Raw genomic sequence first — 283,497 nt, forward strand, 5'->3', positions numbered from 1 at the left:
ATAATTAAAATTTTATTTTGAAAGATGATGATCCACTATAATATTTAACTCTCATTAAAGAGAGCTGCAATTTAGAAATAGCAGTGAAAATCCTTTGAGACATGGCTATACATTTATTTTAACCGAGTTTTGTTCACAACAGCATGATTTTTATGCTAATTGAACAGATTTGTATTATTATTATGAGCCTAAATTCAAAACTGGTTTTCACGAGGCAAGTCTGAAGAAAATATTAGTGTTTCGTGATAATGTGATTTTTAAGATAGCCAACTTTGTAAAGGAGGAGGTGAGAAAAGTATTTTCTTTACGCTGAAATACTGACAAACCTAGTTCTGGTTAGTGGCTAAAATTTAATCTTTGTTTTATAACTGCAGGACAATCAAGAAGAAATTGAAAAAGAGCCAGAGCTAGATGGTGAGCTTCATTGTTTTCATGCAAGATTTTTTATCTCCTGAAAACCTGCTAGAGAATTCCACCATCATCCTTCATCGCTGGTGCCTCTAACTTCATACTTTAATTCATTTATTTTTGTTAGAATTGAGAGATTAAGGTGTATTGTGTAAAATGCAAAGTTTACGCTTTAGTTCCTTGTGGGTGATAAAATGGAAGACTGGAATGACAACTTGCTTTCAAGGTTCGAGATTGGAAAGAAATTGTTTTTTTCCTTACTTTTTTTTTTTTAAACATAGTATTTTTAGTAGGACTCCAATCTCTCCTACTCATGTTATAACTTATTTTTTAAGTGAGTAGTTAGCTATGAATTAGTAACCATTTAAGAAATGAACCAGAACAAACAGCTACAGCAAGTGATAAAGACACCAAATTGAAAAATTAGGATTTATGGTTACCAGCATGTCAACCTGTTTATTCAGACAAAAGCAAAGCAAAATAAAACCAACAAAACCTTTGATTTAATTTAGGAATTTAGATTTTTTTTTCTAAATATGGCCTATAGAATTATGTAGAAAAACAACTATATGTCATATTTACAGACTTCTACAGTTTTCACTGTAGAGCTTTTAGTATACAGTTTAGTTGATGCCAGTCACGTTCTCGATGACCAATGTCATGTACCAGCTTGGTTGTCAGCTGCCCTTGACAGTGTTCTTTACACTCTCACCCTTCTGGTTGCCTTCAAAGCTCTGCATGCTTGTAAACAAGTTTTCTTTTGTTTATAATTGTATATAATCTATAGCAAGCAATAGATTTGACTTTTCCTGTGCCAATTTTCTTACTCCCTTTTGTTTTATCCTTAAGATGGTTTCCGAGACTTTCTAGGATTATGAATTAAAATGTTAAAACATTTTATTTGACAATTCTTATAATTTTGGTACTCCAAGGAATTTTTAAATGAGTAATGATTTATTTTCCCCATGATTTTAAAGCTATCACTTGTCTGAGTGCTTTAAAATTGAGAGAGAAAAAGTAAAGCTTCATCAAGTTCTCTTTGCCATCCCCTCATGAATCATTGTATTAAAATGTTATTTTTGTTCACTTTTAGTCCATTTTAAATGTTCACTTTTAGTGATATGAGAGTATCTATCACTTAATGAAATCCCTGCCCTCATTCTAGATTCCTCAGGGATGGAGTATGAAACATGCATGCAGCCCAGGCTGTATTTGTTTTGTACCACGTTGCTTTACTTATTTTGCTGTCAGTTAATTGCCCTCTGATTGTTAAAGTGATTTGAATTTGTCTTACTTTTGAATTTTATCCTTTCTGTTTTGGGGTTTGATTCTTTGTAATTATTTCCTTATTAGAGTATTGGTCTTATAATTTCATTTAAAAAATATATTTGCCATGCCCCTTGATGTTTTAAACATTTTTATGATAGTATTGAAGCATCTTTGTCAGACACAATTGAAAGCTGTCATCTTTGTGTAGCGATTTCTTCTTTTGCTATAGCATTGAGTAATGTATCTCAGAATTTATATCTAAATTTTTTCTAGCTGAGTTCTGATCCTGTGCATTTCTTTTTCCTTTGATGTGTAAGTATTTTCACTCTGACATTCATAGTCTGTTTCATTGAGATTCAAGGTTGATCTTGCCCTAAACAAAACTACATTGCAGAAAAGTTAGCTTTTCTAGAACTAGTTAGACAAGCAGGCAGTCATTCCTAGAGTGGTTTCTGAGCACTGTGGAAAGGGCTTTTAACCCTGAAGAAAATTTGTAGCTCATGGGTGGAATCCCTGACTCCTGACTCCTTCCCTTTGAGAGAGTGAAACTCTGATGAATATCCCTTGTCCAATTCCTTAGCTTTTTAAATACCCTCCTTAAATAATAATAGTTTAAAAAATACGTTGTGTACCCCAGCAGACATTTTCTATCTCACAGTTGTTAATAAAGCAAAAAAATTTGTTTGACTAGACCAGGACATGAATTCAGCAATCTCTGATTGGAAGAGAAGTAGCATCATTTATTGTTTCTTCATCACTTTTGCTTGGATGATCTGAGTTTTAATAAGTTCTTTCCTCTCTATGTACTCTCCCATTTTCCTACTTCTGTACTGAGTTTTCCATTATTGTATTTCTAATGCGCCTCCCTAATCACTGGAGAAAGCTCTGAGGGATATAGGATGTTGTAGCACCATTAAGTTTCATAGCCACAAGCTTCATAGGGCTTATTACCAGGCTTTTCAAATGAATTCTCCCCTGCCCTCGAAATCCAGAACTAGCCATCTTATCTCTGAGAGTTTGTTGTATTACTAATTAAGATGTAGATGTGACTTTATAAAACAGCATTAATTTCCAAAAGATTTATATAAAAGATAAAATGGAGACTAAGTATTTTACTTTAAGGACAACATTTTGAAGCCAGTTAATGCCCAGAGGGACTGTTTCATTCTTTTGTGATGACTCTGGTGACTTCCAGATAGTTCTATCTGCACCTCTCTATCTAGTTTCAGGGTCTAAGAATGGAAGCTGAAATACTGGAGGCTGAAATACTGCAGCCAAGGTGGACAGAGCCCCTTTTCAGTGAAGGTGTTTCTTTCTCTGAAGCTGTTAGTCCTGTCTGGCCACAATGGCCAGAAGAATATACCTAAGGAACTAACAGTAAAGGTAGAGCAAGATCCCTACTGTACAGGACAAGGCCCGACAAGCTAGCCCAATAATCACCGCTCTCCCTAAGTTCCCATAGAAACCAGTCACACTCCGGCCAAGCATAACCCCATTACTCATTGTAAGACATTATTTAAATCGTTCCTTTTGTGTTGCTAAAGGTCCGCCCTTGTTTCCTGTACCAAAAGCTGGCAGCCTGACAAATTACTGGAAACTCCTTTACTGCAGTGCCTTTGTGGTTACTGAGCATAAAGTGAGAGAAGAACTGAGGGTCGGGGCTGCAGTTCGGCTCTTACATGGGTGAGACGCTGCAACTGTAGCCGCTGGCCAGCTAATAAAGGCTCCAAAATTCAAACACAAACTCTGGTGGTCATCTGTCGTGGGACACCCTAGAACAGTCCAGCATCTATCAACACACATGAAAGTCATAATAAGCCCTTGTGTCTTTCAAACTATCTGTGTATATACCAATTAATATAGACTCTAATTGAAATATCATATTTTTGGAAAGAATACATGTGTTTATATGTAAGCTTGTGCCTAAAATAGGTCTGGAGGGAAGACCATTAGTTATTCCGTGTCTTCGGGAAAACATGTCTTCTGGAATTTAAACATGAAAAACAATTTTTTTAATTATTGCTTTTTGTTTTCATGAAGAAAACCAGTGCTGCTTAATCCATGTTTTACCAATATTTATTATGTTAGCCTGGCTGGCACAGCTCAGTGGTTGAGCATCAACCTATGATCCAGGAGACTGCGTTCAATTCCTGGTCAGGGCACATGCCCAGGTTGTGGGCTCGATCCCCAGTAGGAAATATACAGGAGGCAGCTGATCAATGACTCTCATCATTTGATGTTTCTATCTCTCTCTCTCCCTCTCCTTTCCTCTCTCTGAAATCAATAAAAGACGTATTTTTTAAAAAATTAAAAAAATATTTATTATGTTATAAAAACCATTTAATAATGATAATGTATACGTCCTATTTTATTTATTTATTATTATTATTTTAAATATATCTTTATTGATTTCAGAGAGAGGAAAGGAAAGGGGGAGAGAGAGACAGAAACATCAATGGTGAGAGAGTCATTGATCAAGCCCACAACTGGGCATGTGCCTTGACCGGGAATCGAACCCTGATCACCTGGATCCCAGGTCAATGCTCAACCGCTGAGCCACGCCCGGCCAGGCTATGTCCTATTTTAAAGTTAGGATTTTAAAGACCACTTGCTTTTTTGTTACTAATTTGGGGGGAATTTTGGAAAAGTTTCCTATTTAAATGTTGAATTAAAGATTTAATCTTTTGTAAATATGTGGCCATAAATGTTCTGTTAATTTTAAACTCTGGAAATAAATTTTATTAGTCTTAAGTGTACTTAATTTTTCTTGGCTTATGTAGATAATTGGACTATTTTTTAAACTACAAAGAAATAATTGGATTTTAACTTGATAATCAGGAAGATACAGAGACTATACAAGTTTGTTATATTTGAATTTGTTGACTATCTGTTGTGAAAATTCTTTCAGTGCAATTTTTGTTGGAAAGTATTAGTCTAGTCATTTGTATAGGTTCATTTTTAATTATATTAAATGTAAAATCAGAACAATATGTAATACTTATTATAATTTTTTTGGGGGGCGAAAGACAAATTTGACAATGTTGAAAGAATGGATTGTTTGCAAAACACTAACATTACAGAGTCATAGTCCGGGGGCCTTAGAGATCATCATTCACCCATGAATGAACCCCTTCTCCAGGATTTCCCAGACTCTGTTCTCCACCTGCTTCCATCTTCCAGCGATAGGATTGAAGTGGAAATCACAGTGGTTTCCAGGGTGTCTGCACAGTGGAATCATCTGAGGGCTTCAAAAAATACTGATGTCTCTGTCCCATCTCCAGAGACTGTGATTTCATTCTTTGGTAGTGTGGTCTGGACTTTGGAATTTTCAAAAGGTCTCCAGGTGATCCTAATGTGAAAACAAATTTGGAAACTGCCAATAAATCATGTGGAAAATCACGTTGACCTTTATCAACATTAGAGAATCTACACTGGAGAGGAAACCTGACTAATGTTATGAAGGTTCTTCTATAAGCCTTTAGATGTCACTTCAGAGGATTTATAGCTACACGCATGCACACACCAGAGTTTGTGTAACATGCAGGAAACATGTATTTCCACTTAAATTCAAGAACCATTTCATAGGAAGATATCACAGTGGCAGAGAATCCATGATAATGGTATGGTGGAAAATACTGGGGAACTGGTTGTTAGGATCCTGGCTCTGTCATTTTCTAACTAGACTTGGCCCTTGAACAAAACGGGTTTGAACTGTGCGGGTCCACTTATACGTGAAAGCTTTTTTTTAAAAAAATATATCTTTATTGATTACAGAGAGAGGAAAGGAGAGGGAGAGAGAGAGATAGAAACATCAATGATGAGAGAGTCATTGATCGGCTGCAGCCCGCAACCAGGCATGTGCCCTGGCCCGGAACGGAACCCCGATTGCCTGGATCCTAGGTCCACGCTCAACCGCTGAGCCACGCCTGGCCGGGCAAAGTTTTTCAATAACTACTGTAAATGAACCAGTCTCCAAGGCCCCCCTTTTCTCTGACTTTAGCGAGCTAAAAGCAGCCCTCCTTAGCGCGCTTCCTTTCTGTGACATTTCTAGGGAGCCAAAGCAGAGCCCCGCCTAGGCTCTCTCCTGTTGCTTCTTGCACCCTAAGTCCTTCCTTTGTTTCACTGTCCCCAGCTTTAATAAAACTACTCTTGAAACCATCTGGACCCCTGACGTTTTTCCTGCATGAGGTCGATGACCCACACACTACAGGGCAGCGGCTGACGAAGTTAGAGAATCACTTGGGCCACACCCTGCAGCTGGAGCCTCGCGAGCCCTGCGGGGGCCGGGACGGGCCCTGAGAGGAATCCTAGGTTACCGTACCCGGCGCGTCGCCCTGAGCCCCGCCACGGGCCGTATCGCACTTCCTAAAACCACTTCCGGCACCTACGACGTGGGTAAAGCGGGTCCGGGCGCGTGGAGGTCACCGGTGTACAGCTGGAGAAGCGCGGGAAGATCTCCAGGGCGCTCAAAGAGCGCTCTGGTGAGAACCACGCTGTCGCCCGCGACGTTTTGGAATCAGAAGCTAGGCCCCGGCGGATGCAGGCCGGAGCGTGGGGCCCCCAAACCATGACTGGCTCCCCGGGTGCTCCGTGCCGCTGCTCCGTGCCGCTGCTTCTGCTTCTGTGGCTCCTGCCGCTCAGAGCGGGTAAGACCGCGGCGGGGAGGGGTGCGGGTGCGGGCCGAAGCGCGAGGGAGGTTGGGGGTGGTCGCGGCTCCGCGGCCCCCTCGCTGGTCAGCTGCTTCCGGGGCGCCGCCCGCGGTCCTCCGCCACCACCTGGCTATCAGTGAATCGAGTCGTCTAGGCTTTTCCTAGGGGCTTTACTGAGTGGGTGAGTGGTGACAGTGAAAGGTTCTTTCTTTGCCCCTTTTTTGGTTATGGAACTTTTTTTTTTTTAACTTTCCCATACACCACTGTGAACACGCCTTCACCTCCTTATTTATACTTTTTATTTTTATTATTTTTTATTATTTAAGACCTTTATCAACAGGTGCTTGCAGTTTGTTGACTGTTTTGAAAAAAATCAAGTTGTAAACTTTTATTACAAATTAAAAATGAGGTTCATAAAAATCATAGCATGTCCGGCAGCGGGTGACTGACTCATCCTGGCGGTCGCAGTTCACTCATTCCGGATCCGGGGTTGCGGGCTCATCCTGGCGGTCGCAGTTCACTCATTCCGGATCCGGGGTTGCGGGCTCCACCGCGCCCGGCCGAGCGAGGCAGCGGATCAAGGACCTCTCATCACTGATATTTCTGTCGCGCTCTCTCCCTCTCCTTTCCGCTCTCTGAAATCAATAAAGATATATTTTTAAAAAAATCTCAACTTGACCAGATATGAAACAATTTAAAGACCTTTAAAGGTGTATTGAGAAAGACAAGGCTTTTTTTCTCTCTCAAAAAACACGTTTGTCGCTTCCAAAAAGAGACGTCTTTAGATAGAAATAATAAAAATCCCATGCTGCATAGTTATCTGGTCAACGGGCAAAAAGCAAGCACTTAGGTCTTCAGCTCCAATCTTTCGTTCATTTCTTACCGCAGGGATTTCACTCTCTCTTCCTCTCGGACGACTTAACCCGCGGGGTGGAGGCGGGAAGGCCGAGGCTGCGCTCGCTCCGCCCGCTCCGCCGGGTCTCCGCGCCCGCAGGTGGGTGGCCCCGCGGCTCTTCCCGGAGTCCGCGTCCGGGCGACCCTGAGGTGGCTGCGACCTTGGGTCTCATCTCCTTGCTTTTCCTCATCTTCCTCGTGGCCGCCCTCTGGCTGTCTTTGGCGAGGAGGGCCCCTGAGGAATTGAGTTCCCCGATACTTACTCCGCCTCCCTGCTCGGCCTCGTTCTCCCGCACCCAGGTGGTCGCACCGTCCGTCCCTTCTCCCTGCCGGGGCGGGGGGGGGGGGGGGGAGAGAAGGGGGGCGGGGATGATGATTCTGTGGTCGACCCCCCGGTCTCTCGCCTGTAGTCAGGTGGGAACCGCTGATGAAGCCGCACCCGTTTCCTACACTGGAACTGTTCTGTTCCCACCCTTCGGTGCGTGACCTTGTGTCTGCCGGCAGGCGCGGCTCCCTGCGGGGCTGCCCGTGGGGCTGACTTGGTGCCGGCCGCGCGGAGGGTGGGGACGGCCGCCGCGTCCGGGCTTCACTGCTCTCGCTTGCGGTGACGGTGACCGCGACAGGTGACTGGAGTGGGCGGCGGCAGCTGCGGCTCCCCCCCCCCCCCCCCCCCCCCCCGCGCTGTGGTCACGAGGCTGCTCAGGGCTCCCTGGGTCCTGCTCTGGGCTGCAGCTCATTTTTTTACGTGAAATGGACATAGGCCTAAATATTCCAGCCACATCATCAAGCAGGCTGTGCTCCTTGGAAATCTTTTTTTTTTTCCAGCCACCCCTGAGTTCCCTTGGGCCCCCGGGGTGGAAGGGGTCCTGTAAACTCTTTTGCATCCACATACCCTCCCCTCCCCTCAATTTCTGTCTGGTTTTCTTTCTTTCTTTCTTTCTTTTTTTTTTTTTAAATATGTTTTTATTGATTTTAGAGAGAGGAAGGGAGAGGGAGAGAGATAAAACATCCATGTAGAGAGAAAGATCAACATCCATGGGCTGCTTCCTGCACACCCCTGCTGGGGGTCAAGCTCACAACCTGGGCCTGGGCACTGACCGGAATGCAACTGGTGACCTCTTGGTGCATGGGTACCCGCTGGGCGCCCGCTGGTTTTCTTCACCTCATCCTCTACCCTAGCCGTCTTGTCAGAGTCTCTTCTTATCTCCTCATTGCTCAACTGCATATTGTGTATGGCCTCTGTATTCCTTGATTCTCAGGCATTCCTTCATTTTCACTGTAGAGTTGTCCATGTTGAGATGTCCCCTCCTTTTTCCCATCCTGTGGTAATTCTGGACAGGTGCCACCGTTTCTAGCCTAGCTGAGTGCTGAGAACAACAGACACGTAGGCCTTTTCCTTTCCGTGCCCATTCCAGTGTTCTGTAGGCAGCAAGGAAGGCCCTCACACTGACCTGTAAGAGCTTGGAGCGACAATTAGGAGTTTGCAGACAGCTCAGCAAGTGAAGGAGTCTTTTCACTTTTTCTGGGAACACTGCTGGATATGTTTCAGTTTAACAGAAAACCAACAGCCTGAAAGGCATATGAAGAGGTATTTTAAGTCATTACTAACCAGAGAATAGAAGTTAAAACAACAATAAGACATCACTTGACATTTATTAGACTGGCCCAGATAGGCTGGGGGATGCCAAGTGGTGGTGGTGGAGCTGCGGGAGTCTAGGAGTCTATCAGGGGGCTGTAGATGAGCCAGGTGTGGATGCCCACCATGGAGAACTGGGCAGCAAGTTCAAGCAAAAGACTAGCTGTACACATAGCAGCATGGATCAATCTAGAAAGCATTGTGCCAAGAGGAGAAACAATGACATATAACTCAATACCATTTCTACAAGTTTGAGAAACAAAACAAGACAGTGTTAAAGAGAACAAAACTGTAGCTATTAAATATCTTAGATTGGTTGCCTAATGGGGGAGGGAAATGGAAATAAAAAAGAACAAATATTATTTCTATAAACTTGCAATGAGCAATCTGAAAATAAAATTAAGAAAGCAGTTGTATTTACAGTACCATCAAACAATAAAATACTTAGGAATAAATTTGACAAGAGAAGCACAAAAATTATACTTTGAAAACTATAAAACTATTGTTGAAAGAAATTTAAGAAGAGCTAAATAGGTGATATGGAAAAGCACCTTGTCTTAATCTTCTCAGGTTGCCATAGCAAATACCTTAGACTGAGTGGCTTAAACAACAGAAATTTATTTCTCACAGTTCTGGAGGCTGGGAAGTCCAAGATCTAGATGCTAACTGATTTGTTTCCTGGTGAGTGGTCTCTTCCTCATAGATGAACACCTTCTTACTATCTCCCCAGGTGTGGAGAGAGATATCATTTCTTTCTTCCCTCTCCTGTCTCTTATAAGAGCACTAATCCCATTCGAGGGCTCTTCCCTCAGGATCTAATTACCTCTCAAAGGCCCCACCTTCAAATGCTATCACACTGAGGACTATGAATTTTGCTTGGACACAAGCATTCAGTCCATAGCACATCCCTGAAACACATTCATGGATTAGGCGACAACATTGCTAAGATGGCGGTACTCCCCAAATTGATCTACAGATCAGACGCAATTCCTATTAGAATCTCAGCTGACTTCTTTGGAAAAATTAATAAACTGATTTGAAAGTTTCTATGACATTGTAAGAATCCCAGAATAGCCAAAGCAATCGTGAAAAAGAATATCTTATGTGGATTAACAAGGAGCCATGGACTAAGGGCCTCTTTACATGAGACCCCCACTGCCAAAAAAAAAAAAAAAGGGGAATTTGTTTTTAATTACATGGTAGTGTCTGAGAGTACAAGGCCTATGTTTTTTCCATGGTTCTCCCATAACTGAGTTTTCTTATTGCCACAGGTTTCTTTTTCTTTTTAATTTATCTTTATTGTTGACAGTACAGGTGTCCCATCTTTTCCCCCCAATTGACCCCCTCCACCTCACTCCCAGCCCCTCTCCAGGCCTTTACTCCATTATTGTCTGTGTCCATGGGTTATGCATATATGCATATAACTTCTTTGGTTAATCTCTTCCCACCCTACACCCCCTTTCCCTCTTCCCTCTGAAATATGATCGTCTGTTACATGAGTCAATGTCTCTGGATCTATTTAGTTCGTCAGATTCTTTTGTTCATTAGCTTCTTCTTAGAGAAGACCCTTCAACATTTCATGTAGTACTAGTCTGGTGGTGATGAACTCCTTTAGCTTTTCCTTGTCTGAGAAGCTCTTTATCTGACCTTCAATTCTAAATGATAGCTTTGCTGGGTAGAGCAATCTTGGTTGTAGGTTCTTGTTTTTCATCACTTTGAACATTTCTTGCCACTCCCTCCTGGCCTGCAAGGTTTCTGTTGAGAAATCAGCTGACAGTCGTATGGGTGCTCCCTTGTAGGTAACTAACTGCTTTTCTCTTGCTGCTTTTAAGATTCTCTCTTTGTCTTTAACCTTTGGCATTTTAATGATGATGTGTCTTACTGTGGGCCTCTTTGGATTCCTCTTGTTTGGGACCCTCTGTGCTCCCTGGACTTGTAAGTCTATTTCTTTCCCCAGGTAGGGGAAGTTTTCTATAATTATTTTTTCAAATAGGTTTTCAATTTCTTGCTCTCTTTCTTCCCCTTTTGGCACCCCAATAATACAAATGTTGGGTTGCTTGAAGTTGTCCCAAAGACTCCTTACACTATCTTCATATTTCTGGATTCTTTTTTCTTTTTGATCTTCTGGTTGGGTGTTTTTTGTTTCCTCATGTTCTAAATTGCTGATTTGATTCTCAGCGTCTTCTACTCTACTGTTGATTCCCTGTAAATCATTCTTCATTTCAGTTCATGTAGCCTTCATTTCTGATTGGTACTTTATCAAGTCATTGATGGTTTCACTTATTTTCGTAATAGTCTTACTAATATCCTTGAGCATCCTTATAACTGTAATTCTGAACTCGGTATCTAGTAGCATGCTTGGTTCTATTTCTTTTAGTTCCTTTTCTGGAGATTTCTTCTGTTCTTTCCTTTGTGACATGTTTCTTTGCCTCCACATTTTAGCTTCTCCCAGGTGTTTGTTTCTATGTATTAGGTAGAGCTGCTATGTCTCTTGGAATTTGTAGAGTGGCTTTGTGTAGTAGGTGTCCCGTCACCTGAGCTGGGCCTTCTAGGTGCTCCCCTGTGTGGGCTATGTGCACTGTCCTGTTGTAGTTGAGCCTTGGTTGCTGTTGGTGTCACTGGGAGGAACTGACCCCCTCCCAGGCCAATCAGCTGTGAGGATCAGCTGCAACTACAGCCAGAGAGCTGCTGTGCTGGAAACACCCTTATGGGGCAGGATTTACTTCAGTGGAGCTTTGGTGTTCACCAAGTGTGCCCCTTGAGTGTGTCACTCGTGGGTGTGGTAGGGTTGTAATCCAGTGTGGTGGAGTCTGGTCACCAGGTGCACTGTCTCTGGGGCCTTTTGGGAGGTGCAAAGTCAGCCTGTGCCAGTGCCTTGCCCAGGGCCACCCAGCATGAGCTACACAGCAGACCGTAGTTGGCTGCTGTTTGTGCTGGGCTTGGTGTTGTCCAGGAGAGGCCAAGCCATGAACCAATGCGGGCTGCCGCTAGTGCCAGGCCTGGCCACTTATCAAGCCCTATGGGGCACGCTGCTGCTTGTTTGAGAGATTTTAGGAAAGTCCTAATCGTGAGGCTCAAGAGGCCACTTGCATAGAAAAGCCCCTGGAAATGGCCTGGATGAGCCTGAAGGTGGGGAGGGCCGGGGCCTCCTGGAATCACGGGGGTGGGGCCAAAGGTGTGAGTCAGGTGCTGGTGATTCAAACATGGCGCCTGCCTGCCGGCTGTGGGGAGGACTTGCCAAAGGAGCAATGGCCTCTGCTAGCCCTTCTGCCTGGGAGGAAGCTGCTCCCCCCAGCTCTCATCCTGACTTCTGGCAGGTTAGTTCCTCCCCGAGTGTCCCAGGTTCCTTTCAAGCTGCTGCCCGGCACTGGGCTCAGAGGGAGCGTCCGAGTGAGTCTGTGCGCGGGCCCTTTGAGAGGAGTTGCTGGGGCTCCCATAGCCTCTGCGTCCCTCAGGGACAGTCCCCGCTGGTTTCACAGCCCAAAGCTGTGGGGACTTCTTTTCCAAGCCCTGGGACCCTGGGCTGGGGGCCTGCTGTGGGGCTGGGAATCCTCCCTTCTCCGGGAAACCTCTGCTGCCGAGATTCCCTCCCCAGTTTAACCCACGGCACTGGGTGTGGGCCTGAGGCCCCGATTCAGCCCCGATCCGCCTCGTCTCCGCCCCTCCTACTGGTCTTGGTGTTCCTTCAGTTCCCTGGTTGTGGGGCTTCTGTTCAGCCGGATTTCAGGAGGTTCTGAGTGACGGTTGTTCTGTATTTTAGTTGTAATTTTGATGTGGTTGCGGGAGGCGGCGGGTGCAGCTGTTACCTACGCCGCCATCTTGTTTCTCCTCCCAAAGGTTCCTGGAGCGTGGAGATGGCAGGGAAGGTTCAGACTGCGTTGCTGAATGACAATGTCACCATCTCCTGCAAGGTCCCTGGTTTGTCACACCTGGACCCCGAAAGTGTGGGTGTTGTCTGGTTTTGGAAGAATCAGATGAATAAAACAGAGGAGATGGTGTTTTGCTTGTACGGAAACCATCGAGAGTCTTTCCGATCTGGAGCTTACGTGTCTCCAAGTTGGCTGGAGAGCGGGGACGCCTCACTGCAGCTGCCTGGAGTCCAGGTGTGGGAAGCAGGAGAGTACCGATGTGAGGTGGTGATCACTCCTGAGAAGGCCCAGGGAACAGTCTCTCTGGAGGTTGTGGGTGAGTACCTGATGCAGTGTCCTATGGTTCCCATGCGATGGAGTTTGGGGTAGAGATGTGGATGGGCTGAGTGGAGCAGAGGTTTAGGTCAAGGGCCTTGGAATCAGATAGATGTGGGTTTGAGTCCTGGGCTTCCATGGACTTCTGGACAACTTAGGGCTAAGTTATTAATCATGCTGAACCTCAGTGTCCTTTGCTCTAAACAAATGTAATAGTACCTCAATAGAGATCCTATCTCCAAGTACAGTCACAGTCTGAGTGACTGGGGTTAGGACTTCAACATAGGAATTTGGGGATGGGGGCCACAATTCAGCCTATAATGGGGGCAATGTTTATGAGCCCTCCAAAATTGTACTTAAGACTTTGAATGTTTTACACATCTTAATTTGGGGGGTGGGGATGCATATTAAGATTCATTTCCTCTACAACTGACAGAAAGCCTAGAAAGATTTTAAAAAAATTAATAAACTTTATTTTTTAGAACAGTTTTAGATTTATAGAAAAATTGCAAAGATAGTACAGTTTACATATGACTCCTGGCTCTACACACCGCTTTCTCTATTATTAACATTTTGTATTAGTATGGTACATTTATTACAATTAATGAACCAATACTGATACATTTTTATTAATTGAAGTCCATACTTTATTCAGATATCCTTAGCTTTTACCTAATATCCTTGATAATTTTTCTTGTTCTGAAGGCTAGTTTGAAATTCATAAAGCTGCTCTAGTTTTCTTTGCATTAGTGCTAGTATTGTGTATCTTTTTAAATCCCTTTACTTTTGTTGTTGTTAATTCTCACCTGAGTATATTTTTTCCATTGATTTTTTTTTTTTTAAGAGAAAGTGGAAGGGAGGGAATGAGGGGGAGAGAGAGAGAGAGAGAAATATTGATGTGAGAAAGACATCCATTGGTTGTCTCCTGCATGCACCCTGACCAGGGCCAGGGACCGAACTTGCAACCCAGGTACTTGCCATTGACTGGGAATTGTACCCACAACCTTTTGCTGCGGCAGGCCGATGCTCTAACCACTGAGCAGCACTGGCCAGGGAAAATCCCTTTACTTTTAATCTATGTGGATCTTCATATTTAAAATGGTTTTCTTTTTTTTAATTGAATTTATTGGGGTAATATTGGTTAATAAAATTATATAGGTTTCAGGTATACAGTTCTGTAATACATCATCTGTATATTATATTGTGTGTTCACCACCCCAAGTCAAGTCTCTTTCCATTATCATTTATGTCCTCTATATAAAGTGGATTTCTTGTCGAAACACATATTTGAGCCTTTTTAAAAATCCACTCTGATAATCTCAGTCTCTTAGTTTATGTGCTTAGACCATTCATTTAAAGTGATTGCATATAGCCCTGGCTGGTGTGAGTCGGTTGGGTGTGGTCCCATGCACCAAGGGGTTCCATGCAGGAGGCAGCCCATTGATGCTGTGTCTCTGACATAAAGTGGCTTAAGAAACTGCTTTAGAAAATGGCTTTGAGAGTCAGGGTTATGGCCTATCAGCACCTTGCTGCCACTGAGATCAACATACCCAGAATACTTAGGCTATGCAGAATCCCATTTGCTTGACTCACCCTTTCTGAAGGCTTGCTATGGGTTAGACATTGAACTGAAAATAAGCTAGTCCCAACCTACCCTCAAAGCATGACTTCTTTCCCTTGGCAGCTTCCCCAGTTATCAGCTTGTTTCTAGAGCAAGCAGTGGTGAAAGATAATGATGACAAACATATTTTGTGCAAAGCAAGTGGGTTCTACCCAGAGGACATTAACATAACGTGGCATATATGGACCCTGAAGAATCGCCAGTGCCTGGAGGTTTCTGAGGACATCACCACTTGTCCAGCCATCAAAAATGAAGATGGCACATTTAGCATCACTAGCCGTTCAAAGCTGAAGCACTCTCTGGAACACAATGTGATCGCCTACCTATGTGTGATAAGGCACATATCCTTGCCCACTTCCTGGAGGTGGAACTCCACCCTGGCTGGGAGAGGTAAGCATCCTCCTAGACATTTCCCCTGCTCTTCACCTTGAGGGGGTATAACATAACACTCAGGTTCCCAGTTAGTCTAGGCCAAAATAGGGGCCAATGGGGAAGGAGAGAAAGCTTGATTTGGCCTAGCTCAGCCCCAGAGTCAGCAGTCCAAACTAGGTCCTCCAGCCAGGGCAGAAAAGTCTAATAGGTGGAGAGTTGTGATAATAGTCCTCAGGACTTCTGTTAGCTTATGGCAGCTTAAGTGATCTGAGTGGGCTATGTGACCTGAAGTGGGTAGCTTGCCAGTTGCTAGGAGAAAGGGGATAGGATCCTGTCCATGTCCCCTGAGGATAAGCAAGAGCTGACTGGGTGTGCCAGATGGGGCCTGGGATGGTGCTGGAGGGAGAGAGGATTGCTTTTGGAAGCAAGGGCCAGGGATGTGTATAGGGTATGTGTGGGGCATGGAGAGTATGGAATTGAAATATGCTTTGTGTGTATGAAATAAGAGATTTGTCTTGGTGATTTGTGTATGCCTTAGTGTATTTGGGCTGCTATAACAAATTGCCACAGGCTGAGTGGCTTATACTCAACAGCTTTATTTCTCACAGTTCTGGAGGCTGGAAGTCTGAGTTCAGTGTGCCAGCATGGTTGGGTGAGGGCTTTCTTCTGGGTCACAGGTTTCTTGTTATATCCTACATAGTGGCAAGGATGAGGGATCTCTCTAGGGACTCATATAAGGGCACTAATCTCATTCATGAGGGCTCCACCCTCATGACCTAATGACGTCCCAGAAAACTCACTTCCTAATACCATTACATTGGGTATTAGGACTTCAACATATGAATTTTAAGGGAACACAGATATGCAATATATAGCAGTGTGTAGTGTTGTAAGATGGTGTAGTAGTGTGGAAGCTTTGAACGTGTGCATGGCATATCTATGTGGTATGTGGTGTTCGATATTGCTGTGTATTTCTGGCAAATGCTAACCCCACTGTTTGATGTGTGGATGTGGATGTCATAGGAATGACAAGATGTGTGGTTACACCAGCTGAAGTGAGATGTAGCTTTAACTTAGATGTGTTGTTGAAGAATGAAATGGGCAGCAATTAGCAGTCTCTACACAACAGTGTTCCAAAGCTTTCCTCAGATTCTCAAAGGTGTCTATGACACGAGGTGGCTTAAGAAACTACTTTAGCCCTGATGGGTTTTGCTCAGTGGTTAGAGCATCAGCCTGTGGACTGAAGGTCCCAGGTTTGATTCCAACCAAGGGCACATACCTTGGTTGCAGGCTAGATCCCTGGCTCCGGTTGGGCGAGTGCTGGAGGCAACTAGTTGATGTGTCTCTCTCACATCGATTCCATCTCTCTCTCTCCCTCTTCCACTCTCTCTGAAAAACAATGGAAAAAATATCCTCAGGTGAGGATTAAAAAAAAAAAAAAAAAAGAAAAATGAGAAACTCTGCTTTAGAAAATGGCTGTGAGAGTCAAAGTCATGGCTTATCAGCACCTTGCTGGCACTGAGATCAACATACCCAGAATACTTAGGCTAAGCAGAATCCCATTTGCTTGACTCACCCTTTCTGAAGGCTTGCTATGGGTTAGACATTGAATTCATAAAAAGCTAGTCCCAACCTACCCTCAAAGTGTGACCTCTGCCGGGCCGGGCGTGGCTCAGCGGTTGAGTGTCGACCTAGGATTCAGGTGATCGGGGTTTGATTCCTGGTCAGGGCACATGCCCGGGTTGCAGCCGATCAATGACTCTCTCATCATTGATGTTTCTATCTCTCTCTCTCCCTCTCCTTTCTTCTCTATGAAATCAATAAAGATATATTTAAAAAAAAAAAAAAAGTGTGACTTCTTTCCCTTGGCAGGTTCCCCAGTCACCAGTGTGTTTCCAGAGCAAGCAGTGGTGAAAGATAGTGATGACAAACATACTTCGTGCAAAGCAAGTGGGTTCTACCCAGAGGACATTGACATAATGTCGTGTATATGGACCCTGAAGAATTGCCAGGACCTGGAGATTTCTGAGGACATCACCATTGGTTCAGCCATCAAAAATGAAGTTGGCACATTTAACATCACTAACTGTAGGAGACCGAAGCACTCTCTGGAACACAATGTGATCACCTACCTATGTGTGATAAGGCATATATCCTTGCCCACTTCCTGGAGGTGGAACTCCACCCTGGCTGGGAGAGGTAAGCATCCTCCTAGACATTTCCCCTGCTCTTCACCTTGAGGGGGTATAACATAACACTCAGGTTCCCAGTTAATCTAGGCCAAAATGGGGGTCAATAGGGAAGGAGAGAAAGCTTGATTTGGCTAGCTCAGCCCCAGAGTCAGCAGTCCAAACTAGGTCCCTCAGCCAGGGCAGAAAGGTCTAATAGGTGGAGAGTTGTGATAATAGTCCTCAGGACTTCTGTTAGCTTATGGCAGCTTAAGTGATCTGAGTGGGCTATATGACCTGAAGTGGGTAGCTTGCCAGCTGCTGTAACAAATCGCCACAGGCTGAGTGGCTTATAATCAACAGCTTTATTTCTCACAGTTCTGGAGGCTGGAAGTCTGAGTTCAGTGTGCCAGCATGGTTGGGTGAGGGCTTTCTTCTGGGTCACAGATTTCTTGTTGTATCCTACATGGTGGCAAGGATGAGGGATCTCTCTAGGGCCTCTTATATAAGGGCACTAATCTCATTCATGAGGGCTCCACCCTCATGACCTAATGATGTCCCAGAAGCCTCACTTCCTAATACCATCACATTGGGTATTAGGATTTCAACATATGAATTTTAAGGGAACACAGATATGCAATATATAGCAGTGTATAGTGATGTAAGATGGTGTAGTAGTGTGGAAGCTTTGAACGTGTGCATGGCATATCTATGTGGTATGTGGTGTTCGATATTGCTGTGTATTTCTGGCAAATGCTAACCCCACTGTTTGATGTGTGGATGTGGATGTGATAGGAATGACAAGACATGTGGCAGAAGATTGGTGGTTATATCTATGACAGAGAAATGACACACAACCACATATCTTAGCAGTGATTGTTTGGTCACTTTGGCCCCTGCCCATAGGTTTCCTCTTAACGTTGGCCCCCTCTTTCTCTGTGCAGGATCTAAGACTGGAAATGACTCAAGCATCATTGGTTGTGTTTTTTTGGTGGTTTTTGTTGTTGTTGTTGTTTTAAAATATATTTTTATTGATTTCAGAGAGAGGAAGGGAGAGGGAGAGAGAAATAGAAACATTAATGATTGCTACCTCCTGCATGCCCCTTGCTGGGGATCAAGTCTGTAACTCATGCATGTGCCCTGACCCAGAATTGAACTGCAGTCTCCTGGATCCTAGGTCAATGCTCAAACACTGAGCCATGCTTCGCCAGCGGATGATTGGTATTTTGATTGTCGTTTTCTGTATTGGAGCAATCTTTTTAACTGAATGGGTTTCAACCATTTTACACTTTCCAAAGAAGATAAACAAATGACCAGCAAGTACATAAAAAGGTGCTCAACATCATTAATCATCAGGGAAATGCAAATTAAAACAATGAGTTATCACTTCATCCCTGTTGGAGTGACTACTATAAAAAAGACAAGAAATAAAAAGTATTGGCAAGGATGTGGAGAAAAAGGAAGACTTGTGTAATATTGGTGGGAATGTAAATTGGTGTTGCCATTATAGAAAACGGTATGGAAGTTCCTCAAAAAAGTTAAAAATAGAACTACCATATGATCCAGCAATTCCACTTCTGGATATTTATCCAAAGGAAAGGAAAACTCTAACTTGAAAAGGTATCTGTACCCCCATGTTCACTGCAGCATTATTTACAATAGCCAAGACATGGAAATAAATTCAGTATCGTCGATGGATGAATGGATAAAAGAAGATGTGATACACTCACACACACATAATCATGTGCCACTTAACAAAGGGGATGCATTCTGAGAAATGCGTTGTTAGGCAATTTCACCATTGTGTTAACATCATTGATGGTACTTACACAAACCTAGATCATATAGCCTCTTGCTCCTGTACATTCAGGCTATACAGGAACAATAATTTATAAAACAATATGAAACTAAATCAAGCACAAGAGAAAATGATGCCATCAAGAGATGCAGTTAACACACACACTAGGCTGCTATTAGTGTAACACCACATACTGTTTTACAGCAAACTTATTTTTATATGTACAAAGAGTACACTCTAAAATAGCAATAAATGGCCCTGGCCAGGTGGCTCAGTTGGCTGGAGTGTCATTCAGTACCCAAAAAGGTTGCGGGTTCAGTTCCTGGTCAGGCCACATACCTAGGTTGCGGGTTCAATCCCCAGTTGGAGCAGGTACCAGAGGCAACAGATCAGTGTTTGCCTCCAACATTGATGTTTCTCTCTCTCTCTCTAAAATCAATTAAAACATATCCTCGGGTGAGGATTTAAAAACAACAACAAAGTATAGCACAGTAATAACACGAGCCAGTAACAATCATTTATTATCATTATCCAGTATTACACACTGTGCATAATTATATATACTTTTATATGACTGGGAGTACAGTAGTTTACACCAACATCACCACAAACATGTGAATAATGTGTTGTGCTACAATGTTAGGGCTCACTAGGTGCTAGGAGTTTTTAAGCTCCACTCTAAGCTCATGGGACCATAGTTGTATATGCAGTCAGTCCATTGTTCCTCAAAACGTTATGAGACACATGGCTGTGTACACAATGAAATACTATTCAGCCATAAAAAAAAGGAAATCTTGCCATTCATGACAATGCAATGGACCTTGAGGGCAGTATTTTAAGTGAAATAAATCAGAGAAAGTTATGTATGATCTCCCTTATATGTGAATCTAAAAAAATACAAACACAAAAAATGAGCTCATAGATACCAAGAACAGATTGGTGGTTGTTTAAGGTAGGGGATAGGAAATGGGCAAAATGGGTGAAGGAGGTCAAAAGGCACAGACTTTGAGTTTTAAAATAAGTCATGGGGATGTAATATACAGCGTGGTGACTTGAGTTAGTAATACTGTATAGCATATTTGAAAGTTGCTAAAAGTAAATCTTAAAGATCATCACAAGAAAAAATTTGTAACTGTATGGTGATGGATTTTAATTAGATTTAATGAGGTGATTATTTCACAATATATACAAATATCAAATTTTATGCTGTATACCTGAAACTCATGTAATGTTATATGTCAGTTATACCTCAATTAAAAAAAGAGGTGGGATGGGGGAGAGAAAGCAACACTTCCTGTTTCCAGACTGTGGCCCGTTTCCATTTCAAATTCTATTTATTTGTTCAGTGAGATCAATCTGTACACACCAGTATATGAATAAAAGTATCCACTTTTAATTTATAGCAGAGTTGTTATTTGATAGAAGATAAATGACTTGCTCCCCATCTCATGGCTAGTAGAGCTTGGATTTTTAATCAATATACCAAATCACCAAGGAAGATCCAGGGTGTGGTTGGGCTGTGAATCATGAACTTGATTATTAATTAGGTCTAGAGGAGAGGCTTCCTCTGTATAGTTCTAGTTTGTTCTTAGGGGGAGACCTGTGGTTGGTGTGTTTGGCCCTTGCCTTATTTTCCGTACCTAAACCAAGGTGGCTGATGCTATTCCTAATTGGATGAAAGTATGGGCTCCTCAGCCAGGACAGGTTGATAGGGTCTCATGCCAGATATTGGTCATGGGTAACATACAGTGTGGTTCTGAATACAGTTACCAGGGACGTGCAGCTGTATTTCAGGAGCTCTGTAGGACAGAGAAGCCCTGTTCCCATTTCTACTGGATGGAGTAATGACTCGGGCATAGTTCTTAGGTCACTCAGGAGGGGTACAATGAGCAGAACTTGGAAGTCTCTTGACTTTGACAATTTTCAACTGATGTGCCACGGCAAGAATTTCTTGTGTGTGTGTAAATTTCCAGCTTATTCATTGATGATAGATCTGTAATACATTTGCATGATATTACCCAATGCCCTTTACCCCAAATCCCTACAAATCCAAATCTGTTCCTCTTTTAAAGTTAAACTCAAATGTCACATCCATTTCAAATTCTATTTCTTTGTTCAGTGAGATCAATCTGTACACACCAGTATATGAATAAAAGTATCTGAATTATCTTTGTCCTTTAGCTTTCTGCTTTCTTTTTTAAAATTCATCTTTATTGTTGAAAATATTACCAATGTCCCCTTTTTTCTCCATTGGCTCTTTCCACCCTGCACCCACTCCCCGGCCCAGGCCTTCACCACACTATTGTTTGTGTCCATAGATTATGCATATATGCAAGAATTTTTAAAACATGCAATACCTGACTATTTAGTCAAGGGCACTGACCTCTTTTCCCTTAGATTGTCAAATAAAAAAATGACAACAGCTAACATAACAATAGTTGTCCAGTGTGAATCAAAATTATACCTATTTTTTTGTGAGATTGACAAAAATATATTTTTTGCTGAGTTTTGGAATTTTAGTAATTAGTTTATGTGCCATGAGATGAAAAAGGTTGAAAATCGCTGGCCTAGAGGGATGAGTAGAACATGCTCCTCATAGCTGAGCTCCCACCTGAGGGTTAGAGTGGCTTTTAGTGGTGGCACGTGGGGATTGCAACATCAGTGTGGTTGGTGCCTATTACGAGAATATAATTAGAGGAACCAATAAATCTCAAAGTGAAAGGAGGCACATGACAACAGTGGCACTGTGGAACAAATGAAGTAGTCCAAAGTTGTTTACAGTGGTTGAAAGAGAATGACACCCTTTGGGAAAAACTAGTAAAGGAGACGAGATTTTATAAATTTAGCAAAAGAAATTATAATTTTGTAGAGATTGCAATAGAACAGTAAAATAATACAAGAGAAAAAGGAAAATATAATTAGATGGGAAAATCATAAATGGATTTTAAAAAAATATATCTTTATTGATTTCATAGAGAGGAAAGGAGAGGGAGAGAGAGACAGAAACATCAATGATGAGAGAGTCATTGATCGGCCGCCTCCTGCACACCCCCGACTGGGCATCGAGCCTGCAACCTGCGCATGTGCCCTGACCGGGAATCGAACCCTGATCGCCTGTATCCGGGGTCGATGCTCAACCGCTGAGCCACGCCCGGCTGGACACAAATAGATCTTTTTATAGGAAGGTGAAAATAATAGATGTAAAACATGGGGAATGGTAAATGGACATTATTGATTGGAAGAGAGTCTATGATGTAGAAAAAAAAAAGGCATCAAGGAGTTACTAAACTCAGAAATAAGGATGCTGGTCAGACCTTGGGAGACCTGAAGAGAGGCATGAAAGAGGCAGAATTATGGGATGATTTTCATTTTTCCACTTCCAAGATGGATGGGAAACCAAGGACGCAGTAGGACTTTTACAGGAGTCTCAGTCAGACTCTACTGCATTTTCTTCTCTCTGGGTTACCCTGGAGTGACTTCCCTTCCCCAAGAATAATGACCTTATGAGAAAAACTGGAATGGATCATATAAAGAGAACACAGAGGTAGGGCTCCCCAAAGTCTGGTTTGCTTCACTTTGGGTGCTGATAGTCTGTAGAGGAGGAGTTTGAGATGCATTTGTGTTGCAAGGGATGATGCCCCTTCACGAAGGGGAGGTGTGTGGCTGAAGAAAGCTTCGGGGCACCGCTGACCTCACCTGTACTCCTGTACACCCTTGCTCCTCCCAGTGAAGGAAATAAATTTGTGTAGTTGCACACGCACGTTGCATTACTTTTTCATTCATTGACTTCAGTGTCTGAGGTCAGGGGAAAGGCAGAAGTTCGCACTCCTGTACACAAGTTGGCCAGCCTGGGTGACCAGCCTTTTGTGTCACTTCAGAGTTGGGTCTGCCCAGAGTGGAAATAGAGTAGGATGTAGGTAGCACCTGCTTCCCTTTCCATGAAGAAATACAATGCCCCAGGTAGGTGGGCCTGGCAGAGAAGTTGCCAATTAATTTAGAATTTAGTGCAATAAAGACGCTCTCTGGAACCCACTCTGATTTGAATCCCACTGTTCTCTTTCCCCAGCTTCTTTCAAGCTGGAACAGATCTGTTCTCCACACCTGCCCTAGTCTGGGGTCAACATGACTTTGGCATACAAAATTCATATCTTCTTCCCCAAAGTCTTCTGCATGCCTTGGTACTAGATAAGGTGTCTGATATCGGAACCGGGGTTGATTTCAGAGGTGAGTCTAGAGACACGTAGGGAGCCAAGGCTTCTCTACTCCTAGCAGAAAGCTCCTTGGGAAGGTTCTCCCTAAGAAAAGCTGTTGGGTAGGAACTCACATGCAGGGTGGAACTGGGAGGATGCCACCTGTGGAAAGTAGGTCCTGTAGAAGGTGGGTGAGTCCTTTCCAGCAGAAGGGCCATGTGGGGACATCGAGGTGACTGGCTGGAGATGCCAAATCCATAGGTGTTACTATAGCTGAGCCTGTCATTAGTCTCAAATCTGGGACTCAGGGAGGCCCAAGGGCTTCCCAAGCTATACTTTCCCTCTTGTTCTTGGTCTAGAGATAACTGTCTGTGGTGGATTTGACACTTAGAAAAGGTGGCACCCCTAGTAAAAGCTGGAGCTCAGGTCACTGGGATTGTGCAGCAGTCTGAGACAGACTCAGAACCAAGTCTTGGGTCTGCCATTTACTAGCTGTGAGATTTTAGCGAGTTAATGTCACTTCTGATCCTGTTTCATCTGCAAACTTGGAGAACAGCACCTCCATCAGCACTGGACCATAGTGAAACGACGTACTTCCCTCCCGTCTCCAGGAGGCCTGGCAGAGAGTCAGTTCTACAGACAGGGTGTGGACTTGCATGGCCTGCTGTCTGTTCTTATATGATGTCCAATGCTGTCCTGGAGGCAGCATGTCAGAATCTAAATTCTCACAGAAGTTCTTGCTGGGCTGAGTAGAGCTCAGGGGACCTTCCTTGGCCAGGTTAGTCCAGTGCTTTAAAGCAGGGGTGCCCCCAGATAGAAGGAACATTATCAGTGGGCAAGAACATTTACAAGGGTCAAGAAAGACTTGGTCCAGCTTCTCCTCCAAGCCTGGAACTTTCCAGCTTCTCCCTGAGCTAAGCCACTCTCTTAAGAGTGGAGAGCCTAGGACCAGTGGCCCTGATTTTCTGGGATAAAGTAGGTCTTCTTTGTGGCCAGCAGGTGGCACTGGCACCTCTCAGTTCTGCCAGTTCACTGCCACCAGTTCACTGCCACCAGTGGCTTAAGGTCAGGCTAGACGAAAGTTACTATGGATGGGGTTCCAAGGATGGTGCTGCCAAGGGGTTTTGCAGTGGGTCTGGCCCCTCTTCTGGCCTTAAGAACAGCCAATCTAAGTCCCAAGAGCCAGGCACTGCCTCCAAATTCTGGGCTGACTCTGAGTAGCTTCTCATTTCTTTTTCCTCTAAACCAGAAATGGGTCAGCTCAGCAAAGACAGAGGCTGTGTGATGCAGGGAGGGGACAGCTTAGAGCTTGGAGCTGCAGCAGCAGCAGCTTTCTGGCTCTCAGCCCTGCCTCTTGAGTAGCCTGGGACAAATTCTCACTGATCCAACAAAAGCCCTCTGCAGGCCTCAAACTGTAGCAATAACCCTGGCTTCTTGTCCTCTACACCATCCATCACTCATTCATTCATTCATTCATTCATTCATTCATTCATTCATTCATTCATTCATTCATTCAGCACTTACTCAGTGCCAGGCATAGTGCTAGGTCAGACACAGTCCCTGACCTCAAGGAGCCATGGACTTGGGGATGGGGAGACAAACCTATAAACACAGGCAAAAGTAGAACGCCCACAAACACAGACAAAGGGCCATGTCTTTCCAGAGGAATCAAGGAAGGTTTCAAGGAGGCATCCTTTGACCTAGACTTTTATGGATTCAACAGGCAGAGATGAGGCCTGGGCAGTCTAGGCAAAGGGAGTAACATAGGCAAAGGCTCGGAGGTAAGGTCAATGTTATATGCAAAGAGGGGATAGTAAGGCAGTAATGGAAGTGGGAGGGTGCACAAGGTCCTAGCAACTGTGACCTGTAAGGCTAGAAAGCAGGCAAAGCCTGACATGCTGGATATCAGTCTAGCCTTAACCCAGAAGGTGATGGGGAACTACTGCAGGTAGTTGACATGGGAGGGGATGATCACAAGCATTTTAATAAGACCACTGGTGGCTGCATGGCAGATGGACTGAAGGGGTGAGATGGAGACAAGAAGATCAGGTAATAGGCATTACCACAGCCACTGTGATTAGCTCAGAGGGGGCATTGTGAAGAAAATAAGACCAGGTAGAGAATCTCATTACTGAGGGGAAATATAATAGCACCCTCTCTCTTAACATCTGCTTCGTCAGTTGTCTCATCATGTGGCTGATTCAATAACAATCACAATAGTTGACATTTATTGAGCACTTATTATGGACCAGACATGCAAGCATTTTATATATATTTTTCACTTCCTCCCACAACAATTCTATGAGGTAGGTACTATTAGTATGCCTACTTTATAGATGAGGCAACTGAGGCACAGAGAGGTTAAGTTGGTTGATCAAGGTCTTAAAGCTAGAGCCAGAATTTGAACCCAGGCAGCTGGCTTGTGAGCTTATGCTCCTATCACTACACTAATGCATATGATGTCCTTGCCTCTCTCCCTGAGCACCCAAGCCTTGCAGCAGATTCCTGAGAACAGAGGCGGGGCTATAAGCCTGGTGGGTGTCCAAAGGTTGAAATGGCCAGACAGGCTGGCAGGGCAAAAGGGGAAATGTCTCCCTGAACTGGGGAAGAAGGCCAGCCTCAGGTTTCCTTCCACGCCTCCATGGCACCTCTGAAATGTGGGCTGGCACCTCCAGGCCCTACTCTCTCTGTCCACCAGCATGACTGCTACCTCCCCAGCAAGAAGAGCCAGAGTTTAAGTCATTAAGGAGGGAGACTTTATTGACAGGGAAAAGGCGGAATTTTGGGTAAGTACACACAGTACTGCTCAGAGAGTCCAGGACTGGGGATAAGCCCATCAGGGCCAAGGACCCGTTTACCCTAGGGACCTTGCTTACCCCCACCATCCTGAGCTTTCCAACATCTCCTTTTATAACAACCCATAGACCCTCCATAGTCACCCTCTGGACAAAGTCAGCGGTAGCCACTGGTGGGGAGCCAGGACCAGAGTTTGGTGTGAGGCCCACTAAGTGTAGTGGGCCCAGGAACCCCCTCTCCTAAACGTCCTTCTGCTCGGCATGCCAATGTCTGTCCCAGCCCACCCCAGCCTCTTAGGGTGGGGGACAGAATGGGAACAGGCGGCCTCAGCAGCCCCAGCCCAAGGAGCCCTCACCATAGAAGGCTTGGTGTTGAGGCAAAGGGTAGGGGCACAGGACCCATCTCCCCTTCCCTGTGCCTGAAAGGACTCAGCAAAGCTGAGCATCCTCATGCCATTTCCTCCCTGCCAGAGCCTGCCCCGTGGAGGGGAGTCCGGTCAGCTCAGCCTGTCCCTGCCTGTGTAGGCTCCACACCTCCAATCTTCCAGCTGGAATGTGCTCCCTCCCTCATCAACTGCCCTCCCCAGCTGGCCCTGCCCGCTCTTTAGCTCATCATGTTTTCAGGGCCCAAGGACATCTCTTGGGGCCATAGAAACACAGCAGCAGTCCCTCAACCTGAGGGCTGTTCTTCCCCAGCCATCTGCTCAGCTGTGGCTGACTGATCCTGGGGCTCCAGGAGTAACTGGAGACACAGCTTTAGGGACCGACACTTCCCACAGTTTCCCCAGCGTTGAGTCCAGGGAGGGGGAGCCAACCAGTTCTGAGTTGGTGCCGGGAAGAGCAGGGACAAAAATAACTCAGTACAGGCTCCCCAGAAATAGGTAGTGACACACCCTGGGCAAGTAGCAGCGGCGACGCTGAGCTGGGGAGGGCCCAACCTCAGACCAGGTCCTGGCCTGGCCAAGAGGCCCACACCATGTCCACTCTACGTACCATACCACACTGCCCACGTGCACACATGTGGGGTGGGAGCCCAAGGGACCATGGCTCAGGACAGGGAATCCGGAGAGATGCTAAACCTGGGCTTGGCCTTGGCCATGGCCACGCTGCGCTTACGCAGTGGACCACGGGCTGAGGCGAGGGTTAGGGCATCCAGTAGGCTGCGGTCCTCATCAAGCTGGCGGGCCGTGCAGAGTGGTGTAGGAACTTTGATGGTGTTGCCAAACTTGGAGTAGTCCACAGCGTAGCGGCCATCCTCCTCGGACACAATGGGTACAAAGCGCTGACCCCACAGGATCTCATCGGCCAGGTAGGAGGTGCGGGCTTGGGTGGTGATGCCCGTGGTTTCCACCACACCTTCCAGGATGACAATGATCTCCAGGTCCTGATGGTGGTGCAGGTCACTGGGCCCCAGGTCGTAGAGTGGGCTGTTGGCATCAATGATGTGGTAGATGATGAGGGGAGCCACCAGGAAGATGCTGTTCCCACCCACGCCGTTCTCCATAGGGATGTCCACCTGGTGCAGGGGCACCACCTCGCCCTCAGGGCTGGTGGTCTTGCGCACCACCTGCATGTGGATGGTGGCACTGATGATCATGCTCTTGCGGAGGTCACCGACGCGCAGCATGAAGCAGAGGCGGCCTTGGCGCAAGGCGATGACCGCGTGCTTGCTGAAGATGAGGGTCTCGGCCCGCCGGTGGGCCTGGGCGGTCTTCATGAAGATGCAGCCCAGCATGATGGCGTTGATCATGAGCCCCACGATGTTCTGCACGATGAGGATCAGGATGGCCAGCGGGCACTCCTCCGTCACCATGCGCCCGCCAAAGCCAATGGTCACTTGGACCTCAATGGAGAAAAGAAAGGCAGATGAAAAAGAGTGGATGCTGGTGACGCAGGGCACAATGGCACCCTCTCCAGGGGTCAGGTCACCAGGAGCCAGGTCGCCGTGGGCGAAGGCGATGAGCCACCAGACCATGGCAAAGAGCAGCCAGCTGCACAGGAAGGACATAGTGAAGATGAGCAGCGTGTGCGGCCACTTGAGGTCCACTAGCGTGGTGAACACATCCTGCAGGAAGCGGCCCTGCTCCCGGATGTTTTTGTGGGCTACGTTGCAGTTGCCTTTCTTGGACACGAAGCGGGCCCTTCTCTCACGGGCACGGTACCGGGGCTCCGCAGGGTCCTCTGCCAGCCGGGTCAGCACATACTCCTCAGGGATGATGCCCTTGCGGGACAGCATGGCTCTGGCGACCACCAGGGAGAGGCGTCCTTCATGGGGGGTGTCCCCTCACCAGCCTCAGGCCTCCCTGTGGGGTTCCCTCTCTGGGTACCCTTCCACTCTGGGACCACCCTCAATCTGTGCTGCTGGCCTCACTTCTGAGATGCCTGCGCAACTGGAGTCATCCTCACCTCCATCTGGCCCCTGCTTTACTTTATATACCAGGCTTACACGCCTCAGCCCGCCTGCCCATTGCCTAGGGCGCCCCCACCTTACCAGTTCCCCACTAGGCCCTAGATTTCAGCTCAACGCTCCTCCACCCGCTGACCACCCCTGGGCGTCTCCCTGTCTAAGACCCCTTCTCCCCACCCGGCGTTCCTTCTCGACCCACCTCTTCCACTTGGAACTTAACACCTCTGGTGATTATCAACTGACCAGACCTCACACAACCCCCACCGTGTCTTCTGCCTCACCCATTTCTGTCCCCGTGTCCCCTCCAAGCTAGTTTCATATCCTGACCACCACCCAGTCTCACCTCCAGGTATGTCCCCTCCTTCCTACCCCACCCCCCGCAGCGCTTTCGCCGCTCTCCGGATCCTCCCTCCAGCTACCGTCCTCTCTGTCTCCTTGATATCCTGCTCCCTCCAGAGTCACCACCCCACCCAGCTCAACTCCAGATCCCCTCACCCTTCGCGCGCCCCGACCCGCTCAGCCGGGAGTCGGGGCCTCTCGGCCCCCCTCGGGCGCACGCGCGCCGGCGCCGCGCCCCAGCCCCGCGCTCCGCGCTCCGTCCCTGCCCCGCCCGCTGGCAGCGGCGGCACCTGCTCGGGCTGCTCAAACCGGAGCCTCGCCTCCCCCCCTCCTGCCGCTCGGCTTGCAGCCGGCTGTCCTCGGGTCTAGCAGTCCGCGGAGACCGACCTGCGCTAGGTAGGGGGTGGAAGACTGAGGGCGAGGGGCGCCGGAGGAGCGGAGAGGGGCCGGGGGCCGCCAGGGGCAGCCGGACCGATTCCCCGACTGGAGCGGGGCGGGCACAGGCTCAAGCCCCGCCTCTCGCTGCTCACCGCCCCTGCCTGCTTTCTCCAGACTAGCCGTCTGGCCTTCGCGATTTGCCCCATAGGATGGACCAAAAGAGGACCCTTCCGCCCGAGGTCTATGACATTAGGGCGGGATGGGGGTGAAGGAAGCCGTGACTTCCCTCCCGCTCGGGATGACAGCCCCTGTCGCCCTGGCTCCGGTCCCCAATTTTCCCATCCTCTGTTGGGTCAACATCCGCCTCTGAGTGCAGCACTGGGCTTTGCAGGTTCCCAGAGAAAGGAGGCACCGCGGGGCTGCATAACCAACCCAGTGACGCGAGGCGGGGGGGGGGGGGGGGCGGGATTAGGTGGCCCGATGACTTCTCAGCTGTCTTTGGGGATGCTCTTAATCTTTTCTGAAAATCTGATGAAATCCACGGTCTCCCTCCCTGGGTGTGTGTGTGTGTGTGTGGGGGGGGCATGGACTGGACCTTAGAAGATGTAGGAACACAATTTAACAGCCACTACAGGGATGCTGGATACAGCAGCCCAGAAACCTGGGTGGTTGCATCTCCTCAGTCATGCACCCCACCCCAGCCCTGAATTTTTTAATATATCTTTATTGATTTCAGAGAGAGGAGGGGAGAGGGAAAGAGAGAGAAACATCAATGATGAGAGAGTCCTCATGGAGCAGCTGCCTCCCACACACTCCCAACTGGAGATCAAGCCCACAACCCTGGCACCTGCCCTGACCCCGGGAATCCCACCCCTATCTCCTGGATCCTAGGTCCATGTTCAGCGGCTGAGCCACACTGAGCCAGGCCCAGCCCTGCATTTTAAAGAGGGTTTGAGTTACTGGCACTTGCTTTACGCCTCCTTACACTCGCAGCCTGATTTCTTCTACCTCAGGTAATGGGAGGCATTTGGGCCTGTGGGGCTATATTAGGGCAGACTTGGGCACTGGGGGACCCAAGCTCTTGGCCTGGACATGTGTGGTGTTTCTACTGCAGGCATTAGCCTAGGGTTGCCCTGTGGCTTCTGCCCCAGATGGGAGGTCCCTAGTTCTTAGCTGAAAGGGAAAGCCTGCTCCTCTCTGTTGTGGCAGTAATGGCCCGTTTCCCTCTCTGGGGCTCAGGTCCTTATGGAGGGACCCCTGACCCATGTGTGTCCATTTGTTGGAGTGACGGCTTGAAAGTTAAGGACAGTGGGTTTGTAGGCCTTTGTGGGGCTGGGTGTGACTTTCATACTGAGTTTCCCACTTTTCTCCCATACCCACCTGCAGGTAGAACACTACTACTCAGAGTAGGCATGATCTTGGGCTATATTACCAGAGGTGTTGTGCCTAGGGTGGGGAGGGGAACACAGGATAAACAGAGTGGGGAGCTCAAGGAGACAGGAAACCTCTGGGGCAACTGTAACTGCGTAGCCATCAGAAAAGGAGCACTGTTGCAGAAACCCTGGGGTCCAAGGAGGATAGACTAGTAGTATGTATGGCTGCAAGTGTAGTCCAGTATAGACACTGAGTAGAACAGAGGCAGGCTTTGATTTCACATATGGAAGAGTCAGCTCTAATAGTTAGAGGTGACCCATATCTGAAAGGTATCCAAGTCAAGGTTGGCAGACCATCAGGGATGCTATAGAAGGCTTTGGGCTGCAATTGCCTTGGGCATCCCTGCGAGGCTTCTGTGTGGGCCCTGCCCCTGCTACTTCCCTTCAGTTCCTTGGGGGATGGTGGGCATAGGAGAATGAGAATCCTTTTCCCATTCCTAAGCTCTGCTCCTGGCAGACCCCACAGTGGAAGGAACTGCTGGACCCCAGAGGCGTCTCAGAGTTAAAAAGTCCAGGCCCTGCCTCGCAGCATGGCCCTGAGGCCTTAGCTATTCCCTGCTCTACCCTTTCCAGGTGGGCAAGCCCACTACCCAAAGGACTCAGCCTTCTGCCCTGCTCTGTCCCGCACCTCCTCATATTCATCTCCCCTAAACACTGCACTTGTCAAGTCCTTTTCTCATTGAAAAAACTTCTCCACTTCCCTTTTGTTCATTAGGCTTATCTCAGACTTCTTGTCCTGGCATTCAAGGCCCTCTATCTTATTCCAGTCCATGGGCCCTTTTCTCTAACTCTTCCTATCTAATTTCCACCCATCTCTGCCCAACTCAAATATTACTTCTTCCAGGCAGCCTTACAGGACTCTCACTTTCTCAGCTCTTGTGGCTCCCAGAACATCCAGAAGGGTTTGTGCTGGGCCCCTTTCCAATCACTGGTGGGTTTTACTTAGATTGTATGGCTCTGACCCCCTTGCAAACAAGAGGAACACAGGCCCAAGACTCCTGGGTCTGCACCCTAGGGCATGGTACAGCCAGTACAGAAGGCAACATGTAAATGATAATAAAATGATATGTAAATGAGCACCTGCCATTTCTTGGCTGAGTGCAGGTGTGCTCTCCTGTTTCATGATGCAGATGGAGGACAGCTGTTGTTTTGGTCTCCCCTGTATGGGCCCCAGCATCTCCCAGCCACCACCTGGCTGACTTGTGGTATGCACTGTGCTTTCCCTCTGAAGGGCCACCAGCTCCTACTTCTGAATGCCCCTACATGGGGGATGGAGATGGGGACATGTGATCCAGACCTAGCCAGTCAGTTTGTTCCAACCCTCTGACCACAGTGATGGGGGAGTAGGGATTGTGACCCAAAGTGGTCGATTGAGATTTGCTCCCTAGGTTTTTGCTGGAACTATTAGGAAAGAGCATCTCTTTTTTTAGAGGGATGGGATATAAGCTGGAGCTGCTAGTGGCCATCTCTCATTGGGGAGGGAGAGGAAGATGGAACCCAGAAATGGAGACATACCTCTGATATCAAACACCTGGATCCAAAGTGCTTGAAGGAGTACACCTCCTGACCTTCTCAGTCACATATGACAATAAACTCCAGTTTTTGTTTAAACCACATGGAATAGGGTTCCTGTTATTTGCAAGGGAAATAGTGCTAATCCAAGATATTTGGGGTCCCACAACTTTCCCAGAAATTAAAGTGAGAAGGAAGGGGACCAAGCTATAAGGAGATCTGCTACCTTACCTGATGAGATAATCACAAAATGCTATAATTCTTGTTATGTGTTGCCTCAAAAATCATATGTTGAAGCCCCCCAATGTGGCTGTATTTGGAAATAGGGTCTGTGAAGAGGTAATTAGGTTAAATGAAGTCATAGGAATGGGGCCCTAATCCAAGATGACTGGTATCCTAACAAGAAAGGAGAGGAACACCACAGATGAGCATACAGAGGAAAGTCTGTGTGAGGGTATAGCTAGATGTAGCTGTCTGCAACCAAGGGGAGAGGTCTCAGAAGAAACCAAATCTGTGACATCTTGATCTTGGACTTCCAGCCTCCCGAACCATCAGAAATAAATTTCTGTCTTTAAGTCATGCAGTCCTTGCTATTTTGTGATGGCAGCTGGAGGACACGAATACAAACCCCATTTCACAGACATGGAAACCCGTTCTGCCCAGCTCACACAGCTTCTTCAGGCCTGCCTGATGCCACAGTCATGCTGGCTCCACTGGACCTACAGTCCACACCTGCCCCTGCCCACAAGAACAAGGCCTCTGGTAGGAAATAACCAGTCTCTTTATTTGCAAGTGATTTACAGTTAGAAAACCCAGGAGGTGGGCCAGGATAGGGCATGGGTGGCACTTGGGCTCCAGCAGGTCACTTGTCTGCTCGCACAAAGGAAGCAAAGACACTGTCCTTCCGGCTGAGCAGTTTCTCTGGTGTGTCGAACTCAAGGATGGCACCACGCTTCAGGACAATTACCAGGTCTGCACTCAGGATGGTGTGCACACGGTGCTGAACGGAGCAGAAGGGGGCTGGTCAGGGTGGTGGGGGAAGGGCGGGGCAACTGAAGGCTGGGTCCTTCCTGCAGCTTGGAGGAGGCATGTGGCCAGAATGTCCTATTTCTGTGGCAACTGCCCTTTTCTGAGGGGGCTGCGATTCCAAGCCTTCCATCCACTAATGACATCCTCTCCCCTCACCCAGTCTCAGCTCTGCCTAACTATCCCCCATTTCCTATGGAGATGTATCCCTAGCCTAGCTCACAGGGCCTTGGGATGGGGCCCATGGGGTGGGGTGGGTGGAGGAGCCTTGGAACTTGAAGAATAAGAGGGGAGGTCTGAGGGACAGGTGGGTACAAATCCTCCCCAAACCAAATCCTGCAATACAGAGTCCCTGCAAGCCCTCCAGACTCCTTGCCCTGCCCTGCTCCAGGGTCCCCTCTTAATTACCAGGCCCCAGTGAGCCCAAGGGCTGCTCTTTCTTTGGGTGTTCCCCCTGTACCCCATCAGTTGGCCCCTTACCGCAATGGTGACCACGGTACGGTCTGCGAAGGCTGTCATCACCACCTTCTGGAGGATGTTTTCCTGCCAGGTTGGAGCAGCAGCTGTTGGCTCACCTGCCCAGTGGATGTGGTCTGGCCTAGCTTTGGGGATGTGGGGCCCAGGGTTGTGGCCCAGCTCCTATCTGACCCAATCCTAGCCCCCCCCCATCTGGCCCTAGTCCACACAGGACTGACCAGGTTCTTAGCATTCAAGGTGCTCAGCTCTGTGCCTGTACATGTGCTATGAGCATATGTGGGGTGTGCTGTGTAGTGGGGGACAGGTGTGAAGTTTCTGTGGATCTGTGTGCAACTTGTGTGTATATGGGTTGTGAATATGACCTAGGATTAGCTAGAGTCCCCAGTCTTTTGCCTCTTCTGCCACAAATGGCCTTAATGTTCAAGGGGCAACTTGAACTTCAGGGCTACTTTGTGCAAATTTCCCCCTAACACCTCCACCCTCTCCAAGACCCCCATCCCGTGGATGTGCCCAGGACCAACCGTGGCCATGTCGATGGAAGCGGTGGCCTCATCCATGATGAAGATGCTGGTCTTCCTCACAAAGGCCCGTGCCAGGCAGAACAGCTGCCTCTGGCCCTGGCTGAAATTCTCCCCGCCTTCTGTGATGATGGCATCTGAAATTAGCCCCAAGTGGAGGAGCAGGGCTGAGTCAGTCCTGTGTTGTGAGTAGAGTAGATAGTGTGGCTGGGGGGTGTTGGGAGATGTCTGTACAGGAGCAAGTATGTGGTTGTGTGTGGTGAGTACAGGTATGTAGGGTTGCCATGTCTTACACAACAGGGGTGCCACTTGCGTGCATTACAACGAGAAGGGCACCCTCTGGAGTTGAGTGCTGCCGGGGCCCTGGACAGTTCTGGGAGGGGTGTGTGCACTGAGTGTGTATGTGCTCCACGTGTGGGGGCCTTGGTGGCCTGATTCTCTGAAGCCAAGGCTTGGTCAGCCTCTGCTGTCAAAGGGGCCGCAGCAAATACAGCAAGGCTCCGCCGACCACTGGGGTGGGGCAGAGTCTTCCCAGGAGCCTTGATGAGTGCCCTGTACTTGTGATTTCCAGTCTGGTCTCTCCTTTGTCTTTCTGGCAGAACTGGGCACGCAGTTGGACAGGGAAGGGCAGGGCTGAATCTACCGCCATGGTATCAGGGACTTTCAAGCTCTGTCTCACAGACAGAGGACCCCTACTGACTGCTCTGTGCCAGACCCTGAACTGACCAGTTGTGTGACCTGGGGCAAGTCACTTGACCTCTCTGAGCTCCTGTATGGTGAGAGGTAGGACTAAATGTTCTCTGGGGTCCTGCTAGACCTCAGATTCCAAACTCTGAACAAACCTAAGACATGAGTTTTCCCTCCCTAGCCCTTACAGACGTTCTTTAGTGCCCGACCAGCTGCTCAGCCAGCAGCAGTTACCAAGGCCCCCAGGCAGCGCCTTCACCACCAGCTTCAACTGGGCTATCTCCAGGGCCTCCCACAGGGTGCTGTCAGAGCACTTCTTCTCTGGGTCCAGGTTAAATCTGGAGGGTGACACAGAAAGCCCCCTTAGGGAGGGGAGGAGGTTCTGGTTCCATCCCCAGGGGACTTGCAGAGGGTGAGGCTGGTGAAGGGAGCAGTGATTGAGAACTGATTGACTTGTGGGTCTTGCTGGGAGGTGGGCACTAAGGCGGTGACATCCCAGACCTAAGGGTTGGGGTACCCCTAGGGACCAGTGCCCAGGCCTAATGGGAAAGAGAAGAGCACGAGTGTAAAACTCCTCTGAAGAACCCCTTGTGCCTAGAGCCTGAGCAGGCAGGTGGGTACCCAGCTAAGGGCTCCTGGCCTTGTCCACCCGTCCTCTTTGTGCTCCGGATTGGATGGATGGAGCTGTGAGGCCTGCGCGGGGCGATGGGGCTCACCGGATGGTGCCACTGAAGAGGACAGGGTCCTGCAGGATGATGGAGAGGCGCGAGCGCAGGGTGTGCAGCGGCAGCTTGGCGATGTCGATGCCGTCGATGACGATGCGCCCTGCACGGAGACCACGTTAAGGCGGGGCACCATGGGAGGGAATGGTGGTGCTGGGGACCAGTTCAGCCTGTGACGTGGGTCTCGCTGAGGATGCAGGGGAAGACAGTGACTGCTAGGCCTCCTGTGACATCTGGCCATACACCGGGACTGAGGTTTTGCCTGGGCTGTGGGTACCCGTGGGGCGCCGGCCATCCCACTCACCTTCGAACATGTCCACCATGCGGAAGAAGGCGAGAGAGAAGGAGGACTTCCCACTGCCTGTGCGACCACAGATCCCAATCTGGAAAGAGAGCGGCAGGTATGCTATGGGGGCATTGGGAGCCTCTGGTGTGAGCTATGGGAGTGTGCAGGGCTGGGGGTCACAGTGTAGCTTCTTGTCCTGGCTTTCTCACCAGCTTCTGTTTGGCCAGGTCTGGGCCCTGGGTTTGGGCTTATTTCCTGCAGTGAGTGGGTCCAGAGGGGGCTTCCATGGGGACCCGCAAGCAAGTGAAGGGTGTAGATGTCCATTTGCCTGGGCCTGGGTGTGGGCCTGGCTGTGCCTAGTACTTGGCTGCAGGGTCGTTGGGGGCACTAGTGTGTGTCTATGTGCTTGGGTGTGGCAGGAGGGCCTGGGGTGGCTGAGTGTGGTGTGCAGGGATGTGTCTATGTGTCCCACCTTAAACTGGAGCCATCTCTGTCCGCATCGCTTCCTGGCCCTTGGGTACCAACAGAAATGACAATAAAGAACGAATACAGAGACAGAGATAGTAACAAAGAGATGGAAGGAGAGGGGTAGTGGCAGAGAGAGCAGAGTGGGGGTGAGGAAGAGGGAATCAGTCAGAGAGGCGGGTCAGAGGGCCAGACAGGCTCCCTCCCCAGGACAAGGGTGACCTCACACTCTGCCCCTAGGCCCCTGCTCTGAAGCTCAGGGGGCAGTGCCCTGGGAGAGGCTTGACCATTTGCACTGGGCTAGGGGTGCTGACGAAGCCCCTTTAAGCAGGGATATCCTCCTTGGTCGGCAGGAGGAAAAGGGAAGAGGGAGGGGAGAGGTGGGCTGAGCTGTGTCAGGTGAGGGACCTGGGGGCTCTGAATGGGTGTGAGACCTGAAGGGCCCTAGAGGGCCATGAGGTGATTTTGGGGGCTGCCAGCCCTGTGCCCTCCTGTCCTGACCTTTTGTCCTGGGGAGATGAGGGCATTGACATGCTTCAGCACAGGCTTCAGGGAGCTGTCGTAGCGCACACTCAGGTTCTGGATCTGGATTTTCCCTTGGTCCGGCCAGTTCTTCGGGATCAGCGAGGGTGCTGGGGGCCGGGCTGGGGGTCAGCCACCAGGCAAGGGCCACAACTGGTGTCCAGGAGTGCACCCTACCCCCAGGTTCCCTCCTGGTCCCCTCAACCCAAACACACCCCTCCTCCTGGCCTTCTCCCCAGAAGCCTTCCTGCACCCCTCACCCAGCAGTCCCTCGTAGCTCTCTGCCTCAGTTTTCAGGAGCCCATGGATGCGCTTCACGGCCCCCAGCTGGATCTCCATGTCTGCCAGGTTCCTCACCATCCAGTTGAGGTAGTTGGACACCTGTGGGGAATGAGGCGGTCACAGTCAGTGACCATTTGGTGTCCTATCCTTGGCCACCAGGATGCTCTTCTTATGGCTGAGGAGGGGTCAGGGCCCCCAAAATCTTCTGCTGCCCACTGGCTGGCTGTTCAGGGTGGCCCCTCCTAGAGACATGGGGAGGGTTACAATGAACACGTTCCTTAACCACCATCCGTCTGGGGCCTGGGCCCTGGGAGAAGAGGCAGGACCCTGCCATCAGCTGTCCTGCCCGCATGGTCCCTCTGGCATCAGTTCAAAGCAGCTTGGGGTAAGGCCTGGGGGGTATCTCATTTGGAAAAGGTGCCCTGGAATTCCCTGAATGCGGTTTCTGTCCCTCCTCTGACATAGCCCACTGCCACTCACCATTAGGGCGTAGGTGAGGCCCAGGCCCACCAGGCCAGCAGAGAGCTCCCTGTGCAGGGAGTTGGAGATGGAGGTCACAGCCGCGATGAGGACCACACATGCACCAATGTACTCCTGTGGAGGGATGGGAGCTGGCCTGGGCCCTCGGGGGTTGAAGCCACAGTGTCCTCCCCACTTCTCCTTCAGGCCAGAGAGTAGCTCAGCTGAGACTCACCCCCAGCCCCCAAACTCACGTAAACGTCAGCACACACAAGAAGCCTGTGAAGGCCAGAGCCCCGGGAGACAATGAGTGCACATAGCATGTGCTCCCTGTGCTCCTTAGTCAGCTGTACACATGCCTCGCCAGCTGGCCCACATGTACACAACGTGTCAAATGACTCACTTCAGACACATACTGGGTATCAGTTAAACACATACCTATTCTGACTGTCCGAATACACCTCAGATACCCAGTCCCCAGGCAATAATAGGGAGAAGAGGGGGCTCTGATCAGACCCTGGGAGGACCACCGGGGCTGGGAGAGGCAGGAGGCCTCGGTGCCCACCCTGTGTGCACACCCGAGCTGGTGGTGTTCCATACCGCTTCCCACCCTCTGGTCCATGTCTGGCCCTTGCTCTGCAGGCTCCACACCCTTTCAGAAGGCCCTGGCCTAGGCACTTGCCATGCGGACTTCTAGCCATCTGTTGGCAGCCGTGAGGAAGAGGGAGGCAATGTTGTTGGAGTCTGTGTATTCGAGGAGCTTCTGCTGGAACCGGGCCTCGTACCTGGAGGGAGGATGAGGATGGTCTGAGGGAATAATCTTGGCCCATGTAGCCTCTGGGAACCTCCCCGACCCTCTGAGGTGAATGAGATCTCTCTGTTCAAGGAACTCTGGAGGCTCCTTTCCCAACCTTGCGCCCTCACGCTCTCCTGCGGCTACTGCATACGGACCTGTCTCCTCTCTCTGACCAGCCTGGGCTCCTTGCATCACTCTCTTGGCCCCCAACTAGACCTGGCTGGCATGGGCCAGGCCCAGAGGAGGGGCAGAAGCACTTGTTTGATGATGGATGACGGAATGAATGGCAGCCGTCTCAGCACTGGTCTCAGGGACGCAGCTGAGGGGACTCAGAGGGACTAGAGACAAGCCTTGGTGAGTGGCATTTGCTTTTCACTCCTAGAAGGTGTTTACTCTGCTTTGGTTGGTTATTTCTGGGTGGAGGGCCTGAGACTGAACCGTGTGTAAGGAGAGAGGGAGTCTCTGAGGTGTGAGGGGCGTGCATTTGCACAGCCACTTGGTGGATGTGTGTCTGAGGCGAGTGTGAAACCACATGTCTGAAGGCCTTGATTAAGTGCGTGTTGAAGATGTGTGTGAGAGTGCCCATGTGCTTGACGGGAGAGTCCGCAGGGTATGTGAGTGGTCTGAGGTGTGAGTATGTGAGGGTGTGTGTGAGCTTCTGTGGTGGGTGGGTATTTGGGGCCATGTGGGCCCAGGTTGGAGTCTAGTCCATTACTTACTGGCTGTGTGTCAAGACTGAGACGCGGTTTCCTCATCAGATGGTAATAGTTCCTACATGGACTGCCACAACCTCTGAGCCCAACATTGAGCCCAGTGCTGGGTACTCTTGAAAGTTTTGGGGGGAGAGGCAGGGCCTCCTAGAAAAACCAAGAGGTCAGGCTTGGGTTCCAGCCCAGCACCAGCTCTCATGACGGTGTAGCCTTGAATTGGTTACTCAGCCTCTCTGGATCTCTGCTCTTCATTTTAGTATGGGGCTGTAGTAACTCTGCTGTGGGGCTCTTGTGAGGATTGATGCAATAGCATACATACAACACTTAGCACAGGGCCTGGCACTTGGCAAGTGCGCAATCAATAAATGCTACTTAGCTTTCAACAGGGTGGGCTGCTGGGCAAAAGCCAGTGAATTAAACACATCCAAGGGATTCTTATGAAGTAGTTCATTCATTTAAAAACCACCCACTGTGTTAGTGCAGTGTGTGGGAAGCCTTGCTGGACAACAGTTCCACTGGCCAACCACAGGCTAAGTCTGGGGCTAGTTACGGGATTCTGGGATTCACTTGGATCCTACCGAGAGGGTCTGGCTGCCCTAGGCCCAGCCTGAAGGCCTCCAGGACACCAGTTATAAGACAGACATCACCAAAAGTTAGAGTAGAGGCTAGGCCCATGGGTGTCGAGGGGTCTGGACCTTGAAGGAGCTGGGGAAGTTCAGGTTTGAGAAGGAGAGGAGACCCTAGAATCACTTACCAGGCTCCAAGGAGTTTCTGGATAGAAGACAGCACAGGCTTGCAAGGGGGAGGGAGCAGAGCCAAGGCCACTGTGGAGCTCTGCTTTCCTTTTCTTTACTCAGGCAAGTCCCCTAAATGGATCTCCCACTGGTCCCAGATGTCCCAGGGCTGGACACCTTGGACCTGGCACCTCTCCCAGGGCTGCAGCTGGACTTTGGTGGGGAGAAGATGGAAACTTCCCTGGACCCTCTCTGCTGGTCCTTGGGCTCTAGGGTTACTCTTGGACACAGGGCTTGGTGTTACATGGCTCCTGTCACACCCTGCACAGTTGTGCCATCCTAAAAATAACCTGGAATCACTCTCTGGTTGAGGCTTAGATACCAGAGCCCAACTATCTGGGTCAGGGGTTTCTGACCTGTCTGTCTGGAGGAGAGATGCCTTAATACATCTGATGGAGACTAGGGAGGGGAGCAACAGTCCCCTCCACTCCCCAGGCAGCCTCGGATGCTCCCGTCCAGCCTAATATCACAGCTCAGTGTGGCAAGAGGATGGCAGGGGCACTAAAGTTTTCAGGGCATTCCTTCAGCCTCATGAACTCTATCTACCCTTTGAGTCCTAGCTCCATTGCTACCTCCCCTATGAAGCCTTCCATGACTGCTCTCCCCTTGTGTACTCCCACAGTTTGTGTCCCCCTTTCTTTCAGAGTACCTGTCACATGGGTTTGTCCTGACTTGCTCAAAGCCTGTACTTAAATGCCTCTAGGGAAAGGGCTCATCTGACTCATCTCTTTTAGTGCCTGGCATGGGGCTTAGCACATGGTGATTGCTCAGTAAAGTTTGTTGGATGAATGAGCATGTTCAATTCTGGGCTCTGTATGGCCTTACACAAAGCAGTTATATAACCTCTCTGAGTCTCAGTTTCCTTATCTGAGAAATGGGAATAGTCATTGTCATCACCTCTGATTGCAGGGCAGAATGAACGAGATTAGCATGGAAAGAACTCAGCATAGTATTTGGCTTATAGGAGATTCTCAATCAAAGATGGCTTCATGCTTGACTATATGATGTAAGGGCCTTTCTAGCATTGATATGTAAGTACTTGCCCCAGCCTTGTTTTTTTTGAAATTCCACCATAGTTCACAGAGGGCTGGCTGTGGGGCTGAGATTTTCCTCTCTGGATCACACAGTGGAGCCCACCTGGCCTGACCCTGCTGGTGGACATCATCTGGGCCTTGAGGTTTGAGAAGGGGCTGGGAGATGTATGTCCTGAGCCTTCCTAAGTGGAGCCCTGAGAATTGAATCTCATAACCTGTGACCCTGCCCACCCCCCTCCCCAGGGTGAATTTGGTACCTGAAGGCCCGAATGGTGATGAGGCCTTCCACAGTTTCAGCAAAGTGCGAGAGCAGTGGGAGCTGGGTGGTGTCGTCCAGTTGCTGCAGGTCCCTGTGCCAGGGGAGAAGAGGGGAATGGTTAGGAGGGCAGGCCAGGGCTCAGCCTGGGTCTGAATCCTAGCTCACCCCTTCGACCATGTGGGCAAATGGCTTCACCCCTCCAGATCTCAGTCTCTCACCTGTGAAGAGGGAAGTCAATGGTACCACCCCATCAAGCAGTTGTGAGGACTGGACAGATTGTTTCTGTAAAGTGCTTGACTAGCCTGCTGGCACAGTTACCGCTATCCTGGGCATCACCTGCCTCTCATCCACATCTCTGTCCCTGCACTTCTGCTGCGCAGCCCCTCTCTGCAGTGAGGCTGGACAGGCAGTGTTAGTTCCTTTCACAGGTGAACAACCTGAACCTTGAGACAGCTGTCAAAAGAATAGGAAGGCGACTAAAGCTTCCAGGCCCCTCCCCAAGAACCACAATAACTTTCAGCACATCACAGAATCTAAAGAGCTCCTTGAGGGGGCAAGGCCAGCAGTTTCCATGGAAATAGAATTGCTCCTGTTCTCTACAGCTGCACCTTGACAAGTGCATTAGTGCTGGGGAGGCCAGGCTGGGATGCAGGAAGCAGCTTTCCTAGACTAACCATCTCCAGGGCCACAGCGGGTGCCAGGGGAACAGGGCAGTTTCTCTGGCAGAAGAAATGGACTTTGTGGAACAGCTTGTGCAGTGTTTAAAAAGCCACCATGATTGCCCTAGGTCATTCGGCTCAATGTTTAGCACATTGGCCCTGGGACTGAAGGGTCGATGTTTGATTCTGGCCAAGGACACGTACCTCGGTTGCAGGCTCAATCTCTGGCTCTGGCCAAGGCGTGTGCAGGAGGCAAACAATCGATGTGTCTCTCTCACAACCATGTTCCTCTCTCTCTCTCTCTCTCTCTCTCCCCCTTCCACTCTCTCTGAAAACCAATGGAAAAAATATCTCAGGTGAGGATTATAAAAAGAAAAAGCCACTGTGATTTTTGTGACTATTAATGTATTATGGGTACATTGTGGGTACCATTTATACAAATCTTGATCCTTGTGGTCAAGGCAATTGAAGCCAAGATGTACCTAAATTTAATTATTATTGCTAATTAGCATTTTGACTTGGGAAAGGTGCTTAACCTTTCTGACCACAACCTGTAATAAGAAATACATTTTATATCCCAACACACCCCTATACCACCCAAACAAAGCTTTCATGAAGCAAAGCTCACTGGTACTATGTGAATGCAGTCTGATATCTTCCATTCTATTTCTTTTATTTTTAAATGCTGATTGTGATCTATCATACTGATTTCATGACCAATGGCTAGGTAGTAATTGGCAGCTTGAGAAATGCTGGCCTAGAGTTTCTTTAAAACTGTCCCTATAATTCTTTGAATCTAGGAGTTAAATAGAACCACTCCTGGAAAAAAATTCCTAGAGAATGTTCTTAGAAAATTGTGAGGAGAAAAGAGGCATGAGTGGCTCCAAGGCCCCCAAGGGCGAATGTGATCATGAGAACGGCAGTGATAGACTCCCCTCTGGTGCTGAGGCTTACAGCCCTGCTCCGGACCCACGTGGCTGCGAGGTGTGGCTGCCATAACACCCCTCACATCAGGTGCCCTCTGACTTCACCCATCAGCAATCTGCCTGGTCACTGGACTCATACAACCCTCCTGGGAAGCGTTTTGGCAAAATGAATGAAGGGCATAAGCACGCACACACCCTGACCCAGCAGCTCCATTTCTGACCGTGGCTCCCAAGGAAACAGTCCAGATATTAGCTGCAGTGTGCGTGCTGACACTTGGCTACATTAGGATAGTGGGATACGAATATTTCATTTCCTTCACGTCTATCTTCCTTTCGTGGGGAACAGGACTCTACTTCTTTCATGATAAGGACCCTAAGGAGATTAGCAAACAGTCCATTGCAAGCGCCTCCTACCCCCACCCCACCCCCAACCTCGGAGGCTGGCAAATGATGACAGCACCTGGATGCCACCCGGAAGTACTTCTGGATGAAGTAGCACACGATGGCCAGGGGCAAGAGGGCCACCAGGAACACAGGTGTGACATAGGAGATGACGGCCAGGGCTGAGACACAGAGCAGGGTGGAGCGGCTCAGGCACTCCAGGGTCGATGGGATGTGCTGGGGGGGGGAGAGGGAGAGAGGGAGGTGAACTTCGGTATTGATGATGTTCAGTGTGTCACCTGCTGCCTGGTTTTGCTCCTCACGTTATTACAGGCACATGCTTTATCTCTGCAGCCACACTGTGGGCTCCCTGAGGCAGGAGGCAGGGCTTTGCTTTCTCACTATCTAGTGTGATGGTAAAAACCACAGGCTGAATCAAAATAAATATTCCCCACGAAACCAGTCACCTTGGTTCAGAATATGCTGGACCCTTACTGGAGTGAGCCAGGGGGCTCCTGGATGGAAGCCAAAGGGATGTGGTTTCCCTCAGCCTTATTTTGAGAGCCTCACGGGGGGCAGGGGGGCACTGAGGCAGCACTATAATCAGATTGGGGCCCACTGAGTTCCTCCCCCAGGGGTCACCTGATCTGGGGAATCCAGCAACAGACAGGGGCCTGGCCTCTCTCTGAACTAGAGAAATGGGTCCCAGTCCTGTACCTGGTCGATGGTATTACAATCAGATGAAAATCTGTTCAGGATGCTTCCAAGGGGTGTAGTCTCAAAAAACCTAAGAGACAACGAGAAGTTACTCATTTGTTTACTGATTTCTTTTCTGTTTATTGAATGAAGATAGTTATTTCTTTCATTTTGGTGTCTCTGGAGTCATCCCTGGGTCTAACTTTCCAGGTGTGGTGGCCTTTGCAGGTCTGTAGACATCTGGCCTGAGTGTCTGAGAATTCCCACAGCAGCCCAAATGGGTGCTGGCCCCTTGCTGGCCTCTCTTACTATCAAGTCCATGTGTGACCACTGCCACCTTCCTCAGCTGCTCTCTAGGCCTGACTCACTCAGCAGTTGTCCTCCCAGGGACATAGAGTCCTCTCCAGAGGGACAATCAGTCAGGGGAACAGGGCCCTGGGGACAGACTGTCAGCTGGCTGACCCTGCAAGGCCACTCTGGCTGTCATCACTCTAGCTGTGACACAGAACCAGCCCAACCCCAACCAGAGTATTTCAGAACCACAGATCTGGGACAAACAGAAGGTAAGTAAACGTTGAGGCCATGTCTCTGGGCCACAGAGAGCTGAAGAGGCTGACAAATAAATAATGTAGTCAGATGGTGAGGTCTGGCATTGACAAGCGTGGGCCCACATGACCTGTTTGCCTGTTGTGTTTTTAAGCCGAATCGGCCGGCCAGTTGGGCAGTGACTTCTTTTACACCAAGTGGTCTCTGGGGGTTTTATCCATGTCATTACAGATTAGAGCATCTACACCATGTCCCTAGTGCAGAACCTGCAGGCTGGCTGAGGGAGGACAGAGAGGAGGGGGACAGCTGAACCCGTGGGTGGAGGCGTGCTGATGGTACCTGCTCGGGGAAGAGAAACCAACATTTGCGCAGGGCCTGCGAACGCTCAGTTTGGAAGACCGCTGTGGCAATGAAATGAGTTAGCCATCTAAAATGCCTAGCACTGAGTCTGGCTGAGTAAATGCCAGTTTTCCTCTGCTTTCTGCACTGAGGGGGGCACTTATATACATATCTGAGTCTCCTTGAGTCTTGCCCAGCCGCTTGTGACAGAGATTGTATATCCCCATATTATAGATGGAACAACTGAGGCCCAGATAATACAGACTTGCCAACAGCCCCAGCATGGCGGGGGAGGTGGGGTACCTCATGGGAGCCAGGATGATCCTGTTCAGCAGGCTGCGGTGCAACCTCTTGGCCACCTTCAGCCCTGTCCACTCTACTGTGACGGATGTGACCAGGCAGAGCACAATGCCCAGGCTGCAGAGCACTGTGAACACCATGGCGTAGACGGTCTGGTCGAGGGAGCATTCCTGGGCCAGGCAGAGAATGAGGCAGGGTCCTGGGGGTGTCCATGGCTCAGCCCTCTCCCCCCGGCCCCTGCCCTGGGGTTGCTGGCCCCACCTGGCTGAGGGAGCAGTTCCTTGCCGTGGGGCTCAGAGTCAGGGCGCTGTCGGTCCACTTGGCCAGCCAATAGTCGATGGCCACCAAGACCATGTGCTTGAGCAGCTGGGAGAAGACGAGCAGCGACAAGAGCAGGATGCCAGCAGATGACAGATACTTGGCGCAGGCTCGCCAGGGGATCTTGGCACGCTGGTGCAGCACTGACGACAGGTTGTCCTCTTCGTCACTCTCGGCTGCCTCCTCTGCAGGCCACAAGAACCCACCCTGTGGCTTCACATATCCCTCTGAGGGTGCACCAGGGGGTATGTTATCCCCACTTACAGATGGGAAGACTGAGGCACACAGAGGGGAAAGGGTAAAATCAAAGGCATACTACCTTAGCACCCTCAAAACCTCAAACCTTAGTCTCCCAGTGAATGGTCAGACCTCAGGCCATGATCTCACTCCCAGTCTCACTGTCTGTCTGTACCTTCCTCCTCTTCCTCATCCTGTAGGAGGCCATCTCTCGAGGACATGGCCCGGGGCAGGCCCTGGGGTGGCTCTGGGAGTTTTCTCTCCATGATGGTCTCCTGGAAGATAAAAGGGGTCTGGCTAATGTCCTCTGGTGTGCAGAGGGGAAGAGAAGATGGGGGCAACCACCCCTGGTAATGAACAGTGTCAGTTTCCAGGCTGCCCCTGCCTATGGGAAGGTCCACATGGACACATGTTTGTATTGCCTCCCCCTGCATCAGTTAACAGCATCCCAATGTCCCTGGGGGAGTCCACCTCTTCCCTATTCTTAGTCTCTTGATTTGGATGAGCTGGTCATTCTCCCTGGCTCCAGGGGTGGGCATATGACACAGGACTGGTCAATCCTCACATTCCACATCCCTGCCCACAATGATTAGTTCAGAGGTGGGCATATGACTAAATTGGACCAATAAGAGTCAGCCTTGGGACTTTTGCTAAACAATTCTGAAAGAGGCACTCTCTTTCTGACCGTTGTTGATCGGTGAAGAATGTAAGCCCTGAGACTGCAAATGGCCCTTACTGCTACCATGGGAATGAAGCTGATTTGAGGGGAGCAGAGCCAAGGGATGGGGAGAAACAGATGCATGATGACATTGTTTAACTGCCGGGATCTAGCTCTACCTGAAGCTATGACACCCTGGACTTTCTGGTTTCATGATACAATAAATCCTTAACTTCCCCATTTTTTTATTTGTTTAGCCAGTTTGAGTTGATTTTCTGAAACTTTGTAAACTAAATGGTATCTGACTATCTCAGGATAAGGGGAAGGCATTCACCTGACTCTGCCCTGGGTAGTGGCTCTCCTCTGATAGGAGCATGTTTATACTCAGCTCTCATATCTGTCCTTTGGGGGGGTTTCCTGGGGCCATTGAGGGCAGGAAGGCCTTTATGAGGTTAGTTCTATCAGAACCTTCCTCTCAGGGGGTTGCCTGGCCATAGGATATACCCACCTTCTCCAGCTCTTGGTCCTGTCGGTTCATGAGGGTCTTCCAATGCTCAAAGAGCTGGCACTCAGACCTCTGGAAGTCCTTGAGCGTGCCCTCCCTCTGGATGGTGCCATCCTTCATAGCGATGATCTGAAAAAGCAGAAACAAACTCTGCTGAGGGCTGGCTGGGGATATGGAGTGGAGGTCACACCCCGCCTGATCGAGGAGTCGGAGGTGGACCTACACACATTCATGCCCCACCACAAATGGCTTCTGATTCGTCCACTGCAGTGAGTTGGTAGTGATAACCTACCCTCACCAACACACTCCCAGAATTTAGAGTTTGGTACTTCTGGGGGGTAATTCCCAATGGTTGCCCATGATTGATAGGAAGGTTTGCAGAGCAACTTGGTGCATCCTGGTCAAGCTGTCTGGTTATCTGCAAGGCAGCTGTGGCAGCTGTTTTTATACACTTAATGAGCTAATTGAACACTATCCTTAGCTCCTCCTGACAGCAGGTCTGAGAGGTTCCACCAGCTTTTACAAAGCACCTGTTGGTCTAAGTGTGTATGGCCACGCCTCTTTGAAATCGATAAAACTTATTTTATTTGAAACACTCGTATTTCACACTCATGTAGACTCGTGATTAATTCAGACACTCACCCCTGTTTCTCTCACCCCCACAGACCCCATAGGGGGTTTAGGGAGGGGTGCCGGGAGTCCTATCCACTGACATTTCAAAAAACCAGGCACCTCCATGCTTGCCTTCTTTGGATTAGGGATTGTCCTGCACTGTCTTGTCAGGGTCACTATGAAAACTCAGACATGAACCTGCACCTGTTTTAATAACTTTTTCTTTTTAATTTGGATTTTTTCCCCTTTTTCATAGTGGAGGGAAGGTCTTACTACATGTAGAAGGTAGGCTTGTTTGGGGGGAACTAGAAGGGCCATTTGGCACAGGTCTGAAGCTCAGGGAGGACCTCGATTTTCAGGGGCAAATTTAAATAGGGGTCAAGCAAGGCCCAGATTTCAAAAGTCACGATTTCCAACTTAAAAATTAAGTGCTTTCCAATGAATTAAAAAGTAACTATGTCTACATGTTGAAGAGAATGGGGATTTTGTTAATGTGGGGTTTCACAAAATTGCATTCTACTGATAATATAGAAGTTTCTGTTGCTACTGCTATTGTTTGTTTTCATCTTGTCCTAATTTGAATCTGACCCACTGAGTGGCAGGAAGCTGGTTTTCTCATCCAGTGGGTACTCCGCAAAGCCAGAGGGATGAGACATCCAACTGAGCAGGAAACAGAAGGTAGGAATTAAATGTCTGCTTCATTATGAAACTTCTTCGTGCCAGCCCTTGTGGTATTCAGGCCAGGATGGGGAATGTCTGCAGCTCTAGGTGATACCAAACCCTTGGGCTGCGCAGGTCTCCCTGATCTGCCCAGTCTGCACGAAGCCATCTGGCGCTGAGCTCTTCTGCTTGGTGGCCCTCAGCCATTGCTATGAGACATCTGATTAACTCCTTTGAGGATATCAGACTGCCTCTCCTACCTCAGCCCTCCACAGCTTGACCTCCTTGTGGCCCCTCACCCAGTCTGCGTGTGGCAGGTACTGTAGCTTATGGGTCACTAGGACCACTGTCCTCTTATCATCTCTGAGGAGTTCGAGGATCCCGGCCTGCATCAGGTGGTCACTCAGATGGACATCCAGAGCTGAGAAGGGGTCATCCTGGACAGAGGGGAGAAGGCAGGGGCAAGTGTACAGGGAGGGGGTGACAGTGAGTACAAAAACCAGCAGAGTTATATCAGTTCTGGTCTAGGAAATGACACTAATTAGCTGTGTGACCTTGGACAATATGCCTAAGCTCTCTGAGCCTCAGTTGCCTCATCTTAAAATGGGGCTGTTATCAGTTACCATTCTCAAACAGCTCTTATCACAGTCATTTCCTGATTCCTGCTAAGTTAAGTTTCCCTGGGGAAAAATTCTGTGATCAACTAGCAATGTCTGCTGTGGGCATGAGATGGGAAGTGGCAGCACACATTCCATGTACTAGTCATTCTTATAGTCAGGCTGAGCACATATTGATAAGCTGGGGCTCTCCTACAGGGAGGTGGCCTGTAACTACTACTTGCCTTTCCTCATGGCTACTGCGAAGCTCCGTGTGAAATCCACAGTGGGTCATTTGCACTATCTTTGTCTCAGTTTCCCCGTCAACAAGATGAATAAGTAAACTCTCTGGCAGGAGAAGTTTTCCTGAAGGGGGAGGTAGCTGGGTGATTGTGTGTGTGTGTGTGTGTGTGTGTGTGTGTGTGGGCAATGAGCCAGGGAGACAAGCCAAACACGAGGGCCCCTAGGGAGGTGCTGGCCGGTGCACTCACCAGGAAGACGACGTTGGTATGCTGGTAGAGGGCTCGGGCCACGCTGATGCGCTGCCGCTGACCACCAGACAGGTTGATGCCCTGTCACCAAAGGGGAGGAAAGTTCATACCCTCATAGCCCTTCAGGAGGGACTGTCCTGGCACCTACTCAACTGTGAGCTTTTGGGGGTAGGGGCCTGGCTCTCTCTGTCTCTTGTTCCCCCTCCCTTTGCAGAGAAAAGGAACTTGTACATGTTTTACTGAATTCACTGGGAAGTGGGGAATATAATCTCCAAGATGTATGGGTGCTAGGGACCATCTGACCAGTGAAAACCAAAACAGAGGATGTCGGGTTTCACTGTATGTGAGGAGGACGGCCACGGGAGGATCCTACTGTCAGGCTTGTGGAGGAGGGGCCCCGCCTGGAGAGCGAACAGGAAGAACATGACCCTAACCCTCCACAGTGCTGGGGGAGCTCCTAGTATATACTCGGGGCATGAATGAAGGCGATGTCAGTCATCTCCAGCCTGGGAAGGTGCTAAGCTGACCTCTGCACCAAGCAGGGCTGGAAACTTGTCAAGGACAGCCACCAGCCTGGGCTCAAGGAGATCATTTTGATCATTTTGACTATAGGAAGCTCTGCAGGCTTCACCCTCTCTCATTTTCCAGGTACCTGCTCTCCCTGAGAAGGATCTTGGGGTCTGGTGGTGGTTGGGTGGGGAGCAAGGTAGGCTGAGGTCCCTGGTTTTGAGAAAACTCCTTGAAGTCTCTACTAACCCGTTCCCCAATCTGGGTCTGGTCTCCATGGGGCAGGATGTCGATGTCTGGTTGCAGAGAGCAGGCTTCGATGACCATCTTGTACCTGGAGTGGGGTGGGGTGGGGACACAGCTGATCAGCCTGGCCAGAAAGGGGCCTGAGCACTTGCAGAGGGTCATTAGCCTCCAGGCAGCTGTGCCAGGGTGAGCAATGGCTTTAATGGGCCTCCTGCTTGGGTGCAAGCAAATACCATGTAAGCTTAAAAAAAGCTGAGGGCAGCACCTTACATGGGCTTAGAGCAAGTTAAATATTTGAAGGATGGAATTAGATGGCAGCAAATATGCCACATAAGTGACAAGAGAGGGCCCGTGGACCCTGTGCAGTGGGAAAAGCGACAGTCAGAGCCCATGCTTGGGGCACTGCCAGAGAAAATTACTGCTGGTTGGTTTAGGCAGTAATGATAATGACTGGGCAAATATTTGCCCAGCCTGCTCCTCTCATCTTCACCTGGCAGGTGCCAACCAGGGTGCACAGAGGAGACATCAGAGTGTCTTGGTGACATGCACTTGGGTATCAGGCAGCCTTGGATTTGAGACCCATTTCTGTCACTTGGTGGCTGGGGGGCCTTGGGCAAGTTACCTAAGCTTTCTGAGCCTTAGTTTCCTCATCTGTAAAATGATAATAGTACCTGCCTCCTGGGATTGTTGAGCATTAGAGGAAGTCACCTGTACAGGGAGTTTGGCACCACACCTGGTAAGGGCTCAATCGATGTTAGTGGTTATTATTCACTGGAGGGAAAATAGTGCACAGGCTGAGGAGCTGGGGATAGGGAATCATGAGCACGAAGAATCCTGGGGAGCTTGGTCGTCCTTCCCACCAGCCACAGGAGAGGGCAGCAGGGCTCCTGCACCTCCCTCACCTCCCACCCTCCCACACAGGAGTTGGGCTGCCTGATGCCCAGGCACATCTGGATTGTTTCCAAATGGACCATATGGAACAGGCTGGAATCCAGATAAACAGGCTGGAGAGTGGACGGCTGGGTGTGGGAGATTGATGGAGGAGCAGGGCAGAGGGCTGGGGCACGGGGACTGGGGCACGGGGACTAATGCTGCCCATGATCAATTTCTCCCCTCCCCCAGCCCACCTCCCTCCAAGAGGCTTTTACCGTTGTTTGTTGAAGGGACTCTCAAAGGTGATGTTCTCCTCCACGGTGGCATTCAGCAGCCACGGTTTCTGAGAAGCATAGGCCACGGGGCCTCTCTTCCTGGGAAAAGCAGGGTGGGAGTAGGGAGGCATTTTCAGGCTCATTCTCAGAGGCAGTGGTCAAGATTATGGCTAGGCTAGAGCAAGGGGACGGGGCAGCGCTAGGGTGGGGAGGTACAGTTGACAGAAATCTGCCCTTTCGGTCCCTGGTGGCCTCTCCTTCCCCAGGGCCTGAGGCAGGCTTGGATGTCAGGTCTTAGCAGACGGGGGGACCTTGACCCTTCCCTGCCCTGCACCCCATGTGCCCTACCCCAATAGTCTGTACTCCTTCCTGAGTCTCTACCCAGAGCCCAGGAGGAAACCAAGTAAACACTGCACCCCTGGTTTCCTCCTTCCATGAGTAGCTCTCAAACCATTCAGCTTTGACGTTAGCAGGTAACTCTCCACATGGAGCTTTTAAAAAAAGCGGAGCCAAGGAAGCGACATTTAGTGTGATGCAATTTTTGGAGACCTCCCCAAGTTAAAAAAGGAAAGGAAAAGATGAGCCCCAGACAAAAATGACCTGGTGGGAAGGAGCCATCTGATGCATAGCGGCTTCCAAACTACCCCTTGGGGGCACAGAACTCCACGGCCTCCTCTCGGCAGCTGCGTGGGGCCTGGGGGCTGCCCTCCACAGCTCGCTGGCTCTCTTGGCCTGAGACCCCTTGAGGAAGCCTGCCCCAGGGGGCAGGTGCTCCCAGCACACAGTACCTGACGTCTGCCTCTGCTGCCGACTCCTTCTCTGGGCTGCAGCAGGGGGAAAAAGACGCACCTTCAGGGTTCACATGAGTGGACTGAGCTCTCCACAGCCATTTTTAGCTCTCTCAAACCCAGCACGAGTGTCTTTATCATCCCTGTGACCAAGCCTGCAGCCACAAATGCTGCATGGAGGGGTGCTGGAGTGGCGTGTGGCCATCCAGGGGGAGCCACCACTGCCCGAATCCCAGTAGTGTCCAGAATCCATGTGAAGTGTGTCAGGAGGGCCCCAGGGACCCAGTTCAGGTAAGAGGGAGAACGGTGGGAAGGCACCATTGGTGTAGGCTCATGAGGGCGGCCATCGGCATCGGAGGAGTAAGAGGACCAACATGTGGCTCCTCCAGACTCAGCCTCTGCATCAGGGCTCAAGTGCACTGGCCGGGGTCTCAGGCTGACACAGCTGCACTAGCAGCTGGGACAGGGAGTGCTGTCTGGCCGGAGCCAGGCATGGCTGGGCAGCCTGACATCATTGCCTACAGTCTGTGGGTGGGAATCTCCAGCTAATAGAAATTGGGTGGCACCCAGAGAGCTGAGAATGGCGTCAGGTGTAATTTGCAGCCCCATGTGGCCCTCTCAGAAGACAAACGAGGAACCCGGGATCTGCCTGGAGAGACCTGGTCAGCTGCGGTACCCACGTGCCCTGCACTGACCTGATCTGCTCCAGTACCAACTATTCTGTCCTGTTATTCTCAGCCACACAAGCATACTTGTCACATACCATAAGGCACGATTTTTGGCTCAAGAACTATGGTCACTGTGGCTAGAGAGGCTGGGCCTATCATCACACTCTGGCACTTGGGGACAAGGTGGAAGAAAGGGCAGAGAAAGGCGGGGACATGAAACCTCTCTGGTGTTAGAGATCGAAGGCCAGAGCTTAAACTGACAAAGTTGAGTCAACCTTTCCAGTCCTAACTTCTCACCACTTCCAGTGTGTTTGAATGTTCTTGGGAGAGGTGAGGTAAGGGAGGGTTTTGAAAGTCTCAGAGCCTCATTAATCTATTTCACTTTGATTTTTTAGACAAGAATATAAAGCTCATTGAACATAAACCAACAAGATCAAATTTTTTTGTCTGGCCTGGGGGATGCCCACCTCCTCTCCTTACAGCTGCGTTTCTCAACCTTTTTTTTCATGGTCACCCCCTAGGGCCATTTTAGATAATTTTTTTTCTATTGTCCTTTCTATGACACATTTCTTATCCAGTTCAGTGTTTTTGTTTTATATATTCACAAGGATGTGCAACCATCACCCCAATCTAATTCCACAACAGTTTCATTACCCCCCAAATAAACCCCACACTCCCTTCCTTCCCATCACCCTATGGCAACCACAAATCTATCCACCACAAGATTTTAATACCACAGGTAAAATGTATATCTGTCTATATATCATGGCCCTTTGGAGGGCCACAAATGATTGTAATGTCTAAGTTTTTTGTCTCCCCCAGGACCAGATTTTGCCCTCATTGAGAATGCGTGCCTTATTATAAGGCCTCATGCCTCTGAAATTATGTAGGTTTCACACCCCTGAATCCACACCCAGTATCCCCACCACCATAATCATGCTTCCCCCATGGCCCCACACCCAGACCCTTCCCTTTATCGGGACCCACTTCCAACCTAGTTCCAAGGCTGTACCTGGGGTCTTCTCCCGTCTCGCTGTCAGGAAGGCTGCTGGGGCACAAATGGGGGAAACAGCACAGTTACTTCTCACTCCATTGTTTTTTTCTCCATCACACTGGGTCTTTGTGGAGAAGCAATCCCCACAGTGCCCAACCCCCACTCATCCCCAGTGTTCCCAAGTGGCTTCCTTGGGGCAGAAACTGCTGCTCTCAATCTCAGTCTCTCCTGAAGCACCTGGATGGGCACCCTCCAAATAGCAAGGGCTTCACCACTGCTCCTGGCATGACCCAGAGTGGCAGTGAGGCTGGTTGGCACTTAGATCGTTTTATAGTGGGGAAACTAAAGTTCAGCGAGGGAAAGTGACCTTCTCAAGGTCATAATCATTTCCTGCAGTGTTTTCAAACTGTGGAATGGGACCCAGTAAGTGGATCTGAAATAAGTTGATTGCAACTGTACTAAAAACAAACAAATATCATTGTGTACTGCATATGGTCAAGATGTGTATTTTTGTGTGAAATTGTTTCTCTCATTTATCAAAGAATACATGACTGTGATGTCAAATGCATTTTACACTGTGGATTACAGTAAATGTGTTTTGTTTTTTAAAAAGTATATCTTTATTGATCTCAGACAGAGGAAGGGAGAGGGAGAGAGAGAGATAGAAACATCAGTGATGAGAGAGTCATTGATGGGCCACCTCCCGCACGCCCCCTACTGGGGATCAAGCCTGCAACCCGGGCATGCGCCCCAACCAGGAATTGAACCATGATCTCCTGGATCCTAGGTGGATGTTTAACTGCTGAGCCACGCCCGGCCGGGCTTTTTTTTTTAAATCTCTGAGTGAGGTGACCTGAATTTTGATACCAATTTTGCCAGTGCTTTTCCTTCTGCCTCAGGCCACCGCTCAACCTTGCAGAAGCAGCCTCCTGCTGATGAGATGTGTACTTCTGACAGGCACATTGGAGAGAAAACAATCTGCTCTGCTTTCAAATAGATCTTACTGTAACAATACAAAAACCAGCTAACATTTGTTGAAATTTTATAAGCACTGTGATAAGCACTGTAATAGTATCCATTTTAAAGCTCAAAATAACCACATGAAAGAGGTTTATTTTGACTGTCCCCACTTTACAAAGGAAGTGAGGCTCAGAGAAGCTAAGTAACTTGACCAAAGCTACACAGCCAGCAAGTAGCAGAGAAAATAGATTTGTTTGACTCCAAAGCTTCATATTCTTAAAGACCCTGCCACATAACTTCACTGTGATTACCCATGACATAGCTCTGATAAATGCCTTCTTGTCAGGAAAACCAGGATGGACAAAAACAGGGATGGGAAGAAGCCTGAGGAAATGAGGAAATTCTTTTATCTCCAGCTGAGGGACAAAACTGAATGGAGACTCTGATGGACATGAAATCACTAGTCTCCAATCTCTTTGGTCTCATTTCATTTCCTCAATCCAACCTAACTTTGTTTTCCTAAACCATCAGATAGCTGTAATTTATGGACAAGCTGGTAAAGTGAGATGGAAAAAAATCCCCAAGCTTACAAATTCCAATTCTGCGCCACAGCCTAGGTAAGCTTATCTGTGGAGTTTCCTGCCTTGACTGCTTCCAGAGTTGCAAATGCTGTTACTTATCTGGAGGAAAGCGCATCTGCGGCCTCTCTGAGGGCCCAGGCACACAGAGAGATCTCTGGGCCCTAATTCAGTTTGCATCATTTCTGGGCTGCTCAATTAGCCCTTATAATGGACTATCTCTCCTTTTAATCAGCTCTGGTGGGAGTCTTTTATCCCAGTGGGATTTTAAGGCAGGAAGAGCATCTTTTTCAACTCCCACAGTGCTGAGCACACGACAGATCTGTAATAAATAGAGGTTGTTAACTGCCATGTTAACCATTCGGGAAGAAGGGAGGGGGCTAGCACACAATGTAGGTGTCCTCATGTCAGGCACCTGTGAAGTTGTTTGTACTCACTTCATCCTCACAACAACCCTATGGAGACGTGTTAGTATCCCCATTTTACAGATGGGGAAACTGAGGCTTAAAGTTTGCATAATGTGCCCAGTGGTGCAGAGTTGGGAAGAGGGTGAAGCTGGGAGTGAACCCAGGTTCATCTTCTCCTCTTTCTAGAGTAGTTCCAGCCTCCCTAGAATGAGCCTCCCAAGACACGCGTGTCTATGTTTTATCTTGAAAAATAAAGAATGGTACATGGGGCACACACCTTCTCTCGTCGGTTGCTGGGCTCTTAACTGAGTGTTGGGGACATTTCATTTTGTCCACACTTGCACTTTGGTCACCAAGCACAGCTCCCTGTCCTTCCCTCCAACCAGCCATGAGCTGGGCACTTGAGTGCATCAACTTGCCTCAAGGCTCAGAACCTGCCCTCCAGGGGCTTGAAGTCTGGTAGAGTGAATCAGAAAGGCACAGAAAGTTGTAAGGGCCAGAAGAAAAGTAGGAGCAAGAAAATATTATAGAAAAATTGAGGGAAGGTACACACAGACACATATGGGAATACGCAGAGAAAATACTGGAAACCTCTGGGTGATGGGGTGTTAAGTATCTTCTTTATACTTGTGTATCTTTTCTAATTTAATGCACATCCTTTTAGACTCGCAGAAAAATGTAATTTTTAAAAGGACTTTGGAGGAAGAAGAAATCTGAGAAAAAGAGGAAGGGCTGGGAGGAGTTACAGCAGAGCTGAGCCTTGGAGGGGGGAGCATGGAGACACTGGAGAGGGAGGGGGCGCTGGGCCAGGCAGCGAGGAGGGGTGGAAAGGATGTGGGCTCTGAAGCTTATATCCCAGGGACTTCCCTACTCACTGGTTGTGAAATCCTAGGCCAGTCCCTTACGTAAGGGAACCTCCGTTTCCTTATGTCTAAAATGGGGGTAATGGCACAAACCTCACAATGACACTGGGACAATATATGACACATATAGCTCATGGCTGGTTGGAAGGAACGACATGGGGGTGGAGATCTGGGGGGGGAGTGTCATCATCTTTTCAGCTCAGTTCTTGGTCCCAAAGGTGCAGGTGGGGGAGGAACTGAATGGCCCAACACTCATTTAAGACCCCAGCAATAAGTAAAAATGGAATAGGTGGAAAGTGAAGTTGGAAGCAGACTTACAGGTCTCCACGTTCTGTTCATCCTGCCCCAGGCAGGCTTGTCATTGCCCTGAAATGTTGCCCTTTGCACCCAGACTGCCCTGTCCACATGATGTCATTGGGTCCTAATGCTCAATTTCTGAGAGAGGAAAGGGTTTTCTCAGTGTCCAGATGAGTAATCTAAGCTTCAGAGAGGTGACGTAACTTGCCCAAGGTCACACAGCTATTGCGTGGCAGAGTCAGGTGTACAACCAGAGACCATCCGATTCCCAAGCTTGGCTCCACACAGTGCCCTTTCTCCTGTCTGCCCACCATCCCACAACATCTGCCTCCTCCAGGAAACCGGGGGCGCACCTGAGCCCCTGGGCCCAACTCCCCAAAGGCTCCAGGAACTAGATGGGCAAATAAGTCCTGAGAGGAGCTTATTTCTCATTCCTGAGGAACCAGGGGCTTTGGGAGGCAGCCTTCACCCCAACCACCACAAAGCAACAATGTTCTGAGGCAGGCCCAGGGCAAGCAGGGCCCAGGCCTCCTGAGTGGACACAGACAGAAATAATACATGGTTGACATGTGGAAGCTCTGCAGGTGGTGGGGTCAGGGGGGAGGGGCAGCCGGGAGATCCGGGGAGGCTGGTTTGCATAGGGAGGTAGGACTTTCTTCCCCACCCCATGCTTTCCTCAGGGGCCCAGCTTCCTGCTGGCTCCCTGGGGGCGTTTCAAATCATTCTACGGCAGATGTTAATGACCCTATTATTTATTTTCAGGGAAAAGATCTCACTTAAGTATATCTGCTAATATTGCCTTTTTGTCAAAATGTTTTCCTCTTAAAGATTAAGGAGAGAGCTTTCAAATTCCCAGGTTGACAGTGCATTGAAGCAGAAAGTGAATGTTTGGGAGCTACACGGTCCCCCCTGAAAGCTGGACCCAAGTGGCTGGCCTGCCATATCTGCTCAGGGCTGCCACAGTAATTCTCTAACCCAGAATGCCAGACCTCACCCAGTGGACCCTCTGTGCCCACCCTAGGGTCTGTCTGCACACCTTTGTCCACCCAGGACTGGTGAGCTCTCTGAGGGCAGGGGCCAGGTTTTCTCCTTTGTAGTCTGCACAGAGGGGCTCACCAAATACACATCCTATGTCTGGTACCTGGGGTCCAAGATGGAATAATCCTCCAGCCCTGTCCTCAAGGAGCTCACTGTCATGGGGGAGACAGATGCATTAGCAGATAATCCCAATACAGTGAGAGATATGCACTGATAGGACTCACCCATTCCAAATGGTGGAGAAGCTGGGTGGTAAAACTGGGGGTTAGAAGAACAGCTTGAGCAAAGGTATGCAGGAAGGAGAGACTTGTAATACACTTAAAATGACAGTCTCTTGAAGGTCGTAAGTCATTTCTGGTTCACTCATTTAGCAAATAAATTCATTTAGCAAAGCCACTGTGGCTTCAGAGACAAATAAGCTATGGTCTCTGTTCCCAGGGAGCTCATTACAGTCTCTCCTGGGAGACAATTAAAGAGCAATCGGGGAATTTTGTTACTGGTATAGAAGTCGTTATCAAAAAATATTTATAATAGTATTTATAGGACGCTTCCTACATGCTAGGTTAAGCCTCACATCAGCCCCGTGGGTAATAAGAGAAAACTGACATAGAAAGGTCCCAGAAATTCCTGAAGCACAGAGCCCAGATCTGAGCCCAGGCATCCTGACTCCAGAGCTTGCTCAGCCATACTGCTCATTTGTTCATTGAAGAAATAAATGTACAGTTGTACAAACAAACCAATCTCCCCAGAGCATTCTCTGTTCTGCACCTCCTGACCCCCCAACTCCCAGCCTCGTTCCTCCTGGAACTCCTTGCTGCCTGGTCACCAGGCACTAAACTCCTCAACCAGGTTCCTCTTTCTCTTGGCTACTGGGGAGCTCCAAGCCAGGTTGTGTGTTGACTACAGTGGCCAACTTCTGCCCAGGTTCCTGAACACCTTTTCCAACCTCTTCATTTCTTGGTTCCTCTTTTTGTACTTTTAAAAAAGCTTCTATTTTATATGTATCTTTTATCAACTATTCTCAAGTGCTTTTTGGAAATAGGTGGGTATAAATAATAGATTTGTGATGGCCTCAACCTGGGGTTCTGGCTCTTTAATTAAGATAGTGATTTTTCCCCAGAAACCCATATTTGTCTGGGTTACTTTTGGCTCCTCAGAACACCCACTGAATGGCCTGCTCCAGCTTTGCAGAAACTAATGTCTGCGTTGCAGTTCCCCACGCTGGGAGGCAGTGCCGCTGAGTGAGCATGGCTTTGGAGTGAAACAGAATGAGTTCGAACTTTAGCTCTGCCACTTATTAGGGGGTGAATCAGGGCAAACAGTTTACCCCTCATCTAAAAATGAGAACTGTTACCAGCACCCACCTTGCTGGTTGTCATAAGGATTAAATGGAATAATGCGTGCAGAGGACGTGGCAAAGTACCTGGCCCATAGTAAGGGTTTAGTAAGCAGTAATGACGATGATGAGAATAACAATTCACAGCACTTATTGAGTACTCCCTGAACACACAGTGGGTGCTCAACAAATGCACAATGAATGCATTCTCGGCTGGGTGGGATGGTTGAAAGGAGGGCTGCCCACCTGCCCACTGCTGGTCTCTTGCCACTAACTGAATCCAGAGGATGTGTTTATTACCTGTTCCAGAAGACGACCCCTGAGATCTTCTGCATCTCCCCCAGGGTGGCTAGAAGAAGTGAGGACTTGCCGCAGCCCACCTGCCCCACGATCATGGTCAGCTGGCCTGCAGGGTAGGAGGGCAACAGATGGGGCGAGGGCCAGGAGAGAGTCTGAACAGCCACCACTCAGAAAGACAGACAGTGAGACACGACCAACCCTGGGGCCCCCGTTTACTTTCCCCCCACCTAGAATCCCCGGGAGTCCTCTCCCCCTTGGCACCTTCCCTTCTGGACACCTACACCCTCCTTTTGGGTCCCCAGGTCCTTCCTCACAGATGATTTCTCCCACCCCTTCCAAAGTTCTTGCTTCTTGCTTCCACTGTTCCACAACGTGAGCCCAGCTCCTCATGGCCCCACTAAGGCCACCCTGGGTGCCACCTCCTTCCCACTTTCGTGCTTTGCTCAAGCTGCTGCCCTTCCAGAATGTCCACGCTGCTTATCCTGAGAAGCCCCACCTCTTCCACAAAGCCTTCTCTGGCCACTGGGGTCTGATCTTTCTGCGAAGTGCCCATACTGTCTGCCACCGAGGGTTTGACATCAAGGCCCCTGCCTTGCCCTGCCCTTGCTGCTGTGCTCCCATCTGGCACATGGACTCCGCGAAGAGAAGCCCGCCCCTTCTCTAGCGTTCAAGCCCTGGAGCACCCCCCATGAGTGCACACAGAGGAGACAATAAATGCTGATTTTTCTCTTTCTCTCCATGTCATTCGGTGGGACGTGGTGAGGGGAACTTCAGACATGACTCTAAGGGGGACATCCCAGACCATGATGGAGGGGTGGGTGGGGCCGTACCTCGGGGGATGCGGATGGTGATGTTGGACAGTGTGGGAATTCCATCGGGGGTCCACGTGAAGAAGCCTCCAATGATCTTCATTGGCAACACCCCACCGCCCGGAAGAGAACAGAAAGACAGCCGAGTAAGTGTCAAAGTCGCCTGCCTCCCCTCCCCCACAAAAGCCAAAACACCCTGATTCCAGTCCCTGGATAATTTCCAGGAGAGGGGAGTGGGGAAATGGTTTTCTCATGCCCACCCCTGCCCAAGGCCACCTCCCGGAGATGGCAGCCATGGGTCCACCCACTCGGTGGGGATGAAAGGCTTGTCCCTGGTCTTCGTACTCCTACGGACCCTATGGGCAGGCGGTGTTACCTTGGGGCAGAGGGCTCAGCCTTTAAGTGCTGATCTCCCTCTTGGTGATGGTGCTGGGGGCCGGGCGTGGGGTGCAGGGCCTCAGACTCACCTGGACACAGCAATTATCAGCATTTCCATCTACACTGGGGGCCAGACTCTGCAGTGGGCCAGTGAGGCTGTGACAGTCCTCCCGGGCAGGACGCTTTCGGTTCACGACCTTGAGGGGCTAGGGATGGTTAGGAAGAGGTGAGGCCCATGGGGCTGGGAGCTGTGCAAGGAAGGGAGCCCTCGCTTCCTGTGAGGGAAGGCTGAGGCAAGATGCAGCAGGGCTGAGGGGCGAGGGGAGGCCAAGCACTCACCACAGCCTGGTGCTTGCTGGACTGGCCCTGGGGCGCAGGCTCCCGGGGGGCACACTGCTCCTCTCGGATCTCTGCACTGGACAGGAACTCACTCAGCTTTTGTACACTACAGAGGAAGCACAGAGACAGCCCTCACCCCTGCCAGGGGCAGAGGGGAGGGGAGAGGGTGCAGCCTGAGAGGGCAGCTCTGAGAAGGTTCTGGGTCCTTAGGTCAGCCCCCACAAAGCCCCCACTGGAGAGGGATAAAGCAGGGGCATCCGTGTTACCAGGATTTGTTAGGGTTGACCAATCCTCTGGAGTGGGTTAGGGTGGATTTGGGTAGTTTTAGGAATAGTTCAATGTTAAGGTTGGTTAGACTAAAAGATGGTTGGTGTTGGACCAACCATCTTTAGAATTAAGGATGGTCAGTGTTAAGGTTAATTAGGATTCGAATTGATTATTAATAGTAGCTAATATTTATTGAGCACAAACTATATGCTGGACACTATATGTCTTATAAGCATATAACTTAATCCTGCTGGGGAGGTGTATTACTCTCAACGCATAAAGGAGAAGCCTTCTCCCCCGCACCTCACCCACCCCAGGAGTTTTCCTATGGAGCCAAAGGAGGCTCCAAAAGTTTTGGTTCATTCTCTTTCACCTCTGGGGGCGTGGAAGCTGTCTGGGGAAGCTTGAGAATTGTTTGTATACCTCTTTCCTCCCATTTGCAAAATGTCCAATAGGCCTGGAGCCAGACAAGCCCTCCAGCTTTCATGGCAAGAACAGTCTGAGGCTGTAAACAAACTGTGGCCCCTGGTTTCTGCTCTGTGCATGACTCACCCCTCTCCTGACTAGGAGTAGATTGCCAGCTTCTGCCTCCTGCCCCCCATCTCTCCTCCATCCAGCACTCTCTCAACAGTCATGACTGGGAAGGGTGGAGCTGGCCTTATGTCTGTTCCCACCTTCAACCCAGAGTCTCATCTCCTTCTTGGAAAAGGCCTCAGGTACCCTGATGACAATGAGATCAGGAGTGTCTGCATATGGAAATGCTTCTGAATCAGCACAAGGGATTTCCAACAGGTGCAGCATCCTTGAACCTGTGGCTTCTACGCAGAATCACAGGGCTGGGGTGAGTGTGGGGGAGGAGGGGTGATCATTAGAAGTCACAATGCCCTGGTCAATAAAACTGAGTCAGCACAGCCAGCCCTGGAAATGGGAGCTGATCTTTTCTCAACCTGTTAGACCCTGGTTAGATATGCCTTTGACCACAATTCTGCTGAGTTATACCCCTTCCATCCTCGAACGAACCCCTGCTAGAGCTTCCTTGTGTAAGTTGCTCTTCAATCAGTACTTCAGTCCAATAGCTACTCCTCCCTGCCGGCTGCCTAGGACCTGCCAGGGCCTCATGAGACAGAGGCGTCATTTTCCTCAAGGGTGAAGGGGCTTGGGTATAAGGACATTTGTTATTGCCTGGTCCCATGGGTTAAAAAGGACATAGCCAGCTTTCCCCAGAGATGTGACGGGCCATTGTTTTCCAGGAGCTATTTATCTTTAGTCAAAGCCTCAGCCTTTCATTCCTAAGAGGGTGATGCCTCTGGGAGAGTGGCATTGTCACCACTGGGCTCTAGAGCCCGGAAGTGGGCCCTCCCAGAGCTGTGGGCTAATCGGGGACAGGACATGCAGGCATGTGGGGGAAGTTGCTTCCCTGACCAGGGCAGGGAAGGCTCTGGGACCCGTTGGAAGAACAGGGGATGCTCAGCCTGGGGAGGAAAAAGATTCAGTGGATACCTTCTGAAATCCAAGGGGCTGTCCTGTGGGGAAGGGATGGTACTCATTCTGGGTGGCTCTGGAGGGTGGAACTAGGACCAACAGGTAGAATTTATGAAGATATACCAATTTTGGCTCAATGTTGAATTTTTTTTTTTTTACAGGTATCTTGGAGGTGAATTTCTTCTCTTTGGAGGTATGCAAGCAAGTTGGCTAGCCCTTTTTCAGGGATGGCGTGGAGGGGAGCCACACAGCGCCCATGTCCCTCTGACCATTACAACCAGCTCAGTGAGACCCAGATCAATGGGGAGGCATATCCTGGGACCAAACAGCTTTGGCTGTAACGGTCAGTCACTGGAGCAAGTGCTGGGGCTGCCACAGGAGCTGCCTCTCCAGTGCCCTTGCTGGAACGTCCTCTCACCTGACTAGTGCTTTGACTGTAGACCGGACCACACTAGACAGCAGGAAGAGCGGGGTCACCAGGATGTGGAAGAGGGAGAGGGAGGCGAAGGCCACAGAGGGCGAGAAGTCAGCCTCTTTGAAGAAGCTGGCGTGGCCCACGAAAGTCTGTGGACAGAGGCACATGTAAGACAGGGGGACTCAGAGCTTGCCCCCCCGCCCCGAAGCAGTCAGCCCAAGGGAAGGAAAAGGAGAGGCCTGGAACAGGGGTCTCAAGGGGACCTTTCAGTTAGAGACACCTCCACCATCCTCACAGTCATCTCCTGGCAAGGTCTCCAGCAAGTTCAGGACTTCAAGCTGGAGGGCTGGGGCTGCTCCCTCCCTATCCCGCCCCCTCCTTGCCAGGAGTAACCAGGGAGGAGGCCTCAGGCTGGGTCAGCTCTGCCCCCTCTCAGACAGCAGCCCTCAGCTGGCAAAATGGAATCAGGAGAATTATAACCAGCTGGTCGCAGTGCTCGCTCCGGCTACCTGGCTGGCTCAGATGCCTCTGTTACCCAGAATTCCCTGAAGAGCCAGGCCAGAACCGACCCAATAAATCAGGTTGAAAGTGAATTCCCAAGCATGCTTGACAGGCTGTGAACTTGTCATAGATCAGGGACACTGGCCCCGGGCCGGGGGGAGAAATGCATCTTTTTAAAGAACTGCAGCCATCACAGAAGCCAGGGATGGGAGTCCTGGGGGAAGGGACTGCGGACTGGTGGGGGCCCAGGCCTTTGTGGGTGGGCACACCGCTGGCCCTGACTGCTGAGCTCACACATGGCTTTGGTCAAAATTGCTTTAGAAGAACCTCCACTATAATATTTAATGACGTGGAGGATTGTTCGTACTGTATTCTTTCTTACATTTCAAAGGGCACGTTACAAAACCCCATGTGCAGCACAGTCCTATTTTTGTAAAAAGGTCATATTATGTGCCTTCAAAAGAGACTGGAAAGAAACACATTAAAGATGCTGCCAGTGGGATTATGGGTGATTTAAATTCTCTCTGCCCTTTCCATTCTGAATTTCCCAACATTTCTACAATAAACATGTTCGATGGCTATTTTTAAAAGAAAGTTTAATTTCTTTAAAGACTAAGCCTCAGGTCCTCCCACTTGGAGGCCCAAGGCCCCTGTCTTCCTGGAGTGGGGGAGAGGGTGCCCCAATATAGGCTTTCAGTCCATTGCCCTGTGTTCCCACTGGCAAGTCACCTTCCACAGGCCCAGTACAGAAAGGCCAAACCCTGGGTGGCCTCTCACTCCAGACATCTTGCCCCCCACACCGCACCCAGAGATAGAGGAAGGAGCCACTTACGATGAGGACAGCTGCGATGGGGATGGCCGTGTTCATGAAAACTGTGGAGGAAGCACAAGTTTAATGGGGGATGAGATAGCCCTTACTGAAGAGGGCTCCATGTCTCCGGGTGCCCACAGCAATGCCACGGCCCTCCCTCAGAGTTTCTGGCAAGGGCAGTATAAACACTATTGGTTTTCGTACAGTAGAAGGGACCCAGGTCTGGGACCCAGGACACAGCACGGCCATCACTGGCTGGGAGAGGGAGGAGAAGGACTTCCATGAGGCCTGGGCCCTTGACCATCACCAACTGTATATCTCTAAACACAGGTAGCCTTGCCTCTCCCCTGCAGGCCAGTTATTCCAGCGAGTTCTCTCAGGACAGAGGCCTCCTTCAGTTCCTGTCTTGCCCACCCCAGCAATTACCAAAGGAGGGATTCAAGCTACAAGGCACCTTTGCATCACCCCTTGGCCCCCTGCTCTCCTCAAGCAATCTGAGGCTCAATTCCCAGCTAAAGAATAGGTTCAGAGTTAGACTGTAAATCGGTGCAACTCTGCTTGGAAAGCAATCTGCTGCTCCGTAGCTAGAGCCACACAGAAGTTTAGACCTTCTGATCCTGTAATCCCTCTCCTGGGAATTTATCTTGACTACATAATCACTTGATTATGTTTTTCAAGCAAGAAGCCCTCAGCAAGCTGCCATTAGCTACAGCACTGTGGAAGCAAAACCAAACCACAGCCACAGCAACAAACCACTGGAAATGAAACCAACTGGCAGCATCCCACACAAGGGGCTGTTTTACTAAATGTGGGTCAACTCTCAGGTTGAGTCTGCAATCACAGAACACACCATAATTGACATTTGTTCTGTGGCATATTTGCCCTGCTCATGATTTTTCTTATATTTTTTTCTGTTTTGTTGTCTTTATTCTTATAGCTGCTTGAACTCTTTTAAGGAATGAGACAAACTAAAAATAAATTTATTTTTATTTTTTTAAAAGATTTTACTGATTTCTAGAGATTCTTTTTTTTATTTTTTTTATTTTAGAGAGAGAGAGGAAGGGAGAGAGAAACATCAATTGGCCGCCTCCTGTACCCCCTACCGGGGATCGAGCCTGAAACCCAGGCATGTGCCCTGACTGGGAATCAGACTGGCAACCTTTCCGTGCACAGGATGACGCCCAACCAACTAAGCCACACCTGCCAGGGCTAAATAAATTTAAAAATGAGTATTCCAAAGCCAATTCTCTCAAAAGAGAATTCATATGATATAACTAATTTCTACCCTCTCTGGCTGTTGTGTGGAGGCATTAATGAATGAAAACATAATTTTTTATTTCCCTCACCCTCCCTTGCAAGGGTGGCCTTTGTGCAGGGAACTCTGGGTCCCCTTTGGGGCAGGGGATGGGAGATGGAATTACCAGCTGCTTGTATTTTAAAGGCCACTCTGAAGACCACCCTGCTGGGCCCTGGGATGGACAAGGCTGGAACTAGAGATGCCAGTGCCAGAGACTGGGGGGCCTGGGAGGCTCTGCTACCACTCTGAGCTCAGCAGACACCCCTGAACTCTAGTGAGGGTGGGTAGGACAGGGAGCTGTGCATCCCAGTTGTCATGGAGTGAACGCCTGTGGCTTTGCCTCTATTTTCCTGAACCACATAAAGCCTGAATAGTGTTAAAGGTGACAGAGGGGTAAAAAATGTGACCATGAATAGATTTCTCTCCAGCTCCGGCATGGAGTAAGCTGACTCACTTTGATTTGATGTAGGAAAGAAAAAGAAAAGGAGCACACGACAGTCCTTCAATCCTGCATGTTAGGGAGCAAGAAATCCTGTCATAACACTAAGTGCGAGCAGGAGATTTGAAATGGTGTGTAAGCGTGAAAATGTTGCGGACAAGTTTAGCTGCATGTAGGCGGTGTGACAGGCTCCTTCGAAAGCGAAAGCCTTTCTGTTGTGGTGAGAGGTGAAGGTAGGTGTTGCTTTAATCCTCCCCCAAAGCTATCCTTTAAGAAGTACTTGTTCATCTGGCCGGGCGCTGCTCAGCGGTTGAGGGTCGACCTAGGGTCCAGGCGATCGTGGTTCGATTCCCGGTCAGGGCACATGCCTGCGCTGCGGGCTCGATCCCCACTCGGGGGCGTGCAGGAGGCAGCCGATCAGTGGCTTTCTCTCATCATCGATGTTTCTATCTCTCCCTCTCCCTTCCTCTCTCTCTGAAATATCTATCATCTATCTATCTATCTATCTATCTATCTATCTATCTATCTATCTATCTATCTATCTATCATCTATCTATCAAGTACTTATTCAAAAATTATTTTTTGAGGGTCTCCTCTGTTCCAGGCCTGATGCTGGGTTCCAGGGGTAGAGCAGTGAACAATGTGTCAGCTTTTCCTAAACCCCTCCCAAATGAAACAAACCCACAAATCAACCAAAACCAAAGCGGGGCTCAGATAACCCCTCCCCTGGCTTTGCCCAAGGAAGGCGGCCTGGCCCTGTGGGTGCCACCAGCACCACAATACCAGCAGCTTTTCATTTCCAAAGATAAATATTTCAGAAGCCACGTGTCAGGGAGGCAGCCAGCCATTGATGCCTCTGCTTAACTGCAGCTTTGTCCCAGGGGTGGGGGGTAAATGAAAGAAATAAAAGAGGTGAGGGCCAGGTAAGCACACAAAAGAGAAGGTGGGACATTTGGAAGTGATCCCCTGGCTCTGACCCCGTGCACGGCCACTGGTCATAGCATGGTCACTCACGAGACTGTGAGGGTGGAGATCATGCCTGCCTCCCCTTAACCTCCAAGGTCTCAGTAGAGTCTGGCACAGAGAGAAAGCTCTGGAATGGGTGCTGCACAAAGTACAGAATGAACTGGCAGCATGTTGGTTGGTTGACTGGTAGGGCCTAGGACCCCTCTGTCACTCTTGCAAAGCTTGTTCTCAAATATATGGTAGGGCTGGATACCTAGAGTTATGCTGCTTCTGCAAGGAAATAAAGATCGAACTGATGTCTAAGGGGAGTGGCCACAGCACTTGCCTCCAGCTTTTTCTCACTTTATCTTCTACTCATTGAAATCCTGCCCATCTTGCAAGATGCCACCCAAGCCTCATCTTGCATGAAGCTCTGTGTGAACTCCCGGTCCACACTGGCTTCCTTCTTCTCTATTTCCTGTCATTTACTGGCTGAGGACCTCAGTGAGTCATTTCACTTCACTGAGCCTCAGTCTCCTGTAATGTAAAATGGGACAATGGAGCTACACACTTTGACAAGCTGATATGAAGATTAAGTGCAGTCAGGCTTGTTGGCAGCCGGCGCAGAACAGGTCCACATAGTGTAGTGCTCCCTGCCACACTAGTCCATGTGTTAGCTGACTTCTCAGCAGACTACACACCCCTTGAGAATGGGGAGCACATCTTACTGTCTCCTGCATTTCTCCTGATACTTAGCACAGGGCCAAGCACACAGGGATGGGCTTACTCAACACCCACTGGGTAACTTTCATTTGTTTTTCTTTTATTCTAGATTTTGATGGCAGGGAAACTGCACCCATTTCCCTCCCCTGCTGCTCTTCCCTGCACCAAGGCTCCACACACAGGAGCTCTCAGTGAAGCCGAAGGTAAGACCATCTGATAGGGTGTCAGAGGTAACCTGTCTGCCCCACAACCTGACTGGTGTAGGATGACAGACTGAAAGCCCGGCAGGCAGCACCAGATGGAAACATGACTCCAGGGCTTCTCTGTGGCACCAGGATGCCATGGCTGGCGCCAGGAGTGAGAGTTAAGGATGCCCCATTACCTTAAGCCTAATGACCTGTGTTCTGATCCCTGGTGACAGAGAACAGAAGGCAGGAAGTCTGGGAGGAGATCAATGAAAACACACTCAAAGCTTATACCTGCAGCCAGGAGGTGCCCCACCTAACCCTCCCATATCTCCCCTTCCCACTACCCAACACAAAGAACCCCATTCCAGGAAGGCAAACATTGAGCAAACAGCACTTGGCTTTTAGAGCTCTCCTGGAGGGATAGTCCTTTTCCCTCCCAGTGCCTCTTCCAGGGACCAGCCTGGGCTGCTCTGTTTATCTTTCTAGGTTCCTGAGTCCTGGATAGGTGAGGGGCCCTAGGCAGGCCCCTTCTTGGCTCCAGAGCCATTACTCCTTCCAGAGTTATCTCAGCTCTTGACAACATAGAGTCTCCTTTCCCCAGGTCCTCCTGGCTCCAGGCCCTTCACAAAGCCCTGGCTGTCTTCTCAGGGCCCCATGGGACAAGAGCACGTACTAGATAGGCTTTAGTGGGTTAGCCTGGGAACCTAAGCATCTTCTGATGTCGTTTACATAGGATGGAATGCAGGAAATGAGCATACATCTCCTAGAAGCAAAGTAGCTGCCACCTGCCCCCACCACTATGACCCGAGGCTGCCCCTACTTTGCTGCCAGTGCCCCCAGTTTCCTTGCTGGTTCCCTTGCATTGCAGCAAGAAATGAGCCTGCCCTACCCCACCCTGCCGTGTTATTGCTGAGAGAGAAAGTCACCTGGCTGTTGGGGTAAGCCTTTCCCTACCTCAGCAGCTGTTTCCCCTGATGAAAGCCTGGAAGGCAGGTGTCTGTAACTCAGGAGGCTGTACACAGGGTGGGGTTACTGTTAACACACGCAGACCCAGGGACAGCCAGATCTGGCAGAGAGATGGAGGAAGAAGGCCAGGGCTTTCAGTGTGGACACTGATTTCTGAGCTCCCTAGATGGTCCTTCCCAATTTCTCTTGTCCTGTGGAGTGCTCAGCCTGAGGGTCAGAGGACACAGGGTCAGGGTTGAGGGTAAAGGGGTGAGACCAGCAGCCTGGAGTGTCTTGGTGAGGAATCCAGGAGGCAACAGCTGCCTGCCATGCTCACAGCTTCAGTCTGAGAAAATCAGATCCTAGCAGGACATTCTGCAGACAGATGCTGTGGCTGGTGCTGTGTATGGTGATGACCTAGCCACTGCTGACTGGACCAGGGTCCATACCTGAAGCACAGGACACCGGGATCTGGCTGGACAGAGGGAAGCAGGACACTTGGGTGCTCAGGACAAGCCCTGTTCTGTGAGAACCTTTAGGCTGGACGGTGGCCACCTGTCCCCACCAGACCTTCTCTAGGCAGTATGAACACCAGGAATACAGAGATGACCTGAGGGACCATCTCATTTACTGTAAGCCTATCTGTGAGATACATCCAGTGCACTACTGCCTCCCTTTCCCCACACCCAGATGTGTCTCTTCCTTGCACACCAAAAGAAAACAAAGACAAAAGAACAAATTCAGCTGGGAGAGGTGATCAGTTTTGTTCATCTCTTCTAATTTCCTCCTCTATTTTCACTCCCATCAGACCCCATTCTAGGTTGTTTCTCTTCTAAGTAAGAGAAAAATGGTGCCCTATTGTGTCCTAAGTCTTCTTCTCTGCCATCAGATTCCCAGCTCTGTGTGGAAATAGTTCAAGGCCAGAAGTTAGAGACCCCAGAGGACCTAGTCTGAGTCATGCTATTAACCTCAGAAGTGGCCTCAGGAAGGCGTGCCTCTGGATCTCAATTTCCCATCAGAAAATATTTTCTGTTTACCTCCCTTGCCACATTGTGTGTAATTTCAACAGGTTTATCTTTTAATTCACAAATTCTCTCTTTAGCTATGTTATTTCATTTAACCTGTATTCTGATTTTTGTTTGTTTCCATTTTGTTTTCTCCCTCTGAGGATTTCCTCTTGGCCCTTCCTACCATAATGGCTCATAAGCTGAACAGGTCAAGGAACCAGTGTGCGGTGTGCCAGTGGCTAACTATCAACATTCCAATTATGAACTTGGGCACCAACTACCACCGGGTGGGTCATGGAGCCACTAGACCAACTGAGATAAACTTGAGCCAGGACTCCATTGATCACCTGACCTCATACATCCTGACTCTGACCTGGGAAATATTAACCACCCAATTTCAGTAACTAAATTTTTAATTTCTAGAAGTTCTTTTGGCTTTCTTTTCCCTTGATACTTCCCTGTTTTGCCCTGTAGGTTTTATACCTTCTTTAGCTCTTCAATTATTTTAACACACTTATTTTATTATCTCTTTCAGAGTATTCTGACACCTGCAGATATTGAGGGAGCAATTCTCCTATTTTTTGCATTTGCTGACTCACTCTGGTGGTTCCTTTTTCTCTGGTGGGTTTTTATTTCTTTATTATTAGCTCATTGTTCAACAGGAATGTTCACCACAGGAGCCCCATGTTCTCTGGAAAGTGGTTTTATTATGCGTGTCTGCTGGGATCCTAGCAGTTTTACCAGTTTGGGTTTTTTTTTCTCTATCTCTGGGCTTGGGGTTTCCAAACCAGTGGGTTAATGTAAATTCAGTTAGTATAGATACACCTGTGAGGACCTCAAACTTGAGCTCCTGTTGTTTAACGAAAATGTTTCTCCTTCTCAGGGCCCCAGATAAATGGAAGTTTCCTGGTAGCTTCTCCAGGGCAGTGGCAGCTCAGTCTGACTTATTGGAAAGGAGTCCTCACACTTAGGAGAATTCAAACTATTATTTGCTCCTTTACTGCCGCCTCTCCATAATATATCAGCTTGGTAGCATATCAAAGACCTCGTCTCTCTCATCACTGTATCTTTTTTTTTTAATATATCTTTATTGATTTCAGAGAGAGGGGGAGAGAGAGAAACATCAATGATGAGAGAGTCATTGATCGGCTGCCTCCTGCACGCCCCCTACTGGGGATCGAGCCCGCAACCCGGGCATGTGCCCTGACCGGGAATCGAACCCCGATCTCCTGGATCCTAGGCTGATGCTCAGCCGCTGAGCCACGCCCGGCCGGGCTCATTGTATCTTGAGCCCAGCACAGTACCATATGTAGCAGGCTCTCAATACATGTTTGCTGAATAAATGACTAAAGAACACTGATTTCTTGGGGCTCTGCTACATGAGACAGTTGAGGCTCCCCTGGATTGGATGACCCCAAAGCCTCCTGCGTCTGCCACCGCCTCCTGCCCCAAGCCCTGGTACCCTACCCCGGCAGCACGCAGGGCTGGCTCTTTGGGGTGGACTCACTGGAAATTGAGGTGTAGATGGCAAAGGCCCTGAGACTGGTCATCTCCTTCCTGCGGGTCACCTCCACCCGCGTGCGGAAGATGTTCTCCCAGGCGTACAGCTTGAGCAGCTTGATGCCGCGGAGCATCTCGTTGGTCTGCTTCAGCCTCTCGTTAGAATACTCCTGCCAGGGGTCACCGAGTCAGAGAGGGGTTTCTCCTGCCCCCATTCTACCCGAGAGGAAGGAGCCGAGTCAATGTCCTCACCATCCCACAGACAAGGCCCGGCTCCTGTCCCCACAGGGATGCTCCCTGCCTTCTCCATTAATCCCATTTCACAGGCAAAGAAATGGGTGGAGCAGACAGGTGAAGCGACCTGCTTAAGGTCAACGATAGTGTGCATGTGTGCGGGGGGCTACTTGGCGGTATCTGGGGGAAGACTGAAGGGACCCACAGATGAGAGGGGAGAGGGAGCAGGCAGACACATGGGGAAGGATGGGGGGAGGGGCAGGTGCACACCTGGGGGCACTCACCAGGGTGCTCCGCTGGGCCTGGGAGAGCTTGGTGGCCACGAAGTACTGGACAGGGGCCAGCAGAATGATGACAGCTGCCCCAATTAAGGCACTGACTCCAAGGATGTAGTAAAGGAGAAGCACGCCCACGATGATCTGAGGGAGGGCAGGGGCATGGATCCCTCTGACCTGGCGGCTGCCCTGCCAGGGGGCGTTGGCAAAATCCCCCCCTCCAGTCCCCTAAAGTGAGAAAGGTCTTGGTGCCCGGGTTTCCAAACTGTCTTGGGGAAGGGGGCAGAGGAAAAGGTGTGACAAACAATTTCAGAAGGAGGAGCTAACACGATGGGCTCACACAAGCAGAGAGCTTGGGCTGGGAACTAACTGCATTTGTCTGCAAGGCCGGTGGAAGCATGATCTCGCCCCAAGTCTGTGATGCAGGCGGAGGTCTCAGAGCTGAGGCTGCACAGTGGGTGTCACAGTGCAACCTTTGCTCTGTGCTGGTTACCAAGGCTGACATTTCTCTCATTGGGAAAAGTGATACATGAGCAAAGGGGCACAACTGCTGCATCCATGCCAGACAAACCAGTCCAGGGTCCAAGAATTTACTTTTCATTCTTATGCTCCTGGCATCTTTAATTTTTTAGTGGATCTCACAGATATTCTCTGAAAAGAGAATTCATTCTGTTTCTAACTTTATGTAAATGACTGCCTGCTTCTGAATATTTATGAGAAGTGTGAGTTACTCTTGCCAGTTCCCAAAGCATCAAGATGACAGGTTCTCAGGTTGCCTTCAAAAGCAGGCACCTCTAAATTTGGGGCTTATTCTAGAGGAACAGATGTGCTGCCTTCCTTAATTGAAAATAAAAGCTGCCTGGGCTGGCCCTGCACTCCCTGAGCCCTGCACCAAATTGGCGCTCAGTTCCCTGCACCACCTCAAGACAGAGGAGTAAGGGGTGGCTCTGTGATTTCCAGTCATCGCAGAATGCCTCCTGCATTAGCAGGTTCCTAAGGCTGGTAAGTGCCCCTTCACCACCTGCTTCCCAGTGTTTAGCGGATGTTAACGGCATGGATGGGCAGAGGAGCTCATTAGGAGATGAAGAACACTCCTGCTCCTGCTGGGCCCTGCCACCATCGCCCTCCGGGAAAATTATCCCTGCATCCAGTCCTTTCATGAGCTCTCCTCATATGGAAGCAAACAGGACGTCATTCAGTAGCTTGGGTAGAGCTGGACCCCAAGGAAGTTCCTAGAGTCACCACCAGCACACAGGCTGGGGGTCTGTGGCTGCACCCCCACCACCTGCTGGGGCAGGAGCTGGGGAGGCAACATCTGCTGCTCCCAAAGCTCCTCCTCACACTCCACCTACCCCTCTTCGAGCTTCTCAGACTCCTCTGTTCACTCCTCTCTTCTGCAGTGGTCTGAATGGACCCCACGGGAGAACATACCAGAAATCAGGGATTCTGAGTGTGCAAAGCAAGTGTGTGTGTGTGTGGGGGGGAAGGCCTATTTTAGCTCCTAGTCACAAGTTAGGAAAGCCAATCTAGGGTAGTAATGGGGAGATCACAGTCCCTGGATTTTACACCCCCGAGTTTGAATGCAGTCTCAGCATTTACTGGCTATGCAATTTTGGGCAAGTTACGTAACCTGAGTCTCAGCTTCTTCATTTTTAAAATGGTGTTTTTAATGTCCACTTAGCAGGACTGTTGTGAAGATTAAGTGAACATATATGATAAGCACCTAGAATAGCGCCTGGCACATAGTTGCAGATCAATACAAGGTGGCTTATAGGGAATTTAGAAATGCATAAAGAAAATAAAAATCACTGCAACCCCAGCATGAGACCTTCCAGTTATTTTTTCTGTGTGAATCTGTGAAAATGTATACATATATATATTCCAACTTAGTAGGGAGTATATTACATACACTATTTTGTAATTTACTCTTTTTTACTTAAAATATATATCAGAACACTTCAGTGTAAGCAGTTTGCTAAAACATAACTTTTAATGTCTGCAAGTGTTCCAACTATTCTGTAGTTAAAAAAAATTTTTTTAAGGTTTAAGCTGCATTTAAAAAGTCTTAATGGCACTACCTTCTCTGATCATCAAGAGAGGTGGCTAGACGCTTGCAGAGTGTGAGACAGTATAGAGACCCAGGGATACACCCCACGGAGACCTGGGGGTGGGGAGGGGTGGAAGGTACCGGCAAACATGGAGAGGAACATGGTGGACTCTTACTCACTGAGCACATACCAGCAGAGTCTGGTTTTGTGCCCCCTCTCCCACTCTCCACCAGAGCACCATCCCTTACCTGTACTGGCATAGCCCAGAGGTTTGGGCATAAGAAGAAAAACCACATGAGCTGGTTGGTGTCGATGGCAACCAGGTTACAGATCTGTCCAGCAGTCATTTCTCCCATGGATAGGTTGGAGGTGGACAGGTGCATAATTTTATTGTAAATCTTGGTCTAGAAATGAGAGCAGCATGTTTCTCATTTGTCGTCATCATTCTAATCACCACCCCAGATGCCATGCATCTCTAATATGCCAGGGACTTCTCGGACATTCTCCCTACGGAGCACAGAGCAGCTCTGTGAGGGGCCCTGCATTACTGTTCCACTTTTACAAATGAGGTAACTAAGGTTCAGTGAGGTACAGGGCCTTGGTGACCAATCAGGCAAGTCCGAGAGGCAGCACTCAAGCGAGAAAGCCACGCCAGCATGGTCAGCTACTCTCCCAGCAAGCGAGACTCTCCCTTGGGGACAGGATTTAATTAGCCCTTAAATCTTAGAAGCAGCTCTTCATGTCCAGTTGTATTCTTGATTTACCAGATGCCAGTAGAAAGCATACTTTGGAGCCATAAAAATGACAAAGTGGGGCAGCCCTCTGATTTAATATGGCCATCTCCAACCGGGGATGGGGTGTGCTCTGGGGCCAAGTCCTGTCTTCATTGAGCTTTGAAACAAGACAAGGGCTCGGCCTGAAATGGTCTTATGTGAGACACAATGTATGAGTGTCGATCAGCCCAGTGCCATCCTGGAGTCCAGCCACCCTGGGGACCTTGCTTTCACCCTCCAGGCAGATGGCAACAGCTGTGGTAATGGCTTTGAACCTAAAAGCTCTATGTGCAGAGTGATTGTGCCTCCCAGGAAGAGGCAATTCTTAGGCTATGTGCTCTTGAAAAAAAGAAAAATGCCTTTCGGTCTTAAATGGCCCGGAGATGCCTGCTCTCGAATGAAATTCTATTACGCGTTCTGTTGTAAGGTGGATCCCCAGCCCTTAATTTATATTTTGTGTAAACCCAGGCTTTCTGTGGGTCCGGTGTGCTTAAAGCATAAGCCTATTCTTTGTCTTATTTGTGAGTTTACATACACCATGACTAAGGTTTAAAATAATGGCAATGACATTTTTGGACAAATCTATGCCCATCCTAGGTCATGTGAATTCGGTCTTAAAATAATAATAATAAGCCTAGTTTCGGTGAAGTAGAAACATAGCTTAATCTCTTGAAGAAAGTATTATTAAGTAAAGACCAGGATGCACAGAAGTAAACAGCCGGCCGAGAGCCAGTATGTCAGAAATTCTATATAACACAGGAATTTTGCTTAATGACTTTTAATGCAAGAAATGGGATTACTCTCAAATACATGAAGACAGGACTCTTTGTCTATAATTTTCTGTAAATCTCTGAAAGAAAGAAGTTTTTATCTAATGTGTTTCCATAATTAATGCTAACATCTTCTTCTTGTGACATCTGAATCAATCTCTCTTATTAATGCAAAAGATTCAGACAGTTTGATAAAACAATTATATGCTAATATGCTAAAAAACCATTTTGCCTCTTTTAGTGTAATAGGAAAATACTGGGCCGGAGTGTGAGTTATGACATACAAATAGAAAGTAGATTTAATTACAAAACTGTTTGATGACAAAATTGGCTGTTGTTTGTGGTGGTGCATGTCTGCCTGTCACTGGAAGGGTGTGAGCAGAGGCTGGGATTTTCAGAGAGGTTTTCTGAACAGAGCAATAGCTTGGTTCTTGCTAGCTCTAAGCCCCTGTGAGTCTCAGAGGCTTTTGGATTTTCCGGGGCTCTTTCCACCAATCTCACATGATGATATACATCCCTGAGGAATTGGCTCTGCTTCCTCAATGAAAAATCACTGGGGATGAGCAGCATTGTCATGATCAGCTGCTCAGTTGTGCACTGCACAGTTCTAGGGGGGCCATACACATGGACTACACCAAGGTAATCAGAATTTGGACCCTGACACTGTTCCCAGCCCAGGCTACCCCTTTTCCCTTTCAGTCCCTTTCCTACAAAGCCTCTGATCCTGGCCCCCAGAGCACCAGTCAATGTTAGAGATTCTGAGGCTCATTTCTGAAGATTAAGGTGGCTTTGGAGTTTGATGGTACTGACTTCCTGGGAATTGCTGGGTATGGCAGAATCTGTAGGTGTCCCCCCATATCCATTCTCTCCTTTTCGCCAGAAGAATTTCTAGCAGGGCATACGTCAAGATGAAAGCCCCCACGTCTCTAGGTACGGCCATGTGGGCAATTTCTCACTAATGGGATGGAACAGAATATGGGCAACTTCTGGATTATGGATCTAAAGGAAGGCAGCATTCCATCCTATTGTTCCAGCTTTCCTCCTGCTGGGTTAAATGTAGCCATGATAGTGACAATTTCAGTAGTCATTTTAAACCATAAGATGAAAGTAACTGTAAGAAGGCTGGCAGAGCAACAGTATAGAAAGAACCAAGGTCTCTGATGATTGTGTAGCTATCACACCAGCCCTAACTGAAAAACAAACTTCTATCTTATATAAGCCATTATTATACTGGGTCTCTTTATTCCAACCACTGAACCAAAATTCTAACAAAAACACCGGAGCTTAGACAACTCTCATCACCAGCTTGCCTAGAGGGGCCCTGAATCCTCCTTGACTTTCATCATCTTTCCAATGGACTCTGAGAAGGAATCCACAGAAGGCAGCGGCAAGAAGCTAGACCAAGGGCCCTATCAGACCAGATAAGTTTCTCTTATGACCCAAGATTTAAGATCTCCAATAGATCTTAGAGACTCTCTAATCCTGGTATGTCAAACATGTTCCCTGTTTGGCACCCAAAGACTCTGGTAGCAGAACTCTGGAATAGTGTCTAGAGAAGGATCCTGGGCGGCATTTGTATTCAGCAGGAAAGAGTGCTGTAATGGATTAGGGATGTTGGTCCCATCCTAGGCTGGAAAATGTGAAGGCCCAAGGGCTAAGCAGACCCCACAGGACAGGAGGGGTCTAGTCCAAAGCAGACCCAGGGCTAGAACTACTACATTTCCTAAGTCCAGCCCAAGGCACTTTTCAGGATCCCACACTGTGTTGTCATGGTTATTGTTTCAAAACACGGGGAAAGAGCCACCAAAAAATAAATTCACAGCAGGATTATCCTTAAGTGTCCATGAGGACAAGTCATGTAGTTCTTACCATGAAGTGAAGAAATAATCATCCAAGTACCTGTATTGCTCCTCGCAAGTTAATTCCGGTTTCGATGGCGACATAGTAGGATGCTTGCAGAAATGTCCTTTGCAGCAGGAGGGCAAGGAACAGAAGCACGGCTAAGACGTAGGCATTGGCAAGAAACTCTTGGGATGAGACAAAGTAAACCCCAAGAAATTGTGTCTGTTGGAAAGAGAAGTTCAGAGGTGGCTATCACTGCTAGCAAAAAGGCCGCCATTAGTACCTGTTACTGTGCCATAGTGGTCATTGTTATAAGTCCCTCCATGCTTGCAAAGCCTTGTGCAATTGTTTATGAGTGAAATATCAGACTGATGGATCCTACTAAACATTCTCCTAACTGCAGGAAGGGATGCCTAGACCCTCTTCAACATCCTGCTTAGGGGAGCAGATGCGGCCCAGTTCGAACCTCACCCTCATAAATATCACTCACAGCATTGTGGTCACCAGGCCCAGGGGAGCTCATGCTGAATGGAGCAAGAATAAATAGAGCAAATCACAGAGCAGCCAAAACCAGAACGGCTAGAACAAATCCCACGATGTGTGTTCTCTGCTACAAAAATGGATCAGGGGAGGCCTTGTCCCACACTCACCAACAGCCTGCTCTGTAGTAATTTCTGGGCAGAAAGACCAGCGAAAAATATGGCATGGCAGCGCTCCCAGGTGAAAGATAGGAACACATCGCCTAAAATAACTGAAAAGATTTCAGACCCAAGCCCCGCAGACTCATGGGCTCCCAGGACTTCCTTTTAAATTTAAGGCTCTCTTTCTGCACCCTCCAGCAAGATCGCAGATGATAAGCAGTGAAGAGAAAAACCCACAAACATTTTGACTTTGTTGCTAAAGATACCAGGGAACAGCAGCATGTCTGCTTCCAAATTCAGCATCAAGAGCTCCCAGGAAAACTTTGATCTTGGATAAGTTCATTGCTCCCCAGCAGGGCCACATCAATATTTCCATGAAGACAGAACTGTCCCCTTTCTGAGGCTCTGCACTCTACACTGCAAGCTACTTGGAAGGGTGTGGGAGCTGCTGCAGGGGAAAGAGTGCTGGGAACAAAGTGATGAAGAGCCGAGGGCATGTCCCTGACCATGATCAGGCTGAAGGGGGCTGGACTCTGAGTCAAGCCCTTTCCCTAGAGTCAAAAATTACTGGATTCTGGATACAGGGCTTTCTGATGGGAGAAAAGATAATACCTTTTGGTTCAAAGGGGCTCTCTAAACCTCACTGCTCTGTAGAGCTGGTCCTGCTCATGATGGTTTCTCCCTTTGTCTGTGGGATAAGGGTCGCTCTCTTTTGGGGACAGCAGGAAGCAGACACAGGGACACCATTGAGGGACACATGCAGGACTCTTAGAGGAAGGCCAACTGAGGCCTGAAGCCCTCGACTTTCCTTCTCATTTGTCAAAGTACCAGAGGGAGAAGGGAGAAGGTAGTGGGTGGGAGTGGGCAAGAAGCAGCAAATGGACCTTAAAATTAGGCTTCAGGGTGGGGTGGGGGTAAACTTGACCTTACAAGGAGGCAAGGGGCAGGAAACTATTTATCAGGTGCAAAACTCCACCCTCATAAAACTCTAATGAGAAGGGAAGCATTATTAGCCCAATTTTATACATGAGGAAATGGAGTTCTTGCATGGGTAAATGGCTGGCTCCAGGTCACATGCTGTAAAGGAGTGAACATGAACCTGTGTGATGTTAAACACTACCCCAGACCTAATGCTTAGGCCACCTAGCCTTTCACCTTGAGGCTTTTATTGTCATCTATAAGCTTGTGACTTGCCAGGGGGAAGCATGCCACTTGGCTGGTTCTGAGTCAAAAGGGAAGGCATGCAGGGAATTCTTCTGTTCTGTATTCTCTGTAGAGACCCAGCTCTGGAGAATGGAGCTCATTTTTATTTTATTTTAATTTTTTATTTTATTTTTATTATTATTTTTAAAAATATATCTTTATTGATTTCAGAGAGAGAGGAAGGGAGAGGGAGAGAGAGAAATAGAAACATCAATGATGAGAGAGTCATCATTGATCGGTTACCTCCTGCACACCCCTGACTGGGGATCAAGCCCACAACCCAGGCATGTGCCCTGACTGGGAACTGAACCATGATCTCCTGGGTCCTAGGTCAATGCTCAACTACTGAGCCACGCCCGGGCGGCTGGGGCTCATTATTTTAAAGCAACAAAGCACAGCATGGGAATTCATTCCGAAGGAAGTAATTTAACGTAAGGAAATAGTGTATGTGCAAAAATGTCTCTCTGGATTAGAGCAGGGGGATAGTGCAAAAATCCCTTAAATGTCTAACCACAGGAAATTGTCAGGCATATTATGATGCTCATGGAAATGCTATGCATCCAAGAACACTGATCATCATGAAAGCTCTTGAGTAGCACAGAATGCCACACATGTGTTGTGTCACAATGATCAGAAAACACATGGGGTGGAGAATGAGGCCTAGAAAAATGAATGGATCTTAACAAGGCAACAAATTCTCTTTTTGCAGCTGTAAAAGTAAAGCCTTTCTCTCTTTCCTCCTGCAACACACACACTCTCTAGGGTCAGAAACTATATTTCTTTGGATCAAAACTTTTGTGACCTGTTAAAATAAAAATCTCCCTACAGGCATAAGTCATGAGTTCATTATTTCATCTCTCTTCAAAGAGGCAGTTTAAAAAGGATGAAGTCTAGAAAAGCAATGTTTTAATTAAGAAGTGGGTACTAGATTAGCCAAAGAGGCCTGGGGTGCTGCCCAGGGAAAACAGGCCCTGGTGGAGTCTAGTGACCAGGGGCCCTGGGAGGCGGTGCATGTGTGTGAGGGCATAGCCGCTGCCCAGCACCCTGAAGGCATCACGGCAGGAGAGAAAAGGCCAAGGACCTACAACTTAACGTTTGGTGGAAGGTAAATGCTTTGGAAGATCAGATGCCTTAGTCTTACATTTTCACAAGCTCTCAGGGAAGAAATTGTGTTTGTTTCCAGGGATTGCCCCAATAGTACTCAATAAATATTTTTAAAATTAATCAATGCATATGATCTTCATCCCCCATCTGATTTCTACAGAAGTTATTACACATTTCCTCATTTTGCAGTTGAGCCAGTGAAGGCTGTAGAATGTGACTGATGAAGAGCATAAAGAGAGTCTGTAGCGGAGGGGAAACTGGAACCCAGGACTCATGACTCTACAGTGATGACCCCCAGCGCCCCTGCCTGGCCAGAGGTATGAGCAGAAAGGCTTCCTTCCCTTGTTCTCTGGACTGCAAAGGAGAGGGGTCACTTGGGCCCTTGCTTCTGATTTTGGCAGGACTTAAAAGGTGAACTGCCTTTAGGTCCCAGCCCTGGGAGGCTGGGGGTAAAAACAATGAGAACTGCCTTTGACCACTCATGGACCAACATACCCACCCATCTGCACAACCATTTGACATGGTGGTTTAGAGCCTGGACTTTGACGCAGCCATATCTGAGTTAGAGTCCTGACTCATAGTATACTATCCATGTGTCCTTAGGTTAGTTCCTCAACTTCTCTGAGCCTCAGTTTTCTCACCTGTACAATGAGGCCATGAAGGGTTTCTACTTCAGAGCATTGTTGTGAGGATTCAATATAGCAATGGAGATTAAAAAATTTAGTAAGTGTAAGCACTCAGTCAATATACAGTAACTTCTGTATTATTTGTTGAAGAATCATTTCTCTTGTGCCTCCTGGGTGTCAGGCCTAGAGCTGGGAGCTGGGCACACAGAGGTCAGACAATGCAGTTCCCATCTTAAGGAACTCAGGCTCAAGTTGAGGAAGGAGACAAGGGGTGCTTTGATGGTACAAGCATAGTATGTTACAGGAGCACAGAGGAGGGGCATATAATTCAACCTGGACATTTGTGTTGAGTTTTGGCAGCTGAGGAGGGGTTAATGAGGTGAATGAAGGAAGGTACATCAGGCCAGAGCAGAGGCATGAGCACTTTCATGAGGAGACCAACCCACACATTGATTTCTCAAAGTCACAGATGCATATAAGTTCACAAAGTCACCCACAGTGATAGCCACACATATGGGCACTCAAATGGGGACACAGACACATGAAGAAAGACATACCAACAGACACAGGTATGAAATGAAAGGCACACAAATAGAAACATAAGCAGTTTCCAGGAAAACTCATTCAGAAACAAGCTCACACACTGTCACAAACCTACACGTTTTCCCACTGAGATTTAGAGGCCATTCAAAGCTTTGGCCCTTAGATTATACCACCCTGTTCCTTCTTTCTCTGTTCAGCTGACAGCCTAGCGCAGCACTGGAAGGTTTCAGATGCCAGCAGTTCTTTTGAATCCAATTTTCTCACCCTCCAGCCAGAACAGTGGCATCCATGGCAGGTGACAGATTGTGGCTGGGGGTTGGGCGGGAGAGTGGGCTGGAAAGAGATATATAATGGGCTGTGCCCAGCCTGAGTCCCAGCTCTTCCTGGAGAGTGGCAGGGGGGACAGAAGCATCAAAGATTTGGCAGGCCATAGAATCCTTCCAGTAATTAAAGAAGAAATAAGAAATGTTTGTCCTTGCAGATGCCAAGGTGGTGCGATTCTTGCCGTCTGTGAGAGTTCTGGAAAGGGAAGAGAGGGCAGGGCAGCCACTGATAATGAAGTAAACAATGGTGCCCGGCCATGCGGACTGCAGCAGGGTGGATACAGGCTAAGCAGAAAGAAGGGCTTTCTCACCGAGAGGGCTGTTAAACATTGCAACATGTGGCTAGAGAGCTTCCCTCTCTGTAGGTTCTTAAAGACCAAAATAGCACCTGTCTCTCTGGGTTAGAGCTGCTGGGAGGCAGGGGATGAACCAAATGACCCCAATAAATGACCCCTTTCCCCATTTTCTGGGCCCAGAAGCCCAAATGAGAGAATTAAGCCATATCCCAGTCAACCACACGATTGAGGATTCTTTGCTGCTGACATCAGAAACTATGCTTACTTTCAACTCTCATTTCTATGTCTGTAATGTGTCGATTGTATTTGGGCCACATGGAACAAATATTAAATACGTAAGGCCTGCTGCCACTGAGGCAGGGCCATTGGTCTCAGGGATTTACGTGCTGACCAGTAACTGGGACAAGAGCATCCCAATAGAGGGCAGTTAAACCCAGGGTTGTGTATAAATAAAAAGAGAAAAGCTAGTGTTCAGATGAGCTGATATTCTAAGTGCTGTTCTCACCATCTCTTCAGCACATCCTGCCTCAGAGCTCTCTCCTTAGGAGAATCCCACAAGATTTTGGGGAAACAAGGAAGGAGACGACAATGTGGACAAGCAGATAAGGGCTCTGGCCTGCGTCACTTCCTCCTAATATTAACAACTGGCTCCATGTTGCTGCAGGGTTACCAACGTAGAGTATTCTGGGGCCGCCTATGGTCAGACTTAAGCTAAAAGATAACATTCTTGTGGACAAGAGAAGCAATCTCTTCCCCCTCTCTTTTGGGGCTAAGTAAAGTTCAGAGGCTCAAAAGCCAGAGAAGGCCTCAAGAACCATCAAAGTATAAATAAACAAAAAGAGTCCTCACGCTTTTGATTGAACAAGAAATCTGTCCATCTTAACGTGACCAACTCCTATTAATCTGTCAAGGCCCCATTCAAATACCCCTTCCTCTATGAAGCTGTCATGACCGCTGGCTGAGTTAGTCACTCCATCTTCTCATAGTTCCCTGTACATGCCTCCTAAGAGTATTATTTAACTCACGGTATAAAAATATTTTATTCAGATTTCTCTCTCTTCCATTGGATTTTACAATCCTTGGAGCCAGAGGTGATAGCTTGATAATAATAATAATTATAATAGTCAATTTAGCATCATAACTGTACGTGCCCAGGTTATGGAGTGAAAGAGACTTTGATTCAAAGCCTGACTCTGTCACTAACTAGTTGAAAGGCCCTAGCGAACGTTACTTAGCCTTCCTGAGCTTCAAGTTACTCATCTGTAAAATGAGGGTAACAATGCCTACCTCATAAGTTGTGTGGTATGTGAATTATATCTCAATAAAGCTGTTACAAAAAAATACTTACCCTAAAAGGTTGTTTTGGGGTTTCAGTGAGAGAACACATGGATAACCCTGCACATAGCCAGGCATGTGGTAAGCTGTCAGTAAGTGGTTGTTATTATTGTTAATAGTCTTCATCATAACCATTGTCTATTCCCACAGCCTAACCCAGGTCTGACACATAGCAGGGTTCAACAAACATTTGCTGAAGAAATCAGACAAATGGACTGGAAGTGTCTCATATTCCTGACCAAAAGTGCTCAGTTGATTAATTATAGCCCATGAAAAAATTAATATAAATCTCCTAAGAAGTAAATGCTATCTGTGATTTTGGAGCCCTCGAGATGAATAGCATTTCACAAGGGAGTGTCATAAATTACTAAGATCCCTAATTAGTAATTCTCTGCATCATTTTTGGACTATTTGTGGTTAAAAGGTTATAATGATGTTCTTTCTTGGAAAATAAAACACTGAATCTTGTTCAAGGTGAAAAGTTATCCATTTCAAGACCATCTGAACCTAAGCAGCAGTAAATATACAGATGAGACAAGTAAGCACTCCACCTTCCCTCCACCCCATGGCGAATGCTATTGTGCCAAACAGGGAAAATAAGCCCCTGTTTAGACTTTCTGACTCTTTTGTCCAACAAATTTCAGTTTGTAGCATCTTTACAGGGGAAAGGCTGATGGATATCATCTAGTCCAATGGGTTTCAAATATTTTTAAGACATGAAACTTTTTTAAAAAGAAATTCAATGGAAAAGTCCAACATATTAATAAAAGTGGGGCAGCTTTGAATGAACTCTGGAGCAGGGAGAGAAAAAGCCCTATGCATGAGGGTTTGCCACGCTCCTTCCCCCCAAAGCAGCCCTCAAGGCGCCCCAGCAGAACCTCGAGTGCTATGAATATGCGGAACTGAGGAAGACAGATCCCTGAAAAGGTACTGAGAGTCTATTAAGATGACATGAACTAAAAGCCAACAAGTCATAAAAGCTCTTGACAATGAGTGCACAAATGCACTTCCTGCTACTTTCTCAATGACTAAGTAACCGGGAGAGGTATTCTGGTGGTGATGGCGTGGTGAGGAGAGTGGGGCTCCAGGAATCCTCTTGGGGCACAAGCTCGCCTCCTGGCATTTCTGTTGACCAGTGTGGAGCATCTTCTGGATGGAGGTTATTGCCAAGTGAGGAGCAATACTGTGCATGTGTGAGGAGTGGTTCTACTGCAGCCACAGCTCACACACATTGGCCTCTGGCACATTCTTACCCACCAGTAAAACCTTCCAAAGGGTGCCCAGCTCTACCCCTAGGTGGCCTACCTTGGGCTGGAAGACACTGTTCTCCTTCCCAAGATGGTCCACGATTCCAAAGATACACAGGGGCCCGGCGAAGCCCAGTAGGTCGGCCAAGATGCGGAAAGTGCTGCTGAGGACCAGGCGTCTCCCGAAGGCATGGCAGAGCGCCCGCCAGATGGCCCGGGCACCCTGTGGGCTCTGCGTGTCCTTCCGCTGCCCAGAGAGACCCATGGCCAGGTCAGAGTGGCCGAGGGCCCGTTCACAGCAGGGCCCAGTATCCCAGGAAGCCCCTGGATCCTGCTGCCTGGAGAAGCCTGGTGGCCACATCTGCTGCAAACAGGTGAACTCCGGGAAGAAATCAAGGAACCACCAAATCATGGGTGGGCCCTATCAATACCAACATGGTCCAGATGGGGAAGCTGCAGCCAGAATATCGATCAAGGTCACACGGCTGGTCAGGGACTATGTGATGAGCACAGCATGGTGATGAGGGAAGGAGCACTAAACTGGGAGTCGGGAGACTGGCTCTGACACTTACCAGCTGTGGGTCAGCTCTGAGGAGGTCATGGCCTTTCTCAGGGCCTCAGTTTCCTCTCCAGTGATATGGGGAGATCCTTATCTGGCCTTACTGATAGGATTATTCTAAGGATCAGGCCACTAATGACCCTGCTTTCCAAAACCGGTGAAAATTCGTTTTGGCACCCTTTAATCACTGTGCTCCAGAATGAAGCACAGTGGGTCTCCAGTGGGGTCACTTCCCTTCTCAAGGCTTCGGTTTCCCCACCTGGACAATGAAGGTGTTAGACCAGATGACCTAAACTATAAGGGTCATTCCAGCTGTGACTGCTCTATGAATCTTTGGTCCTAGACTTGCCCCTGGTTCACTGTGTGACTTAGGGCAAGCCTCTTCCTCTCTCTGGGTCTCAATTTCCCCACCTGTCCCACCAGGGGTTTGACCTCATGCTTTCCGAGGTTCCCATTTGTGACTCTAAACCCGAGGGCAGGGAATGGATGGTGTAGCCATGCTCCCACTGACCGCCTGGGCGTCGAAGGCCTCTCGGAGCCGCTGGTAGTTGGTCAGAGCCCTCATGGCGATGGGCAGCTTCCCGATAACTCGCAGATCAATGGGCTTCTTGTGGGCAGTCTTGATGAAGGCATTCATCCACCAATAGGTGCCTTTGGACAGCAGGTTCACGAAGGGCTGCAAGAAGCGCACCCCCAGGTCCTGCAGGTCCTCGGGGGGCTTCACCTCCCTCGGCGTCTTGAAGAAGATGTATCTCTGTGGGGCACACAGGCCACTGGGGATGGGTAAGTGCAACTTCTCACCATTCTCCAGTTTGCCCAACAACAAAGACTTGGGGTTGTGACATCCTACCCTTGACCTCTAACAGATGGGGCCATCGTTTGCCTGTTCCTTCTTGACCACTAATGCCATCACCTCCTGACTTTTCATTGAGGCCTGCTCTGAATCTTTTGGGCTGGGTTGGGTTGGGTTCAAGTTAGATTGGGGAAGAGCAGAGATCTCCCATATGTTGTCTTCTTCATAAATCTGAGGATATCACCATGTAGGGTTTCCAGAGTGTGGAGCCATGCAGACCTGGGTTCGAATCCTTACTTACTAGATTTTTGGACAAATCTTGTCTAAAATATTTCCTCATCTAAAACGGGGTGGTACTTGCATCACAGGGGGGTGCTGTGAGGGTCAGTTGAGGCAGGGAATGTAGAAAACCTTTGTACCCTGCAAATCAACTAAAAGCAGAGGAGTTAGAGAAATGCAAACTGGAGTAGCATTTCACGCTCATCAGACTGGCCCAAATTAGAAATGGCTATAACCCCCACTGCTGGTTGGAGGAAGGAAAAGGGTTTTCTTATTTATTGATGGTAGATTACAGCTTTTCTGGAAGGTGATCTGCAATATCAATTAAAATTTAAAATACACAGAGCGTTTGAACCAGCAACTCAACTCCTTGAACTCTCTCCCATAGATATAAAAAAAGCAATACATAAAGATATAGTTAATATGTTTAATACGCCATTATTTGCAGAGGCAAAAACTTGGCAACAAAGTGAATGTCCATTAAAAGGGTCATGGCTGATAAATTATGGCTCAATCACGATGGAATATTATGCAGCCATTAAGAAGATAGAATTAGCCATACCACACTTGGAGGGAGTCCTAAGAGATATCTGTCGGATGAAAAAGGAAGATGCAGAAAACTGTATAATATGATCTGATTTTTATAAAGTATTGAGAGAAAAAACTGTATATATGTGAAAAAAAAAACACTCTGAATAGATAGAAGTTTATGTATTATATTAATAAAAATAAAGACTGGAAGGACACGCACTAGGTTCTTAATCCAGGTTACCTGGGGAAGGAACTGTCAGGGAGGGGATACATCCTAGAAAGGGAAAGCGAGGCAAGCAAAAATGATGACAAAACAAGAGACATGTGTGCAGCCGCATTTACTCACGTGTATGTGTAACTATAAGAACGCATTAAAATAAAAACAAGATCCCCCTCCCCCCAAATCAAATAAACTTGGAGAAGCCAGTACCTGAAGCTTTTATTTCCTCCCTGTGGGATTAAACCCAGAATCCTATAAGCTTGCTAACCTTCTTTCCCTCTGGGCAGCTGGGCCAGATGGAATGTTGCTCCTGAAAGTTCTGACACTGGCCTCAAGCTCCCTTTCTGAGGCAGGTAAAACGAGCAGACTTCTAGGACCTGCCTAAGAAGCAGGATGGGGCAGGGCACTGGTCAGAAGCCCCGCCCTCGCCCAGGGTATCCTCGGGTGGGTGCCAGCGCACGAGGGGCCTGCTTACCCTCACCCTGATGACGTTCACCTCCACGAGCAGCAGCATCCCGTAGAGGACCACCAGCAGCCCCGTGAGGCAGAATCGCAGCTGCGAGAAGCCGATGTTGTGGTCGTAGAACTTGACAAACTTGATGGTCTTGGTGATGAAGGCCAGGGTCCAGTAGATAAGCAGGGCTGCGGAGGAGACGGAGCACAGAGGATGTGTGTGCACAGTTTGTGAGTGTGTGCCCTCATGTATGTGCAAGTGTGTGGGAAAGGAGAGAAGTGAGTGTGTCAGAGGAGGTATGTGAACAAGCTTTACAGATGTGTGTGCACATTTCTGAGTAAAGGGATGAGCATGTGTGAGTATATGAGTGTGCAATTTTGAGATGATGTACATATATTAAAACATTCATGACAGGCATGCTCAAAAACAATAATCTTGGAAGTCAAGCTGGTCACACTTTACAATAAATAGTAAGAAGCAAAATAGGAAAATTGTTTCTTTAATTTAAGTTGTTGGTGCTCTGCCAAGTAAGCACTTTATTTATTTATTTATTTATTTATTTATTATTATTATTAATTTAATCCTCACCTGAGGATCTTTTTTCCATTGCTTTTCAGAGAGAGTGGAAGGGAGGGAAGGAGATGGGGAGAGAGAGCCCAAGCACAGAGGGAGACCTGTGGACTTATACCGCTGGCCTACCACAGCCTGACACCCTTAGACATGCAGTCTCAAAAACAGTTAAGAGCCTGCTGGGGCGCCAGACTCCTGGCACCCTGCTGGGCAGGCTAGTGCCAGTCACAAAACCTCTAAGCCTGTTTCCTGATCTATAAAAGGGAAATAATCTTTACCTCACAGAGTTGTTGTAAAGATTAAATGAGTTAATATATGTAAAATGCTTCAGATAGTGTCTGACACATAGTAAGTGCTAAATGAGTGTTCACTGTTAGTATTTTTAACCTCTCACTTTCAATGTCCAGATCCATAAAATGGGAATAACAATAGTAGCAATAGGAAGATTGTAGGGATTAAGTGTGATAATGCATATAAGGTTTAGCACTGAGCCTGGCATGAAGTACATGCTCAATAAACGTCAACAGTTATCACTTTTGTTTCTGCCTGGGACCCCAGTCACATGGTGTCAGAAACTCTAAGCTGCCACTCTTTCCTGAGTCTCTTTATTATTTTATTATATATTTTTGTTAATCTTCACCCAAGGAGCGAGGATATTTTTTCCATTGATTCTTTAGAAACAGTGGAAGGGAAGAGGGAGGGAGGGAGAAAGGGAGGGAGGGAGGGAGGGAGAGAGAGAGAGAGAAAGAGAGAGAGAAACATCAATGTGAGAGAGACACATTGATTGGTTGCTTCCTGCACGTGCCCCAACCAGGGGTGGGGATTGAACCTGCAACCTAGGTACATGCCCTTGACCAGGAATTGAACCTTTGACCTTCCGGTGTGCAGGCTGATGCTCTCTAACCATGCCGGCCAGGGCCCAGAGTCTCTTTAAATGTTGGCAGACCACATGTTCTCTTCTCTCTCTAGGTGACCTCATCCAGGCTCAAGCTTTAGATGCTACCTATAAGCCTGTGACTGCTGAATGTATATCTCCAGCCCTGCCTCTGCCCCACTTATCTAATTCTGACTCATTTATCTAATTGCCTATTCGACACCCGAGTTGGCATCTCAATGACATCTCAAGTTCAACATGCAGAGAGAAAAATGAATCCCTTCTCCACCCCAATTCCTGTTCCTTGGCCATGTCAATTATTAATACCCTTATTTGCCTGGGCACTCAGACCCAAAGCCCCTGGCCTCGTCCCTTAACCATTCTCCCCTTTTCCATTTGATTTGCCCACACTGGTCCTTTGCCAAGTTCTTCCATTCGGAAGGCCTTTGCACTTGCTGTTCCATCTGCATGGAACATTCTTCCCCCAAATATCTGCAAACTCACTCTTGTCAGAAGCCTCTTGTCACTGCCATCACTCTCTACCACTTACCCAGCTTTATTTCTTCATAGCATCATCACTATCTGTTTATTTACTGTCTTTGCCTGTCTGTAAGCGCCACGATGGCAGGGTTTTTTTCTTCCCCACTTCTGAACGTCTAGCACTTAGAAGAGTGCCTGGCACATGGTTAGTCCTCAGTAAACATGAACTGACAGAATGAATGGAGGTACCTGTCCCTCCCCGGCCCCTTTACCCCCCCTACCGATCAGCAGCTTGGGGAAGTTGGAGGTCTCGATGTTGTGATAGTAGACCACGGAAGTGACAGCAGCCATGAACGCCATCCCAGCCGGCATGTACAGGTGAAGATGGCGGGATTCTGTCACCCTGAGATGGGGGCAAGAGAGAGAGACAGATAGACAGACAGGATGTGGATATGCTGAGTGCCCCAACAGAGCAGCCCAGGCCTCGGGCTTAGGGCTCAGCACACAGTGGGGCCCCCAGGACACATGCACAGCTCCACACCATATGTTGACAGCTCTGCCCAGTGCATACCCCAAATGTGCCTGTTAACTAAAGGTCCTAGGAGGCCACAGGGAGATGCTACGAAGGCTTGGTGTTCAGTCTTTGGAATTCATGGCCTTCTCTCCCGGGGTTCATGCTCACAGACCCTGGCAGAGGGAAGCCAGCCTCAGCAGTTACAGCTGCAAAGGCTCTGGCCTGGAACCACTTTTCTGAGAGTGAGCACAGCTGGGTCTCTGTCCTCGGGGTTCTCTGGGCAGTACAGGAGCCTACATACCACAGCTCTCTTAGTGGCAGCCCCATTTAACATGAACAGCATAAGTCAGCATTGGTACTCCTCCCAGGTAGTGTAGTAATAACATCGATAGTCAATATTTATTGAGCATTTACTGTGTACTGGGCACTGTTCTAAGCACTTCGTGTATGTTAACTCATTTCATCTTCATAAAAGTCCATGAAGTTGGTACTCTTAGCCTCCTAATTTTACAGTTGAGAAAACTGAGGCATAGAAAGGTTAAGTAACAAGGCCAAGGTCACTGTTTTTGTTCCCTCCCTTAGGCTGGGGATGAAGGCAGCCAATACCAGCTCATCCCCACTTTAACTCACAGAGGCCTTGGTGGGTGGGCTCTGGTCTGGTGATAAGACCCATAGGGAGCCAGAGCTGTCTCCCAGACCCGAGGCCTCCCCAGGACTGGTGAGAAGGCTCACCTCACTTGGTCCTGATCATGTCCTTCCAAGGCTCTCTCCTATAGATAGCAAGACCCACAGCCAGCACCAAAGGTCAGTGATGTGACCTCAAACCATTCTTCTAGCACTGCCCAGACTGCTCTTTCTACAGAAGCCATGTTGGGATCCCCTCTGTTGCTAGAAGGCCTTCTCTAGTCTTCCGCCTTGGTGCTGCTCTTGCTCGCACTGCTCCCTCTATACAGCATGCCGAGGGTCTCCACCCTCGACAACTGACAGTAGGGAGTGGGCGACAAGCTCAGAGCTGACTGACCAGACAGTCTAAGGAAGTGATACTGCAGATGAACAGAAGGGTGAGAGCGCAAAGGAGCTGGTGGACAAAGGAGCTTCATGGAGGAGGTGGCACCGGACTGGGCTTTGAAGGATGAACAGGAGTTCGGCAGAGAAGGAGAAGGGAACATGAGCAGAGCCATGTTGGAACCCGAAGTGGTCTGGTGGGACTAGGGCATAAGTAGAGAGGCAGGGTGAGCTGTTCACCAAATAGCATGCTCCTCTCCTTCCATGCTGAAAGAACTACAAGTCTGCTCCAACAGCAGTGTACTCAGGCCCAGGGAATGGATGGTGATTGGTGCAAGCAGCCATGCAATTCCATAACTGTTTGCCAGTGAGTGCTCTAAGCGTGGTCATATCACCCAATTCTGGCCAATGAGATATAAAGGAAAGCCTGCAGAGGATATCTGCATAAGGAAGAGGCATGTGGGGGAGTCTGACCCCTTCTGTCCTTGCCTGAGTGATACCCGCAGCTGGGCAGCCGTTTTGTGACCACAAGGGAAGATATAGCAGGCACACAGAGGATGGTGTATGAAGATGGGGAGAGCTTGAGTCCCTGATGCCATCACTAAGTCACCAAGCCAACTAAAAAAGGCAACCTTCAGATTTCTTGTTAAATGAGATGGGGTAAATGTCAGTATTCTTTAATCCTTGATTAGTGGATATTTTCAGCAAAATACTGATATGAGGGGTATAAGACAATCAGTCACTACTGGGGATAGTGAGAGCAACCAACACTCTGCCCAGGGGGCTTCAGAACTCCTGCCTCTGTACTCCTTGAAATAATTTTGGAAAACCATATACTTTCTCACACAATTTTAAAGTGACATCTAGAATGTTGCATCATTAAGTTTAAATAAATTTTTTTTTGCAATAGAAGGTGGAAATGATAAACATTTTATAAGATGATATAAGATGAGGAATAACCATAATTGAAAAAAAAATTCATGACATGATTTTATAAAGTAGGTTTCAGAGGCTTTCCTGAATAATATACACGAAATTATGTAAGAAATTAGGTAAAATTTTTTACATACGGGCTTTATGCAGTGTATGGTGGTCTCGGAAAACATTCTACTTATATATTTTTAAAAGTGCTTCCTCATTAACCCATACTGCTCTCTCTGGTTGTCCTGAACCCATTACACACAGAAATAATACCCAAAGGAAGACAGGAAGCCCTGCAGGTTAAGGATGCCTCGATTAATCACTAAATGAGGCTTACCTTAAATTAAAGTCAGATTTGAAGACCACTGCTTTAACCAGCCCCCACCCCACCTGCTCCCTAGACTTCCAGGCATGTCTGCAAACCCAAGCCAGGGTGGACTGGCGGTGCCCCAGGGCAGGGACTGTGGCTTTTCCTCTTGTCTGCTCCTTTCTAATGCTCTTCCCCCAAGCTTGCTTGTTCAGGGGTTTGGGGTCACAGGGGGAGGCCAGCAAAGACCAGCAAGTGCCCAGTTCAGGAGCTGACCTGCCTGCTGGGGAGGAGATGGCGGTTTGCACTGAGCTGGAGAGGTTTGGGATACAGGTTTAGCCCACAGAGGAGGGGCTGCTGGACAGCCAAAGGCAGACATTCTCGACCTGATTCATTCTAGTCTCCCACATTCTGGGGATATGCTGTCTGCCCAGGGCACTGCCACTCCTTGCTTGGCACCCTGTTTGTGCTCTCATTTTACCCTCCATGGCCCTGTGAGGCAGGCAAGGCAGGGACTGTGGTGCCCGTTTCATAATAATGAGAGACTGGGTGGTGTGTCCAAAGTCCCTCAGCTGGTATGCACATAGCAGAAGCGCTAGCAGAAGACCCAGGCCTACCTTCTCCATGGGCAGAGTGTCTTCCTCTCCGTCACCGCTAATTATAACCCAGTGTGTATTTCTGGCCTGAAGGCTCACAAGGCATCCCTCCCCTATCTAGCATTTGTGTGCTTTGAAAGGGGTGTTGGCGACTTGTCACCTATTAGTTATGTGGCAGTATGCATTCTGATCTTCTTGCTGGTCTGGGGACTTTGATAATCAGGAGGAGCCCCAAGGCAAGCAGTTACAGAGATTACAGCCGAAGCCAGGTTGCAGGGACGTTGAGGGTGGGAGTGTTTGGGGAGGTGGGGGGTCCCATCCTCCTGCCATCCAGATGCAGGAGCCAGGGCTGGCAGAAGTGGAGTCTGGGCACAGTCTGATTCCATCTCAGAGGGGTTGGACCTCAGATATTTAAACCAAATACCCCTACTCATCAACACTCCTCACCCAGGCAGTTGCCGAGTCCTGCTTACTTTTCTATTCTTCCTTAGTGACAGGGCTGAGTCACCTCCTCCTCTTCTACATCCCCAACTGCTGACATACCCTTTTCAGCTGCTGTCATTTCTCACCTAGACTACTGCCATCACTTCTTAAGTGCAGTTTCTACCTCCAGGCTTTCCCTGGTTCCAAACCTGCCTGGACACCCCCTAGGGTTCTCACCTAAAAGTGCCAAGCTGGTCACACTCAGCCTCCATCGCTCCCCTCCCTCACCTGCTGGCTTCATGCTTCAGCCTCGTGCACTTCTCCCACCCTACCCGCTTTTCTAGGTGGTGCCTTTGTTCCTACAGGCACGGAGAGCTGACTGTGAGGACGATGGGTGCCAGGCTGAGGACCTGGGCCATTATATACAATTGGAAACCAAGGAAAGATCTTAAGCAAGAATGCTTTTCCCCCAAGAAGGTAACTCCAGCAGCTTGTAGAAGAGGCTGGGTATCTTCCACGAAGTTGGGGCACTCTAATAGGCTCTAGGATTATTTCACTGGGTTGTGGCATGCACACCTGGGTTCCCTCCACCCTACTTCACTGAGAGCAGGCACTGGGGCTCACTTGTGTTCAGTGCCTGGCACAGAGAGCCTGGCACATGGGACATGTTGCATAAACAGTTGCTGGATTTATTAGCAAAGGATACTGGCTCATGGGATGCAGGTAAGCTGGGGTCTCCCTGAGCCTTTCAGGAAACACCCTGGAGCAGATCCATTCTCCTGAGTTCTCAGAGTGACTTACCCATCAGACAGGATGCCCTCCGCGATCTCACACACCAGGACAAAGAGCAGCATGAAGGTCAGGATCCAGCGCAGGTTGTGCCCAGGGAAGTGGAGCCACGTGCTGTGGTGGATGTGTACCTTGGAGCTCTGGCTGCCCCATCCTGCAAGGAGAGCCAGGAAGAGGTGGGAAGCCTGGTGAACAGGGAGGAAGGTGCACCAACCCCAGGAAGGTGCTCAGGCATTGGGTCCACCATGGGGGTGAGGAGCGTACCCCTTTGTACACCTGTGCATGAGGATGCCGGAGTCTAGAACACACAAACTAAATATGCAAACATGATGCCTGGACCCACCCAGGCCCACCTATGCAGGTACTCATTTTATGTACTGATCTCTTGTATGACAAGTTATCACATAAATAAACCATTTGGTTGAGAACAGAAGTGTAAATGCTGGTATAATTTTTTATACACATATGAGCATATGTTGCATATGCTTCCTTCTTGTTTCTGTTTGTTTTTGTCAATAACCAGCAGCTCTGCTTCTGCAGCATCCTGCTCTTTTTAATTTTGTTACAATATTTTCTTTCTTCTCAAAAGCTATATATTAATTTTAAGATTTGCTTTTTTTTCTTAGAGTGAATTAACACTTTTTGGGGAGACAGGGGACACCCTATGAGTTGGCAAAGATGGCCAGCTTGGGAAATTCAAGGTCTTGAGGAAGGATGAGGGGAACCCTGTGAATGGGCACGCATGATTATCAGGGCAGTGGCGCCCAACTTTGCAGCGAGCTTTCAAGCAGGGGCGCTGGGGGCCTCTGGCGTCCAAAGTCAGGGGCTGTTTGGCACAGAGCCGGAGAAGTTGCGCTCGGGAGACAACGCGCCCAGGTGAGGCGGCAGAGGAGGCGATCCCAGCCCCTCGCTCTCTCTCGGCTCTCCCCGTCCAGGCCCAGTGGGTCCTTGGGGCTGTCAGAGACGCACAGGGGTTTGCAGGGCCTCCAGCCCGCCTGCGAGGCGCAGGCTGCCCTTCTCCTGGGCCCAGCCGCGGCTGGCAGGGAGGGTGCCTTGGGGAGGGGTGACCCGGCTCGCTGCAGCCAGAGCCCTCCAGACCTTTCCAGTTTGTGCAGAAACCTCTGTTCTCCCTTTTCTCCATCGCATCTCGGGCCCTGAGGTGGCAAAACTTGGCAGTCCCCTGGGTCAGGAGCGTCCGCCGCGTTCGAGGCCGGTTTGGGGGCGCCCCGGGGAGCGAGGGGACGTGCAGTTGCGCGAGCGCGGGGACCTCGGGAGGGGGACTCGCGGCGGTCGCGGGGCGGGAAGGGGCCAGGTGCGGAGCGCGGCGTCCCCTGCTCCTCCCCCCTCCCCGCGCCCCCCCGCCGCCCACGCGCGCTCACCGATGAAGAGGATGGGGAAGGTGATGAAGAGCAGGAAGACGTGCGGCACCACGTTGAGCGCGTCCACGAAGCAGCCGTTGTTGAGGACGCCCTGGTCCACCCGGTAGGCGGCCGAGTGGTTCTCGCTGCCGCAGAAGGCCAGGGGCATGGCGGCGCGGGCGGGCGCGGGCTCCGCTGCGGCTGGCTCCACGCGCCTCCGCGCCTGTGTCCCCGGCGGCTCAGCTGCCCGGCCCGGCCGCCAGGCCCCCGCCCCCCACCCGCGGGCCCCGCCCCGCCCCGCCGCTCTCCCGCTCCCCGCAACCTCGCTCGCGCTGCTCCGCTCTCCGCGGGGCCCGGGGGGCGGCCGGGAGCCCGACCAGCCGGGCCAGGCTGGGCCCGCGGTTCAGCCGCTGCGGCCGCGCGGCGCGCCCAGAAGTGCCCGGGGACGCCCGGTGAGCGCCCCCCGCGCGTGCGCTTGGCGAGGGGGCCCGCAGCTCGGGTGGGTGGGCAAGCTCAAGTCTGGGTGGAAGAGTGGGGCGTGCAGAAGCGAGGCGGAGGGTCCGCGTGGGTCTCGAGTGGGAGCGTTCGGGGTCTCGAGTGGGAGCTCACCTGCGCAGGGCGCCAGCAGGTGTAGTTAGATCGGAGGGTCCTTGCGGGGACAGAGTGGCGCAAGTCCCCACCCCATACGGAAAAGAAAAGCAGTGAACATTACCTGGGTTGGGGTGGGGGGCTTGGAATATTTTTAAAAGGGGTCCCAGACGCGGGGCACTCATGGGTGCTTAATGGTGTATCCAGCGCTTTCACAAACAGGATCTCCCAACACTTTTGCTAAGTACAAGTTGTAATCTCACCTCCCACAACCCCTTTTCTGATGAGAAAACTGAGGTTCAGGGAGGTTATATGAGTAACCGAAGGTTTCGCTGCCAACAAGTGGGGAAGCATAATTTGAACTCAGCTCTTCAGATTCCCACCGCACCTCCCCATCTTCCTAAGGCGTGCATCTAATACACTGAAACCTCCCCAGCGACTGGCAGGTGAATGGGTACATTGGACCGTGGCCCAAAGCTGAAAAAGAAGCTGCTGGTGGAGTTGTATACAGTGAAAGCAATTGGAGGCAGTCAGGATGGACGGAAAGAGAGAAAGTCGCCCTAGGCTGTATTCTTAATCTGATCCGGACAGGTTTAAGGAGTTAAAGAACCTGGTAAAATTATAGACAATGCTATGTATTCCCGCAGGTTTTAGAGAGATTCTCACAGGTTTATGGCCAAAAAAGTTTATGTCTTATGAAGAAAGAAAAGCAAACGGGATTGTAGGTTAGCTTTTAGAAGAATTTCCTGAGTTCTCAGGAGGAGCTAGGGGACACCAAGGGAAGCTCTTTTCCCTGTGAGCTTCTCTGAGCCTGTCCTGAAGCTGCTTTGATGTCGGAGCCTTGTAAGGACATTGTCAGGCAAGGTCTCAGCTCTGCCTCAGGCCCTGGAAGCCACCAGGGCAGGACCAGGCACCAGGGCAGAAGGCAGGTGGGTTTGGGTGAATAGCTTGGGGAGGGCAGGTGCTCAGGGTCCCAAGGTCTCAGACAGTCTTTGACTTTGGGGAATCTCTCTGAAGCTGAAAGATATTGCCTGCAGCATCAGCCAAAACAGCGAATATTTGGTGGCGGTAAATGTTTAGCACTAGCGGCAGGAATTAATTAATCTGGGTGAATGCCGGCTCTGAAAAGGCAGCTGCTGAATCCATGTAGCCAAGTGAGCAAAGCTTATGAGATAATGTTGGGGGGAAAGGAGGAAACAAAATTGTATTTCCTATGATTATAGCCATATTAAATATGGATGTTTGAATGCAAGCCTGAGGGGGAAGCTCAGACCTGCAAATGGCTATTGCATTAGGGTGGTGGGCAGTGGGCAGTTTTATGTTACCTGCCATTGCTGTGCTTGTGATTGCTGTTACCATTTTCTTTCTGTAAAAATGAGACAACTGAGGTTCAGAGTGATGAGACGATCACCTAACAATATATTTTTTTTAGATCCAAGTTTTTTTCCAAACTTTCTACAGTGTTGCCATTTTGTTTTTGTAGTTACGCTTTCAGTTTTTCACACTTTCTGCAATGGTATTTTTCCTTTTAGTATTAACAGTATATGTATTTTTAAATAACAAGCCCCCAACATCTGCCACTACTAGTTGTGCGGTGTTGGACAAGTCACCGTTCTGTGCTTCACTTTCCTCCTTTCTAAATGGGAAGATAGTAATACCGACCCCAGAGGATTAAAATGAGATCACGGATTTAAATATGCTCTGTAAGCCAGGGAGATGGTTCAGTCTACTTCATCCCCTGGGACCCCTAATCATTGAAGGTTACCTAGTGGCTCATCCCTTCCTTGGCACTCAGCATGCAGTTCCTGGCACAACCCACACACTTGCCTCTTCCAGGCCATTTGAAATAAACAAAAAGCCGAATCCAGCCCAAGCTGGACCCAAGTGTAAAGGACTATTAAGGATCCTCAGCTGGGACTAAGAGAACATTAGGTCTGGGGCCTGGAGTGGGGCACTGTGTTGGTCATCTTTAGCACAAACCCACTGTGTGACTGTGGGAAAATGTCACTCTTCCCTACACTGAGCTTTATAGTAAAGATGCCCATCACACTGCCCACCGTGTGGCTGCAGAGTTATTTGAAAGTGTGGAGTCAGGTGCATAAAGGGGCATTAGTGTGGATTGTAATCTTGGAAACAACCCAAATGCTCATCAGTAAGGGGATGGGTAAAACAAGACAAAACAAACCAAGTAACGTAGTGTTATTCATACTGGGGATGCTGTGAGGCAAGTACAGATAATAGAGTTACATATATAGACATGGAAAGATGTCCCAGGCATGGATGTGGAGCAACCTGTGCTGCAGGAAACCATTTATTTCTACAACAGAAATAGACATGGAGCTCCAAATGTCTCTATGGGGAGGCGCTGGGTCTCATGTTTTCCCACCTCCAGCGACGCCTTCTAGCTTCTGAACACAGCCTGCTGGAGGAAGGGCAGGCTCAAGGAGCTTGCTCAGAGCAGGGGTATTTATTCCCCTGGAGAATTCCCAGCCTTCCTCCCTGCAGGATGGAAAACCCGACCCGGGTTTCTGGGAGCCGGATTCTCCTCACTCACTGGCCCACTGGGTGGGTGTGGCCTAAGGCAGGGCCCCTCCCGTCCTTTGTCAGGCAAGGGGGGGGGGGTGCAGAGCTTCATAAAAGTCTCTTCCAGCTCTGATGTTTGGGCTTGAGTGCCCTGTCTCTGTCTGGCTGATCAGGTGTGTGTCAATGATTAAGTCTGAGAAGGTCATTCGGATGATACTGATGACACGATAGGGTGGGGTGATATTCCAAGAAATTAACTCTTTTAGTAACCCCAATCAGTAGTGGGTTAGTTAAAAACAAAAACAAAAAATCATGATATTATCCATACTGTGGAATACTGTGCAATAAATACAGAGAATAAAGTAGGTCCATCTGTACTCAGAAAAGCTGTCTCCTCCCCTCCCCTCCCCTCATCCCTCTTTCAGGCAGCTGATTGAAGCTATGGTCAGGTAGAAAGCCGACAATTGCTGTTTCAAAGTGTGTCCTTGGGGGGACTTAGAAGACTATTAAGCCACTAAAAAAGTGGATTGAGTTATAGACAAAATGTCACGGCTGGAATCGGGAGGGAAGAGTGATTTTCCCTTTCATGTCCGTCCTGCCTATGCCAGGAGGCAGGGAGAAGGAGAAGGTGTTGAGAGCAGGGACCTGCGCCCAGCCTCCCTGCCAGCCTGCTGTGTGTGTATGTGTGGGGAGGTGGGGTGGGGTGGGAGGCCAGGGATAGTCACCCAGCAAGCAAAAAGCTGTACATTGTGCCAGAAAATCCACACACGGGCTATTTTGAAGAAAGGTTTCCTTACCCCAAGGCAGGGCCACCAGACTGGCAGAGGCAAGGGACTCTCTGCCATGCTTGCATGGGTGGATGATGTAGGAACAAGATGCACCTTTCCAGTATCCTGGCACCACATAACTGGGGAGGTAGGGAAAGAACTTCCAGAAAGCCCAGTGTTAATGTTTTCTGCCAGTGTGGTGGAATGGGGGCTTGAAATAGAAATTAAAGTTCTTAAAAAAAAAAAAAAAAGAAATTAAAGTTCTTGTTCTTGCTCATTTAAGTTTTGGTCCAAGATCATTCTTACTGCAATAACATAACTCAGAAGGCGATTCCATGCATGACCTGGATGCTCTACACACTTGAGGCCACGCAGCCTCCCGTTTCATCCCCAAAAGATCCAGCTCCCCAGCCCATCAATGAAAAACAGAGGCTTTGCTGAACTCTTCAAGGGGAGGTGGAAGGTTGTAATTTTCACACATCACAGCAGAAACTTAGTAAAATCCCCCCATTTCTCTACCCTCAATGGCCTTCTCCCTCATGTGTTATTATGTATCTCCACTGCCTTGCTTCCATACAGCCTCTTTTTAAAAACATGCCCTTTATTCCCCAGAGCTATTCAGCATTTGCATCAGTTTGCACAGGCACTCAGGGTTTCTCAAGCATGTCTGTTTCCTTCCCAAGCTGCTGACCATCCTCAAATCTGCTCTCTTCCTGGACAGATAAATGGGGGAGTGGGAAGAGATTTTCTCCCTTTTGTTTCACCAACATTTGTTGAATGCTTAGTATGTGCAACACACTTTCCCTGTTTTGAACCTCAGAGTAACTGCTGAGTGGTTACTATTAGAGAAAACTGAGGCTCAGAGGAGTTAGATCTCCCAAGGTCACACAGCTGGGAATGGGTAGAGAAAGGACTCAAAGCCAGTTAGGCCTGGCTCCAAAGCCTGTGCTGTTAACCCTTCCCAAAGGGATGCTGGGCATACTGAGGACTTTTCTGCCTCCGAGATGCTCCTGAGAAGGCTGAGAAGGGAGTGCAGGCCCTGAAGAACAGACCTTTGGGGAAACGTGCATATCTGTGCATTTTGAAAGTCCAAGTCACAGCATCTGACACTGGCATCAGCCAGGAGGCCAGATGGGAGCACTTGAGTGAGGGAGCTCTGCTGACAGGGGCCTCACACTGTGGGTAAAGCAGCCACACAAATTACCCTGTGGTGATTTGCTTTGGAAAGAACTCCCATTAGCGACAGAGGGAAATGTGAACTGTATAGGAACCATTCATGATCTGGCCCGGCACTGTGGGATCCCCTTAGGTGTGCTGACCTACCCCTTTCCCCACCTGGGCCTACACTGCAGGAGAACCTCCATGTGGGCTCAGCTAAAGAGCATGCCTCTCTCTGGCACAGCCTGACTGCTGACAGCTGTCTCAGCTGTCTGGGCCTGGAGGGCCCTGCCAGAGCTGGGGCTGAGGCCAGGGAAGATAGGGTGCTCCTGAAAAACCTGCCTTTGCCCCCAGTTCCTGTCCCCTGAGCAGAGGCTGCCTGGACCCACACTCTATGCCGGGGAACTTTAGGTCCCAGAACTACCCGACGAGCCGACCAGCCATGACCTTGGGCAGGTCAATCTCCCTGATCCTATACCACAAAGGAGGAAGAAGGGTCCCTCCCTCCTGGATCATGTGAGTGAGAAAGCCTGGCTCACAGTTCACCTCATGTCTGGCTTTTTATTTCCAGATCAGCTGAGGGCTTCTTGCCTGAAATCCTAAGGCATTTATTGATTTTTGTCCGGTTTTATTGAGATATAACTGACATATAGCATTGTATAAGTTTAAGATGTACAACATAATGCTTTGATATGTGTGTGTATTGGGAAATGATTGCCACAATAAGTTTAGTTACATCCATCACCTCACCTATTTACAATTTTTTTCTTGTCATCAGAACTTTTAAGATCTACTCTTTTAGCAACTTTCAAATATACAATAAAGTATTCTTAACTATATTCACCATGCTGCACATAATATCCCCAGAACTTATTTATCTTATAACTGAAAGTTTATATCTTTCTACTCCCTTTACCCATTTCCCTTCTCGACTCCCCTTCTAAGCCCCCCATCCTCCTGCCTCAGGCAACCACCAGTTTGCTCTCTGTTTCTATGACTTCGGCTGTTTTAGATTCCACATGAGACTATATGGCATCTGTCTCTGTCTGACTTATTTCACTTAGCATAGTGCCCTCAGGGTTCATCCACGTTGTCGCAAATAGCAGGATTTCCTTCTTTTTATAGCTGAATACTATTCCACTTCATGCCACATTTTCCTACCCACTCATGCATCGGTGGACACTTAGGTTGTTTCCATGTCTTGACTATTGTAAATAATGCTGCAACACTTACTGATTTTCAGTAATTAATTGAGCTCCTATCTAAAACATAAGTGGACAAGACCAAAGTTCCAAGCCCTTTGTTGCATTATCTGGCTAGACTGTCATCTCCCTTTACGACAGGTGGCATAAGGCAGAGAGGAAAACTCACTTGCCCAAGGTCCCCCAGCAAACTAAGTAGCAGAGCCTGGGAGCTTCCTCTTGAGAAACCGGTTGGCTGGGGCAGGGGTGGGGTAAATGAGGAAGGCAAAAAGAGAGTGGGAGCAAGGTGGGTGGCCTTGTCTGCAAGTGGTGTCTGGAGAGCAAGCCCAGGTCCTTATTTAGACTTGCTGCTTGAGTATACGCGCCTATACGAAATGCATTTAGCTGACTTCCTTGCGCACTGGTGCAAACTCGGTGCATAAATGGGGCTAAGTGTGGGTAGCCTGCAACTATGATTCGGAGGGGGTGGAGGGAAGGAGACCCCTTTGGTGCTTGGGCAAAGAAAGACCTCTCCACCCGGGTAAGCTGAAACCTGGAAGGAAGGGAGGGAGGGATAATTGGGGGTGAGAGAGACAGAGACGGTGGGAGACTCATAGCCACTACCTAACACTTACCTGTTTGAAGGAAACATTCCTGAAGTACTCCCCTGATGCCCATGTAGAGTTCAACGTCTATTTTTAGATAAAATGAGTACAATAAAAATTCAAATAGGTAATTATATTCAATATCAAGCTTTTGAATAGCCAGTCTGCTCTTGAGAAGATAATTAATTAATGAAGTGGGTGGTCTGGGGCTGGGGCGAAGGACAGAACTTGGAGTTTGTCAGGAAGAGTGAGCCCCATGGTTTGGAGAAAAGCATCCCTTTTTCCATTGGGGCTGGAGAATCCAAATCAAATGCCTCCACTGGTCAGGTGGTGGACTTTATATGTCAGGCTGAGGGTTTCGACTTTGTCGTGAGGACAGCATGGGAGGCGTTGAAGAGTTTTAAGGAGAGCCAGGTGGTGGCTGCTTTACTCTGTAGCATGAAGGACACAATGGAGCAGAGAGAAGATAGGTGCAGAGAGAAGGTGTTTTATGGCTGGAGTTTTCCCTGCTGCTCCTGAAAGCATAGTCCACATGCTGTTTCTTTCTCATCTGCTTGAAGCAGCATAGCATGGGGGTTATGCTGTGGATTCTTGGAGCCACCCTGCCTGGGTCTACGTCCTGGCTCTTCCACGTACTGTCTATTTAACTCAGGCATTTACTTAAGTCTTGGTGCATCAGTTTCCTCGATGAACATAACATCATTGTCTCTCTCTTAGTAATGTCTTGAAATGATTAAATGTCACTACATGTTTAAGGCTCAGCACAGTGCTTGACACACAGTAAATACCTAGTAGTTAGCAACCTTACTCCTGCCAAGGCCAGTGAGTGGGGTCCTGGGCTGCAACCTCCAGGCCCCAGGAGGACAGCTGTGGCAGGGCCTCTGGCCCTCTGCCCTCTCCCTGTGTCAGCCCCCACCTGCCTTTCCCAGGGGGCTGTGCCTGGCCTTCCAGTTCTCACAGAGCATGGCCAGCCTGGGCCCCAGGGACTTGGGAAGGATCACTGCAAGGGCAGGAGAGAAAAGGGCTTTCAGCTCTGAAAACAGATTTTTATCCAAATCTCAGGCTTGGGAATTAGGTTGGAATTGGATGAAAACCAGCTTCCTAGCCCCGCGCAGGCCTAGAGGGGTGTCTCTGAAGCAGGGAGACCATATGCCCAGCCCTTGCACTCTGACTTCCAGATGCAGAGGTGAGAGGCTCAAGGCCAACTCAGCAAACCCAGGGACTAGCTATGGGAAACAAGTTCAATGAGATAAAATGCTAAAAGTTCAGAGTCAAAGGGCACCTTGAATTCCCAGCCTTTTTCGGTTTTGTTTCCACAGTGCAATAGAAATGGTAGCTCTGCCACCAAGTTAGGGGGACACTGGATAAGTCACCCCCTCCTTGGCCTCAATTTTCCTGAATACCCAAGGATGGGAGTTCAGTTCAAAGGTATCAAGTAGGGCTCATCTTGTGGGGCAGGTTTGATCAGTAGTTAGTGGCCACCTGTTTGGCTGGTTAGAGAGAGCTCTGAGATTAAAGCAGTGATGTCTGCCACGCGTGTGGGAGCCAATGGGTGGTGCATGGGCAGCCCTTTGCCTGGATGGGTCTTAGTCCTGAATACTCAGTCTTGGCACTGAAGTGGATTCCCAGGTCTGGCCCAGTGCCCCTAGTGGACTCTCGTCTCAGCAGTGCCTCTGAAGGTCCCCACCGAAGGTCAAAAACTGCTTTAGGCCCTCGATACACATTCTCTAGGCTGTTCCACTTCTTACCTGGTTATTGCCAATGTCTGCTGGGGAGAGCTGTGTACCTTGGGTTCAACATGGGACAACTGTCCAATACATGAGAATTGATGTCCTTGATGCTAGTGAAGAGGCAGTCAGGCTTCATAAAAAAAAAAGCTGAAGCCCATTGCAGGCCACACACCCTGCCAGCGCTAGGCAACGTCATGGCTCAGGACTTATGCCACCCACATCCCAGCCTCCCCTATTCCCTCTTCCCACCCTGAGCAGGGGCACACTTTCCCTGCCCCTCTGCTCTAACCAGGGGCTCCAAGCCCTCTTTATTGTCTCATTTATCAGCACTGATAAACTCATTCACTCTGAGGTGCCAAGAACTAAGAATAGCTGTAGATAACTTCAAACGGTGAAATTCTCAGCATCCACAAGCAGGAGGCCTCAGCTGCAGTGCTTGTGAATCCCAAGAGCAGGTACCATCGCCGAGCAGAAGAATGTTAGTTGTTCTTCAACTACGGGGAAAATTGTTCTGCCAGAGGTCTGGAACCTGAGACATTCCAGTGAGGCCTGCCCTGCCCTATACAGACAGCATGTAGTGAGAAGGGTGCGGCCTCTGGAGCCAGAGTGCCTGCGCTTCAAATGCCAGCTCCACTACTTTCTCATGTGACCTAGTGAAAGTCACCTGTCTCTTTGTACCCCAATCTTCTCTAACAAAATGGGGATGGTGATGAGAGTAGTACCTACTTTGTAGAGTTGTTGAGGGGAGAAGGGGAGCTTAGTGCTTAGAACAGTACCTGGCACATAGTGAATGCTAAGTGTTGGCTGTTATCACGAGGTTCCTTGGGCGGCCATGCGTCAATCCCAGTCATTGCAGTTTGAGATGGCAGGCACCAGGGTTCAGCCCAGGTCTAGCACACAGTAGGTAGCAGCAAATATGAGCCCCACCCTCCTTTTACCTTTGTTTTGGAATTGTCTCCACAGCCAAATTAGGAGCTAGATGAGAAAACACAGAGAATTCCTCAGCATGGCTGCTGTCTCTGGGAGCCAGCCGTTAGAAGGTCATTGTGGCTTTGTCTGCACTGGGATCAGAAAGTCCAGTAGATTTTCTCTCTTTCTTCCCCTGCCCTTCCCATTAATCATGACTTGCTGCCCACAATCCCTACTGCCTCAGCAGCCATGTTGGGTGGGACGTGACCCCACCTTTTGGCCACAGCTGATTGGACCTAGGAATGGCCCCTGACCCCAGGGCTGCCCACTCAGGTGAGTTGGCCCAAACATATTCTGCCTTAGGAATTGGGAATTGGAAAATGGAAACTGAGCCAGGTGGTGGTGATGGAGCTAGAGCTGAAAGTCACCTAGAGTTAGGAAAAAGATTATGATGGCCATGTTCAAGCTGAGCCCTGGGGAGGCAGAGGAAGCTGGTGGCAGAGACAGAGGCCTAAACAGACAGAGCTGCTCCTCTGAGACACAGTAAATCAGAACCACTTTCCACTTCTAATTCTCAGGAGGCCTGGGGACACCATGTCTCCTTGGCTTGGCTTTCCATGAGAAGCCCATATTGACATGACCCCACTCTCTTCCCTGGAGCTAGCCTGAGAACGTCTGTGGGCCCTGTAACCAGGAGGGCCTCAGCTTACTCCCTGGCAACCCTGCCTCCTTGGCTCCTCCCATGAGGTTCTGCTGGATGTAATTTCATGGATGGAGTGGACCTCTACACCTCCCTCACTCACATCCTGCCTTGGTGACCTCAGGGGAAGCTGCTGTAGCCATGCTGGGGCACCCCACAGCTTGAGATGACCATCTGGGGCTCCTGCCTTCAGCTATGTTTTCTGGAATTGAGCAAAATCCCTACCACAATGGCCTCATTTCCTGCCACCTTTCTGCTGAGAAGTGGCAGTGCAGCTCAGCCCATCTCCTGCTGCCCCAGCCTTGGCTTCAAGCCAGCCCCTGGCCATTTGATCATGTTCTTCATGTCAGACCCAAATCCCAGCACTGGGTTCTGTTTCTCACTCTTGACTAGGAGCCAAAAGCTTATGGTTTTTATTTGACAGTCTCAAATCTACTGCCCAAATCCACACTCTCTCCTGTGAGCTGGAAAAGAAATCTGTTTATTTTATTGATGAGTTCAGAGTAAGGTTTGTGGCAGCAATCTTAGCAGCAATGACAGCAGGAGTGAGAGCAGAGGGGTGGAGAGAGACCTAAGAGTCAGGTCCTATTGGATTTCAAGGGAGGAGTCTCCCAGGGCTGGGAGAGACCAAATTCACAGGGCCGGAGAGAAGACATGAGAGTTTGGTTCCCAGGGGCCCTTTTCAGAACAGTTGGCTGCTCTCTCCCTCCATATTGGCCTTTGAAGGAATGGCCAGAGGTGCTCCTTACGCAGCACTTCTACAGGGCCAACGGGAGTCTGAAACCTCTGGGTGCTGGCTGTGTTTCCAGGGTTTCTGCAGGCTGGTGTCTCTCAAGGCTGGTTCCAGGCTTTGTGTTCAGAAGGCTGGGTCCAGGGCTCACTGGCTTCTAGGGGTGAATTTGGTTTCTCCTTCTGGACTTCAAAAGAAGGTCCTGTGGGGAAGATGAAACAGACCAGGAGGGTGCAGGCCTTGTGGGTGCACACTCAGCCCCGGGAAGAGCCTGACAACAGGGAGGACTCCTCAGTGGTACAAGGTCCTGCACCCTCTGGCAGCCCCTCTTGGTGTGGGCCCCGAGGAGCTACACACCAGCCATAGCCACAGCACACAGGAGGCCAGGGAGAAAGCAGGAGGGAAACCTGAGATGAGGTAGGAGGGAACCAGAAAGCAGAGGGGCTGGGCTCCCTCACAAAGAGCAGATGACAAGTGACAGAAAACATAGGGCTACTGAAGCCATCCCAGAAACCACGGCATAGCAGGCCAGTGGTCTGAGAGCATAAGGCCCTTATGTTTTGAGAAACTTGTAACAGAAAAGTCATAAGTCCAGGCCTGGGGCAGCCCTAGATGCTGCCAGCTGTGGGCTTTAGACCACACCAAACACCAGTTTCACAGCCACCTGCCAGCTCTGTCCATGGGCACAGCCCTGTCACAGGGTGGGAAACACATCCCAAAGCTGGGCTCCACAGTGTCCCACAGATAAGAATCCGGAGTCACGGGAGAGAGAAGGCACGGAGGACAGCTTGGTCTGAGCAGGGCTCAGGCCACGACAGGTCACAACAGGACATGAACAACCCCAATAGGCCAACCCTGGTTCTTTGGACCAGCCTTAATTGCCTTTTAATTGCCCTGGCTCTGCCCAAGCACGGGCATGGTGGTGCAGGGCTCCCAGAAGGTGGCGCCCCCAAGGAAGGGGAAATCCAGGCTGCGCTTCCTTTGGGCAGCCCGTCATGCCTGGTTTGAAGCACTGTCTGTGTCCAGCAGAGAATGGTGCTCACTGCTCCATCCTGCTCATTGGGGTGCTGCAGGGGACCCGTGGCAGGTCCCAAGGGCTGTGGTGAGTCAGGATGCCCAGGTCCTAAGCATGCTACAAAGCGGGCTCTGCTCAGCTCCCCTGAGCGGGAGGGCCTTTGAGTCCAACACAATCCCAGTATGGCCAACAGCAAGCCTGGGTGGCACTTCAGGGAGGGTGCCTCGTGCGCCCCTCCAGACACCAGTCCAAAGAACCTGCCGACGGCATGGGCAGCAGACGGCCACTGCACGCAGCGCGGACAGACGGGGCCCTGCAGCCCGCCTGCCTATTCACCGTGGGGGGCTGCCAGGCTCCAGCTGCAGGAAGAACCCGTGTCTAAGCACGGGAGCACGGTCTTCAAGGAGCTTTCGGACCGGCTGGGAGTTTTCGGCTGCAGAGGAGGGAAGAGAAGAGCTACATACGCAGAGCGGAGCAGGAAACACAAAACAGGGCTCAGTTATTCCCAGGCAGAGCTCCACCGGACCTCTCCCTTCGCTTGGCTCCTGCCTAGGCCCTGGTTCCAGAATTAGTTGCTACAGGACCTTGATTTCTCTAAGACATACGCAGAACTCAGCAGAGAGGCAGAGAGAGAGAGACAAAGATGGAGACAGAGAAAGACAGAGAAAAATGGATGCAGAGACTCAGAGCCAGGATAGAGAGAAGCCAGCAAAGGAGAGGGTAAGAAAGAAGAGGGAGGGTGATGAAGAGAGAGAAGAGAGGAAGGGGAAAAAGAGGGGCAGGCGGGAGACAGAAAGTGACAGGAAGGATGGGGGGAGACAGAGAGAGGAGGAGATAGAGACCCACACAGGCACAGGGACAGGAACGAAACAGAGAGAAACAGGCACATAGGGAACTGCAGAGAAAGGATGGACACTGGGCCAAGGCTCTTTGGAGATCCTGCAAGTGGGGCCAAAGCCTGTGCTCCTGGCAGCTTGAAGACTCAGCAAGAAGGAAAGCAGTTACCTATCAGGCAGACCTTCCAGAGAATAAAAGACAGACATCTTTAACCTAGCTGATGGTGGTGCAGGGGGTGAAGTTCTGAGTGGGGAATTAGAAGTCCTAAGGCTTTGTACCAACTTCATCATTCACTTGGTCTGAGACCTGAACCTCTCTGGGCCTTAGCTGTCCACATGTAAAGAAGAATTTGGGCAAGATCATCTTGGAGGCAGCTCTGATAATGCTTGAGGACAGTGACTTAGTTCTAGGCTTTCTCTAGCTCGGGTGCTTTCTAGCCATTCCTCCAGGCTGGATGGAGGTTGGGAGTGGGCTGGCAGAAGGCAGCCAAGGTTCTGGAGAAGGAGACAGAGGCGGCAGTGGGCCAGGCTTCCCCCCACACTTACAACTCGTCATCGTATTCTTTTGGGGGGCAGGCAGCAATAACAAGGTCGATCCAGTCCTGTGGGGAGAAGGTGCGTGATTCAGGGGCATGCTCAGGGATTGATGGCGGGTCTGCGTTTGACACTCTGTTCCCATTCCTGGGCACCGCAGCCCAGGGTCAACTGGCTAGGACCTTCTTCCCATGGGAAGGTGTGCCCAGGTTGGGCTGGAGGACCTCCTGGTGGGGATGGGCCTCACTGTGCAGTCCCATGGTCTGGGGAAGCTTCCAGTCTCTGAGGCTTCAAAACCACAGAGGCCAGGGTTGCCAGGCCCTTGAATGACACCAAGTTCCCAAATGCTGATCTGTGGACCAGGCCCAGGCAGCAACCTTGGGATCGTGGACAGAATTTCTTAAAACTCTAGACTCATGGACTTGGCCCCGGGAGATCTGGGGTAGGTCCTGGGAAACAGCATTTTTAACAAGGTCCCTTGGTTATTGTGATGCATAGCCAATTAGGGAATTTCTGGCTTAGCTTCCTGATCCCAACACATGAACCCCCTCAATGGATCACTGCCATCCTTGGCTTATCCATCAGTGCCCATCTTTGGCTTGGGTATATTCAATAAAAGGTATGTGAATTATCACTAGGCCCCTATACCATGCAATAGCTCCTAATATTGAACTGAAATTTCTTCCCAGGACCTCCCTCTATCCAATCCAGTTCTGTTCTAAGAACCACAAAGAACACTTCTGCTCCCTCTACCCTAATGCAGCCCTTCAGGTAATCAAAGACAGTCATCATGTTACCCGTAAGTCTTCTCTTCTCCACATCCCTTCATGTGGGTCCCAGTCCCATCTGGTCAGCTTCCTCGGCTCTGAACTTAATACCCCAGGCTCGGCTGCCTGCATACAGTTGCACAGGTTGTGCATTGCACAACATGAGCGGGCACCATTCACACTGTAGCCGGTAGGAGGGCACCCCCTCGAGTTGTGCAGTGCACAGCCCGGGAGACCTTATGTGGTGACTCTGACCCAGGTGGGTGTCTAATGAGCACAGAGCAGGTTACCATCAGCCCCGCCTCCATTCTGGGTCCTCTACTTCTGTTAATATTTTCTGATAGCCTCAGGCACTCTTTGATTCCTGGTCAGTGTGCACTTAGAGAAGACCTTAAGTTTTTTTCTTGGGTGGGTTGCCTGGTCTTCTGGAGTCTGTATTTGTGTCACCTGCCTTTTGGATTAAAGAACAGGAACTGACATTTATTTTTCTGAATCCCACATTGTCAGATTGAAATCATCGGCTGGATGGGGTATGTGGGCATCACTCAAGAGTTGCCTGGACCCTGGATGCCCACCTGAGATGAGGCACCCTGCTCCCTCTACCCTATAAGGCCTGGCTGCAGAGGCCAGGGTTTGAGGCAAGCAGGCAAAGGAGGGAGGTAGGGAGGAGGTTCACTCTTACCCCTTGATTCCAGGCCTTCTGCAGGGCAGCCTCAGCCTCAGCCAGGGTGTAGTCCGTCACGATTTTGCCATTGATTGCCATGACCTCATCTCCTTTCACAATACCGCCTGCGGGAAGATGAGACTGATTGGCAACTGGGCCATATGTGACATGTGCCTGGTCTAGGGATTGGCTAAGGGGGGGGGGGGGGGTCACTATAGAGCTGCAGAAGCCTGACTCCTGGCTTCTGAAAGCTCACATGGGCTCAGAAAGCATGAGGGGAACAAACCACCAGGCTACTCAAAGGGCACTTCCTTCCCACACCATCCACGTCCTCACCCTGCTCTGTAGATAGGGATACCAGTGATAAATCTTTGTCACCCCAGCTTTTCTACGGGCCTCTGCTATTTCAGAAGGAGGCAGACCTATATCTCCAGGGAAGTTACCAGAAACATGAGCTAGTTCTGCAAGCCATCCCTCTCTGCTCCAGCCCTGCTGGTCACTTCAGGCCCCTGAGCTGGCCAAGCTCTTTCCTGCCTCACATGCTTTTCCACCTGAAACCCTGGCCCTCTCTCTCTTCCTTCTCATCTACATCTGAGATGAAATGTCTCCTCCTCAAAGAGGTCTTCCCTGACCCCCACTCTCTCTTTTTAGTTTCTCACAGTATCCTGGTCTTTTCCTGCATAGCATAGTTCACAGTTTGTAATCATATATCTATTTATTGACTGATGGTCTCTTCCCAGCAGCCCCCTTTCCCTTTGGTGGGTTAGGGGGCCCCTCAGAGCTCCCACAGCTTCCTTCTCCCCTTTGTCAGCCCTTGGCAGACTACACTGTTATTGTCAGTACCTGGAAATTCTGAGCATGTTTTCACCACTGGATGGGGAGCCCCTGGAGGGTAGGGTGTCTGGCTTGGCTGTGTACCCACAGGCCCTGGACCACTGTATGCTCTCAGGCAACATGTGGGACCGGGTGGGCGGATGAACTGGAGGGGTATTCTTAAGCAATTGTCAACCAGTCCAAGTGGGCAGCTGTTGGCTTTCCTGAAGAGCCCTGTATAACCATCACACCATCCTCAAACCAGGACATGGCTGGTCCCCACTCACCATGCCGCTCAGCGGCTCCCCCCTCATAAACAGCCGAGACGACCACCTTGCCGATCGGGGAGTCCACACCACCTTCCAAGGCCAGGTCTAAGGCTCCCTCCTGGTTAGAGGAAAACAGGCTTTAGGGAGCAAGCAGACAGTAGCCTGTGGACACCTGGGTAATGAGCTTCTTGACAGGGCCACACGGAGGACAGGAGAAGTCTTGGGGCTACCAAGCAGGGCCAGGGTTTGGGGGTCGCATCACAGGAGGGGGCACCCTCAGGGGAAGAGAGGAGGATAGTGGGGATCTAGGGGGTCATCTAAGAGTCTCTTGAGAGTAGGAGAAGCAAGGGACCAAGATAGGAGGGGGCAGGGGTAGGGGCAGAGAAGGGTGGTAGTTACCCGACCTCCATGTGCCCAGGTACCTTCTTAATGCGCAGGAGCCGGATATCCTTCCCTAAGATCTGCTCTGGGGTGAACTAGAGGGGAAAAGACAGTGGGGGAGCGTTGAGATTGTCTGAAGGACGAGGGTGGGGAAGGGGTGGGAGGGGAAGCCAGGGACCTGTGGGACATTGGGCCCCACAGAGAACATGGACAAGGGGAGCTTTCCCAGCCCCACCACCATCAGTTTTCAACTGGGGGTCCCAGGCTCCATGGGGGACATATGGGCACACACAAATCCCAGATCTGTTCTTCTGGGGATGTTGCGAGGCTGGTGAGAGAATGCCTTGCAAACACGCAGCACAGTGCCTGGCATGTAGGCAGTGCTCAGTAAGCGTAACTTGTTATAAACCACACACATGCACACACACCATACACTTCACACTGGAATGTCATTTGTAAGGAGCTTCACAGAAAAGAGCAGTTAGGGCTCTCTTGGGGGTCCTCATGTGCTCATCCCTGCCATCCCCAGGGCCCAGAATGTACCACCACCAAATACATTATAACCCCCTAACCCCCATTCCTAGGGTTTTCCCCGGGGGAGGAGAGTTCACTCTCACCATGGAGTAGGGGTCAAAGCCTTCCTCATATTTCCGGAAATCCTGGAAGCAAAGCAGGGTGTTAGGGCAACAGAGCAGAGGTCTCTGAGGGTCACTGCAAGAAATATGCTTAGGGCAGAGGAAGTCAATGGGGAGCGGGTCAGAGGTAGGGGAGAGGCTGAGGGAGGGCAGATGTGGACTGGATGGGGGATGCAGGGAGTAGGCCGGCAGCCCCAACAGCCAGAGCACCCCTGCCCAGGGAGAAGCAGAAAGCTGTGGGAAGCATCAGAAGAACCCAGCCCTGGCCCCTGCACTGTTCCAGCAGGGTGAGCATCTGTGGCTGGCAGGGGCACCAGCTGACAGACATCTAGGTGGCCTAGGCATAGCTGGCCTTGTTGAAGGTCTTCTCTTCCCACATCCACAGGTCCTATGGTCCTACTCAGTTCCTCCAAATGCCCTGCAAGGCCAGATCCATGCTTCGGGTGGGTAAAGGCCAGCTTTTCTCGTCCCAGGGCTGTGATCCCAAAGAAGGACCAACACTGCTCAGGAGACTGCTCTTCCTGGGGTATCAGCCACAGGATGATGGGGGCGGGGGCAAAGGGATGGCAGGTACCACAAGGGAAAATGGGATGTCTGTGCTTGCCCATGTCCAGTGTTGTTCTTAATGTAATACTTATCTAGAAGGCGACAGGCCTCCTCAGAGCCTTAGCAGGGGAGGAGAGAGGACACCCAGCTCAGGGGACCTGGCTTGGTGGGGGCTGTGGGAACAATATCCCCAAAAAGTAGAAACAAGGGGGTGAGAAGGGAGAAAGGGGCAGAGCCGGAACACACCACTTTCCCAGGAGTCACACAGTGAGCAGGAGTCCAGGGTCCACAGACTGACAGGGCAGACACACCAAGCCTGAGAGCCACAAAGCCTCGGTTAGTCCCCATGGGAAGGTGGGAGCGAATGAGCGGCCTTTCCGGACTGAGTGGAGCCACCCCCAGCACACAGTCCCTTAGGCCACACCAAGTGTCCCCTGGGACCTGTGGTCAGCATCACCGGGAGGCCAAAGCCACCTCTATGCCCAGCATTCAGCATGCAGTTCTGGGCCGAATATCAGCAGATGGATCCTGGGCATTGGCCTGTCCTCCCTCCTCTCTAGTCTTTATCGCCCAGGCTCAACCTCCAAAAGCCAGGGAGTTTCAAGCCTGGCGCAACTCCGAGGCCACACCCAGGTGGGTCTATGGGTGTCAGGGCAGCCAACAGAAAGAATGCAGTAAATCCACAGGCAAGAGATTAGTGGGCAGGCTATGAGTCAATGCTCTTTCACAGAGGGCCCTGCCTACTCCTGGCTATTTCTTCTGCAAAACTAGGCAGTGCTGGCTGTGGGCCTGAGAATCTTCCCCCAGGGATTGGCTAGATGGAAGTACTTGTATCTTGTGTAAATTTAGATCAGGGACTTATAAGCCATTATAGCTGGTCAGCCCTTGAAGAGGGAGCCCAACCCTTCATCCAACAGATGGAGAAACTGAGGCCCAGAGAGGTGACATTCATGCCCAAGGTCACCCAGTCAGTGGGCAGTGGGGCAAGGGTTTGACACCCAGTCTGGACCCTTGGACTTCTCACCTTCCTGCCTCTCCCTTTGAGAGCTGTGTGTGTCCTAAACAACAAGGCCTTAAATGTCTCTTTTACAATCACGGTGCTTTGAGAAGCAGGATTGTGTGGCATCTAGGAACCCAACCTCCCGGATTAAAATCTGGCGTCTGACACTGGCTGTGGCATCTCAGGTGTGTTTCCTAATCTCTTTGCTTCAGTTTCTCATCTACAAAATGGGGATGATAATAGCACTTCACTGCTAAGTTGCTGTAAAGACTAAATGAGTTAATACACATAAAGTGGTTAGAAACAGTGCTTGGCACAGCACACCAGTCTTGGGCTGGGAGCAGCCTCTTTTGCAGACCCTCATGTCTCACTGTGTAGCTCACACCTCCCCTTAGCTCCCTGCCTGTAATCACATTTGCCTGTGGTTGGGTGGTGGGTAATCAGTGAGGAGGTTGGCTGCAAGATCTCCCTCCATCTGGGGTCTCTCATTGGTGGTGAGGCAGCCGATCCCACGGCTGGTTCTGTGGGTGTGAGCCCCAGGAGGTGGGGAGGATACTGCTGCCTGCCTGACACCACTCACGGACCAGCTAGGACTTCTGCGGCCCTGTGCACAGGAGTACCCTGGGCAGATGGAGGACCTGGGCCATCACTTCCTCTCTGATGCTGGTTCAGTGCCAGGTGGGGTTGGGTTGAAGCTGTGATCTGCCTTGAAGGGATAAGACAGGGGACGGGGCAGGGAGAAACCTCAGGCACATAGGGCTGGAACAAGGGCCCATCTTGGCCTCTGGAACCCTCTGAGGGTTCCCTCTGCCCTGTTCCTCTTTGAACAAACAGTAGCAAAAGAGTCCAGCCCCCAGGGACCCTGCATGGGGCCCAATAAACCTAACGTTCCAGCCTGATATGAGACCCTTCCCAACCCCTGGCTGTGGCCATGGGGACACAGCTTTAGCCTGAGGCTCCCAGCAGATGGCCCTTGGGGCCACCTGAGAGCTGACCAGCACCCCTAGGGAGAGAAATCAGAATGGGAGACATAGGGGGTGGCAGGGAGGACCACAGACACACAGCGGGTATCATTTTACTTGTCTGAATGCTGTTTGATAAACCACCATCCTCTTCAACATCTCCTGTGGCTGCCAGAAAAAAAAAAAGTTCCATGCTGGATATTACTGATAGGTCTCATCTGCCCCCTGGTGCCAGATCCCGGGCCTGCCAGTCTGGGACAGCCCTGCCAACATCCCTCCCCAGACAGACACAGCCTGATTTATGTTTCAGCCCCCATGATGCCCCTAGACACAGCAGCTACCCAGGTCTAGTCAAGCAAACACCACCCTTGTCATCAGCCAAAACAAGTGACACAGGTGCACCAGTGACTGTCACAGGAGCACGAACTTAGCTCTTCAGGGAGCTGACACGACAGCTAGAGCTCAAAATAAGTATCTGAGCTGCCCCGCCTGACATTTGGATAGAGTTTCCTTGAAAGGAGAATTAGAATTCTGGCATGACTCTTCCCAGCATGAGTGGGAGGCCAGTGAGTGGCTGGTGCTCCTGGAGCACCAGCTCGCTCAGCTGCAGGTGACTGAGAGTGGGCAGACCTCCCCACTCCCCCAGGACCACACCTCACACTCCCAGTCCCAGGGAGGAGTGAGATGTGAAATGGAGAAAGGCAGTGGATCTGCTTTGGCCAGTTCCCCATCTGAGGGTGGTCCATGCCATGATGGCCTTAGGGACAGAGGCCAGGCAACTGGAATCACTGTAAGTTTTGGCAAGATGGCAACGTAGATAAGAGCTTGGGCTTTGGATTCTGAATGACTCTGGTGTAAGTAGTAAGTCCTGGTTCTGCTTTGGGTAACCTACTGAATCCCTCTAAGCTTCGGGTTCCTCAAGTATGAAACACGGATAACATCAGGTGCCATGTACTGGATTGTTGTGAGGATTAAGTGAGACCCTGCAGAGTTTGAGCTGTTATTTTTATTACTTCTAGATGAAGCTCCAGCTTGTTTGGTCAACTGAGGAACAGGAATGTCATTGGTCATGTCAACAACTGCTTACACCCATGTGAATTCATCTCCAGGCCAATGAGAAGGTTAGGAGATGGCACCTGATGTGAGTTTGTATTCCACCTCACTCTCCCTCCAGCAGAACCCAGGGAGACAGCCCTGGTCTGCTCCTCTGAATAGGCCCTGGAGGGGACCGGAGAGGCTTACCAGGACCTCGGATTTCACAGCTGGCCTGTAGATGAAGTTGGGCTCCTGGTGGACCATGACAGGCTTAGAGATGGTGGACACGCCAGGGCCTCGTGGAGGCTGTGGGCTTGGGCAAAATGTCTACAGGGGTTAGTTTAAGAAAGATCCATGTGAGGTCATAGTGAGGATGGCCCAGGCCAACCATGGCACTCTGACACCCGTGCAATTCACACCATGCACATGCTGAGCCGGCCTGGTTCCTTCACCCTGCCAGAGGCCCTGGGGTATGATTATCAGCAGAGAGACAAGAGATCCACTGGCCACAGTGTGCCCTGAAGTCAAAGAAACTATGTGGCTCTGAGGAATCAGGGACTTGAGCCAGAGTCTGGTTCTGGGGTCACCAGCCACTGTCACTCAGAGGATAGGTTTTTCAAGGCTTCCTCTCAGTGGCCTTGGATGTTCAGCCTTCTCTCTTCCTAAAGGTTCTCTCTTCTGGCCATGGTTCCAGTCCCTGGACCGCACAGGAAGAATCCACTCTCCCTGGTAGATGGGCCCAGAGTCTGGAGGCTAGGGGTAAGGAGCAGTAAGAGAGGCATCCTGGAGAGCTGATGTACTGTCTGCTTTGCTCTAACCCACTTGATCATCTTGGGCAAGACAAATCAAATTGGGTCACAGCCCTGCTCCTGGCCCTTGATGGGTCCCCACTGACTACTGAGCTCCTTGACTTGACCCCAAGGTCCTTCATGAACTTCTCTACCTTCCTTTACAGACTCATCCCTTCCTCCTTCCCACCCTCCCCTGTGCCCTTTTCAGCACTGCTCCCCTCTCCCCTTCACACAGGGAGGCAAAAGGCAGGCACTTAATGATTTTTGAATCAAATTTGTTGAGGAAAAGCTGCCGCCCACCCTGGTGGAGACCACTCGACATAAGGATAATTCAGCTGCCTGCAAACCTGTCCTGGCTGGGCTCTGGGGGAAGACATCCCCGGAACAGACAGACATCTCTCTGTCAGAGCTATAGGGCTCAGGACTCCACCAGAGGTTCAGAGGGAGTCCCCCTGAGAGTCCCCTGCGGAAACCTGCAGCTTTGTCTGCATCTGGTACTTACTCTCACCTCCTTTCCACCGAGCTCTCCTGAGTACTCTGAGATACTTTTTCTGCTCTGGATGCAGGAACTCAAATCCAGGCAGGGAAGGTTAATAAAAACCACCAATCAGGTGCCTGCTGCCTGCCCTTCCCCACGGCCCCACCCCAGCTGACACGAGCTGCATCAGTTCTGACTCAAACTTGGCCTCATAGCTACAGGAGCAGAGGAATATTTTGTTTTTCTTTCCATGAAATCAAAGCTCCATGTCTTCCTTGAGGATTGCCTCTTCTAATATAGTCTTTGGATTATGAACAAATAACAAATATATCTTTTTGAGAAAGATCACTGTTCTGCCTCCTGACATCCAAGAAAAAGATCCCTAGTCTTTTAAGAGAAAATTTGGAGATTTCAAGGAATTCTCCATCTTCATCTTTTCTGTAGCTGGAAGATGGCCAGACATTTCTGGTTATTCTGAGTATTAGACTTCAAGCGAACATAGTTGGCTAGTGCCACAGAAAATGGCACTGCAGTGTCATCACGCTGCATTGGTAAGTGTTATTGCTTCATTTACAGAGTCTAAAATCGCTCCCCTTTTCCCTGTTAAACTGGGGATTCATTTCCCACACTCAAGGCTTTCTAGGTTAATATCAAGAAAGGATTAGTTGTGACATAGAGCTCTGGCTAGTCAACACAGCCTTGCAAGTACTACATTGAGTGTCACCAGCCCTACTAGCCAAGAGGAAGCGAGGGCCATGAATATCGATACACTGTTGCTCATCCCAACTATCACAGGCATCACCATACAATACAGCACTTCAAAATCAGCAGAAACCATGCACATGCAGGATGTCCACAACATGCAGGTTGAGGAGCTCATTCCTGGAAAACGGGGTAAGGTGATGTTTCTGCCCGTCTCCACGCACAGGAGCAGGGAAGGACCTGGGAAACATCAGCCCAGCCCATCCACCTGCTTCCCAGCGTAGCATGCGGGGCAGGGGTAGTACCTTTGGGGTGGGTGGGAAGCTCCGCTCGGGGACAGGGGAACTGGCGGGCTTCCCGCTGTGGTTCTTTGCCTCCCAGTCCTCTGTAGGATTGCCTGTGTCCCCAGGCCGGAAGGGCTGGTTGCCCAGTGCCTCTTCCAGGGCAGAGGGCAGCGGGCGGGTAGGAGTGAGGTCTTGGGTGGGAATTGATGGTGGGGGAGGGATGGGAATGGGAGGTGGGTTGTGTTGCACCCAGGGTGAGGATGAGGCGCTCACACGGCCTGATGACGGAAGGACAGGGGTTGCGGGGACCTTGAGGGGTGGGTTGGAGGGTGGAGGGTGGGGCATTACAGGCAAGGCAGAGGGAATCCTGGGGGGATAGTAGAACATGTCCAAAGGGATGTCATCCAGGTCAGTGGTGTGGAGGTGCAGTCCACCAGCGAAGCGTCTCAGGGGCGGGGCGAGGGGAGACATAGAAGGCGGGGGCCCTGTGGTCATCTGGGGGGTTGCAAGGAAGTACTGTAATCATCTGACTAGTGCTCCACTTCACAGTACATTGAGTACAAGGCTCTTCTAATCTATCTCTCTTACTGCTGGAGACCCACCACCCTCAAACCAGAGCCATGAAGGTGTCACTTCTCTGCCATCTGAGCTCATACCAGGCGGCTGGTGGGGAATGCCCCATTGCAAGTGTCCCAACTTATGCCATATGTGGGTGATAGGTAAGGTGACCATATAATTTATCATTTAAACCAAAACACACTTGACAGTGAACAGGGCAGTCTTCGCAATTACACCAGGACAATGGGCATAACTGGAACCATCTCAGACAAGCTGGGACTTAGTGGTCACTCTGGAGATAAGCCCAGGAAGACAGATATGTTCCTCCTCCTCAAGAAAGAAAGGGGGAGTGAGTTCATAAGGTGGCCCTGGACTGTGGCCATCCTGCCTCCCACTGTCCCCAGGGTGAGTCACTGTGAAGGCAGCAGGAGGGTCCATGTGGAAAGAGGGGCTCTGTTACCTCTGTAATCTCATTATCAGCAGAGGAGATCTGCTCAAGGCGCGTCTGACAGAGCCTTTCCACCCAATACTGAATCTTTTCCGATTCCTCAAGGTCTTCCCGCTCTGTCTCGGACACCTGGGACCCAAGGACGGCACAAAGAGGTGAGGACAAAGGGCACACTTGAGTCATACGTGGCGGCACACTTGAACCAGTAGCACGGAAACATTTCTTAAAAACCCCAGAGTACTGTTGGGTATGTCAGCTGTCTAGAAAAAGACTCAAGCTTGATTCATCTGGGCCCAGAGGAGGGAGAAACAGGTGAGGAGAGGGTGCTGAAGTGTTGGGTTGACTAACGCTACTTGTAGGAAAAATCAGAGAAGGGGCTCATGCATTGCATGGGATTAGTCCGCCTCCAGGATCCCCAAGAACCCTGAGGCTCTTATGATTCTCCAAAGAATGGTCCTTTTGTAGGCTCCTCCTAGCACATTCTAAGGGTTTTTTTCCCTTCCAGGTTGCCTTGTCCTCAGAAGTACGAGTTCAATTTTTTAAATTTTGTAGCTAATTTGTTTCTAATGCCAGAACTAATGCACTTCATATTTGCCAGGATTTCTCTGGTTTTGTAATGTAATCAGCTTGGCAATATGATTCATGGAATCATTAAAGAGAAGCAGAACCAATTATATGTCAAACAGGGAGTTAAGGTCATCGAACTCACCTAGGAAATAATTACTCAGGTTGGAAGACCACTCTTGGCATGTCTTGAAGGGAAAAGCCTTAGATACATTCCCAGGTTGAAGAGGTCTAGCCTCAGACACCCTGGGAGCAGCTTCAGACTCACAGCCTGATTAATTGATGGATAGCCTGAGACACTCTGCTCGCACAACGGGGTTAGCCCCAGCCCCACACCCTCAGAGCCAAGGCACTTTGGGGAAATCTGGTCTTGAGTGTATAACCTGGGTAGGGGTCAGACTGATTCAGAGCTAATGGCAGGTGGGTGGAAGGCTAAGTTCAGATCTACACCTAGGGAGAGGGGTGAGCCTCACTCACAGCCACGCCGAGGGCGGAGAGCTTGGTCTCAGACTCATAGTCTGACACAGTGGGGGCAGAGGGCACAGACTCAAGCCTCTGGCCAGGTGTGTGGAGGGCTAACCTAAGTCTTACAATCTGGGCAGAGGGTTTAGTCTCGGACCCCTCTGAGCAAGGAGGCCAGTCTCAATCCCAAATACACACCTAAGCCAGAAGCTAGCCTCAGATGACCCTGGGCAGGTGGGCGATCTCACTCTCTGGACTAAGGAGGGGGCAGGGCTCACTCCACCTTTGGACTCCATTTGGTTCCCCAGGAGCACGATTGGGAACAACCAAACCGCATGCCAGCGGTGCTCACCGGGCCTGTGAGCAGGGCACGTACCTCCTGGGCCAGCCGGTTGATCTTCAGTTGCTTTTCCTTCTCCAGCATTTCCTCTTTCTCTTTGTAAAGCTTTTGCTCAAACTCCAATTCCTTCTTATTCTTTCTCAGCTCCTGCAGGCTGTCATACTTGGCTTTCTTATCCTTTCCTTTCTGAGCAGATGCGGCATTTTACACGACAAGGGTTATAAGGTAGTGTTGACACTGGCACAGCACCACAAACAGGGCATTCAGTCCTCAGACAACACGAGGCAACCACCCCCGGTGAGCCCCTCCCCCAGCTCTAACCCTGGGCCTCGGACCTCAGGTTCAGAACAAGCAGGCCTCTGCTACCTATTGCGGAGCAGGAGGTACATTCCCTTTGCCAGCCAGAATGGGCTTACTAACTCACTAACTAGCCCCATTACCTTGGCTAAGTTTCTTAACCTCTCTGGGCCTGATTCACACACTACTTTTACCTCGTTATCAGTGCCTGAGAAAAATTGAACCCATCCATCACTTTTAATTAGTTTTTCAAGTAAAATCCCGTGTGTGTGTGTGTGTGTCTAAGTTAAATTCTAGTAGAGACAATATAGGTAAGAATTCGAAATCTAACCTAGTGAGACATCCTAAGCCAGAGTCAGCTTATAAAATGAAAGGGACAGTTTTATGAGACCAAGTCCTTTCTGAGACTGCAGAGGTGTAGAAAGGAGTCCCCTGAGGGGCTCTAACCTAGTTTATTCAGTGTCCCAAATCATGATCTGTGCTCCTAGGTGAAGATGTCCGCTCTGTCAGGAATAACAGTGCTGCCTAGTATCTGAACAGTACCATGTTGGAGGAAGGGGTAGATGTTTCTAGCACATCAGAAATTCCCATTTTATAGGCAGGGAGAAGTTATATATTATCAAGTTCACTCTGCTGCCAGGGCTTTGGTTTCTGGAGGCCAGACATCCAGCCAGAGGGAGCCAGTCGAGTGATAACGCCTATATTGGTTCATCCAGATTTATGCTGATGTTTGGATTCCAAATACCAAGTCATCCTAAATGTCCAGTCTATAGATGTTAGCAGCGGCATTTTCATAATCAAATGCCAAAGGGGTTTAGAAAGAAAAGGGTCGAAAAAGGTTTATGGGGCCTGGAGATACAGTAATAAGATTTAGAGAGAAAATTCAAGGCCCCAGAGACCAGCAAATTGCATTATCCTGGGCACATGCAGAGATATTTCCAGGGAGAGCTATGATTGGTGGTGTTGGTCTTTGTCTCAACCGGAGGCAGCAAACTCCCGCTTGGCAGCCAGTCTGTGCCTGGCACAGTCGGTCTCATCGTCTGCACTGTGTACACCCAACCTGACATTTCACTCTGTCTGACCTCGGCTTCTGGTCTTGGTCTCTGGTTCTACTTGACAGAGCAACAAAGCGGCAGCTTCCTGCCAGGCCCCTGCCCGCTGCCCTGGGCCCACTGGGGCTGGGGCTGGCCCAGGTGGTACCTGATGGTGCCTGGGCAGGTTTCACCCCATGAACATTCCCCCCACGATGCCTCTGTGACAGTGCCCTGCCATTTGAGGTCAGCCCCAGAGAGGCACAGATACACTTAAACTTCAAGTGAACAGTCGGGTCACACTACTGAGAGTTGACAGGAAGAGAAACAATGTTTGGAAATGGCAAAACCCACAGCAAACTCAGTGGCAAACGGCACAGCACACAGCCCTGGCCTACCTTCCGAATGGTTGGGAATTTGCCATCGTAACGATAGAACCACCCAAAGGCTGTAACAACACAGGAACAAAGTGGTGAGACACGGTTCAGCCCAGCCAGTGTCCAGCCAGGACAGAGGCCAGGAGCTGGGTTCCCAAGGAACGAGTGGCTCTGTGAGACGAAGCGCAGCACAGCGGACCCACAGTAAAACTGCACCCTCTGTCTAACTCTCCACTCACCTGCCTCTCCTGGGTTGTATTGCAGACCCAAGACCACCTGAGAAAGACCCCGATTGCCAGGCCCTGGGCCCTGTCATCTGCCTCTGGCTTTAGAAGTCAGTGCCCAGAAAAATCAAAGAGAAAGCCGTCTGTGGGAGGCTGAGCTTTTGCAAATTATAGCCATAGCCCACAAACACAAAGCCCCGCTGAAAGAGTGAGGTTTTTCCCTGGTCCCTCCATCCAAGAAATGGCTCGAGACAAAAGGGAGCCTGGGTCTCTGCCTAGAATTGCTGTCAGCCCGAACAAAAGTCTTGTCTCATGGTCCGGGCCATATCCTCTACTTTCAGTGTTGAAAGAGAAAGCAACGATTGGGGTCAGCTCTGGGAAGGACGACGCAGGCAGCAGTGGGCAGGAGATGGGCTTCCAGAAAAGCATATCCCTACCCAGGCCAGATAAGCAGGGCACCAGCCCCCTGCCCTCCTCAGGCAACAGCATGGCGGGGTGACACTTCAAACCTGAAGCTCCCGGGGCCAGTGGGGAAGGGTAAATAATTACCCACTTTGACCCACCTGGGTTCTAGAACAGAATCTTAAAAGCCCCTCGCTGGACTGAGCACCAAACCCTAGTTGCTGGATCTTGGGGAGATCTGGGGAGTCCTGGGGAGAGGCCAAAGGAAGAACTTGGCCTTGGGCAGTACTTAAATATTGGAGCCAGCGGTTCAGTTGTACTGGTGTGCACAGTTGACGTTTGAGCCTGGCCAGAAGTCCTGTTCTCAAGGTTTTGTGTGCAGTGCTTGGACCAAGCCGGGGCCGGGAGGAGCTTCACAGACTCCAGCGGACCCCACCATATGCTGGCCCCCCAGAACTGAGTGTCTGCAGGGCTGGCGGCGGGGGGGGGGGGGGGGGGGCAGAGCAAGCGGAGCAGCAAGGCCAGGGAGCGAAGCGGGGGGCCGCAAACCTGCTCTCCCTGCTTCTCCATGCCTCTGTCCAGGTCGTCAGCAGCCGCAAGCTTGGGCTCCACTCCCTGATTATCTACCCAGGAAAACAGGAGGAAGCTGGTGAACGGAGAGGGGTTCAGGAGACCACAGGGCCAAAGGTGCTTCCCAGGAGCCTGGAGACCTGGGACCAGTTTCTTCTACGGGAACTGTGAGGTCAGGGGCAGGAACAGGGCTCAGGAGCTCAGTGCAAAGTTTTCTTGCCCTGGGATGGGGCATGTTGTGCTTTTATCCCTGGTAGCTTTAATTTCTCTATCTGTAACATGGGCTCACAACAGGGGCCTCTGATCTGACAGCAGGGTGAGAAGCATTTTGCAGGGTGCTCGGCTGCAACTTGGGAGGTGTGGTACAGGGGATGGGAACATCTGAGTATTATACATGCTCACTGCCAGGGCATACAATGGGAGAACAGATCCTCCTGGCTTCTTACCACCTCTGGAGTTCTGGGTCCCCAGGGGATGTCAGAGCTGTGTGGGTGAACTGGGGACCCTGAGGAGGTGAGGAGATTTGCAGGGGTAAAGGGGCACATGTGGTCATGAAAACATGAATTTTGACATAATGTAGAGAATAGCAAACCACCCATTCCAGTGGTTTCCAACCTGGACTCTGGCCTCCCTGGGATGGTACAAGGTAGTGTATAAACTGCTGTGAGCTATTTATTACTATTTTGAGATATTAATTAGAAGAACTTGCCCAGTAACCTATGAAAAGGCTAACGTTAAGAGCCTTTGCTTTTGCCTCCATTTATGGTTACTCAACAGTGGAACACTCATGCTTTGTTGCTAATAAGAACGACTGCCTAATCCAACAACGGGGACACAAATGATTACTTAATAGTTTGGTAGGAAAAAAACTCAACTTCCAAACCACAGGGCCTGTTTGGTGTGGGGACTAATTGATGTGGTCCTTAATGGTGAGAGAAGGCTGGAAATCTTGTTTAAATCTTTTTTTCTCTCCAGGCTTTTTCTAGCTCTGGAATCCTGGATAAAAATCCCTCCTCCTCATTGGTTTAGCTAAGACAGTTCTTCTGGGGGACTATGTGTGCCCGGGACTCAAGGGCTTGGCAGAATGTTGGGCCATGGGTAGGCAGGATGAGCCCCTGGGACAGTGGTGGTGAGGGGAACAGTCAGCTCCATCCACATCACTAGGATGAATGGCTTCATTTTCCAGGCAAGAAATGTTTCACACTCTTTACTTACTGTTCAAAAATGCAAGGTCCACCCCTCATCGGGCACAGACATCTGAGCCAGGTATAACCTGTCAGCTAACTGGGCTCCAGAGCTGAAGAGTGGTCAGGGAGGCCCTGAATGAGGCCTGGTCCTGCTGGCCCGGCATGGCTGAGACCACTCCAGCCTCCCAGGAATGTGGAGAAAGGCAGGAACTGAGCTGCTCAGAGGCCTTCCTGCATTTCCTGACTTATCTCCAAATGAGAATTAATTGCCGGTGCGCATGGAGATGGATGGAGGCAGCAGCTGCTCCAGCTCGGGCTGGCAGACTCTGGTCATCAATCTCATGCTTCGCGGCATTGCTTTAGGACACATGTCTTGAAAAAGGGAACGTTCTCACTCCTTTTATTCAAGAAGCTTCATTTGGTTTAAAAGCACTAAATAAATAGCTAGTTGGAGAAAGGGTTTTTATTTTCTATCGTTCCTGAAAGAGTGTATTTGCTCTGAAGCCAAGACATAGTTTCAAGGAAGGCACTAAATTGACTGGGATTACTTTCATGAGAAGCAATTAAAATTGATTTCTCTCCTTCTGAAGCTCCTATTTCATTCATTAAGAGCAAATTAACTCTCTGTCTAAAACACAGTTTATTCACTGGGAATTTAGCTCTGGCCACATCCTTAACTAATACCAAATGTCACAGGGAAGGCTGATGAGAGTGTGCTTTGTCCTTCGGAGAAGACCCTGAAATGACACTGTGCCCACTGCCAGGAAGGAATGTGCTGGGTGGGAGCTGTTTGCCCTGCACCAGGGAGGGGTGAGATGGAACCATCCAGGTGCCTTGAATTTCTTCACTGACCCAAGTTGATGTCCCTCTAGGGCTTGGGCATGATTCAAAGTTGGAGCCAGAGCATCCAGACCCTATCACAGGATCCCAAATGGCTACCACAAAGCAGAAATGGGGAACCTTGGTTCTTGGGTACAGATTCACCCCACATCTGGAGGTTCCCAGGTTGGCTGAGCACAATCAGCTGTAGTAGAACCTGCCCCATGTCAAGTATGATCGAAATAGCTATAAAGAGTAAAGGCCCAACCAGGCATCCTGGACTTGTGATTGCCATGACACCCAAGCTGCCTTGCTCCTGGCTCCCCACCACGAGCCCTCTTAAGAAGCACTGAGGTTGAGGCCTTCCCCTCACTTTGCCCTAGTGCTGTGAGTTGCCCCTTGAAGAGGCATTCTGGGAGTTGGGGTTGAGAGCAGGTGGAAAGGAGAGCAGTTGGTTGAGGCTTGGACCAAAACTAGAGATGAAAACATAGTGCAGATGAAGAAGGGATAAGAGCAGAGGGAGCTAAGGCCACAGGATGGCCATAGTTTGGTGCCTGGGAGTCCTGATTCCATCCTTGGAGTGGAGGAACCTTGCAAGGTCCGTGCACAGGGATGCAGGTGGTAGGGGCACTTCAGGTAAGCTCCTCTCACAGCTGCCCATCAACCTTGGACCACCAGAGTCTTCTCTAATGTGAGCTCCTTGCCCTGTTTCCTGCTGCCCTTTCATGCCAGCCCCAATTCAGAACCAGGCAGGAAGAAGATAGGACACCCAACAAACTAAAGTAATCCCACGAGCAGTTCATTTCTGCTACAGCTCTCCAATCTTTCTTTAGCAGCCTAAGGGCATGGGGAAGGTCCACCTGCCAGTGTCTGTGCTGGGGGAGAACCTGACAGCAGGTCTCCAGGACAAAGAGGGCAGACAGATCCCTCCCACCCCAATACTCTGTCAGACAGCCCCTGGCACATGACTGCCCCTCCACGAAGGAAACGCAGCCCAGAGCCATGGACGATTCACCTGGGGAGGTGTGGTGAGTGAAGGGAGACCAGCATCTCTATCTGGACCCCCCTCAGCCCCTGGTCAGAAGGAAGCCCTCTCTCCCACCAGCACATGATACGTACACTTTGGCTTGCGAAGGGACACTGGGTGCACCTCGGAAGCAATGGTCTTGGGCGAGAGCAGCTGTTCCCTTGAGCCCCAGTCTTCTTCCCACTGCTTCTGAAATTTCTCTTCCTCCTCGACAATCCTGAAATAAGACCCCCACACCTGTGACTGGAGTCAGAGCCTCCACGGGCCCACCTTCTGCCTATGGGGAAACCCCAAGCAGCCTGGGGAGAGGCCACATGGCTCTAGCTGTGGTGAAGACAGCAAAGTCCTTGGCACTTGTATTCTGAATCGAGGGTGAATGCCACCCTGCAATTATGTAAGACTACGTTCTAGTTACTCCAGTAGGGTGGGCTTTACTGGGATTATGGAATGGCTATAAATAAAGGAGGATCCACCAGGTACGAGAGGGCCAGGTAAACTGGGCCTAGAGGTGGCCTCTGGCTGGCTACACTCCCGCGAGCACACTCACGTCCACACACAGACTCGTGTGTGGACTCCTGGAGCTGAGGCACTCACTGTTCCATTTCCTTCCGGTATCTCTCATTTTCCTCTGCTGCCTTCTGGGCAATTTCCTTTTTCCTTCTGAAACACAAATGCAGATTGGCATGCTCGAGTCTATGCAAGAGAAGTTAACTCTTCCTTGTAGCTAACTCCTGATTTGGAAAAAGTTTTAAGTATTTCTTTCAGGTTCCCTTCCAAGGATGCCTAGACCAGCTTTGCATGCTGGTTGTGTGCTCTTATGTGGTTTTGTTTGACACAACTAAGCAGAGATTCTGTGCTGCAGGAGCTAGAATGCCGGTCAATGTGGGCCACACTCCATGCACCCACCTCCAAACACTTATATAAAGTGACTGATGATAGGCAGGGCCTGGCCTGAGTGAGGTCCTCCTGGAAGAGGGTCCCAGAACCCAGGGGTAAAGGTGGGCCATTACCCAAGGCCAGGGCTGTGGGCGGAGGTACCAGCAGGGGTGGTTCTCCAGGCTAATTCTGCGATGGGATAGTTGGGAAAATCCTGTCCACCTTCCCTTTCTAAATTCTTATGAAGCTCCTAGAATGTACCTGGATTTAAATTTTGACATTATTTTTCATTTATGAATTGCTTGCCCCATTTATTCTCTCAACCCATCATCTCAACCACCCCATGTGGGGTGAGGGGCTCATCACCATAGATGGGGCAGCCAGACTACCTGGGGTGAATCCCAGCTTTGCTACATGTGACTTTGCACACAAGTGGCTTACCCTCTCTGGGTCTCAGTCTCCTCGCCTGAAAAATGGGTTAGTATCATCCATCTCACAGGGCTATTGTGAGAATGACATTAAGTAACATACATGAGGCCATAATACAATGCCAGCCACATGGTTGGTACTCAACTAATGTAAGCTACTGCTAGTAGCATCCCCATATTCCTGGGTCTTGGAAATAGGGGACTCTCTCTGGCAAGGAGGGAGGAGCTTGGTGGTCTGGAGGCAGGGGATGCTTAGGCTGACCACCATCGGATCCATCTGCTCTGAGGGCAGGCCTCAGGGGGAGAAGATGAGGTCGACTCAGGACGCAATGAGCGGAAGCAAGGTGGGTAGGGTCGTTCGGTGGTCTGGGAGGGTAGGGAAAGGGCGTCCTAACTGGTTACACTCACTGCCGCTCCATCTCCTGCTGCTCCTGGAGGATCTTGTTGGACTCCATGGCCAGCCGCTTCTGCATGAGAAGCTCCTGCCGCTGCAGCTCGCGCTGCCTCACCTCTTCCAGCCGCTCCCGCTCCGTCATGAACAGCTCCCGGCCCTCAAGGGGAGAAAGAGGCCCCTTGCTCAGTCCCCTGAGGAACCTGTTCTCCCACTGCCACAGCCTTGGGGGCCAAGATGAGGGCTGTCTTCTCATCACCGTGACCCCAGTGTCAGGAGCTGTGGTTCCTACTGTCTCTGACCCAAACATGCCCTGGCTGGACAGAGACCCTCTTCCTCTGCTCTGTCAGAGCTTCAGGGACGGAGACCCCTTGGCCCTTCTCGGGAGTGTGTGGCGGAGATCAGGGCTCTGAGTGGCTGGGCCTGGATGCCAGGGGTCATGGAGCCCCCAGAGGCTCACTGTGCACTTACAGCTCCGGCTACGATGGAGATGGTCAGGCTGCGGCTACTCTTCAGCACGTTCACAGCCTGTGGGGACAGGTGGACAGTCAGTTGAGGCCTAACAGAGCAGAGGAGTCGAGGCCTCTAGAGAGCACAGAAGGTTCAGACACCATGGCAGGGCGAAGGGATGAGAAGTGGACGGTAGAGGTGATAGCCAGCAGGCGAAGATCCCACATCTCACCTCCTTATGGTCAAGGTTGGAGAAGTCAATGCCATTGACTTCGACAATCTGGTCCCCTGCCTGGTGGAGGAATAGAGAGGTATCAGCATGTTTGCATTATCTGTATCCTCAATTAGCTGCAGGAAAGGTTCACCCTGGGGGCCGAGGGCAGATGTTGGGTCTTCAAGTGCCTGCACCTCAGCTCACCCTGATGAGCAGAGCAGTTAGAAAGCTCTAATGGGCTCCTCCCTGGGCCCCTCTACCTCATATATTTTTCATCAGCTGCCAAATATTGTATCATTAAAGGTTCATTCCTTTGGCTTAATTTATGACATTTGCTTTAAAAACTCAGTATGTAGACCTAGGAGACTTCGGGTTTCTCATAGAGCAGAGGTTGTGTTGGGTCATAATAATAACTGGTAGCTAACGTTCATCAGTCCCTTACTATATGCCAGTTCTAAGCATGTGTAATTCATTTAATCCACACAATGACTCTAGGAGTAAGGCTATTACTCCATTTTATAGGAGAGGAATCTGGTGTGTAAAAAGAGGAAGTAATTTGTCCAAAGTAGAGGTTAAAGTTCTGGCTCTGGCATCAGACCACCTAGGTTTGACCCAGACCTACCATTCTAGGTACGTGATCTTGGAAAGATCACATATTTTTTCTGGGTCTCAGTTTCCTCATCTATAAAATGAGGATAATGATAGTACCTAATTCTCAGAGTTTCATAAATTTTAAAGGGCTTAGAACAATGTCTGATCCAGTAGACACTCAGTGAACACCAACTCTTTGATTATTACTACATTCCCAAGCTCGGGACTAAAGGCTCTCAGAGCTGGAGAAGATTGTACAAAGGGTGAAATGCCACCCCTTCCATGGTACTGTCATTTGAGGGGTGGATAGGAATCATCAGCCAGTGACTGATGAGAGAGGGCTGTGTGGGAAGACAGGTGCTTCCATGACTGTGGGATCACAGTCAGGCTTACTCACCTCCAACCCCACCTCAGCAGACAGGGAGCCAGGCTTCACGTTACTGATAAAGATGCCAGGTTTCTGGGTGGGGCCACTGGAAATGCTGTGGGAGAGATGGGAAATGCTGGTGAGCCTCTGCCTTCAGCGCTTACTCTTTCTCAATGTCTTGCCCCTCTGCCTGTGTGTCCATTGCTCCGGCCCCTCAGGACACAGGTCACTCATGAGCTCAGTACCCAAGGCTCTACCTGTGGCAACAGCCACAGACAACTACTTGTAATCCTCCCTGCCCCTGCCCAACCCCTTACCTAGTACATCACATATGCTGTTTCTTTTTCTAGCACTTTCCTATTCTTTCCTTAGGACTCAAATGACATCTTCTCTCCAAGGTTTTAACTAAACTCCTCTTCTATCCTGAGACTAAGGTAGTTGTCCCCTTCTCAGTGTTCCTAAAACACCTATAGCGAGGGTGGCACTTGTACTATTGCTCTCCTCTCCCAGATCAGTGGCAGACATCACTAATCGATCACAGCACTCTTTCCCACCAAGCCTAGATACCGCCTGAGAGTTTCTTTTCAAAATAGCACACCAAAAAGGGAAATCTGTAATATTTAAAAAAAAAACCAAAAACCCAACCCCCCCCCCAAAAAAAAAACAAAATAGCACACCAGGCAACCACTACTAACTGATTAGAGGTAGCACATGATTGGAAACCTATTTGCCATCCATGATGCAGAATACAGTTCCATTAGCATCCTTGTCACTCTATACTATATTTATATGGCTGGCTTTGATATTAGGCTGCAATCTCTTAGAAAGGAGGGACTTTTTATCACTTACTTGGCGGAAAAGTATTGAGTAAGTGTGAATGAATGGAAACAATAAGAACGGCTTAAATAATAATAGCTAATATTTACCAACTGCTTATTATTTGCCAGGCACTAAGCTTGGTACTTCTGTCATCTCATTCTTCCTTACAATGTGGATTTTACTATCCTCAATTTATAGAGGGAGAAACTGAGGCTCAGAGTGGTTAAGTAACTAGCCAAGGTTCTGGAGCTCATAGGTGCCAGAGCAGGGGCTGACCACTGGATTGATGACTGTAGCACCTGCGTGCTTAATAAGGGTATGTTGTGTGATCTAATGCCTGTTTGCAATTCCCTGCCTCTTAAGGAAGCCCACAAGGTCATAAGTGACAAGAGAACAGTGACAGAGATGACCAGCAGGACAGGCTTCCTTTATAGTGACTCGAGGGCCCACCAAAGAAACATGGCTCCTTCTTTGGGCCTCAGTTTCCTCATCTGTAAAATGGGCCTGTTAAGAGCTGTCCCCCTGGCCTTATAGGGCTGTTGTGAAGCTCAGAGGGGAAATTAGGCACCAAGATGTATCATCACCAGTGGATGAAAGCTTCCTCAGAATCATCAGTGAGAAAAGGGAGAGGTGTTAGGGGCCTACTGTGGTCTGCGGGCGTGAGCGAGCCCTGCCCACCTGCAGCCAAGGCCCCGGGAGCCCACCAGGCTGATGAAGACCTTCTTCTCCTTGTTTTCCCGACTCCCTGGGAAGCCCATGATGTTCCGCCCACCCTGGAGGAAAGAGAATAAGGGTCACTAGGTGTCATGTGTGCAAATGGCCAGTTGAGCTCATAAGCACTATTGTCCCCACGTGAGCCAGACGGCCATTCTGTTCCTGGGGAGAGGTGTCTCTGGGCTCAGCTGAGGGCCCATCACCCACAGGAGCTTTCCAGATGTGCTGGGGACCTGTGTGAAGCCACTGAGGGCACATCCCTAGAGAAAGCCCCCTTTCAGGACCGGCTGCTCCTCCCTGAAATTCCAGCCAGACCCCATCACTGGTGGTCCCGGCACTTACCTCAGATCCTGACACAAACTGATCCACATACTGCCATTTGAGGGGCTCATCAGGAGAGCTGATGGGAAGGGAATGGAGAAGGGGGGTCATTAAAGAGAGATGTTTGAGGGACCAGGCCCCAAGTCCAGATCGGCCTCATCTGGAGCCCCAGTCACTGCTGGCCCAGGGGCAGTGCTGGCCTGTGGGAAGGCAGACCCCAGGACCCTGAGCCCACAGGGAAGAGTCTGCCTGCAGAGGAGGGTTCTGCTTACTTCTTCACAGGGATCAGGCCGATGTCTGTGGGAGAAAGGCATGGGGGTTAGCATGGCTCCTCTGCCTTCCCTTCCTCCCCCAGGAGCTGATTGCCTGCTGCCTACCCCACCCTACACCACCATCAGCACCACCTCCTGACCCTGCCCTCTGGCCTCACTCACGTCTCACTTTGATGGACACGGTCTTCTTGGTGCGGATGAGGTTGATGACCTCCTCATGGGTGCACGAGGAGATGGAATACCCATTGATCCGGACGATCTCGTCCCCTACCTTGGCCACAGACAGAGGGAACAGGCACCAGGTTGAGGGCGAGTCGGGCAGGTGGGCAGGCTCACTGTCAGATGCCCCGGGCCTGCTCTCCAGGAAAGAGGGTGAGGCCCTGCTTCCCTGGGAAGAAACCTTGATATATGCCCTAGGGCCCCATCACAACCAACCCACCCTCAGACAGCCCGAGGGATCCCAGGACGGTGGCACTTCCAAGCAGTTTTTCTGCCACCCCATTTTACAGATGGGGAGACCAAGATGGTGGGGGAGGGCGCAGAGAGTGGGTAGCAGAGCTGGGAGTAAAACTCAAGACTCTGTACCCTCACTCTGGTGTCTCTTTTACTCCATTGGGGCACCAACAGGTTTCAGAATCCATCCAGATGGTGACCTTTCACCCAGATTCAAGCAGCTCCTCCCTGGCCTTTGTCCCATCCCGCCCCAAGGAGCAGGCTTCCCCGCAACACAGTAATGCAGTCTGGGTGGGGAACTTCCTGACTCAAGCGCACATCACTGACACACACGATCTCTCTTTTTCCATTCAATGCAAACTTGATGGACATTTAATCTGCCACAGCCCTGACCTCTGAATTCCCATTCTGGGCATGAGCAAATAACAGCAACACAAGGCTTTGGCATCAGATATCCTGGGTTCAAACCCCTGCTCTTATTCTTATTAGCTGTGTGACCTTGGGCGAGTCTACTGAACTTTCTGAACCTGTTTCCCTCATCTGTAAAATGGGGAAATGCTGTGGTTGCTGTGAAAATATATGTGTAAAGCCAGCCAGCGCCTGGCACCCCACAAATAATAAATACATGGCTGTTATTGTTATTAGCTGAGCCTGAGCTCTAAATATTCTGATTAGATCCCTCTTCTCAGGATTTAAGTCTTGTTAGATTGGGAGAGATGGGGGCTCAGATGCCTGCAGGGCCAGTCCTGGATACAGATCTGTGGTGAGACTGCCCCTACTGGACACTGCCTTGGACGCCTCCAAGTACCTTGGCCCTGGGGATCAGGCCTGAAGCTCCTCGTTTAATAAATGCACGGCTAGAAGGAGCCTCAGACATCAACTGAGTCCCAGGGAGTGATGTTTTGTCCAAGGTCACATAGCCATTAGCTATAAAACAGGGACTGGATCCTGGATAGCCCTCTCCAGCCTGAAGCCAGCGCAGGTGAGTTGGGTGCTTAGCTCACACCACATGTGCTGACCCTTTGGAGACTTACTGACTCTCTAGGTCCTGGGGGCTGGGCGGGCAGACAGCTTTTGAGGGAGTGTCAATTCCTACCTTCTACAGCACCGCCACAGAGACACCTTCTCACTGTTGCCACCTGAACGCTTCTTTTCCACACCTGGAGACACACCCTAACTTTCTTTGGGGCCTGACAGGAGTGGCAAGGGGTTCAAAAAGGTGCCATAATGAAGGATCCACTGAAGAGCTGTCTAGTTTTCTGTGGCCATCTCCTGTAAGAACAACTACTAGCTCCTGCACCCACTTTATACAATTCTGCATTTCTGTTAACCAGATGAGGAAATGGAGGCTCAGAGAGGTGAAGTCACTTGCTTAAGGTCACCCAGCCAGAAAACAGTGTTGCTGGGATTTGAGTAAGGTTTCCCTGACAGACCACAAGTGTTGTCCCTTGTGCGTGTGGAAGCAGAAAAGCAGGGCGGCCAAGCCTGCTGCAGTTCCCTGTGTTCTTGCCCTCTCTGGATCCTTGCCACTTGTCAGAGCCCTCAAGTCCCACAGAAAAGGCAGGCATTGTTCTGTCCACTTTATAGCTAGGACAACCAAGGCATGCAGAATCATTCTACAGCCCTGGACCATACAGTGAGTTGTGCAGCACAAGACCACCGTTAAGTTCAAATAGGACACACTTGAAAAAAAGATCTAAAATATCTCCAGTAGGGGGATAAGAACAGAGAGATGGGGTTCCAGGGCTAGGTTCCATTGGTGGGTCCAAGCCCCCCAACCCAGGGGCCCAGCCTCACAGGTCAGATCAGCAGGGCCTTCAGTCCAGCCAGGCTGTGTCTGAACATGCCCCTCCCCTGCTTTCCAGAATCTTCCTCCAGCCCCACTCAGGCATGAGAACTCCTTAGAAACATGAACCCAGACAGGTGAATGGATGCAGACATTTCCCCCAGTGCCTCTGAGTGAAGCTCCCTGTCTTGTTCCTAAAGGGAACCTGCCCAGGACCCCAGTGAGAATGATTCCCACACAGCCTCCGGCTCAGGTTGCTGGATCAGCTTTCCTCTCGCTCTTGCTCCCGCATGGAGCCCTGCAAAAGGCCCTTTGTGCAAAGGTCACAGTGAAATGACGATCTGAGGGACAGCGGCACAATGGAGAGATGAGCCCATCAGCCCGAGAAAGGGTCGATAATTCATAAGCCTGAGAAATAGGTGGGAAGATAAAGCTCTGCTTCATGAATATGCCCGAATGCCCCCGATCATGGAGGCATCGTTGAGAAGTGCTTGTCCTACAAGGAAAGCTTGCTCTGGAAAAAAGAAGGCCTCTGCTGACGCCAGGAGAGGAGCTCATTATGCTTTCTCTCTGGCTGCATTTCTGGGCTGGAAAATGTGCCACACAGGAGGGGAATAATGAAGTGGCTGAAATTTCAGACGTCCCCGGCGAGCCGTGAGACAGGGATTTAGAACAAAGCGGTGTCTGTCAGCTCCCAATTTCCACCTCCCACTCCACGGTGTCTTGTACCCTTCGCCTGCGGGCCCCTGAAGCCCCTGGCTTGGCCGCCCAGATTGGGGTGTTGATAGCAAAAGTGCTGGAAGTTCTGGGAGGGGGTAGGAGAGCCTCTTTTATCTGGCCATACAAAAACACAGCTCTGGGCTCCAGCAGGAGGAGACCTGGAGGTCTGCCCATCTCTGCTTAGACACTGAGGTGTGGGGATCTGAGGGGAGGGCTGGGGTGCTGAAGAGAGATCCCTGGGCTTGGCAGTCAAGAGACCTGGGTTCAAATCCTGGCTCTGCCACTTGTTGGCTGTGACTCATCAAGACTAAGCCTCTATCAGCTCTGTAAATGGGATGATACAGCCAAGGCCTGTAATGAGGGTTGGTTGTGAGCATGTTACCTGGCACATTCTAGGTGTTTATTCAGTCTCCCTCTCTACTTACCTAACAAGCACAGAGCACTATGCACCAGGCACTGCACTGTTATAAGTACTTTATAATATGAATTCACTTATTCCTCATAACAACCTGATGAAGTGGATAGTATCATCACCACCCGCATTTTACAGATGAGGAAACTGAGGCATGGGGTTAAGTGTCTTCACCAATCACATTGCTAATGGAGAGCAAAGCCAGGAAATCAGGATACTGCACCAGGATTTCCTTTTCCTCCCAGTTAAAGCTACATGCCCGAAGCTTCAGGTGTCAGGACATAACTAGGAAGTAGAGGAGGTGCGGGGCATTGCGGCAGCAGCAGGTGGGAGCCATGGTCCCAACATGACTCAAGAAAACAGGCAATTGCACCCTGGCCTGTGTGTCTGAGTGGTTAGAGCATTAGCCCGAGCACTGAAGGGTCTTGGGTTCCATTCCTGGTCAAGGGCAAGTACCTGGGTTTCAGGTTTGCTCCCTGGCCCTGGTCAGGGCACGTACGGGAAGCAATCAGTTGATGTGTCTCTCTCACATCGATGTTTCTCTCTCCCTCTCCCTCTCTCTTCCTCTCCCTCCCCCCACCTCCCTCCTTCCACTCTCTGGAAAGCAATGGAAAAAACACCTGTATGTGATGATTAAGAGAAACAATCAACCAACAAAACAGGCAATTGCCTGAGGAAAATCTATCATCCTCTCCCAAAGTCTCAGAAAGGTGAGGCAACCATGATATGCCACATAGTCTGGTGAGTGAGAGGGAGGCAGGATGCCTGAGGACTCTGCTTGCTCACCTGCAGCCCAACGCTGTCTGCCTGCCCGCCTTTGATGAGGTGGGAGATGAAGAGCCCGCAGCCGAACTCGAGCCCTCCACGCACGCTGAGGCCGAGGCCTTCGGGGTGCAAACGGTCCAGACGCACCTCCTTCAGCTTCCTGCATAGGAGAGGTCAGTGATGGCCCAGCTCTGGCCTGACCACCAGGGCTGCCCCATCCATTGGTGAGTGGTCTTGTCCATCCCAGAGTGACCTCGCCCACCCCCTGCCTTTAGCCTGGGGGCTCCCTCCGCACCTGGATCGCCGTGGTGTCAGCTGGTCATACTCCACCTGGTGCTTCAGCGGGATCAGAGGCCTGATGGCGTCAAACAGTGGCAGGCGGCTGGGCTCGTTGATGACCAGCTTGAGGTCTCCCACAAGCACAACCACGTCCATGGTCCTGCAGAGACAAGGGGGATACCTGGAGCCTTACCCATGACCATGACTTCCGAGACCCAAAGAGTCCCAGAGAAAGCAGTCCTGGGCTGGGTCCCCAGCCACTGGGCCCAGGAGGTGAACTCTCCTGAGAAGCCCAGTTTCCCTAACTCTGGGCTAGCCAGGATGTCTCAGAAGAGCTTTGTTCTCTCATGTAAGTATCACAAGGAAACTGGGGAGGTAGGGATTATTAACCCATTTTGCAAATGAAATCAAGTCAGGATTCAAACTCCACTCAGATCTGAAGCCCAGGATCTCTCCAGACAGGAAATCTCTGTGAGATGGTGGGGACCCCTCCCCGCTGTCTCCCACTTCTGATCTGTAGCTAAACTCTGTAAATTCTACCTTCACTATATCTCTCACATGCCTTCTCCTCACACTGTTCAGGCCCTCAGTGTCTCCAGCCTATATCTCTCCAGCTATCTGCCAACTTGCTCACTCTCATCTAATCTTTTTTTTTTTTTTTTAAATATATCTTTATTGATTTCAGAGAGAGGAAAGGAGAGGGAGAGAGAGAGAGAAACATCAATGATGAGAGAGTCATTGATCGAGCCCGCAACCCGGGCATGTGCCCTGACTGGGAATCGAACCCTGATCTCCTGGATCCTAGGTCTATGCTCAACTCCTGAGCCACGCCCAGCCAGGCACTCTCATCTAATCTTTCCTAAATGTAAGTCACTCCTCTTTTCAAAACCCTTTGATGGCTCCCCACTGCCCAGAGGACACAATCCATTCTCCCTGGCAGCCTCAGGGCCTCCCTGACCTTCTCCATGGACCTGCTCCAGGCCCATGGCTGTTTATGGTCCCCATGAGCCCCTGCTCTACTCCCCCAGGTTACTTGTCACTTCCCAGTCATGCCTGTGCTTTCACGTCTTCGTCTCGTGTCTGCTAATGGTGATCCTTCATCCTGGAATGTCCTTCCTTGATATTTCCACCTACCAAAGTCCTTTTTACCCTTCAAACCCATGATTTTTGGTCCTTTCCCCCATGATTAGAAAGGAAAACTCCCTTTCTTCACATCTTGCTTTTAATTATATTTAGAAGTTATTTTACTGTAATTTATATTAGAGTTTTTTGTGTTTGCAGTGTCTGCCCACCTCCCCTCTCTAGGTCATGAGTTAGTTAAGGAGAGAAAGCAGATCTTACTCATTACCAGAGCCTGCATTATGCCCACCAAGTGGCAGGAGCTTATAAATGTATGCTGAATGAATGAAAAAGCAGGTGGGTGATAAGAGACATCTGACGCAGGTGCTGGGGCCAGCTGGCATTTCCTGTCCATTTTCAGCAGTCACACTCTATTGAATGTATCTGGCTATTTGACAGCCTCCCCCATCATATTGTGAGCAACCAGTCTGTCATGTTCACATGTGTGCCCCAGCCCCTAGTACAGAGCTGCACACAGAGTGTTTGTGCAAATATTTGCCAAGACAAGTGAATGGCATGTCCATTTGGTTCCCAGGAACCTTGAGCATCTGTCCCACCCTTGAGCTCCCCAGGATGGGATGGGGAAGTCCTCCTGTCTCAGAACAACCCATCCCAGGGCTCCCTACAGATAGAACTACCCCAGTGGTCCACAGGAGCTAGGCTCAGCACACTTACTGGTGGTACATCCGCAGCACATCATAGAGATAGTCCTTCTCGGCGTCATTTTCAATCAGAAAATCCACCTAGAAAACCCAAGAGCAGAATTACAGGCCCAGGCCCAGCACCCCCATAGAAAATACCAGGGAGGGGGAAACCACCACTGCAGACCCCCTCAGCATCTCCTCAGGGCTGGGGTTGTGAGGAGAGGAGGAAAGCCACAGGCCAGGCTGGCCCTCTCACCCCAGCATATCACATGCATGGCCATAGGAGCACCTCTGCACATCCAGATGTGGCAGGCCAAGCCTCGCCCCAGGTGGGTGCACACGCATCTGCACACGAGAACAATACACCCCATGACAGCAGTGCTGCCTGTTCAGTGTCCAGAGTGACAACAGTGTTGGCTCCCTGGTCTTACCTGATGGTGGCTGTAGTGCCGGATGACTGCTTTCAGAAAGGATTTGGGCCACTCGCTCAGGTAGCACATCCCACCCGCTGGAAGCACCCCACCACTGAGTTCTTCCGTGTCATCAATGCCAGGGGCAACTCCACCCTGTCCCTTCCTGGCCTAAGCTTGGTTGGCACTGACTTCTCGCCACTCCTTCCCCTCCCCAGGTCCCTGAGTGCCCCCCCCCCCCAGGGGTAGAGTCAAGTTACATTATTTCATCTTTGCTGACGTCAATGGCTGGGACTCCAAGGTCAGGGTCAGGAGCTGTTTCATTAGCATCTCAGTCCCAGGGAAGCTCGGGGACCAGGAGCCTTGAACTCCACTCCCTGGGACAGCTCAGTGTGAATCTCTACACACTGTATCCTTGGCTCCTCTTCAGCCCGAGACTGAGTAAGAGAGCAAGGTTAGAGACTCAAGGGATCACTGTTGGTCCAGGGTGGTACTAAATCGTAGGGTGGTAGCCAGGGATCTTGCACATAACACATAAATGGGCACCTCCCAAGCTCATCTCTATGAAGGCACCGCCTGTACTCTCTCTCCGCCTCTGCCTGGGCCTGTATGAGAGGGATGAGAGACCTCCTGAGATAGGCCTGGGCTGCCCACATTTCTCTGTGGTGGAGGAATCTAAGCAGAAAACAATTCTAAACTCCCCTAGGATCAAAGGCCAGAATTATCTTGGTAAATTGGATCATATCACTTGCTTGCTTAATAGCTTCCCATTTTACTTAAAATAAAATCCAAATTCTTCATCTTGACTTATCAAAGCCCAACTTCATCTCCTGCCACTAGTCCTGGTTACACAGGCCTCTAATTAGTGCCTCCTATGGTCCATACTTGCTTTAGCCTCAAGGCCTTGGCATGTACTGTTCTCTCTGCCTAGATTGCTTCCCCTTTCCCTGCATCGCTGGCTTCCTTCTCAGGAAGGTCTTCCTGCTCACTTACCCAAACAGAACCCATTCCAGCCCCCAGAGATGCTCTAATTCCTTCATTAGAGCAGTCACAATTTGTAATTCAAGGCATCCCTTTTTTGCGAATTGGTTTCTTTCATCAGACAGAAAACCCCATGATGGCAAGCATGAGGTCCATTTGTTCTAAATGCCTTGTGCTTAATGCATCGCAAGTGGCCAATAAATAAATTTAGAATGGATTTGTCCACCGCTTCCCCCCTTCCCCCTCCTGGTATGCTCACACAGTCAGATGGGAGGAAGGGAATCATGGGAACAGAAGGGGAAGGGCAATAATTTTTGCAGAGCTTTGATTCTGGAGCTTTTCTTGGCTTCCATTTGTTTATCTCACAGCTGTATGAGACCAATAGTCTCACACCATTTTGCACATGAGGAAACTGAAGGTCAGAGAGGTTAAGTCAACTCACCCAAGGTCCCAGTTAATAAGAGACAGAGCTAAGATTTGAACCCTGGTCTATCTGATTCCAAAGCCCACACTCTTCCTACTGTAGCACTGTGTGAGTGAGCCAGGCCTTCCGGGGAAAAACTCCAGGGCCTCTTTAGGCCAAAATTTTCAAGCCTTTGCTCTCAAGAAGTTCTTCCTTATGTACAATCCCCATCTCTTTCCTCTGCACTGCTGAGAGACCCTTTTGACTTGGTCCATAATGAGCAAGAAAACAAAACATCTATTGAATGACTCTGAACCATGGATGTTCTGCTTTCCAAGGGGAGCATAAAAATTCCATCTGCTCTGGTTGGAGTGAGAACATTCTGACCAAAGAAGGGCTTAGCCCCACTCCAGCCATGGGGGCTCATGAGAGAAAGGATAGGAGAGAGAATCTCTTGCTGGCTGAGGCCTTAAGGCTGACCCTCTCTCCCACCCCTCCTTGCAGAAATGCCTCTCGCTGTCCTCAGTAGGCAGCATTTATGCATTGAGTAAAAAGGGGGAGTAGAAGACAAAAGCAATTTCCAACATTACAGCCTAGGATTCTGCCTTCCCAGATAAGCACAGGTCACTTGGAGATGGTCCTTGTGGACAGGAGCCTATTTCTGGGTGTCAGTCCTAATAGGCAACCGTCCAATGCTGACCACTGCATCCAGAGGCCTCCACCCACAAATCACATCCTACCAGTTTCCTGAAGCAGCTGCAAAGTTCAGCTCTTCAGCTTGATGTCCACTCACTTTCACCAGTTAGGTCACTTAAATCCTGGTCTTGAGTTTTGCCCTGACCTGCTTCTCCAGGGTCATCTCCTCCATTTCCTAAGTAGGACTCAGGCTGCTGCGGAACAGACCCTTTCCCCAAACACTGGAACCTCCCCATCCTCACTCAGAATGATCCATCTACCTCTATCATTTCAATGCATCCATTCAAAAAATTATCCATGTAGCATAACAGCTGGGAAACACATATGGTTTATGTGGAATGCTCTTTAAATACAAATCTAAGTGATAAATCAACATGGAGGTCTTGTCGCTACTCATCTGGAAATGTCTCTGCTTTGTTTTCGGACCACACCCAAGTGACAACACACACTCACACCTTACTCTTTGGACTTTAAAAGGCACTGAGAAAGACAACTGAGAAAGATGGAACTTTCTCTGGAAGCCTCTCAGGCAGTTATGTCACCACCATAATTCAAATCTCACTTTTTATTTTTATTTATTTATTTCTTTTTTCTTTCATGTTTACTCTTTAAAAAAAAATTTTTTTTTATTGTTCAAAATATTACAGATGTTCCTTTTTCTTCCCACTGACCCTTTCCACCCCAACCCCACACCCCTCCCCAGTCCCTCACCACACTATTGTCTCTGTCCTTGGGTTATGCATATATGCATATAAATTCTTTGGTTAATCTCTCTCCACCCACCCACTCACTTTTTAAATAATTAAAAAAAGTTATGTGGTATCCCCTCCTCCTGGAGTCTGGATTCTAGCAAACTCGTCAGGAGGATCTGTCCAGCAGCGGTCCAAAGATCAGCTTCAGAGCACCTGCTCTCGGACACTTTGTGGCATCTCCCAATACCTTGCGCTCAGGTACGTGTAAAATACCCGCACTCGTTGCTGTGCACGCAGGTGCCCAGTGCTCAGTGGTGTTTACTGAATGACAAATGAATTCAGCTGCTTTAGTCTGGAGCTTTCCTTCCAACCTCTTGGCCCAACCCTGGGTGACCACCTCCCCATCACTCCTCAGCACACACCTGCCAAAGCCTTCTGGATCTCTTTCTTCTTAGCTCAGTTTCAGTTTGTCACAGAAGAGTAAGTCCCAGACCCACACAAGACGGACTGTCCTCCCTCCTCTCCCATGAACCCTACCTTCATTTAAGGGGAGTGCAAACCCCTTCTTCTAGAGTCTTTCCTGACCATGTACAGCCCAGAGCCTCCTCAAGAGCCTCCCAGCCTGAGGCCCTTTTTGCCCAGCTCCCTCATTCAGGGCAGACTCTATTAACTGACTGCTCACCACATCTGACCGAGGAAGTTTACATGCACTGTCTTTACATATAGACAACGCTTTGAGGTGGATGAACAATATTACATATCCCCATTTCACAGATGAGTAAATAGGGGCTCAGAGAAGTGGCAGAGCTGAGACTTCACCCTATGTCTGTTAGCTTCAAAACCTCTGCTTTTTTAAAACCACCACGTGGCATCCATTTACCAGATACAACCTTTTCTGTATGCATTTGTCTAATACACATTTATTGAGCACCTACTGTGTATAAGACACCATGTTTTCTTTCTCCAGCTAGATTTAAAAAGCTTTTCCTTTCCTTAGAGTCCCTCTTGATAATGGGCACAGAAGTCCTAAAGGAGCCCACCATCTACAAATAACTGTTGGGGGGTCTCTTTATCACATCACTCCCCCCCCCCCCACTGACCTTGCGTCTGGTCCCCTCCACCTAACATCAGCATTCTCTACTGGTTCTGTGCTTTAGGCCTATATGGCAGGAAGAAGAGGGAGTCCAGGCCCCTTGTCTGGGGCATGAGAGGAAAATTCTAGGTCTGACCCTGGGCCCTCTTTAGCCTCATCTCCCTGCCTTCCTCTGTGTGGTCTGACCCTTCAGGACAGCCACACAGGGGAAGCACACAACCTTTAGCTCATGCAAATTCAACTCTATGTGTGCACCCAGCCAAACAGGAAAAAAGAGAGCAAGAACAAATTAAATAATGCATATTGTTCCACTCGACCTTGGGCCATGGTGGGGATTAAATGAGTGAATGCATGTAAAGTACTTAGGACAGTGCCCAGGGCTCCAAAATGTGTGCCTTCAACTACCCTGCCCTGTGTCCCAGGAAGCTTTGCTGAGCTCTCCGCCTTCAGCTTCCTGCTGAGTCCAGCAGTGGGGGTGAGGGGCTGAGGAGAAAGGGAGTGCATTCTGTTTCCAGGCTCCCACCATGCTGGATCACCTTAAGGCACATTCCCACCTGAGGCTGCAGATCCTGTCTGGGCCATGGCTGTTTGAATGTTTTAAGTCCCCCCTGTTCTGGGGACCCTCCCTACCCTCGCCTTCAGGAGCACCTGGCTTCCGGCTGCTGCTCCTCCCAGGCTGTGTTAACAAGTCTAGTTGGTTCATGTGTTCCTGCCCTTCCCTCTATGTAGTCCCTTCATAAAACTCTTTTTGGCTTCCCGTTTGGATGAGCCAGCTGCTCCCACCTGACCTTGGCTGGTCTGAAACATTAGCTATTGTTGATGGTGGTGCCAGCGGTATTTCCTCCCCGTGACCTCTTCTTCCACTGCTAAGACTCCGTGGCTCAAATGTCAGCTTCCCTTGGTCAAGCCTTTCCTCAGGCTCCGCCACAAAGCTTGTCTGGTCATTCTCTGACCACAGGATGGCTCAGAGAGCACCCCTGCCATGGGACTCACCAAGCTGTGTGGTACTTTCTCTCTTACCCACTTGTCTCCCCACTAATGTGTGTGTGCCCAAGCACAGGCCTGGGGGGAGTGCGGAGAGAGAGGCCAACAAGCTCCTTCCCCATCTGGGTCTGCAGCTCTCTGCTTCATCTGTAAAATGGGTATAAAAGTATCTACTTCATAGGATTTCATCCTTCTATGAAGGGTTAATAATTTTAAAATTATTCATGAGTTATTATTTGTCAAATGCTTAGAACAGTGCTAGGCGAATAGTAAGTTGTAAGTATTTGTTAAATAAAACTAAGTAAGAATAAATGACACAAATTCTATATTCTCGGCAGCTGGCAGAGAGTGGGGCCTCCATAGATGTTGGTGGGAAGAATGGGCCCAGGCACATTCTTCCCAGGCCTTCTGGGCTTGCATCCCAGATAGTATGGGTTTGCTTGTCTCTTGTTTTATTACCCTTCATCTTTTCAAAAGACTCATATCTTGCCAACTAGTTGGTAGCATTTGACCCAGTGTTTGGCACAGCTGACCATGCTCCCTTCTCCTGGTTTTCCTGCCTTATTTGCCGCTCCTTCTCCCCTAAAGGTTGGGGTGTCCTGAGTTCTGTCCTGGGTCTTCTCTCCATCTGCACTGTCTCCCTAAGTGACCTCGTCAGTCTCAGGCCTCGAACTACCACTTATACCCCAAGGACTCACTGAGACTTATGTCCAGCACAGACCTGTCCCCCAGTCTCCACACTCCTACAGCTTCTGGCCTTCTCACTCGCCTGTTGAAGATCTAACACTTAAAACTGAAAACATTCAAAACGGAGCTCTCAGTTTCCACCACTTTCCACTCTGTCCTCCCCAAATCGCTCCTTCTCCCCAAAAGGAGACTCACTCTTGATGCCTCTCTCTCCGCACCCGCAGCCGAGCCACCAGCAAAGCCCATGAGGCCCAGCTTTAACATGCATCCTGGGCTTGGCCGCTGCTCATCCTAGTCCAAGCCCCTGCCTCTGGCCTGGGCTACTTCAGGAGCCTCCTAACTGGATTCTCCTCTTGGCCCTCTCAGTCTGCTCTCTACCAGCAGTCAGAGCAATTCCTTTTAAAAAAATTTATTTATTTTAAATGACCAGTGTGGTGAGTTTCAACAAATTTCTACGCTCGTGTGACCACCACTAGAATCTTTTCATCATCTCAGAGTTTCTTCTTCCGTTAGTCCCGCTCCCAGCCCCTTCACAAAAATGTAATCATACAGAACACACTTCTGTGCTCACTGTTTAGCTCAGGAGAATGTTTCTGAGATTCACCTGTGTCGTTGCGTGCAGTAATAGTGTGCCCCTTCCTGTTACTGGGTAATAGTCCACTGCATAGATATATTGCAATTTGTTCACCTGTTTATCATAATATCTGAGTCTTGTGGACATATATTTTCATTTCCTTGAGTAAATAACTAGGAGTGGAATTGATGGGTGATACAGTAAATGTATATTTAACTTTTATAAGAAACTGTCCACCTATGTATTTTACAATATGGTTGTATCATTTTGTATTCACAGCAGCAATGCATGAGAGCTCTAGTGGTTCCACATCCTCACCAATACTTGTTATTGTCAGTCTTTTCAATTTTAGCCTCTTCTAGAGGATGTAAAATGTTATCTTGTTTTAATATGCATTTCCTTAATGACTAATGCTGTAGAGCATTCGTTTACATACTTATAGGCCCTTTGTATATCTTTTTTGTGAAGTTTATGTTAAAATCTTAGAGCAATTCCTTTTAAATGTAAATCAGTCATGTCAGTCCCCTGCTGGCTTCTCATCACATAACAAATCCCAAAGTCTTGATCATGGACTACCAGGCTTCCACCACCCCTCTGATCCATCTCCCACCACTCTCTGAATTCTTCTCAGAATTCCATAATTCATCTCAGAAGCACCATTGAGCACTTGCCCTTCAGAAAGAAGGCAAGCATCTCCTTGCCTCAGGGCCTTTGCACTTGCTGTTCCCTATCCTGGAATGTTCTTCCATATATATCCCCAACACTCCTTCCCTCACTTCTTTCAGGTCTCTGCTCAAATATCACCTCTTCAGAGAGGCCTTCCTGACTACCCTATACAGAGAGTACAGCTTCATTACTCTCTATCTCCTTATCCCAGTTTATTTTTTCATAGCCTGTATTACTACTTGGCATTGTTTGATAATTTGATTGGCTTACTTGTTAACTGTCCATCTTCCCTACTAGAATGTGCTCCCTAAGAGAGCAGGGACTCTGTTTTGCTATTCAATGGTTAGAACACTGTCTCGCATATACTATGAGCTCAGCCAATATTTATTGCATTCATAAATGAATGAATGAGGAGGAAATCCCTAGAAGGCAGGACCTCTTTCTGACCTTTTTATGTATCTCACCCCACCCCTAGATGCTTGGCCTGGAGCAGGGTACACCACAGATACCCACAGGCAATAAATACTTTTTGAGCAAATGAGTAACCAACTTCCTGCACCGTGCAGGTGAATGAGCAGAGGAGCAGCCTTCTTTGCAGAAGCTGGTTCTCAGGGGGAGAAGCCTTAGTCTTTGCTGCCCCCCTTCCCTCTCCTTGGTATCCTGGCTCAAGGCTGTGACCCAGAAGGCCATGTGAATGTTTCTGGTGCTTTTGGGAACCTGCACCAGCCCAGAGGAACAGATTCCTGTTGCTCTGAAGACATCAGTGGGAACAGGGTGGCCATTTACTAAATGGTTACTATGTGTTCAGAGTAGCCAGCACTTGAGTTCCTATTTCATATATCCCGTCCTTTAAGGGAAGCACTACGAACCTCATAACAGAGGAAGCTAACACTTGGAGAGATTACGTGGCTTGCCCAAGGTCTCACTGGCAGTAAATTGACAGGATTGAGATTTGACCCTAGTTCTGCATAACCCAGATAATAGACAACAGCAATGGACATTTGTTGAGGACTCACTAAGTGCCAGGGTCAATTTAAGCTCTCTGTATATGTATAGATTTCATCCGGCACTCACAATAACATTATTAGTTAGATATTACTGTTATCCTCGTTTAAATAGAGAACTGAGGCACAGAGAGGTTAATAGCTGGCTCAAAGTCACATAGCACTTTCCATGACAACATACTACCTTTAATACACTATGGATTTAGATTACAAATCATCCCCAAGGGGTCAATTTGCTGTGAAACACTAAGGAAGGAACATCCAGAAAGCGATCAACAGCAAGGGGTGGATTTCACAGAATACACCTGTGTGCCCCCATCTCTATCCTCGGCCGTTTCTTCCTTTCTCCCTAGTTCCCAGATGATCTCCAGCCTGGGAGGGGAAGGCTGCCGCTGCTTCCGAAGCTGCAGGGCACAAAGTCCAGCCCAGGCCTTGCCCAGCATGGCGCCTGCCCCGCCTGCACACACGGGGCATTAATAGGTAATGACTTGTGAAGAGGAAGAGCAGGGCAGTGGAAACACAGAGGCCTGAGGCCCTCTGAAGCCTGCAGGGCCTGGTGAAGAGGAACAGGGCTAACCCAGAGGTCTGAGGTGGACACTGGGACCCCAGAGGTAATTCTTTCAAAAGAGGCAAAGACTAATACCCCACAGGGAGAAGACAAAAGAGGATCCAACCTTACTTTCAGCCCAGGGCAGGAAAGTAAAATTCCAGCCTGAGTCTTGGGGTGGGGGACTCAAGGTTGTGATCCTTCAAAGTGGGTTGTCTGAAATCTACGCTCACCAAATGTCCTCATTGCCAAAATTTCTCCCCTCACATCCCTTTGAAAGAGGGTACACACTCCGGTGAACACTGTCTAATGCTCCCTTAGCTATTCACCAGCCCCCCAGCTATCTCTCACCCCTGGATGCCCAAGGCCTCATTTTTAAAAGACTTTTGCCAGTATGAGTCACCCACTTTGTGCCCCAAGCAAACCTTGGTCCCAATACTCAGCAGCCAGCTGGGGGTACTTACTAGTGTAGGGTCTGCCTCCCTTCCACATGACCAACAATTTGAGGGCAGAGACTGGGTCTGGCACACAAAAGGTACTCAACACATGTTTATTAACTGAATGATTGACCCCTGGCTCCTGGCACTCAGCCCCTGTTGCCCTGCTCTGGCTGGCTCCTTGGGCTCCCCTGGGCCTCTCTGTGGGGAGAGAGGGGTTAAGTACCCTGATCTTGCCTATCTGAGCTCTGCCCCTTAGGCCTGAGAAGGGAGTTGGCTTGGTCTAAAGACAGCGACCCTCTGGGCTCTGGGAGGGCTGCAGGGCACACAGTTCCTAGTCCCTCAGGCAGGGCCTGTAGGTAGCTCCAGGCACCCCTGGTTTGACCCTTAGGCTCTGAGTCATCCTAAGGCCTGGTGGGGAGGTCCCCTAGGTCTCCTGAATGGTCTTTTCTGGTCTCAGGGCCTCAGCAGCTCTTGCACATCTCTGGAAACTGTTCTGGAAATTCCCTGGGTGAAATCCAGCAGATTTCAGTGATGGTCTGAATTCCTGACCACCAATGAGGCCCCTCAGCAGGACCCAAGGGAAGAGATATGGCTTTGCTGGAAGGGTCTGGCTGACTCTCTGGACCACCTCCCTTCTTCCCACTGCCCCCTGGCCAGCACCAGTTCCTCAACTGCTTCTCTTCTTTGGGACCTAAGAAATGCCCTTAAGCAGAGAAGGTGCGGCGCAGTGGGGCTCCCTGAAGGGTGTTGAAGTCAAAAGACGAAGAGAGACATGCAGTTCCCCTACCTCTGAGACACTACTCCAACCCTCTCCACAAGCTTCAGCTGAGCTGGGGGCACTAGGAGCTGGGGGATTTGCCCTCTTTGGGGCATCTCAGAGAAGTGTCCTGTCTCAGGACACTTGGAATTCCAACTCCAAAGAGATCCCAGCCCCTGGAGGGCAGAAGCGGAAAGGACACTGAGATCAGTTTAGCAGTTCCTACACCCAGAGTCCCAGTGCTCCTGCCTCATTTTACTGGCACCATCGGGGGTCCCAGCGTACCCAGAGCCCTCAGGCCCAAATGGAAAAGGGAGGGGTCCCGGGCGCTTGGGGCGCCCCTAGCAGCTCTGACCTTGTGCCGGAATTCTCGGGCCACCTTCCGGTCCATGGCTGGGCCAGATCGCGCCGCGTCCGGGTACAACTCGCTCCTTCGGGTGCCTGGCTGCGGGCGACGGTGCCCCGCGGGGCCCGGGAGCGGTGGGGCGGGGCCGGCGGGGGAGGCGGGGCGGGGCGGGGGCGGGGCGGGGGCGGGGCGGGGGCGGGGAGACACCTGAGCCTCGTCGCCTCTCCCTGGGGCGCCCCGGGGTAAATGGGCTGCAGTGTGTGTACGCGGTGGTGAAGGTGGGCGGGTGTGGCCATTCCAGTCTGTTGGAATGATCCCCAAACACACACCGTTGAAGGAGAGGATCTCTGCAGGCGTGGGGAGGAGGTTTGGGACATTTTTTGTGTGGGGGCCAGAATGCAGAGGTCTGAGACCCGCACATGGGTGGGTAGGGAGCGGGGCAATCTCGCCAGTATTCTCTGGATACACAACTAGAGGCCCCTTCGCCCTCATGAGGCTGTCCCCCCTTGCCACACGTCTCACTTTCTGCCTAGCTTCCAGAATAGCCTCCTTCATGGTTTTTTCCCACTAGGAAAAAAATCTTTGATCTGTGAATTTTTGGAGCTGGGTCTTAGTGTAGCCCACAGAGGCCAGGACCAGTGGATGGGAGTGGCCCTCCTCAACCAGCTTCCCCTTCCACCTCCCCTAGCCCACTCCCTCAAACACACCTACACACTCATTCAGTGAAGCAATGACAGTCCGACTTATGGCTGACCTTCACCCGGGTCTGACACCCCACCTGATTCATTTGATTCAATTCAACCAAAGTCTGCTCAACTCCAGGACTATTGCTGGGTGCAGAGACAATGATGAACCAAGCCTGGGGCAGACTGAGAGGAAAGAGGGGGCCAGGGAAGCTGTGAGTGAGAACCTTTAATTATGGAGCTTGTGCCTGGACTTAGAGGGTGGGGGCCTGACCTGTTTGCACCACGTTGGGGAAAGGAACAGGAGATGGACAGCAGCCCAAATCAGTGAACTACTTACAATTGTAACTTCAGGAGCACCTAAAGACCCTCTCCTTTGCATTCCACTCCCAATAGCTGAAGTTTTGCCAGCAGGCTATTTTTATTTGGCCTAAATTATTGCTTAGTTTAAGATGTAAATCCCTCCTGTGGAAGAACCTGAAAATATTATCCAAGATCTTGCCTTAGTATTAACTAATAATGTCAGAGATAAGAGGGAAAGACTTGTGGGATTTTCAAAGGTCCAAAATATACCCCCTTCCAATTTACTTTGCTAATTCTCTACATTTCATTACTATATCATATAGATATATTTAGAATCCAGCAGAGAGGCAACTGCCCTTACAAGAGGGAATGTAGTCCACTGGCACCCCAACCCTTCTTTTACATGAGTATCCCCCCAAAAATCCTTCTTAAAATGCTTCCCTCTTGGTTTTGAGGATAGCTCAAGTCCTGGTTCTCCTCTCCCATGAATGTTCCTTTTCTTTCTTTCTTTCTTTCTTTTTTTTTTTTTTTTGAATGTTCCTTTTCAAGCTTCCTCAACACAACCCTGCCTTTCCCTAACCAGGCTCCATCCTTAGCTCGCTCCACTTCACCTTCCTGTGTCTGTGCCCATGACTCACTATGCCCATGATTCCAAATTCCCTGTGTGGGAGATAGCTGTGGGTGCTTTATTTATCACCCTAGTCCCAGAACAATGTGTGGTGAGGAACAGATGTCCAACAACTTAGTTGAATGGATGAATGAATGAATGCATCCCAAATCTATACCCCTGTTCAGGGGTCTACTCTGGCCACCATCATCATCATCTCCAAGGCCTGGCATCTAGTTGATGTTCCAACACTTAGTTGGACAAGTGAATGATGCACAGGTTCCCAAGGCTCCCAGGCCCACATTTCCATTTTCAATTTCCTTCTGGACAGGAAATGTACCTTGTTCACAAAATTAAAAGTTGTTTGTTTTTGTTTTTTGGTCAAAGTCTGGCCTTGATGGGACCAATAATATGGGAGTGTGAGCTACTTCTGTCATTAAGTCAACATTTCCTAAGCTGCTCAAAACTGGGGGTAGGGTGGGGATTGGGGGACTCAGGAGGCTGTAGTGGGGAGTGGTGGAGGCACAGGCTAGTCCTGAGCCCTGGTTCTGCTACTGACCACTGATCACTGAGTGGCATGTTCCATGACCTCTGTGAAAGGAGAGGGGAGGACCAGATTCATACCAGCATCTCTTATCTCCTGTGTAAGGGGCTTCCAAGACCTAAGTTCCTGAGCCAGAGATCTCTGAAGAGTAAGGGATGTTGGAGACTGCACAGGCTGCCTCCCGGCCCCCTGGGAGACTTAGGGCTGAGCGATCCGAATCCAGCCTTCCCTGGGGAAGGGCAGCCAGTACTAGAGGGGCGAAGGCTGCACCTTGGTCTGGTACCTAAATTATGGTAATAAGCTGGGCAGGCCTGTCACTCTAGCTTGGGGAGGAGCCAAGCGCCTGAGAGGAGGGGCCAAGGGAACCGTGGCGCAAAGAAAGCAAGAAAAACTGCGGCCACCGAGTGGAGGTGTGCCCCAGCCTTCCCTGGGAGAGGCTCTCGGGACCCAGGCCTGCGCTCGGGCTTCCCCGCCCCCGCGCGCTCCTATGGGGACCCCGTCCCCGTGCGCCCCCGTGCCCGTGCTCTGGCTGCTACTCGCTTGCGCCTGGCCGTCCTGGGGTGAGCCGGCAGGGGAGCCCCTTCAGGTGCTGCCTCTAGGTGAGAGGGGTGTGGACTAGGGGAGGCCGGGGCTGGGGGAACGTTTAGGGGAACTGGCCTGGAGGTTGGAGAGAGGGAAGAAAAGGAGAAGATTTAAGGAAGGCCAGAGGGACAGCCAGGGAGAGGGTCTGAGGAGAGGGGCGCAGAAGGAAAGAGAGGCCGGCGATAGCCAGGGGAATGGGTCCCAAGCTGGGCGGAGTGGAAGAGACCCAGTGTAGGAACTACAGAGAGCTGGGCGCAGAGAGGGGGAGGAAAGAGGGAGACCCTTGCTGAAGAGTGCCTGGGAGGGGGAGGAAGGGTGTGAGAAGGTGCCAGGGGAGATGTGGGAGACGCTTCCTAGCAGGTGGGGGACAAGTTGTGGGAGGCCCAACGAAGAAAGGCATAACCTGACTTGAGAGGAATTCCCTGTCCCCAGCCGAAGCACCCACACCTCCCAGCAATGCAAAGCTGCAGCCTGAACCAGCCAAGGATCCCGGGTGAGTAGGTGTGAGCTTGTGGCTACCCGACCCACTGTTCCCATCTTTATTCCTGGTGTGAGCGACCCCAGGAGTTATCGAGGAGGGTGGGATGGGCCTGGAGTGGTGGTGGGGGGCATGGCCTTTTCTTATTACCTTGCCCATGTCAGGTTTGTTTCTCACCTAGCCACAGCCATCAGGAGGGGATCCTTGCCATAGGGGACGCGACAACATTGATGGGAGGCCAGGTAAGGGGAGGCCTGGAGAAGGGGGGCTTCATTGGGCAGGGGCTCATTTCTGTCTGGATCTGAGGCTGGTAGGGAGTTCTTAGGTTTCAGGAAGGCTGTCTCTAATTATTCAGAGGGGAGCAAACAAGGTTTCTGGTATGTGTCTGAAGTATGCAAATTCATAAGTCACTTCTTTTCCCATTCTCCTGATCTCTTAGGGCCCTGCAGCCACCTTAGTTATCTATCACCCATCTATTTTTTAACCAAGGTGCTATTAGGAGACAGCTGAGCTTTCCCTCCTTGGTGAAAAGTGGGAAAGTGAGGGCTTAGGAGAGTGGAGTTCTCTTTTCCCTGCCTGGCCTGCTTAGGCCCTAAACCCTTTCAGAGGCCCCTCTCCATGCCCTGAGCAGTGTCCCAGCAGAACAGCCCAGAGAGGGGAGAAAAACTGGGCCGCCTGGTGCGGTTTGCAAGGAAGGGTTAGTTGAGCAGCAGAGCCCTGAGCTGTCATCCTTTGAGTCTTGACCACTCCCCATTGCCCACCCTCCTGGGGTCCTCCCTGCTTTCAGGAGAGATACTGGTTTGTTTCCTTCCTTTTCCAGACTTCTTTGGGCTCTGGATCAGGTTCCCTTTCTATTCCTGGCCTGCACTTGTCTCCTTCCTACAACCACAGACATGTTACCACCCCACCTGCAGCCAGGTCCCCCAAGCTTCTTGAGCCTCACCTGGTGCACCTTAGGGATCAGGTCTGGGTAGCTCCTTGTATCAGCAGTTTGGGAGCATCGTTTATAATAGGAAACAATGTTTCTCAAATTCCTGCCCTTTGGAAATAGATACAAAGACCCCAAGGTAGGAAGGGGCATGCTTATTCTCCAACTTGCGGATGATCTGGGTTTTTTATTTCTTGTGTGCACACTTTTCCAGTTCCCAACTTTTAGAATTATGGTAAGACATAGTTTGAGTTGAAAGATAATGTCTTTATTGATTTTTAGCTGTGGAAAATAAGACAGGTGGATGACTTGCCAGGGCCCCCAGAGAGCAGGTAGAGCTGGGTCTCCTGGTGTACTGACCTGTTTCCTGGAACCACTAATGCCCCACAGAACTCCAGGAATCCCTCTATTTCAGTGAGGGAAATGATCCTTACCAAGTACCTCTTCCCCTGGTGGGCTTCCTTCCTTGCTGAATTCCAAGGTAGGCCTTCCCCTTTCCTTTGGCAAGCGTATGGACCAGGCAACCCCAGTAGGATTCTCACATTATGCCTAAGAGCAAGTAGGGGGTTAGAATGGCCCTCTTTTAAGGCGATGGGCGTGGGGTTGGGGGAATGAGGCCATCACCTAGAAAGTGAACCTGGGGACCCTTTGGGGACTTCTGCCTGGAATGCCCTCATTCATAACAGAGGGGAAGTACCTGACCAACACCTGACCCCCCTTCATTTCAATGTTGCCCCACTTCTATAGAGCTCAGCCATTCTCAAAGAATTGATGGTATAGAACAGGGGTCCATGAACTTGGGTGGAGAAAAATATATTATTATTTACAAGAACCTCAATCTAAGTGAAATTTAGAATTCTCTTCAATTATTACTATAGGCTACAAACCACAGGAGTGTTCACAAACTGTCGCCAAAGAAATCACAGATATGTCCTATCACCTTACAGTGGTTGACACCTCCAGATCTCACCTATGCTCACTACTTCAAAATTTTGGCAGTGTTAACCTGCTGCTAGGTCTTGCTATTTAATGTTAATAAAAAGTACAAATATTACTAAGTCATGCATTTTATAAAATATTTTTATAACTATATTGCAATATATTTGATTTCCTTTGTAATCTTATGTTTTATTTTAGGTATTTAGAAACATGATTATGAAAAAGGGCCCATAGGCTTCATTAGATTGTCAAAAGTGTTTATAAAAATGGCATAAAAATGATTGAGAACTCCTGATCTACACTGAAGATTAATCATTTGGACAGGATTTAAAATTTTTCTCCAGAAAATGGCCTTGACTCTGCAGCATAGGCTGCCTTACCCTCATAACACCAATTTCAGAGGCCACATCTGAGGTGGAGGTGAGGAGTGGAGAGACACAAAGACCAAGTTTAATTAAGCTCTTCGGGGTCTAGGGGCCCGTGGTGTTGATTGTTTTCCCTGGCTACTTTCTCCTATTTCTTGTGGCCTCTGAGGCCCTGTGAGATCAATTACAACCAGGGTGGGCAGCCTGATTCCTGGGGCTCGGCCTGGGTCTGCAGGGTAAGGAGAGCTGGAGAGGACCCGGAACCAGCCTGGTCAAGGAGGGGCCAATGACTTCCCAGAGGTTAGCAGGATAGTGACGAGGGAGGGGATGAGTGCCTGGAGATAAGGTGGAGAAACTCAGCCTGACAAGGAGGGGCAAAGAGTTGGGGTTCAGCTCAGGGACCAAGAGTTCTGAATACTTTCTATGTTCCAAGTCCTTTGCTGGAGGCTGGGGATTCAGCCTGGGGATGCTGACAGTGAGGAAGGAAGAGACGTGAGACAAATACCCACAGTGTCATTTGCGGCTTGTTGGCCCTGTGAAGAAGAACACGAGTCCCTGAAGGCAGGGATTTTGTTTTGTTCACTGCACTTGGCCAGGGACTGGGCATAGAGTTCTGGGAAGTTGTACAAATGAGGAGGCTGAGGCTCTGAGAGGGGAGGAGCTTGCTGTGCTCAGAGTCCCAGTGCCAGGTGACATTAGACACTTCAGACTGGAGTTCTGTGAGGTCAGATGTCCAAGTCAGCTAGCCATGTGGTGACTGAACACACATAGTGTTTGGGACAGTCCTATTTCAGGTGATTTATATCTCAAGAGACCAAGTGTTGGGGTTTCTGGTCTGGAAAATAGGATTTCTTAGTGTTATCAGTGGGGAGAGGTCACGTCCCCACCTGTTGCTCCTGGACATGGGCTTCTTGCGATATCCCCAGAAAAGGAAATTTCTGAGACTTGCACAGGAGGATGAGGTATTGTAGAGAGCTTTATTTCTGTGGAATCAAACCCCTGAGTTTCCAAGGTCCCATTTCCCTTTGCCCGGCCATAGAAGAAGTGTAGCTGCAGCTTCAGTAGGGCTAGAATTAGAGCCAGTGTCCAGAAATTTTGCTCCATATTAGAGCAGTGTCCAGTCCAATATCAGGCTAGCTTAGTTTGTGTTCCCTATTGCAGTCCATCAGTTCATTGCATGTAGGGTCTGCATGGCCACATGGTTATGCAGCTATGGAGGTAACACAGGCAGGAGCAAAGCCAAAGGAACCAGAGAGCTGAGAGAGCTACGAGTCTAGAGCCAAGAGAGAGCAAACTCCTTTGTTTGGGGGCATTATGTATCACCAAGTTTTTGTGGGCTTGGTTCTACCTCTTCTAGCCAATGATTTCTGTTCCCAGGTTTGATTGACAAGTACTTTTCTTAGGTCACCCCAACTTCACTGTGCCTGTGTCCATCCTCTCCTTTTTCCGGTCCCTTCCCCCAGTAATCTGCAGGGGGTGGGCTTGTGGTTCCCTGGGGAGTGCAAAGTTGCAGCTTCCTGGTGAAGCTGCCCAAATGACATGCCTATTATGTCTGGAGGCCCTTTTGCTCCTTTCCTATTGTTAATATCTAGTTAATTACAACAATATCTGTAGCTCCGCTTTCCCTGTGTCCTCCTCAGATTTGTGGTATCAGGGAGAGTCCTGACTTGGAGCTGAGTTCCAAGGACGGTGGGTGATAATCATTGAGGCACTGTTTCTGCTGTTGTTGGAAGATCCCAAAAGGAAGGTTGGGGTGAGGGATGGGATGAGATGTTCTCCCTTCCTGGGGTGAGGAGCCTCGCTCTGCCTCATGTGTTTTCTGCGGAGGAACATGTTTGTTCTCAACACAAGGAGGTTTTATGTTGGGCTGTGAAGACACAAAGGTTTACTAGAGAGGGGAAGAGAGAGGGGAGGCTGGGGGGTATTAGAGCATGGAGGGGAGAAGGTGTATTCAGGCCGCTGAGATGCCACTTTGAAGGGTAAAAAAAACCCCTTTACTCCTCTGGGCCTACGGCAGGCCTGAAGATTCTCCTTTCCATACCTCTCAGAGGTGGGCCTGGGGAGGTGAAGCTGCTGGGACATGGAAGTGTAGGGGGCCTCCCTCCCTCCAGATGATGGACAGGAAAGGCTGTGACCTCTGGGAAGGCTGCCCTTGATCGCATTCTCTTCCGTTTTTAAAAGGAGGCTGAAGCCCTGGACTCCTTGGCCATGTCTTCCTGGGAAAGGCGGCTCCATCGGGCCAAATGTGCACCGTCTTGTAAGTGGTCCTCTCCCTGCAGTCAGCGGGCATGTGTGGGAGGCCCCAGCTGGCAGAGAGGCCTGTGAGGGCAGCATGGAGCCTCCCTTGGGGACTCCTGTGACCTCTTTTCCTTGCACTGGCTTTCTTCCCACTTTCTCCAGCCCCAGCCCCCAACTTCCCTCTGTGCTCTCCTCCCTGGCTGAGGAGAGCTGCTCTCCAGTGTTTTGTTCTCATGACCATGGCCTTGTGGCTTTCCATCCTCACTATCTGACTCCAGTGGGTTTGTGCTTCCCTGTTGGTCATTGCTTCCCCCTCCACTATTTCTGTGGCCTCTTTCTGTGTCCTGTGGCATTGCCCTTCATTCTGTTCTGTGTCCCTGGCCTCTCCCCTTCCTTGTCCTTTGTCCTTGGCCCCACCTGTCCTGTATCTGTGGCCCCTCCTCTTACATCACGGCTCCTCTCCTCATCACATTCTGCTCTGCTTTATTTTGTCCTCTGTGGCCTTTCTCTCTGTTGCAATACAAATGTGAGGCCTCTTCTCCTCCTCTGGTTTATGCTGTGGCCTCTGTGCTTACGGAGCTGGGAGGAAGAGCAGTGCTTGAAGATCTCTGGGCATGATCCCTGTTCACCCCATGTGCTCCATAGTCTCAGTTCTGCCTGCCTTGCCTAGAGGCCAGGAACTTTTGGCTGCCAGAGCTGATGATCCAAGTGGGGCTAGCCTGGGGGCCACATGGTGCAGATACTGAAGGCAGGTACCCCACCCCATCTGTCTGCCAGGGAAAGGGCTGGGCAGCAGCCTGAGGCACCCTGCTGGTGCCCCCATTAAGATTAGCTACTGAGGAACGTTGGGGCTGCCTGGGATGGGCATCTGAGTTCCATGTAGCTCTGGGAGGGCTGAGACTGGGTGCATGAAGGACATGCTCCATCCTTGGGTCCTGCCAGTCTTAGCTAGAGGGGGAGGTCGGTGCCTTCTGTGTCTCCCTTGTAGACTTGTTCTCCTGCTTCAATGGGGGCGAGTGTGTGCACCCAGCCTTCTGTGACTGCAGACGCTTCAATGCCACTGGGCCACGCTGCCAGATGGGTAGGTCCTGGCTCCATCCTACCCTGCGGGAACCATGGGTACAGGAAAAGTCTGGGGGTCCTGGGCTGTGGGGGAAATGAGGGTGACCCTAACAGGGCTGGAACCCACCAGCCTTTGGCTTGGTACCCACTGCAGCTACACAGAGAGTTCTCTTTTCCTGGCTCAGTGTACAATGCTGGCCCTGAGAGGGATAGCATCTGCCGGGCGTGGGGACAGCACCATGTGGAAACATTTGATGGCCTCTACTACTACCTCTCTGGGAAGGGCAGCTACACACTGGTGGGGCGCCATGAACCTGAGGGACAGACCTTCTCAGTCCAGGTGAGGCCTCCCTTGCCCTGCCTGTCTAGGAAGGCTCCAGGAGGCCCTGGAGGATAGTGCTCCTTCTGTCTCAGACCTGCAAAGAGGCTGCCCTGGGGGCCATGTCCTAGATGGGCTGGGGTCCTTGACCAATCCTGCCCTCTCTGCCTTAAGGTGTCACACATCAGAGTATTTCATAACTGTCATTTCATGATGGATATGTTATAATTACTTAGACTGATGGGGTGCCACTCATTCATGGATCATGAAATCAACTGTATGAGTCACAAACAGCATAAAAAACCCCAAAGAGAACAAAAAATATAAAAATGCATTACATATTAATGGGGTAAATATTATTTTGTAAAGTTTTCATTTAATTTTATATGTATATAATTTTATTTCTTACTGTGGGTCATGGTCTAAAATGTTTAAGAATTTTTAATTAGACTAAGGTGGCTTTCACAGGTCCTACTTTTGGTTGAAGTGGTTCAGTCTGCTTAACCACATTTAACATAAACTAGTGGAAGATTCAGGAAGAGTTTCCACTCTTGGAAGGGAAACATTTTCAGACTTTCCTATAATCTCTGGAAGCCTTGGTGTCCCCCACCCCCAAGCCTCAGTTTCTATGGCCTTGAAGGTGTGGATTCTGCCTGAGCAGGGGGAAGAGGAAATGTCTATGTGACAGGCACAGGAGTGACCTCTGGGCCTGTGTGTGCAGGGGAGGGCTAGACTGTGCTCACCAGGGTCGTGGTAGAAGTGTGTGTTTGTAGTGTGTACATTGAGAGTACCCTATGAGTAGATCCATGAGGGGTGTGTGTGTGTGTGTGTGTGTGTGTATATTTGTTCTGTATGCATGTGAAATGGTATGAGTGTATAACCTTGGCTTTCAATCTGTTGGGATAACCTGGATGGATCAACAAAGAACCCAGAAATGGGGAGACAGCATAATATACTGAAAGAGCCCTGGAATTTGAGCCAGCAGCCCTGGGTTAGAATCCAGGCTGTGAGTGTGACTTTTGTAACTTCACCTCTCTGAGCACCAGTTGCGTCCTCTCTGAAATTCAGATAATCATAGCTCTGACCTCCCTGTGATGTTGTGGGGACTGAGAAAGATCACAGAGGAAAGGTGCCTGGCATGCAGTAGGCAAGCAATCAGCATTTAGCGGAGGCTCAACGGGGGTCACTGGGCCCAGAACTGAAGTTCCTGGCAAGAACACCGCACTCAGGCCTCTGAATCCCCAATCAGGTGCACAATGACCCGCAGTGCGGCTCCTCCCCCTACGCCTGCTCCAGGTCTGTCAGCCTCTTCTTTGCGGGTGAGCAGGAGCTCCGTCTGGCCAAGGAGGTCACCCACGGCGGAGTGAGGTAACCAGAACACCTTCTGCCCTGACCCCTTCTACTCCTGGGAAGTGCTGGTGGGGGGTGGGTGAGCACCTGCCGTTCTCAGGCCTAAAGGAAATTGTTCTCTGGGGCAAACAGCAGAATTTCCACCATGAAGGCAGGAACACACTGGCAGGCCAGCTGGGTGTCCAGTCAGCTGGGTTTGCAAAAAGATGAGTCCCTCGTGATTTTCTGGGACTCTCAGGCCCTGCGGGTTTCCAGGCAGTGGGTTTTTAGGCAAATAGAATTTTCCAGATAGCTTGGAGTGTACTACTAAAGCATGCTTATTTTTCTTCACAATTTGAAGAAAATCTGCCCAGGTGGATAATAATACATAGTTCAAGCCTCCTCAAAGAAGAAACGGCACACTTTCACCCTTTTCTGATGACATAGGGTCCTTTTTCTGGGACATCAGGGGACCACACAAGGAATGAAGACTCTGTTTCCACACTAAATGGGCTGTGGTTCTTTCTGAAATCTTTGTCACTGTCCCTTCCTTACCTTGCTGTCTGCTGTCACTTTGTTGCTAAATGGGCTGTGGTTCTTTCTGAAATCTTTGTCACCATCCTTTCCTTCCCTTGCTGTCTGCTGTCACTTTGTTGCTTAAGGAGAGGTGAGGGTCTTCCTGCAATGACCCTTCACCCCTCTCTCTTTTCTGGCTTCAGACCTGGAAACTGGGTAACCAAGATTTCTAGGCTGAGTATAAACTGAAAGGGCCAGGGCTTTCTCTTGTGGATAAGGGTTGGGTTATGGGTCTTTTGGTACCATTTTGGTTGGTTAGACACTTTTTTGTTTTCCTTTCCTGATTTTCAAGTGGATTGAAAGTTGCCAAATCCCAGATGGGCTAGGAGACCCTATACCAGCAAAACTGGGGAAAGTGGTCCCTGCCTCTTTTCTTCCTTTCCCAGTTGCCTTCTCCCCCAGCTTTTGCTTTTCCCGCTCCTTTCTTGTGCCCCACCAACAGAAAACAAAGTTGCTGGCTGCTTATACCATCTCTCCTGTCTAGGAGAGAGGAACTAGCAAGTTCAGATTTATCCCTTCCAAGAAAACTGCAGTTTTAAAAAACAATTTTAAAACTCTGGAGACAAAAAAATCTCTCTCTAATGGTGGACTTCCAGGCAGCTGAGGAGTCGAGGAAGGAAAGGGGGACCTCCGATCCCATGGTACCAGTGGCCATGTGAATGAGACAGGTGCTGTGTACATGATGGGCCCTGCAAGTGGATCCTTTGGTGAAGGGACTGGGCTAGTGGAGGTGGTGTGGACACCCTGGAGCTCTGGGCTGTCCCTTGCAGGGTCCAGCTGCCACACGTGATAGGGAGCTTGCATCTGCAGAGGCTTGCTGGCTATGTCCTCGTGCGGCATCAGTCCGCCTTCACGCTGGCCTGGGATGGCGCCTCCGCTGTCTACATCAAGATGAGCCCCGAGTTCCTGGGCTGGACCCATGGGCTGTGTGGGAACAACAATGCCGACCCCCAGGATGACCTGGTGACAAGCTATGGTGAGGTGCAGGGTGGGCGGCCTCCAGTGGATTTTGGTGGAGGACAGGTCAGCCTGAGAGGCGTGGGAGGGCCTTAAGGAAGAACCCTGGGTCATGATACTAAAGACGAGTGGGAGGCCAGGGGCCCCTTCCTCCCAAGTGTGTGACCTCGGGCATGTTCTTAATCACTCAACCTCAGTTTCCTCAGTTTCTCATAGTTATAATGAGAATTCTTACTAGGGCTGTGTGAGGGTTTACTGGGCACTTTGCTGGGTGGGATTAACCCAGTAAGGCATGTGTAGGGGGCTGGGATGGAAGGCCAGACCTCCAAGAAGAGAAAGGGCCCAGCTAGAGCTGAAGATCCCTATGGAGGAGGTGTAAGGGTAAAAGTGAATAGTGCAGGGCCAAGTCCTGGCCTCCCTGGCCACCCTGGCCCGAAGAAGGGAAGAGACACCCTTGAGCACCTGCAGCACATTGAACACTTTATGTGCATCACCCCATATAGTCTATTAAATGATTTCATGGGTGGATTATTTGCCCTCTTTCCCATATGGGGAAACTGAGTCTCCTTGTCCAGGCTTACATACTGTTATCTCTCCATTTCCTCCCCTGAGTTTGGAGCAGCAGAGACCCACTAGAGGATCTTGAGCCTTCTTGACTATTGTCACCAAACAGCTTTCTCAGGAGAGTGGCTCTGTTGGAAATGCAGATTAGGATGTTTTGTGTTTTCTTTAATCCTTACCTGAGGATATTTTTCCATTGATTTTTTTCTTTTTTAGAGAGAGTGGAAGGGAGGGAGAGGGGGAAAGAGAGAGAAACATCGATGTGAGAGAGACACATCGATTGGTTGCCTCCCACATGCATCCTGACCAGGGCCTTGGATCGAGCCTGCAACCGAGGCACGTGCCCTGGACCAGGAATTGAACCCAAGACCCTTATATCACTGGCCGACGCTCTGACCACTAAGCAAAACAGGCCAGGGCAGGAGGCTGGATTCTTCAACTCCTTGACCACCTCTGGGCATCTCTTTGGCTCCACCTGCCTTCCCTCAGAGCCCTCTGTGACTCCTGCCCTTGCCCCCACCTGTGGTCATGCTAGTTCTCCCTACAGGGAAGCTGACGGATGATGTGGCTGAGTTTGTGCACAGCTGGCAAGAGCAGGCCCCCAACCAGCCTCCAGGGCCCACAACTTCCTCCCTGCCTCGCCCTCCGTGCCTGCAGCAGAGCCCGGGAACTATGCAGGTAGGGATCCTGGGGAGATACCCCAATCCTGGCTCCTTACCTCCCATCCTCATGCCTGGCTTAAGTTGGCTTCCCATCTACCTCTTGAAAAGTCACTGGCTGCAGGTGCCCAGGGTTGTTGGTGCCCATGGGACCTTTCCTCTCCTCCGCCTTCCCTGGGCCTAAGTTGGGGTTCCATGTGGGGCTGGTAAAGTTAGAGGGCTGTGCGTGGTCCTGCTGGCACCCTGCTCCAGCTCCTGGCCTTTGCCGCAGAGTGTGTATGACAGGTGTGAGGTGCTGCTGAGGCCCCCTTTTGATGCCTGCCACGCCTACGTCAGCCCTCTGCCCTTCGCGGCCAGCTGTACCAGCGATCTCTGCCAGTGAGTGGGATGCCAGGACTGGGGGTAGTGTTGGGTGGTGGGGAGATGCCTCCTAGTATTGGGATGGGGCACATGGGTCACTGAGACTGACAATCCCAGGGACTGACAGATAGGCCTCCCTAAGCTCTGAAATTTTTATCTGTGTAGATGGGACAGAGCTTCCCAGTCACCGAGGCTCAGAAATGGAGGCTGACCCCCTCATTGTCCTGCCTGCAGCCTAGGGTTCTGTACACCTAGATGCCCTCCCTGTTACTTTCCCAGCTGTGTGTGCTCTGAGCTCTGCAGTCTCTATAGAATGCTAGAGGGCTGGTGGCAGATTGGATCTTGCTCCTGTATTACCCTCGATTTTCCTGCACAGGTCAGTGGGTGATGAAGCCACCTGGTGCCGGGCACTGGCGGAGTATGCTCGGGCATGTGCCCAGGCGGGGCGGCCCCTGCAGGGCTGGAGGACCCAGCTCCAGCAATGCAGTAGGTGCAGCCTGATGGTAGGCAGGGAGGGGTTTAGACAAGCTCTGTCCTAGGGTTGTGGGTGGCATTCTCAGGTCTCAGCTCAATGTCCTGTACTGCTCAGAACCTGCAGTGAGTGCTTTAAGCCCTAAGGTCCCATTCTCCTGTGACAGATGTGAAACTGAGGCTTAGAGCGAGATGGACTGGCCTAGGGCCATAGATTGGGGTGAGGGTGGTTCTCGCCCATTTCCTGGTCGCCCAGTGTTCCCATTGGAACTAAAGGATCAGGAAAATCAAAGCCTTCCCACTGCTGCCCCAGGGCCTGGGGTAGGGGCTAGGTGGGTCTTGGCAGAGTCGGGCGAGTAAGGAGCTGACAGGCCACACTGCTCCCTTCCCCCCAAGCCGTGCACTGTAAGGAGAAGGCCTTTACCTACAATGAGTGCATCGCCTGCTGCCCCGCCTCCTGCCAGCCCCGGGCGGCCTGCGTGGACAGCGAGATCGCCTGTGTGGACGGCTGCTACTGCCCCAATGGTAGGCTGGGGATGGAGTGGGTGCCTGACCTGGCTTGGCATGGATGAGCGTGAAGCAGGGACTTGGAGGATGCCTGTTTGTGGGTGAATGAAGGAGCAAACAACTAATAAGTGAACAAATGAGTGAATGGGTTAAGGGAGGTGAGGCTGGAGGCGGGACTGGGGCTTTTGAGAGGTATTTCATTTTTTGGTGTTTGAGCTTTTTAAGGTGTAGATGAGGACAAGTCATCCATTCATTCATTCATTCATTCATTCATTCATCACACATGCATTTGTCTCAACATTTATCCACATACTGTTTTTCACTGTGTATAACTTTGCTGCACATCTATAGTGTGCAGGTCACTCAGCTAGGCAGGGCATGGGATAAAAATTATAAAGATACGTCATTGACTTCAGGGATCAGAATCTGGTAGCAGTGATAAGACACTTACACATGTGACTACACTCTTAGGTACATGTGGTGAGGACCAGCTCAGGGGTTCACACAGAAGAAATACAAGAAGTCAGTGGTGGGAGAGATTGTCAGGGAAGGCTTCCTGGAGGAGGTGGTACCTATGCTGGTTCTACATACAGTGACAGGCTTTTGAGAGGTGGAAAGGAGAAGCTAGAACGTATGCAGGTTGTTTCGGGTGGGTGATCTCTGAGCAAAGTTCTGGAGGTGGGATTATTTACTCAGAGGGGGTTCAGATCTGGCTTGAGCCAAGGATTTATATAGGAGAAAGTTTGAGAGTGGGCTCAGTGATGCAGGAGCTTGGATGTGGGAATCTTTCTCACAGGCCCTGGGGGGCCATGAAAGGTTTAGAACAGGAGCAGAGGTGAGTTAAGTGGGCCTTTGCTGTCACCCTAGGGTTGATCTTCGAGGATGGAGGCTGTGTGGCACCAGCTGATTGTCCCTGTGAGTTCCACGGGACCCTGTACCCGACTGGCTCTGTGGTGAAAGAAGACTGCAATGCCTGGTCTGTGTCCACTGCTGGGGGCAGGAGGAGGTGGTAAATTCCAGGGCTTCCCATCAGGGCTGCCCATCTGGAGTCTGGGGGCCCTGATGACATGAGGGCACTCACTCAGCATCTCCAAGTCACAGATGTCTTTAGATCTAATCTGTGGGTGAATCTCTACTACCCATTTTAGAGATGGGAAGACTGAGGGCTGGGGGCAGGAGCTCTGTGGGCCCTGCCACCCCCCCCCAGCATCTCTTCCAGGCCTGAAAGGGTGAGCCTCTGCCTTTTTTATCTCTGTGTTTCAGCACATGCGCTGCAGGCAAGTGGGTATGCAGCACATCTGTCTGCCCAGGTACACCTGACTCCCCACCTTGGACTCCACCCCCTTCCTCTAAACTCACAACTTTTGGGGTAGGGAAGCTCTGGGCCTGCTGTTGGGGCCAGGGTGGAGGATTGGGGGGTCACTCAGGTTTTTTGGCTCAACCACCCTCCGTTTCTTCAGAGTGCTTTGCCTGATTAAGCGATTGCCCCATCCCACCAGGGATGGTTTTTCATGGGATTCTATCTATCTAAGGACCTTCTTGAGCTTGAACGGCTTGGACCAAAACTGGCCTTCAAGCTCAAAGCCTGGTCTCCTGTCAGAGGGAGTTGCCCAGGGCAGGGCTGCGTCTCCCCAGGGACCAGGGCTCTCAAAGGGCAGGCCAGGGCCCCAGACACTGTCCTGGTTCCTGAGGACAGGGGGCTGTCCCCTCCTTCTGCTCAGAGCCTGCAGGGCAGAGGCTGTCCCCATGGGGCAGCCACATTTCTCTGTTCCTCAGCCGAGTGTTCAGTGACTGGCGACATCCACTTCACCACCTTTGATGGCCGCCGGTACACGTTCCCTGCCACGTGTCAGTACATCCTGGCCAAGAGCCGTTCCTCGGGAACCTTCACAGTGACACTGCAGAATGCCCCATGTGGCCTGGTAAGGACTGGGGGATTTAGGGTAGGGCCCCAGGTCTTTCTACAGCCCACTGAACCTTCTGTTTATTGTTCTTGGGCAGAGCAATGCACAGGAGACTGGGTTCTGGCTCTAGAACATCTGAGGGTCACTTCCTGTTCTTGGGCCTCAGTGTTTAAAAAAAAAATCTGTAACATGGCTCTAATTCAACCTAACCTTCTCTGCTTCCTTGGATTGTATCTTCAACATCTCTGTATTCTTCCTTCCTTCCTTCCTTCCTTCCTTCCTTCCTTCCTTCCTTCCTTCCTTCCTTCCTTCCTTCCTTCCTTCCTTCCTTCCTTCCTTCCTTCCTTCCTTCCTTCCTTCCTTCCTTCCTTCCTTCCTTCCGCAAATACTGAACAACTACTTGAGCCAGAAGCTGTGTTAGGTCTTGGAGACTGGAACGAATTAAGCCTGGCTCTGCCCTTCTGGGCCTTATACTTTGGTGGGTGAGGCAGACAAGTGACCCCATAACCCACTCTGTTATAGGAGCTGTGACAGTGTGGAGAGTACAGGGTAGATCTCCATGGAGGAAATTTTCCTTGTTGCTATTTTACCTGGGCATCAAGGATGGGTCAAGGAAGGCTTCCTAGAGGAGGTGACCCCTGAGCTGTGTCCGCTGTGCCTAAGCTAGCCCCTGTCTACCTCTTGAACCTTATCTTAAAACACTTTACCCAGTGGGCTCTGCCCCTCTAGTCTCCTTTTATGTCCTCGAATGCATTAAATGCCTTCCCATGTCAGGGCACTTTGCTCAAGCTATTCTCTCTGCCTGGTTGTCTCCCTCCTCCCCTTCTACCTTTGCCCAACTAGTTTATGCATCCTGTAGACCTCAGCTCAAACGTCACTTTTCCCCCATGACTCAGTTTTTTGAGGAGCCTGCTTTTGGCTTCAAAATGCACTAGAATCTCTGCTCCTGGAGGGCTCTGTGGGGACCAGCAGGACAGATGGACTAATTCTTCCCCACTGGCCTTCCTGTCTCTCCAGAATCAGGATGGAGTCTGTGTCCAGTCGGTGTCAGTGATTCTGTACCAGGACCCTCGGAGGCAGGTGACCCTGACCCGAGCGGGGGATGTCCTTCTGTTTGACCAGTACAAGGTCACTCCACCCTACACAGACGGTACGGCTTTGGGAAACGGGAGCTGGCTGGGAGCTGGCTGCCCAGGCTTCTTCCAGGCTCCTCTGGCCAGAGGCACTGCCACACGGGCAAGAGCTCAAATTCTAATACTGGGTGAATCAGGTCAGGGGCCATGTTGGTCCCAAGAACATGGACTCTGGACTCGTAAAATGATCTTTCTTCCCACCCCAACATGACAGGCTTCATAGCAGTCTGATGGCTTCACTTAACATTAGGATATGAATGGGGCTGTTTTCCATCCCTACGCTCACTATTTGTCTACTAATTACCCACTCTTCTGTCTGATTCCACAAGGGATTCATGGTAGCTCATAGGAGGCACATCCAACAAAAATGGCAAAACTATTAAGGAATAAAATAGCACCAGAGAAAATTCAAAAGAAAAAAGAACAGGGGTTCAAGATTGAGAGGAGTGGGGACACAGAGATAAAGAAGCCAAAGAAGTATGAGCCACAAAGGGCATAAAATTCACTACAATTGCATCTAAAATTTAAAATTGCTACGATTATATCTAAAGTCATACTGCGAGCTTCCTAGTGGCCATTGTGAAAAGAATGGGCAGGTAGGAAATTCTCCTTTGCTAGAGAAGGAAGCATACCAGTTACCTAGGGAGGCAAAGCTTTCATAGGCACTTGAAGCTAAAAGACACTTCTCAGCTGGGGCTGCCACAGTAGGTTATCCCTGGGTCCTGATTTCATCATTGAACAGGATTCCTCGAGGGTCCCCACACCAACCCCCTGGCAGGGTTTCACTGTGTGTAAGATCTGGGCTGGGCCTGGAGATCCAGGGGCGTCACACAGGTGTGGTGGTGGGTGGGCTGCATATTGGCCCAGCTTCCCACACCCCCTTCCGGTCCTGTGCCCAGATGCCTTTGAGGTCCGGAGGCTGGCCTCCGTGTTCCTGCGGGTGAGGACCAACGTGGGCGTGCGGGTGCTTTACGATCGCGAGGGCCTGCGCCTCTACCTGCAGGTGGACCAGCGATGGGCGGAGGACACAGTGGGCCTCTGTGGCACCTTCAACGGCAACACGCAGGACGACTTTTTGTACGTGCCCCTGCCCTGGGACAGGAGGGCGGGGGGAGAAGGACCCCGTAGGGTCGAGTATCCTATCTCCCAAACTCCTGTGGGCTCTCGCTGTGCCTGACATTCACCACTGATTATTTATTTCTCTACATTTAAGTGTGTTTCTTTAAGGCAGTGATTTGGTCTTCTCTGTGCAGAAGATTCACCTGCAGAGCTTGTTAAAATGCTAATTCCTGAGTCCTGATCCTTAACAATCTGCTTTAGGTTGGGGCCCAAGAATCTCATTTTTAATAAGCACCACTGTGATTCTAGTAGATGAGGCCTATGGGCGGTACGTACTTCGAGAAACACAGTTTTACAGTGAACTCTTAAAAATGGTAGACCTGAGTCGGGGTTTGAGTTAGCTCATGGTTGTTTGCTTTGATTGACTGTGAACACCTTGAGATGAGTGTAATCCCCAGTGAGCCAATGATGCCCAAACCCCTGCTTTCTGTCCCACCAGGCCAGTCTAACCCTTTAACTTTCTGCCTGGTGCTTGAGGTTCGCACCCTGTGAGCCTTCCAGTGTTCAGGGGAAGGCTGGTTCCCATGGGCTGACTGAGAGTTTAGAGAAGGACTCTCTGGGAGTGGACACAGTTTAGGAAGTTGGGAGGGAACAGGAGTCAAGCTTTCCAGAAATAAGAACAAAGGGTTGATTTTGAAGACTGGAGGTTCGGGTCGGTGCAGCATTAGGCGATACAGAAGGAAACATAAGAGGCTTTCTTTAGTCAGAAAGAAGAATTCAGATTTGTTTGGGAAAACCAGTACAGGGAAAAGCTGAGAGCTTCTCGATGTCTGCACACCTAAAAATGCAGCGTTCTTCTCTGTCTTGCCTGGTGGGGCTGATGTTAGGGCAGCTGGCCAGGTGGCGGGGGCAGACTTTGGTTTACTGTGTGAGCTGCTCCACCCTCCTAAGCGTGCACTCCACGCGGAGATACTGCTCTTCATAACCTGAGCACGCTCTGCCCGGAGCAGTAATGTGGGCGAAGCCTGCCCCCTATGGACGCTGAGAGCGCTCTTCCTTCTCCCGGGTTTGGTGGCTTGGAGACTGGTGATGTTTAGAAAACATGCTTCTCCCCCTTCCTCTTTCTCTTGCCCCTCCTGTGACTGTCTCTTACTAGAGAGAGGGAGGGCAGAGGAGTTTTCAGGAACTGCCCATGGGGAAGGAGGAAGAAGTCTTCACCCAGTGAAGTTTGGTTCATAGTGTTCCTGTTTGTCTTTCTGGCATGAAGAGCTGGGGGAGGGGGTGGGGGGTGGAGAAGGTAGGGCAGTGTGTGGCCCCAAGCCCATTTTGAGTCCCTGTGGAACCTGTTAAATGTGGTGGATGTGTGCACACAGAGTCATAATTGTTTGAATGTGGTGGTGTGGACCCTGTTGGCTGCTCACATGCCTGGCATGTATCTGTGCTCTGTGTGTGTATGTGTGTATGTGTGTGAAAGGTGTGTCCAAGTGGTAGACATGGGCCTATGGTGTTACTGGGTTATGTGTGTGTGTACACGATCAGGTGGGTGCTTCCCTGGGTGTATGCTGGATGTTCACCTGGGTCCACATGACCAAGTGTGTGAGTGTGCCTATGTCATGGCCGCAGGTCCCCGGTGGGTGTGCCTGAGAGCACCCCACAACTGTTTGGCAATTCTTGGAAAACACTGTCTGCCTGTTCCCCGCTGGTCCCTGGTTCCCCACTGGACCCCTGTGATGTGCACCTGCAAGCTGGTGAGTTGGGGGGAAGAGGGAGTGGGGTGGAGTGGGACTGGTTTGAGAGAGAGGAGATGGGAACTCTGGGCGTGAGGCCGCTGGTCCAATTGGGCAGGAGTGCTAAGAAACTGAGGTTCCCTTCTGGGGAGGATTCACAGACAGGAAGCTTCACGTTCTACTACTGTCAGGTACACACACATTTGTACTGGCGCCTCAGTCTCAGGGCAAAAGCCCGCGTCCCACAGTGGCCCCACCAGGCTCTGTACCCTCTGTCTATCCCCTTATCTCACCTCTTCCTCCCCCTGCCCTCTGCTGCTCCAGCCCCACTGCCTCCTTGCTGCTCTCCCCACACAGCCAGGTCTGCTTTCCTCTCCAGGCCTTGCACTCGTTGGTCCCTCCACCTGGAATGCTCTTCCCTCAGTAAACACCTTTCTTACCTCTTCCAAGTTTTTGCTCAAACATTATCTCTCCACTGAGGCCTTCCTGACTACCTGATTTAAAATTGCAATTTTCCCTCCTGACCCACCTTGCAGTCTCTCTCCTCCTTCCCTGCTTTCTCTCTCCTTAGAGTCTTCACTTTCTACTTTTCTATATAAATTTTTTAGTGATGGTCTTCTTTGACCAGAATGTATGTTCCATGAGGGCAGCAATTTTGTTGGTTTTGTTCACTCCTGTTTCTCCTTCCAGCGTATGGATTCATACCTGGTGGAATGCATTGCATGAGTACATGTACACATGCGTAACACGCGTACACATACACGCTCCTTTACAGTTATTTATACTCATGCGCGTGGCCACACACATATTCACGTCCAAACTTACTAAACCATACCCACACATTTCCTACCAGGTATGCACACAGGTACACACACACACACCCAGTCCCCTGAGCTGTGGGGAGGGAGGAAGGAAGGGGCTGGGCCTGGGCCCCAGGCAAACCAGACCCTAACCCTCACCCCTGTGCCTCCTGTCTGCAGCCTCCTACGCGGTGCAGTCCTGCAGCGTGCTCACAGAGGAGCTGTTTGCGCCCTGCTCCCCGTATCTGAGCCCCGTGCCCTACTTTGAGCAGTGCCGTCGGGATGCCTGCCGCTGTGGGCAGCCCTGCTTGTGTGCCGCTCTGGCCCACTATGCCCACCTGTGCCAGCGCCATGGGCTCCCCGTCGACTTCCGGACCCACTTGCCAGCCTGTGGTGAGTGTGCCACACTTGTGTGCCCACGTGAAGGGGCTGGAGGAGCGTGAGCTCCAGACTTGAGTGTCCACCTGCCCCCCTACACTCCAGTCTTGGGTGTCCCACAGCCTTCTTCAGTCTAACATCCCCACCTCACAAACTGCTTTTCCTCTCCCTCTCTGCCAAGAGCCCCCATACCCTTGGTCACCCAGGCCTGACACCTGGGCCACGTGACACATAACTCCTGTCTTACCCTCACCTCCAGCCCATCTCCAAGTCCTGTCAGTCTTGTCAACCCCAAACCCACCCACTTCTCAGCACCTGCATTGCCACCACTCTGGTCAGAGCTAGAGCGAGCTTTTGAAAGACCACCGGCGCTGTGGCCCTCAGGTGCACATGTGGCTCAATGGGCATGAGCTGGCCCCTACCCACCGCACCCCGACCCTGGCCACACACTTCCCCATGTCTTAGTTGTCTTTGTGCCCCAGCCCCAGTACAGGGCCCCACTCTCCATACTATTGAGGAAAATGTTTGTTGAGTAAATGAAAAAGTAATGGTACTGAGAGTCAGGAGGCCTGAGTTCTACTCCAGCCCTGTAGATAATTGCTGTGTGTCCCTGGTAAGGCCCTGCCCCCCTCTGAGCTAAAGTTTCTCTAGAGGTGATTGGATAGGACCAGTGGTTCTTAACATTGGGGCACATTAGATTTACCATGGGAACTTTTTAAAAATGCACATATCTGGGCTACATTCAACATCAATAAAAACAACGTATCTGCCAGCTGGGTTGGGCATCAGCGTTTAAAAAACTCCCCAGGTGCTTTGCTGTGCAGCCTCAGTGAGAACACCTGAGCTTGACAGTCTCAGTGGGTCTACTTGCCCTGACAGGAGGTCGGAGACCCGGGAGGAGTGGGACAGCAGTCAGATAGAGAGGGCAGTCTGGACAAAGGGCTGTCTGAGTGAGAGGCTTCAGAGGGGGCATAATTGCTCTTCGCAGCCCGAGTATATTACAGGCATGGAAATGAGAGGGGCAGAAATGTGTGTATGCTTACACACCTGTGCATGTGTGTCTAGTGTGAGTGATGGGGCGGGTATGTGGCTGTCAGGGGGCAGTGATTTCCATGCCTCCCCCAATTTCATTACCTGAGAGGAATGCCCTGCAAAGAGAAGGAAATACCAATGGCAGGGTCAAGGCTGAACTTGGAGGGGGAGTCCAGCCCTGCTGCTCTGCCATTCTGAATAGTGGGAGGCAGTGGGACTCTGGAGTCAGACTGGATTTAAATCCCAACTCTGACCTTGACCTGCTATGTGAACTTGAGTGTCTTAACTTCTGTGGTTCTCAGTTCTCCCCATCAGGATGATGACCCCACCCTCCACAGTTGGGACAAGGAAGACAGACAAAGCACAGTTCTGTTTTCTACTACAGCATTGTCCTGTGAGGCCACCAAGGAGTACAGCCCCTGTGTGGCCCCATGTGGACAAACCTGCCAAGACCTGGCTGGACCTGAGGCCTGTGGTGGTGACCTCAGTGAGGATGAGTGTGTGGAAGGCTGTGCCTGCCCACCAGACACCTACCTGGACACTCAGGCTGACCTCTGTGTCCCCAGGTGAGCAGGTTGGCTTGACCTCTATCAGTCAGGGAGTAGGCCATGGTCTTCAGGGCATCTGAGACTGGGGAGTCTGCCTGGGCCTCTCATGTCCCTACTTCATCTCAGTCACAGGGCAGACCTTGGTGGGTGGGTGGGCTCTGCCCTCCGGACCCCCCTCCAGACCTCTCCCTTCTGCTCGGGCTCTTCAGGCCACTCCAGCCTGGCTTCCCCATGAGACAGAACTACTGCAGAGAGCCAAGAGGGCCTCTCTGCCCTCCCCTCCCTGCTCCATCCACAAATATTTATTGACCCCCTAGTGTGTTCCTGACATTTCTAGGTCCTGGAATTCAGCAGTGAACAAAACAGAACACTGTCCTCATGGCACGCATGTTCTAGGTGGTGAGACAAGTAACAAACAAATAAACACTTTACAGGTCTGGTGGTGATAAGAGCTATAAGCCAAATAAATGGAGTGAGAATAGGAGTCTTTGGGTGGGAGGGGCCACTGTATGTCACCTAGATGAGCATGGAAGGAAGGCCTTTCTGATGAGGTGACGTTTGAGCAGAGACCTGAGGGAAGTGAGGGAAGAATGCTCCAAGCAGAGGGATGGGATGGCCCTGAGGCTGGCCGTAGACATGGTCTCAGTGTGGACTGAAGGCAGAACTGGAGGTGGTGACCTCCTAGGATCCCAGGGCTGACAGGCAAGGCCCTTGATCCCCTCCAGGCCTATTTCTCCATCTGTAAAATGGTTTCGTATTCGACTGAGTGATGGGAGCTGGAGAGAGATCTCTTCTGGGGGAATACTGGAATCGCTCAGAGGCCTTTTTAAACTACAGAATCCTCCCTGGGATCCAGGCGTGCCCTGCCCTCTCATCTTCCATTGATGTTAGTATTACCAGCAAGGGGAGCCTCTGTAGATTATATGGAAGGAGGGGCTAGGCGAGAAGGTGATTGAGAAGCCTGGGGTTGGATGAGTTCACTTTCCTTCCATCCCTCAACTGCTCTGCTCCAAGGCCTGCACTTGGCTATAGCCCACAGATGCTGCATTTGGCTATAACCCACAGAAATAGTCTGCCCTCAGGTGACCTACAACAAGGAACTGAAAGACAGTGCGAGGATCCCTGCCTTACAGGATCCCTGTGAGGAGCAGATGACACAGCATATTTGGAGGGCCTAGCCTGGTGTTCAAATTATGTGACAAACTATATGGCATAGGCCTGAGTGATTAGAACAGGTGCTGAGTGTGAATGACCAGTACAAGAATATGGGCCTGTCCCCAACACAGCATGGGCACAGGAAGTGTGGCCTTGTTTTTACATCCAAGTGAGATTGGCTTTGGGAGTATATGGAGACCAGTGAGGCTGCTCTCGTCCAAGCTTGGTGGATAGGCCTCAAATCTGGGGCCCAGCTCTGCCCCCTGTCCCTGGTGCCAGGCTGGGTTCCTCACTCCCTGGAGATGTGTCACATGTCACAGTAGATATCATTACTTCTCTATGTCCTCATGCCTCTGACTGGCTGAGGAGTGGGTCCCTGTCCTTGGCAGTTCTTACCTCAGCTCCTGAATTGGCTCAGTTTTCTCTGTTCCTGGGTTTAATAGGAACCAATGCTCCTGCCACTTCCAAGGAGTGGACTATCCCCCTGGAGACAGCGACATTCCTTCTCTGGGCCACTGGTGAGCTCCCTACACAGCAGTGTTATTGTCTTCTCTTTACGTGGAAATTGCTAACTGAAGAAAGTGCATCTGAGCAGAACGTTCCATGGATGACACCCACCCTCTACACGGAGCCAGGGATCGGGAGCGGGGATGTCTGTCTGAGCCCACAGACCTGAGTGCAGTGACTCAGGGTCTCTGGGTCCTGGAGTGACTGGGGATCCGTGTCTGGGCTGTGCCGTGACTGGGTCAGCTAACTCCAGCGCCTCTCTTTCCCTGCAGCCACTGCAAAGATGGAGTCATGAGCTGTGACAGCAGAGCCCCAGGTATGGGGAACTGGAAGGGAGGGGGCTCTTCTGGCTCTTTCATGGTGGTGAGATTATGCAGACAAGAGTGGGGAGCTGAAGGACAGGTCAGGACAGGGCGAGGCCACTCCCTACACTGAGCCTTCTGTTTTCCTTGCCCTCTTGGGAAAGACTCCATCTTGGAGGGTGGCATCCAGAAATCCTGTGCCAGCCTCAGCCCCATCCTAGTGGCTGTCCTTCCTGCTTCTCCAGGAGAGGCTGAGACAGTCTCTCCCAGGGGCAACCAGCTGAGTGTCTGGACAATCCCCGGTTATCCCCTAGGTCCTGCATTTCCTCGGTCTGAGCAATCACATGTCTACTGAAGCTGACTCTGCCCAGTTGAGTGCTGAATGTGGGAGTCACAGAGATGGGGAGGACAGCCTGGGCCTTTGAGATGGAGTGCCACCTCCCAGGCAATAGAGGTGGGGTGAGGTGGCACTGTGGTGGGTCAGCCTGTGAGGGGCTTGGAGGTGATAGAACAGAGGGCTGGAGTTCAGGGAGGGCCTCTTGGGGCAGAGGAGGCCACTAAGGATGGAGATCAGCACAGAGGGGACCAGAGAATAATCATATGGCAGATGGCAAAGAGCAGGGCCTCCAGAGTCAGGCAGCCTGGGTTCAAATCCTGCCCAACACTCACTAGCTATGCAGTCCTGGATAACTCACTCCACCTCTCTGAGCCTTTGTTAACTCTTTTGTACATAACCCAGATTCCTACATTTTCCTTTTACTGCTTCTGGCTTCCCATTGCCACCTCTTTGGGACTTTCATTTCATCTCTTGTGGCTATCCCTTTCTCTTGGTTCCATCACAGGCAGGGCATGAAGCTCGGCTTCCTTTCATTGATTTCCCCAAAGGTCACTTTCACAGGTGTGAGTGTGCATGGCCAACTTGCCTGAAAGCCCAGCGAGAGAGAGTGGGTTTATGTCACAGAAACAGGGGTAATGAAAACTGACTTCCTGTTGGTAAAAGTCCTCTGGCCACCCTGCCACATGCATGGCTACCCAATTTTGGACTCCTCTCCTGGTGCCTCTGGGACACTTCCTCTCACTTTTATCATGCCTTTTGAAAGCAGAAGTGGCTTCTCTCCATTATATGGGGAAATGGGGGATAAAAATACCTCATGGAGTTGTTGCAGGATTAAATAAGAAAATGCACGTGAAGTGCCCGGGGCAGTGCCTGGTGGGGAGAATATGCTCAGTAACTGGAACTGGTAGCTGTGGTGGTTTTCCTATTGTGTGACACCACACATCCCTCCCTCTTCCTGTGATGTGCTTCTGGGAACCCAAGGAGTGCCTCAGGAGCAACCAGGGCACAAAATGCACCAGCGTCCCATCTGTCCCTGCAGCTCCCAGATGCTGGGTCCCCTTGTCTCTCTGGCCAACCCTGCTGCCCAGGAGCCCACACCAGGCCCAGGTGTTCCAAGCATGCTGCTGAATGTCCAAGCTCTTTCCAGAACCCGCCCTCTCTTCTTTCAGCTGCTGCCTGCCCTGCAGGCCAGGTCTTCGTGAACTGCAGTGACCTGCACACTGACCCCAAGCTGAGCAGAGAGAGGACGTGTGAGCAGCAGCTGCTGAACCTGAGCGTGCCAGCCCGGGGCCCCTGCCTCTCAGGCTGCGCCTGTCCCCAAGGGTATGTATCTGTGTTGCCATGGTCTCTCACTCTGCGACCGCGAGGTGGAATGAGGGTCAGGGAAAACCTCACACAGCCTTGCAGGCAGACACTAGCCCAGGGCTGGCCTGTGACAACGCAAAGGCCAGTGAGGAGTCTGAAAGAGAGCAGAAGCATGGGAGAGCCAACCTGAAGTGGATTCTACCCATCCCTGCTTATTACCACGAGATCTTGGATAAGGAAGGGCTTAGCCTCTCTGAGGCTCAGTTTTTCATCTGTAGAATGGGAATAATAGTATACCTAGTACCTCAACAGGTTGTTGTGAGGATTAAACAAGGTCTCAAAGTTGAAGCACTGAGTGGGGTGTGTGACAGGTTCTGGAGGTCCAGTGGGTTCAAGACCATGAGAGAGGAAACCCTTGTTTCAACTCCCAACCTCTTTCCCTGCAAAAGTCTGACCAGAGCCCTCAGGTGACAGGCTGGTACCCCTGTAAAATAAAGGCCCCATCGAGTGTCCCTCCAGTGCCATGAAAGCTGTGAGGTCCACACGAGCTGGGTTTGGTGGGTTGCCTCGTGGGTGCTCTGTACACTGAGGTGGCTGCAGGGGCCCAATGCCCAGCTCTGCCAAGTCTCATTCCTGATGCTAGTCTTGCTTCAGGTCTGGGTTGAGAAGAGAGTTAGTCCCATGACTTGGCATTGCTGGGATGTGTCCTTCAGCCCATGCAGAGGTCAGTGGTCAGCTGGAAGTCCTGGGCCAGGCCTGGCAGCCAAAGGAAGTGATGGGGGTGGGAGATCAGGGCTGCTAGGGTGGGAAAGGGAAGAGGTAGTCAGTTGGAGCTTTACTGGTTATGAAACACCTTGATATTATTATCCCCTTCAATCTCAGAACATCCCTGGAAGAAAGGAGGGAAGGACCATTATTCCCATTTTGCAGACCAAGAAACTGAGGCAAGGGGCAGGATGGAGGGAAATGGTCTGTCCTGGGAACCATGACTCAAACCCAGCTCTGTTTACTCCAAACCCTGCTCATTGACTAGAGTGTGCTGGCTCTGTGAAGCCCAAGTCCTTGTCTACTACACAGAGGTCACAGTGTTAGTATGAGCCTGCCCCTTCCCAGGCAAAGGCATCCACAAGAGACCCCATGAGATCTTAAGAACCTGCACAGGATCCTAGGCCCAACTACCACCTGCTGTCACTCAGGCCCCAGAGGAAATTGGGAAGAGTGCTTGTCACTGAAGGCCCCTGTGGCACGGTCCTGGTGTGCACAAGCCTGAGAACAGGGAGAGGCAGGGCCTCTGGGGTCAGGAGTGGGGAGTCATTCCCTGCCAAGCATGGTGGCAAGGCTGCAGGCCAGGCGGAACTGGGAGAGGTGGACTGGGATGGGAGGATTGGCTCGGTTCTGCCAGTGACTCTTCACGTGACCGCTCTGAGCAGGTCCTCATCTGTAAAGTGAGGGTTGAGGCCTCCCTCACAGAGGGGATTGGGGATGGAGGATTCAGCGAGAACCCTCTTTGGGCACCTTTGGGGGTCTCTAGGGCTATACGTGCTCCTGAAATGTTAGCTTGCATATGAATCTCCACCTGAGACTCTGCATTTCCAACAAGCTCCTGGGAGACGCTGGTGCTGCTGGTCTGGCAACCACACTTTGGGTAGCAAGAGTCTAAAGCCCTGTCCAACACTAGGGGCTCATTTCATCTAGATCTCAGAAGCCAGAGTGGGGTTCCTTTTTCAATTCCCAGGCTCCAAAGAGGAGGACAAGATAGGAAGATATCTAATGGCCTGGGTCACTTTTGACAAGTTACATGGCCACTTGGGCATCAGTTTTCTTGTCTGCAAGGCTAGGCTGCCTTTTGGCAGGACAGGTCTGAGAAGGCAGTACCCAGGCCCTCCTCTGATCCAGGCCTTTCACAGGTCACGCCAGGTCCTGGCTCTGTGCCAAGAGCACCAACAGTCTGGAGGGCTTAATGTTTGTAACTAGCTATGTGACACTTAATTTTTCTGAGTCTGGGTTTGCTCATCTGTGAATTGAGGGTAGTAACACTCACCATGCAAGGTTCTCGTGAGATTTAAATGAGACAGTGGCTGCAAGGAGCCGGCACTGCACAGTAGTGCTCCATGAAGACTCGTTCCCTTACCCTTTCCAGTGTTCAACCCCCATCACCTCCTGGGGTATTTGCCCTAGTGGCTCATGGACTGTATCAAATGCCCTGTGAGGAGCTTCTACACCTCCCACAGGGGCTTGTCGAAGGGAAATTATCACAGTCTCAACTTGTAAAGAAAGGGCAGGCATTTCCTAACGTCATGGAGAATCCTTCTGAGAGCTGGGATAAGGTTCCCAGTGATGCCCGAGTACTGTCCTAACAACCCCTGTTGGGGACCCTCTGGCCTCTGCCCCCCATGACTCTTCCCATAGTGTTTCTAAGAATTTCTGGATGCTGTGTATTGCTGCAGGTTCCACTGAGGCTGTCTGTGCCATTCCAGGGCCCTGGGGCCACTAGGCATCTCGCACAATGGTTATGAGCACAGACTCGAGTTAGGCTTGAACCCTGATTTCACCACTTACTGGGTGAGTTAGTTAACCCCCGAACCTCAGTTTCCTCATCTGTATAGCGGAACAAAATAAGCACTAAATGTAAGCAGACAGTGTTGTCTTCTTTCATTCGGATCCCATGCATTTGCAGTTGTCCCCTGAGGGGGGCTCAGAACAAGAGGGTCCTTTCACAGTTAAGGAAAGGGTGCTCCACAAGTTGAGGACACCTAGAGGACAGAGGCCAAAGCTCTAAGTCTTTGCATACTCCTCTCTGTGGTGGGCACAACGCAGGTGCTTAAGGATGTAGGTAGGTCTGCAGAGGGTGGGGAGGGAGCAATGGATGGTGGGTGGCAGGGAAGACCTCCAAGGAAGCATCGAGAGCCCGGGCCTGGGGCTGAAAGTGGAAGGCAATGAGTCAGCCCACTGCTGGTGTCTGATGCAATTATGGGGAAAGGAGGGGCAGGAAAACAATATTATTGTGTATCTACCCAGCAGTAGGCAGTGTGCCCAAGCCTATAATTAAATTCCCATAATAACCTTGAGAGGAAGGTGGTGTTATTTCCATTTTACACATAAAAATATAGAGGCTTAGAAAGGTTAAGTGGCTTTAAGGAAAACATAGTGGATTAAGCACATGTTTCTTTTCCTGCTTCCTCCCACAATCACAGTGAAATGTTGGTAATGGAGTAAAGTAAGTATAAGTCCCCAGGGACAGAGACTGACAGTGGGATGACAGTGGCACAAGATGGGTCAATAGTTTTTGAAGAAGGGGTGAGGGTGGATGTGTAGAAATTGACCTTGCAGAGCAGAGGTTGGCAGCTGATACTTGCACATCAAGAACAGCCCGTTTCCTATTAACAACTTTAGGGGTGGTGGGAGGGAGACAGGAGGAGTTGCAAGTCTGTGTAAGGAGCAGTTAAACCAATGGCTACCTTCCCCACCCCCTGGGGTCCTGAGACTGCCCTAGTGCCACCCAGCAGGAGAAAGGAGAAAGGTAAGAGTTTCTAGAGAAATCAAATCAGAGGCTTTGATCTTGGGGGGACCAAGAGGGATGAGAGACAGAGTGGAAACAGGGAAATTAAATGAAAGCCTACTGGGCCCCTAGCCTCTTCCCCAGCCTATTTCCCAGGTTGGTGGCATCAAAGTTTTTGCCTCCCAGACCAGAGATGAAAGAGAATTCTTCTCTTGATAATTGGCTGGGGCAAGAGAAAAAACAACACAAAACCCTAAAGAAATTGACGTTTGGGGGATTCCTCAAGAAAATGGTGGGCCCCCCTTAAATATGGAGCTTCCAGTCAGCTTTTGGTGCCTCACTGTGTGTTTTTTTTTTCCTTTTAATTTTTAAAAAGTGAGGCACAATTTACATGCAGTAAAATGCACAGATTCTAAGTATACAGTTTACTAAGCTTTGACAAATGTGTACCCTCTTGTAACCCACACCCCTCTCAAAATATTGAACACTTCTGTCACTTTAAAAAATTCCCTCATGCCCTATGGCTTTTCCCAGGTGATTCTTCCCCCACCCCCTTCACCAGAGTCTTCATTTCGGCACGGATGGACCCTGCCTGTTCTAGACCTTCACAACCACAGAATCATCTAGTATGATATCTGGCTTCCTTTCCTTAGCGTCTGTATTCAAGCTTGATCCACACCGTTGCATTTTCCAGTAGTTTGTTTCTTTTTATTGCTCAGCAGTATTCCATTGTATAAATATACAGTAATTCATTTATCCGCTCAAATGTCGATGGCTTATTTGGGTTATTTTCAGTTTGGGGCTATTTTGAATAAAGCCACTATGTCTTTCTCTTGGATGAACATGTCAGCATGGAATTGGGCCCTAGGGTAGATTTATGTTTAACTATGTAAGAAACTGCCACACTATTTTCCAAAGCATTGGTATAATTTTACACTCTCGCTGCACGCGGGTGCTGGCTGCAGCAAATTCGCACTAACACCTGGTGTTTTCAGTCATTTTCCTTCCTGTTATTTTAGTGAGAACATAGTCATAGCTCATTATGGTTTTAATTTGTATTTCCCTAATGGCTAACGATGAGAACTGTTTCATGTGCTTTTTGTGTATCTTCCTTTGTAAAGTGTCCATTCAAGTGTTTTGCCCCTTTTTTGTTTGGTGGATTTTTAAAATTGAGTTGTAGAAGTTCTTTATGCATTCTGGATGCAAGCCCTTTGTCAGATATATGTATTGCAAATATTTCTTCCAGTCTGTGGTATGCCTGTTTATTTACTTAATATGTTTTAATAGTCTAAAGACTTCTGATGAGCAGAAGTTTTAAATTTTGATTCTAATTTGTCATTTCTTTCTTTATCATTAGTGCTCTTTGTGTCCTAAGAAATCTTGGCCAACTCCAAGGTTGCAAAGATATTCCCCTATGTTTCCCTCTAGGAGCTTTATAACTTTAGCTTTTACATTCGGGTCTATAAGCTATCTAAAATGATTATATTTTGTATATGTTGAAAAATGGAGTCAAGTTTTATTTTATTTTTCTCTGATGAATATCTAGTGGTTCTAGCCTCGTTAAAAAGCACACACAAAAAAAACACCAGCCCGGCTGGCGTGGCTCAGTGGTTGAGCATAGACCTGTGATCTAGGAGAACGTGGTTCGATTCCTGGTCAGAGCACATGCCCCGGTTGCAGGCTTGATTCCCAATAGGGGGTGTGCATGAGGAGGCTCATCAATGACTCTCTCATCATTGATGTTTCTCTCTCTCTCTCCCTCTCTCTCTCTCTCCTTTTCCCTCTATGAAATCAATTAAAAATATATGTTTAAAAAACAAACAAAAACACCCAAAAGACTTTCTTCTCCTTATTAAATTGCTTTGGCACCTTTGTAAAAAATCAATTGCCTGAAAAAATATGGGTCTATTTCAGGACTCTCTATTTGGTTTCATTGATCTATTTTTCTATCTTTAGGCCAATATCACACTGTCTTGATTTCTAAAGCTTTATAGTAAATCTTGAAATCAGAAAGTGATAGTGCTCCAACTTTGTTGTTTTTCAAAGTTTTTTTTGCACTTCTAGGTCTTTGCATTTCCCTGTAAATTTAGGATCAGCTTGTTAATTTCTACAGAAAAGCCTCTGGGATTTTGATTGGGATAGTGTTAAATCTATAGGTCAATTTGGGAAGATCTGACATCTTCATACTAGTGAGTCTTCCATTGCACAAATATGGTATTATCGATTTATTTATAGGATCTTTAATTTCTCTCAGCGTGTTTCAGTTTTCACATAAAGGTTTTTGCACATTTGTTACTGAATTTATTCATAAGCATTGGTTTTTTTTGTTTTTTTTTTGTCCATTGCATCTAAGTTGTCAAATTTATTGGCTTAACATTGTACAAATATTCTCTTATTTTCCTTTTAATATCTGTAGGGTCTGCAGTGCTGTCTCCTCTTTAGTCCTGATATTAGTGTTTGAATCTTTTATTTATTTATTTGTTTTTTACCATCCAGTTTAACCAGAAGTTTGTCAATTTTATTGATCTTATCCAAGAATCAACTTCTGGTTACATTGATTTTCTGTTTTCTATTTTATTTATTTCTGCTCTTATCTTTATTATTTCCTTTTCATTACTTACTTTGAATTTAACTTGAGCTTCTATTCTAGTTTAGATATTTTATTTTAATTCTTTCTTATTTTCAATAGAAGAATTTAAAGCTAAAATTTTTCCTGTAAACATTCCTTTAGCTGCACTCTACAAATTTTGATACAATGTGTTTTGTTATTTATGTTGTAATATTTTCTAATTTCCTCTGATTTCTTCTTTGATTCATAGGTTATTTAGAAATGTTACTAAAGTTTGGAATATTTGGAGGTTTCCTTATATCTGTTCTTGGCTTCTAATTTAATTTCATTGTTGTCAGAGAATATACTTTGTATGATTTCAAGTCTTTGAAATTTACTGTGTTTTTTTTAGGTACAGAATATAGTTTTCTTGGTGAACTTCCCATGTATGCTTGAAAATAAAGTGCATTCTGCTGTTATCAGATAGAGAGCTCTTTAATTGTCAATTAGGTTGAGAGCATTGTTAGAGTTGTTCAGATCTTTTACATCTCTGATAATTTTTTTTTTTTTTTCCTATTTGTTCTATCATCAATGGAGCAGAGTCTTGAAATCTCCAACTATAATTGTGGACTTGTCTCTTTCTCCTGTTAGTTCTGTGAGTTTTTGCTTCTGATTTTTTGAGGCTTTGTTACTTAGTACATGCCCATTTAAGGTTGTTATGGCCTCTTGATAAATTGACTCTTTTATTATCATGAAATATCCCTCTTTGTTGCTGTTAATGCTACTTGTCTTGAAGTCTATTTTGTCTGATGTTGATATAGCTACTCTGTCTTTCTTATGACTGGAGTTCCCATGGTATTTCCCCCACCATTTTATATTTCAATTGTGTCTTTTGTAAACAGAATATAGTTGGTCTTGTTTTTTAAGCTAGTGTTACAGTTTCTCTCTTTTAATTGGAGGGCTTATGCATTTGCATTTAATGTAATTTGATTAGATTTAATACTACAATCTTGTTATTATCTATTTATTCTGTTTTTCTTGTTTTTTCTACTTTTCCACCTTCTTTTAGGTTAAGTACTTTCCAGTATTTTATTTTATCTCCTTTATTAATTTTAAACTATACACCTTGGTATTTTTGCAGTTTTTCTAGAGATTATATGTATCTTTCATTTTTCAGTTTACTACAAATTAATATTTTACCACTCTATGTAGAGCACTTGCAACAGTATACTTTCATTTACTTCCTTCTCATTCTTGTTATTGTCATACATTTTACTTCTATATGTGTTGTAAACCTCATAACTCATCTACATAAATCGTGCTCTTAAAGAAATTAAGAAATAATGTTTTATGTTTACCAACATATTTTCCATTTTTCGAACTCTTCATTACTTCATGTGGAGTTGAATTTCCATCTTCCTGAAAAACTTCATTTAACATTTCCTTTAGTACAGGTCCACTGAGCAGTATGGTCTGGTTATTAGTATACAGCTAGTGCCTGAGGGGACAACTGGCATCTAGCCTGTCTGGGGGATGTGGCTGGTAGAGCTTAGCCTTGCTTCCTGATGAATGGCAGAGACTTCCAAGCTGGGCCAAATCTGTGTCTGGTATTTCCAATTATCAAGGTACCTCTGAACCCCACTGGGCAGGGTGACAGTGGGTACATGGTCAGTCTCTTCTAAGGTAAATACTGAGGGCCACAGCAGAGTATCCATGTGGTTGCAGGATCCTCCACAGATGGCAGGGTCCTGACCACCTGCTTTTTGTGTCCCCACAGCTTACTCAGACATGGGGATGCTTGTTTCCTGCCAGAGGAGTGCCCATGCACTTGGAAGGGGAAGGAGTATTTCCCTGGGGACCAGGTCATGTCTCCTTGCCATACCTGGTAAGTAAGGGCCTCATCCAGACTCTAGCTTTTACTGGGGGTGGGATGGGAGTGGATATGGGATACAGGATCATGAGCATAGTCTAGCATGCCCCTTCCACCATGTCCATACTCATGTTGCGTGTTTGTGTGTGTTATGTAGGGGTTTGCCTACATGGACAAGTAAATGCATAGAAATAACCTTTGGGGGGGTATTTTTTGTGAGTATTTACATGAATGTGGTTTGTTCAGACATGTATATGAATGTGTGCATGCATATTTGTAACCATGATGATGTGTTTGCTTATTTATATAAATGTCTGTGTGCAGAAATCCAAAATGCATAGAGTGCATATTTGAATGTATATGTATGTGCATGTATATCAATAATTGGGCATTCATAAACCTGAATATGTTAGTGAATATATACAATTATGAATTTGTATATGTATACAGGTGTGTTTATATATATTTGTAAACACATGCATCTATTTAGTATGTGGGAATATGCATGCACAAAGTATGTGAATGTCTGTGTGCATTGGGTATACAAATTTGTATTTACATGTGATAAATGTATAAATGTGCATTTGTGCTTTCCTATGAATACTTACATGCCTATATATGCAAGTGAATATACATGTAAATATATTTTCATACAATATGTACATTAATAATGTAAGTATACATTTGTGAGAGTGTGTGCACCTGGATTGGATTCTATGGGAACAGATAGGTGGACCAGTTCTGTAGGACCTGCGCTGGGCCAAGCAGTAGGAGGTAGGAAGTGGGTAGAGACTCAACCTCTTAAACAGCCCCCCAGGCTTTCACGGCTGCTGGACTAACTCACGTTAACTCATCTTCCAAAGATTTGGATCCTAGAGGTGTCTTTGGTGATTCTTTCTTAAGCAACTTATTTTTCTAATCTCTACATAGCCTCTGCTTCTGGGAGAGCTGAGAATCTCTCCAGCTTTGTAAATTGTTTAAATGTGGAAATTATGCCAATGACCCCTCCAAAGCTCTTACAACTACTCTGACAATCAATGAGGCCTCTCAACTGGTGTCCCCAGGCTGGGCAGCTCCTACTGTGGCCACCTCTGCCAGATGCCTCAGATGTTACTGGCGGAGAGAGCATCTCTGAAGGGCACATGGAACCTCCCTGACACTCCCCCTGTGGCCTCGCAGCCCTGCAGAGGGCCCACTTGGCCTTTCCAGGGCTCTGAGAGTCCTGGTGCTCCTCCAGCCTTCAATGTGTCTGCAGGATGGAGGCAACCCTGCCACTGCCCTAGGGGGCCAGGGGACATCTCACGGATTCCTGAGCCCTGGCTCCTGCAACCCTCTGGTCAATGACCAAAGCCTTCAGCTAGAACAATGGGGCTATGATGGGGAGGGAAGGAGACAGGACCAAGAAACCTCAGCTCATTCCAGTGGAGCCTCCTGTCCAGTGGAACCCATGTCCTGCCCTGGTCACATCACATTCCAGTGACTGTCCAAAGAGGTCAGTCTCGGTACAACACCCTGTGTAAAGTAGCTTTGGGTCAGGGCTGGGTGCAGTGGCTCCTGGTCTGTCTGGCGTTTCAGAAATTAGTGTGTTCTGTATGAGCTCTTCCCAACCTCGCAGCTCTCCTGAACTCTATGTCTCTTGTAGGCCGAGGAGAGTCTCCTAGACTCAGGAGTTCCTCTCACCTCAATGAGTGTGTGCACATGTGAGTGTACACAGGTTGTGTGCTCCAATGGCCATGTCTCCTACATGAAGTAGGGACCCACAATCCTACCCTTCAGGCTTCTGTGGGAAGCTAATGATGTTTGTTGAACCCCCGACCAGGGGCACACAGTGAGAGTTAAGTAGGCAATGTCCCTGTCAAGGATATTCAGAGTAGGGATGTGTGTGCCTGTGAGCTGGTCCGGGTGCATGTGTTTCAGCGTGTGCCAGCAAGGCTCATTCCAGTGTGCCCTCCACCCCTGTGCCGCCACCTGCACCGCCTACGGTGACCGGCATTACCGCACGTTTGACGGGCTCCCATTTGACTTCGTGGGCGCATGCAAGGTGCACCTGGTCAAGGTGAGCTCCTGGATGTGTCTGCTTGGCTGGCTCCATGGGGACCCACAGCAGCTGAGGCTGCAGACCTGTCAGGGCGTGGTGATGCTCTTGACTCCAGTCTGACGCTAACTGAGCAGGTGAGGAATCTAAGCCCCGAGGTGTGGCTTTCCAGAGACAGAAAGAAATGCTGAAGAGCAAGCTAGAGGCTGGACAGAGCTCACCAGTCATAAAATACCCCACTGCCTGTCCACCATTATAACCTTGTCCTATTGGGTTCCCATGATTTTCTGTCTGTAGTAAGAGAAATTGCTTTTTGAGCTTTTATTATATGCATGGTGGTCTACTGAGCAATTTTTTGTGGATTATTTTATTTAATTCTCACAGCAACTCCATGAGGTCGAGTTGTTGACCCCATGTTATAGACGCAGCAACTTAGGAGTAAGGAGGTTAGTGGTGTTCCTCAAGGTCACACAGCTAGACAGCGGCAGAGCTGGGTCAGGTTTGAACCAAGAAATCTGACTGGAGAGTTGGTTTGCTTAAGAGGTCATGTGTAAGCCTTCAGCTCACCAGAGGGAAGAGGAATGGCAATGAGGGTGGGGCACAACAAAAGCAGGATCCCCCCAGAAGGAGAAAAGGGTTCCAGCAGGGCAGGTGGGAAAGTGCCAGAGACACATCAGGGACCTTGGCTTTGCTGAGGGCCTGTCTCATTATGTAAGAGTAATAATAATAATAATAATAATAATAATAATGACAAACCTTTTATAGAATGAGTCCTATCTATGGGGCAGGCACATAATTTCAAAACCCCACAGACCCCACTTTATTTTTTAAATTCCAAAGCTAATACATGCTCCTCACTAGCATTTAAAACAATATAATAGCACATATTAAAAACAAATACTCCTCTTTACGTCTCTTCTGTTCTCATTCTCTGTTCCGAATAGTCAGGTATGGATCCTTCAAGATCATTTGCCATCACACACACACACACACACACACACACACACACACACACACACTTTGTTTAGTTTATATGGATAGGTTTCTACAATTTGCCTTTTCCCACTTAACAGTGTACCTCGAACATTATTTCATACAGTCAGTACATGCCTTTTTCTGCCTCTTCCTGCTGAATTCTACAGGAAGGACGTGCTCTACTTTCTTCTGTTATTCCTCCATTGATGGATACTTAAGTTGTTGCCAATATTTAAATGCTCAGTGAATACTTTTGTGAATGTATCTCTAGACTTTTTAGAAGTGGAATGGCTATAAAAAGCATGTACATGTAAAATGTTGTTTAATATCTATAAATTGCCCCGCAGAAAGGCTTCCACTACCATTCTACCATTATCATTGTATATAAGACAGTGTCCCTTCCCATCCTTATTATATATTCATTCATTCACTCATTTATCAGATACTTTTTGGAGAGTCTCTACATGCTAAACACTGCACTAGGTGCCCCCAAAAGGAAACTGAGCTTCAGAGAACTGAAGTGGGTTGCCCAAAGTCACACAACTAATAAGAAGTAGAAGTGGATTGAAAAAAACTTCAGAATTTGTGTCCCTCTACCTCTGTGCCTCTCAGCAGACCTCTTCTCTCCTTGTTTTCACTAAACTAACTGGTTTTCTCCTCAGAGCACATCAGAGTTCAGCTTCTCTGTGATTGTAGAAAATGTAAACTGCTACAGCTCAGGCATCATCTGCAGGAAATTTATTTCCATCAACGTTGGGAACTCACTCATCATCTTTGATGACGACTCAGGAAATCCTGTAAGGCCCGGTGCAGGTGAAGGTTGTAAGGACAGTTTGCAGGTTAACAGGGGCCGGGGGCAGAAGAGGGCTAAGGACTGGTTTCTTTATCACAGAAGTTTCTCTGGGAGCCACTGAGTCAGCAGCTCAGATTGAATTCCTTGCCAGGGTCAGGAACACAGAGGTCAATGTCAGGGTATGAGGGAGGCATAAGAGTTGGTGAGGTCCTGGGGCTGGGCAGTGACTTGTAGCCAGGCCCAGCTGCCCCAGGTGTTGGGGGACACTCTTGCCTCAGGGATGACCATCTCTGTCCCCCTAGAGTCCTGAGAGCTTCCTGGACGAGAAGCAGGAGGTCCACACATGGCGAGCAGGGTTTTTCACTCTGGTGCATTTCCCACGGGAGCACATCACTCTCTTATGGGACCAGAGGACCACGGTGCACATCCAGGCTGGGCCACAGTGGCAGGTAGTCACATGAGTAGTGACCCTCAAGGGGCCCTCTGCTCCTGCCTGGGTCTGAGCCAAGCCACTAGGTGTCTGTGGGGGAGCTGTACCCTTATGGGGGAGCCAGCTGCATCATGCCTTCTGTCTTGTCCTTCTCCACCCCTTATCCTCTGACCCTTCTCCTCATGCTGTGACCCCAGTAGTTGCTTCTGGGTTCATGACAGTCTCCTGGGCTCATGGCGAACACTCTGCCCATGGTTCACCCCTGGCGAGCCTGCAACTGACATGGTGTCCTCTCTTCTTTCAGGGACTGCTGGCGGGACTCTGTGGGAACTTTGACTTAAAAACCATCAATGAGATGAGGACCCCAGAGAACTTAGAGTTAACTAACCCCCAGGAATTTGGCAGCAGCTGGGCTGCAGTTGAGGTAAAGCCTCCTCCAACTGGGTGACTACCTCCCCCAGCTGAGCCCTGGCCAGCACTGAGAGAACCTGGCCCAGGTCAGGGAAAAGGGACATCGGTGTGAGGCTGCTCCTGCAACTGTTCCCTCAGCCTCTGAGCTTCATCTCCAGCCCTAGACCATCCTATAGCCCAAGGAAACTCACCATCCCATTTCACAAATTGGTCTGCACACCTGCCCTGGACCAGGCTCTGGGGGAAGGGGAGGGACTGGGAAGGAGACAAAGTCTCTGTCTTAGGAGAGATGACCACTTAGCAAGAAGGTGAAACATGGCCATCTTATCCGCCTCTGTTCGAGGCAATCGGAGAAGGCTTCCTGAAGGAGGTGAGACTAGTGTGGTACTTAAAAGATAGGACAAATTTGGAAGGATGAATGTATCAGAGAGAAGAGCTCTGAAAAGGGAGAGCAATGTTAGGAGAGGCAGGAATAAGGGGGGTGTCCCAAAGGTTTGGGAAATGTCTGACTGAGGCTGCCAAGCTGTAAGCACTAAACTTGGGTCCTTGTCTTGGTTCATCCCGTGACTTGTTGGGTAACCTTAAGTCTCATTTTCTCTGGTCCTCTGTGAAGGGGCTGTGCCAGGAGAGGTATGATGAATTGACTTCAACTCATGTGACAACGCTGATCAGTGAGAAGAAGCTGCCAGGGATGTTGTGCTGAGAAATATCTAAGACTTGTGTCTGGCTCAGCTGGAAGGAAACCTGTGATTGATTAGTTATGTCTGCCATGGTGCAGTGGTGGAGAGTGGTGATGAGTGTTTCATATTTGCCTTTCCTGAACTGAGCAATCACAGGTCCTTAAATCTCTGCTAGGGGGCAGACAGAAATGAGCCTGTGCAGACTGGGGTCAGGAGAGCTGTTAGTCATGGCCTGGAGCTCAGAGTGATCCTAAGATGGAACACGGCTGTTCTCACAGCCTCAGAAAGGTGTACTCTGCCCCATTCTCATTCTGGAGAAGCTGAGTGAGTGGGTGACTAACCTTTAGTGCTCCCTACCTTTCACCCCCACTACTGCTCTTTCTCTCTTGCTAAGCCCCTTGTGCATTCCCTGGGGGGCTGTAGTGAAAATGTAGGCCTGAGGGAGGAGGTTCAGCAGATATCAGGAATTGTATTAATTATCTATAGCTGTGCAGCAACATTACCACAGACTCAACAGCACTCAGCCATCTGTGATTAGGATCTGTTTCTGTGGTCAGGAGTCAGGGCTTGACTGGTCTTCTGCCTCAGGCACCGTCAGCCCCAACCAGGCTTTCATTCATTTTGAGGGTGGGCTGGGAGGATCTGCTTCCTGCCCTCTCACGTGGTTGTTGACAGCATTCAGTTCCTTGCAACCATAGAACTGAGAGCTTCCTTTTTGCTGGCTGTTGCCTGGAAAGACTTCAAGATGGGTTCTACAAATAACACAACCATGCAATCACCAGCACATAACCACATCCATCCATCACCTATGCTGTCTTCTGTTGGTTTAAATCAAATTCTAGGTCCCTCCCACTCTCAAGGGGATGAGATTATACTAGGACATGAACACCAGGAGGTGGGGATCAGGGGGCCACTCTAACAGTCTGTCCCCCACACCAGGCCACAGGCATTTGGAGGATAGGGAGGTCAATAGCCCTGCCTTTGCCCTCAGTGTGCAGATACCCTCGATCCCCGGGACACATGTGTCCTGAATCCTCTCCGAGAACCATTTGCCAAAAAGGAGTGCAGCATCCTGCTCAGCGAAGTGTTTGAGACCTGCCACCCTGTGGTGAGTGGACCCCAGCCAAGGCCACTCCTGAGCCCCACCCTTCTCCTTGGGATCCCTTCTGCTCTCAGACGCCCACGCCCATCACGCCTCGGGAGAGACACCTCAGGTCTAGAGGGGAGACCCGTCTCTGCCATACCCCTGCCTCCAGCCTGCTCGGGTGAAACAGTCTGTCCCGTTTCCCCAGACAACCCAGGATAGAGTCAGACAAACAGGGCTTCTGTGCCCTTTCAAGCCTGTCTCAGCCTGGCTCTCCCTCCCTGTCAGGAAGGCCTTCTGAACAGTGGTCCCAAACCCTCACGCTGTGGCACCAGCTGCCGCCTGTTCTGCGTGCAGTGGAGAGAGGAGAGCTGGTGCTCAGCTCTGCACTGCAGCCTCCAGGGCCTTGAAGGCAGCTGTCAGACTGGCCTTGGCTGTCTTTGGGCCTGGCTGGCAGTTCATACCCCACGTCTGTTCCTCAGCCACGCCTCCAGCCCCTGGATCCAATGGCTTAGGCCCTGACCCTGCTCGGGCACTCTCTCCATCTGGTGGTCCCTTCGTGTTTCTGCTGCTCCCTGAGGCTAATTGGCATCAGTCAAGACGCTTCAGGATGAATATTCAGGATCTGTCCTCTGACCTCTGACTTCTGACCTCCTCTAGGTTGATGTCACTTGGTTTTACTCAAACTGCCTGACAGACACATGTGGGTGCAGCCGGGGTGGTGACTGTGAGTGCTTCTGTGCCAGCGTGTCCGCCTATGCCCACCAGTGCTGCCAGCACGGGGTGGCCATCGACTGGCGGACCCCACGCCTCTGCCGTGAGTGTCCAGTCACCCAAGGGGGAGAGTGGGGCTCTCTGTGGCCAGGTCTGTGGGGGACCATCCCTCTGGCTAGCGTTTATTGAGTACTTACCATGTGCCAGGCACCAACTGCTCTGTGTGTATCACTGATTTCTTTACCACCTGCCCTATGAAAAGGGCTGTTTACTTCTGTTTTAGAGTTGAAGAAACAGGGTGGAGAGAGATGAAGTAAAATGCTCAGGGTCACACAGGTCAGGGGTGGAGCCTGGCAGCAAACCTGTGCTGTTAACCACTTTGCTAGAGAAGTCAGGGGCCCTGGGTTCCAGACCCAGAGATGCCATTTGTGAGCTATGTGACCTCAAGTCACCCATCCTCTCTGGGGCTCAGTTTTCTCATCTGAAAAAGAACAGACTTGTCCCACCAGGTTTTTTGTGAGGAACAAATGGGATAGTGAATGTAAAAGCCCTTTGTCAGCTGAGACCTGCTGTCAGAGGCAGCCCAAGACATCAGTATATTTAGGGCAATGGTGGTCTGCGAATGCTTTTGGTTGCAGACTCTAATCAAGTAAAAATATTTAGAGCACACACACATGCATACATAGGTACATGCACATGTGTATGTAATTAGTATAAATGCATATCACAAAATTGATACAAAAGAAAATATTTGAAAGATGAAATAAAATATGCAGAAATTTAAATAAGTAATTACTATTTCTTTCTGCATACCAATGATCTTTCTGGTGCGAGCACACCTCACTTTGCAGTGCTATGGTTATTACACAGGCTCTGGGGCCAGACTCTCTAGGTTCAAACCCAAGCTCCACCAAGAGGGGTTGACCTGGGGCATGTTGTTTACAATGAGTTTAATCGAGGGTTAGGAGAATGTATCTACCTTGCAGGGTGCTGTGAGATTTAAATGAGATAACCCATGTAAAGCGCTTGGCACAGTGCTCTAGCTTTTTTTCATAGGGATATGGGTGCTGGCATGTCCTGAGCCCTGGGGCTCCGGGCAGGATGACCTCAGGAAGGAGGTAGAGCAGTAGTGGCCTTTGGCTTCCCTCTTCTCTGCCTGTTTTTCCCTGAGACCCTCCCACCACAGATGCCCTGGGTCCTCATGCAGTCTGCTTCTCCCTCTACTTTGATACAAATGCTCCAGGAAGGAGAAGGGAACACACATTGAATGAGGATCTGCTGTGTGCCTGGCCCTGGGCCTTCTGTGCACTAACTCATTAATATTCAGGTCCAGGAGTAAGAGGCACTAACTGGGGCACAACATAAATCATGTTAAAACAATATCTTTTAAAAATAAAAAATAATGCAAAAATAACTTTGATGAACAAAAGAGCAACATTTTAAGTAATGACAACATTAATATTATTGATTTTTCCTTTTGCCTCAACCTGGATCCAATGTGATCTGGCAAGGCGCTATCAGTGATCCTGTCTTTATTTTTAAATTTTGATATTTTATTCATCATGGATATTTTGCATTAATTTTGAAATTTAAGAAATATTGATTAAAATATTATATATCTTGGCTACTGAAATTTTTGATGCCTCCTTAAATTTTGCATCAAGGTGAGCACTAGCCTTACCCTAGTCCAGGATTCACAAATCTGAGGCAGATACTAGTGTGGTCTTTTATAAGATGGCACAGAGAGGTTGAGTAACATGTCCCAGTATGCACAGCTGATGAGTGAGAGAGATGGGATTAACTCAGGCCTGACTTTAGAGAGCTGGCTCTTGATGACTCTTCTGGGTGACCTGCCGTTAACCTGGTACACACTTGAAACCAGAGGCTTGGAGATCTTCTAATTTTCTAGTTCAGTTTTCTGAGCCCACAGATGAGGAGAGACAGGTACTTGCCCATAGCAACACAGCAGGTCGATCTTCTGACCCTAGTGCTGCTCTTTCCAGAGGGCAACACCAAATGCAAAGGAACAGTGTTGATTAGGGGGTTTGAGCTGTGAGGTGGAGTTGGTGGCTCTCTTCAGACCATACTTATGAATAGAGAAGCCTATCCTCAGCCTTTATCCCAGCTCTATCCAACTGGCTCCTCATAGCCCTGATCCTGGACTTAGGTGCCCTCTTCAAGGTCCTCCAGCTTACCCAAAGGGCTGAGGACTCTGAGGCTGGGGAACAGGCTGTGTTTCTAGGCTGGGCCACTAGAGGGAGCGCTGAGCACATGCTTGGAGGAGCTTGTGCCAGCCTAGTGGAAACTGCACCCAGGGACCTTGGACCTTGGAGGCCCCTTCCCACCCAAGGCTCTTGGCAGACTGACTTCTGTCTCGTGCTTGCGTTCCTCTGGGACCTTCCACAACATTTCTGATAGGAACTTCCACCCCTTGATTCTAATCTTGCCCTTTGGGACCACATAAAACATACCCTTTTGCCCAACATTCATTCCTTTATCCTTTTGATAAGTGCTGAGTGCCTGCTCTTGGCCAGGCTTTGAGCTTTGTGCTAGGGGCACAGAGAGGAGCCATTGTATTTCCTACACCTCAAAACATCTGAATCTAATGTTCTTGCCTGAATCTTAGAGTTTGGGAGGCAGGCCTGATCCTTGGGGAAGGAGGAAGTGCTGGGATGCAAGGGGCCTTAGCTCTGCCCATCTGTTCCAGCTTCCTAAGAAGTCTCTGTTCTCTCTTTCAGCATATGACTGTGACTTCTTTAACAAAGGTAAGCCCGTCCTCCCCAGCTGGAGTCTTGGGGTCTGGGGCACTGCCAGCCCTGTCCTGATGCCACAGCAGCATCAGTCATCTTGAGACCCTGCTGGTCCAGAAGAGCTGTGATATGGGACAAGGAGGGACCCCATCATGCAGAGAGAGCCCTCACAGTGCAGGGCCCAGGGATGCCCCAGAACTGTCCCTAGGAGCTTATCTGGAGTCCAGGGCAGGTCAGCTTCCTGGGGATTGTGCTCACCCAGGACAGCTTCAGTAGGAAGTAAAAACCAGTGGGTCACCCCATGACCTTCATAATCAAGCTCATCAGGCCCACGGAACATCATCTGGGGTTTACCAAAGTTTTGAGTTGGCAATGGCAAATTCAAACTGCTCTCCCCAAGGATGGCCTGGCTCAGCCCATCAGATTTGTCATCAAATTTAGCCAGGGTTTCAGGGTACCAGGGTATGCTCCCACCTCTGCATTAACTAGGGTGAAAACACAGGTCATGACTAAAGACCCCAGGGAAACTAATGTCCAGCAATTTAATCACTGGGGTCGGGTGGGCAGTGGGGGGAGGGCTGCCCAGGGGTGGTTTTCAGCACTGATCTCTGTCCAGCTGGGCCAAGGTCAGACCTTGACAGAGCTAGATGCTCAGCAGGTCCTTGGTGTCATTCACCTTTGACTTCCAAACTCCCCATCTGTCACTGTCCCTTCCAGGCACCATCCTGCCAGGAGCAGGCCTATGTGGGTACAGGCCCAGGGCTTTGTCCTCTTGTCCAGTTATCTGCATTCTCAGATTTTGGGCTGAGAAACATCCCCCTGGAAAGAGTATAGCAGGTGAAATGATAGGGGACCGATTAGAGACAAAGGTACCAGTTAGGGGGTCTGAATGATGAAGGCTGGGCCAGAGTATAGCATAATTCAGATTCTGCAGCCCCACCTAAATGTTAGCCCCTTGGGGACTCCCAATGGGCAAAAACCTTTAACCCCTAAAGGAATAAATCTGTAATGGGAGAATTGTGGCCCCTGGGACAGGCGGTATCCGTCTGACATCAGGCAAGACATTTCAGCAAGACAGCTCTGAGAGTTTCCTCCCTTCTGTGGCATTTTGGGTAGCAGTAACTGGCAAAGGACAAGCTGTTTCTAGCATCCTCCACCCACCCACCCACCCACCCATCCATTCCTTGCTTTGCTTTTCTACCCACATTTTCTCTGGTCCAGGCCCTTGCAAGGTGCTGGGGAGCCGATGGTCAACGAGAGCTCTCACAGTGATGTGCTGGAGCTGACCCACACCAGCTCTCTAGAGCCAGTTGTGTGTCCCTAACTCCGAATTCAGTTGGTAGTTTGAAATTGACCACTGGTGGGAGTATTTACAGCATGGAAATCAGCAAACACTACAAATTGGGGTTTGTTCAATTTTTGAGGGCTGATTATTAACTATTTACCGGCATAGTACTGCCTGTCTCCTGTCTAGTAGAGGAGGCACATGTGGACCCCGACTGAGATCCTCATGAGAGCTGCAGTGTGCCCTGCTCCGAGGGCTGGTGCAGTGCAGAGGGGGAGGGGTGATGTTTGTGTGTGGCAGGAGGGGGTGCAGGGAGAGCTTCACCAAGGAGGTGATATTTGAGCTGGGCCCCAAAGATCCAGTAGGCGTTTGCCAGGCACAAAATGGGAGGACTACTCTGACGGGCAGTGGAGACACGAGGTAGGACACAGAGCAGCTCTTTTGAGGAAGAACAAGAGAATTATAGTGCGGCAGGGGCAAAGGTGTGGGGAAGTGGGGGGGTAGGCAGGGGTTGGGGCATGAAAGGCCCCTAACTCAAGCTGGGCTCTTGGATTCCATCCTGAGGGCAATGGGGAGCTGTTGATGTGTCCCTGCAGGGAGTGTGGCTAGGAAGGTGACTCGGCACCTTGGGGAGGAGGCACTGGAGGTGGGAGCACCCCAGAGGCAGGGAGGTCAGTTACAAGGCTGTTATAATTGTCTAGGAAACCAGCCTATACTGACAACTTCGGGAGCCCAAGAGACATGAAAGCAACACATGTTTAGAATAAAGAAACACTAATGTTGAGCCCAAGCTTTCCTGGCCTTCATCCCTCAGGCTAGGGTGGGCAGAAACCACGTCTGATATCTCCTCCAAGTGGGGACCCTGAATAGAGCAGTGGCTGGCATTGTAGGGTCTCAGGCAGTGGGACAGGCTCATGGAGAGATGTTGGGGGACCCAAGTGACCCCTATGGGTGACCTTGTTCCCAGGCTTCCTGTGAAATGATTCAGGTGCTATGCAGAGGGCCATTCACCATCAAGGGCTGACAGCCTGGGGTTTCTGCCCTTCCTTCCTTATGGAAATCAAGGACCCTAGGGCTTGGGGTGAGGGAAGTGACCAAGAGCCTCTCCTTGGCACCCTCCCTCATCCTCACCTCTGCCAGGGGTGGGCAGGTAAGGATGGGAGGTGGGCAGAGGCCCAAGGAGGCAGGGCTCATGACTGACCCTTTCTCTCCAGCACTAGGTAAGGGTCCCTACCAGCTGGCCAGCCAAGTGGCCAGAGGCGCCCTGGTGGCCACGAAGGCAGCAGGTGGTGCCATAGTCCTAGTAAGTGCAGAGGATGTGGCCCCAGGGGACATTGTGAACTTCCTGCTGACAACTGCACTGTACAAGGCCAAGGCCCACGGTAAGGCCCACCTCTGGGGAAGACAGTTGCCAGAGGAGGGAAGGTGCTGAGGGTCTAAACCATCAGCAGTAGCTGAAGAAATGTGGGGCTCTAACAGGTGTCCCTTTCCCAGCTGAGACAGGGTTCGACGTCAACCTCTTAGCTTCTTTGAAGAGACACCTTCCATCTTCTTCCTAAATAAACCAGGGAGGCCAAGGTCCAGAGGCACCTTTGAACCTGGCTTTACACAATAGCTGTGTTCCGGAAAAGCAGGTGCCTGCGCCTGCTACTTCTCCCTCTGCCCACTCCCCTCCTTGCTCTCCCTTCTCCCCTGCCTTCTCCCCGCCTTCTCTGCCCTTCCCCCATTTTTAAGACTGGAGAGACTGTAAATGCCAAGGGGGAACTGGCCGGTGTCCTGACCCCAGCAGGGCTTCCCCCTGTGAATGGAGGAGCGGACTCCTGATTGACTCAGGTTATGGTCCTGAGCTCCGGGCAGGTGGGATACACGGGCTGGAGCTCACCTGGAACCAGCCACAGCCTCCTGGGTCTCAGACCACCAGCAACCCTGAGGGCTTAGCGTTAGAGGGCATTAGTCCTCTCTTCAGAGTTTAGTAGTGCTTGAGTGGTGACAGATCCCTGCCCAGAGGGGACTTACCCCTGTGTGGTGTTTGTGCTGGGCCCTGGGCCAGCCAAGGGCTCAGTTCACCAGTCCCAAGAAGCCTTCTCTTCTGGGCCATTTGTGCGTGTCCCAGGGTGTGGTCACTGTGACCAGTGTTTCTCCCTGCAAATCCTGCTGGCTCCATCTAGTCAGTATCTTCCTAATCCCAGGGATGGTCTCTACAGCCAGTCCCGGCATGCACTAGAACCCTGAACCCAGACAGAGTTCATCGCAATCTAAGAACTGAAGTTCTCAGATTCCCAGGGCCTGCCATTTATCTAGCTCTGAGGATCTACCCCCTTTCTCCTCCCCTCCCTCTCTCCTTCTCCTCTCATCTTGCCTCCTTCCCTTCACTGAGCCCTAATCCCATGCCAGGCACAAAGCTGGGCTCTGGAAAATCAGGGATGTAAGAGGCACCATCCCCGCCCACCAGAAACCCACAGTCTCATCCAGGAGACAGACATGGTCTAAGGCAGTCGCAATGCCTGTGGGGACACTTAGGAGGAGCCCCTGACTCAGTCCTCGGGAGTCAGGACAGGCTTCTTAGAATAAGTGATGTTCCCCTGTAGGGTAGGAAGGAAGCCAAGCTCAGAAGGTGGATTCTTATGCTGAAGACAGTGGGGAGCCATGGAAAGTCTTTAAGGAAGCAAGGTTCACCCCAGCTCCAGGCACAGCCAGAGTTCCCAGCTATGGGTGTTGTTCATGGTGGTGTGAGCCAGGGATGCAGTAGGAGGTACCAGGAGGAATCATGTCACTGCAGGAGGAGACCTGGGGGTGAGGAGCCAGGCACTGAGCCACAAGGTCCAGGAGTACCCCCCCAAGAATACTTCCTTCCCAGACCTGTGTGGCCCTGTTTGAAGAAGAATGTCTCACAACCCTTCAGATGTGATAGGCCATCTGTTAGTGCGAATTTCCTGTTCTCCATTCAAAATTTTAGTCTAGTAAGTAAGGTCTAGTTCAGAGGAAGTGTTGATTTTCCAGTGGTTTTATGGGCATATTAAGCAGAGTAGCCTGGCCTTGGAGAGCATTCCTGTGGAGAGGATCTCCAGCCTCCATCGCAGTCAGGCCTGGGTTTCATGGGCAGCTGGGAGCAGGGTGAAGACCCAGCGAGGACCCAGGCTCCCACCCTCACTCTATCCTGTGTTCCTTCCCCCCTGTACTGTGTCCAAGGTACTGGATAGCAAAAGAGAAAGTGCCTTCCAGGTGACATCTGGGGTGGCTGCATGGAGGAGGTATCCCTTGAAGTAGGCCTTGAAGGATGGGAAAAAGTGTGATGGGGAAAAATGGAGAGTAGAGAATGTCCTGGGTAAGGAGGGGGGATATCCAGCCAGTGGTGGGCCCCACTCTCTAGAAATGGGCCCTGTGGATATAAGAGAAAGAGTAGGGGAAACAGACTGTGGGGCTCTGGGCAAGTCCCTTCCACTCTCTGGGATACTGTTTTCCTATCTGTGGGCCCTTCTGTGTGCTAACTTTACCCACGTGGCTCTTTGCAGACCTGGATGTGGTGTCCCTGGAGGCAGCAGACAGACCCAACTTTTTCCTCCACGTCACAGCCAATGGGTCTCTGGAACTGGCCAAGTGGCAGGGCAGCGATGCCTTCCACCACCATGCCTCCTTCTCCCTGCACCAGGGGACATGGCGGGCAGGCCTGGTGGCTCTGGAGTCCCTGGCGGAGCCTGGCTCTTTCCTGTATGTGTCAGGCCCTGCGTTGGCCCTTCGCCCATACGAACACACGGAGGTGTTCCGCCGGGGCACACTCTTCCGCCTCCTGGGTAGGTGTCCACCCTGCCATCACCCCGTCCCCTCTGCCCCTTGTTCAACTGCCCTTCCTGCCCTCTCCCCACTCACCTTTCCAGTTGCCCCTGAGAGATGGAATCCTTACTCCCCTGGCACGGGGAGGCCACGTGGGTGCCACCCCTGGGATGAGAGGTGTCCTGGCCTCCATGTTGGTGGCCTAGGGAGCTGTAGGCATTGTGGTTGGGGCCCAGCCAGCTTCCTGGGTCTCACCTACTCCCACAGGCCATTTACACAGTCTAAAAATAGGGCAGCCTTTGTGGAAACGAGGGAGAAGTGATCGCCGCCACTGCTTACGTAGCCCTCTGGCTCAGGTTTCGTGCTGATGGGGGCACATGCCTCCCCTGTGAGCCAGCAGCCTCTCCCTGGTCCCCTTGGAGGCCCAGGACCCTGGGTAGTGATGGGCAACACGTGTCTTTTCCAGCCAGGACTGGAAAGGCTTTGCCATCCCCCTGCCAGTGTGTCTGCCCCCAGACTACTTATTCTCTGCCTGAACCCTGGAGGAAGTGATCAAGATTTCTTTACCACTCCAGGGCGGCCACTCTGTCCCACATGTGCGCATGTGTGTTCACGCCTGTGAAGGCACCTAGTACTGTATGAATGGATCCACACATGTGTACACATGTCTCCAGCCAGGCTTGTCACTTATCACCCCCCCACCCCTCCCTAACCCCCCCCCCCACACACACACCAGGCTGGGCCAGCTCACTCTTACATTCAGTGGTTATCTATCCAACCCACCAGAACCCCACCTAGGACAGGTTCATCACTGGCTATGATGGCAGGACTGTCCCTTTCTGGAAGACACTGAACTGAGGCAGAGTAGAATGAGCCCAGACTTTGGAGCCAGACAGCCTTGGGTTTGAATCCTGACCTTCGTCCTTGGCACTTGGAGGAGAGCCCTGATCTCCCTGTTTCTTCACCTGAACAATGGGGATGTTTGCCTCAGAGAGTTATTGTGGGATGATTGATTGTGTCTCTTAGACTTTGCTTTGGGCCTGACTTAGATAAGTTCTCAGTCTGGTCCCAAGGATCTTGGAAAAGCAGGTTTCTTCACAGTCAGCAGTAGTGCGGGGATTAGAAAGTCAGGAAGTGGCTGCCAGGGTGGGGCTGCCAGGGTGGGCTGCTCTCTCCAGCCTTCTGTGGAGCAGGGACCGGTCACTTGTGCCAAGGAGGTCTAGAGTTTTGTCTGTCTTGAAGTCCCCCCATAGGCTACATACTCTTTCCCTGAGGATCTCTCATTTGCCAAGGCACTGGTCACAGGCCCTTTTATGAGGAACTCTCTCCTGGGAGAATTGAATTTTCCCAGCATCTTTTGTGCCTCAGTTTTTTCATCTATGAAATGGGAATAATAATAATGCTACTTCATAAGATTGTTGCAAGGATTAATGAGTACATACTTTTGAAATGTTAAGTGTTGTACTTGGTGCTATTTAGGAGTCGGATGTTGCTATTAGTAGCCCAAGTTACTAGGGGCAACAAATATAGTGCTCCGGCAAACTCCAGCCTCCAGTTCTGAGACTGGCTACTTCAGGGAGGCTACTTAGGGTAGGCCCTCTGGGAACAGAGAGGGTAGGGTTTGTAAAGAACAGCTCTCTCGTCTGGCACGAGATGCCCCAGAGGGCCTTGGGCTGAGAGGAGAACTGATTCCCCCAACATCTCCCCTACCCTTCAGGGGAAAGCCTCTTGCCGCCATGGAGGTCTGCAGTGGCCTGGCCAGAAGCAGGGCAGGGAGGGAGGGATTGTATCCTGGGGTGCGGGGCAAGCCTGACCACCAAGGTCCAAGAGGGGTAGGGTGACCGGCAGCCTTATAGAAAGATCAGGGGTCGCAGCCTCCTCTCGGCCACCCCTCAAAGCTCAACTCCAACTGCCTGCTCCACAGCGCCCCCATGCTCAGCCCCTACACCAAGTTCCCTGAGCCCCCTCCCAAGGATCCTCTAGGCACTGACCCCAACTCTCAGGGATACAGTCTCGCCAAGATTGGGCTTTTGGTGTACTTGTCTCCACTTTTCCCACATGAGCCCATTTGTCTCTTGCACGGGGCAGGGTGGGTGTGGGCTGAGCTGGGTCACCTCTGCGCTCTGGCACCTCCTCAGAGCTGATGCCCAGTCCTTGGACGGACTCTGGGGCGGGTTGCCTTTCCAGATGCCAGGCCACCGGGGGCCGCCTACCCCACCTGTGAGTGGCGCTACGATGCCTGTGCCAGCCCTTGCTTCCAAACCTGCCGGGACCCCAGGGCAGCCAGCTGCCAGGATGTGCCCAGGTGAGATGGCATGGCATCAAGGTGTGTGCCTTAGCATGTAGAGCATACATGTGTGGGACTGGGCTTGTGCATCATCTGTGGGAGGAGGCATGAACATACATCATGGTGTGTGTATACTCACATATAGTTACATACGCTTGTTCTATGTGCTGTGTATGTGAGGGGTGTGTACCGGGGTGAATGTGCATCGCGTGGGCATGTGTGACTATCTGCACACAACATGCGTATAGCTGAGCCCGGTGTGTTTGTGTGTGTACAGGTGTGCCTGGGCTTGTACAGCTGTGTGCACATGCATGTGTCTGAGCTGCATGTGTTTGGGTGCTGGTGCAGCTGTGTGCAGGAGTGTGTGTGATGTTTGTAGTGGTCTGCGTGGACGTGTACGTATGTCTGTATGAATAGTTTTGAGTCCTGCAGGCGTGGAAGGGGTGTATGTGAGAATGTGCCTGAATAGAGACATGTGTGCACAGTGTGTGCATAGCTGGTCCTTGTTTGTGTTTCCCTCTCAGTCTGAGGGCAGGAGTATGCAGCATGCATGTTGAGGTATGTGTGCTCCTGTGTGACATGTGACAGTTTATGGAGGTTCATGGGAGAGTGTACATGATAAGAACACACACACAAGAAAGAATGAGTCCTGTGCTCAATCCAGGCGGAAAGAGGCAACCCTCCCTGCATCCCAGACCACTAACCACTGCCTGCTCTGTCCTCAGGGTGGAGGGCTGTGTGCCTGCATGCCCCACCCCCAAGGTCCTGGATGAAGTCACACAGAGATGCGTCTACTTGGAGGACTGTGAGTGGCCTGCGTTTCTCATCCCTCCCTCAGATTGGCTGTAAGCCCCCAGGGTCTCATGGACCCATCATGCCCAGAACCCCCAGGACCCTGGAGGAGCGGGGTCAGCAGAGGGGCCTCCTGAATGAGACCACTGTAGAACAGGCTGATACCTCACCCAGCCCATTCTCCTGGTTTCACAGAGAGACAGAATGAGGCCCAGAGTAAGGAAGTGACTGACTTGGAGTCACATGAGGATATGGTGCAGCCAGACTTAGACTGGGGTCTCTTGGCTCAGGGCTCAGGGTTTGAAGTATGGGCTGAGTTCTCTGAGTCATCCACATGGCAGAGGCCTAGAGATTGGTCAGGCAGCCTAACTGGCTGTGGGAAGCTGTTTTCTCTTACCTGGAGGACAGTTTGGGAGCCTAATATCCCAGCCCTGCACAGTGGTGACCCCTGGGGCAGCAGCCAACCCGCCACCTGAGCCTCTTCTCTCATCTGCCCCAGGTGTGGAGCCCGCGGTTTTGTTTCCCACGGAGGCCCTTGGCAATGAGACCTCGCCTCCCAGTCAAGAACGGCCCACCCCCAGTGACCAGGAGCTACAGCTTCCACAGGACCCTGGGGCCCCCTCCCATAAGCCAGCGCTCACCCCAGCCACCCCACTCACCACAGCCCTGAACCCACCCACGGCAGCCACTGAGGGGTCAATGCTGCCTCCGGCCCCCACGCCGGAGCCGCCGGGGGTGGCTGCATCTAACCTCCCTGCCCACTCCACAGAGGCCCCGGCCAGCAAGGGCGTGATCGCCAGGCCCCTGACCACCCACACCCCAAGGTCCTCGTCCCTCCCCCATTCGCGGCAGATGTCCACACCCGGCATGGGGTTGGGTGCCATGGAGACGACCAGGGTAACCGTGACCTTTGCAGGGAGCCCCAACATTACAGTCTCCTCCCAGTCACCCCTTGCACCTCGCTTCCCACTCATGACCAAAGCGGTGACGGGCCCAGGCCCAGGCCCAGGCTCCTTGCCTGTTAAGACAACACCCTTACAGGCTTCACCGAGCCTGGGCATGCCTGTAGTTCCCTCCTCCAGGCCTGTGGCTTCCCCTGCACTGACCTCCAGGCCCCCCACTTCCTCAGAATCCCATGAGGCTTTGCTGACACCTGCAGTGACGAAGGTCACGAACAGGACAGGGACCCCCCAGCCCATACAGACCCAAAGCATTCCCAGTCCCAGCAGCCCCCCAGCTGAGGCTGAGACAGCAGCAGAACAGGCTCTTGTCAGTCCTGTGGTGACCCAGGACATGGAGATGGTGCTACCCACAGAGAAGGTCCACCCTGGGCCGGGCCAGCCCACTGGCCTGCCACCATCCCCACTTCCCAGCCCACTCCCCACTGCCCCACCCTACCCCACCTCTCATACCACCACAGCCACCAGGCCTCCAGCGTCACCCGCAGGGACTCCGGCTGCCACCAGCCTCTCCACGGTTGCTCATGGGCTGGGGGCCACACCTTTCGTGTCTCTGGAGTCAACTCGGCCACCCCAGCTCCTCTCTGGCTTACCCGCCGACACCAGCCTACCCCTGGCCAAGGTGGGCACATCTGCTCCAGTGGCCACTCCTGGTCCTGAGGGCCCTGTCATCACCCCTCCACTCCAGCAACAGGCCACATCTCTCGCCATGGCCACAACTCCATCTGCTCGGACACTTGACCCAGTCCTGCCTCTCACCCACGTGGCCCAAGTGCACCCACCCAGCCACACAGTCCCTCAGGCAGCAGGCACAGTGCCAGGCCCGCTTCTTGGAGCCACATTGCCAACCTCCGTTGTGGCTGTGGCTGAGGGGGTGGCCTCCACAGTATCTGTTGCCCCACGAAAGAGCACCACGGAGAAGATGGACATCCTGTCCAAGCAAGTGTCTGTGCCCACTGTGGTACATGGCTCTGCCCAGGAGGTGCCCATAGAGCTCACGCCTGCTGTGGCCCACATTCTTGCTACCTTGGTGACCGAGGCCAAGGGCCCCTGGGCTGGCACAGTGCCACTAGTGCCCACATCCTATCCCCTGAGCCCTGTTTCGGCCAGGACCGCTTCCCGAGAGAGCTCACTGGTTCTGCTCCCTCAGCTCGCTGAGGCCCATGGAACCTCGGCAGGACCTCGGCCCCCGGCAGAACCAGTGGGAGAGGCCACCACCGAGCAGTCTGGGCGCTCGGTCTCAGTCCAGAGTGTCTCATCGGCTTCAGCCATGGCCTTGGCAACCACCACTGAGGCCAATGCATCTGCAGTGTGTGTTGTGAGTGACTTATCAGGTTCTGGCCTCCTGTATGTGGACCCTCCATGCCTTCCCTCCTCCCATGCCCCTGGGCTTGGGCACCACCCCACTCACATTCCTGGGCTAGGGGAATCCTGCTGCAGCTTCTTAACCGGCTGCTAGGCTACAAGATGGGGTGTAGTCACTGTCTTCACCTCTGCCCCAAGCCCTCCTGGAGCCTGAAAGATTCTCCAGGCTCCTCTGGGTCCCTGATACCATAGAAGGGTCACACTGTGCCCCCCACGGGGGCCCCAGGGGCTAATCGAATGGCTTGGTGTGATGTCCAGAGTGTGACAACATGGATGTGTCAGTGTGCATATTTGTGTCTAGGTACCTGCGTGGGACTGTGTGTGCACACAATTGTGTTCGTGTGTGTTGGACTCTAAGCACTCATATCTGTGTGTGTGACACATGATTCTGAGAGACTGTGTTTGTGCATTTGTGAGATAGATAGATCGATAGAATGTGTGTGGGAGGGGTGCTTGGGTTTCTATGAGTCTGAGCTAGTGTGTCTGCACATCTGTGTACCTGGGGATCTCAGCACAGACTTGGCAGATATGCAGTGATCTCAGGGAGTCAGTCCCCTGACCTTCAACCTCATGCTCAGTGCAGCCCCAGGTCCCCAATGGGTTGGGTAGCTAGAGAATGACAGGACCACTCCCTGGTAATTTTACTCAGGGTCTCCTCCTGCTAGAACCTGCATCTGGACGGATTCCCTGCCCTCATGGCTTCGTGTGTGGGGGGTGAGGGTGAGTGGCTGTGGCTCCTAGGACGGGCTCTCACACTGTCCCTCCATACTGTGCCCCAGCCAATCGCGGAGGAGGACTGCATCCGCCACATCTGCCTGGAGGGCCAGCTGATCCGTCTGAACCTGTCCCAACACTGTCCCCAGGGTGCTGCACCCCTTCACTGTGGGGTCCTGGGCCTCTCAGTGAGAGTGGGCGGGGACCACTGCTGCCCCCTCTGGGAATGTGCCTGTGAGTCCTGGGGTCCACTGGAGCCTCCAGTATCCTCCTCTTACTGTGTCCTCCTTGTACCCCTGCTCCAGCGTGACCTCTGCCTCTGACCTGGTGCTCCCTAGCCTTAGGGTAACCCTGATCTGAATATGACCTCCTGTGGGACCTCTTGCCTCAGTGTGACCTTGACCTGGCAGATTTCCTACCTTTGCAACCTCTGATCTTTGCGTGACCCTTCAGCACCAAGGACCTCTGAAACACCCAGAAAAAGACCCAGGCACCTGTTCCGTGTCCCTAGGCAGCCTTGTCCTCGAAGACATCTGTTTATTGTTGTCCCCTGCCCTCCCCCAGGCCGATGTTCCATCTTCCCTGACCTGAGCTTTGTGACCTTTGATGGGAGCCATGCATCCCTGTTCAAGGAGGCCATCTACACCCTCAGCCGGAGCCCGGACGAAATGGTCACCGTCCATGTCCTCGACTGCAAAAGCGCCAACCTGGTGACTGCCCCCTGCCTCTCTTTCTGCCAGCATTGGGGGTCTGATTAGGCTTGGAGGGGAGACTGAGCAGTGAGTTGGATTTGAGGGGTGTTGGAGGTGAAGACAGATGGGGAAAGGGTCAGTGGAGTCTGCCACCTCCAGTGGAGTCTAGCCTTTCCTGGGGCCTGTGCCACCCCCAGCTTGTCCCAGCTTCCTAAGCATGGGTGTCCCGGCACTTAAGTGCAAAGGATCTGAGATGCCATTCCAGGGGTGTGAGCCTGGTCAAGGGTGCCAGCTACAGAGAATCACTACTAGGATGCCCCTAGGAGCCAGGTGGAGGAGGCAAGGGTTTTGGTTGTTTGTGGCTGAGCTTCCATGAGGTCAGGTAGAGTCAAAATGTTCCATGGGATTCTGCACTGCTGCAGAACCCTAGTGGTTGCCCTTAGCATGTTGTTGGGAGAGAAGGTCAGGGATGGGGGATGGGAAGAGTGTGCTCACACTTGCTCACCAGGATAGGAGGCAGGACTGGGCTCTGAGTTGATGAGGGCTGGGCTGTCTCTGCAGGGGCACCTGAACTGGCCCCCGTTTTGTCTGGTGATGCTGAATGTGACTCACCTGACCCATCAGGTCACCATTGATCGATTCAACCGGAAGGTGAGTACATCAGAGAGCCTGTCCTCTGGGCAGAGCAGCAGTCTGTGGAGGGACGGGGTGCCCAGGGGTGGAGGAGCCTGAGGCTTATTGATGATTCAGAACAGGTGTGGGGAAGGACCCTCTTTTAAAAATAATGTGAAATTAAGTATATTTGGAAGTGATTTTAATTAGAATACTTGTAGCCACCCTACCATCAAGCAAGGAAGAGTACCAGGAGGAACACTGTGACGGAGAGGAAGTTAGAATGGCAAGAGACAGTGGCCTTAAATGATTGTGGTTAAAATATCTGACTTCTGCACTTTTGCTCTGAGGGACTCTGTCTTAATGGCTGGCACAGACATGGGGAGACCCCAGAGAAGGAGCACCCAGTCTGAGGCTGGGGATTCAGGGAAGATTTCCCAGAAGAAATGATCTGAGCAGAACCAGGAAAGAAAAGAGTGATTAGAGGGGCTCAGAACATGTGCTACTTTGGGCACAGAGCTGCAGCCTGCCTCCAGATATTGAATTGCTTGTTTATTTTTTACTCATAAAAATGTTTCCAGAGCTCTTCCATGCTGCCCTGGACTGTGTCTTGGCTGCCTGTGCCTGAAACAGAGCCTGGCACATAGAGGGTGCTTAATAACTCTTTGCTGGATAAATGGATGGATGAATGGGTGGATGGATGAATGGACAAGCTGTGCTCACATTGAACACCACCCCCCCCTTCAAGGTGATTGTGGACTCACAGCCTGTGTGGCCCCCCATGAGCAGGTATGGGTTCAGAATTGAGGACACAGGCCATATGTATGTGATCCGGACACCGTCACACATCCTGATCCAGTGGCTCCACAGCTCAGGACTCATGATCCTGGAGGCCAGCAAGGCCAGCGAGGTCCAGGGCCGTGGCCTGTGTGGTGAGATGGGACCCAGCTGGGGGCAAGGGGATGCTTCCTGGGCCCACCTCTGCTCCCAGACTCAGGTTCCCCTGTACCAGGGAAAGCTGGGACAGAGGGCCAGGACAGAGGGGGACCAGTGGAGCTGCCAGGGCAGAGACCTAATGCCTTGTGTTTTGGTGCTGAAGCTGCCGGCAGGGTGATGGCATAGGGCTCTGGCCTCAGCCAGTTGTCATTTCAGGCAGGATTGTCTGTCAGCTTCCCTGATAGCTTCCTAATACCAGATAATCCCTCCAGTCTGCATATGCCTGAGCACTTCACAAAGCTCTTCTACTCTCTGATCTCACTTATTCTAGGACATCCACACAATAACCCTAAGAGGTGGTCATTGAACTAAAGAAGAAAGGGGCTCAGAGAGGTTAAGTGGCTGGCTTAAGGTCACACAGCAGGGCAGCCACAACACATAAAACTAGTATTCTTCAGACCACAGCATGATTGCCCTTAACCCATGCCCAGAGGGACTGGATGTATTTTGATAAGCAAACAGTGTACAGGAGGAATCCGAGTGTGGACTGCTGTTCCTTGTAGGGGCAGAAGGACTCCGTGACAGACTGCCATGATTATGATGATGGATGACAGAGGAATACTTACACACACATGCTGGCATGGCCCCCATCCATAAACCCGCACCCATTTTGTTCATTCACAGTCACTCCCCTGTATTCAAAATGCCCTCTAACATGTGCAAGTCAGCTTCATGTTTGTTCTTTCATTTGTGCAACATAGTTACCAGCTACCAGTCACTGGGGACAGACCAGAAGGCAAAAAAGACAAAACCCCTGCTGGATGAAGCTTCTATTTTTACTGAGCCAAGCATCCCTCCTTGCACACACACCATCGCCACCACCACCAGCACCACCAGCACCACCCCCCTTTCCTCACCACTTTCTTTTACTGGTTACACCTGGCAGAGGGTGCTCAGGTCAGCAGCGACCTGGTGGGCCAACTTCTCCCTAGGATCCCTTTGTGACATCCTTTCGGTGACTCAATGCCAAGACCAAAAATGTGACCATAGCGACCATTGCTAAAATTGTATCAATTCATGCTTTCCATTCACGAAAACTGGTGGCAGGAGGTGTCAGAGCAGAAGACAGCAGATTTATCTCTGTTTTATCCAAACTAACGCTCGGTCTCCTGGGCACTGTGCTAGGCAACGTAGGGGATACTGAGGGAGTGAGCATCTAAAGGAAAAAGAGTCTTTGTGCTCAGAGAGGACGACCAAGGCCTGTTACGCAGAATTGGGAAGGTCACAGATGGTACACCCGAGGGGCCCTTGAAGGAAGGACCTCTGAGGAAGTGTTTCAGGCAGAGGGAGCAGCCTCAGCAAAGTGAAGAACAGGGAAGTGTGTGTCTGGCGCCCAGAGTGTGAGAGATGAAGCTGGAAGCTCAGGTCATGCTAGAAGCTGTGATAGGTAAACTTCAGCACCCTGCCCGCTCATTGTCTTAACATGACAGAAGCTTATTTCTTGCATCATAAATTCCCAAATGGAGATTCCTTCCATCTCTGCCATTTCAATGCGAGCTTCCAACTCCACAGAAGGAAAGAGCTGGGAAACGTTTATGGACCAGGTCTGGACGTGGTGCCTGTCACCTTCACTCACGTCCCATTGGCTGGGACTCAGTCACATGGTCCCACCCAACTGCAAGGGAGCCTAGGAAAAATAGGCTAGCAGATTCCCCCGGAAGAAGAGGAAATGGGTGTGATAATTAGCTAGCCATCTCTGTTAAAGCAGAGTTTTTGGAGTAACTTTTTATTTCAATATAATGTTAAACTTCAAGGCTACAAAAATAGTATAAGGAACTCCCATGTACTATTTACGCTGGTTTACCAAGTGTTCACAGTTTGCCCCATTTGCTTCTCTCTATATAAAGATATAGATATACTGTATATATACATACATATATAGACATTTATATCTATGCACTTTTCTATGCATATGCAATTTAAATACATTTAAATGCATTTTTTCTGAACCATTTGTATCCCTAGATACTTGGGTGTGTATTTAGAGCAAAAGCATTTTCTTACACAGCAGGTTTCTGAGCTTCTCTCTGCCTCCTTTCCCCCACCTATAAAATGGGATAATACTAATACCAGCCTCAAAGAACTGTTTTGAGGAATATGCAAAGTGCCTGGGAGCGGTGGTGATTATTGTGGCTATCGGGTAATTCTGCCCAGGTATCTGTGATGGGGACGCGGCCAACGACCTCACCCTGGAGGACGGCTCTGTGGTCAGCGAGGACGAGGACCCGGCCCCCTTCCTGGACAGCTGGCAGGTGCCCAGCTCGCTGACCTCGGTGGGCCAGACCCGCTTCCGCCCGGACAGCTGCTCCACGGCCGACTGCTCCCCCTGCCTCCGCATGGTGTCCAACCGCACCTTCAGCGCCTGCCACAACTTTGTAGGTGCCCACTGGCTTCACCAGCAGGGGTCCCCCTCGGCTGGGAATGGCAGGACCTACCTGCAGAGGAGCCAATGGCCAGGGCAGGGAGGGTCAGATCTGGGTGAGCTCCCCAGAGGTGTTGAATTTGGGACTGGATGGGGAACCTGCAGAGGCTCATTTTTGCCCCCTGGCAGGGCTGGGGAGAGCTGGGCCCTGGGATATGGGGAATCCGGGGTGGCAGCCCTGCCTAATACATGTACCCAGGTCCCCCCAGAGTCGTTCTGTGAGCTGTGGATCCGGGACACCAAGTACGTGCAGCAGCCCTGCGTGGCACTGACTGTGTATGTGGCTATGTGCCACAAGTTCCACGTGTGCATCGAGTGGCGGCGCTCTGACTACTGCCGTGAGTGGGGGGGCAGGGCAGGGGCAGGACATCTCCTCCATTGCTTCTTTGCTCCCACAGGTAGAGTGGGAAAAGGCTTTTTATAGACCTGACTCCAAGTCGAGGCTTTCCAGATTTAATTATTCATTCATTAAATTACATTAATGAATTTATATATACTTTATAAATCTATAAATTTTTAAATAAATTAACAAATTTATTTTTATTATATTTTATTTTAATAAGCCAAGTAAATCTTATTATTTATTATTTAATTTCTCTGAGTATCCTTGCCTCAGCTGTAGAATGGGGACAATAATAATAGCTCCCTCTAGTATTGTTTTGACGATGATGTGAAATACTGTGTTTAGAGTGCTTCACACAAATGGTTATGGTCCAGCGAATACTAGTTCCTTTCTCTTTACTGTTGGTCATCTTTCCTTCTTTCGGTCTCTCCCCTCCTTCCTTAAAGAGAATTGAGATCCACCTTGTCCCACCTCCACTAGCTTTGCCTTATTGGGGTAAGCAGGAGTGGACTGGCCTCAAGTAGTTTGAACACATCCAGAAAAGCTGGAAACAGCTCACAGGAAAACCACACCTTTAATATGACAGATAAATGAAAAGACAATGCCATCTAGACCAGTGTTTTTCAAACTGCGCATCTCAGCTCAGTGGGTATAAAACCAACTTTGGGGGGTCAGCACCAGCATTTGAAAAATGCAATAGAATATAAATACTAGAATGTATTGTACCTGGAAAGGTTAAATATTATTTCATGAACAAGTCTTTTTGTCTTTTTTTAAAATCTATCTTTATTGTTAAAAGTATTACCTATGTCCCCTTTTTTCCCCCTCGGCCCCCTCCACCCTACAACCCCCCCCCCCCCAGGCCTTCACCACATTATTTGTCTGTGTTATGCATATATGCATATAAATTCTTTGGTTAATCTCTTCCCACACCACCCCTAAACTGATGAACAAAATAGGTCCAGAGACATGAACAGGTTTTTTTGTTTCAATATATCAGTGATTCTCAATTGGGGCTACCCTTTGAAATCGCCCAGCAAACTTCAAAAAGGAGTGATGCTTGGGCCCCACAGAGATTCTAATTCCACTGACCTGGGATGGGTCCTGATAGTGGCATTTCAAAAGCTGCTAGGTGATTCTTTGGCTATCAGGTTTGAGGACCGTTGTTCTACATGCACGTGTGCATTGGACCACAATGTAAAGTCTAGTTTTTACAGTCAAGAGAGTTTGAAACCACTGATCTAGAACAAGGGGTTGGCAAATGTTTTCTGTAAAGGACCAGATAAATATTTGAGGCTTTGAGGGCTGTATGGCCTCTGTCATCCACTCAGCTCTGCCCTTGTACACAAGCAGCCAGATTCAATAGGTAAATGAATGGACGTGGCCGAGTTTCAATAAAACTTCATTTGCTGACTCCTGATCTAGAGGAAAGAGGCAGTGAAGCCCCTTTGCACTCTCTGCTGAGTCACAGATGAGGCTCTGAGCCCCCTCCTCACCCTGCCCGGTACCCACTGTGCCCCTGCAGCCTTCCTGTGCTCCAGCGACTCCACATACCAGGCCTGTGTACTGGCCTGTGAGCCTCCTGAGTCGTGCCAGGATGGGATGCTGGGCCCCCTGGACCCGGAGCAGTGCCAGGTGCTGGGTGAGGGCTGCGTCTGCTCTGAGGGCACCATCTTGCACCGTCGCCACTCAGCGCTCTGCATCCCTGAGGAGAAGTGCGGTAGGTTCCTCCCATCCCAGGGCGGGACCCTCCAAAGCTGGCTTCACCCTGGCGTCGCCCCTTTCGCCCTCCTGCTGCCCATGGCCGAGGCCCATCTGTATCCCTCCAGGTCTGCTTTGGGGTGGTGGTTGTCCCAGGGAGGGTCTAGCCTGGGGCAGCCTGGGCCTCCCCGCCCTGCTGAGTCCCCTGTGCCCCTCACGCTCCCCACTGCAGCCTGCACGGACAGCACTGGGGTACCTCGGGCCCTGGGGGAGACCTGGAACAGCTCCCTCAGCGGATGCTGCCAGCAGCAGTGCCAGGCTCAGGACACCATTGTCCCAGTGGACCTGGACTGCCCAGTCACCCGCCCTGAGACCTGTCCCCGATTTGGGGAGGTGCCCTTGCTCCAGCCTACGGAGGATCCCTGCTGCCTGGGGGCTGTTTGTGGTGAGCACCACTGTTCACTTCCCCAGGCCTTAACTCTAAGCCAGTTAAAAGGCTCCAGCTCTGACCTTGATGGATAGGACAAGGCCTGGGAAAATGAGTGCCTGGGGGTGGGGTGGGGTTGAGGGGAGTGGAGAACCCTGCCTGGGGGACAGGAGCCACGCCTGAGGTGGGCAGGGTTTAAAGGCACTGCACAGGCCCTGGAGCCAGGCAGCCTGGTGGACTCTCCCTCCACCACCTCGCAGCCTGTGACATTGGCAGATCATTTCACATCCTCTGTGCTTCAGTTGATTCTCTTGTAACATGAGGCTGATAATAGTACCCACCTTCTGGGTTGTAAGAATTACAGAAGTTAATACTGATCCAGAACAGTGGCTGTCTGTCACACGGTCTATTGTATTGAATGTTAACTCTTATTGCTCTTTTGTCCCAGTCCTGGAGCCACTGTGTGACCTTCAGAGGCTCCTTTTAGGAATATGGGCCCTAGGGACTGGGAGGCATCATGAGGACCAGGCATCCAGGGGCTGGGCAGTGCTGGAGGCTGGGGAAGTCCTGGCCTCCAGGTGACAGGCCCTGTGGCCCCCGGGCCAGTGTGTAACCAGACTCTGTGCGAGGGCCTCGCCCCTACCTGCAGCCCAGGCCACCGACTCATCACCCACTTCCAGGAGGACTCCTGCTGCCCCAGCTACAGCTGTGGTGAGAGGTCCTGGGGAAGAGAGAGTGGGATACCAACCACCTGGGGGAGGTGGGGAGCCCTGCAGCTGGGGTAGGCGAGCAAGGACAGCTCTGGGGACTGGGTTCTGGATGGAGATTAGGGCACAGCCAGGGCAGGGAGCCCAGCGTGGCCAGGCAGGGTCTCTGCTCCTGGTGCCTAAATTCTGTCTTTTCCCCAGAGTGTGACCCAGACCAGTGTGAGGCCGTTGTGATCCCCAGCTGCCGCCAGGACCAGATCCTGATCTCTGGCCGCCTAGGGGATTCATGCTGCATCTACTACTTCTGCGGTAGGTGGACATGCCCTCAGATGTCAGCGTGCACACCTGGACCACAGCCGCCCCTTCCTCACCCCAGCTTCCTTGGGTGGTTAGGAGGAAAGGGTGGGGGTCATTAGGTGGGGTGGCCACAGAGGGAAGGTGAGATCCCTGTTCAGAGGGAAGTGTGGGAGAAAAAGGAAACCGATCCCCGCTCCACCCCGTGGATTACTGAGCACCAGGAAATAGGTGCCCATTCAGTGTAAGACTTTAGGTGAACGAACACAAGGGAGAACTTCCAAATTCTGACTCCAGGACAGGCCACATGAGACCGTGAAACACTGCTATTAGTCTAGCCCCTGTCACACCTCGAGGTATCCCCACCCAGCAACCTGTTCTCTCCCAAGTCCCCTGGTGAGAGGGACTTCCTGTCACAGCAGTGGCCCCTCTCCCCTCAGTTTGTGGCGACTGTCCAGATCCGATCCCCGAGTGTCAGGAAGGGGAGGCGCTCACCGTGGACAGCAACACCACGGAGCTCTGCTGCCCTCTGTACCAGTGTGGTGAGTCCTGGCTGGGCATGCGCCACAGCCGGAGGGGCTCCTGGGACCTTTATGTGCCAGCGGGCCCTTCACAAAGTCCTCACCCTAAGACCATTGACATTATTACCTTCTCCCAGTTTTCATTACACTTTTATAACAAAAACACTACATATGCCTTGTAGAAAGTACAAAAGCCAAGTAAATACAAGAAAGTGGAAATACTATCTGCCTACCTCCCAGGTATCCCTACTACCCTTCCAGATATTCTCTATGCCTTTAGGTATGTGCGTTTTACCAAAATGAGGTCACTTGGTCATATTCCTTTATAACCAGCTGTGAAAATGTGACCTTCATCTTTCTATGTTAATAATTTTTAAAAATTGTATCATGCCTAGTCCACAGTTCTCCTGGCTTGTCTAACCCAAGATCCAATCCAGAACCACACATTAATATTAAAATCTCTTCAATATCTTTTAATTCAGCACTGGGTTCCTTCTTCTGTGTGACACTAAATTGCAGAGCTTGGGCTGTGGTCCTGCAGAAAGTCCCACCCTCTGGATTTATCCACGTGTTTCCTCTCAGAACTGCTTATCTTGCTCCTCTGTCCTGTGCACTGCCTGTAAACCAGAAGTTAGATGGATTCAACTAAAACACTCTTGACTGGACAGTACATGAGCTTCAGAGTACATCCCATCAGGAGACACATACTATGTGGCTGAGCCACTGTAACTGATGTTAACATAGACCCTGGATTAGGATGGCGACTGTCACATTCCTCCATCTGACATTTATAGTTTTCCTCTTTCAACCAGAAAGTAACCCATTACTTTGATATTGTACGAATATCCTTCTCTGCCTCCACTTCATTCATAATTCTTTGAAGTGGAGATTTCTTACTCATGCCAATAATTTTTTTAATAAATTGGATAAGTCTTATAGTCTTTCTTCTTCAGCGTTGACTCTCATACCTCCCCACCAAAAAGTTGTGCCTAGAGATGCCCTCACTCCTCGCCTTGGTCTCTCGATACATGAGAATGGCTGGGGAGCCCTAATCTAAGGGGGACCTGCCTGCAGAACAGGAGTAAGAGGAATGTGAGCCTTACAGTGTGGCTGAAGCAAAGCAGGCTCGGGTGGGCTACAAGTGGGTGATTTCCACAGGGGGGAAGGGTGTGCTCTCCTACAGAGAGAAATGTTCCGGGCCTGTGGTGCTTGTCCTGATCACTGGCTCCCCTCTGATCGCTGCTCTCAGGGTGACCCAGAATCCAGAGGGGGGGAGGCCCAGTTGAGTGACATTAAGGTTCTGCCATTGCCATGTCGTAATACTTCCCAGAGCAGAAGTAGGGCCTCCTGATGTAGTTCTACAGGGAGACTTTGGGATCCCAGGCTTCTCCCCTGAACTTTAGCCCAGGAGGGTGCTGAGTAAATTGGGGAGACCTAAGGAGAAGCTGGGAGATACCTCTTCTTTAGCCAGTGTTGCATTTCTGAGAATTCACACTCCAAGTTGCCTGTGGCTGATGTGTCCCCTGCTTCCCCTCTGCGCAGTGTGTGAGAACTTCCGTTGCCCCCAAGTGCAGTGTGGCATGGGCACTGCCCTGGTGGAGGTGTGGAGCCCAGACCGCTGCTGCCCCTACAAGTCCTGTGGTAAGTCCCTGGACAGAGAGGCTTCTCCCTAAAGGCGGAGATCCAGGGCCCCTGTGAGGAGGGAGGGCAGGGGAAGAAGGAGCCGCCACTATCATTTTGCTCAGATTCTGTCTCTCACCAGAGGGAAGCCTCCAAAATCACCTTCCTCCCACTCTGCATCTGCTCTCTGAGTGCAGAGAATTCCTGGATCTTTTTCTTTCCTCGGGAAAAGAAGGGATAAAAGCAATTTCTTGTTTCAGAAAGGTTTTTCCATCTAAAACTATCTGATAGTAAAAACAATTTTGTTAAGATTCACCTCCAATCCTTTGGGGAAGCAGGTGGTAGTGTCAATGATCGATAATGAACACCAGTGAGCTTTATATAAAATGTTATTTTAGAAAGAGTAGAGAAACTATTTTGCACCTAGATATTTTACTTGTCTTTTTCCAGTCCTAAATGTAAACTTCATGTGGGCAGGGGTTTAGTCTGTCTTAGTCATTGCTTTGTTCCCACAGCACAGAGTAAAACTTGGCGTAGAGTAGGCCCTTAAAGCCATTTGCTGTGTGAGTTTCCCAGAGGAGCGTTTCACAGCCACTCTGCCCTGGAGCTCCTCGCCCCGAAGCTAGAGCTGCTGCCTCCCTTAAGTTTGCTAGTGGTGCCTCAGCAGTTGGCTCCCTTGCAGCTTAGAACTGGACCTGCTCATGGGCAGAGGCTCGGAGTAGTGAGACTGCGCTTGCTAGAACATAGATTTGGGAAATGCAGATGGCCAGAAGTCTCACTTTCGCCTGGTTGTTCCTGGAGAGGCCCCACATCTGCTCTGGAATGGGCCCTGGGTCTCAGGGAGGAAAGATACTAGATGACGAAAGGGCACCTGTGATAGGTCCATCTGCCCATTTGTTCTCACTCCACATCTGGCGTGGAGCTTGACTTTAGGACCCATCACTGACTGTCCAACCAGCAGAACTGCAGCCCCCATGGAGGGATGGAGGCAGACTGGAGGAGGGGCTGTGCCTGCAGTGAGCTGTCTGGAAACCCAGGGGGATTTCCTCCTGGACATCTTTGGTGAGGTGGGTCCTGGCCCTTCCTGTTTTTCAGAGTGTGACTGTGACACGATCCCAGTGCCCCGGTGCCATCTGGTATGTAGACACTGCCCCTCCCCATTCTCCCTGGTCTGCCTCCCTTTCCTTTCCTCTCTATTCCTTTCTTCCCCTGGAGACCCTGTTCCTTTAAGCTAGTACAAGGAGCCTTGGATTGCAGGTCAGCATTCTTGGCCCCAGCTCTGCTCTCTGGGCACATTGCCCTTATTTGTAAAGTGGGCATGATCCTGCTTCAGAGTTGTGGTGAGGATTGATTAAGTTCAACGAGGATGATGGTGATGATGAAGATGCTGGTGGTGATGCTGGTGGGGATGGAGGTGATGGTGAAGATGATGATGATGATGATGATGATGCCAGTGATGATGATGGTGGGGATGGGGATGATGGTGAAGATGATGATGACAGTGATGATGAAGATGCTGGTGATGATGCTGGTGGGGATGGGGGTGATGGTGAAGATGATGGTGATGATAAAGATGCTGGTGATGATGCTGGTGGGGATGGGGGTGATGGTGAAGATGATGGTGACAGTGATGATGATTCTTATGACAGCAGCTAATATTAATTGAGAGCTAACTATATGCCAGGAACTCATTCTAAGGCTCTTATGTATATTATCACATTAACTCTCACACAACCCAATGATTCTATGATTAACTCAATTATAGAAACAAGAAAACTAAGGTTAAGGTCATGTAGCTAGTAAATCACAGTGCTAGGATTGGAAGCCAGGAAATCTGACCCCAGAGACTGTGCCATTAACCACCACACTGCATAGCCCCTGAGGGAAGTGAAAATACCTGGAGAAATGGAACAGTATGTTTAAAGTTATCTTTTTCACATAATTTTCTGGATTATATGTATCCCCCCCAAGCCCCGGCATGCATCTCCTCTCATTTTGTCCCCTGTCCCATCCTTAGAAGGGAAGTAGTATGCGCTGAGCCAGATTCGGTGCCACAGCCATGCATTAGTCCTCCATTGATGGGGCCAGTGGGTGCGCAGAATGACAGGAGAGGCCCGGGGCCCAGGAGAGGACACTGGGGAGTGTTCCTCAGCGGAGAGGCTCAGAAGCCACACTGGGCATTCCTTCTTTGGCGGGAGGGTGACTGAGTTCACAGGGTGCCAAGGGTCTCCAGGCCTGCCAGTCCCTTCTCCAGCACTGCAAGGAAAGAGAGGGGTGCCCAGGTGGCAGACTGCTCCCCGAGGGCAGGGCAGGGCCTCCCCACACGGGGTGCTGACAAGCTCTGTCCCACCCAGTGGGAGAAGTCCCAGCTGGATGAGGAGTTCATGCACAGCGTGGAGAACGTGTGTGGCTGCGCCAAATACGAGTGCGGTGAGTGGGGAGGTAGAGCCAGGGTGGGTGAGCCACGGGTGGGCTGGTGTGGGTGCTGGGCTCTCGGTGACTGTGGCCACCCTGCACACCCATCCAGTGAAGGCTGCCGTGTGTCTGAGCCGAGAGCTGGGGGTGATGCAGCCAGGCCAGACAGTGGTGGAGCTCTCGGCAGATGGCGTGTGCCACACCTCGCGCTGCACCGACCTGCTCGACCCTCTCACTGGCTTCTACCAGATCAACACCACCTCCGTGCTGTGTGATGTCCACTGCGAGGCGGTAGGGGGCAGCACGGGTCAGGGGTGGTGTCAGGAGGGCTGGCCTGGCAGAGCCTAGGTGCTCCAGGAACCAGAGGGGCCCTCCATATGTCCAAGCTCTCTAGACAAGTCTAGAGCGTGGGCACAGGGGCCCTCGGAGACCTCTGTGGAAAGTGCTGGGAATGGGACTGGGCTGGGCGAGGCCAGGAGGGGAACAGTGAGAGTGAAGGCCTGGCAAGGGTGGGGATTTGACAGAATACATTTATGAAGCACCTTCTATGGCTAGCACATCCCCTAATTTTTCGGTTTCTGTTTGCGTTGCTACCATTTGTCGAACATGTCTACATGCCCGATACCTAGGACAGTGACTGGCTTCTAGTAAGGGCTAAATAAATATTAACTGAATAAAAGGGGTTAGAATTGTTCCTATTTTTCAGATGAGAAAACTGAGGTTTAGGGAGGTTCAGTCCTTTGTCAAAAGTCCCACAAGGACTGGGACTCAGACTGAGGTCTAGCTGGAACCAAAACTGGCACCTGTAATTCCCAGCCGTGCTGTCTCCGAAAGGGGTGGAATGGCTGTTTGTCCACTGGGGCTGAGCCTAGGAACTGAAGCAAAGGAGTCATAGGGTAGACATAAGAGTGGCCTTCCTGCCTGAGATAGGAGCCTGGGAATCCCCTTCCTGAGCGTCTACCGGGGGCCTGCTCTGGGCTCAGAGACAGGAGAGTGGGAGAGGCAGGAGGGTGGAGGTGGGCGTGTGCTGAGCCCATCTCGGCCCTCCCCTCCCTGTCCTGCAGAACCAGGAGTATGAGCACCCACGGGATCTGGCGGCCTGCTGCGGCTCCTGCAGGAACGTGTCCTGCCTCTTCACTTTCCCCAACGGCACCACCTCCCTGTTCTTGGTAGGCAGCCCCTTAAATGCCCACCTAGGAAGGGGCCCCAGGAGAAGACACCTAGGACCGGGACCCAGGGCTGGGTACAGACAGGGTCCTGAGCAGTGCTGTGCTTTGGGCTGCACCTGCCTTTGGAGCTATACCCTGTCGGTTCACTTGGGCCATCCACCTGCCTGCAAGCCCCCATCTCTCACCTCTGTGCCCTCCAGCCCGGGGCGTCCTGGATCGCAGAATGCGCCCGCCACCACTGCAGCAGCACTCCCCTGGGTGCCGTGCTTGTCCGCTCGCCCATCAGCTGCCCACCTCTCAATGAGACTGAATGTGCCAAGGTCAGTGCCAGCCTCCTTCCACTGTAGCATGGCCTGAGGCCTGGGACATGGGCTCTCTTCCTAGTGGAAGGGGAGAGGTCCTGTGTGCAGGAGTGTGGGGGAGGAGTCCCCTGGAGCCTGTGCCTGCCTCACCACCCCAATTCCACATCTCTCTATGCTTTTTCGCTCTGACCACCTCACACCCCACATCCTCACACATCACAGGGCCACACACAGATACATGCAGACATACACTGTTACAGACACACCAACACAGGCAGTCAGCTGCTCACACACACCACACACTCCACGGGGACATTAACACCTCAGTGCACCAGCACACACCATGCACCATCACACACCAAAGCATGTTTGCACTAGCATGGACAACTGTCACTATGGGCACACCTCAAGGACAAGGATTTCCAGGAGGGTTGGGAGTTATTGTTAAATTATTTAAGCTCCTGAGATGAATATTGGACATTTAAAGATTTCTGATCTTACCTAGAAAACAAACACACACACAATCACACTCTCATCCACATAGTCACTCATACAAAATCACATATGTACACACATATGTTCATACACATATATGCTCACAAAACACACACAGATAGAAACCCACACTCACACACACACTTATTTACAAAGAACTGTCGCATCCTTTGTGTTATTCATTTCACAGTAGAGGAGGGGGCTCTAAGGGAGAATTGCTCCCATTTTAGAAATGGAAAAATTAAGCCCAAAAGAAAGGGGCAACTTATCCAGGGCTGAGATAGAGCCCAGGCCGCTCACCCAATTGGGGCAGCCCCTGTGCCCCTCCTTGCCTGCCCTCCATTTGGGGAGCTTCCACTGGAAAACTGGGAGGTCCTGTACCCTCTTAACCCAGGCTCCAGCCTCACTGGGGCCCTAGGGCAGTCTGAGTGCCACTGTCACACCCAATCAGTCAGCTCACACTGTGGCTGTCTCATGGCCAACCCAGGGACCCCTTCTTCCTCTGGCCAAGGCCTGATGGTCAGCACGGCCTGGAGGTCCTGCCCAGGGCATCATGAGAGGAAAGGAGTCAAGTCTCTTGGACTCTTTGCCTCTTGCTGGGATTGTGGCTTCTGATCTGGATGGGATCTCTCACCCACCTCCCCTCCTCTCCCTCCAGGTTGGGGGTTCGGTGGTTCCTTCCTTGGAAGGATGCTGCAGGACATGTGAGTGAACATGGTGGAGACCCAAGGGTGAAGGGCTCTGGTGGGGGAAAACGGTGTCATGTTGGGGATCAGAGGGCTGGGATCCTGGCCTGGCACCTCTGGTGGTGACTCTTTAGGGGTGAGTAGATGTAGGGATAATCCCCCGACCACAACGTCAGGCACTGGCACAGATATGCAGGTGGGCAGAGGCCATGCTCACATTCCTGTCCCAACACAAGATCTCTGCTTCCTGTTGGAGACGGGGGACATTGGGATATTGGGTCCAAGCAGTCAGTAGCTGTTCTGCCTCCTCCTGTCCCTATCAAGACACACAACCCAGATGCCCCCCCAAACACACACACACACATGAATTCTCCCTGTGGCCAGGAGCCCTGTCTTGGAGGGGCCTCCTGGGTGGTACTCAGGCCCACAGATTCCCTAATGAGTCTGAGTGAAAGGTCTGTGCAACTGTTCTCACACCCAGCCCCTGGGCCCTGTAGCCCCCAAAACATATGTGCATGCACTGCCCACTCAGCCTTAGTGCCTTTGCCTACATGCTTCCCCACCCCCTAGCACCCCAGACCCTTCCTTGGAGGACTATAGAATTTGGGACCTTTTTATGCTCACCTCACATACCCCAAGGAAATTGGGCTCAATGCCTCATTGACTGATTTCTGACCCACAACTCATGTTCCCTGAATGTCCCGCGTGCTCCCATGTGACCTGCAACCCATGTCCCTCTCCCCAGGTTCCCCGGGGACCCTGTTTCCCGTGGTCCCCGTTAACCCTGCCTCTCCTCCACGGGTTAGTGTCCACTGCCACCCAGGTACTCCTCTCGGAAACCCACGGAACTGGAGGCGGGCAGCCACGTTGCTATTTCCAACAATGTCCCTTCTGCTAGGTGGCCCCTGCTCTGGGGGCGGGGGAGGGGATGGTGGGGCCGCTGCTCCCTGCCTCTGGTGAAGGCCTTTTGGCCAACAGTGCATGCTGGGTAGCGATCTGTGCCCCCTGGGCTTGCATGGGAATGCTTCAGCGGTGCCTGCTTACCTGGCGCCCACAGTGCCCATTGCTGCCACCGCTTCGCTCCCGCTGGTCACTCAGCCAATCTCAGTCCAGACCCAGAGGGCCATGGCCAGGACAGCACTCAGTTCTCCTGCCTCTGGGAGCAGAGAGGGAAGATGAAGTCAGCTTAGCTCGGCTGGGGGTCCTCCTGCTGGGGTGGTGGGAAACCTACTGTGGTGAGGCCCAGAGGCCAGAAGGAAGGGTGGTGGGAAACCTACTGTGGTGAGGCCCAGAGGCCAGAAGGAAGGATTCCCTCCATTTCCGGCAGGTGCCCTTGGGTCACAGAGCAAGTCCATGCATCTGGCGAATATTTACTGAGCACCAGTGTGCCAGGCCCTGTAAACACAGCATAAAGCAGGCCTTGCAGAGAGGCCATCTTAGTGCGAGAGAGAATGCTGGGTAGAATACGGTGCAGAATAGAGCGGACGCAGCTGGCTTGATGGGGACTGAAGCTTATGCAGCTTGGAGGCTCTCATTCAGAAAAGAAACACAAACTTACAGACCCACACTAGGTGCAAAAGTGACTATTTATGCAGAGTAGGACAGAACTCATAACCAACTGTGGAAGGGGCTGTGCAAAAGAAGGCTCTCAGGCTTCTGCTTCAACAGCATAACCAGAAGGGTGCTCTGACTGGTGGTGACGCTGTTCTGGATGGAAATCGGCTGCAGAGGGGTCAGGGAGGGAGGACTGGTGCAGGGAGAGAGTTGCTGTTTCAAGAAGGGGTTCAGGATAGGCCTTGGTGAGGAGATACTTGAGCAGGTGAGGCATGAATGAGCCGCGTGGTCATTGTCTATGGGAGGCATGGTCCAGGCAGAGGAAAGTGCACTCCTATCAGTTTCCATCCCTGTAACAGCTGGGTGACTGACCAGCCCTGTTGGACAGATATGAAAACCAAGTGAACTTACTGTGTGCAAGCAGGATGCTCGGGACTGGGGTTGCCATTCATTTAAGAAATTGCAGAATCTTAAGGCTAGAAGCCCTCTTGAGTAGAAAAGCTGAAAATCAGACAGGGGTGAGGTCACCAACAGGAGTTAGAGACAGATGTTGGGCCTCGGGCGGGAGGCAGCCTGCCTGTCCTCAAACCCTTCTCTTCCCTAGCCTTGAGCCAGAGCTCAGGACCATCCCAGGAACCTTCCTCTGTCTCCTCTGCCTTCCGTGCCACCACCTCCTTCCAGGGCACTGAGTTAAAAGCTTTCTCTCTGATGGGGCGGGGCTCTAATGCATGGGCACTAACGCTGGTAGAGGGACCCTCCAGCATGACACTAACTGCCCCAGTCTGGCCCATCCTGCTGCCCCTGGGAGCACTTCTCAGCTATGACCGCCTCACCCACCCTGTCCCCCTAGGTAAAGAGGATGGGCGCTCCTGCAAGAAAGTGACCATCCGCATGACCATCCGCAAGAATGAATGCAGGAGCAACACCCCTGTGCGTGACACCCACAAGGCAGTGGGGGGGGGGGTAACCCAAGATGGGGGTGGAGGGAGCTTTTGGGGGGATGGAGCTACACAGGCCACCTCATGGGCCCGCCCATCTCCAGGTGAACCTAGTGTCCTGTGATGGGAGGTGCCCATCCGCCAGCATCTACAACTACAACATCAACACCTATGCCCGCTTCTGCAAGTGCTGCCGAGAGGTGGGCCTGCAGCGACGCTCCGTGCAGCTCTTCTGTGCCACCAACGCCACCTGGGTGCCCTATACAGTGCAGGAGCCCACCGACTGTGCCTGCCAGTGGTCCTGAGGCCTGGAGGCTGGGGCTGGGGCTGGCTGGGACACCTCTGCCACCCCCACTTCAGTTTCCAGCTGGCCTGTGTGTGTGTGAGTGGGGGGAGCGCACTACAGGTGTGGAGAGCTGGTTGGTGCTGAGCATGGAAGGACGAGCGGAGGCACAGAGAGTGGCCGGAACAGGCCGCATCTGCCCATCCCAGCTCCCTCTCTAGGCTGCCCTTCCTCCACACTTGGGAACTCAACTCTCTCCCTGCCTTCAGGTCTGGAATGGGCCCTAGGTCAGGGCAGCAGCCCCTGCACACCTGCGAGTGGCTGCAGTGCTTTTGGTGGCGGTGGGGGGGTGCGAGCTTTCCTAGGAAGCTGGGATCAGAGCTGGACCTAAGACCAAGTGCAATGTCAGGATGTGGGGACCATTCTCTTCCTTGGCCCTGGAGAACCACAGACACAGTAAAAGGAAAAGGGGTTTTCATCGCAACACAGAGGCCTGCATATAGCCACCCAGAAGGAATTCCCAAAAGCAAGAAGGGTGGGTTCCTGGGTCCATTCTCACCAACATCTGTGAGGTCAGCCCAGAGACTGAGGGGTGGGCTCGGTGACATTCAAGTCCTCTGAGTGTCAAGAGATGCCCTGGTATTCTGTTATTGATACTGTGATTCAGGAGAGGTTTAGAAGAGCAGGTCCATGCCTGCTCCGTACCACCCCTTACCCCCATCCACCAACCCTGGCCTTCCTGGCAGGTGGGCTGGCTCCTATGGGTGATGATGGGAGGGAATGGCTTCCTCAGCAAGGGCCCAGCACAGTTCCTCTTGGTGTTGGTGGAGAGCCCACTGTCCAAGAGCCTTAGGTGATCCATGGGTCCCTTTAGCCTACAAGGGCAGCTCCTAGCTTTGCAGTGGCCATTTCCTCAAGGACATACAGATATGGTGTCTAAAGGGGCTTCGGTGTGGGTTTTGTGGTTCAGTCAGTTCTTAGCTCACTACTTCCTAGGACTATTTAGCAGGAGAGCACCTGTGGGTGGAAAATGCAGGCCCTGTGTATGCGCAGCCTGAGCCTCTGAACATCTGTCAGACCCTTGTCTCTGAACCAGTGTTTTCCCTCAAACCAGGGCCAGGACCCCCTCCACACCATACTCTGCAGCCCCCCCCCCCCGGCTCCATGCGACTTAGTCCTGCTGGGTCTAAACAGCATGAACATGAGGTTGTTCAGGCCCCAGCACTGTCCTATATACCAGGATATGTGTGGTTGCCCTATGCCCCCAGGGTTGGGGTTAGGATTCTGTGCCAGAATGGTCCCAGCCGTTGCTGCAGCCTCTTTGTTCCTGTACCTGTATTCTGTTTATATATATCCAATAAACCATGGGAAGACACCAGATCTCTGAACATCTCTGAGGGTGTCAGATTTGCTTTGAATCTGAAGGAGTTTCAGATGTGAATATAAGGCCTATTTTATGGCCCTGAAGGTCACCCTGACTTCTGCCCCACCCATGCCCAGCACCGTGCCCCACACAGGACAGGCCCTTAGTGGGTATCTACTGGTTGGAATTGAACTGATAGAAGACTGGCTCCTAGGGGAAGGGGTGGGAATAAGGAAGGGGACATTGGGTGCTGGGGAGCCGGCACACAGGTGGAATGGCCCCAGCTCTGTGGGGCCAGGGACAGATGCTTCTCACATAGGATGTGAACGGGGCAGGCCCTGAGGGTAGGTGTCATGTTGCCCTCTCAATGTTTCTGTATCTATTTTCCCGTTGTTCTGTCTTAGAGCTCAGTGAGTTTTTACACCCATTGTTGACTGTGCTAGGATTAAGGAGAATTCAGGGATGGGGTTCTTAGTGGTCTTTCAGCTTTAAGGAACATTGGCACATCTAAGGGGCAAGTGGGAGAATGCTTTGCTGGTTGTCCCATGTGGGTAGGGGTAGGAGAGGGGAGGTCTGAGGAAGTACCTACCAATAAGAGGGGGATACCCTAGGGCCTGAGTCAGTGCTTAAGGAGCTTTACCCTGACTGGAGGGGTGGAACATCCCCTGTGAAGCTAAAACTTGGAAGCCTTGGCTATTATTTCACAAGTAAGTGCCTCCCCTCATGGAACATCTGTCTGCTATCACATACCCTGGGACTTTTCCTAATGAAAAGAGAGCTTTTTAGCGTCTTAAGAAGTGCACTTCTGAATAAGCAATGACTCAAACAAGAAATCAGAGTGGAAACTGGACAATGTTTTGATCTGTGTGATTATGAAATTATGACACATTAAACTTGTGAGATGCAGTTAAAGCAGTACTTAAAGGAACATTTAGAGCCTTAAATGCATACTTCATAACTTCTTAATTTCCCATTATGTGGCCAAAAATGGGGTGAAACAGGGCTTCCATGCTTCTTTATGATGACCAAAGGCTCATAATCAGGCATTTTCTCAACACAACTCAAGTCATCTAAGTCACATATCAATAGCTTTCAGAGATAGTTTCAAACCCTGAGCTCAAAAGAACATGACTTTAAACATACCTTCAAAAAGAACAGATTCTAAAATACTGATTCCATTATACAGCAAGATGTTTAGATTAAGACAAGGTGATTCTTTAGTCATTGCCGGAATGCCAGTGTTCCTGGCTGTTCACCCCTCACTTCACTGCCACCCCCATCCGTTTACATCCAGGGACAAGCAGGCAGGGCTGCTCCTAGTCAGCCATTGTGTACAGAGATGGAGGACATCAGGATAATCCAGCCTTGGCCTGAGCATCTTTCTGCAGCCTCTATTTGGAAGGGTGGCCTCAGGCTTTGGGTTGCCTGTTCTCATATCCTGTCGCCAGTGACCCAGCTTTGCTGATTTGGCCCTCCTGGGCTCCAGTTTCCAGGCCACCTGCTCCACCCCCACCCTATACTTACAGGTGGCCTTGGCCTTGATGGTCACACCCCATGGGTAGAATCACAGTGCTCCTTGCTTTTCACCTCCCACCTCATCTTCACTCTAACCTGGCACCCCCTCTTATCTGGTCCTCCTGGAAGCAAACCTCCCACCCCAACCCTTTGGCCCAAACTCCCAGTGCTGCTCCTTCATCTCCTGCCTAGGAAACCAGTTCTTTTAGGCTAAGACACTTTAGTGAAAGATTAACAATCAAACCACCAATCAGCATGATATCTTGCTCAGCACTGTGGGGAACACAGGGGAGGGTAAGGATTTTAACCTTTTCAATGGTGCCCAATTGCCCTCACAAAGCCAGAACCAGCAATGCTGATGTGGTCGCTGATACAGTTTGGAGATGTTGATTTACATTAAGAATACATGTACCCTTTGACTAAGCCATCCTATTTCCAGGCAGATCGGGGTGGGCAGAATGGTGGCCCATCAAATATGTCCATGTGCTAGTGCCAGGAACCTCTGAATACGTTACCTTACACAGTTAAAGGGACTTTGTGGATATGAATAAGTTAAGGATCCTTGATTATCCAGGAGGGCTCAGTGTAATTATAAGGGTCCTTATATGAGAGAAGCAGGAGTCAGAGACAGGAGATGTGATGACAGAGCTGAGGCTGGAGTGATACGCTTTGAAGTTGGTGGAAGAGGCTACTGGCCAAGGTGTAGGCAGTCTTTAGAATCTGGAAAAGGCAGGGAACTGGATTCTCCCGTGGACCCTCTAGAAGGACACAGACCTGCTGGCACCTTGATTTTTAACCCAAGACTTCTGACCTCTGGAACTGTAAGAGAATAAATCTGTGTTGTTTTTAAGACATAGTTAGTGGTAATTTGTTACAGCAGCCATAGGAAACTAATACAGCATCTAAAGAATAATTCATACATGTGCCAGTCAGGATGATCATTGCAGCATTGTTTTTAGTTTTGAAAATTGATAACAACTTTAAATGCTTACCAATAGGAAATGATTAAATAACCTGGTACAGCCATACCATAAAATATTATAAAATCCTTTTGTATATGGACATGGTGGGATCTCCAGGGTATGCTAAATGGAAAAAGGAAATTGTGGGTCAGTTCCCACAGAATGACCCACCTCTGCACCTATGTGGACACACACACACACACACACACACACACACACACACACACACACACACACCCCTATATTCACCTCTTTCCCTTGAAGGTTTTCAGGGCTGAGGAAGGCCCTTCCTAGCAGTGTGGGCCAGCTGTTTCAGTCGCAGCACTGGTCCTGGAACAGCCTGTTTTGTTCTAAGGATCCCAAGGGGTGTCATTGTGGACTGGGGATGAAGTGACCACCCCAGAATAGCCTCAAGGTTCAAGGGGTATCTATAGCATCTCTCCCAACCCTTGTTTCCTCCCACTCTCTGTGCATGACTTAAAGCTTAAGAAAACCCAAGAGGCCACCCACCAGACAGGTGAGAAATAGAAGCCCATGGTGGGAGGGTGAAAGGGTGAAGGGGTCAGATACACAGTGACAGGAGGCTAGACCTTGGGTGGTGAGCGCAATGCAATATGCAAATGATGTACTATAGAGGTGTACACTTGAAACATATAATGTTATTAACCAATGTCACCCCAATAAATTTAATTTTCTTTTTTTTAAAAAAGGGAGAAACAGAAGCCCAAGACCCAGCCACTCAGAGAGCTGGTATGGAGCTGGGCGGCTGCCTAGCCTGCAGCCCCCTGTGACGTATTTGCAAACACGAGGGGTTTTGAGCCCCAGAACCATCCCATTTTCCTCGCTTCGGGCTCAGGTTCCAGCCCCGATTTTCTGGGCCTAATCCTCTTCCTGTGGAAATCAATAAGGACATTGTGATGGAATGATTCACGTTCAAGGTCAGGCCGCAGCGAATTGGAGGCGACATGCTGACTTTACTGCCTCGCGGAGCGGAGAGCCAATCCCGCTCTCAGGCCCCTTAACCCTGTCCTGGCCACGCCACCCGACCTGCCCGCACCTCCCTGCTCCCGCCTGCTCCCCAAGGCCTGGGTCCCCAGGGCCTGTTCTCCCGCGTGCCGCCCCGCCTTTCACATTTCCCTGAGGAGCCTCACACACTTGTCATGGTGGTTTGGGGAAGGCAGATGGCAGCCGCAGGCAGAATCAAACAGGAACACCTTCAAGTTGAATATCGAACGCTATTTGTGTCGGTTCATTGGCCACATCTTGCCCCAGAAAATCTCTCTCCCAGAAGCGGGAGGTTTTCCCTTCCAATCCTCTTTTCAGAGTTCCAGGTCCCCTCTTCCCTGCTTTCCTGGGCTGTCCCATTTGGGGAAATGGAGGAGAAATTCCTCATTTTTTAAAATGGACAGCAAGTCAGATCTTTTCTGTGGTTCAAATACAGTATAATAGTTTATTTTTTTCTTCCCAATAAAAGAGGGGGGGAGGCAGGGAGAGCAAGACAGGCATTCCTGAGTAGCCGGAACCTTGCATGCAAAATGATTCAGAGACCCTGACTCCTCTGTCTTGGGAATCTACCATCATCATCAAGAGCCTTCCAAAGGCCCCATGCACATCTACATCACGCCAGCCCAGGGAGGAGTGCTGGGAATCAGCTCTGGAGGTTTGGGGTGCTGACTGAGAGCGCCTTGCTTTTATCCCACTGGCCAGAACTCAGGTACACGGCCACACCTGACTGCAAAGGAGGCTGGGAAATGTAGTCCAGCTGTGTGCCCAGGAAGAGGAGATGAGTCTGGAGGACAGTGCCGGCAGTGAGGAAGTGGAGATAGCGCAGACAACTTGACCATATGTCCTAGAAGGAGCTAGCAGAGAGAAAGGCTTTGCTGGGGGAGAGATCAAAGGTCTCAGGGGGCCTGGGGCTGGCATGAGGAGGGACAGTGATGGATAAAGGCACCTCTGGCTGGGCAGTCCCTGCCCTAGACCTTTATTCATCTCTATGGCCCCAGTGTCTAACACAGAGCACTGAAAAATGAGTAGGAACATGCCTTTAAACATGAAAGTGAGGAGCCCAGGCAGCCAAAAGTTAAAGGGCATAGGGGTGGGCAGCCCCAGAGAGCCAGGTGTCCCCTTCCACACATACTGTGGTGGTGCCAGCTAATCCCCTGCAGCAGGCAGGAGGCCTGCACAGCTGTCTCTCCCGCCCGGCCCTTTGCCCAGAGGTCCTGGCAGCCCAGGGAATTGGGGGAGAGGGGATAAAGTGGGTAAAAGGGTGGGTTCAACCCCTGCATCCTTGGAGAGAGCTGAGCCATTCTCTAGGCTTGCCCCTCAGCCCCCACTTGCCATGAAGACCCACCTTCCTGTGGGCCAGTTTCCCGAATCCTGGACCCAGACTCCATCCCTGCTCCTCCCACACAGTATCTATTCTTGCCTCTGCACCTTTGCCTGAGGCCTTTGCCTCGTCTGGAATGCCCCTTTCCTCCATCTTCCTAGGTAGTTCCTGCCTAAGCTTCACACCAGCCTGGAGTCCCACCTCACCGCAAAACCCCAGCCACAAGAACCTTCTCAGCCTCTAGCCCCCCTCCCCCCACGCCCCTAGGTTCTGCTCACCTGGGGCATTACTTGCTGGCCTATGTCTGTGCTCTGCTCAGAGCAGGGGGATGTAGGCCTGGCTCCTGCCTTCATTTATTCTTCATCTACATTTTGTTCACAACAGATGAAGAAGCTAAGGCCCAGAGAGGTTAAGTGACTGCACAGCTGGAGAGTAGAGGAGTCAGGACATGAGCCCCATGCTTGTTTAACTCCAGAGCCCACACTCATACTTTCCTTTGCAGCCAGGAGAGAGCATGAAGAGGATTGGTGGGGGCCCAGTAGCTCATTCTCCAGGACCCTTCCTCCAGGAAGCCAGAAGGGGCAGTGAAAAGAGGGTTCTAGTCCCTCTTCAGCCAATTACCAGTTAGAGGACTTTGGCAAACTTCAAGCTTCAGTCCTCTGTTGTGAGGAGGAGTGACAGGTTCTACATCCCAGGGTTGGCATGAGGGTCAAGTGAGATCATAAATGGCAACGGGCTGGACAACTGCAGAGGCTGTGGCCATGTGTGAGGCTGCCCGGCTGAGCCAGGAGATCCCAGCCCGGTTGTGCCCAGGGAAGAAGAAAAGCAGGAGCAAAGAGCCTGACCCAGCCCTAGCCCACCCTTCATCCGGGGCCTCTGGGGCTCACCGGTAAGCCTTTGTCTCTGCTGTGCCCCAGCCAACTGGGTCTCCTGCCTCTGTTCTACCTGAACTAAGTCATCATTTACAGATAGTTGGAGCTGAAAAAGGAGCACAATGCAGTGCAGGAGCCTCAATTATGGGGTCAGACTCTGTCTCCGAACAGCCTTCACTGTCCGATTTGATTCATGCTCCCCAAATCTCAGTTTCCTCACCACTAAAATGGGAATGAGAACCTGGCAAAGTGATGGTGAGAATGTTTAATATAGATAAAGCCCCTGGCCAATGGTAGGCATTTAATGAATGGAGCTATTGTTACCACTATGCACAGCACCTTGAAGATCATCTTCTTCCAACTCCACATTTCCAGGAGCGAGAAACTGATTCTAGAAAGAGAATGACTCACCCAAGCTCTCACTGCAAAGTGAGCAATGGTGAAGGCAGCACCAGACTCCAAACCCAGTGTCCCTTTCATTGCCTCTTCCAGGGAGTCTTCCCTGTGCTCCAACCCAGGCTGGGCCTCCCTGCTCTGACCTCACAGCCTTCACTGTCTGAATCACCGGCTGGGCCTTGCAAGACCTCTGTCTCCTACCAAGACAGGAAGCTCACCAGAGAGGGCCCAGGCCTCTTGCTCTTGCCCTCGCTTCCCCAACAGTAACTATCTCAAGGCTGGATCCTCTGCAAGGTGTTCAGACCCCTCTGGGATCATTCCTGGGACTTGGCTGAGCTGGGTGACACATTAACTCCCAGGATGGAGGGGAGAGAAGTAAGAGAAGGAAGGGTTAAAGGCTCGGCAGCTGGGGAGGGCAGCCTGCAGACGGCCCAGCCCAGCGCTGGGAGGCCTGGGCCATTCCATTCCTTTGCAGATCAGTTACACCCAGCTGTCTCCCTCCCCACCTCAGTGCCCCTCGGATTAGGCGGGAAAGGATCCCCGGCCTGCAGCCTGCACACGGCCCGTGGGGAACAGCGCCTGCAGCCCACGCCTCCACGACAGCTGCTGAGTGTCAGGCAAGAACATAGATCAGCAGGATCCTGGCAGAGGTGCCCCCAGCCCAGGCCCTGCCCCCAACATGTGCAGGAGAGGCCCCCTGAGGAGAAAGGGGGTCTGTAAGGGATTTGAGAGGTACAGGGAAAGAACTGCTCCCAAAAATATCTCCTCTGCCCATATGTCACTGTGCCTCAAATTCCACCATTAGATATCTTAGAAACTTTGGATCTTCCAAAGACGCCAATTAAAAATGACACTGCTTGAAGGGAATGGCTTGGTAAAATTTATGAACATTTAATTTACAAAGTATATATGAAGTCCCTCAAAAATGTCTATTCCTTTGTCCAGTAGTTTCACTGAGGGCTTTAACCCAAAGAAGAGTTTAACTTAGTTTATAATATGGAAAAAATGTTGTGGGCCATAGTTTCATGATTTGAAAAAACACCTAATGTCATGAATATTCTTAAAATACTCAAGAAGTCACATGAAATATACAGGAAAATTTAAAACTAGAAAATATCTGTACCTGTAATGAAAAGCATGGTACAGTTCTATCAGTAAGCCAGATATATGAAATTTCTGGAAGCTGTATAGCAAAAAAAATTAAAATAAAAGTGTATAGGTTGGACAGGCTGCCTGGGATCTAATCCTGGCTGCTTGACTCACTAGTTCTGTGACCTCAGCAAGGTATTGAACTTCAGTTTCCTCAACTGTAAAATTGGAATAATAATTACAATAGTTGTGAGAATTATCCAAATATTTGAAAAGATCGTGTGTGGGAAATATCTTTGTGATCCCATTCATCACTTAATGAGTGAATGGTCATGGTATGTCTCCCGCTCCCTAGCCAACCATTTACGTAGTTGTTGATTAACCCTACACGGTACCAGTTCTGACTAATCTGGACTTATATTATAAATATTATTAGTCAATTAAAACTCTCTAGCTATTTGAAAATGGTAGACAAACCCCAAATGGTGTCTAAGTTGAGATGGCAGTGGAAATTTCCCTCAATGAAATACCATCAATTTAAGAAACAGAAAGGACATGAACAGTATTCTAATTGACATTCCCAGGATGATTCATGAAGATATTTAAGTATCCATAAAATAGGAGACTTATATGTAAAAGCACAATCAGAAAACAAAAAAGAGTTTTTAGAAATGAAAAACATACATGACTTCACAACAGAGTACCCGGCAATTGCAGACCTAACCTACAATGATAAACAACTAGAAAGGTGGACAACATACATGAAATATGTGTTTTAGACATTAGACAACAGGCAGTGCAGGGCTGGGATCCCCAAGAGAAGGGAAACAAATGAAATGAGTCTTACTATCTGGAAGCATTTTCTGGAACAAGGCAGAAAGGAAGAAGCCCAGCAGTGATGGTGGTCTCACTGAGTTGAAGAGACAGAGATCAAATTCAGGAAGGCTGACACAACTGGAATTTGTGTGGCTGGCGGAAGACCAGAGTAGAGGGAGCTGTGCAGAAAAAGGGCTCCAGGAATCGGCGTAGATTAAGGCTGTTGCTGAATACTAAGGAGCACGTGTGCGGGGTAGAAATCCATGAGGCTGGGCAAAGAACTATTGAATCATTGTAAACTGAGCAATTCCTGGAGCTACACAGGGCTGAGGGACAGTCAAGTTCTTGCCAAACACAGTGGAGGGACCTCACTGAACACCCAGGGCACTTCATTGACCCTCTAGAAAGGGCCACGCCTTAGAAATAGGACTAAACTAGACCTAGAGTAAATCTTACCCTAAACGTGCCCTAATTAAGCTTTGAAACAAGCCCTGTATTTTGAGGGAATAGCTGGCACTGTTTTTCAGTTCACTGATTCTGTCTTCAGTGTGTCCATCAGGTCTTCAACGACCTCCACCCCCCCAATGAGGTTTTTACTTCCAACAAAACATGAGAGTTTTTAAAAATCGATTTTAATGTATTATATAAGATTATTTATGCATGCTCTTGAAACAGTCCCCAAATCACAATGACTTATCACAAGAAAGGTTTGATTCCTCATTTGTCTAATAGTCTGAGCAGTCTGATGCATGCCGGGTAACTCCCTTCAGAGTTTCTCCTCCAAGTGGTCCAGCAAAGATCCAAGCTCCTCCCATCTTATGATGCCACCATCCTCATGTTTGGCTGCCAGGTCAATACAAAAGGGGAAGAGAAAGCATTAAAAAAAACACACACATCGAGTTTTTCAAGGCCATCCCTAGAGGTGCTGCATATTACTCTTGCCAACTTACCAGTGACTGAAACCCAGTTACATGGTCCCAACCTAACTGCAAAGGGGCTAGAGATGTAATTTCCTGGTGGGCACAGAGAGGAGATTCGTTGGCATGTGTGATTCAGTCTCTGCCATGTACTATTTTACACATGAATCTTCTTAAATTTCTCTAAATATAGTAATTAGAATCTCAAGTTCTTTTCTACTGCCATCAGGAATTGTGCTTTTTTGGAGGGGTTTCTTGCACTTGTTCAGTTTAATGACTTATTTCAAGCTGTTGTATCAATCCAATCTAATCTGTTTTATATCTTCCAGAAAATTCTTAGGACTTAAAGAATTGCTATCCCTCTTTTTTGGGTGTCCAGAGCTATTGTGGTTTTGTCCTTAATTTTTACATTTCTTCTGTTAGTGCAATAATATTTTGGCAATAAGATGAACAAAAGGTAGTCATTTTTATAACCTCCTAATGGTCTATAAGTAATTTCATGTTTTGGAGGTGCTCCAGAACTTGTAATGGTGCTTCTTTGCAATGAACTCAAAGATTTCCTCAGTCACAGAAGAACATGATAGATCTTAGATAGCTTAGACATCGATTTTTTTTTTCCTTTAGAGAAACTTCAGCTCAGCCCTCTAGCTCAGTGGTCATAAAATATAAACTATAAAGTGTGAGCAATAAAGCTTTATCAGGATGTTCACAGAGCTTAGTTTGAGCCTGGTATTTAGATAAGAACTTCTCTGTTAATCTTGGAGTAGAGAGGGAGCCAGGGGCAAGACTGGGACCAGGTAAGTCCAGACTAGAGATCCTTGCCCAGTAGAGATTAGTTTAACCAAACTAATCAAAGCACCTCTCTTAGAATTTGAATACAAAATGGAGCAGACTGCTAGTTTGGTGGTAGGAGCAGAAAGTGGAAGGGGAAAAACAGTCTGGTATGCAGCAGAGGCCACAGTAAGCAGTGCCGTGAGTCAGCGGGCCATGAGTGAGTAGAACCACGAGTCAGCAGAAGCCGAGAGTCACCAGGCATGCTAGTAAACAGAAGGTATGAATAACTGACATATGATAAAAGACATACAGACTAGACTAGAGATGTCTGTATGTGGTAGTGGCTGGCATGGAAAAAGCAACAAATTTGTGGTGCTGAAAAAGGTTACTAGACAGGCTTTGAGGGCTAAGAGGCAATATAAAAGCTATTACATGGGTGCTTACATAAATGTAGCATTTGATAATCTAAAACCATTCTTAGTTTAATAAATAAACAAGTGGTTAGCTGGGTTTGGGCCATGAGCTATGGTTTGGTAACTGCCATTGTTGGTCCAGGAATGGGCATGTGACCAAAAATTACCCAGTCAGACTCAAGAGAAAGACTTAATTCTATGGTTGGGGAGAGATCATTTTTCTTTTTTCCATTAAACTGAATAAAAGGGGGAAACCCCCCTTTCTTCTGGCAGCTATCTTGTAACTAGGAGGCAACTATCGTACGACATGGAGCAAGGTAAAGCTGGAAAACAAAGAACCCGAATCCTCGATGGCGTGGCTAAGCTGCTGGGTCTACCAGTCTTGAGGCCTACTTTATTGCTGAACTTCTTGTTATGAGTTAATAAATGCTCTTGTTATTTGATTCACTTTGAGTTGTGTTTTCTGTTATATGGAGAAAGCCCATCCTGCACCCATATCATCAGTCTTCCATTCGTGAATGAATCTCTACTTCATGAAAACAGAAAGAAACAGACTCGCGTAGGCAAGAACCTAATAAAAGTGGGCTCCCATTGGCCTTGCCTTTTAGCCTTAGCCACTTATCCTCCCTCAATGATCTTACAAACTGGTCCTAGACTTTGGCTCTGACTCACTCCTCATCTCTAATCTATGGAACCCAGATCTGTCAGGACCACCCTGGTTCCATTGACTATGAGTCCAACTCAGCCCCTAACTTACGACCAGTAAAGCATCTTATGCCTAATGTAGGACCCCACACTAGGCAGACCCATAAGTGAGAACCTCACTGCCATGTTCTCACCCTGGCCCCTTGTGGTCACTTTCCTCTCTCTGGGCCTCTATGTACAATAACTGGGTTGGACTATATGTCTCATGGTCTCTCCTAGCTCTGATATTCCATGGTCCTGAACTCTGAGATATATCAACTCTACCTATTTTGGTTAGCCCAATACCATTTTGCATTTGGCACACAGCCATTCAGCACTAGCTTCCTGCTCTGTATGACAAATGCAGAAAGAGGAAGATAGAAGACCAAGTTCCCAAAGTCCCTGGCTCATGACCCTGGAAGTTCCTGCCCTCAGGCAGCTGATAACAGGGCAGTCTTTGCTGGGACTCACTTCCTGACAGGCCAAGAGGGCTGTCCCTCATCTCTAAAGACAGCCAGTGGAGGAGTAGAAGTGCCAGGTAATGGTTTCCAGGGATGTAGGATGAGGAGAAGGACTGGGGTGATGGATGGACACCTGGTATGAGATGGGAAGGAAAGATTGTAGATTCTGAGGGGCCAGAACTGGTCACTTGAGCGATTTCTGTTGTCTCCCCCTTCCTTGGAAACCCTGTTGGCCATTTCCCCCTCCAACCCCGCCCCACAAACTACATCAACTCCCCCACCCCCTATCCTGGACCTTCCTCCAATTTCCAAGCTTTCTCCAGTCCCAGCTGGACTAGAAACCAGGGAAGGGAGAAGGCATAATTTTTAGCCCTGTTTTGAGAAGGGGTGTAAAGAAGGGGTCGGTGGAAGAGAGAAAAGAAATGGACGCTTTTGAAATGAAAGCCGGGCCAAGCTCATCAGAGATTAATGTAGGAAAAGCCCAGCTTGTATGATAGGGTCCAGATGGTGGGCAGGCTTGCAGAGGCAGCTGACAGATCCTGATGGTCCACAGCCTGCCTCCCACTTCTCATCCTCATCTTGGAGGAAAAGACACAGGCCCACGCCTTCTTGGGCTGCTTGGGGCTGCCCCAGGGCTGTCGCCAGAGCCACCTAGTAGCTCTTTACTCTTTCTGCCTGTATACATGGATGTATTCATGCCCACAGACACACTCACACAGAGACAGGGGAGGAGAACAGACATTTGACCCAGGCCCTTTCTTCCATGGGAAGCCTGGCCCAGAGAAGAAATGCCCAAGGCACATCCTGATCTTGTTCACTAGCTGTAGGTTGGTAGAAAGAGTGTTGTGACCACCATCAAGCTTCAAACCCGCCCTCAACCTCCCCACATACTGTATGGTCCCATCTTTTTCCTTCTCTTTCTAGCCAAGCTCCTCAAAAAGGTTGTCTCTATGTGCTGTCCTCTACCCATCACTCCTCAACTCCTTGCCATGGAAGCCATCCTGTTCTGATCACTTTGTTGCTAAATTTAATAGGCACATCTCAGTCCTTAACTGTCTGGACCTCTTTGCATTATAAGACATATTCACATGCCCGGGTTTCAGGTTTCGGGCTGGATCCCTAGCAGGGAGTGTACAGGAAGCAGCCGATCAATGACTCTCTCTCATCATTGATGTTTCTCTCTCTCTCTCCCCCTTCCTCTCTCTGAAATCAATAAAATAAAATAAAATAAAATTAAATTAAATTAAAATAGAATAAAATAAAATAGACATTGTAGCTCTCCTTCCTTAAACACTGCACTCTCCTTGTCTCCTCCGACTGCTCCTCCTCTGTCTCCTTCATTAGTTTTTCTTTCTTTTGTCTTTCCATTGCCTTTCTTGCCTTAAAGGCAGGGGCTGCTCTCCACACTGTCCTCAGTTCCCTTCTCTCAATGCACTCTTTCTGACACGTCTCCTCTTCCAAAGTCTTTACACACCAACTCTAGGCTGATGAGGCCCAAGACAACATCGCCAACATCACGAGCCCCTGATTTATCCACACATCTGCCTCCTGACAGCCCTTCCTAGGCACCTAAATTCAACACAGCCCAGAACACAGTCCTTGTCTTCTCCGAAATTCTCTGGGGTTTCCTGACTCAAGATAGGATACATCATCCATGTAGTTGCCAGAGTCAGAAACCTAAGACTCATCATACCTCCCATATCCTCTCAGCACAGGGCCTGATGATTCTACCTCCTAAATACACTGGGACCCTGCTTCTCTTCATCTTCAGTGACCTTAGGCCTCCACGCCTCTTTCTCTCTCTCCTGAAAAATTGAAGGCAGTTCCCATCTGATCATCCCACCTCCATTCTTGCCCTTCTCCAGTCCAGCTTTCAAAAGCATCACCTGATCATCATTCCATTGTTATTCTATTCTCCACCTACCCTACCCCAACTCATGGGGTGCAGCCAACACTGCTTACCCTGGCATTCAAGGCCTCCATAATTGACTCTAGCCTTCTGTTCTGATTGATATCCTACCTCTCCTTTATGTTGCCCCTTATGCCACTCTCATGCACCCTACAATCTAGCTACAGAGATGTACTACCCCCTCTATTCCTTTGCTCACACTGTCTGAAATTACTTTCTAGCTTCTCATCTGGAAAACCCAGATGCCACCTCCTCCAAGAAGTCTTCCCTTATTCCGTTTTCTTTCTTCTCTGGGCTTTCATGGTACCTTTCACATGCCCCTAATGCAGCATTTACATTGGCTTTTACTTTACCCCTTAGATTTCTGCTTCCTTGGCTAAACTGTGAGCTCCTTGAGGGCAGAAATAATGTCTGAGTCATTTTCATACAGCCATTCCTTAGCACAGGGCATAATGAGTGATCAAAATATTTGATGTTTAACTAAGTGATTCTATATCAAGTGCTGTGACTGCCTTCTTGAAACCAAGTCAACATTCAATTTCTCTGTGCTGAATCTAAGATCCTGAGGACCAGTCTGGAGCATAAAGCAGAGCAATTATTTCCAAACTGAGTGTTTCCACTGGTATAAGCAATGTTGTGGTGAACATCTTCGTGCATCAAGCTATTTCCATATTCTGGATTCTTTCCTTTGGACAGATAAGAAAGAGGAACAATCAGACTACCTGGCTCTTATATGAGAAAGGATAGGCTCTGAAAGTGGGGTGACCTCCTCATAGCTCTTCTGATAACCTACCGAGGAACTTACCATAAACTGGGGCTTATTGGTATCACATCTCATTAAGAAGTTACAGAATATGAGTGCTGAGGAGACAAGATGGAATGATTCCACCCCATCATGGGTGAGAATCTAAGGCTCAGGGAAGGGGAGCAGCTTGTCTGACATTGTCCAAGTGTATGAACTACACTGCCAAGCCCAAGAACCAAGGTTTCCTGACTGCCACACCTTGCTCTTGCTTCTGCATCCAGGCCTGTGTTGCACTTAAATTCCCCAGTGGGGAGGCTAGAGATGGTCTCAGGAAAGAGCAGAGGCTCTGGGTAAAGCAGAGCCTGAGGACAGGAAGCAATGGGCTCCCACTAGGACCTTCAAAACTTTTTTCATTGCCCTGTCCCTCAAGGATCTTACCTTAGGGGCTTCCCCAGGAAGATAGGAATTACCGTGGATGGGGAATTAAGGCACTTTCAGGATGTAGTGGAATCACCCTGTTCTCCTCCTCCTCATTCTCAAGATAATAGATAGTAACAATCATCACAATAATATACATTTAATTGTCTAAGCCTCTCAAGTACCATACTACAATGGTATTCTTAGCTTCATTTTACACACATGGAAACAGGCTACACCAACTTGTTCAAAGTCATACAACAAAGACTACAATGCAGCTCTGTTGCACTTCAAAGCCTACAGAATTCACTCCAAAGACAGCAATATCCCAACTTCCATCCAGTCTCAGGCCAGGTCCCTGCTGAGCAGCTCTACAAGGCAGGAGTCCTGAGGGCAGACTCTTGGAGAGTTGTAAGAGGTGCAAGAGCTCAACTCTTACAAAGAGCTGTGGTGAAGAATAAAATAGGTGCACATAAACACACACACACACACCTGATTCATGACTAAGATGCCACTGCAGTGCCATGGGGAAATGGTTGTATTTCCAGTAAATGGTGCTAAGCCAATAGGATATCCATGGAAAGAAAAAAAGAAAGTCAACCAACACCATACACAGAAATAAATTCCATTTGTATTATAAATCTAAATTTGAAAGGTAAAACACAAAAGCTTTTAGAGTAAAATATAAAATGTTTTTGTGACTTTGGGATAAGCAAATTTTCCAAAATATAACATAAGAAGCACTAACCAAAAAGGGAATTTTAAGAAATAAATTAGACCATATTAAGATTAAGAATGTCTGTTCATGAAAAAGATGCCATTAAGAGAAGAAAAAAGTAACACATCAAAAGAATGAGAAGCTAAGCCTCAGACTGGGAGAAAACATTCATGTAACAAATATTTAATGAAAAAAAAAAACTGTTCCCAATATATCCAAAGAACTCTTAAAACTCAACAATAAGAAAAAAGACGATTCAATTTATTTTTATTATTTAAAAAATATATCTTTATTAATTTCAGAGAGAAGAAGGGAGAGGAAGAGAAAGAGAGAGAAACATCAATGATGAGAGTCATTGATAGGCTGCCTCCTGCACGCCCCCACCCGCTGGGGATCGAGCCCGCAACCCGGGCATGTGCCCTGACCAGGAATCAAACAGAGATCTCCTGGATCCTAGGTTGATGCTCAACCGCTGAGCCATGCCTGGCCGGGCAAGACAATTCAATTTAAAAATAGGCAAAGGATCTGAATAGACACCTCACCAAAGAAGATATATAGATAGCAAGTAAGCATATGAAAAGTTGCTTAACATCATATGCCATTAGGGAATTTTCAAATTCAAACAATAAGATACCACTACACACCTGTTAGAATGCCCCAGATACAAAACACTGACAACATCAAACACTTGAGGAGACGTGGAGCAACAGGAATTCTCGTTCCTTGCTGCTAAGAGTGGAAAATGGTACAGCCACTTCGGGAGACAGTTTGGCAGTTTCTTACAAAACTAAACATATTCTTACCATACAATCAGCAATCACACTTCTTGGTATGTACCCAAAGGAATTGAAAATTTATGTCCACACCAAAAAACTGTACATGGATGTTGTAGCAGCTTTACTCATTTGTCAAAACGTGGAAGCAACCAAGATGTCCATCAATAGGTAAGGAGATAAATAACTGTGGTACATCTAGACAATGGAATATTATTCATCGCTAAAAAGAATGAGCTACCAAGCCATGAAAAGACATGGAAGAAAGTTAAATGCATATTACTAAATAAAAGAAGCCAATCTGAAGATGTTACTGCATAACATCTGGGGGGGAAAATTATGGAGACATAAAAATACTAGTAGTGGCCAAGGTTATGGGGGAGGGAGGAATGAATAGGTAGAGTACAGAGGGATTTTAGGGCAGTGAAACTATTCCGTATGAAACTATAATGATGGTTACATGTATTATACAGTTGTCCAAACCCACAGACTGTGCCACACCAAGAGTGAACCCTAAGATAAACTATGGGCTTTGGATGGTAATGATGTGCCAGTGTAGGTTCACCAGTTGTGACAAATGTGTCACTCTGGGTCAGGATGTTGACAGTGAGGAGGCTGTGAATGTGTAGGTGTATGGGTATATAGTGCACTTTCCATTCAATTTTGCTCTGAACCTAAAACTTCTCTAAAAAAATAAAGCTTTCTTTCTTAAAAAAGGCAACCAGAGTGGGAGACAGTATTGCAATACACGTATCCAACAAAGCACTTATACCCAAAGCAGCAAGAGAAAAAAAGGCAACGCAATAAGACAGAAGTCAAAAGACTTGAAGGGGCACTTGTCAAAAAATAACATCCACGTCGTCAATAAATGTAGGGAATGGTGTTCAACCTCACTAGTCACCAGGGGAATGCAAGTTAAGCCCGCCACAATCCCACGTGTACATCACTGCACGGCTAAACTGAAAAAGGCAGAAACAAATCAGGACTTTGTGATCTGCTAATGGAATATAAACTGGTAGAACAACCTTGGAGAACAGATTTTCAGTATGTCTCAACCATAAACCCATGCACTCCCGAAGACCCAGCAGTCCCACTCCTCAGTATGTACCCGACAGAAATGCTTACATATAGTCAGAATGTTCATAACATATAAAAATCAAAACTAGCAAAATGTACACCAGCAGTCAAACAGGCAAATAAGAGATATGCACAGTGGAATGCAACAATAAAAATAAACAAATTACAACTACATACAGCAACAGGAATAAATATTACAAACATAATCTTCAATGAAAAAGCCAGAAATAAAAGTACATTGTATGGTGCCATTTAGATAAAGTTCAGTACTAGGTAAAACTCTTTGTGGTGATGGAACATTTCTGTACCCTGATTGTGGTGGTGAGTACATGAATCTATGTATGTGATAAAACTTCATAGAACTATAGGCCAAAAAAACAAGCAAAACGAAAGCATGCAAAAACTGGTGAAAGCTGCAGAAGGCCTGTAGCTGTTACTATCATTGTATGACATCAATTTCCTGGTTTGGATAATGTACTGTGGTAACATATCTTTGGGGGAAGCTGGGTAAAGGGTATGCAGGAACTCTCTGTATATTTTTGCAGCTTCTTATGAGTCTAAAATTATTTAAAAATAAAAAATTTCTAAAAAACAAACAAAATTAATCTATGGTGCTGGAAGTCAGAATATAATTAGCCCTGGAAGAGTCATATGTGACTGGGAGGGGACAGGAGGAGGCTTCTGAGGTGCTGTCACAGTCTGTTTCTCAATTTGGCGGCTACCTACCCAGATGTGTTCATTTTATGGAAATTCATCTAGCTGTAAACTTCTGTGCATTTTTCTCTATGTATATTATACTCCAATAGAAAGGTATTTTTTTTTTGAAAAAGCAATGATATTCTCATAAGAGCTTGGCCCAGTGCCCAGCACACTGTAAGGGCCCAGGAAGAGGGCGTCTCCATTTCTGTTTCTCCTACCTTACTCTCCTGTCAGGTTCTCTCTTTCGTTGTGCCCCAACCCAGGTGAGCACATTTCATAAAGCAGATGCCTTAGCCCCAGGACTAAAGGGTGGGCATTCCAGGCAGATATTTGGGGAATAATAGACCGCCTAGTAGAAAAAATAGGCCTCAGTATGAAGTTTAATGTGCCTCCTGCCAGCACCAGACACAATAAAAAAGGATTATTGTAATTACTGGCAAATAACTTTACTAATAATTAGCCAATAATTTATTGGTTTATTGGTTAAAACAAAAATACTCTTCATTGGAAAAAAAAACCACAAAACCCTGAAAATGTTTAATGGTCCTTGGCAATATAACAATTAAATAATATCCTGTTGCTATGAAGAACTTTATACAAATTACAAAGGGTATTAGGCTCTGATTTTGCAACACCTGAGCAAAAAAGCTATTTGAGCCTTTTTGATAAGCCATGCTACCCTCACAAAGGGTGCTGTCTCTCATAGTTCTTTAAAGGGCCTTGAATCATTTTTAATTTGGAGAAAGACCAATCTGTCCAAGTCAAAAGTGAAAGGAATTGTTCAAACTGCCGCAGACACTACAGAAAAGCAGGCAGTTGAGTTGTAATATTTCATAGTAACCAGCCCAGCAAATTCAGTCTTAAATTTTTGCCAGTTTGGCATTTCACAATTTTACATAAAGCAGCACTGATAATTCCTCTGAAGGGTCACTTGAGAACTGCTTTTACACCTTTGGTGTGTCTGCCGCATGGAGTTTTTCACCCATTTTTAAGTTTGGGGTGTAAGCCATGCAAACAAAGCCAGTAGCTGTACTTCAGCTCTGAAATCTTGAGTCTCGATAGGCAGTTAGTGTATCAATTACAGGATGAAAAATGGTGAAGTATAATCCTTTTCCCTAAAGAATCTGCAGATCAGAGAACCATCACATGCTCTGGAGCAGATGACACAAAAATCTTTTAAGTATTACCCTTTCAACCAAGAATACAATATGGGAAATGTGATTTAAAACAGTTGGTTCAGCATAGCCTTTGGGACAGTGGCACTGGCCACTGTATACTTTGGTAACTGGATTACAGTTTATGCATTACAATTCAGACATGCAAGAAAATATACTTTTTTGTTCTCTAGATATTTTTTAAACTTGTTTCAAGGTCTAAAAGAATGAAGGTGGGGGAAAAATTAGGCTCCAAGTCTTCTATTTAAAATAGCCTCTGAGTAAAGCCACTCCATGGCAGCTCCTCGGCCCTTCAAGGAGCCCTGTACTCACCCCTTCCTCTCTGACCCCTGCACGCGGCAGGAACACAGGGAGGGAGAAGCACCTCTGGTCTGAGCCATGTGGCTTCTGCTCATCTAGGGGAAAGGGGAGCTCAACCCACCTGATCTCTGGACATGAGCCTCTGTCTTCCCTCCTCCGTGGCTGAGGACTCTGTGACTGAGTATCTTGCAGCCTGAGTTGGCAGCGCAATCACTTGGTGGCTGCTTTCTGGGAGATGGCCTTCTCACCCTGCTATTGGGCTCCTGCCCCAGCTGCTGACGCTCTGAGACTCAGCTACAACACCACCTGAACACCCAGCTTTGGGCTGCCTACCTGCATCCTCTCGTTATGGGAATACTTCTATCTCCATGTGATGGGGGGGGGGGGTCCCTGTACCTCCACGTGTGGCAACCTTTGGGCAGGCCTACTGATTCTCAATTCTCAGCCACCTTGTCCATTCGCCATAGTCGTGTAGATGCTTCTGGATCTCTTCCAAACACAGGAAAGCTACTTCAGGCTACCAGCCTAGACACATCTCGCAGCTTGAGGGTGGGGTTGGGAGAAAATGCAACATGGCATGAATGCTTGCAGCATTTCCCTGAACCTGTTGAGGGGCTGCGTTCCTCTCGGGTGCCTATTGTCTTCCCTCTCCCTGAGCTAAGGCCGCAGCAGCACCCTGATCTTATTTCATCCTTGCCTAGCAGCTGAAGAGCTCTCTGTTTCCCTTTCCTGTACAGTGAGGCTTCTCTTACATTGCCTCCTTCCCCTTCTCCACCCCACCCCACAGCCTGAAGGTTGATGGTAGAGATGCTGTAGGGCACAAAATCAAAACTTAGAATAGAAAAATACATCAGGAGGTATTAAAATATATATTACCCCTGACACATGATTCAGACAAAGATTTCTATATGCTTTCAGCTAACGAACAGCCAAGTCTCAAAGGGCCAGCAACTACTCACAGGGTAGTTTGTCCACGTGATGCTCACACAAATGTCCAGATTCTTCTGTCAAAGGGCAGGCAGTGGCCAGTTTACATAGGGCCTCCCAAGATACTGACCAGACATATGTATATTATTTTTGCACATGAAAATTATCCAGGCACTGTACAGCCTAATCCTGAAATTTTAAGATAAGAAATGCAAGTGAAACATCCTTTGACAAAATCAAGTCTACATTTCAAAGCTGAATTTGAACAATACAGTAACTCCTTGTGCCCTTTTTAAAAACCCATGGGTGCTTTTATTTTTACCAGCACAATGTATTTTGCTCTTGTAACTGCTTAACCAATTAAAGACTAAGAGGATGATTATGAAGTGTTATTGGGCAACTGGCAGAAAACTGTATCAATGGGAGACTTTAATATGCCTCAGTTCTTACCTCCTCTGCTGTCTTAAGTGTTGTACATCATGATACTGTAGTTGTGTGTTTGAATCCAAATCCTTTATCATATACTTGAATCCTATTCAGCATGCATTTTTTTCTTTGCTAGTGTGTTTATGCTCATTTTAAAATACTTCAGCATATTTAATAGCCACAACCAATACTCTTGCCACCTCTGACTCACATGGTCTCTCAGAGCCACTGATCTAAAAGAAACATTCTAGCTCTTCCTAGACCTCTGGCTCACTCTGGAAGCCTCTGCCTGCACCTCATGAGGGACAGCCCCAGGCAGGACCAGACTCTGAGCTTGTCCTCAGCCAGGAAGTTAAGAGCTGCATCCGTAAGATCACTGAGCATCACCCAGGTCTGCATACTGGCCGATCTTGGACTCAATCCTTAGCCACTCCAGAAGAAGGCTAGGGCTCCCTTTTTCTGAAAGTTCCCTTCCCTCTAAACACACAATAGCAATAGCTAACATTTACTGAGAACTTATTATGTACCAAATACTTAACATTTATTATTTCATTTAATTCTCATAGCGTCTTTGAAGTATGTGCTACTAACATCGCTATTTTATAGCTGAGGAAAGTAAGGCTCAGAGAAGTTAGGTAGCCCATTGGAAATCACACAGCCAGCAAACATTGAAGCTGTGATTTGTACCCATCTGACTCTAGGGCTCTTAGCTATTAAAATTGAGGCATACAAAAGTTAAATCGCTTGTCTACAGTTTTATAAAGCTAATAAGTGGCTGGGGTGGGATTCAAATCCAGATCCCATCCAACTCCAAACCTTTGTTCTTCACCCTACTAGACAGAGAAGAGGTTTGAAGCAGAAAGTAGGCTTATGAGAGCAACATCAATTCACCTGGCCAAAGCAGGAATTAGCCTTTGAATAGAAATTGGTTGGAAGGTGTGTGAGAGCCAACCAACCAGATACATACCAATCTGAGAACAAGATCTTTGGAGAACATATGGTGTAATTGGCCAATGAGAGCTGCATATTGTGGGAGACTGGCCAATCAGAAACTTCCAAAAGGGTATTAGTCAGTGAAACTGTCCAATCAAGGCGTCACTGTGAGGTCTAAGGCTCTGAGTTGGGAACTCGCTCCTTGGAGAGGTAATCTGACTTCCTAATGGCCAAGGGCCACTCTGGGCTCTCACTGGCGCCAGGGTTCCGGGAAACAGGTCTGAGGCTGTTCCCTCGCCAGTAGTCACTGCCAGCGTGCTTTTGCTCATAGATTAGCCATGAGGTCAACCATTTTAGTGACTCACCTCATGAAAATGAGATGGCAGTATCAGGCCTTACTGTTTCTCTGTAAGCATTTAAATTGATTTTTCCAGTTGGATAAATTCCCCTTTGTTTTTATACAGAGGCTTAGGATGTGGTTGGGTATCAGGTCCAAAGATATTGCCAGGTAAAAGAACCCCCCACCCCAAACCACCCATGCAAGATCCATGAAACTGGCATTGAAACTGTGGTCAAGAGCCACTGCCTGAGACAATCCCACTAGTCATAGCCTGGGGAAGCCAACACCAAGGGCTGAGGGGCATCCATGACTAGAGACAGAGACAGCCCCATCCTGAAACACCCCCACTGAATGATGACCACACCCATTGCCACAAACGTCCAGCCATCACCCATCTCTGCTGGCTCCTGTAAACCATGTGGTGTCTTCGTTTTGGTCAGAAACTTCAGGCGCTCCAGGAATTTTATGTGTGGAGAATCTCTAGGGAAGGGAAGGAGGTCCTGGCTGCTGTATCCCTGTGTCCCTGGGATTTTACTTTCTATCCTACTCTGTCCCCAGGGTCCCTGCCCACACAGCCATCCATCAGGCTGCTCCCAGGTCACACAGTGTCCCAGGTGCAGGCACACCACCGTGGTTCGGGTCACTCTGAAAGCAGAGCCCAGGGCATGGATTTGATGGAGGTGGTCTACTCAGAAAGTGACCCCAAGAAGCAGAAGTGTGGAGTTGGAAGAGGGAGTCAGGAAAATAGGAAAAGCCAAGACTAGGGTGTGTTTCCGTGAGGTCATGTCTGCAGGCACAGGGGATCAATTTTGCTGGAACCTCAGAGGAGTGTACAGGAGGCCTCCCGACGTATCCACATGACAGATGATGGCGAGAGTCTTTCCCCTCCATCTCCCTCCCTCACCGATTGAAACGTGTTCCTGGGGCAGTTAACTCCCTTGTGCTTGCAGGAGGCATCTGCTGGCTGTGAGCAAGCGCCTGTGCTACGGGAGAACCCCGAATCAGAATTTGGAAAGACTCTGGTTCCAGCTTAGAGTGGGACATTGAGAAGGCGTCTGGGCCCACATAGAGCTGTCCTCCACGGCTGTGGCTGAAATTAGCGGCGGGCTGGGGCTTACGGCGCAGACACCACAGGCTGTGCACACTGACCGAACCTTCCTGAACCATTTTATAAAGTCTGATAGGGAGCAATAGGGAAGTAAACGCAAAAGGAGATGGAAATGTGAATGAGCTGACCTCATCTAAACGGAAGTATTTAGTATTCCACACTTGTACCCAGAAGGCATTGGGGAAGAAGGTACTGACTTCTGAGTCCTACAAATCTGGGTTCAAATCCTGGCTCTGCCACATAGAAAGTTAGTAACCTCAGACGTGCCACCTGACTGCTCTAGGTCTCAGTTTCCTCAAGTGTATTATAGGGATACAAACACTTGCTTTGTATTTTTATACTACGCAAAGCCCTTGGGACACGGTAAGCCCTTTGTCAACATATGGCAGCTCTTACTAAGGACGCATTTTCCATACCCTCAGTCACCTCTGAGCTCCAGGCTGTCTCTGAGGGAAGGTGGCTCTTGCACCTTCTCTGGACCAGAGCTGCCTGACATTCTGACAACCCAAGGCCAATCCAGATTACCATGTGGCCTCTGCTGTCCTCACCCTCAGAACCTTAAAGAACCACTTCTTTTCTTGGAGATTTGGTTCCCATCATTTAGGAGCACAAAAGAAGCAGCTTTGAGTGGGATATGTAAAATTCAGGTATTAAAAGAACTTGAACAATGTGGGAAAGATCAGTCTTTGGAGAACTATCTTGGCCTTGCCCTCAACCCCCGAAGACAAAAATGCAAGCTTTCCTCTGTGAATTTTCCTGTTTCATAGTCTCATTTCCATACCTTTGGGTGAAGCAATACCTTCAGGTGAACACTGTAATAAGCAAACTCAGATTCGGGGGTGGGGGGCTGAGTGTCCCTATGTGTCAAATCCAGTGATCTGTGCTCCTCAATTGGGCTAGAAGAGGTGCTATGCCTATAAAAGACATTTTACAAACTTATTTATCATACTTATTTCAATTATTCCTATATTTTTATCCCTGTTACTCCTCAAATTTTCAATTTTAAATGACCTAAAATTTGACTTCTTTAATCTAGGTTAAAAGGATCATGTGCTTTCTTTCAAAAACTTCCTTCCCCTGATCTGATTTGACCTGGGGGGCTGAGGTTGGATGTGAGCCCCCATTTTAGACCCTATTACCCAGACAATAGGTCTGCAGAAGAACTTCCCCGTGGAGAGCCAAGGAAAGAGCCTGGACTAGAAGTGGGGAGATCATAGTTCTAGAGCCAGTTCTGCTGTGAACAGGCTGTGCGACCTTGGGCAGGTGCCTCACCTCTCTGGGCGCCAGTTTCCTGTTCTTTAAGGTGAGGAGCTTAGACAGGAGGTGCTCTGAAAATCCGTGGATGTGATCCTTCGGGGCTTAGGCAGAGGTCCCTGGATAGCTAGGATTTTCTGAGCCCCGCCATGGCGTCCCTGGCCTGGCGAGGGGCTCCCGCAGGGCAGGATCACATTGCCCCAGATTCCAGGACTTGCTGCGGCACAGACCCAGGATCGGGTGACAGATCCATCCAGCCTGGACTGGCTCAAGCTCTCAGCTATAGCCGCAACCATGGGGGCTGAAAAACCAGAGCTAATGCAAGCCAGCTGGAGGCTAGGACAAGATTGATGAAGGACAGGGAGAGGATTTGGCCAGGGGGTTGGTGGGGCTAGAGCATAATTAGTCCTGCCTGCTTCCCAGAGGCCCCCAAGCTGGGTAAACCTCATTAATTGGGAACCCCCAGTGGGGAATTCCTGCTCATGACCCAGAAAAGGAAGGGCTCCTTAGGAGTTAATTAGTAGTGAAAGTGCCAATCGGGGAAAGTGTTTAAACTATTAAATGGCTGAGCACCTGTTTACCTACAAACAACTGATATGTCAATTATCTGACCATCAATGCCCACTGGTCCCCTAAGAAAGTGATTACCAACCTCTGTGATCCCAAAGGTCACCTAGGAACCTTGTTAAGCATCAGTCTCCAAAGCAGTGATCCTGATTGGTCAGCCAGGGGTGAGAACTATTGCCCCAAGTTATCTACTAGCCCAGAGTTTCTCGGTCCAATCTCAGTGGTTATGTGTATCAGCAAGCAAGAAGCAACACCTAACAACTAACTACTACTGCTATTGCTTTTTCTATAATGATTTAGCATTTACTATGCACCAAGAATAATGGTTGGCTTTTAGAATGCATTGTCTCTTTTAATCCGCATAATAGCCATTTGCATTAAGGTAATTCAAAGAATTCAAAGAGGGAGGGAAACTAACTAGAAATAATAGTGACAAAGATTATATTTGGCCCAGATATTTTGATCTTTGGGCCCAAATCTTAATTTTTTTAATGATCCCAAAAGTCTTCCCTGTCTTTTGGCTGGCTAAGGCCATACTGTTAGGCTTTTTGGGATAGTCACCATGCTATTAAATGTATTATCCATTACACAGATAGGAAAACCAGGTCCCCAAAAGGAGACATTAATTGATTCAAAGAGTCCAGGTTTATGCCTTTCACACGTGGGCCATTTTCCATTAGACAAGGCTATCACCTGGAATTGTGGCCTAGAAGAAAGGAGAGAGGCCGGTTTCCAAAGCTAAATGGCAACATGTGTACCCTGATATTTAAGATGCAGAGTGATTCAGTTAGGAGCACTGGGCTGCAATCACAGCCACACCACTGGCTCCAGTGTGGCAGGTCTCAGTTTCCCCATCTGTCAGATGGAAATCTGCTGCCAGGTTTACTTCTGCCTTGTGAAGAATAAATGAGTGGAGATGAGTGAGAGAAAAGAGTGTTGTAATGATGTAAAGACTGCTCCAAGTGATGTGGGGCAGCCTTGACTTTAGGGAGCCTCTCGCACAATTATGTGGCAACTTAGGGATTGATGAGTTAGCTTTTTTTTTTTTAACTTTCCATACAAGTATTTATAATTAAGAAAAAATGTGTCTGACAGTAGAAATTTGGGTTTTGCTTAGCTTTAGTTAGCCAAGAGAAACTAATTATTTCCAAGATTATCCTGAATCTATTATGTAGAAATGCAGAAATATCACTAATTTACTTGGGCTTCCACTGGCAATGTAATGAGTTAGCTTTATAGGCCTTTGTTCCCAGAGCCAATCTTTCCCTCACAGGGTTGCAGGAAGCTAAAGAAAACACTTCCTGATTTTCTCCAGAAAATTGGCAAGATGGTTGACCAGATGGCTCCCTTGGCCTCTGCTGTGTAGCTCCTAGATCTGACCCTATTGGTTAGGCAAACTTTGTAGCCCTACTCCTCAGACTAAGGGTAGATTCTTTCAAAGCCAACCTCACCTAGGGGCCCCATCCGGATGCCCGCCTAGTTCCCTTCCGGGCCTGGTGAAGGCATGAGCCTCCCCCGCCTCCTGCTCACTCCTCGGCCGCCAGCCCAGCAGCTGTTGCCTCAGATCAGTGTGGACCATCTAATCCCCTCTCCAGAGCCCTGGCCCCCTCCTCAGGCAGTAAATTAAGGAGGGTGTAAGAACAGAGGGCACCAGCGTCAGCAGAGCGGCATCCAAAACATCCTCCCCCACCCTGGGCCTGAGTCATAGGGCCCTGAGTTGGCCCCCTCTCTGCCTGCAGTGAGGGGGGAGGAAGCAGGGAGATCCATGCCTAAGGGAAGAGGGAAGTGAGAACCCAGAGGAGGGAAAGGGCAGGGCATTTATAGAGAGGAACCAGGCCAAGCTCCTAGGGGTGTTCTAACTCCATCACCTTCCCTGTCACTCTATGTGAGACCCCAAATTCATACACCGGAATGATGAGGGCGTGGAGCCCAGACATCAGCTTCTAAGGCCCTGATCTCATCTCTTCACATGTCACGTTCACCCTAACTACTGTGTTTCCATCTTTGATATGAACAGAGAATAGTCAGCTGACAAGAGTAGGGAACACCACTCACTCCAGGACCCACCTCGAAGCCCTGTGTTGAGGGCCTGTGGGGGAAGTGGCGTCTTTGGGCAGCTGTCCTCACCTCCTGCCCCTGAGAGCATAATTGACAGGACTGGCCTTAAAATTCTATTACTCTATGACTTAAAAACGCCCTCTAAGATTCCCCATGCATATAATGTATTGAAGATCACACCAAGAGCTTCCTGATCTGACACCAATCTTCCAACAAACTGGTGATGGAGGAAGAGAGAGAAAGGTGGCAGGTAAAACTGCCAGAGCACCTACTGGTATGACCTGGAGAGCAAAGCAATGTAAGGACGTTACCTGGCTTTTCAGAGATGCCACCTGGGAGCAGGGGCTGGTAAATTGTGCAGTGGCTTCAAATGCAGACATCATGGTAGGGTGACAAACCCCATGAACTTGCGATTTTAAGTTAGCAAAGTCATAGAGACTTAGTAAGATGAGACTCACCCTTCAGAAATAGTTTGGAAATATTTCATGTGCACAAAGAAGATGGGTCTGTTCGGAGGGAAGGACAAACAATCCTATTATGTCAAAAACATCAATGTTTGTGTTTTTGTCTTGCTGAAAATACCACATATATGCTGATGACTATCAAATTTCTATTTTCACCCCAGATCTCTCAAATAAACCCCAAACCCTTTTATCTATCAGTCTGCATGATGTCCTACAGACCTCTCAAAGATAACCTATCCAAAAGTGAACTCCTGCTTGCCTCTTTCAGATTTCCTTTACATACATTTCCCATCTCAGCTTATGGCAACTCCATCACTCACGTAGCTCAGGCAAAGACCCTGACGCTATCTTTGAATCTCCTTTTTGTCTCTCTTCTCCACTCCCACATCCAATCTATCATAAGATCCTATTGGCTCTACTTTCACATACTATATCAAAAAGCTAACTAGCTCTTATTCCCTCCACTGTTACCACTATGAACCAAGCTACGACTGTCTTTAACCTGAATGACAGCAAAAGCTTTTGTACAGTCATCTTGCCTCTACGCTTGACCCCGCCCCACCTCCCCTGCCCCACCCCACCCACATCTCCTCTCAGCACAGCAGCTAGAAGAATCCTTTTAAAATGCAAGTTAGTTCTCATAACCCTTCTGCTCAAAACCCACCAAGGCTCTCCATGTCCTCAAACTAGAACCCAAAGTCCTGGCAATGTCCACAAGGCTCAACATGATCTGGTTCCATTAACACTTGGCTCTGATCTCCTGCTACTTTTCCTCCTTCTGTGCTCCAGGTACACTGATCTCCTTGCTGCTTCTCAAACCTGATAGGCATGCTCCTGCCTTGGAACTTTTGTTGTAGTTTTTCCCTCTGCTTAGAATATCCTTCCACCAGGTATCTACCTACCTGCCTCATTCCACACCACCTTCAAGTCTTTGTGGAAATCTGTTTTCAACAAGGTCTGCTCTGGTCACCCTTTAACTGAAATTGAAGTTTCTCTCCTCCAGCACCCTGATCGCCCTTACCCCACCGACTTTTCTTTTTTGTTTATATAACACTTACACACTTAGAGCATATAACTCACTTATTCACTATCTTTATGCTTGTTGAGCATTTCTACCCAGTAAAAGGTGAGCCCCAGAAATCTGTATTTCGTTCACTGTTGTATCCCAAGTGCCTGGAACTGATGAGTGAATGGATGCAACAAGGTGATAAAAGGGAGAGGGATGTCCCCTACAGCTCTTTGGTTAGATTACAAGAATGGAGGTTGGCACATTGAAATATGCTCCAGGGCTGGCTCAGAAGTCTATTTAAACAATGGTGGGGTCTCCATCCATCTGGATGTCTTGCTACAAGAGACTTGTGGCTAAAAGTCAAACATGTTGCAGACTTTGAGGAGCCTTTAAGATGGCCATACTTATGCTGACCCAATAGCAACAGACAAAAACTGAAGGCAACTTTCTTTTGATATTCCTCGGGTTCACCCCCATGTCTGCTGCCCTATTCATGCCTTCACAGCTGGGTAACTGTCCTTGTTCTTGATTTAGTCCAGCCCTTTAACCTTAGATGTCTGTCCTCCAACCCATGACAGTCCAGACCCACCTTATAACAGGATCATCTGTTGACTTCTTTGGCCTTTCAACTCAAATGGCTTATTTTGTTACCAATTTTTGTCCTGTTTCCATTTTTGCCACTTGGGTATGAGAAAGCGCATATTAGTTTTTTATAGCTGTGTAACAAATTACCACAAACTTAGTTTCTTAAAACAATACCCATTCTGCATCAATTGTCAGTAAAGAAATGCAGATTAAAACTGCAATAAGATACCACTTTGTACTCACTAGGATGGTTTTAATTTTTAAAAGATATAACTATTGTTGGTGTGGCTGTGGCAAAATTGGAAACCTCAGACGTTGCAGGTGGAATGCAAATTAGTACAATCACTGTGGGAAACAGTCTGATAGGTCCTCAAAAAGTTAAACATAGAGTTATCATCTGACCCAGTGATTCTGCTCCTAGGTATATATCCAAGAGAATTGAAAACATAAGTCCACACAAAAACCTGTTCATATATGTTCATAGCAGCTTTATTCATAATAGTCAAAAAGTAGAAACAACTCAAATGTCTCTCAATTGATGAATGAATAAATATAATGTGGTATATCCATATAATGGAATATTATTTAGCCATAAAAAAGAAATGAAGTACTGATATATGCTACAACTTGAATCAACAATGAAAATATTATGTTAAGCAAAAGAAGCTCAGACATAAAGGTCACATATTGTATGACCCCACTTATATGAAATGTCCAGAATAAGCAAATCCATACATACAAAAAGCTGGTTCTTGATTGCCAGGGACTGAAGGAACTGGGCAATGGGGAATGACTACTTAATGAATATAGGCTTTATTGGGAGCAGAGGGGGTGATGAAAATATCCTGGTATTAGATAGTGATGATAGCTGCACAACTTTGTGAATATACTAAAAAAAAACACTGCATTGCACATTTTAGAAATACCCATTAATTAGTTAGCAATTCTGTAAATCAGAAGTCTGGGTGGGTTTGGCTGAGTTCTAATCTTAAGGTCTCATAAGGCTGAAATCAAGGTGTCAGTAGGAGGGTGACATGAGACATATTCCAAGGATCTGCTTCCAAACTTATTGAATTTGTTGGCATAATGCAGTCACTGTGATTATAGGACTGAGGTCCCTGTTCCTAGCTGACTGTTTTCAGCACCTTAAGGTCACCTGCATTCCTTCTCGTATGGCCCCTCAATCTTCAAACTAGCAAATCAAATCAGTGCATTGAGTTCTTCTTAAGCTTCAGATCTCTCTGACTTCCTTTTCTGCCACTAACCTGAGAAAGTTCTTTGCTGTTAATAACTCATGGGATTAGATTAGACCCCCTCAGATAATCGCCCCCTTTTAAGGTCAACTGTACCATATGCAGAATACAATGAGGCATCATCACATTCACAGGTTCAAGAGATTAAAACATGGAATCTTAGGAGCCATTTCTAGAAATTTTGCCACTACAGCACTTGATAATTATTTCAAGTGGACTTATTTTATCTCCCAGAATGACCAAACATTCCGGAGGGTCTGTTTCACTCAGATGCTAGGAGTTCCACGAGTTACCCCACCCCATCTCCCTGGTCCCTAGCCCAGTCTTAGCACATGATATGTGTTTAACGAATACTCATCATGCGTTTGCTGAACTATTCCTACCCTATGGTAGGTCTCAGATTACTTGAGAAGACAGAACCATCCATACGCTGGGGAGTTTTGGGAGCCAATAACTGTGAGAGCTAAATACAAGTGGTGAGAGCACACAGGAGGTCTTGATGTAGAGAATGGTTTCTTTGAAACTAGTCTTGACCTGTTAAATGAAGAGAAATGGCAGAAACCCAGAAAAAAAAGGTAACAAGTCACTTTAGAGCTTGTGATAACCATAGAGGTTGTCTACATGAGACAAATGCCAAGCATGTCCCCATTTTTTGAAGGCAGATTTCAAAAAGTAGGAGAGAAGATAGATAAACTCTCATGAGCAGATGTGCTAGTCAAAGGTAACATTTTTAAAAAATTTAATTGCAAACTACTCCCATGAAGAAAAGTTTTGAAGCGGGGAAGGTAGTATCCAAGGTGAGCAATATAGAATAATAGGACCTCTCAGAGTGTCTTCTGGGGGTTGTTTTCCTTCTTTCAACAAATATCTAGTGAGGGCACTGTGCCAGGTGGGATAATACAGGGAGAAACCCAATGGCAGATGCAGTATGCAGCCTCTAAGATGTTTCCCAGTGATCCCTGCCTCTTACTATAATGTAATCTCTTCTCTCTGTGTGTGAATATCAGCAGAAGTAATGGGATGTCACTTCTAAGATTAGGTTATAAAAAGATGCGGCTTTATTTTGGGTACACACACTCTCTCTCAGCTCACTTGCTCTGAGAGAAGCCAGCTGCCATGTTGTTGGCTGCCCCATGGAGAGACCCACATGGCAAGGAACTGGTGTCTCCAGCCAAGAGCCAGTAAGGACCTGAGGCTGCCAATAGCCACATGAGTGAGCAGGACATGAATCCTCCCCTAGTCACTCCTCCAGATAACTGCAGCCCCAGCCAACACCTTGATTCCAGCCTATGAGCTAGAGCCACAGCTAAGCTGCTCCTGGATTCCTGACTCACAGAAACAGTGGGATAATAAACGTTTGTTGTTCTAAGCTGCTAAATTTGGGGGAGATTTGTTATGCAGCAATGGATAATTAATACAGGAAAGTTTATAATAAACATTATCATATTTTATAATAGTTATAATAAGGAATATAAATAAAGAATATATCCCCAAATCAGAGAAAGGACATACACCTACCTGAGAATGAACCAAAGAGAAGGTTTGAGAGAAGGGAGTCAGGAAGAATACCTGTGTGGAAAGAGACTTGGGAAGATGCCCAAGGCAGAAAACAGGGTTTCTTCAGTTTTGCTTAGGGCAAGAAGCAGAACAAAGAAGGCTTTCTATTGGGGCAAGGGTGGCAGAGAAGCAGGGAACTCCCAGTTTCATCCTGCATCTATTGTCTCCAGAGGTGAACTGTGTGCCTTAGGCTACTTCATTCATTTCTCAGATGTTGCCAAGGGCAGAATTAGGTCTGACTGGAGCGGAAGAAGGAGATACTGAAGAAGATTGTCCCAGAGCTCTGCTAAGTGCATTCCCTTTAGGCTCCAAGAAACCCCACTCTGAGGTCCAAGAGCATGTGAAGTAAGATTGTTGAAGTGCTATTGGTGGCCCTTGGGGAGGTCTGAGGGATGCAAAGAGTCATATTGTTGGAGGGGACAGGCACTGTCCTCTTTTCCAGAACAAAGGAGGTAGATCCTGAGACACACAGACTAGCAATCCTGATCTGGGAGAGAGTCCAGAACAGATTCTGAAGAGATGACGTGTGAGCTCCAGGCCCCACCTCAAGTTCACTAAACAGCTCAGGTCTAGCCTTGCGTGCTTTCTTGGTTTTTAAACAGCAAAGGGTGGGCAATCAAAGCCAGGATCCAGGTGAGGCTGTGGAAATGGCATATCCTGATTTCATCTGCCAATTGACAGCCTCTTATGGAAAGTGGAATAAAAATACTATGAGGGTGATTTATAATCATTTCAAAGTTATGGCCAGAAATTACTGATTAGGGCCAAAAATTACTGATTAAAGGAACATTCTCTGCCAGGGTGTTCCTAGGAGTCTCTCAGCCCCATTGGATAATAACATTAACAGTTAACATGGATTGTGGGCTTACATTGTACTAGGAATTATTCTAAGCACTTTTGGAGGATTGTTTCATTTGATTCTTGAAACTATGAGATAGATACTTATTATAATCAGCTCCACTTAACAGGTGAGGAAGCTGAAGACAAGGTCACACAGAATATCACAGAGCCAGGACTGGTGTCCGGTGGCCCAGACAATGCCTTTGTCTTTACTCATTGGTCCTGTTGCCCATATTCTCCCACCTGGGAAGAAGCACCTTGGCTCAGTTTGCAGGAGTATGAGGTAGGCTTTGATGTGCAGCATGCATGCACACAGCCCTGTGTTAGTGCCTGTGTCTGGGTGTGCCATGTGAACCTGCACACGTGTGATATTTGTGTGCCTATGTGCTCTGAGCCAGCAAGTTGTTGGGAAAAGCTGAAGGAAAGGGGGCGGGGCACCACAGCCCTGATCACTCAGTGCCCAGGGTGCTGGGAAGCAGCAGGAAGTTGGTCAGTGGGTCAGGCAGCTGGTCACTCGAGCAGGAGGGTGACAGGTGGGCAGGGGTGACCAGCAGGCTCCCACCTGCCGGGGCTGTCTGTCAGCACCAATGCTGGCAGTGTCTGAGGCCAGGACCCCCAGCAGGCCAGTCCCAGCAGCACAGTCTTCCAGGAGACATCCCAAGGTGGCAGAGACCACCCCGCCACACACACACAGCCAGCCCCAAACCTTGGCCCAGACCTAAGCACCCGATTCCATACTGTCCTCTCTTACCCACCCCCCACACCAGAGGCTAAAAGCTGCCTTGGCTGGCTCAGCCCCTGAATGCTAGGTGATGGGATGAGGTGGAGACATGTGGTCAGTGGGAGCCCTCCCAAGCTCATCTGTCTTCAACATTCAGATGATCGGAAGTACATGACCTTGCTAATGTTGTGCGATAGGAAAAGGCAAAAGGGTCCTCAGAAGTCATATATATCACACCTCTTTATTTTTTCAGACAAGGAAAACTGAGGTTCAAAGAAGCCTTGGGATCCCCCCCACCCAAAGGTTCTGGAATCCATCTGGGGTATAGTAAGATTCAGAGGATTAGAGCTGGAGTTTGACTGCCCTGGGGGAAGATGAGTTCTGCCCAAAACAGCACACCCACGTGGCGGCTGTAAATATGTGGTCTGGAAAGAGGGAACCCCCTCCTCCGAACCTCACAAATCCAGGTAGGGGTGGGGTAGGTGAGGTCTGGCCAGCTGAGAAGGGCGGAGCAGGTAAAGAAGAAGTGGGGAGAGTGAGGACGCTGAAGCCCAAGTCAGGATCCCTAGAGGGGGTGGGCATGGAACTGGCAGGTGGGTGGCTCTGGGGCAGGGCAGCAGAGGCTGCGGGCACCAGGTGCAGCGCCAGCCCGCCTGAGCACCCACACGGAGGCTGCCGGGCGAAGAGCGGGGCCTGGGGGCGGGCAGTAGGGTGCTAAGGGATAGCCGGAGGTGCGAGGGCAGGGTCAGTGGGGGGGAGCAGGGCGGGGGGGGCGGGTTGCGCAGGCCTGGGGGAGGTGGGCATCGGTGGAGTGCGGGGAGGGGCCGCGGTGGGCGCGTGGCGGCCGAGGGCGGCGGGCTGGGGCTGCGGGGATGGGCGGCGCGTGGCCTGCAGCCCCCAGCTGTGGCGTCGCTCAGGCCCGGCTTAGCGGGCCAGGGCCAGGGATTAGGGGCAGTGGCCGCACCTGGTGGGACGGCCGCAAGGCTAATGCTGTGTGACCGCGCCGCCCCGCCTGACAACTGGCTCCCTCCCGCCGCGGGCTGTGGGCTCGTTAGCCCTCCCGGCGTGTGCGCGGGGGCGCGAGGCCTCCGCAGGCGCACGTGTGCCACCCGCTGGGCTGTCGCTGAGGGCCCGCGGCTGCGCAGGCACGAGAGGGGGCCTGGGGTGAGGCTGCCGGGGGCAGGGCTGGAAGGTGTCTCACCCAGTGGCCCGGCTTTGGGGGTCAAGTGGGGGCCACTTGATTGTCTGCCTCCGTGAGCAACTGTCACCTGTGATGGTGTCGCCCTGGGGCTGTGTCTCTGGAGGTCTGACTGGTGCCTTTCTGAAATGACAGTCCTTATTACCGCCCTGAGCTGACTGGTGTCGCTATCCAGGACCTTAGCCTGTATGTGAGCCCGCCTGTCTCTGGACCAGACTGTGCAGGGCACCTCCACACTTAGAGTGTATTTAAGAGGTATTAGGAAGAACCCTCCCCTTCCTGGGGGCCTGCTGCCTAAGTTCCTTCTGCAGATGCAGACTTTGGGGCACAGGCCCCCCAAACAAGCTGTCTACTTCCCAGTGACAGTATCTTAGCTATGTATCCCACAGGACCCCAACTCTCTGGTGCTGAGTGGAGACCACAGGAGGGGAGTTCTGGTCCCTGCATTTTGCCTGCTCTAAAATCAGGCCTGTCCCCTCAAGCCCATCCCCAACCTAGACCTAACTTGGGGCCCCCAGACTTGCTTTAGCAGGCCCATTTTCTACCAAAATAATCGGATCTGGACAAAGTTTGTGTTGGAATTGGGAGTTCTTATTTAATGCCATAGATGAGGCTCTGGACCTTTGCACCTGCTGTTTCCTCTGCCCCGGAGGAAGCCTCTCCTTTTCCTAGAGCACAGGAGCCACCTCCAGCAGGAAGCCTTCCCTGTAGTACCCCCACCCCACCCAGCTCTTTGCTCTCCTTGCAGAATCTTGGCTCACACCAGGCTTGGGCTACTCCAATGTTATCTGCATCTCCTGGAGACAGGTGCTCCCTGGGAACAGAGGCAGGTCTGGACGAATGGTAAGTGGTAGAGACTGCTCACTGAGCTGAGGCACTGGGCAGGCACAGTGTGGATCCTGCCCCTGCCCAACAACTAGGAAAGTCTCCTAGGGGATTCATTTCTGAGAGGCAAGAAGATCAGGCAAGCCCTGTCTTCACTCGCTTCTCCACGAACACACATGTCCTCTCTCCTCCCACAGAGGCACCAAGCTGCCAGAAGCAGCCCTGCCCCCTCCCCAGCCTCCCCAGCAGTGAGGAACTGGGCTGAGCTGTCCTCACCCGCCCTCCTGACCTCACCCTGGCCCTTCCCTGGCCCTGCCTGGGGATGCCAGGACCCACAGCAGGTGCCTGGACAGACTTGGGGCTGGAGAGAAGGGCTGGGTGCAGCAGGCCAGCCTTTGGCCAAGAACAGAACTCACGGAGAGACCAGTTCCAAAATCTTCCTCTTCCTCATTCTCCCCACCCCCTCCTTATACTGGTAATAACAACGGTGATCATTTACTGGGGGCCTGCTGTCTGCATTATACACTGAGGATGTACATGCCATATCTACTTAATCCCAGATCAATCACCAACAATGGGTATTGTCATCCCCATCTTTCTGACAGGCAGTGGAGATTCAGGGAGTTTATATGCCTTGTCCAAGGCCACTTCTCTGGTCAGAAGCAGAACCAGGGTTAGGACAGATCTTTCCTTGCCCTCTCCCCCCCTGCGCCGACCCCAGGTGCTGCTCTCCTCGCCCTGGGCGGTGGTGACCTCTGTGACACATCTGCCTCCCATATTAGGGTGGGAGCCGTGGGACAGCAAGGACTGTCCTGTTCTCTTGACTGCCCCAGTGACATTTGCGAGGAATGTTAGTGGAATGATGTTAATGTGGCTGTTAACCCAGCAAATATGGTTCAAACCCAGGATCTATCTTACTTGTTTTATGACCTTGGATGCTAATCTTTCTGTCTCAGTTTCCTCGTCTATAAAATGGAAAGGATAGCCCGGCCGGGCGTGGCTCAGCGGTTGAGCGTCGGTCGACCTAGGATCCAGGCGATCAGGGTTTGATTCCCTGTCAGGGCACATGCCTGGGTTGTGGGCTGCAGCCGATCAATGACTCTCTCATCATTGATGTTTCTATCTCTCCCTCTCCCTCTCCCTTCCTCTCTCTGAAACCAATAAAGATATATTTAAAAAAAAAAAAAATGGAAAGGATAATCATGTGGTGGTGTTAGGAGGTTGAGTTAGCTTAGGACAGGTTCCCGTATGTAGTCGGTAGAATATAAGTGTTAGATATTACTCTCGTTATCTCCCATTAGACTAGACAGGGCCCTGACTTACTCTCTGCTATATTCCCAGCACTTGGCACAGGCCTGGCCTGAAGTGGGTCTCTCTATTTCCTCATCTGTAAAATGTGGCAAAAAAACATCCAATTTCCAGGATTAAAGGGATGTTTATAAAACCCTTGGTGCAGGGCAGAGGCTGGCATGGGTAGTGGCACCACTGGGGCTGTGGATAGGTTGATGGGGGCCAGGGCCAGCTTGGGCTCCCCCGCACACCCATCGTTGGATCCAGGGCAGAGGCTGCGGCTGGCACCATCCTCCTGGGCACATCCTCTTCGAGCGTCAGTAGAGACAGGGCACAGTGCTCACCCAGACCGTGCCCCTCCAACATCTGGAGAAACCCCCATGCCCATGGCCAGCCTGGGGACAAGATGCCTCCTCCCCGCCCTTCACTGGGTCTTCCCTGAGGAACCGGCAGTCCAGGGCTTTGGGAATGGAATCAGGTAAACAGGAAGGCACCCATCGGATCATCCCAAGCAAAATTCTTTAAGAGAGGAATCCTGTCTTCAGTAAAGTTCTTACATGAGACAGCAGATTCATAAAGCATATCAAGGTGCCATTTTGTTGCTGTAAATTAATTTTGTTAGTTCAAATGTATAGCTGTAATTTCTTATAAAGAACACTGTTGCTCTCCACCATCTGTAACAGAGCCTGCCACATAGCAGGGACTCAATAAACCACTTCTGACTGAATGGATAGTTATTCGGTGGGGGGAAATGAGGTTATTTTGATGAATATAAATATGTGAAATGAGAGGAGGGGTTCTGTATTATAGTTGGAGAAATCTACTAGCCTGAAATTCTAGTCCAGCCCTTGTGGAATCCCTGTAGCACTACTGAACACCTTTCAAAAATAACTGGGCTACAAAAGTCCTGTTTTTGGCAAATGAGGACACTAAGACCAGAGAGTAAGTGGCAGAGTCGACTAGAACCCAGGCCTCCTGACTCCCCATCCCAGGGCTCCCTCTCAGCCCCTGGACATGATGCATTCCTGAGCCCTGGGGAGGGGTCTTTCTTGTTCATTTCGCCCTGCCTGGGACAGCCCCTACGCCAGCGGCCCACCGTCCTGCTCCAGGCATTTCCCACCAGCCTCTGCCCTGGGCCGAAGCCAGGCCGGAGCCAGGCCCTTCCCACTGACTCCAACCTGGGCTCTGTTCCTAATGTGTGTCATCCGGGGTAGGAAGGCCCAGTGCCCAAGACCCCTCTTGGAACCACTGGGCATTCCCAGTAGGTGCCAGATCAGCAGAACCTGCCGGGTAGGTGAGGAGTTAGGGGATGAGTACAGCCACTTAGGGTCTGGGCAGGGGGAGCACCTAGGAGCGCCCCAGATCATGGGCCCCTTAGCAGTTGGGGGCATTTATGGGCCTTCCTATAAACTTCTGAGAGGGTAACTTTATCCTGCTTCTTTCGGCCAAGTATCCTCCTCCAGCAGCTGGTCACAAAGCTGGTTAATCTCCCAGAGTGCTCAGCTTAAAACCCGTGACTCACAGCACAGCCAGTGTGGGGGAGGGGGCAGCCGCCTCCCAAACGTGGCGCCCAGAGTCAGCTGTTCCGGGGCCCTTCTCGGGTTTCTCTAACTCAGGCCTGAGGTTTGGGGCCTTGTGTTCCCTCCTGTAGTCCTGCTCCTCACTGACCCTTAGATACAAGCTATGAGAGGTCAGGGCCCTGGGAGGAAGGCCAGTTTCAGGGCCTTGGCTTTGGCCAGGACCTCCGGCTGTTCCCAGGAATGACCAGCAAGCATTGGCTTACAAGGGAAGGGCGAGATTTTAAGTGTAACTCTGGGGTGGGAGAGAGGATGGCCCTATGGATTGGGGGTCCCTCACCTGTACAGACCTGGAAAATTTCCCTTTCAATCACTACCCCTCACTACATATCTGCTGTTTCTCAAAGTGTGTGATGTGAGGGACACTGAGAATAGCTAAAGCAGCCTTCTAGAAAGTAACACAAGTCCAGTGGCCTCTGACTTGAAATGAGCAGAATAAACACAAGTCCTTTAAGGGAAAAAAAGTAAAGTAGTTAAGAGTATTGGCCTTGGAGTTGGAGAAACTTGGGTTCAAGGCCCAAACCTGCCATTTGCTAGCTGAATGGCTTTTCTGAGCCTCAGTTTCCTCATCTATAAAATGGGGGTGATAATAGTACTAACTTTGGCGAGTTAATGTGAGAATTGGATGAGATTCTGTTTTGCCTATTTATTAAGTGGGAGTTATTAATATTATTGTCATCATCATTGCTCAAAAGGCAGGTGAATTCATTTTCATATGTCAGGGACTGTCTGTGTAGTAGGAGGGAAGCTAATGGTTTGGAAGGCTTACAGTGACCCTTCCCATTGGGTAGGAATCTATTCAGATGAATATAACTCTGGGTAAATGATGAGCGAGTATCTGCCAGCCGGTGGCATTGTGCTTGTTAAGGCTGAAGACCAAACCCTAGAAACAGCTAAAGCAGATACATGGCTGCTTTATGAGGAGAGGATCCCAAGGTAGCTCCACTGAGCAAAGCAAAAATCATGTGGTAACCGTGGCTGCTGCGGCTCCAGAAATTAGTGGTGTCTTCTACTCTATCCAAAAAGTCCCCCAAACAGCCTAAGATTTTTGTGGCAAAGAGGAACTACCTACTTTATAAGTTTCTATTAAAGTCAGGCCTATATTACACACATACATCTGACCACATCTAGTCTTTGCAGCAATCCTGTGGGATAAGCATACTCTTGTCTCCACATGGGACACTAATTACATGAATGGGCCCCATTCTTCATTCCTCCTCGAATCCATGTCTTTGCCTTGTGACTTTGTAGTGCTTCACATCAAGAGGCATTTTTCTCCATGCCTGAATTCTGAGTTCAATCATGGAATTTGGTGTTGCCCAAGGGATAACATACTTGACTCTGGCAGAGGTTTGAAAAAAGCACTTGTGTGTTTCTGACTGTACTTTTGCACAATTGCCATCCACATGGAAACACATGCAGACTAGCCTTCTTGATGATGAGAGACCTATAGAAAAGAGCTGACTTGCCCAGTCACCCTAGTCAAGGCCAGACTGAGCAGCCGATAGCCAGTTGGCCACCACATGTGAGCCCAGCAGAGGCCAGAACAGCTTCCCAGGTGAGTCCAGGAGAACAGTCTGATCCAAATGGCCAACTTGCAGACTCATAACCTAAATAATGCTTGTTTGAAGACACTGAGTTTTAGGGTAGATCATTACATAGCATTATCATGGTTATAGATAACAGATACACACCTTTTTAAAAAACAAATAGACTTTATTTTTAGAGCAGTTTTAGGTTCACAACAAAATTGAGCAGAATATACAGAGATGTCCCATATACCCCATGTCCTCATACACACAATCTCCCCCACTATCAACATCCTGCACCAGAGTGGTATATCACTCCAACTTCTTCTGTAGTCATATTTTCTTCTCTGACTCTGACTTACCTGCTTTCCTGTTTTTCTTTAATGAGATTACACTGGGCTCACCTAGATAACCCAGTTTAATCTCCCATTAAGATCCTTAACTTAATCATATCTGCAAAGTCCTTTATGCCATGTAAGATAACATACCCACAGATTCTGGGGATTAGGATGTGGACATCATTTTGGTGGCCCATTGTTCTGTCTACCACAGATGGATTCTCCTGCTCCTGTCATTCACCCATATTCCAGCCAATGGAGAGGAGAAAGAAAGGAGACAAGAAGTCATGACTAAGAAGTTGCATGCAAATCACTTCCATTCAGACCTCACTGGCCAGAATTTACTCACATCACCACCGACAGCTGCAAGGGAATCTGGAAAATGTAGTCTTCTGCTAAGTGGCAATGTTTCAGGCTAAAAATTATATCAGTATATAAAAAAATTTTTTTCAACACCTTAAGTATGTAATCAGAAAACAGACCATATGCAACTCCACAGAACAAACATTCCAGGTTTTTTTCACTAAATAAATTGCAAAGGAAACAAAAACTTATGGAGGAGAAACTTTTAGATTTAAAGAGACTAAAAAGAGGTTAACCAATCACAATGTATAGGTTCTATTTGGATCCTGATTCAAACAAACAAAAAAATTTACAAGATCATTGGAAATTTGATTACTAATTGGACATTTGATGATATAAGGAATTACTGTTGATTTTTTTAATGCATTCAGCCACTAATGGTATTGTGCTAATGTAAAAAAATGGTTTTTATCTTTTATTAATACATAATGAAAAATATATATAAGTGAAATGATATGATGTCTGAAATTTTTTTCAAAATAATACAGGATGGGAGGAAGTAGGCAAGATGTTAACAGGTCAAGTTTGGACATGGGTTAATAGTTACCGGAGCTCTAATGGGGCTCATTGTGCTATTGTGTTTATTTCAATGTTTGAAATTCTTCATAAAGAGGAGTGAAATAGGAGGTTAGGCTGGGAAGGGAAGAACTGAATGGACTGGGAGCAAATTTGATAGACCCAACAAGTCCCCAAGACCAGATGTCTCTTTCTTCCCAGCTCCCACACCTCTCCCTAATTCCTGGGACAAGCACACTCTGAGCCCTCATCCCAAAATAGCTGAGGGACAGTGAGACCCCAAACCCCTAAACCAGATGGGTCAGAGGCCAACCGTCAGGGCAGAGATGGACCCTCTTGACTATAGAGAAATCAAACCAGTGCCAGCCCCTGGTGACCCTATGTTTGCCTTTGACAGCCACAGGTGAAGGTGTCCCTGCTTCAAGGGCATGAAGTGGGGGCAAGTTTGTTCCTATCCATTCAGACAATCCTGGGCATAAAGCGTCAACTCCATTCCCCTGTCTCCAAGGCCTGGGCTTTGTAGAGTTAGCTGGGTATGTAGAACCAAGAAACCTATGTTCCTGCTTCAGAGCTGCCATTGCTAAGCATATGTGAGCCCTGGTCAAGTTGCTACAGATTCCCACACTGTATAATGGAAATAAACATTGTCACTGGTGTTGAGGCAGGGCAGGGGCACCGGCCACTGAGATGTGGACTCTGCTGGGCTCAGCCTTCTCCCAGGATGCCTTGCAGGAAGCTGCCTCCTTGGGCCTCTCCCAGCCCCCGCCTCCTGGCCCTGCCTGCACCAGCTTCTCTGCATCTGTCATCAGCCTGCTCTGCTCCCCTGGGACCAGGCTTTGTTTGGGGGCGACTGGCAGGCTGCCCATGTGCACAGTGGAGGCGGTGACGCCCGTTGCTGCAGACAATACTTCACAAGCTGCATGGTTACCTATACTTCCAGCCACCCCACACCCCACCATGGCCCCAGATCCAAGAAATCCAGAGCCCAGAATAGTCAGACCAGGCCCCCCAAAGCCCCATCCCCATCCCACCCACTGCTTGCTCGTAGCTTCCATCCAAAGGGAGAGCAAGCAAGGCAAGAATAACCCCGAGGCTCCTACTGTGCACCATGAGGCAGGCTCCACACAGGACACATGCCTTCGCAGATTGAACCCTTATGGTCCTAGGAGACAGAAGCTGAGGCTAGTCATATTTTAAAGCTGAAAAAAGTGAGACTCAGAAAGGAGAAGTGACTTACCCAAGGTAAGTAAGGGGCAGAGCCAGCACTGGAGTCTGCATTGATCTGACCCCTACGTCTAGAGGACACCCCTGGGAACACAGCTCCAGGCACTGGTCTCTGTGTCAGGCAAGATTAGCACCATATTCTCGAAAGCCAAGTTCAGACAGAGCCTGAGAGAGGTTGTGCTGCATCTTCAGAAGCCAAATGCTATGATATTCATGGTCTCTGCTGTCCACTGGGGTGGGGATCGCCAAGTTCAGTGCTTTTCTAGATTGAAGGCCAGGTTTCTGCATCTCATGCTAAGCCCCAGCCTCACTCAGGCTTTTGCTTCACCCACCCCCAGCTCTGTGCTAGGCCAAGTGGACAGAGTCAAAGAGGCCTCTGCCCTCCATAGGGGGAAGGGAGGCCCATGAGGGAGGCTGGGAAGCCAGGCAGAAGCAGGAACCCTGGCAAGACCTCTTCCTGAGTGTGAGCGGAGCCAGGAGTCTAATGGCTCATTCTACATGGAGAAACTGAGACCCAGGAAGGGGCGTGGAAGGACTCAGAGAGTAGCACACAGCAGCACACAGCCAGCTCAGTGAAAACCTGGTCTTTGGGCTCCAGTCCAGGCTCCCTCCAGTGTACACGTTTGCTGTCCTTCCCCTGCAATCCCTCCTCATTCCACCCTCTACCCTTGACTTAACCTGTTGTCTTGTTTGTCATAACTGGTGGGCTTTACCTCAGACCCCCATTTACCACTCTGGGGGTCTGAGGGATCGCAAATGACTAAAGGTCCCAAATGACCAAAGGAACCCCAGATACGGTTTCAGTCACAGGGGGAACATTCTGTATGGCATGTTCTAATGCCTTCCCGCCTTGCTCCTGCTGAGCCTGGAATGCCTTTCCCTTCAGGTCTCCCATTGGCCACTGCCACTCATCCAATACGCAAGAAGAGGGGCACCGATACCTCCTCCCTGGGAAGTCTTCTTGGAGATTCACAGGAGAGTTCATCACCCACTCTAGGTACTCTCACAGGGTAGTTTGTTTTTATTAATTTCAAAGAGAGGAAAAGAGAGGGAGAGATAGAAACATCAGTGATGAGAGAGAATCATCAGTCGGCTGCCTTCTGCATGCCCCCTACTGGGGATCGAACCTGAAACTCAGGCATGTGCCCTGATTGGGAATCAAACAGTGACCTCCTAGTTCATGGGTCAAAGCTCAACTACTGAGCCACACCACCCAGGCTCACAGGGTGTTTTGATGACTCATTCATGGGTCTCCCTCTCTCCACTAGATGGAGCTCCCAGAGGCCAGAGACCCTGTCTGAAACATCCTTAGATCCTGCTGCAGTGCCTAGCGTGGAGCTAGGGGACAGAGTGGGTGTTTACAGAATGCTTGAGGAATGGAGGGAGAGTAAGCCTGTTGGGGCACGCAAGCTGTAAATCACTTTTCAAAACAGGGGGGAACAGCAATCCAGGAGTGCTTCATGGAGGTGGCAGGACAAGATGTAGGGCAGAGGCAGATGACAGGTGTCCCGGGCAGCCTGGATACCACTCATGAAGCCCTCGCCCTCTGTCTCTCTGTGCCAGGAAACCCCTGCTCTGGGTGCCACTGGCCAGGGGTGGGCAGGTTTAGGGGAGAGAATCAAGTCTCCCCAAGGCACCCGATCTCCTCTTGGAGGAATATGGCTGGGACAGCTGCTGGGGGCAACAGCTGGTGTCTGTCCCTGGAGCCCCACGGCTGTGTGTGCCTTAATCCCAGCTCCTTGCAGCCCACCCACCCCCCAAGGCTGGCAGGTGGGCCATTTGGGCAGAATGGAGGCAATGGTAGAAGGGTAGGGAACCAAGGCCCTCCCAGGCCCCCACAGCTGCCCACTGGATCTTGCCACATGTGCCACCCCCATCACCAGCTCTCTCCTCGGCCCGGAGCTGCTCCTCCCTCAGCTCTTACATGGAGGCCTGAGCTTCTCCAGGCAGGAGGAGTCAGCTTAAAACGTTTAAACTAGAGCCCTGGCCAGGTGGCTCAGTTGGTTGGAGTGTTGTCCTGTACACCAAAAGGTGGCGGTGCGATTCCTGGTCAGGGCACATACCTAAATTGCGGGTTTGATCCCTGGTCCGGGCACATACCAGAGGCAACTGATCAATCTCTCTCTCTCTCTCTCAAAGTCAATAAGAACATATCCTCAGGTGAGGATTAAAAAAAAAAAAAAAAAAAAGTTAACCTAAAAACAGCAAAGAAGAGATGGATGCCACAGCCCCCTAGTGTTTCCCTCTGGATGGAGTAGGGGGCAAACTCGCAAGTGAAGGCAGGTGTTCACACTGGGCCTAAGGTGTGGATGTACTTAATGTAGAGGATGAGCAGCGAGTGTGAGACACAGGTGTGATGTGGACACGGGGTGTGTTCTGTAGGCGAGGCGTACACAGCATGTGAGACATATACATGTGTGAGAAACACATGGAGTATGAGAGTCCGTGGCGTATGGTGTGGAGTGTGTGAGGCAGAGAAGGGGTGAGGGGCGAGCACAGTAGGGAAGGCATGTTCCTTATGTGAGGTACACTCATGAGGGAGGTGCCCATGGTGTGGAAGGAGTGAACAGAGGGCAAGGTGTACATGATGTGTGCACAGGAAATGTGCCTGTCGGCTCTGTGCTGGGCCCTTGGCATCATCGGCAGAGGAGACCACGGGACATCCTCTGGCTGTTCACATTCTTACACGTGTAAATTAGAAAGCTGCTTGGAGACGCCTGCTCACAAACCTTCTGTTTTTTGTTTTTTTAAAAAATATATCTTTATTGATTTCAGAGAGAGGAAAGGAGAGGGAGAAACCTCAATGATGAGAGAGTCATTGATCAGCTGCCTCCTGTGCGCCTCCGACTGGGGATCGAGCCCGCAACCCGGGCCTGTGCACTGATTGAGAATCGAACCCTGATCGCCTGGATCCTCACAAACCTTCTGTCTTAACAGAACCCTTAGCATGCCCGCCTTACACTTTTACTGTTGCCTTATTTGTGTTTTTAGTAAACCACGCTGAGTTTGTACTTCAGATCCCAGGACTCTGGGCCTGCAAAGACCCCTGTGCTCACCTCTGAGGAAGAAAAGGCTTTAATCACATGAAGGATGAGCTTGAAGGAGAGAGACGGAATGAAGGAACTCCTCGGGTCTTCCCAGGAGGCAGATACCGGTGGTTCTTAAACTGGCTTTCAGCGTTCCCTGTCTATGTCAAGCATCTGGGCTCCTGCTGACTTCCTTCACAGGCTTCCCAGTCCTGGGGAGGAACCTGGAGGTAAGAGGCGGGTGAGGGATGCATGGAGTGAGGTGCACATGGCATGTGGGGCCATCAGGGTGAAAAGCTGTGAAGGCTACAGGGGTTTCTCCTTCAACGATGCCAAATCAGCACCAGGCAGACCCTCCCGGTGTACACAATGCACTGTACACGTGCTTTCATGTGCAAGAAGCATCCCATCCTCACCTCACCCTATGGTCACAAGTCAGCCATCAAAGCCGTCCCCAACCTCCCTCTCATGCCAGCCCCACACCCCTCACCCAGCCCAGGCAGCACCAAACATTCGGGCCACACGTTCCTAGAAGAGCAAGAGCCATCCCCTTCTTGTTCTCCATAGGATCCCTGCTCCTGGCTGAGGTGACTGTCCCATAGAAGGTGCTCAATATGCTCTTTCTGCCTGGAATGGGCTTCCCCAGATGGGCACATGGCTCACCCCCAAATCTCTTTTGCCTATTTGCTCAAATGTCACTTTGTCACCTGACCACTCTATTTAATTCTGCAACCAGTTCTGCCCTGGCACTCCAACCCCACTCGCCCTGCTCTACTTTGCATGCTTTTTCCGCAGCTCATCTCATCTAACATACTCCATGATTTCCTTATTTGTATGTTTATTGTTTAGTGTCGTGCAGCTCATCTCATCTAACATACTCCATGATTTCCTTATTTGTATGTTTATTGTTTAGTGTCGTTCCTGTTAGAATGTCAGCCCCACAAGGGCAGGGAACTTTGTTTTGCTTTATTACCAGCGCCTGGCACAGAACATGAGCTCCGTAAGTATTTGCTGAGTGAGTGAACGAATTAGAGTGGATGACTGACAGTGGGGATGGGCCCTGCAGCACCCACAGGGCACCCCCCCACACACACACAGCCACCCTTGCTCACCAGGGCAGGAAGGAAGTAGGCTTGTCATTCCTTGTCTTCCTGTGCCCTTCCCCCTCCCTGTGGATTCCTTTTCTCCAACTCCCAGTTCATCTGCTGAACTCCCAAGCCCCACTGATATGTGGGAGGCTGGAGAGTACCCCAAAGTGGGAAGTGTGGCCATCCGTGGAGAATCTCTGGGACCCTGGCCCTGAATCTGGGACCATGTCTGTACCCTCTGACCACCCCAGGCTGGGCCCAGGGCAAGACCCATACCCATGTGGTGGGCAGTTTCAGGCTTTTCCAGTGAGCAAGATTGGCAGGGGACAGAGGGGTGTGCTCAGGGTGGATCCAGGAACAAGAAGGGAAAGCCTGGGCACAGAGAGGGGATCTGGGACTGGCCCTGCCCCACCTGGCCCACTCATGTTTTCACCCTCCGGCCCTGTGGCACCTCCATCCCGGGCCAGATATGTGCCAGGCCATAGGGAGAGGCCACACGTCCAGCCTGGGCAGGGGCAGGGTGCTTGAAGATCGGGACAGGTGCAGGCTGGATTGGGTTTCCAGAGGCTATATATATATATAAAAAGGCTGCCGGGAACCCTGGGGCCGGCCGCTCCCTGAGGGTACAACATTGTGGGGCCCTGCCAGAAAGCTCTGCATTCCTGTCCAGAGGCTGGCTCTCCATTTATAGCCTGAGGCAGGCAGGCCAGGGAGCTGAGAATGGGGGACTAGAAAGGAAGGAAGAAGAGGCCAGGGAGCCCTCCCCACCCCCTACCTGCTGTGGAAGGAGCTCTTCATTGTGAAAAATAAAAAACCAAGGCCCTGGTGAGGTGTGCACCTGGCCCAAATTACATGGCCCAGCAGTCTGCTCAGCCTTGAATTGGAGGAAAAAGTGTTGGGGGATGGCCCCTCCTTAGGACCCTCAACCCATTGTCATTGAGCTCTCCCAGTACAAATCCAGTGCCTGTGTCCCCAAGGGACACCCTTGACTAGACTCTTCAATATGACAGTTCGGACAGACTCTTTCAGCTTCCAAACTTGTCTTTTCCTCCCTGCCCCCAACCCAACGCTAGGACTAAAAGGCACCAGGTCCCAGGGTGGACATACTTCTCCCTGTTCTTTCAGCAACAAAGATGAGAATTCTCTCCCCAAAGATGTGGTTGCACAACCAGGAGGGTGACTTTGGGCAGGCATGAGTCCCAGTCCTAGAGAGGTCTGCAATGGTCACTGAGTCCAGGGATTCCCAAACTCTTCAAGCAGCAGAAGCCTTGTAGCAAACAAAACTTCATACCGAAGTCTGATATAAAAGTGGGGTGTGCCACTAGGGTGTGTGTGCATTTTTTAAAAGTGCTTCTTAATTACTGGAGAAGATAAACCTATAAATGAAGTTTAAAACTATCAAAGCTGTTTAGATTTCTAAGCCACAGTAATAAAATATTAAATGTGTTTGGGAAGTTCGAACATAATATTTATCTATTGTAAAGGCACCTTGATGGCAGCCCTGAGATGGTTTTTATGACTGCAAAACACAAAAATCAAAGTTGTAATCATTTAAGCCTCAATTTATTTCTGTATTTTCTTTGCTTGCTCAGGTTTGAGAAAAGTCTAGATTTGTATGGATATGTGGTTTGAAGAGCTCACCTGAAAATCTCAAAGGACTTTTCAGTTAAATGACTTGATTCATTCATTCATCCAACAAATATTTATTGAGTGCCTACTATGTGCCAGGCATTTTGCTGAGGCCTGAGAAAGTAGGAAGAGATATTTGTTTCAGTTTAATCACTGATATAACAATTATTCATATTCTTCATTGTAAGTGAGAGTCAAATGAAAAGACTCAAGCTTATAATATGCAACAAATCTCACCTTGGTATGCTATTACAGCTCTACAGTGAGCCATGTATAGTTGCTTAACATAAAGGAACATACCCCAGGCTGATGGGCCTGAGTCTTGCCAAGGAAGAGCAAGTGTGACCAAGCATATATGTCTAATCGTCTAAGCAAGTGTCCAGTTTAGAAGAAATACAACCATCCTCAATAATGACACATTTCAAGAATTTCAAACATATAGAGAGAGATTCAAAGAGCCACCCATTCGTTCATTCATTTAACATTTCTCAAGTTCCTACTATATGATAGCCACTGTGTTGGTTTCTGGGAATGTCACAATAAACAAAACGCCCCTGCTTTTATGGAGCTACATCAACCAATGAACAAACTAATAAAGAAGATAGTTAAGGAGTGGCTGTGCTAAGAAGGAAATGAGCAGATTGATGTGACCCAGCTACCTTAGGGAGGATGGTGAGAGATGTTCCAAGGAGGAGACCTTTGAGCTGAGACCTGATATATGAAAAGCAACCAATGTTGGAAAGAGCCCGGGAGGAGGTGCTATAATCAGCAAGCACAGGGCACTGAGGCAGGACCATGCTCAGAGTGTTGGAAAACAAGAAAGGTGGTCAGGCTAGAATGGAGCGATCACGGGGGACAGTGATCCAGGTGAAATTACGGAAGGGCTGAGGGTAGCTCACGCAGGCTCTCATAGGCCAGGGTGAGATGAGATTTTATTCTAGATGCAATGAGAAGCTGGTCGGGAGTTTGACGCAGAAGAGGGATACAAGCCCACTTACGTTAAAGGATTACCAGGCTGCCGTGTAGTGAATGGATACACTGGGACAAGAGTGGAAGTAAGGAGAGCAGCCAGCAGGCTGTTGGGGTTGTCCACGCCAGCAGTGTGGCAGCTCAGTCCAGAATGGTGACACTGGAGGTGGAGAGACTTGAGAGATGTCTTAGAGGTTAAGTGGGTAGGTCCTCCACATACACAGATCTCGCCTCTGGAACTCCGGCCTCATAAATCCTCTTGCCTCCTTGTCATCTCCACCTGGATATTGAATATGCATTTCAAATTTTGCCCAAAGTCAGCCTCTTGACCTGCCACTCACAAACCTGCTCTTCCCCAACCTCACTCTTTCCAGGAGTCATCCTTAACGCCTCTCATCTTGCTGCCCACATCCAATTTTGAATAAGTCTTGTTGGTTCCATCTTCAGAATAAACTTGGAATTCAACCACTTTCACCATCTCTACAGCTGCCACCCACATCTAAGCCACCATTACTACTCACTTTGGATATCTCAACGGCCTCCAGTTGGCCTCCCTGCTTCTGCCCTTTCTCTATAACCACCATGCTCCTGGTAAAATGTAAGTCAGATTATGACATTCTTCTCTTCTGCTCAAGCTCTCCAGTGACTTTCCAGAATATAATTCCTTTGCTCCCTCTCTGACCCCCTCTCCCACCACTCTCCCATTTGCTCACTCTTCTCCAGACATACCAGCCTCATTGCTGTGCTTTAAACACAAACACAGCCCTTGATCTACCAAACACAATCCTGCCCCAGGACCCTTGCACATGTTTTTCCTTCTGTCCGGCTCCAGATGTCTACTTCTGCCCTAACCCCCTTCATTCAGATCTCTGCTCAAATGTAATCAGCCTAAAGAGGACTGCCTTGGCCACTTCATATAATGAAATAATCTTCATCACTTTGTCCCGTTACCTTGTTTTATTTTTCTTTAGAGAACTTGGCATTATATACTTCCTCGTTTATTCATTTATTGTCTGTCACCCTACCCTATAATGTAACCACCATGAAAGCAGGATCTTGGTTTTGTTCATTGCTTTATCCCCAACACCTGGACCAGTAACTGGCACATTAAATTGATGCTCCATAATATGTGCTGACTGAACAAATGAAAGCGGTGTTATGGAGTAAAGGGAGGTAAGCACTTCATGAAAGGGATCGTCAGCACTACTACAAGTGAGGAAGGCAGGGCTCCAAAAGAGCCCTCTAGGTTTGGTGGAAAGAAAGGGCTTCCCGGTATCCAGAGAGACAGTTAGGACAGCTTACAGAAGTTAGTGGGAAAGGCACAAAAATCATTCTTGCTTATATGTCTGTGCTCCAGGAGAAGAGACCCAAGGCAGCCCTCGAGCCAGAGAGCCGAGAGGAGGTGTGGCCTGCAGACTCAGGGAGAGGTGGAGAGGCCCCATGCGGGTAGGTGTACCCCAGGGCTTGCGAGGAAGCCAGAGATTCCATGGGGTGGCTGCACCCTCCTATCCTATCCTCAGTCTCTGCAGTGGGCCTGCTGGGAAGAAATGCAGCTGCAGCCTCTGTGGGAGCTGAGCCCAGAGACTGCATGGGCCCCTGTCAGGGCTCAGTGCCCCAGTCAACAGCTGGGAAGCCTACAGGGAGGGCACAGTCCACAGGATGCCAGCGACAGAAGCAAGCCCTCTTGTTTGTATTATAGCCTTGCACCTCAGACTGAGGGCTTCCACATCCTTTGCCTCTAGATTCCACCACCATCACCACAATCACTCCAAGAGGTCCCTATTATCATCCCCAAATTTACAAAGTGGGGAGACAGACTCAGAAGGCCAGTGACTTCTACAAAATTACACAGGAAACTGCAGAGTCTGTACTCGAACTTAGGTCATTTGGTCTGAAAACTACACTCTCAATGACTCCACTCTGAAGTGAGGTTCTCAGGACGAGGCTGGGCGTACCAAGCCTTTGCAAAATGAACTTTTCTGGAGCAGCGCTGCACACGAAGGGGAGGCAAGATGAGGCAAGACCTGAGCAGATGGAGTTTTCTTCCCAGCTGGTGAGATATCTCCTCCTAGAGTGGCACTGGATGCCAGGGTGCCAAAATGTGCAGGTTGAGATGGACAGGAGTCTGCTCCCCTCCCTCCAAGCAGGGGCAGGAGCTGAGTTTGGAGAGATTGGCGCAGAGCTTTCACAGCAATCCTGGACTCCGGTATAGATGCAGCTGGATTTCTAAATGCCCAGGGAGGGTGAGCAGGAACTGGCCTAATGACGAGGCTGTCACGTCCAGTTTGTCCCAAGTTTTCCCACTTAGACTCTCGGAGTCTATCTCTTGGTTGCACGTTTCTCTCTAACTCTCTGGCGCTCTGCTTTCTGCGTCTCTCAGCCTCTTGGGTGTGTCTCTCACGGTCTCACTATCTTAGCTCTGAGTGTTTCTCTGTCCCAATACCATGCTCTTCTCTCCAAATCTCTCCCAATCTGACTTCTACGCCTACCCTGCTTCTGGGTCCCCCCTACCCTCACCCCAAATCAGAGGACAGAGGAGCCTGAAGTCAGCTGAGAGGTGAGCGCCCTCGGCCAGCGTTTCCTGTGGACACGGGAAGAGTCTTGTGCTGGAGAGGTTTGGAAAGTGTGCCCGGGAGCCAAGTGCAGCCGCGTAGAGCTGCCAGCTTCTGCCTCCCTTCCTGCCTAGGGAGGAGTCGGAGCGCGGAGCCGCGTGTGGAGAGGTAGGGGGTGGCCTCCGCGGGCACCCTGGGGATCCCAAGCTCCTCCCTCCCCTCTTCCTATTGGCCTCGGGCGCCCCCGCCCCCAGCAGCCCGCACTCGCCGGGGGGCCTGTAGGCTACTACTGGATAAATAGCCCTGGGCGCCTGGCTTGAAGGGAGGGGTGGAGAAGCCCCAGGGCACTGCCGCCACTTTCCCCGGAGCCCGTCCGGCCCGACCCGACAGGGCAGGGTGGGGGCGGTCGGGTATATATATTTGGACCCCCGGCACTTTGCTGTCACACGGCCGGGGCTCCCGCGCGGCACAAAGTTTAGGGCAACCCCTGCCGCTGGTTGGGCAGAGCCAGGACTGCGCCGCCCCCGGCCAGGATATGGAGCTGCTGTCGCCGCCGCTACGCGACGTAGACTTGACGGGGCCCGACGGCTCTCTCTGCAACTTTGCCACAACGGACGACTTCTACGATGACCCGTGTTTCGACTCCCCGGACCTGCGCTTCTTCGAGGACCTGGACCCGCGCCTGGTACACGTGGGCGCACTTCTGAAGCCGGAGGAACACCCGCACTTCCCTGCGGCCGTGCTCCCCGCCCCGGGCGCGCGCGAGGACGAACATGTGCGCGCGCCCAGCGGCCACCACCAGGCCGGCCGCTGTCTGCTCTGGGCTTGCAAGGCGTGCAAGCGCAAGACCACGAACGCCGACCGCCGCAAGGCTGCCACCATGCGCGAGCGGCGCCGCCTGAGCAAAGTCAACGAGGCCTTCGAGACGCTCAAGCGCTGCACGTCCAGCAACCCTAACCAGAGGCTGCCCAAGGTGGAGATCCTGCGCAACGCCATCCGCTACATCGAGGGCCTGCAGGCGCTGCTACGCGACCAGGACGCCGCGGCCCCTGGCGCCGCCGCCGCCTTCTACGCCCCCGGCCCGCTGCCCTCCGGCCGCGGCGGCGAGCACTACAGCGGCGACTCGGACGCGTCCAGCCCGCGCTCCAACTGCTCCGACGGCATGGTAAGGCTGGAACCCGGGCGAGAGCGCAGGGGGCGGCTCTCGGGGCGTATCTGTGGAGCTTCTCCGAGGGAAGGGAGCTTGCCCCTGGGGGGCGGGTTGGACGGGAACATCCCCGGAAGTGGACCCCCTGTCCCGGGCAGCTGTCCCTGGGGTGGCCTAGCTGGGGGGGGAGGCGCCCGGTACAGATGCGATCCACCTGGTTGGGAGCGTGATCTGCACCGCGCTGCGCCGCGATCTGCCTCTTCTCCACGTATCCCTATTTCCAAAGTTAAGGGTTGTGCTCCTAGGTGACTGGCCGCCCTCTGTGTAGCCTGACACGTTGCAGGCAGCTCCTGTCCACCCTGACCCCACCCCCGACATCAAGAAGGGCAGGAAACTCGTGGCTGAGACTTGGGGAGCTGGGGAGGGGGCAGAGAGAGTGATGCTCCGGCGGTCGCCCTTGCCCTTTGCAGATGGACTACAGCGGCCCCCCGAGCGGTGCCCGGCGGCGGAACTGCTACGACGGCACCTACTTCAGCGAGGCGCCCAGCGGTGTGTATCGCGCCTCATTCCCACCTTCCCCTTTGAGCTGTCCTGGCTTCCCTCTACCCAGGACCCCCGCTCCCCCCCCCCCCCAGAATCTTGGAAGATGGTACCAGGAACGAAACACTGAGCCTGTAGCTCCCTCTCTTTTCGCCCCGCACTCTCGGTAGCTCACCCCCATCTTCCCGTCTGTCCCAAAGCCCAGGGACCAGAGTGGGAGAGCTGTCCGAGCCCCAGCCCCTGCACTAACCTGCCCCTCCCCGCGCAGAAGCCAGGCCCGGGAAGAACGCCGCAGTGTCGAGCCTCGACTGCCTGTCCAGCATCGTGGAGCGCATCTCCACCGAGAGCCCCGCCGCGCCCGCGCTCTTGCTGGCGGAGGTGCCGCCGGAGCCGTCCCCGGGCCCGCAAGAGGCGGCCGCCGAGAACGAGGGCGATCGCGGCGCCCCCACCCCCACCCCCGATGCTGCCCCGCAGTGCCCCGTGGGCGCGAACCCCAACCCCATCTACCAGGTGCTCTGAGGGCGCCGCCGGCCACCCGCCCGAGGGATGGTGCCCCTAGGGTCCCCTCGCGCCCCAAAGATTTCGTTCAAGTGTCACCCACTGCCCTCGGTCGCGCTTTAAAAGCGACTTCCCCTGAGGGAGGAGGGGCGGGAGAACCGACGCGTTTCCACCTTCCGCACCCCGGAGCGAGGACAGGCCTTTTTCCCACGCAGCGCGCTTCCCTGAGACCCGCTGCGATGGCCGTTTTGTGTTGCTCCACGGGCCGGAGCTGATTCGGGAGGGGCCAGGCCCTTCCTCTTCCTCACTCCTTTGCCCCGTGGGAGGTGGGACCCTCGCAGACCTCTGCCCAGCGCCCCGACGCCCGGGCACCTCGGGGGTTGTGGCATCTTTCCCGAGCCCCAGAGACATCAGCTCTGTCCCACCGCCGGCGCCACGGCGCTCGCGGCCCGAGTGTAACAAGTGTAAAGGTAACCACTCCCACCCCCTGTTCAGGACCACTTTTTGTAATACTTTTGTAATCTATTCCTGTAAATAAGAGTTGCTTTGCCGGAGCAGGAGCCCCTAGGGCTGTATTTATCTCTGAGGCATGGTGTGCAGTGCAAAGGGGACTTTGTATGTTTATACCAAGGGGGAGCCAGCCTCCGTTGCTCCTCAGGTGTTCGAAATAAAAACATTAATTTATACCATGGCGGTTCTGGCTTTCCCAAAGGATAGGGGCAGAATATTCACCCGAAGGAAAATCCGCAAGCTGGGTAGCAACTAGCCCTGCAGGTGGCAGACGGATTGCAAGGAGGAAGCCTGAGGCCAGGGGAGGGAAGGGAGGGGTGCGTGTGTCTCCAACATGTGGGAAGATTCCTGTGACCATGACCAACAGCATCACACACAGGTCAGTGGTTTTCATGTCAGATGCATATTAGAATGATCTGAATAGTTTATAAAGAGATCCATTCACATGCCACCCAACTCCAACCCCTAACACACATACACTTGCCACCAAGACCTCAGTGCTTCTTAATCCCACCCTTAAAGACCCCCTTTCCCCTGAAAACCTTACAAAGCCACTTCAAGAGCTCTGCTCACCAAGTGGGAGGCCCCGGGGAATGCAGGCAAGATGTGATGCCAGCAGGAAGGGCATCATTTCGTATCTGAGGACGTGCTCTCTGCTCCGAGGAGATCTTCTGCTCTCCCCAACACAGGGGCCCCGAGGAACCACCAGAGCTGCTCTGTTACTAAATGATCCTCAGCTTTTCTTCTGGCTGCTTCCCCAGATGTGCCATGGGGTTTCTTACACTCCTTTGAGACCCCTTGGGGCTCATTCATGAATTCATTCATTCAAAAGATGCCAAGTCCTATGCTGTGTGAAAACAGAGACCAGTGGACACAGTTCCTGCCCTTGAGAAGCACCCAGACATTTGGAAAAATTGTATCTTTTAGCAGCTGGTTACATTACAATGAATTAAGGTCTATAATGGGGGTATATGTGGCCGAGGAACATGGTAGGCCAGAAGGTATAGACAAGCAGGTCACTCCTCATAAGAATCTTGAAGGAGGTGGTCAGGAAAGGAGAGCCAAAAAAGGCTGCTCCAAGCTGAGGAAACAATAAGTGCAAAGGCCCAGAGGTGACAGAAAGCAAACTGTGCCTTCGTGGAACCAAAACTGCTCACAGGGAGCAGCCATAGTGAGATGGAGAAAAAGCAGAGGCAGGGCCACAGTGGACCTCATTTGGGCTTTATTCTGAAGGCAATAGGGAGCCACAGAAGAATCTAAACAGGGGAAGGATTAAAATAAATCTATATTTTAGAAAGGCCAGTCTGGACTGGCCGAAAGGGTAGGATGGGAGACATGTCAGAAGTGCCACCATAGGCCACACAACAGGGCCCGAACTGGGGCAATGACTGGCGATGGGAGAGAAAGCACAGGAGTGGAGACAGTTGTGCCAGATAAAGTGTAAGTGTTGAGGGTACAGCGGAGAACCTTGAAGGCACAGTTCTTGCCCTCACAGCTTAAAACCCACTGGGGAAATAGCCATTAGCCAAAGAACCAAGTGGGTAGATGCAATGTTACAAATGCTGAGAAGTGCTATAAGAAAAAGTAGAGCGTAATGACAGATGACAATGGGATATGAGAAGGTTACCAGGTGAAGAGAGGAGGAGGCAGGGCTTCTGCACTGAGGGAACCAATTACAGAATTGAAGAGGGCTCCCGTAGCCTCCAGGGAGCTAGTGTGCAGTTGAAAAAGGTGGCCCTCCTTCCCGAGGGCCTTGCTGTGCACACGGGTTTGCGGCTAGGCAAGCCCTGGACTGGACTGCCGCCCCTGCCAGGCGCACTTGTGCAGTGAGCAACCTGTGTGGCTGTTCACATCACCTCCCGTGTGAAGGTCCTAAAGAAATGAGGAAATCGCAGGAGCCAAGGACGAGGCTCTGGTTTGTTTCTGAGTGGGCGGTGGTGCCAGCGCAGAGATGGAGGCCTCAGGAGAAGCAGCAGCAGGTACGGGGACAGGCGTAGCCCCACATGCTTCCAGTTATAAGAGACAGAGATGCAATTCAAAGTAGCGTAAAGCCCACAAGGGGTGTGGTGGAAAGACATGGGGCAGCTCACCTGTGGAAGAGCACTACATGCACCGTGGCTTCCATGGTCTGGCGAGCTGGCACTGGAGCCCCCTCTGCTTGTTCACACATTCCCTTCTTGTCTCTACTTGGCTTTACTCTCTCCTACTCCACGTTGGTTTTCTCCAGCAACTCAGGGATTACCTTAGATCTCACCATTAAACTCGTTAGACAATTCCCAGGGAAGCCCTGGCTGGTGTGGCTCAGTTGGAGCGTCATCCCATGGACCAGAAGGTTGCTGGTTTGATTCCTGGTCAGGGCACAGGTCCAGGCTCAGAGTTCGATCCCCGGTGGGGGAGTGTGTGGGGGAGGCAACCAAGAGTCAACCCATCAATGTTTCTCTCTCTCCCTCTCCTGTCCTCTCTCTCTAAAATTAACAAAAACACATTTTTAAAACATTTCCAGGGAAGAAATCTAATTCTAATTGAACTCTAATTGGACCAGCTTAGGTCATGAGGAAGGATTTGAACCCAGGCAGAGAGGCACCAGAAACTGCACTTCTAGCTACCTTGCTCTGTAGAGGATGTTAGGAGAGAGGAAATGAGGAAAGTCAGGGTGAGGAAAGTCAGGAGGAAGGGGAGCAGCTGGAGACTGGATCACCCCATAAATGATGGGATTTGAGGTCCGTTCCCAGCATGGTCCTCACCTCAATCCCTGGTGGTGGTAGGTGGGAATCATGTAGCTGAACTCAACCCACTTGCAGTGTGTACAAAATGTCCCTTGCTCTTGGGGCCCTTTTCACCTGGGCTGGATCTGAGGAAACACTGGGCCATGCTCTCCTAGGGACATATTAGTATGTCTCTACATGTATGTACTCATATAAGAGCACATGTGTACCCAGACCGCACCCCCAGAGGCAGGTGCACCATGAAGTTTAAGGGTCAGGTCCTCTCCCTTGCATGAGTCCCTTTTAAGGCCCTGGGAAAAGCCCTAGAAATATGTTCATATGGTCTAGTTGCTTTTTCAATTTGCCAGAGGAAATTACTATAGCCAACTGATTCTGACCATTGTCTGTATTCTGAGTTCCCCTTGTGTTGGGTGGCATGTATGGGTATCCTGGTGTTGTACGCAAAGGTATACATTTTGTCTGCGTTTAGTGGAATATATCTTAAATAAATGGTTTCTCAAACAGAAGCAATAATGATAAACAGTGAAGTAAAACGATTCTGACATTGACAGGGCAATCATACCCCTAAATATACTTGAATCATACCCAAAAGCAGTTTATTAAAAAAAGAGATAACTTTTGAATGGCATTATTGACAAGACTCTTGCATTGTTCGATAATCCAATCAACAAAGAAGAGTGGATTGTATCAACACGTTGGAGAAAGATTTAAATTTTTTGCTGGTCTAACACAAAATACTAACATCAAGAAAGACAACAAAACATACTATGCCTGTATAACAAGACCTCAACATCAACAACCATTTTAAGGAACATTGTCAGTTTAAAATCATTTAAAAATTAATCACCACACACACAACAAACTTAAAAATACCTTAAACTCTTAGGGTGCAGAGATGAAAGGAACTTGATGGAGGGGTCCCCAAATTTGACACCAATCCTAAAATTGTACATGCCATTTCCAATAGAGTGGTGAGTCTGAAATAAGCTTCCCTAAAATATCAAGGATGCAAAACAAGTTTTAATCAACCATGTTGAAGGAAAGACTGAATTATCTGAATTGCCTCTCAGTTCTCTGTATAGAAAGTGATATTATAAAACCATTGTCACATGGAAGAGGCAATAAAGAATATGCAGCCCGCCAGATGCAGCGGGAAGGAGTGGGCAAGACAGGAGCAAGAGGGGGACGGCAGAGGGGTGAGATGAGGTAGAAGATACAGACAAACCCGATGGTGGTGCTGCTGATGAAGAAAAGCTGGTTCTAGCTCAGGTTTTTTCTCATGTATGCAATACTTAAAACCTCTGCACACGACTCACTACTGTTAAAGGAAAAACCTTAAAATGCAAGGCTGTGCAATATTTGATTTTATACCATACAGAGTTATTTTCCTATAGTTATTTTTTCCCCAGACAACATTTCAAAGCAGGTTTTAATTAATACAGAACGTTCCCAGTCCCAGGGGAGGAGAGTGAATCCCAGATGATGTCAACGGCTACATAATTCCTGGGATCTAAACCCGGCTGTGCCACTGACCAGCTCTGCGATGTTGGGAATGTGGCTGGACTTGGGCTTTCTCTCTGTGGAATAGATTAGCGAGTTTAAAAGGTATGTTCTGAAATTCTTCAGTAATTCACTCAAAGCATTTCAGTAAAAGAAAAAGATAAATGAAGTAGATTTTTTACAGATAAGGAAACTGGGACCATGACAAATAGGTTTTTCTCAGCATAAGCAAGTAATTTATAATCTCCTGCTTTACTGATCTTTCTTTTAGTTTTCTCAATATTTTATTGTGACCAGCCCTTACCCCCTTGGGTTCCTGCCATAAATTCATATACCATATTCACAAATTCATAAATTCATATTCGTATACCATAATTCCTATACCATAAATTTTTCCCTTTAAAGTGTCCAGTTCAGTGGTGTGTGCTACATTCCCAGCCTGTGCCACCACCACCACCATTCCAGAACATTTTCATCGCTCCCCTAAGAAAGTTGTCCCATTAGCAGTCACTCCCCTCGCTCCCTCCTGCCTCTAGCCTTTGGGAACCAGTAATCTATTTTCATCTCTATGGGTTTGCTTATTCTGGACAATGGAACCACACACTATGTGGTCTTTTATGTCTGGCTTCTTTTACTTAACATAATTTTTCAAGGTTAATCCATGTTGCAGCATTTATCAGTACTTCACTCCTTTATATATCTGAATAATATTCCATTGTATAGATATATCACACTTTGTTTACCCATTCATCAGCTGATAAATATTTGGGCTGTTTCCATTTTTTAGCTATTATAAATAATGCTTCTATGAGTATTGACCTACAAGTTTTTGGGTAAACACACTTTTTTTTCACTCCTCAACCAAGGATTTTTTTCCATTGCTTTTCAGAGAGAGTGAAGGTGGGGGAGAAAGATTGATGTGAGAGAGACACATTGATCGGTTGCCTCCCGCACGAGTCCCAACCAGGGCTGGGGATCAAGCTCACAAATGAGGCACATGCCTTTGGCCGGAATTGAACCCAGGACCCTTCAGTCTGCAGGCCAGCGCTCTAACCACTGAGCCAAACTGGCTAGGGCTAAAAATATACTTTTAATCTTTTTAGGTATATACCTAAAAGTGCAATTGCTGGGTATATCATAATTCTATTTAAATTTTTGAGGAACTGCTTAAGGTTTCCCCAAAGCAGTTGCCTCATTTTACATTCCCAATCAGCAATGTTATGAGGATTCCAGTTTCTCCACATCCTTGACAACACTATTATTTTCTTTTTACTCTAGCCATCCTAGTGGGTATAAGACAGTCTCTCATTGTGGTTTGGATTTGCATTTCCCTAATGAGTAATTATGTTGAGCATTTTTTCCTGTTCTTCTTGGTCATCTGTATACTTTCTTTGGAGAAATATATTTTTTAAATCCTTTGTCCATTTAAAACTTGGGTTGTCTTTTTATTGAGTTATGAGCTCTTTATATATTCTAGATACTACACCCTTACCAGATACTCGATTTGCAAATATTTTCTCCCATCCTCTGCATTGTCTTTTAACTTTCTTGATTGTGTTTTTTGAAGCATAAAAGTTTGTTTTTTGTATTTTGGTAAAGTCTAATATGCCTATATTTTCCTTTTGTTGCTTGTGTTTCTGGCATCATATCCAAGAGATCATTATCTAATCCAAGTTCTAAGAGTTTTATAGTTTTGGTTTTGGTTTGTTTGTTTGAAATATATCTTTATTGATTTCAGAGAGAGGAAAGGAGAGGGAGAGAGAGAGATAGAAACATCAATGATGAGAGAGTCATTGATCGAGCCCGCAACCTGGGCATGTGCCCTGACCGGGAATCGAACCCCGATTGCCTGGATCCTGGGTCGACGCTCAACCGCTGAGCCACGCCTGGCAGGGCAGAGTTTTATAGTTTTGGCTCTTACATTGAGATATTTGATTCATATTTAGCTCATTTTTTATATGGTAGGACAAAGGGACCCAACTTTATTCTTTTGTAGGTGGATATTCAGTTGCCCCCATACTATTTATGTTGAAAAAACTATTTTTCCCCATTGAATTGTCTTGGTACCCTTGTCAAAAGTTAATTGGCCATAAATGTACTGGTTTATTTCTGTACTCTCAGTCTTATTCCACTGATATATATGTCCATCCTTATGCCAGACACACAGTCTTGGTTACTGTAGCTTTGTAGTAAGTTTTCAAATCAGGAAGTGTAATTCCTTCAATTTTTTTCTTCTTCCAGATTGTTTTAGCTATTCTGGGTCCTGTGCGTTTCATGACTGT

At 49.8% G+C, this 283,497-nt stretch overlaps 6 protein-coding genes across 9 annotated transcripts; 3 read left to right on the forward strand and 3 right to left on the reverse strand.

The window, feature by feature from the left end:
• Positions 1 to 12,710: 12,710 nt before the first annotated feature.
• NCR3LG1 (natural killer cell cytotoxicity receptor 3 ligand 1) lies at positions 12,711 to 18,963 on the forward strand. The gene is made up of 4 exons (XM_016225214.2): positions 12,711 to 13,041; positions 14,725 to 15,051; positions 16,906 to 17,232; positions 18,146 to 18,963. The coding sequence occupies exons 1-4, from the start codon at positions 12,711 to 12,713 to the stop codon at positions 18,325 to 18,327; spliced, it is 1,167 nt and encodes a 388-aa protein (XP_016080700.2). The 3' UTR covers positions 18,328 to 18,963.
• Positions 18,964 to 26,914: 7,951 nt separating this feature from the next.
• KCNJ11 (potassium inwardly rectifying channel subfamily J member 11) lies at positions 26,915 to 28,220 on the reverse strand. The gene has a single exon (XM_016225218.2). It carries the CDS (start codon positions 28,218 to 28,220, stop codon positions 27,033 to 27,035), a length of 1,188 nt encoding a protein of 395 aa, XP_016080704.1. The 3' UTR covers positions 26,915 to 27,032.
• Positions 28,221 to 32,833: 4,613 nt separating this feature from the next.
• ABCC8 (ATP binding cassette subfamily C member 8) lies at positions 32,834 to 95,292 on the reverse strand. Of its 4 annotated transcripts, none has more exons than XM_087822264.1 (39): positions 95,145 to 95,292; positions 93,778 to 93,919; positions 89,492 to 89,613; positions 87,308 to 87,474; positions 85,524 to 85,763; positions 84,509 to 84,697; positions 77,190 to 77,354; positions 73,996 to 74,151; positions 71,709 to 71,843; positions 71,198 to 71,360; positions 64,168 to 64,208; positions 62,838 to 62,983; positions 60,671 to 60,776; positions 60,421 to 60,537; positions 59,975 to 60,050; positions 59,145 to 59,250; positions 53,384 to 53,416; positions 51,704 to 51,739; positions 50,916 to 51,014; positions 49,771 to 49,855; positions 49,015 to 49,095; positions 48,227 to 48,364; positions 46,659 to 46,784; positions 45,668 to 45,767; positions 45,199 to 45,440; positions 44,941 to 45,107; positions 43,774 to 43,843; positions 43,136 to 43,293; positions 41,089 to 41,181; positions 38,180 to 38,282; positions 37,519 to 37,632; positions 37,017 to 37,137; positions 36,736 to 36,866; positions 35,788 to 35,866; positions 35,478 to 35,586; positions 34,996 to 35,099; positions 34,078 to 34,211; positions 33,560 to 33,622; positions 32,834 to 33,053 (listed from the first exon to the last, which is right to left on the reverse strand). In XM_087822264.1, exons 1-39 carry the CDS (start codon positions 95,290 to 95,292, stop codon positions 32,916 to 32,918), a joined length of 4,743 nt encoding a protein of 1,580 aa, XP_087678390.1. In that variant the 3' UTR covers positions 32,834 to 32,915. The 4 variants fall into 4 exon arrangements, with proteins under 4 accessions (XP_087678390.1, XP_087678389.1, XP_087678388.1 ...); XM_087822263.1 differs by having other exon boundaries at positions 53,384 to 53,419; XM_087822262.1 differs by having other exon boundaries at positions 85,521 to 85,763.
• Positions 95,293 to 105,720: 10,428 nt separating this feature from the next.
• USH1C (USH1 protein network component harmonin) lies at positions 105,721 to 138,153 on the reverse strand. The gene is made up of 26 exons (XM_087822270.1): positions 138,085 to 138,153; positions 137,685 to 137,752; positions 135,907 to 136,050; positions 135,633 to 135,771; positions 131,638 to 131,746; positions 131,476 to 131,500; positions 131,225 to 131,282; positions 130,847 to 130,941; positions 129,380 to 129,464; positions 128,410 to 128,469; positions 128,199 to 128,255; positions 127,745 to 127,887; positions 126,627 to 126,692; positions 126,125 to 126,249; positions 121,825 to 121,874; positions 120,135 to 120,284; positions 118,745 to 118,861; positions 117,748 to 118,221; positions 115,679 to 115,798; positions 114,554 to 114,604; positions 111,911 to 111,952; positions 111,335 to 111,388; positions 110,931 to 111,030; positions 109,849 to 109,955; positions 108,412 to 108,467; positions 105,721 to 106,216 (listed from the first exon to the last, which is right to left on the reverse strand). Exons 1-26 carry the CDS (start codon positions 138,151 to 138,153, stop codon positions 106,204 to 106,206), a joined length of 2,577 nt encoding a protein of 858 aa, XP_087678396.1. The 3' UTR covers positions 105,721 to 106,203.
• A 13,187-nt stretch (positions 138,154 to 151,340) lies between these two features.
• Positions 151,341 to 221,422, forward strand: OTOG (otogelin). The gene is made up of 54 exons (XM_087822278.1): positions 151,341 to 151,372; positions 155,544 to 155,619; positions 156,589 to 156,681; positions 156,848 to 157,002; positions 158,231 to 158,349; positions 159,657 to 159,862; positions 160,952 to 161,082; positions 161,335 to 161,441; positions 161,800 to 161,909; positions 162,291 to 162,419; positions 163,269 to 163,377; positions 163,665 to 163,711; positions 164,178 to 164,323; positions 165,323 to 165,455; positions 166,338 to 166,515; positions 168,121 to 168,245; positions 169,205 to 169,417; positions 170,820 to 171,000; positions 172,581 to 172,655; positions 172,917 to 172,960; positions 174,453 to 174,606; positions 182,413 to 182,520; positions 184,423 to 184,561; positions 186,178 to 186,312; positions 186,611 to 186,757; positions 187,043 to 187,162; positions 188,821 to 188,937; positions 189,574 to 189,730; positions 192,366 to 192,392; positions 194,877 to 195,044; positions 197,175 to 197,453; positions 199,621 to 199,738; positions 200,446 to 200,525; positions 201,012 to 202,789; positions 203,616 to 203,784; positions 204,115 to 204,260; positions 204,804 to 204,893; positions 205,603 to 205,786; positions 208,005 to 208,225; positions 208,472 to 208,610; positions 210,141 to 210,335; positions 210,549 to 210,761; positions 211,350 to 211,454; positions 211,652 to 211,759; positions 212,185 to 212,286; positions 213,808 to 213,906; positions 214,981 to 215,021; positions 216,240 to 216,315; positions 216,413 to 216,591; positions 217,365 to 217,469; positions 217,670 to 217,789; positions 218,925 to 218,970; positions 219,698 to 219,753; positions 221,357 to 221,422. Exons 1-54 carry the CDS (start codon positions 151,361 to 151,363, stop codon positions 221,387 to 221,389), a joined length of 8,343 nt encoding a protein of 2,780 aa, XP_087678404.1. The 5' UTR covers positions 151,341 to 151,360; the 3' UTR covers positions 221,390 to 221,422.
• A 53,278-nt stretch (positions 221,423 to 274,700) lies between these two features.
• On the forward strand, positions 274,701 to 277,165 carry MYOD1 (myogenic differentiation 1). Its single transcript, XM_087822286.1, has 3 exons — positions 274,701 to 275,459; positions 275,912 to 275,990; positions 276,250 to 277,165. The coding sequence occupies exons 1-3, from the start codon at positions 274,830 to 274,832 to the stop codon at positions 276,498 to 276,500; spliced, it is 960 nt and encodes a 319-aa protein (XP_087678412.1). The 5' UTR covers positions 274,701 to 274,829; the 3' UTR covers positions 276,501 to 277,165.
• The last annotated feature ends 6,332 nt before the right edge of the window (positions 277,166 to 283,497 follow it).

Source organism: Miniopterus natalensis, chromosome 11, assembly GCF_054644295.1.
Source record: "Miniopterus natalensis isolate mMinNat1 chromosome 11, mMinNat1.hap1, whole genome shotgun sequence".
Taxonomy (NCBI): Eukaryota; Metazoa; Chordata; class Mammalia; order Chiroptera; family Miniopteridae; genus Miniopterus; species Miniopterus natalensis.

What these genes read in the sequence shown, in the direction of transcription:
- NCR3LG1 (XM_016225214.2), top strand. Translation starts at nt 12,711, where the DNA reads ATGGCAGGGAAGGTTCAGACTGCGTTGCTGAATGACAATGTCACCATC. An exon ending in AGTCTCTCTGGAGGTTGTGG is followed by an intron (nt 13,042 to 14,724) that starts GTGAGTACCTGA and finishes TTCCCTTGGCAG; the next exon opens with CTTCCCCAGTTATCAGCTTG. An exon ending in CTCCACCCTGGCTGGGAGAG is followed by an intron (nt 17,233 to 18,145) that starts GTAAGCATCCTC and finishes TTCTCTGTGCAG; the next exon opens with GATCTAAGACTGGAAATGAC.
- KCNJ11 (XM_016225218.2), bottom strand. Translation starts at nt 28,220, where the DNA reads ATGCTGTCCCGCAAGGGCATCATCCCTGAGGAGTATGTGCTGACCCGG.
- ABCC8 (XM_087822261.1), bottom strand. Translation starts at nt 95,292, where the DNA reads ATGCCCCTGGCCTTCTGCGGCAGCGAGAACCACTCGGCCGCCTACCGG. An exon ending in ACAGTGTCTTCCAGCCCAAG is followed by an intron (nt 77,355 to 84,508) that starts GTAGGCCACCTA and finishes TCTTTCCAACAG; the next exon opens with ACACAATTTCTTGGGGTTTA. An exon ending in TCTGGGCTATGCCAGTACAG is followed by an intron (nt 71,844 to 73,995) that starts GTAAGGGATGGT and finishes GCCCTCCCTCAG; the next exon opens with ATCATCGTGGGCGTGCTTCT.
- USH1C (XM_087822270.1), bottom strand. Translation starts at nt 138,153, where the DNA reads ATGTGCTACCTGAGCGAGTGGCCCAAATCCTTTCTGAAAGCAGTCATC. An exon ending in CTGCTGAGGTGGGGTTGGAG is followed by an intron (nt 128,470 to 129,379) that starts GTGAGTAAGCCT and finishes TTCCTCCACCAG; the next exon opens with GCAGGGGACCAGATTGTCGA. An exon ending in CTGTGAAATCCGAGGTCCTG is followed by an intron (nt 114,605 to 115,678) that starts GTAAGCCTCTCC and finishes TTTTTCTGGCAG; the next exon opens with CCACAGGAGATGTTGAAGAG.
- OTOG (XM_087822278.1), top strand. An exon ending in GCAGCTGGGCTGCAGTTGAG is followed by an intron (nt 187,163 to 188,820) that starts GTAAAGCCTCCT and finishes CTTTGCCCTCAG; the next exon opens with TGTGCAGATACCCTCGATCC. An exon ending in CCCCCTCTGGGAATGTGCCT is followed by an intron (nt 203,785 to 204,114) that starts GTGAGTCCTGGG and finishes GCCCTCCCCCAG; the next exon opens with GCCGATGTTCCATCTTCCCT.
- MYOD1 (XM_087822286.1), top strand. Translation starts at nt 274,830, where the DNA reads ATGGAGCTGCTGTCGCCGCCGCTACGCGACGTAGACTTGACGGGGCCC. An exon ending in CCAACTGCTCCGACGGCATG is followed by an intron (nt 275,460 to 275,911) that starts GTAAGGCTGGAA and finishes TGCCCTTTGCAG; the next exon opens with ATGGACTACAGCGGCCCCCC. An exon ending in CTTCAGCGAGGCGCCCAGCG is followed by an intron (nt 275,991 to 276,249) that starts GTGTGTATCGCG and finishes CTCCCCGCGCAG; the next exon opens with AAGCCAGGCCCGGGAAGAAC.